At 50.9% G+C, this 281,334-nt stretch overlaps 7 protein-coding genes across 20 annotated transcripts; 5 read left to right on the forward strand and 2 right to left on the reverse strand.

Moving 5' to 3' along the window:
• Positions 1-1,098: 1,098 nt before the first annotated feature.
• SLC35E1 (solute carrier family 35 member E1) lies at positions 1,099-21,213 on the forward strand. Its single transcript, XM_012469881.2, has 6 exons — positions 1,099-1,516; positions 1,837-1,907; positions 6,083-6,220; positions 7,585-7,710; positions 17,034-17,279; positions 18,516-21,213. The coding sequence occupies exons 1-6, from the start codon at positions 1,099-1,101 to the stop codon at positions 18,744-18,746; spliced, it is 1,230 nt and encodes a 409-aa protein (XP_012325304.1). The 3' UTR covers positions 18,747-21,213.
• A 5,436-nt stretch (positions 21,214-26,649) lies between these two features.
• Positions 26,650-49,883, forward strand: CHERP (calcium homeostasis endoplasmic reticulum protein). Of its 2 annotated transcripts, none has more exons than XM_012469875.2 (17): positions 26,650-26,753; positions 27,065-27,238; positions 32,656-32,840; positions 35,058-35,195; positions 35,453-35,604; positions 37,308-37,452; positions 37,549-37,638; positions 38,322-38,571; positions 39,964-40,139; positions 42,636-43,071; positions 44,987-45,225; positions 46,235-46,368; positions 46,966-47,052; positions 47,381-47,524; positions 47,626-47,742; positions 48,158-48,252; positions 48,496-49,883. In XM_012469875.2, the coding sequence occupies exons 1-17, from the start codon at positions 26,729-26,731 to the stop codon at positions 48,687-48,689; spliced, it is 2,781 nt and encodes a 926-aa protein (XP_012325298.2). In that variant the 5' UTR covers positions 26,650-26,728; the 3' UTR covers positions 48,690-49,883. The 2 variants fall into 2 exon arrangements, with proteins under 2 accessions (XP_012325298.2, XP_012325299.2); XM_012469876.3 differs by having other exon boundaries at positions 26,675-26,753; positions 37,341-37,452.
• CUNH19orf44 (chromosome unknown C19orf44 homolog) lies at positions 46,539-72,712 on the reverse strand. 3 transcript variants are annotated; one of them, XM_064381679.1, is made up of 9 exons: positions 72,322-72,712; positions 66,048-66,810; positions 61,953-62,247; positions 60,124-60,197; positions 58,742-59,231; positions 55,002-55,097; positions 51,761-51,927; positions 50,360-50,470; positions 46,539-47,797 (listed from the first exon to the last, which is right to left on the reverse strand). In XM_064381679.1, the coding sequence occupies exons 2-8, from the start codon at positions 66,807-66,809 to the stop codon at positions 50,399-50,401; spliced, it is 1,956 nt and encodes a 651-aa protein (XP_064237749.1). In that variant the 5' UTR covers position 66,810; positions 72,322-72,712; the 3' UTR covers positions 46,539-47,797; positions 50,360-50,398. The 3 variants fall into 3 exon arrangements, with proteins under 3 accessions (XP_064237749.1, XP_064237746.1, XP_064237747.1); XM_064381676.1 differs by having other exon boundaries at positions 61,932-62,247; XM_064381677.1 differs by lacking the exon at positions 46,539-47,797 and adding an exon at positions 49,202-50,206 and having other exon boundaries at positions 61,932-62,247.
• Positions 72,713-73,109: 397 nt separating this feature from the next.
• Positions 73,110-94,317, forward strand: CALR3 (calreticulin 3). The gene is made up of 9 exons (XM_064380707.1): positions 73,110-73,200; positions 73,387-73,488; positions 78,299-78,502; positions 85,680-85,774; positions 87,121-87,306; positions 90,198-90,305; positions 90,408-90,539; positions 92,562-92,654; positions 93,813-94,317. Exons 1-9 carry the CDS (start codon positions 73,110-73,112, stop codon positions 93,954-93,956), a joined length of 1,155 nt encoding a protein of 384 aa, XP_064236777.1. The 3' UTR covers positions 93,957-94,317.
• A 7,707-nt stretch (positions 94,318-102,024) lies between these two features.
• LOC135276662 (small ribosomal subunit protein eS10-like) lies at positions 102,025-102,726 on the forward strand. The gene is made up of 2 exons (XM_064380708.1): positions 102,025-102,076; positions 102,154-102,726. Exons 1-2 carry the CDS (start codon positions 102,040-102,042, stop codon positions 102,678-102,680), a joined length of 564 nt encoding a protein of 187 aa, XP_064236778.1. The 5' UTR covers positions 102,025-102,039; the 3' UTR covers positions 102,681-102,726.
• Positions 102,727-103,373: 647 nt separating this feature from the next.
• EPS15L1 (epidermal growth factor receptor pathway substrate 15 like 1) lies at positions 103,374-224,850 on the forward strand. Of its 11 annotated transcripts, none has more exons than XM_064381680.1 (25): positions 103,416-103,473; positions 136,318-136,359; positions 136,556-136,645; positions 137,177-137,224; positions 140,546-140,641; positions 141,391-141,453; positions 145,750-145,875; positions 148,991-149,050; positions 152,003-152,236; positions 158,082-158,239; positions 161,469-161,625; positions 161,938-162,023; positions 165,560-165,632; positions 174,234-174,395; positions 175,046-175,243; positions 176,480-176,650; positions 183,904-184,027; positions 185,363-185,413; positions 186,882-187,018; positions 193,031-193,091; positions 194,056-194,138; positions 201,479-201,611; positions 204,729-204,776; positions 216,832-217,037; positions 223,562-224,843. In XM_064381680.1, exons 1-25 carry the CDS (start codon positions 103,441-103,443, stop codon positions 223,706-223,708), a joined length of 2,787 nt encoding a protein of 928 aa, XP_064237750.1. In that variant the 5' UTR covers positions 103,416-103,440; the 3' UTR covers positions 223,709-224,843. The 11 variants fall into 11 exon arrangements, with proteins under 11 accessions (XP_064237757.1, XP_064237750.1, XP_064237751.1 ...); XM_064381681.1 differs by having other exon boundaries at positions 176,480-176,644; positions 223,562-224,839; XM_064381682.1 differs by lacking the exon at positions 204,729-204,776 and having other exon boundaries at positions 223,562-224,839.
• A 29,449-nt stretch (positions 224,851-254,299) lies between these two features.
• On the reverse strand, positions 254,300-257,034 carry KLF2 (KLF transcription factor 2). Its single transcript, XM_021668864.2, has 3 exons — positions 256,862-257,034; positions 255,816-256,629; positions 254,300-254,986 (listed from the first exon to the last, which is right to left on the reverse strand). The coding sequence occupies exons 1-3, from the start codon at positions 256,934-256,936 to the stop codon at positions 254,811-254,813; spliced, it is 1,065 nt and encodes a 354-aa protein (XP_021524539.2). The 5' UTR covers positions 256,937-257,034; the 3' UTR covers positions 254,300-254,810.
• Between the last annotated feature and the right edge of the window lie 24,300 nt (positions 257,035-281,334).

Genomic DNA, 281,334 nt, shown 5'->3' on the forward strand with positions numbered 1-281,334 from the left:
CAGGCTGATCTCCAACATCTGAGCTCAAGCAATCTGCCCGCCTTGGCCTCCCAAAGTGCTGGGATTACAAGCTTGAGTCACCCTGCCCAAGGTTACTGCTTCTAATTTGACAAGTAAAAACACTGTAACGAAATTTTAACACCCTCTCCCCGAAAAAGTTGGAGGCACACGATTTGGGGAACAAATTATTGTCCTTGAATTAGTGTAAGTTCATCTTCCTGAAAACTTCGACTTGTTTTCCTCCACTGGGGCCAGGGGCTGGTCCATCCCTCTTGGTCCTTGGGCATCAGGGGTCAGTGCTTGGCACCTCCTTCTGCAGAGCCTTGGAGACAGGTGTCCAAGGACGCTGCCATGGCCACGGTCCCGAGTGGCAGGGGAGCCTAAGACAAGTAGCTTCCCCATTCTGGACTTCCGTCTGTGAAATGGGGATAGTGATACCCACCGCACGGCCTTCCTAGGATTCAGTGGGATGGTACCAGAGCCTGGCCCGATAACTGCGCACGTCGCGGTGGTTTCCAGAACACGATTTCAGGTACCAGGCGCTCCGGGATAGTCCCACTGCCAGAGTTGGTCACGCGCTCCCAGTTTGCAGAGCGAGTTTAGCCCAAGAGCTTTTCTCAACTGGTTTCTTTCCCCAAAAGGTCTTTTACCTTAGGTGTCCGCCGCCGCCAGTCACTAGAAATCAGGAATCTAGTTACGGGGTGCCCATGTACCCCCTCGTCGAGGCCCTGATGTTTGGTCCACGCACAGACGCCGATGATGCGAAGCCCTCCTCACTCCTGCTCGCCAGTCCCGCTCGAGCTCTGGCTCCGGGTCACCGGGACCTCCCACGTCTCGGGTGGCACAGCTTAGATCCAGGTCTGCGTCCCCTTCTTCCGCTTCCAGCCTCGGCTCCGCCCTTGCCGGAAGCGCATCTACAGTGGGCGGGGTCTGCACTCGAGATGTGGTGGCTGGAGCGTCGGCCGGCGCGGGGGGATGACGCGCAGAGTCAGCGACCAATGGAAAGCGGCGTAACCGGAGCGCCCGCCCCTGCCCAGCCCCGCCCCTGCCCGGCGTCGGGCAGTCGGACGGGCGGGAAGAGGCGGCCGCTCGGACAGGATGGTGGCGGCTGCGGTGGCGGGCCCCGGTGCGGGGGGCCCGGCTGCAGCGAGCAGCGGTGGCGGGGCGCGCGAGGGCGCGCGGGTGGCGGCGCTGTGCCTGCTGTGGTACGCGCTGAGCGCGGGCGGCAACGTGGTCAACAAGGTGATTCTGAGCGCCTTCCCGTTCCCGGTGACCGTGTCGCTGTGCCACATCCTGGCGCTGTGCGCGGGGCTCCCGCCGCTGCTGCGCGCCTGGCGCGTGCCCCCCGCGCCGCCCGTCTCAGGCTCCGGGCCCAGTCCGCATCCGTCTCCCGGCCCGCTCCTGCCGCCGCGCTTCTACCCGCGCTACGTGCTGCCGCTTGCCTTCGGCAAGTACTTCGCATCTGTATCAGCACACGTCAGCATCTGGAAGGTGCCCGTGTCCTATGCACACACCGGTAGGTTCCGCGCCCGGTGAGGGGCGGCGGCCGGGGCGTGCCGCTTGGGGTTTGGGCTCATGGACAGGAGTGCTCCGGTCCGGGGGCGTCCTGCCGGACTGAGTAATGAGCACAGGGGCTGCCAAGGCTTTTGCTAGGGGAGGGACACGCACAGGGTTCTCAGGGAGAAAAGGGGCTGAGAAGAGAGCTTTCTCTACCTATCGAAAGATAAGGGGTGAAGAGTCAGGGGCTGCCAAGCCCTCCCATCCCGCCGTGGAGGTGGAACAGGTTGGGCCCTAGAACTCAGGCAGCCCCCTGAGTGCCCTTCCCTTTCTTTGCAGTCAAGGCCACTATGCCCATCTGGGTGGTCCTCCTGTCCCGGATCATTATGAAGGAGAAGCAGAGCACCAAGGTAACCCCGGGCAGGGACTATGGACAGATGGGAGCTCCAGGGGGTTCCTCCCTGTTGCCAGCTGGTGACGTGGTCAGGATCCTGGTCTGCAGGCTGCCTGGCTTCCTGTCAAATAGGGAAGTGTAGAGGCCTCCAGTGGCCTTTTACTACTAATGTTCTACAATCACCCTGTGGGCAATGGTGTGTGGAGTATGTGTCCCTCTGTGATCTCTGCTCTGTGCTTTTAGGAACTGTTGTCCCTTTCGGATCCAATTTTCCTCCCCGTTTTGATTCCCTACCTGGGTTTGCTGGTAGGTAACGGCTTGGTCACATCTTGGCCAGACACCCCATGTGTGGCCTTTCCATTGGGACTAGGGGCAGATTGGAACGCTATCTGATATGTTTTCACTTCCTTTTCTTTTGAGATGGAGTCTCGCTGTATCACCCAGGTTGGAGTGCAATGGCACGATCTCGGCTCACTGCAACCTCCGCCTCCTGGGTTCAAGCGATTCTCCCACCTCAGCCTCCCAAGTAGCTGGGACTACAGGTGTGCACCACCACGCCTGGCTAATTTTTTTGTATTTTTAGTAGAGACAGAGTTTCACCATGTTGCCAGACTGGTCTTGAACTCCTCTGACCTCAAGTAATCCACCCGCCTCAGCCTCAATTACAGGTGTGAGCCACTGCGCTTGGCTAGGTTTTCAGCTCTTTACAAGAGAGAGCTGTCAGGGGACCACTGGGATCAGAAGCCAGACATGATCAAAGGAGTTCGATCTTGGCAAAATCCAGCAAAGTCTTAGAAATTAAAACAGCTAGAAGTTGTGATAGTCTGGGAACAGAAGTGAAAGCGCACACAGGACTCAGGGCTGCATAAGGAGGATGCTTTTGGCACAGTCCAAGTTATGTTCAAGATGCCAAGCCAGGGTATTTCCTGGCTTGGGGCAAGAATAGCCATGGCTGTAGCCGGAGGCAGCTTTGCCCCGTATCCTTAAGTGGAAGTTGGGCGCCTGTTGTCCCAGCTGGAATCCATTTCATGCTGGACACCATGCCTCTTTTCCAAATGGTTGGTTTCTGGCATCTTATGTTTTATGTAACTCAGAGAGAGAGGCAGTGCCCTGAATCAGCTTATAGAAATTGGGCCACCTATGGCTGATTTTTTTTTTTCATTCCAGCCTGTCTTTGTCCTAGCAAGACCTGTGTGCACTCTGCAGTCCCACTCCCCCCGGGCGATGTCAGGCTGGGACTTGGCTGCTGCAAAGTCAGAGTTGTCCTGGAGGTGTGTAGCTGCATCCCTGGATATCACATCGTGTTTATCAGGCTTCCCCGTTGTACGGGACATTGTACCAGCTTGGGCAAGGAGCCAGAAACTTTACATAGTGAGGAGACTCGGAATTGGCTGGGTTAGGCAGCCAGACTAATGATAATGACATCATAACTTCTAGGAAGCCGCCCTGCAAGGCAGATAAGGCAGGTAGTCATCGTTCCTGATCTCAGGTTTTCCTGAGATGGACTGAGAGGGGAGAGTCACATGCCTGAGGACCACAGCCGGATAGTGGGGAAGCTGGAATTCAGGTCCATAGCCTTTGCTCTGCCCTCCCTGTGGCGTGATCACTCCCTCCTAAAATCTCCACCTCTCCTACCTCTTCTTAAGAGTGTTCTGTTGTTTTTGTTTTTTCTTTTTCTGAAACACAGTCTCACTCTGTTGCCCAGGCTGGAGTGCAGTGGTGCGATCTTAGCTCAGTGCAGCCCCTGCCTCCTGGGTTTAAGCGACTGTTGCCTCAGCCTCCCGAGTAGCTGGGATTACAGGTGCATACCATCACACCCAGCTAATTTTGTCTTTTCTTTTTCTTTTCTTTTTTTTTTTTTGAGTGGCTGAAACAATAAATATTTATTTCTCACAGTTCTGGAGGCTGGAAAGTCCAAGATAAAAAGTAAAGGCCAATTTAGTTCCCTGGGATAGGCCCTCTTTCTGGTTCCAAATGGCTGTCTTCTCATTGTAACCTCACATGGTGGAGAGCAGAGAGAGAGCTAGTTCTCTGGCCACCTCTTATAGGAGCACTAATCCTATCTATAGGGGCTCAATCTCACGACCTAATTATCTCCCAAAGGCTCCACCTTCAAATACTATCACACTGGAGATAAGGCTTTAATGTGTACATTTGGCGGACAGGGGCACAAACATTCAGTCCATAGCATAACCTGAAACTTGACTGAGTCCTTTTAATCGTTTCAGTAGTGATTAAGAGTCTTTAAGATCATCACTATAGAAAATGGTATCATCAGCAAATAAAGATAGTTTTACATTTTCCTTTTTTTTTTTTTTTTGAGATAGAGTCTCGCTCAGTCACCAGGTGCCAGGCTGGAGTGCAGTGGCACCATCTCGGCTCACTGCAACCTCTGCCTCCCGGATTCAAGCAATTCTCCTGCCTCAGCCTCCCGAGTAGCTGGGATTACAGGCGTGTGCCACCACGCCCGGCTAATTTTTGTATTTTTAGTAGAGACGGGGTTTCACCATGTTGGCCAGGATGATCTCGATCTCTTGACCTCATGATCCGCCCGCCTTGGCCTCCCAAAGTGCTGGGATTACAGGCGTGAGCCACCACGCCCGGCCCTACATTTTCCTTTCTAATATAGATAACTTTTATTTATTTATTTTCTTGCTCAATTGCCCTGTCTAGAACCTACTGCAGTACAATATTGAATGGAAATAGTGAGGGGGCATTCTTGTCCTCTTCTTATACTTAGGGGGAAAGATTTCAGTCCTTCACTGTTGAATGTGAATTTAGCTCTGTTTTTTTATTCTTATATGTCTCTTATCTTGAAGAAGTTCTCTTCTATTCCTAGTTTGTTGATAGGCTTATTGTTATTATTATTTTAATTTTTGTATTTTCAATAGACACACAGTTTCACCATGTTGGTCAGGCTGGTCTCGAACTCCTGACCTCAAGTGATCTCCCCTCCTTGGCCTCCCAAAGTGAAGAGTGTTCTTTGTAGGACATGGTTGAGCCGAGAATCAGAAAAGCTGGACATGGGGGAATGGATCCCAGTAGATTCTAGAAGTTGGGAGTTGTTTAACCTCACATGTCAGACCTTCAGGAAGGCTTCCTGTCACTATGTTTGCTCCTCATTCATTCAGCTAGCAGCCATTGAGTGCCTGCTGTGTGCCAAGTACCAGGATAAAGCAGCAAACAAGGATCTGCCCTAAGATTGTACACTGTTTACCGGGACTGGGCGATATAACAGGCAGTTAGAGTGGGTGGAGAGTTCTCCGCTGGGGAAGCCCAGGCAGTGGCCCTGGGAACGCAGCACAGGAGCCTCCCAAGGTGGAGGTGGGTTGGAGAAAGCTCTCTTTGTGGAGGCAGGAGGTCTAAGGACAAAGGAGGTCACCGGGAGAAGAAGGCATCAGTGTCCCAGCCAGGAGTAACCGTGCTAGAAGAGCCTGAAGTAAGAGGAAACGGGGGGCCACGCGTGGTGGCTCATGCCTGTAATCCCAACAATTTGGGAGGCCAAGGTGGATGGATCACCTGAGGTCAAGAGTTCGAGACCAGCCTGGCCAACATGGCAAAACCCCGTCTCTACTAAAAATATAAAAATTAGCCAGGCGTGGTAGCACATGCTTGTAATCCCAGCTCCTGGGGAGGCTGAGGCAGGAGAATTGCTTGAACCCGGGAGGTAGAGGTTGCAGTGAGCCGAAATCGAGCCACTGCCCTCCACTGGGCGACAGAGCAAGAATCCATCTCAAACAACTTAAAAAAAAAGAAGGGGCTAACACCCTTTTCGACCTTAGCCCACCTGCACCCAGGTGAATTTTAAAAATAATTAATTTTTAAAAAATGGATGGAACAGGGAGCCTTGTAGAGGATCATCAGGGCTTCAAACCCTGGTGTGACCACGGCAGCTGGATAGATCTGTGGAATTAGGAACAGCCCTGAACTGTGGCCCTGAGCAGAGGCTCTCAATAGGGGTGACGGTATGGGGATGGGACCACCCACAGAGAAGCCCTGCCCCTGGCGCTCTAATAACCACCTCCCCCCAGCCACCCCCTGGAGCATCACTGGCACAGCAAATACCATTTGCAAAGGGTCACGTGGTCTCCCTTCACTGAGGGAGGAGAGAGGCCTTTCCTTGGGCATCTATGGCAGGCGGCCTAGCTCTGGTCTGGCCTGTGGGCCCCTCCTGATGACCTCTTCCTGCAGGTGTACCTGTCACTCATCCCCATCATCAGCGGCGTCCTGCTGGCCACCGTCACTGAGTTGTCTTTCGACATGTGGGGGCTCGTCAGCGCCCTCGCCGCCACGCTGTGCTTCTCGCTTCAGAACATTTTCTCCAAAAAGGTATTTGGGCACCATCAGTGGACATGTATGGGGTGTCGGGGGTGTGCAGGGCGGCAAGCTGGTGGCATTGGGAAAACAGGCTGAGTAGAGATTTCTTTGGCATTGGAGCAGAAAAACCTTCATTGCCATTCTGCTGATATTCTTTCGGTCATTTTGCTTTTTAAATAGTTTATATTTTTTGGCCAGGTGCAGTGGCTCACATGCGTATAATCCCAGCACTTTGGGAGGCCAGGGCAGGCAGTTCACTTGAGGTCAGGAGTTCAACACCAGCCTGGCCAACATAGCAAAACCCCATCTCTACTAAAAATACAAAAATTAGCCGGGCATTATGGCATACATCTGTAATCCCAGCTACTCCAGATACTGAGGCACAAGAATTGCCTGAACCCAGGAAGCAGAGGTTGCAGTGAGCTGCGATCACACCACTGCACTCCAACCTGGGCAACAGAGTGAGACTCTGTCTCAAAAAGTTAATGTGCTCAATGTGAAAAAAATGGAGAAAGGCTTTTTTTTTTTTTTTTTCTCTCTGAGACCGGGACTCACTGTTGCCTAGGCTGGTGTGCTATGGCATGATCATAGCTCACTGCAGCCCCAGTCTCCGGGGCTCAAATGATCCTCACACCTCAGCCTCCCAAAGCACTGGGATTACAGGCGTTAGCCACCATGCCTAGCTAAAAAGTTCAGTTGAAAACAAAATTCTAAAACTTGTTGAAGCCAGGTGCAGTGGCTCACATCTGTAATCCCAGCACTTTGGGAGACCAAGCAAGGAGGATCCATTGAGTCCAGGAGTCTGAGACCAGCCTGGGCAACAGAGTGAGATCCCGTCTCAAAACAATGACTGCTCTCCACTCCTGTGATAATCACACACTTTTCAGGCACCACGGTCAATGCAGTTTCCCTACTGGAAATACCAGTTATTTCAACTTTTCATTATAAGGTAGAAACAGGCACTGTGTGTGATGTTTTCCTGTCCCAGTTATTTCATGATGATAGGCTTAGTTCTCAGGTTCCAGGATATGAAACGCTTACGACTCTTAATATAGTTGGTCTGGTCGTAGTCTAAAAAGGCTATACCAATTTAGCCTCAAACCAGTGGAATTTCAGAGTGCCTACTTCACCATCACCACCACTCAGTGTTACTGTTTTATTTGTGGGTTTTTTTTTTCTCAGTCCTTTATGCATAGAACATGGTGCTGGTCTCAGATGTGGGCTGTGTATGTTCTCATAGAGGCACGTGCAGGTTTGGTGTTCAAGCTCAGATGTCGGGGTTAGTGTCCAGTCACTGTGTTTGGGGCCTGAGTAACTGGAGCACTTTTTGCCACATATCATTTTAATCACCCTCTAAAGAGGCTTTCCCTTTCCAGGTCTTGAGAGATTCCCGGATCCACCATCTCCGGCTCCTCAACATCCTGGGCTGCCACGCCGTCTTCTTTATGATCCCCACCTGGGTTCTGGTGGACCTCTCAGCTTTCCTGGTCAGCAGCGACTTGGTGAGTTGGACAGCACCAAGAACACGCCGTTTCCTTGGCTAGCTCCAGAATAGATGCTTTTTTGAGGAGCTGCAGCTGTGTGTTGACACGGGTGTTTTTCGGGCTCCTGGCAGCCAGCCCTTTCAGCAGTCGGCCCTCTGTGATGACTCAGTGCACCCCGTCGAGGAAGTGGGTTTCCTCTGTGTTTCCTTCTCCGCTGTGCTTGATCCCAGGTGCTGATAGCTCCTGTGTGTGCACCAGTAGCGTCGAGGAAGGGAAGGTGACTCGTTCACGTCTTGGCAATATGGTCCACATAGCACTTTGACTTTTTATTTTTACTCATTTTTTAATTTAAATGTTTAGTTTTTTTAGACCTCGCTCTGTTGCCGGGGATGGAGTGCAGTAGCATAATCATGGCTCACTGCAGCCTGGACCGCAATCCTGGGCTCAAGCAATCCTCTTGCCTCAGCCTCCTGAGTAACCGAGACTACAGGCGTGCACCACCACACCTAGCGAATTTGGTTTTTTTTTTTTTTTTTTTTTTTTTTTGAGACAGAGTTTCACTCTTGTTACCCAGGCTGGAGTGCAATGGCACTATCTCAGCTCACCGCAACCTCCACTTCCTGGGTTCAAGCAATTCTTCTGCCTCAGCCTCCCAAGTAACTGGGAATATAAGCTTGCACCACCATGCCCAACTAATTTTTGTATTTTTAGTAAAGATGGGGTTTCACCATGTTGACCAGGATGGTCTCGATCTCTTGACCTCATGATCCACCCGCCTCAGCCTCCCAAAGTGCTGGGATTATAGGCGTCAGCCACCGCGCTCGGCCTTTTTTTTTTTTTTTTTTTACTGTTTTCGGAGAGACAGAGTCTCACTGTGTTGCCCAGGCTGATTCTGAACTCCTGGCCTTAAAAGATCTGCTGTGGCCTCCCAAAGTACTGGGATTACAGATGTGAGCCACTGTGCCTGGCCAGCCCTGAAACTTGAAAACTGTGCTGGCTGGATGCAGTGGCTCAAGCCTATAATCCTAGCACTTTGGGAGGCCAAGGCATGTGGATCACCTCAGGTCAGGAGGTCAAGACCAGCTTGACCAATATGGTGAAACCCGTCTCTACTAAAAATACAAAATTAGCTAGTGTAGTGGTGCACGCCTGTAATCCCAGCTACTTGGGAGGCTGAGGTGGGAGAATGACTTGAACCAGGGACACAGAGGCTGCAGTGAGCTGAGATGGCGCCACTGCACTCCAGCCTGGGCAACAAGAGCAAAACTGTGTCTCACGAAAGAGAAAAGAAAACCGCACAGCTCAGTTTCCTCCCTGGTCTCTATTTCCATGTACTCCATGTCGAATCTTTCTGCACCTGCAGGGTCTGCCTTCAGAAAATGTGTTATAGACAAATGCAGGTGCCTGCGGTAAGGGAGAGGCCAGTGTGATTCTTCCAGACAGAAAGGAAGAGTAAATATTTATTGAAGTCTTAATGCGGTCTAGCTGGATTTGTGACATTTCTCATCTTTAATGTTTAGCTCTCCCTGTTGAAGTAGTGGATATTACCGCTATTTCCCTGATTAATAAACCTTTTGTAACTTTCCTTCCGCATTGATGAGTTGTAATTCCTCTATGAAGAACTTTCCATCTTCCAGGACTGGTTTGTTACCTTGAAGTATGGTACGAGAAAGCAGTTTAATGCTTAACTGTCCCTTTTAATGACTAATTTTCAGGAGACAGAGTTGGAGCTTACTCCAAATGTTGGCCATAGTTGAGGGTTTGTTTGGGGCTAGGGAAGGAGTTCTCTTTTTTTCTCCAGCATCATTGTGAACTTTATGTGTTTGTCAGTTGCATGAATTATTCTATTTCCTAGTCAAATTGTCCTGTCTCAGCCAGGCACCATGGCTCATGCCTGTAATCCCAGCACTTTGGGAAGTTGAGGTGTGCAGATCACTTGAGGTCAGGAGTTTGAGACCAGCCTGGTCAACATGGTGAAACCCCATCTCCACAGAAAATACAAAAATTAGCCTGGCGTGATGGCACATGTATAATCTCAGCTACTCAGGAGGCTAAGGCAGGAGAATCACTTGAACCTGAGAGGTGGAGGTTGTAGAGAGCCGTGAGCCAAGATCATACCACTGCACTCCAGCCTGGGCAACAGAGCAAGGCTCCATCTTTAAAAAAAAAAAAAAAAAAAATTGTCCTGTCTTAGCCATTGGAGCCCTTCTGATTGGCTTCCTGCCCTTATAGCACTGTGGGTCAGTGTTTCACCCAGCGGGATGCCCGCCCACGCCTGTGTACTTCCCATCCCAGAGCTGCAGTCAGCCCTTTCTTCAGGACTCCAGGCGCCGTCAGTGGGGAGCAGTGTTTAGAGACACGATCCAGGCGCCGTGGGTGTTTTTTGCTGCTGGGTTGTCATTGCTGTTAGGCCTCTGATATGAAAAATTAGGAAGTACATACTTGGTCCAGCAGCAAAAAGTTCCTAGCGATTCGTTTCACTTTGGATTGGACAGTCCAGATCTTTACTGCTTTGAATTTCGAATTTAGATCTCATTGCTGGTATGGTTGGTTCTTCTCCTCTTTTCCTAGTTGCTTATTATACCCCAGTTATTCACTGACGTTATTCTACTGTACACTTACTCATATGATCGCTTCAGAGTGAGCATCCCCACAGCACAACGGCAGCTAGAGTGCTGAGAGCAGGTTAGTGTATCTTTGCAGGCTGGGTGCGATGGCTCACACCTGGAATCCCAGCACTTTAGGAGACTGAGATAGGTAGATCACTTGAGGCCAGGAGTTCGAAACCAGCCTGGCCAACATGGGGAAGCCCCGTCTCTAGAAAAAATAAAAAATTAGCCGGGCATGGGGGCATACGCCTATAATCCTAGCTACTAGGGAGGTGGAGGTTGCAGTGAGCCGAGATCACAACACTGCACTCCAGCCTGGGTCACACAGCAAGACTATGTCTCATAAAAATAAAAAAAAGTGAAGAAGTCTGGCCATGATTCCTGTCACCTCCATTCTGTCCCCTCCCCGCCTATGAATAACATTTCTTATGCTAATTCACCTTTTCCTATTTTTGCAAATATAAACAAATTTGCATGTATAATCATACTCTGTCCTCCTTACACAGAAAGTAGCTTTTTATTTTATTTTATTCATTTATTTTGAGACAGAGTTTTGCTGTCTCCCAGGCTAGAGTGCAATGGTGCGATCTCGGCTCACTGCAACCTCCACCTCCCAGATTTAGGCAATTCTCCTGCCTCCGCCTCCCAAGTAGCTGAGATTACAGGCGCCCACTACCTCACCCAGCTAATTTTTTTTTTTTTTTTGTATTTTTAGTAGAGACAGGGTTTCACAATGTTGGCCAGGCTGGTCTCAAACTCCCAACCTTAGGTGATCCACCCACCTCAGCCTCCCAAAGTGCTGGGATTACAGGCATAAGCCACCGCGCCCAGCCCAAAAGGTAGCTTTTTAAATACACAGTTTGGTCATGCACAATGCCTCACACCTGTAATCCCAGTACTTTGAAAGGCAGAGGTAGGCAGGTCGCTTGAGCCTCAGGAGTTTGAGACCAGCCTGGGCAAATTGATGAAGCTATGTCTCTACATAAAACAAAACCAAAAATTAACCCGGCACGGTGCTACATGCCTGTAGACCCAGCTGCTTGGGAGCTTGAGGTGGGAAGATCACTTGAACCCAGGAAGGTCAAGGCTGCAGTGAGCCTTGATTGAGCCACTTCACTCCAGCCAGCATGACAGAGCAAGACACTGTCTCAAAAATAAATATATACTCATCCTTCCGTATACCTGGGTTCTATACTAGTGGATTCAACCAACTGCAAATTGAAAATACATGTGGAAAACAGTTAAGCGAAGTACAATAATAAAGAATAATCCATATTTTTAAACAATACAGTATAACAATTCTTTGTATAGCATTTACATTATAAGTAATCTAGTGATGATTTCAAGTATACAGGATGTGCATGGATTACATGCAAATACTATACCATTTTTTAAAAGAGACTTGAACATCTATAGAATTTGGGATCCACAAGGGTCCTTAGAACCAGTCTGCCATGGATACTGAAGGGGAGCTGAACTGTTGTGCACCCTGTTCATTTCCTCTAATCGTCCTGGCAAGCTCTTCATACCGACATAGGAGGCCTTTCTCATGTCTTTTAGGGCTGGGTAATGTTGTCGGTGGGTTTCCTGTCAGTTCCTCTGCTATTCTGTGTTACAGCTCATTAGGGTACGTATGTGTCCACACATGGACAGGAATATATAGGCTTTTGCTGTGGTCTTTTGTGTTTCCGTTTCTTGCATTTAGGACACTTTGTGTTGTTGCTGCTGTTCTAGCGGTTATCTTTTGTTATACCTTACGTAGGCTCCTTTTTTTTAGTTGAGGCTATGCATGTATGTTTCGTGGTGTTTTTGTTTTTGTTTCGTTTTCCATAGAGACATGGTCTCACATTGTTGCCTAGGTTGGTCTTGAACTCCTGGTCTCAAGCGATCCTCCTGCCTTGCCTTCCCAAAGTGCTGAGATTACAGCTGTGAGCCACCACATGTGGCCATGTGGTTTTTTGTTTGTTTCTTATTTGTTTTTTAGACTGAGTTTCGTTCTTCTTGCCCAAGCTGGCCTGCAGTGGCGCGATTTTGGCTCACTGCAATCTCCGCCTCCCAGGTTCAAGCGATTCTCCTGCCTCAGCCTCCCGAGTAGCTGGGTTTACAGGCATGTGCCACCCTGCCTGGCTAATACTGTATTTTTAGTAGAGACGGGGTTTCTCCATGTTGATCCTGAACTCCCGACCTCAGGTGATCTGCCTGCCTCGGCCTCCCAAAGTGCTGAGATTACAGGCATGAGTCACCGCATCCAGCCCATGCCTTTGTATATTTTAATAGCAGCCCTAGGCACACACCATATTGAATAATGTTGCAGTCTAAAGATGGGGTTCCCTCTCTTTGTCTTGTGTCTCCCTAGTAGACTAACCAGACGGCAGGTTAGCACAGTCCCAGGCTCCAGACCAGGACGGAGGAGGATGAGGTGGGAGAACATCAGCTGGTGTCTACCAAGATTCAAAGGCTGGAGTGGGCAGTTCCCAGAGCTGCCTGGCCCAGTTGCCAAATGGCTTGGCAAAAGACAGGCGGGGATTCCTAGACTCTGGAGCAGGTGACCTGGTTTCAGAACTTGGACAGAATGCACAAAAACAGCTACTGGAGAACCAAAAATTAACGTTAGCAGGCAGATGGCTGCGGGGAGAGGGCAGAATTCAGAGTGCCTTGGAGCCAACATGAGTTCGTCATTCTTCCTGTATCTTCAGCCTGGACATGAGGCAGCTCAGAAGGTAGACAAAGGCACTGAATGAGACACAGATGTTCTCTGCTTGGAGCTTGGAGTGGGAAAGGAGATTCCTAACCCTCAGGGAGAATGGAGGAAATCCCCTATTAGGCTTTTTCTTTTTCTTTCTTTTTGAGACAAGAGTCTTGAACTGTCGCCCAGGCTGGAGTGCAGTGGCGTGATCTTGGCTCACTGCAACCTCCGCTTCCAAGTTCAAGAGATTCTCCTGCCTCAGCCTCCCATGTAGCTGGGATTACAGGCACGTGCCACCACACCCAGCTAATTTCTGTATTTTTCTTTTTAGCAGAGACAGGGTTTCACCCTGTTGGCCAGACTGGTCTTGAACTCCCGACCTCAGGTGATCTGCCCACCTTGACCTCTCCAAGTGCTAGGATTACAGGTGTGAGCCACCACACCTGGATGCCTGTTAGACTTTTTCTTTTTTTTTATTGTTTTTATTTTGAGATGCAGTCTCGCTCTTGTCACCCAGACTGAAGTAGTAGCACTATCTCAGCTCACTGCAACCTCCACCTCCCAGGTTCAAGCGATTCTCCCACCTCAGCTTCCTGAGTGGCTGGAATTACAGGTGTGTGCCACCACTCCCAGCTAATTTTTGTATTTTTAGTACAGACGGGGTTTCACCATGTTAGTTGTGTATGGTGGTGCACACCTGTAGTCCCAGCTACTCAGGAGGCCGAGGTGGGAGAATCACTTGAGCCCAGTAGGCAGAGGTTGCAATGAGCTGAGATTGCACCACCACACTTCAGCCTGGTCAACAGAGCCAAGACCCCTTCTTGAAAAAAGCCAAAACGTATAATACCAAGTTCGTTGAGGATGGGGCACATCTGGAACTCTCATATTTTGTTGGTGCAAATACAAAATGATGCAGCCACTCTGGAAAGCACTGAGGAGGTTCTTATGAAGTTAAATACACACTAATGTAGCAACCCCACTCCTGGTTGTTTACAGAAATGAAACTGATGTTCATACAAAAGCCTTTTTATGTGAAATGTTTACAGCAACTGTATTCACAATCGCCAAAAACTAGAAACAGTCCAGATGTTCTTCAGCAGTTGAGTGGATAAAGAAACTTTAGGACTGGGCACAGTGGCTCACGCCTGGAATCCCAGCACTTTGGGATCATTTCAGGTCAGGAGTTCGAGACCAGCCTCACCAATATAGTGAAACTTCGTCTCACAAAAATTAGCCAGGCATGGTGGCGCACGTCTGTGGTCCCAGCTACTCGGGAGCCTGAGGCCAGAGAATCACTGGAACCCAAGAGGCGCAGGTCACACCACTGCACTCCAGCCTGGGTGACAGAGTGAGACTCCATCTCAAAAAAAAAAAAAAAAAGGCCGGGCGCGGTGGCTCAAGCCTGTAATCCCAGCACTTTGGGAGGCCGAGGCAGGTGGATCACAAGGTCAAGAGATCAAGACCATCCTGGTCAACATGGTGAAACCCTGTCTCTACTAATACAAAAAATTAGCTGGGCACGGTGGTGCGTGCCTGTAATCCCAGCTACTCAGGAGGCTGAGGCAGGAGAATTGCCTGAACCCAGGAGGCGGAGGTTGCGGTGAGCCGAGATCGCGCCATTGCACTCCAGCCTGGGTAACAAGAGCGAAACTTCGTCTCAAAAAAAAAAAAAAGGCCGGACACAGTGGCTCGCGCCTGTAATCCCAGCACTTTGGGAGGCCAAGGTGGGCAGATCACCTGAGGTCAGGAGTTCAAGACCAGCCTAGCCAACATGGTGAAACCCCGTTTCTACTAAAAATACAAAAATTAGCCAGGTGTGATGACGAGCACCTATAATCCCAGCTACTCGGGAGGCTGAGACAGGAGAATCGCTTGCACCCATAAGGCAGAGGTTGTAGTGAGCCAAGATTACGCCATTGCACTCCAGCCTGGATGACAAGAGCGAAACTCCATCTCAAAAAAAAAAAGAAACTTCAGTACACATACCGTGGAGCATTACTCAGCAATGAAAAGGTACCAGCTCTTGTCCCTCACAAACTAGATGAGTGGCAGAGGCACTACACTGAGTGAAAGCAGCCTGTCTCCGAAGGTTCCGAGCCAAGTGATTCCAGTCACATGTCAGTCTCCCAAGGACACATGGGTCATGACAGAAAACACTCATGGTTGCCAGGTGTAGGAGGAGGGGGTTAGGACAAAAGAGAAGCCCCCAGGAGTGTTCTGGACCCTGATGGTCGTGGTGGCTCCGTGAATTGATGTATTTGTTAAAATGCCTGGCGTTGTGTACCCTGTGGAAAAATCAGTCCATTTTATTATGTATCTTTTTGTCTTAAGCCAGATTGAATAGGTTCCTTTCCTGGAAGATAGATGTCTGTGCAAGCAGGAAGACAATAGCTTGGAAGTCCTAACCGATCACCTTAGGGAGGGACCCCTGGGAGAACAGGCTGGCCCAACATGAAGGCATCCTGGTGGGCTTGTGTATATTACAGGGGCTGTTCCTCCAATGAGGTTGCCTGCAGAAGCTGCAGGGTATGTGGCACAGGTAAATGGACTCGCATTTGGGAGTTTGAGTCTTGACTTGGTTGGCGTTGAGCTGGTCGCCTAAGCCTTTGAGAGGACCCTGTAATCCTTCTCTCTTGGAGTGCAGTGCAGATGGAGTCAGGCGGTCATCCTGCAGCTCTGGCAGAGCCGCCAATCACCGTCGCCCTGGGCGGAGCCAGCTCTGGCCTCCCAGGGCCAAGGTCAGCGCCCCTGGAAGTTGGCCTGCAGGGCTATACCTGGTTCTCACCTGTCTGCCTGTCCTTGGACCAGCCTAGGCTCTTTGAGGGTTCTGTGGTCCAGCTCTCTTGCTAGTTGCAACTTTTTGATTTTTGGACCCCTTAATCAGAATGGCCTCATTCTGGTCAGATGGTAACTAAAATTTTTGGGGGGTTTTTTGAGACGTCTTACTCTCGCCCAGGCTGGAGTCCTGTGGTGCCATCGTAACTCACTGGAGCCTTGAACACTAGGGCTCAAGCGATCCTCCCACCTCAGCCTCCCAGGTAGCTGGGACTACAGGTGTGCACCACCATGCCTGGCTAATGTTTTATTTTTTTTTTTGTAGAGAGGATCTCACTCTGTTGCCCAGGCTGGCCTTGAATGGTCTTTCCTCCTTAGCCTCCCAGAGTGTTGGGATTACAGGCATGAGCCAGCACATCCAGGCAAAACTTTTTTTGTTTATTTTTGAGATGGAGTTTCATTCTTGTTGCCCAAGCTGGAGTGCAATGGTGTGATCTTGGCTCACCGCAACCTCCACCTCCTGGATTCAAGCAATTCTCATCCCTCAGCCTCCCAAGTAGCTGGGATCATAGGCATGCACCACCACGCCCAACTAATTTTGTATTTTTAGTAGAGACGGGGTTTCACCATGTTGGTCAGATTGGTCTCGAACTCCTGATGACCTCAGGTGATCTACCCGCCTCAGCCTCCCAACGTGCTGGGATTGCAGACATGAGCCACTGTGCCCAGCCTAAACTGTTGATAACATCACCTCTTGTGTTTGTTTGGCTTGTGATTGTTGTAAAGTACTTCCAAAGCCATGATTCTGTTTCATCCTCACAGCAATAGGTGCAGACCTGTGGCTTTCATATTACCTGGTACTTCACAGGCTCAGGACCACCTTATCAGGACCTCCGATCTTACAGAATGCATTGTGTCCAACAAGCAGACCCTTGCTTTGCTAAACCCAGAGTTCCTGGCTGATCTCTGCCAGAGACAAGGGAAGGCTTTGGTTTATGTCTTCTTGGTACCTGGTGGGGACCTGGCTTCACCTCTCTTTCCTTGGCAGGAGATGGTGGGTGATTCCTGTGCCGTGTGTGGTGTCATGAGGTTCTGAGATCACGCACCTAGCACCCAGTGTCTCTTGGTGACACACCTGGGCTGGCTGCCAGTGGACCATGAGGCTCCAGACGAGCCTTCCACATCCCTTCCCTACCCCTGCCAGGTGGATAGAGGGAGGCCGGGTCACCGCCACGCACTGAAGTGCTGTCTTTGCCTCCCGGTCTCTGCAGACCTACGTCTCCCAGTGGCCCTGGACGCTCCTGCTCCTCGCTGTCAGTGGCTTCTGTAACTTTGCCCAGAACGTCATTGCCTTCAGCATCCTCAACCTCATCAGCCCCCTGAGCTACTCCGTCGCCAATGCCACGAAGAGAATCATGGTCATCACGGTGTCCCTGATCATGCTGCGCAACCCAGTCACCAGCACCAACGTCCTGGGCATGATGACTGCCATTCTGGGGGTCTTCCTCTACAACAAGGTGAGAGTTGGGGGAGGCTGGGTGGGGAACGAAGTCGGCCCTCAGCACCCAGCGAGTCAGGAAACGAAGAGCCTCCCCAGAGCTGGAGGCTGGGGCTGTAGGTTGACGCTTTCCACCAACTGGTTTATGATCTTGGCGCAGCCCCTTCCCACCCTGGCTTCCTTTTACCTGCGTCGACACCCTCAGGTCCTCATATCACTGCGGCTGTGTCTCAGCTGGGGATTCCCCTCCCTCCTCTCAAAGACTCTGTTTGGTTCAGGGTTAAGTACATGGGATGGCCCATAGGGAGGGCTTGCCTTCCTTTTCTTTTTCTTTTTTCTAGTTTTTTTTTTGAGATGGAGTCTCACTCTTGTCACCCAGGCTGGAGTGCAGTGGCTCTCCATCTCAGCTCAGTGCAACCTCCGCCTCCCGGGTTCAAGCGATTCTCCTGGCTCAGCCTCCCAAGTAGCTCGGATTACAGGTGCCTGCCACCACACCCCGCTAATTTTAGTATTTTTAGTAGAGACGGGGTTTCACCATGTCAGTCAGGCTGATCTTGAACTCCTGACCTCAGGTGATACGCCCGCCTCAGCCTCCCAAAGTACAGAGGCGTGAGCCATGACACCCAGCCTCTTTATTTGTTAACATGTGTAGAGATGGAGGTCTCTCTGTTTTTCCCAGTCTCATCTCAAACTCCTGGCCTCAAGTGATCCTCCCACCTGGGCCTCCCAAAGCACTGGGATTACAGGCATGAGCCACTGCATCCAGCCAAGGACTTGCCTTCTGCGTCTGTCCGTTTTCTGTGGTCTGATCCATTCATGTCTGCTTTCCTTGCTCAAGCTCTGTGACTTACGCCAGCCCCAAAGCTTAACTGACTTTTTCTTATTCTTTTTTTTTGAGAGACAGTGTCTTGCTCTGTCTCCCAGGCTGGAGTGCAGTGGCGTAATCCAAGCTCACTGCAACCTCCACCTCCTGGGTTCAAGCAATCCTCCTGCCTCAGCTTCCTGAGTAGCTGGGATTACAGGCACAAGCCACCACACCCAGTTAATTTTTTTGCATTTTTAGTACAGATGGGGTTTTGCCATGTTGCCCAGGCTGGTCTCAAACTCCTGAACTCAGGTGATCCTCCCGCCTCAGCCTCCCAAAGTGCTGGGATTACAGGTGTGAGCCACCGCAGCCACCGGTTGACTGACTTTGAATTATGAGCTCTTCCTTATGCCCCAGGCATGTCCTGTCTCATTTCTCTTTCTGGCACAGACCAAGTACGATGCCAACCAGCAAGCCAGGAAGCACCTCCTCCCCGTCACCACATCCGACCTGAGCAGCAAGGAGCGCCACCGGAGCCCAGTGGAGAAGCCTCACAACGGCCTCCTCTTCCCCCAGCACGGGGACTATCAGTACGGCCGCAGCAGCATCCTCACAGACCACTTCCAGTACAGCCGGCAGAGCTACCCAAACTCATACAGTTTGAACCGCTATGATGTGTAGAGTCCCGAGGGCAGGACCAGACTGTTCTGTGACTCCTTCCCCTGCCCCCACAGCAGTACCAGAAACTTCTGACAATCAGTGAATGTACAACCCAGCTGAGGGGACGGTGCATAACTCTGCATCAGAAGCTCTCAGGTTCCCGGCCCTGCCATGAGCCGCAGGAGGACGCGTTGCCGGCAGCACAGGCGGCCGTGGGTTCCGGGCAAACCTAAACAGAGACTGGTGTCTCGTGCTCTTTCTTCCTGGAGTCTGTCATCTGAGGGCCGTATCCCTGCGGAGATCTTGGCCACGTTGTACCTTTCCATGTGGAATTATTCCAGATAACACCCAGGACCCTGTCTGGAAAGCTAGGATAGCTGTGGCTGCAGACCATGAGCTGGCAGTGGGAGTATCCAGGACGGTGCTTGAGAACGTCAGACGGTCCACTTTAATTCCATGGCTCAGATATGCCCAGGACCAACAGGGTCACTGAGCAGACAAGGAGCCTGCGAGAGTCATTCAGAATATCCGCAGCCACAGAGATGGATCCGGTTTCCTGGTCATCCTCTTAATGGTTCGCAAGTTCCTGGCAATGTTCCAAAGCAAAAAGCGATTGCAATTAGCATCCAATTCCTGTAGCCTGGTGCTCTGCCCCGCACATGAGTTGGCGTCCACCCAGATCCAGAGGGAAAGGAAACCTCTCTCTGCCTCTTCCTCCCTCGCCAGAGCAGGGCACTTCTCTTAGGGTATCGAGAAGGATCTTGAGGAAATTATGTTGTGTTTCAAGCTCTGTTTCTGTGGCACTTGTCTTTTCAGAGGAGTCCTCACCTCTACTCTGATGACTTGGTAGGTTGCTTGGGAGGGAGATCTTGGTTTTCTGAGGATCTTGCATTTTTTTTAGGGAAGATTTTGTAGTTGTGTGTGTCTTTTTTTGCCTTGGTCCCCATTACGGGATGCATTAGGACTGGCTCATGGATTGAAAACCGTTTTGTTTCTAAAGGTTTCAAAACAAAGTTCCCACTGGTGATGCCTGGGCGACACATTTTGGTACTTAGTAGGAAATAATGAAGTGTCTAAAAGCTTCGAGAGAAGCTTCAAAATTGACACAATTGCTGAAAACAGAGTAAATCATGAATATTATCTCAGTATTTTGCATAATAGGCAAGACCACAGCGTTTTTGACCTGTTTTTGTGTTTATGTTAGGATCTGAATCATGTTCTGGGTAAGGGGAGAAGGAGCGAACACCACGCTAAGATTTGGTTTGCCAAATCAGATTCTTTGGTCGAGAGTCAGTCTGGGGGCCAGGTGCAGTTGTTCACGCCTATCATCTCAGCACTTTGGGAGGCTGAGACGGGCGGTCACTGGAGTTCGAGACCAACCTGGCCAACGTGGTGAAGTCCTATCTCTACTAAAAAGAAGATGCAAAAATAGCCAGGTGTGGTGGCGCACGCCTGTAATCCCACCTACTTGGGAGGCTGAGGCAGGAGAATCACTTGAGCCCAGGAGGTGGAGGTTTCAGTGAGCTGAGATCACAGCACTGCTCTCCAGCCTTGGCAATAGCCAAGCACCATCCCACCCAGCTAATTCTATCTCAAAAAAAAAAAAAAATCAGTTTGGGTTTTGGCAGAAATATTATAAGACCCCAGTAGGTAATCCTGAGTGGTCAGGTCCAAGCTGTGGTCTCAATCTTTTATGGCTTCATGAAAGGAATGTGCCCTCACGGAGGGGACCATGGCTTGGCTTATGGGGTCCTAGGTGATGGCTGCCTTTTTCCTTCATCACCACACCCAGCTTTTTGCTGGCACTTGCGGGGAGAGAGCAGCAAATGAGAGGTTCATTCACCCTTTATCTCCCCGTGAGCAAGCTATTTCCCCGTTCAAAGAGGAAGTAACATCGCTTATACATGACTCCCTTTTTTTGTTGTTGGTGGTTTTTCTTTCGATTGGAATTCTGTATTTAAGATGTTGTGTCAGCTGACACATGGGACACTCCTAGAGAGGTGACTGGTCCCCTGACCCTCCTGGGCGGTGGGTTTCCGCACCACTGGGCTCAGAAGTGTCCCTGTTCCTGCGTCTGTTGTTCGCTTGCTTTGTAAATACTTTGGTCCCAGGCTGAGACAGTTGCTGCATAAAACAGGAAGAGTCAGTCCTGAAGGGTGTTGTCAAAAGAACTTGTCGTGTGCCTCTACCGAAGGCAGACAAGTCTGCAGTTGGATTTTTCTCACTGGTGAATGACAAGAAACGGGGATGATTTTGCACTGCAGTGATATTACAGGAGTTGTCTATACGATCACAGCACCTGATTCTGTGAACGTATCATTGAACTCCAAATTAATTCGACCTCCATTCAGGCTTAATGAAATCTCTGATGTTGCTGAAATTTGTGTATTTTCCTTTTCCAATGCAAGACTTGCTGGTGAGAGGAAATGACTGTCTGGTTTTATTATGGTTTATAAATTAATAAATGGGCTATTTAATTCTGTATATACATTTACAGCAAGTACGTAGACTGGAATGAATGAGACAATCACATTACGCCAAATCAGCAGATCAAAAGACAAAGACCTATTTCTGAGATTTGACGGTCCACAGCTGGCATTGGCCTTTTTTTTTTTTCCTTTCCTCCCGCCCCTCCCCACCCCACCCCCCCCCACCCACTGCCCCCGATGGAGTGTTGCTTTCCTCCCCAGGCTGGAGTTCAGTGGCGCAATCTCATCTCACGACAACCTCCATCCCCCAGGTTCAAGTGATTCTCATGCCTCAGCCTCCCGAGTAGCTGGGACTATAGGCGTGCACAACCATGCCTGGCTGATTTTTCTATTTTTAGTAGAGAGAGGGTTTCACCATGTTGGCCAGGCTGGTCTCAAACTCCTGGCCTCAAATGATTTGCCCGCCTCGGCCTGACATTGGCCTCTTGAAGGCTGGTTTTTTCACAGCCAGACAGTGCCCTTGCCTCATGCCCCACTCCCATGCTTTCATCAGCCCTCCCTCACCCTCACTGCTAGGCTCTGTGGTAGAGAATTTCCTTTACCCATCCAGAGTATGTTCTGGCCGGCAACACTGACTCTAACCCAACTCCTTCATTTTATAGAAGGAGGCGTGTTGCCTCCCACGACATTTCTGAATCATGTTTGTTCACTATGGTGAGACACACTACAGAATTTTTAAGCACCTTATTTTAAGGCATTCATCCTAGGAACAATCCAGCCCCTATCACAAAGGGGACAAGCCACATCCATTCAAGTGAGGCGGTTTCTGAATTTTGCTGTGTATCTGTCCTTCATCACCCAACAGGCCCTTTGCTACAGCTGCAACATTGCCAGACCCCAGCATCTTAAGGTCTAACAGCCTGAAGGACATAGAACATTATTAAAAGACCTGAAAATACTACAATTTTTTTCAGTTGTCACCTGTTTTCAAGACTTAAATGCTATAGATAGTTCTGCAGGAATGATATGTATATTCATTACTGGCGTTTACCAAAAATAGATGGTCTCCAGGCAATCAAATTTGGTCCCAATTTATCAGCAAGGGTCTTTTTTGGAGTGACCTTGTCTTGAGTGTGCCCAGCAACAAAAAACGTGGAAGGAGAAAGAGCAAGCCAACTTGGCTCTCACGTCTGGATTTATTGCAACCTTTGTTTTTTCTTCTGAACCAAAAACAAGGATGTGTGATTTGTGAGTTTCCTACAGTGAAAATAGAATCACAGCTAAATTAATGACATGACTTTTTTGAACAGAGTAACTTGGGAAGTCCAGGAACGTTGTGGCAGCTGTGCTCATGAAAAAAAAATTTTTTGTATGTTTGTTTCATGTTTTTTGAGACAGGGTCTCATTCTGTCACCCAGGCTTGAGCACAGAGGTGCAATCCGGGCTCTCAGCAGCCAAAGCCTTCCAGACTCAATGGATCCTCCCGCCTCAGCCTCCCAAGTAGCTGGGACTACAGGCACTTGCCACCACACCTGGTTAATGTTTGTATTTTTTGTAAAGATGGAGTTTCACTATGTTGCCCAGGCTGGTCTTAAACTTTTAGCCTCAAGCGTTCTGCCCTCCTGGCCTGTTTTGTTTTTGGCTTAAGAGACACTGTCTCACTTTATTACCCGAGCTGGACTGCAGGGACACAAGCATAGCTTACCACATCGTTAAACTCCTAAACTCAAGCCTCCCAAGTACCTGAGACAGGTACACACTACCACACCCAGCTAATTAAAAAAAAAATTTTTAATGATGGGGGTCTGTATTGCCCAGGCTGGTCTGGAACTACTGGGCTCAAGTGATCTGCCTACCTTGGCCTCCTGAAGTGCTGGGATTACAGGTGTGAGCCAATGGGCCCAGCCTGAAGACATTTTTGAGTATTGACAGCCAAGCCTGAGTACCCGCTACAAGCCCAGCCCAGTGGTGAGCTTTTCATACACAATACCTTTGTGCATTTTCTTAGCCTTGTTTTTCAGGTGAAAATGAGGCCCAACGGGGTCAAGTCACTCGTCAGATTACACAGCTCAGTGACTTGGTTCACTGCAACCTCCACTTCCAGGCTCAGGCAATTCTGCCTCAGCCTGAATAGCTGTGATTACAGGTGTGAGCCACCACGCCCGGCTAATTTTTGTATTTTTTAGTAGAGATGGGGGATCTTCAGGTTCAAGCGATTAAATCTGCTCCAGAGCCCATTTTTCCCCATTACTCGAACCATTCCCAGCAGATAATTTTTTTTTTTTTTTTTTTTAAAGACGGGGTTTCACCATGTTGGTCAGGCTGGTCTTGAACTACCGACCTCAGGTGATCTGCCCACCTTGGCCTCCAAAGTGCTTGGATTACAGGCATGAGCCACAACGCCCGACCTCCAGCAGAGAATTTCAAACAGTGAAGGGTTTGAGTTTCTGCTAAAACTATTGCCTATGTCCTTTCCATTCATAATCCTTTTGTTTAGTGATTTACTAAGCACTTACTTGTGTCAAGCAGCAGGAAACAGATATGTAAGCCTCCTACCCTCAAAGCACTCAGCCTAAATGAAAGGTGTTTAACTAAGTACCACATGGGAGCTACTTAGAAACGCTAAGACCTGGGGGACAGGGGACTGGGGGGAGGCGGTGGGGCTCACACCTGTAATCCCAGCAGTTTGGGAGGCCAAGGCAAGCTGATCTCCCGAGGTCAGGAGTGCGAAACCAGCCTGGCTAACATGGCAAAACCCCGTCTCCAATAAAAATACAAAAATTACCCGGGTGTGGTGGCACGCTCCTGTTATCGCAGGGAAGCTGAGGCAGGAGAATCGCTTGAACCTGGGAGACGGTGACCTGAGACAGCACCCCTACATGCCAGCCTGGGTGGCAGAGCAAGACCTTGTCTCAAACCCACAAAACTTTAGTTACCATCTGACACTGACCAGAATAAGGCCATTTTGATTAAGGAGTCTGGAAGTCAAGAAATCACAACTAGCAGACATGTGAGCCATGGAACCCCCTCAGTGCACTGCTGCTTAGTTGAGTCCCTTCACAGGCTCTTCCCACTCGGGGTGTCCACTTTACTTGTTGGGAGAGCATCTGCAGCAGCCTCTGTCTACCAGCTCTTTCTACTGCTTTCTTCTGACCGGTGGATTCTGGTTTGACCCTCTGAAATGAGCTTGGGAGAGGCCCTTGTGATGTTTCCATTTTCAGTCTCAGATAAATGGCTTTTTTTTTTTTTTTTTTGAGATGAAGTCTTGCTCTGTCACCCAGGCTGGAGTACATTGGCACTGCAACCTCCCCCTCCCAGGTTCAAGCGATTCTCCTGCCTCAGCCTCCTGAGTAGCTGGAATTAAAGGCACCTGCCACCACGCCTGAATTTTTGTATTTTTAGTAGAGATGGGAATTTCACCACGTTGGTCAGGCTAGTCTTGAACTCCTGACTTAAGTGATCGGCCTGCCTGAGCCTCCTAAAGGGCTGTGATTATGAGCATGAGCCACAGTGCCAATCTGCATTTTAAACAATCTGGAACAAATGTATCAAAGTAGTGACTGTGGGTATAACTACCTTTCTAGAGGGCAGCTGAGCAATACCAGTATTGAATTTGCACACTCTTTGACTCAGCACTAGATTTATGTCTACTAAGACACTTTTTTTTTTGAGACGAAGTCTCGTTCTGTCGCCCAGACTGGAGTGCAGTGGCGCAATCTCAGGTCACTGCAACCTCCACCTCCAGGCTCAAGCAATTTTCGTGTCTCAGCCTGAGTAGCCGGGATTACAGGCATGAGTGACCATGCCTAGCTAATTTTTGTATTTTTTAGCAGAGACAGGGTTTCTCCATGTTGGCCAGGCTGGTCTCGCACTCCAGACTGAAGTGATACGCCCGCCTTGGCCTCCCGAAAGTGCTGGGATGACAGGTGTGAGCCCCTGCACCCAACCCTATATACACTAAGACACTTTTAGTAGCGTCCTAAAAATGGAACCAAGCTAGGAGACTATAGAGTCTCGCTTCAATAAGTTGTGGTAAATCCACACCACAGTATCCTATGCACCCTAAAAAATGACAATAACAGCCGGGCATGGTGGCTCACGCCTGACCTCACCGAACTCCACTGCGTCAAATTCCGTCTCTACTGAAAATACAAAAATAAGCCGGGTGTGGTGGTGCACACCTGTAGTCCCATGTGCCCTGGAGGTTGAGGCAGGAGAACTGCTTGAGCACGGTGAGCACGGGAGGTGGAGGTTGCAGTGAACCGAGATCACACCACTGCACTCTAGTTTGGGCAAGAGAGCAAGACTCTGTCTCAAAAAAACTAAATAAATAAGATCCTCCATCTTCATGAGAAAATATGAACCAGAGGACATTTTTTAAATCCTTGATCTTGCCTCCTGGCCTACAGAGCCTAAAATATTTGCTTTCTATTCTCTTTATACATAAAGTTTGTTGATTCCTGACCTACAGCAACACTTGATGTAGAGCAGACAATCCATAAGTGTCTAGTGGAAAAATGCTGTAACAATAAAAATGAAAGGAATCTAAAATACATGTGCATGTATTTGCACAGAAAAAACAGGCTGGGTACAGTGGTACAGTGGCTCACGTCTATAATCCTGGCACTCTGGGAGGCCGAGGCGGGAGGATTACTTAAGCACACGAGTTCAGAGCTAGTGAGCTATGATCATGCCACTGCACTCCAGCCTGAGCCACAGAGCGAGACCTTGTCTCAAGAAAAAAAAGAAAAGGGAGGTATAACCAACCAAGCATTAACCATCTCAAAAGGATCACTTATAACGGACGTCCACAGCATAAGTTTGCTGCTTCTGGCTATCTTTCCCCACAATTAGCAAGGGTTGGCTTCATCATTTTAGAAACAACGCGACTGTATCTCTTAGAAAAGCGCTGTGGCCTCTAGGCCAGCAATTTGAGGGTATGGGTTGGGGGTACCCCGCCCCAAAGTCTTCCTGACCAAAGAGTGGAGCGGAAGAAAGCGAGAAGGAGGATGTTTTGAACCTAAATAAGTTCACTCGCAATCCTTAACAAGCTCGTCGCCTCCCAGTTCGTAGCCTCCCAGTTCTGCTCCACCTCCGGGCCAGTAGGGGAGGATGTGACAGTCGCCGCAGCGCGGGATCCACCGGAGGCACCTCACCTCGTAGGCTCCTCACTGTGCCCGCGTCCCCCGGAGGTAGCAACCGGCCAGCCCGTCGCGTTGCGACGCGGACCTACGGAAACGGCCCCTCGCCCTCAACGTACCGGCTAAAAGCCAACCAAGCCGTTCCAGCCCAGCCGCGGCTTTGCGCGACGGGGCCTACTCTGCGCATGCGCAAGAAAACCTCTGCGCGTGCGCGTCGCTAACCCCTCCCGCACTCCAGGCCTCCCGCGGCGTCTTCCCGCCTGTCTCCTGCTCTCACTTCCGGAGTTTCCCAGCGACAGCCGTAAGTGGCGAGCGGAAGCAGCCCTAGAAGCCCGCTGTAAACGGCTCTCTCGCGCCACTTCCGGCCGGCTTCCGCAGACGGCGCTGGTGGTGGATCGTGAGGCACCGGAGGACGTTCCCCGCGGCCGGAGCCATGGAGATGCCGCTGCCCCCCGATGGTGAGACCCAGACCGGCCGAGAGACCGTTTCTCTCTCCCTGGAACCTCCTGTTGGCCGGTCCCGCCTCCCGGGGTCCCCGGGTCTGGGAGGGGGCGGGGCTCGGCCTCGCGGCTTTGCCTGCGGCCTCACCCGTGGGTCTCCGCATTCCCGGCGAGCCTGTGGCCCCTATCGGGACCCGTACAAGGGCGGCCTCTTCGGGGCCCACCCTTGGGGTCCCAGGCACGGCGGACCGGGTCTGGGGCGCTGGGGCCCCTGGCTTTGGGCAGTCCTCGCTTACGCCGCCCCGCGTGGCCTTTTCTCCGTTCTCCAGACCAGGAGCTTCGAAATGTCATCGACAAGCTCGCCCAGTTCGTGGCTCGCAATGGGCCCGAGTTTGAGAAGATGACGATGGAGAAGCAGAAGGACAACCCCAAATTCTCGTTTCTTTTCGGAGGCGAGTTCTACAGTTACTACAAGTGCAAGCTGGCGCTGGAGCAGCAGCAGCGTAAGTCTCTTCCGGCACTCAGGCCGCCTCATCGAGCGCTTCCTTTCTCAGATTCCATTCCGGGCTCTGCCACAAACCTCTTCTTTCATTCGGGTCGTTTACTCTCTCTGAAGTGGAGCACCTCGGTCCCCACGATTCCTGTTCCGCTGTTCCCACGGCCTTGCACAGAGCGGCTGCCGGGTCCGACTGTGATGGAGAACAACGAGGTTATCGATCCTTCTCCTGGGCTCTGGATCAGGGATGTTGCTATTGCTTTGCAAACTGAGGGAGTAGCGTGACTATTGGAGTGTTTTCTAGGGAGGAAAGGATAGAGGCCGGATAGGAACCCATGGGACAGGCACTGTCCAGCCACCTTTGCAGGCTCTCTGTGGGTCCAGCAAGGCTTTTGTGCATTTCAGATGCCTGCAGCACAAATCCAAAAGAATTATCCCTCTGAGTTTTAGTTCCTGGCAAGCGTTTATCAATGTTCATTCAGTTGGTCTACAGGATTCCAGTCCTTCAGTCAAAAAGGTTAAGGTGAGGTTAGGCAGAAGAGCTGGCCTTTGAATAATGGATAGTCACCAGGTATTGTGGCTGCTCAGGACAGGTATCACATCTGTCATGTTCAGTACCCAACCCCCAGTCTCTAGATACATTGTTTAAATGAATAGGAGGAGTTTGCCAGGTAGAAGAACATTGAGAGGTGGTTGTCCCCTGAACTACATGCTCCCCGAGGCTGAACAGACCTTGTTTAGGTCATTGTGCTTTAATACATAACACATGGTCGGTGTTCGATTAAAAAGCTTGAAAGGAGGCGGGGTGCAGTGGCTCATGCCTGTAATCCCAGCACTTTGGGAGGCCAAAGCGGGCAGATTACTTGAGATCAGGAGTTCAAGACCAGCCTGGCCAACATGCTGAAACCCTTTCTTTTCTAAAAATACCAAAAAAAAAAAAATTAGCTGAGCATGGTGGTGGGCACCTGTAGTCCCAGCTACTTGGGAGGCTGGAGAATCGATTGGACCTGGGAGACGGAGGTTGCAGTGAGCCAAGATCTTGCCTTAGCACTCCAGCCTGGGAGACAGAGGGAGGCTCTGTCTCAAAAAAAAAAAAAAGCTTGAAAAGCTGACAAAGTAGGACATTGCACAGGTGCAGTGTCTTGTACAAACACGGTGAAACCTCGTCTCTACTAAAAATACAGAAATTAGCTGGGCATGGTGGTGGTAGCCTGTAGTCCTAGCTACTCGGGAGACTGAGACAGGAGAATCGCTTGAACCTAGGAGGCAGAGGTTGCAGTGAGCTGAGGTTGCGCCACTGCGCTCCAGGCTGGGTGACAGAGTGAGACTCTTATCTCAAAAAAAAAAAAAAAAAAAACCCGAAAAGAATGTGATCGTATGGGGGAAGAGTTTGATCTGGAGTATTAAATGCCAGGGGAAAGTTTGGGTTTTCTCACTCAATCCAGGGGTTTTTCTGATGCGTGTTTAGGTTTGAGATTTGGGGTGGGGTGAGCAGGGGGAGATCAGCTGCCCGAAGCAAAATATTGTTTGTGCTGTGTGTTTCTAGTGCAGTCCTTCCTTAGCCCCAGCACAGCAAGTTTAAAACCATTTCTAAAGGCATCAGGAAGCCACAGAGAGTTTTAAACAAGGGAGGGAGTGGATTGGGTTTGTGTGGCCGGTGGTGGAGGACAGGCTAAAGGGGCCAGCCTGGGGACCAGTGAGGCCCCTAGGGGAAGGAACAGGGCAGTTGCTCAGGTGAGAGATGGTAGGGTCTGAATTAAGTCAGAGGGTTGAGTCTGAGGGAGTGAGTGTGGGGGACAGGTCGGGTGAAGGGGTGGTAGAATCCCTGAACTTGGGCACCAGGTGGATATTGACGATCTGATGGCATGATGAGCAGGGAAAGAAGACACCTCAGATCAGCCGATGCTTTGGCTTGGATGACTGTGAGCCGAGGGCTGCTTTCCCTTTCTGGGGGGGGCCACTTCCACCCTTCCTGCACTGGAGGTCAAAAATCGGGGCCACTTGAAAGTCGGTGCCATTATAGAGAAGGAGAGGGCGCTTATAGCCCAGGAAGATTGAGGCCAGGAAGTTCTTTCTGGGGGTGATGATATCTTGGCTACTTCTGAAGGGTGTGTCGGGGTTGGCCAGGTAAAAACGAAGGGAGAAAAGTGTTTCAGGCTGAGGAAGGAGCCCTTGGAGGGAATGAGGAACCCAGAGGTGAAGGCGGCTAAAGCCCAGAGTAGGAGGGGGTCTTGGAGTGGCTAGAGGTGAGGGTGCAGAGTCGGGGGCTTGGCTTGGGGAGGAGTTGGGGGCCTTGCTTGTGACGGAGTTAGGAGTGTATCCTGGAAGCGTGGGGGAGACGCATGGAGGGTTTTGGTCCGTATTCTGAGGCTGGGTTAGCCACAGCACAGCCAGCCCTGCACCCCGCTCCTTAAAGACTGGGCTTCAGCTCTTCTAGAATGGAGCTTCTCGAACTCTGCGGTGAAGGTGAGTTTTTGGGTTTTGTTTTTTTAAGTTTCTAACCTGTCCTGGACCAAAACTTTTGCAAAGCACAGTAACAATGTGGACCGTGAACTGTCACATTGCTAGAAAGGTTTGGAAATGCTCACTTGCTGGTTCCATAACTGTCTGTCACCTCTGGGTAGCCCAGAGACCACTCCTTAAGTGGCAGTACCATGAATGCCTTGTTGAAAAGAGGTAGAGGGGTGGGACATGATGCCGGAAGACTGGTTCTGGGGTGACGTGGGTGACAGCGGAGCTGTGGTGGTGGCAGCGGTGACACAGACTGATTGGAGCATGGTCTAGGAGGTTGCCTTCACACCTTGTGGCTCGTCAGTGGGAGGCACATGCGCTTTCTGGCCTGGATTTCTGGGTGGATGGTGGTGCCAGCCATGGTGTGGGGAGCACAGAAGGGGACATCGGTACATTGGGCAAGAGGAAGCACAGGCCCTGTGGAAACCCAGCGGGCCAAAGTTCGCAGAATCCGGAATGGAGATGATGGATTTAGGAATCATGCCGTGCAGGTGGCAATTGCAGCCGCAGGAGTGAGTAGCTCATATTCCCCTGGGGGTTGCATAGCGCAGAGGACGGGCTTGGAACACAGGCTGTGCACCCCAGCATCTAAGGGTCCGACAGGAGAGAGGTTGGTAAAGCAGGAGGAGAAGGAAGGGACTGCGGGGGCGGCCACATGGAGGCCAATGGAGACAAGGCCTGGCGACAGGCCTGTGGGACTGAGTGAGGGTGTCCTCAGCTGCCTGGGGCGGGGAGTGGCAGGCAGGTGCCAGGCTGAGATAAAGAGGAGGTGAAGATCTAGAGTACATCTTGACTGAGAAGTCATTTAGAGAGGGTCGTGGGGTGAAGGGAGAGGTTTCAACCCAGAATATTCTGATATGTGTGTGTGTTTGTTTGAGATGGAGTCTCTTACTCTGTCACCCAGGCTGAAGTGCAGTGGCGCCATCTCAGCTCACTGCAACCTTCACCTCCTGGGCTCAAGCGATTCTCTCCCCTCAGCCTCTCAAGTAGCTGGAATTACTGGTGCCCACCACCACGCCTGCCTAATTTTTTGCATTAGTATAGAGACAGGGTTTCGCCATGTTGGCCAAGCTGGTCTTGAACTCCTGATCTCAGGTGATCCACCCGCCTCAGCCTCCCAAAGTGCTGGGATTACAGGTGTGAGCCATCATGCCTGACAAAAAGCCTGTAAAGAGGGAGGAGTTGGAGAAATGAGAGAGAGAAGAAATGTCCTGAAGCAGTGTCCCCCAGGTGATGGGTGGGGTGGGATTCAGTGCAGAAGTCAGGGGTCAGGCCGGGTGCAGTAGCTCACGCCTGTAATCCCAGCACTTGGGAGGCCAAGGTGGGCGGATCACGAGGTTAGGAGGAGTTCAAGACCAGCCTGGCCAACATGGGGAAACCCCATCTCTACTAAAAATACAAAAATTAGCCGGGCATGGCAGCACATGCCTGGCTAATTTCTGTATTTTTAGTAGAGTTGGGCTTTCATGGTGGCACAGCCTCCTCTTGGGAGGCTGAGGCAGGAGAATCGCTTGAACCCAGGAGGCAGAGGTGGCAGTGAGCTGAGATCGAGCCACTGCACTCCAGCCTGGGCGACAAAGCGAAACTCTGTCTCAAAAAAAAAAAAAAAGTCAGGTCATCCTATAGGGTGCTCATGGGTGCACAAACTGGACGGCACAGTTCTAAGACTTGACTTGAGCGCCCAGTGAGGGGCTGTGGGTGACACCTTCCACCCTCTGCCCCACCTCCCTTATCTTTGGCTTTGTCCAAGAGGCTCAGGAGGGCTCCGGGGTACATGCTCACATTCAGACCAGGCAGCCCCAAGACAGAGAGGGAGGCGGGGCATCTTGTCCAGGGCTTCCTTATGAGGAGGGTCCCTTCCTCAGAGACCTCACCACCTGCCCCATCTGGCCGGAGTTGGGATCTGCACCCACCCTGACCCAGGCTCCTGCTGGCAGAATGGGTGTCTCTCACTGCTGCCTCCAACTGGATGCACCCTTGAATGCTGGGGGTCTCTGTCCCCAAGGGCTGGAGAAGCAAAGAGAGTCCGTAGAAGGGCCGGACGCGGTGGCACGTGCCTGTAGTCGCAGCTACTCGGGAGGCTGAGGTGGGAGGATCGCTTGAGCCCAGGAGTTCTGGGCTATAGTGTGCTATGCCAATCGGGTGTCCGCACTAAGTTCGGCATCAATATGGTGACCTTCCGGGAGGAGGGGACCACTAGGTTGCCTAAGGAGGGGTAAACCAGCCCAGGTCAGAAACGGAGCAGGTCAAAACTCCTGTGCTGATCAGTAGTGGGATCACGCCTGTGAATAGCCACTGCACTCCAGCGTGGGGGCAATGTAACAAGACTCCGTCTCTTTTAAAAAAAAAAAAAAAAGGGAGTCAGTAGAAGCAGGGCGGGGCAGGTGTGGGGGGTGGGGCGCAATATGCATCGGGGTGCAGCTTCGTGGCTTTCTGGCCAGATGTGCAGAGGCCTGGTGGCTGCGATGTCGTGACAGTCAGTGGGTGGATTGGGGGACAGTGGCAGAGGTCAGCAAGTGGCCAAGGCGGTCAGGGGTGAGAGGTGCTGAGACTGGGGCTCAGCATCAGGTGGGCCCTCGGCGGGTGAGGAGGTGGGCAGGCTCAGGCTTAGCTTGCACTGGAAGGACACTGGGGAAGGACCGGACGGTGCTGGCAAAAGAGGGGCAAAGGGACTTCCTAGGTTCCCCGAGGAGGGGACAACTCAAAGGTGCAAGACCAGGGCTGGGGTCCTGTGGGGGCGGGCAGGGCCCAAGAGAGAGGAGCTGGGCCTGCGTGGGCACCTGGCTGTGCACAAGCCCTCATGGATGGTGAGTCCCTGGGCAGGGGGAGGCCCCTGTGGCTAAGAGGTAGCCAAGGGGACACCTGGACCCCCATCCATGTCCTCATGGGGGCCCCCTCCTCCTCTCCCTCCAGTCATCTGCAAGCAGCAGACCCCGGAGCTGGAGCCAGCTGCCACCATGCCGCCCCTGCCGCAGCCCCCACTGGCCCCTGCCGCGCCCATCCCGCCCGCCCAGGGCGCACCGTCCATGGACGAGCTCATCCAGCAGAGCCAGTGGAACCTCCAGCAACAGGAGCAGCACCTGCTGGCGCTGAGACAGGTATGGGCCTGCCCCCCACTCAGCCAGGCACCCGCCGCTCCCCCGTGCCTCTCTTTTTGTGTGTGCCCATGGGAATGAATAAACCGGTGCCACTGAGGATGGGGCCCGCCCGGCCACGCAGGGCTAGGTGCGTGCCAGCCACTGTCACCCCCAGCCCTGACACCAGACACCGAGGCTGTTTCTCATCTCAGTGAAGCCACTGGACCTGCATGCACCCATCACCCTGGGGTGGGTGCCTCTGAGTGGGACTGTGGGTCACGTGTGCACCTTGAAGCTCCCTGACAGCTTCAGCCAGATGGCCTCCAGTGCCTGCCATTGGCCCCACCATGCAGTAGCTAAGTCATCACCTGGAGTTGTTGGGGAAGGACCCTTTTTTTTTTTTTTTTAAGATGGAGTCTTGTTCTGTCGCCCAGGCTGGAGTACACTGGTGCCGTCTCAGCTCCCTGCAGCCTCCGTCTCCTGGGTTCAAGCAATTCTCCTGCCTCAGCCTCCCGAGTAACTGGGATTACAGGTGTGCACCACCACACTTGGCTAATTTTTCTATTTTTAATAGAGGTGGATTTTCACCATGTTGGCCAGGCTGGTCTCAAACTCCTGACCTCAGGTGATCCACCCAGCCAGAAAGACCCTTTTCTCCTGGTTCAACAGTTCAATAATTTTTGCCAAATAGAATACAGGTGCATTGGCTGGGCATGGTGGCTCACACCTTTAATCCCAGCACTTTCAGAGGCCAAGGCAGATCTCCTGAGGTCAGGAGTTCGAGACCAACTTGGCCAACATGGCGAAACCCCATCTCTACTAAAAATACAAAAATTAGCTGGGCGTGATGGCATACCTGTAATCCCAGCTACTCAGGAGACTGAGGCTGGAGAATTGCTTGAACTCAGAGGCAGAGGTTGCATTGAGCTGAGATTGCACCACTGCACTCCAGCCTGGGTGACAAAGCAAGACTCAGTCTTGGGGAAAAAAACATAGCAAACCTCCAAAGTGCCCACCCTGCACTTAGTACTAGGTTCAGGGCGTAAAATCACACTGACATATTGCTCTCAGTAAGTTCCAGCTGGGCGAAGTGGCTCACACCTGTAATCCCAGCACTTTGGGAGGCTGAGGTGGGCGAATCACAAGTTCAGGAGTTCAACACCAGCCTGGCCAATATGGTGAAACCCCATCTGTACTAAAAGTACAAAAATTAGCCGGGTGCAGTCATGGGTGCCTGTAGTCCCAGCTACTTTGGAGGCTGAGTCAGGAGAATTGCTTGAACCCAGGAGGTGGAGGTTACAGAGAGCCGAGATTGTGCCCCTGCACTCCAGCCTGAGTGACAGAGTAACACTCCATCTCAGAAGAAGGAAAAAAAAGAAAGTTCCAGAATGCTCACCCTCAGCTTCTGCCCAGAGCTCATCATGGACTGGGAGGTTGGTCTTGACCAGCCCTGAACTTAACCACTGGTACTCACAGCCACTCCATTTTTACCAGTCACGCTTTAACCTGCATTTCCCAATGAGGTATGAGATTGCCCCTTCTTGCTTCACTAGAGGCCATGGGTGTGTCCTCTCTACTGCCTATTCACGCCGTCCCTCATTTTTCTTGTTTTTTTTTGTTTTTGTTTTGTTAGAGACAAGGTCTTGCTCTCACTCAGGCTGGAGTGCAGTAGCACAATCACAGCTCACTGCAACCTTGAACTCCTGGGCTCCAGTGATCCTCCCACCTCAGCCTCCCAAATAGTTGGGAACACAGGCACATACTACCATGCTGGAATAGTTTGTATTATTATTTTTTATAGAGCCGAGGTCTCGCTACGTTGCCCAGCTGATCTGGAACTCCTGGGCTGAAGCAATCCTCCCGCCTCAGCCTCCCAACATGCTGGGATTCCAGGCGTGAGCCACCGCGCCTGCCTTTCTGTTTTTTGTTGAGTTGGTTTGCAGAGGTGGTTTATTCCTCTGGGCTGCAGTGTTGTCCTCGGTTGTCTGGAGAGCAGGTATTGTCTCCTGGTGTGTCCTGGCAGTGGCCTGCCTACTCCAGGAGGGACTGTCACAGATTCACACAGGCATGAGAGAGAGAATCTCCTCGTGCTGGGGACAAGCAAGGGAGCCATTGGCCAGCGCGGCCCAGAGTACAGGCATCCCCACCATGTCCCCATCCCGCCCCTGCCGGGCCAAGCAAGGAGGCTCAGGCTGTAGGTCCATCCTCTTGTGCTCTCGGCCCTACTGACCCCCGCAGGAGCAAGTGACAGCAGCCGTGGCCCACGCGGTGGAGCAGCAGATGCAGAAGCTCCTGGAGGAGACCCAGCTGGACATGAACGAGTTTGACAACCTGCTGCAACCCATCATTGACACATGCACCAAGGACGCCATCTCGGTGAGGGGCCGGGGTGTCCCAGAGCCCTGCATCCCAATGGTCCCACCCTGAGGCAGGGCACCCTGAAGCCAGTCCGGGTTAAGGGCTGCTCCAATGGGTGCCTTTCCCTCCCACCTTGAGCACCTCCTTAGGCTTTGGGACCCTGTGCCCCCCACCTTCATGGTGTGCCCTTCCCTGGGCTGATGGTGATGCCCTTGGGTGCAGTGGGTGCCTGGGGGAGCCGTAGCCCTGCTCACTTATCGGCTCGGTTGTTGCAGGCTGGGAAGAACTGGATGTTCAGCAATGCCAAGTCCCCGCCGCACTGCGAGCTGATGGCTGGCCACCTCCGGAACCGCATCACAGCTGACGGGGCACACTTCGAGCTGCGGCTGCACCTCATCTACCTGATCAATGACGTGCTGCACCACTGGTGAGCACCGCTGCCCCGTGCCCAGAGCGCCACTTCCTCGCTCTCCTCCTTGCCCCTGCCTGGGTGGCCGCTTGCTCCAATCAGTAGCTTGGCTTGGCCTGTCCCGAGACTGGGGGGCACTTGTCCAGAGAGACCGGGTGGGGTCTCTGAGCCACCAGGCTTCTGTCTGCAGGACTCAGTTGGTCTAGGCATCCCATGCACTTTCACCACATGCCCTGTCCTCTCCCCTAGGCCCCAGCCTCACTTGTCACATTACTGTCTCCTCGAGGCCCCTGTTCTGTGCTCCTTGCTCTCCTGGAGCAGCTTCTTGGCATCTGCTTGTTGCCTTCTCAGCCACGGCCGCCTTAGCCTGTCTCTGGCCCCCGTCACTGATTTGCACGCACACACACACGGTCACCTGACTTTGCTCAGCCATCGGGTCCCTCCTGTGGAGTCCCCATCTCCAGCCCTGCCTCGGGCCTCAGTGGAGCCACCTCTGCTGACCCTCTGTCCCCGCCCAGCCCCTACCCCTTCCTACTGTTGCTGTCTCCACCCTCCGCCAGGCTGGGCAGGTGTTTCCTTCCGCGGGGCCACTGGGGCTCTTCTCACAAAGGTTAGCAAAAAAAAAAAGAAAAAAGAAAACCCAGGCCAAAGGCCCGAGCAAGAGGAGACAAGCATTGCTAGTGAGCCTAACGGGGAGCAGTCTTGGCTGGGCACCTCGTGTGCCTCTGCATTGGGCCAGGCTGCCAGGTGGCTTGGTTAGGGACATGGTTCCCAGCTTCGTCTTCCCTGAGCACCCATCTTGCCCCATCTACCACATGCAGCACTGCCTGGGTGCCTCTTCACTCCCCGCCTCGGTCCCTGTTTCTCTCCTGCTGTGAAGTGAGTTGCGGCTCCGCACCGCCTCTGCCCTTCTGCCCCTTCTCATGCCTCCGCTTCTCCCTGCCTCTGAGTTGGGCGCCTTGCACAGACGCACGATTTCCCGTATTCTCCAGCCAAGTGCTTCTCTAGCTCCACTCTGTCTGAAGCCAAGTGCTGCTCACCCATCCTCCCAGCTGCCCGGCCCAGGCCCTTGCTCCCTGAGCTCCCTGCAGCCAGCTGGGGGTTGAGGGGCTTCCAGCTGTGCCCCTCCTGTCCCGCACCCCTCCCTGGGGGCAGCCATCTCCTTGCACAGCTGCAGGGGCCTCACAGGCTGGGTATGCAGTGTCCCGTGCAGTGCTGCACAGGGGCTGAGAGGACATGGGCCTGGTGCCTTGCCCGTAGGGCATGCAGCCACTCTTCTAAAGCATTCTAGGTGCCTGAGGGAGTGGGCACCCTCCCTCCTCCTCCCGAGAGGCCCGGCCTGGACCAAGGTTTCCTTGTGCCTAGCAAATAACAAGAAGACTCCAACTCCGCAGCAGCCCCGTCCCGCCCATTACACACAGGCAGGGGCTCTCTCGGACCCCAAGTCCCTTCATCCATAGCGCCACCCATGAGGGAAGGTTATTTCCTAACAAGGGGACAGGACTGAAAGGCTTTGCTCGAAATGGCCCCAAGCCACATTTTCCCCCTCCCCCGCTTGCTGTTTCTCTGTCTGTCCCTTCCTTGAGCCCAGGCACCAGCACAGCTCTCGTGGGAGCCCAGCCATCGCCCCCGCCGGGTTGGGGGCCCGATTCCCAAGAAGGCAGAGGGCGCTGAGGCTGGAGCCGTGATGGTAACGGGCGCGTGGCTGGGTCCTGCCCCAGGGCCCTGACGCGCGGAAAGTCTCTCCCTCACAGCCAGCGCAAGCAGGCCCGGGAGCTGCTGGCCGCCCTACAGAAGGTCGTAGTGCCCATCTACTGCACCAGCTTCCTGGCCGTGGAGGAAGACAAGCAGCAGAAGATAGCCCGGGTGCGTGGGCCCTGGGCCAGGGGTGAATGGATGGGACGAGCACACACAGACCTCCCTCTTCCCCGCTGACACAGCCTCTCCCCCTCCCACCCTCAGCTCCTGCAGCTCTGGGAGAAAAATGGCTACTTCGACGACTCCATCATTCAGCAGCTACAGAGCCCAGCCCTGGGGCTTGGCCAGTACCAGGTGAGTGTCAGCTGCCCGCCCACGCCTCATCCTAGAGCTGGGGAAGGTGCCCCAGGAGGGCTTGGGAGTGTGGGGACAGCAGCTGCCACCCCAGCAGGTCCCATAAGCCAGAAAGGCTGTGTCCCCTGCCTGTGCTGGGAGTAGCCAGTGGGTGGTGACCAGAGTCCCAGGTGACATTTCCCAGCCCCATGCGTCAGGTGTGTCTCCCTGACTTTGCTGGCACACTTTTCGGAGTCACTGCACATGGCCCATTTGCTCTGGTGGTCAGCATGTTCCTGTGTGATGGAAGCATGAGGAAGCCCAGGAGTGGCTTAGGCTGCGGCAGCCCCTCTTGCTGAGCACCACATGGCGAGTGGGAGGCAGAGCCTATGAGCATGTCCTAGAATGTTGGTGGGTAGCGTGTGCTGAGTGGCCACGTGGCAGCCAGGACACGGCTGTCATTGCTTTTTCGGGTTATCGGGGAGTCGTAAACCATGCTGCAGCGAATATCCTCATCCCCAAATCTCTGGCCAGATCCCAACGCGCACTCTGTCCCGACCGTGTTGGTTGTTTCATGCAGCAGTTCCCTGTCCGCCTGCCCCAGGTGCCCCAGGCTCTGCTGCCTTTCAGGCGTTTTTCCTCTGGCGCCAGGCAGCGAGCCCCAAGGCTGCGTCCTGAGCGGCAGGTGCTCTTCTCTCTCCCAGGCCACCCTCATCAACGAGTACTCATCAGTGGTCCAGCCAGTACAGCTGGCATTCCAGCAGCAGATCCAGACCCTGAAGACGCAGCACGAGGAGTTTGTCACCAGCCTGGCGCAGCAGCAGCAGCAGCAGCAACAGCAGCAGCAGCTCCAGATGCCGCAGATGGAGGCTGAAGTCAAGGCCACGCCCCCACCGCCTGCCCCGCCCCCGGCCCCAGCACCTGCCCCTGCCATCCCGCCTACCACCCAGCCTGGTACGGGACTCCCTCAGTCCCCACCCCCAGGAGGCAGCCCCCAGAGGCTGGGCTCTGAGTGTAGTCAGAAAGCACCCTGCCACCCTCCATCGTCCCCGCCTGTTCCTAGGTGGAGGCTTTCATCCATTTACAAGCACTAGCCAGGTGACTTTAGAGTAAAACTCCAACCGCCCCATTCCTGAACAGCAGAAGATCTGTTTCCTGTTCCCAGAGCACAAAATAGAGAAAAGGTACCCAGATCATTTGCAGGTCTAGGGTAACTATTGTGTCAGACAGCAGGGACAGTGCATGGATTGAAAATATAATCGGCCGGGTGCAGTGGCTCACACTTGTAATCCCAGCACTTTGGGAGGCCGAGGCAGGCAGATTGTTTGAGCCCAGGAGTTTGAGACCAGCCTGGGTAACATGCTGAAACCCCCGTCTCTACTAAAAATATAAAAATGGTGCTCACCTGTCATCCCAGCTACTTGGAGGGTGAGGTGGGAGGCTCCCTTGAGCCAATGAGATCAGGCTGTAGTGAGCCATAGTTAACAGCACTGTACTCCAGCCTGGGTGACAAAGCAAGACTCTGTCTCAAAAAGAAAATATAATCTAGTGTCACTTCTGAAAAAGACACGGAAATACTGAAGAAAATCTTAGCAAATCTAGCAAAGGATTTTTTTTTTTTTTTTTTTTTTTTTTTTTTTTTTTTTTTGAGACGAGAGTCTTGCTCTGTCGCCCAGTCTGGACACGATCTCTGCTCACTGCAACCTCTGCCTCCCAGGTTCAAGCAATTCTCCTGCCTCAGCCTCCTGAGTAGCTGGGATGACAGGCGCCTACCAGCACACCTGGCTAATTTTTTGTATTTTTAGTAGAGTAGTGTTCACCGTGTTGGCCAAGCTGGTCTTGAACTCCCAACTTTGTGATGCGCCTGCTTCGGCCTCCCAAAGTGCTGGGATTACAGGCATGAGCCACTGCGCCCGGCTGTTGATTTTCAAATTAAATTCTGACCAAGGAAGATTTGTTCCAGGAATATGAGGATGGTGTCAGATAGAAAACCTAGTAACAGATTGTGGGGAAATGACCTTTTCATTAGACACAGAAAAGATGTCTAATCAAATTCAGTGTGGATAGAATTTCACCATGTTACTCAGCACACAAACAGGCAAAAGTGAGGCATGTTTATGGTAAAGCTGTGAAAGGGGCACATGGGTGTCATGTTTAAGGTCTGAACCTCCCCTCTCCCCATCCCCTTCCTGGAGGCAGTGATGGTCACGTTTTTAGTGGGGTCCTGAAGCGATAATTCACTGCATACTGAAAGCCATAGCCTGGTTGGCTCTGGGGCAGTGTGGAGAGAAGACAGCATCTCCTGCTGCTGCCAGGCTTGCTCTAACTGCCTATCACCTGACTTAGATGACAGCAAGCCTCCCATCCAGATGCCTGGCTCTTCAGAGTATGAAGCCGCAGGAGGGGTCCAGGATCCTGCAGCCGCCGGCCCCCGGGGCCCAGGGCCACACGACCAGATCCCGCCAAACAAGCCCCCTTGGTTTGACCAGCCTCACCCTGTGGCTCCTTGGGGCCAGCAGCAGGTATTGATTGGAACCTTGGGTGGGAGCAGATGGGGCACACTTGGCCTGACGGGGTGGCCTCCTCATCGGTGGCCATTGAGTGGCCCTCTGGGGAACCCAAGGGATATTCTGTGGCGGAGCTTATCCTGGGTTAGTGACAAATAGCCCTGTCTTCTGTGGCTCCAGGACAGGTGGAGTGACAGGTCTTCACGTTCTTCCCTGAGCTTTGGTGATTTGGGTTCTCTGTAGTATAGATCCCTATTTTCCTGCAAGTGCAGGGGAGTGAGGTACGGCAGATGTTATGTTTCCTGTCCCTGAACAGGTTCAGCTAGCTGACTGTCAGCATTTTGTCATCCTGGAAAGAACAAGGTGCTTTTGTAAGGAAAGTGGGGGTCAGAAGTGTCAGGTACCTTGCTCCTGGGAGCCTCAGATGTAGCATTGTTTGGGGTCAGATACCCCTGGACCGAGGCACAGCATGGCTGGGAAACGCCCTGGAGCGTGCTGAGTCCACTTAGAGCACTGAGGCACAGCCCCGGGCCTTCCCAGTGCCACTTTCCCCCTTGACCGTGGGGCCTGATTGGCTTTGCAGTGTGGCCTTCCCGGTGAGGGAGGACCCTCCTGTCTTTAAGACTCCAGAGCAGGAGCTGGTGAGGGAGGACTCGCTGTCCACAGGGACAGGGGTAAGGATGGCAAGGAGAGTGGCTCTGGACTAAGATTTGGTGGTTGTGGCTTTGAGCCCTCCTACCCCCAGCTTCAGGACTTCACAAAAGACTGAACACCCCCATAAACACAGCTTCCATCTCCGAGTGCTGGCTGGGAGCCAGATGGTGGTAGCCATTTTTCAGGTACCCTCTGCTGGGGGAGCAGTTCCTGTCCCTGTTTTGTGGATGTGGAAACAGAGGCCCTTAGTGTCCCCAGGCTCACTCTTTTCACAGACCAGATGGTTGGGCTCAGGACAGTGGGCACGCCCCTCACCGAGGGTTCCCACTGGGCCAGTAGTTCGTCCTGTACAACAAAGCAAGACTATCTCTACAAAGAATAAAAATAAATAAGCTGGCATGGTGGTGTGCATCTGTAGGCCCAGCTACACAGCAGTCTGAGGCAGGAGGATCGATTCAGCCAGGAGTTCCAGGCTTCATTGAGCTATGGTCATGCCACTGCACTGCAGCCTGGGTGACAGAGTGAGACCCTGTCTCTAAAAAAAAGGGAGGCAGAGACGGGCGGATCACCTGAAGTTGAGAGTTGAAGACCACCCTGACCAACGTGGTGAAACTCCGTCTCTACTGAAAATACAAAAATTAGCTGGGTGTGGTGGTGCATGCTTGTAATCCCAGCTACTCAGGAGGCTGAGGCAGGAGAATCACTTGAACCTGGGAGGCAGAGGTTGCAGTAAGCTGAAATCGGAGCACTGCACTCCAGCCTGGGCAATAGAGTGACTCTGTCTCAAAAAACGAAAAAAGAAAAAAACAAGGCTGGGCACAGTGGCTCATGCTTGCAGTCCCAGCATTTTGGGAGGCTGAGGTGGGTGGATCATTTGAGGTCAGTTTGAGACCATCCTGGCCAACATGGCAAAACCACGCCACCACTAAAAATACAAAAATTAGCCAGGCATGGTGATGGGCGCCTGTAATCCCAGCTACTGGAGAGGCTGAGTCAGGAGAATCGCTTGAACCCAGGAGGCGGTTGCAGTGAGCCGAGGTGGTGCCACTGAGCTCCAGCCTGGGCAACAAGAGCCGGACTCCGTCTCAAATTTAAGAAAAAGAAAAGCAAGTAGTTCCTGATGTTTGATATCTGGTCCTCTGGCTTCTCTTGGAAGCCTGGAGAGAGTGGCAGCCTGGGCCAGCCTCCCCTTAGTGGGGGTCAGCACAGCTACCCCACTGTGAGCATAGACAAGGGCCTTCTCCTTGGCCTGTGCGCTCCTCCCCGCCCCAGCCCCAGCTGGAGTTTGCCCTCCCAGCTTCACGTCTCCGGAGCAGGAGCTGGTGAGGTTGGAGCCTCATCTGAAACCTATAGGAAGATGCTGGCTTGGTTTGACGTTTCCCAGAAGCAGACCCCAAGTCAAGGATGTGTGGGCAGCAGTGTATCTGGGAGGTGACCCCAGGAGATGGCTTTCAGGGAGAGGGGGAGTGAGGCAGGGCAGGGGGTGTTAGAGTGAGTCCCCCTGTGGGTGCCTCCGGTGCATATGTACCATCCCCAGTGGGCGAGGGAGCTGGCATTTGGCAGTGGGAGCAGGGAGCGCCTCGTGGCATGCGCGACCTGTGTGCGGGTGCAGCGTGCCCCAGTGGCCAGAAGCAGCCCCGGGACTGAGATAGGGGTGCAGCGGTTGGGGGACTGGTCATTTTGCAGCAGCATGTGGCTCCAGCCCAGGGCAGGTGCCCACCATCCCTGAAGGCCTCAGCAGCTCCCCGACTGCCCCGGGGCAGTGCCTCCATGGTCTGGGGCAGTGCTGTGATGCTGCCGAGCACCCGTGCTGAGGCCCAGACCGTGCAGAGCTCACGCCCTTGCTTTGCCTTGCAGCCGCCAGAGCAGCCGCCGTACCCGCACCACCAGGGCGGCCCGCCCCACTGCCCGCCCTGGAACAACAGCCACGAGGGCATGTGGGGCGAGCAGCGTGGCGACCCCGGCTGGAACGGCCAGCGCGACGCGCCCTGGAACAACCAGCCTGACCCAGCCTGGAACAGCCAGTTCGAGGGCCCCTGGAACAGCCAGCACGAGCAGCCGCCCTGGGGCGGGGGCCAGCGCGAGCCACCCTTCCGAATGCAGCGCCCCCCGCACTTCCGGGGGCCCTTCCCGCCCCACCAGCAGCACCCGCAGTTCAACCAGCCTCCACACCCCCACAACTTCAACCGCTTCCCGCCCCGCTTCATGCAGGATGACTTCCCCCCGCGGCACCCCTTCGAGCGGCCACCCTATCCCCACCGCTTCGACTACCCCCAGGGGGACTTCCCTGCCGGTGAGTGCACGGGCGCGGGGAGGGCCTGGTGGAGAGGCTCATGGACAGGCTGGTGGCACTGTTTGTGGCCCTGGCATGCTCCCAAGTGTGAGTGCACGGGGACAGGCAAAGGGTCATGGGACGTTGAAGGAGCCCAGCCAGGTTCTCAGGAAGTGGGACACAGACTCAGCCTTGCCGCACTGATTAGGCCGGGCTGGCTGCAGAGGTGGCAACTCCCATCCCCTCTTCCCAGCCGCGCCAGGAGCTGCGGGCACTGTCTGTCCCTCTGCAGATGAGACAGATCTGACAGGAAAAAGGTTCTGGCTGTGAGTGGGAGAGATGAGGGTAGGGTGGGGCTTCTTATTTCTGCCGCTGCTTGCTTTTTGCATCAGTTTTCCGCTGGGCGCGGTGACTCACGCCTGTAATCCCAGCACTTTGGGAGGCCAAGGCGGGCGGATCACGAAGTCAGGAGTTTGAGACTAGCCTAACCAACGTGGTGAAACCTTGTCTCTACTAAAAATACAAAAATTAGCCTGCACCTGTAATCCCAGCTACTCAGGAGGCTGAGGTAGAATTGCTTGAACCTGGGAGGCAGAGGTGCAGTGAGCTGAGATCGCACCACTGCACTCCAGCCTGCAACAGAGTGAGACTCTGTCATGTGGTATCTGGTGCTTATGGTCCCAGCTGCTCAGAAGGCTGAGGTTGCGGTGAGCCATGATCACGCCACTATACTCCACCCTGGGCGACAGACCTTGGCTCAAAAACAAAACTAGTTTTGTTGAGTTTCTTTTTAAAACATTTTTTTTTTTTCTTAATTTTATTATAAATAGAGATGGGGTCTTGCTGTGTTGGCCAGGCTAATCTCAAGCTCTAGCTCAGGCAATCATCCCATCTCAGTCTCTGGAGTAGCTGGGTCCACAGGTGTGAGCCACCAAGCCCAGGATCTTTTTTAAATTTTATTTGTAGTCTTTTAGTGATTCTTTTGTTTTGTTGTTTTTTTGTTGTCTGATTGAGACTGAGTCGCACTCTGTCACCCCAGCCGGAGTGCATGGTGTAATCTCTGTTCGCTATAGCCTCCTCCTCCTGGGTTCAAGTGATTCTTCCACCTCAGCCTCCTGAGTAGACAGGATTACGGGCGTCCGCCATCACGCCCAGCTAGTTTTTGTGTTTTTAGTAGAGACAGGGTTTCCCCATGTTGGCAGGCTGATCTCAAACTCTGGCCTCAAGTGATCCACTCGCCTGGGCCTCCCAAAGTGCTGGGATTACAGGCGTGAGCCACTGCACCTGCCCTTCTGTCTTTAAATACATTTCTGATTATAAATGCAGCTTGGAGACTGCTTGGCACATTTATTGCTTTTATTTTTGGCTTGGGCTGATATCATAAAGTCCTGCAGCCTGGGTGGCTTAAACAGTTAGAATGTATGGTCTTAAGGATCTGGGGGCTGGAGGTTCGAGGTTGTGGTGTGGCAGGTTCGGGTTAGTGTCTTGGAGGCCTGTCTCTGGCTCATAGGTGACCGGGTTCTCTCTACGTGTCTGTGTCCGAATCTCTTCTTATAAGGACACTAGTCACATTGGATGAGGGCCCACCACCATGACTTCATTTTAACTCGTGTGTCTTGAAAGTCCCATTCTCCAAATACAGTCCCATCCTGAGCTATTGGGAACTAGGACTTCGGCGTACGAATTCGGAGGGTCACAACTTAGCCGTCACATTGCAGTTTTCAGGTTTTGTGGTTCTCTTCTCTCAACCTCAAGCTCCCTTGGCTGTGCCTGTTGGAGCCCGGCTCCTCCCTGCCTTGCTGCCTGGCCTTGAGCAGTTAGAGAAGGTGCTGGGCAGGCTCCCAGGAGGGGTTGGCCTCCTGGCCCCACCCCTCTAGCACGTGTCACCTGGGAGATCCGACTGGCCTGCGTTCCTGAGACAGTCTCTGTTTTGCAGAAATGGGGCCCCCTCACCACCACCCTGGCCACCGCATGCCTCATCCTGGCATCAATGAGCACCCGCCCTGGGCCGGGCCCCAGCACCCCGATTTTGGCCCTCCTCCCCACGGCTTCAATGGGCAGCCCCCCCACATGCGGCGACAGGGCCCGCCCCACATCAACCACGACGACCCCAGCCTGGTCCCCAACGTGCCCTACTTCGATCTGCCTGCCGGGCTGATGGCCCCCCTCGTGAAGGTAATGCCCCTCGGCGGGCTCCAAGCTGAGCACATTCACCTTGCTGTCCAGTTTCTCCCCGTGAAAAGTGAACATATGGGACCAGGTGCCTTCTGGGGCACCTCTTCCTCATCTCCCACTCACTGGGGACCCTGAGCGGTCAGTGGGAGGGGTCTAGCCTGAGTTGCACGGTGTGGCCGTGAGTGATGCTGTATCTGCCCTGCCTCTCCTGTCCCTCCTGCCACAGGGAGCTGCAGCCACTCGGGGTCAGCTGGGCTGTGAGGCATGAGTCCTCCCTTTGTCCCTCTTGGTCTAGGCCCTCAGAAGCCACCTTGTCCCAGGGCTGCTGGAGGGGATGTCTCAGGAGGAGCCACCTATGAGCTGTGGCTGTCAGGCACACAGGGAGGGGGTGGCCCTGGAGTAGTCGGGCAGGGCTGGCAGCAGCTGGCACCACTGTGGGGTGGCTGGAGCATAGGGCAAGAGGAGGCGAGGCGAGAAGGGGCTGGGGTGGGGGGCTCCAAGGGGATGCTGGTCACTGCCACTTCCTACCCGCTCTCAGACATCCACCTGGAAGTCCAGGCAGGCTTCATGGAGCCATGGGCAGCAGGAAGAGCTGCAAGCAGGGGGCCCAGACAAGCTAGGCAGGCCAGCAGGCTCCAGGGCTGGGGCCAAGAGTGTTCCAACGGAGGGGCCCACGGTAGGCATTGAGAGCAGAGGGCAGCGTGAGGGGCCCACCTCGTGTCTGTGAATAAACCAGGGTTATTCATGTCACCTGAGTTTGGAGACCATGTCTCCTGTGGGTGGTTTTCTGAAGAGAGAACCCTGTGATTGTCATCAGCCTCAGAGCAGCTGTGACCTTCCATGGTTGGTGTGGCTGAAGTCCTGCGAGACAGAGGGGTTCCCCAAGAGGGAAGGATAAGGACCTCTGGTGCCCAGGGCATCCCTGACACTGATCCCACTCCTTGCACACCCTGTGTGGGCCTGAGGGGGCTCCGCCCAGGCACGGTGACAGCTGGGTTCTCTGCTGCAGCTGGAAGACCATGAATACAAGCCTTTGGACCCTAAAGACATCCGCCTCCCTCCCCCAATGCCGCCCAGCGAGAGGCTGCTGGCCGCAGTGGAGGCCTTCTACAGCCCGCCGTCCCACGACAGACCCAGGAACAGGTATGGGGCCTGGGTTGGTAGGGAGGTAGGAGGAGAGAGAAGGCCTCTGTCCCTCTCCTGCTCCCAGCCACCTCCTGCCCAGGCCAGAAAACTGTGGCTGTCCTGCAGGAGAGAACCACCCCCCACCCCGAGTGACAAGTTTGTGTCACAGGCACAGCACACACCTGGCCCTCAGTGAAGGTCATTTTAATGGAGACACATGAGCAGGAGAAAGTATGGCAGGTGTGGCGCAGGGCACGTCTCGGAAGCAGCAGGCATGTCCGCCTGTGAATCAGTGCTGCTGTTCCCAGTGCCACGGACCATGGGTCCCCACCACCTCAGCAGAACAGCCAGGTGGCAAGGGCATGGGCACCAGAGGAGCCACTGGGCTACAGGAGGACGGGCCCGTGGGAACGCTGAGCCAAGGTCCTCTGCACGCATGGTCAGAGCCCCGTCCCCAGTGTGAGCATGTCCTGCAGGCAAGAGGGAGAGGGCCTGGCCCATGGCCACAGGGCCACGTACTCTCGAGGGTTCTGTGGGCTAACTCCTGATGACTTTTTCACGAGTGCCCTGTGCGTGGGCGTTGTGTGGTCACACAGGGGATACCATGTCTTGCAGTGAAGGCTGGGAGCAGAACGGTCTCTATGAGTTCTTCCGAGCAAAAATGCGGGCCCGGCGGAGGAAAGGCCAGGAGAAGAGGAACAGGTAAAGGTGCAGGCGCCTGCTGTGGCTGGGCAGCCAGGGCCCACAGCCTGTGATGATGGGTAGGCTCACAGTGGGCCCCAGACACGCTGACCACGTCTGTCCTCACACAGCCTGTGCCTGTGGGGCACTGTTTTCCACAAGGCCTGAATGGACACAGCAGCAAGTTCAGCCATACTATTTAATACCATTGCTGTGGCTGTGGCATCGTATCCACGCCAGGCCCTCTGCATCTGGAGTCTTCCAGGAACCTGAGGGCCAGGGTGGGCCGGGTCTAGCCCACAGGGAGACAGGCCACCTGGGCACCTGATCATCAGGCCTCTCCCCGCAGCGGACCCTCGAGGTCTCGGAGCAGATCCAAGAGCCGAGGGCGTTCATCCTCCCGCTCCAACTCAAGATCCTCCAAGTCGTCAGGCTCATACTCAAGGTCAAGGTCGCGCTCCTGCTCCCGCTCCTACTCCCGCTCCAGATCCAGGTAGGCAGAGGCCGCCTCGGGAGGGCAGTGCCCGAGGCCTCTTCTCACAGACTCCCCACAGCGCCTGGCTGCTGCTGACACGTGGACACTCTTCCCTGCAGAAGCCGGAGCAGGTCACGTTCCTCCAGAAGCCGTTCCCGGTCCCAGTCGCGGTCCCGGTCCAAGTCGTACTCCCCAGGAAGGAGACGTCGGTCACGGTCCAGGAGCCCCACCCCGCCGTAAGATCCTATCTTAACTGCCATGTTGGTATCGCTGGGACTCTGCGGTTCTTTGCTGTGAATATGGAAGCATTGGTGGTTAGGAGCCCGCCAGCATTAGCCTAGGGACAGGGGCACCCCTCACGCCCCCCACAGCAGTCACTTGGCCATGCCTGAGGCAGTAGCTGGGGTCTGCTAACCACCATCAGGGTTCACTGTGTCCCACCTTCGATGCTGAGCATGCGGTGGGTGGGCACCAGTGGCTGAAGCCCCCTTATCTGGCTGATGCAGGATAAACAGGTGTAGGTGCAAAATCTGCGTACAGTGTCGCCTGGCGATGGTGAGCACATGCGAGCCGCAGCTCTGAGGCCCCATCACTGTCACGCCAATAAATGTCTCAGTTACTCCTTAAAAGAATAACCTGTCTCGATTTTAGTTCCTCTGCTGGTCTGGGTTCTAATTCAGCACCTCCCATCCCTGACTCAAGGCTCGGAGAAGAGAACAAAGGCCATCAGATGCTGGTGAAAATGGGTAAGGCAGGGGAATGGGGACGGCTCGGGAAGGGTCTTAACGTGTGCTGGGCCTGGCATGTGGGGATGGATGGAGTCAGGCCAGTTCTGACTCTGCCCAGAGCCTCTAGACAGGGCTGGCCTGCGGGGTTCTCTCACTCTACTCATTTACCAAGTCTACACCACCTGTCTATATTTAGCCCCCCATGTGCACCCACATCTGCCCCTCCCTGTTGCGGTCATGATCATGCATCTCTCTTTCCAGGCTGGAGTGGTTCTGGCGGCCTCGGTGCGAAGGAGCAAGGGATCCAGGACCCCATCAAGGGCGGGGACGTCCGGGATAAGTGGGACCAGTATAAAGGTGTGGGCGTGGCCCTGGACGACCCCTACGAGAACTACCGCAGGAACAAGAGTTACTCCTTCATCGCCCGCATGAAGGCCAGGGACGAGTGCAAGTAGGCGCCCGTGCGGGGAGGTACGCTGGTGGCCAGCAGTGCCGGCTATGGGACCTTCCTGGCGGACTGGCAGTGGAAGATCACGGTGACAGCTCAGTTCTCCCACTGTCTCCACGAGTGGAGAGCCCCACAGGAAGAGAAGGAAGACCAGCGCATGCCCAGTGGGAGCACCGTGCTGGCAGCAGCCACCAGGGCCCCAGGCTCGTTTTCCTTTACAGTGAAGCAAGAAACACAAGACCCTCCGCCCCCCGAGTAAGACTTCTTCACCCACGAAGGGATGGATGCGCATCTGCCCTAAGTCAGAGCAAAGCCTCCTCTCAGGCTCCAGGAGAAGTGTGTGCAGGAGGGGTCGGCCCGGGCCAGAGCCGGTGCCCCAGCTCCCCGGCTCCTGGCACCCATGTGCCCTGACCTGCCTTCCCCTCAGCTGCATAGGGAGAATGCCGAGGCCCAGTGGCATGACTGCCCACAGATTGAAAAACAGAAACACAAAACTTTTGACTTGGCAAGTCAAGCAGGGTTTTCATTTTTATTCCCCTTGGTTTAGTTTTAGAAGAATATTGACCTGAGAGGAGGCCCAGTGAGATTCTCAAACCCAATTCCTTGAAGGCATACTGGCCCTTAGTTATTTTAGTTGTGTAAGTTGATATTTTTTTTCTGGAATGTTAGCCATGTGCTGTTGTCTGGGAAACAGAAGATTCTAACAGGAAACCAGCTTAAGGCACTTCAGGTCGAGTGCTGCCCTCAGAATCTATGCCGGTCGCGTTCCCTGCTTCATTTTCGCACTTGGAAGAACCCTGCACTGGCTGGCGTGCACACGACGGCCCGGTCCCATCCAGAGCGTGGAGCCCGCCCCCCCAACCAGGGCCTCCCACTCTGTCATTTCACACCCCACAGGGAGGGGAGTTGCACCTGCCGGAGCTGGTGAATGGCTACTAGGAAGCCGCACCTCATGTCCGTGGGCAGCCCAGTGCGATGCCATTCATTTGTACAAAAACATTTTTGAAAAATTCTTTTCAATAAGATGCAAAATCCTCCAACTTTTCAACCCAATGTGATAAAATATTTGATTCTGTTCTAGATTTCCTGTAGCTGTGAATTGTTAAAACGTAATGATTCAGGATAAAACGTAAACACGTGCTATTAGCAATTTCTTGTGGATTTCATTGTTTTGCCTTCAAATAAAGCCTTTTTTTAAAGACCTTTCTCCCCCCTCGTGTAAGTCAGTCAGAAGTGTGCTCAGGCTGAGTGAGGAGACGCGTGTCCTGGTTTGAGCTTTGCCGCTTGGGGTCAGGCTGTGCCCGGTGGCTCACATGGCGTGCCCAGCATGCTGGCCTGGTCCCATGTCCTTACCCTCGAGCAGGGCTTCTCCCGTCCACCCTGCCTCCCTCTGGCTTGCTGGGAAGCCAGGACCTGCCTGGGTGGAACTGCTCTGCAGAGGCTGGTGGCCCCTCTCCTGTGAGTGAGGACAGCTCCACTGAAACTCCCTTTCCACCGGCCTGCGGTGTCATAGAGCTGGGTGTGCTGTTGGGAAGAACTGTCACTGAGCTGGGATTTGGCTCAGGAATACAGGACCCTCACTCCAGCACTACCTGCCCCCACCACGGAACTGGATGCTGAGGGAGGGAGGGAGGGTGTGATTGTGCATGCACACACTGAGTACACAGGATGGGGTACCTTTCCTTAGACGTCACGTCAAGTTCCACCTGCTGGTGCTCACAACTCTTTGGTCACCTCCTCCAGGGCATCCTCCATGGTCAGCGGGGCAGGCCTGTGGCGCCTAATGTACTGTCAGGCAAAAGACAGACCATGCTGTCACCACTGCCACCTCAGCACACTCAGGGTATGGAGGAGGGAGTGGAGCCGGCACCTGTCCCCGCCAGCAGGCTCCTGTCAGGCTGACTGAAGCATAAAGCATGAAACAGGCTGTGTGCGACAGGCTAGCACACAGGAGTGCCCGGGGGCTGTGGGAACACAGGGTAGAGGGACACCCAGGTGAGCCCTGCCCTGGGTGAGCCCTGACAGAGGAAGGGAGGGGCGCCTGTAGGTGTTCTTGGAGCAGGTGGGATCTGGGAGAAGTGCCAGAAGCAGGCAGCTGGGAGCTTCAGTGGGCTGCAGGCAGGTGCCATGGACAGGTGACTTCTGCCTGCACTGCATGGGCTGATGGACACCCAATAGAGGCACAAGTTCAAAGCCCCCAGAGGGGTGCAATGAGCAAATTTCAGAATGTAGAGACCCATGGGACTCAACCTGCCCTCTTCAGCCGATAAGCCACAGAAAATGAGAGGCCCGGGGTGCAGGGGCCCCCGAGGGCAGCAGTTCCAAACCAGCATCCCCGGGCACACCCCACCTGCTCGTGGGCCCACCATTGCTTTCATGAGGCTTCCCATTTTGGAGATGGAGTCTCGCTCTGTCACCCGGGCTGGAGTGCAGTGCCATGATCTCTGCTCACTGCAACCTCCACCTCCCGGGTTCAAGCAATTCTCCTGCCTCAGTCTCCCAAGTACCTGAGATTACAGGTGCGTGCCACCATGTCTGGCAAATTTTTGCATTTTTAGTAGCGATGCGGTTTCACCATGTTGGCCAGGCTAGTCTCAAACACCTGACCTCAAGTAATCCGCCCACCACAGCCTCCCGAAGTGCTGGGATTACAGGTGTGAGTCACTGTGCCCAGCTGGTAATCAGACAGAAATTCTTAGAGGGTACAAAAGAGGTGAGGGTGATCACTAAGGAGAACAGCTGGGACTCCCCTGGTCCCATCTCAGGCATCTCTCAGGAGGCTCAGTGAAAAGGACAGGACCCCTCCCACGGGAGAAGACACTGCCATGGACAGTAGGTCCCTTTAGTCTGAGGTCACACAGCCCAAGCAGGGCTGGCTGCGGTGCAGGAGCTCAGCACCCCACCCTGTACTAGCTCTTGCCACAAGGTGGTAAGAAATAAGGCTCCCTCCACAAGGACAGAGTGATGGCCCCATCACATCCCTGCAGCCCTGGGCCGAGCGCTGGAGCCTGGGCCCCGGCCACCATCCCTTCAGCTGGCATCTGGAAACTGCTGTGCCCCGTGGGGAGCCGCGCTCACCTCTTTGGCTTCCTCCAGGGTGTGGTAGTGGAAGGAGTCTGCGTCCAGGGAGTGCAGGAGGGAGGCGTGCAGGTGCCGGCTGGCCTGGATGAACTGCTGCGTCAGGCTCAGCTGCTGCTTCAGCATGTCGTGTAGCGCCAGCACGGCCGGGCTGTAGGCGGTCAGGGCTGCCCCAGCTCCGCGTCACTCAGTGGCTTCACCGGGGCCCCACAAATTCTATCACCCTGCCCTCCCCCACCACTCAGGTGCCAGGCTGCCTTCTGAAGTCTTATTTTTTTTTTTTTGGAGACAGGGTCTCACTCAGTCGCCCAGGCTGGGGTGCAGTGGTACGATCATAGCCCACTGCAGTCTCGAACTCCTGGGTTTAAGCAATACTCCAGCCTGTAGTCTCCTGAGTAGCTAGGACTAAAAGTGCATGTCCCTATGCCTGGCTCTTTTTTTCTGAGACGGAGTTTTGCTCTGATGCCCAGGTTGGAGTGCAATGGCATGATCTCGGCTCACCGCAACCTCTGCCTCCCAGGTTCAAGCAATTCTCCTGCCTCAGCCTCCCGAGTAGCTGAAATTACAGGCGTGTGCCACCACGTCCAGCTAATTTTGTATTTTTTAGTAGAGATGGGATTTCCCCTTGTTGGTCAGGCTGGTCTCCAACTCCCGATCTCAGGTGATCTGCCCACCTTGACCTCCCATAGTGCTGGGATTACAGACATGAGCCACCAGGCCTGGCCACCTGGCTCATTTTTTAATTTTTCTTTTTTTTTAGAGATGGGATCTTATTATGTTGCCCAAGCTGGTCTCAAAATCCCGGCTTTGAGCTATTCTCCTGCCTCAGCCTCCCAAAGTGCTGAGATTACAGGTGGGAGCCACCATGCCCAGCCAAAAATTACGTTTTTCCAAAAAACAAGTTTTCTTGTTATAACCAGTACATTTTAATATCATCACAATGTTTTTTTTATTTTTTATTTTATTTATTTATTTATTTATTTTGAGACGGAGTTTCGCTCTTGTTACCCAGACTGGAGTGCAATGGTGCGATCTCGGCTCACCGCAACCTCCGCCTCCTGGGTTCAGGCAATTCTCCTGCCTCAGCCTCCTGAGTAGCTGGGATTACAGGCATGTGCCACTGTGCCCAGCTAATTTTTGTATTTTTAGTAGAGACGGGGTTTCACCTTGTTGACCAGGATGGTCTCGATCTCTTGACCTCGCGATCCACCCGCCTCGGCCTCCTAAAGTGCTGGGATTATAGGCGTGAGCCACCGCGCCCGGCCCCACAATGTTTTTTTAAATCCTATTAAGAAAATTGAAGGCCAGATGTGGTGGCTCATGCCTATAATCCCAACGCTTCCAGAGGCCAAGATTAAAGGATCACTTGAGGCCAAGAGTTCAAGAACAGCCTGGGAAACATAATGCGACTTATCTTTACAAAAAAAAAAAAAATGCTGAATTAAAAAAAAAATAGCCAGGCGCAGTGGTTAATGCCTATAATCCCAGCACTTTGGGAGGCCAAGGCAAGTGGATCATCTGAGGTCAGGATTTCAAGACCAGCCTGGTCAACATGGCAAAACCCCATGTCTACTAAAAATACAAAACTTAGCCAGGTATGGTGGCAAATGCCTGTAATGCCAGCTACTCAGAGGCTGAAGCAGGAGAATCACTTAAACCCAGGAGGTGGAAGTTGCAATGAGCTGAGATCATGCCACTGCACTCCAGCCTAGGTGACAGAGATAGACTCCATCTCAAAAAAATGAAATAAGGCCTGGCGCAGTGACTTAACGCCTGTAATTCCAGCATTTTGGGAGGCCGAGAAGGGCAGATCATGAGGTCAGGAGTTCAATACCAGCCTGGCCAACATAGTGAAACACCATCTCTACTAAAAATACAAAAAGAAAATTAGCTGGGCGTGTTGGCGGATCCCTGTAGTCCCAGCTACTTGAGGCAGGAGAATTGCTTGAACTTAGGAGGCAGAGGGCGCAGTGAGCCGAGATCATGCCACTGCACTCCAGCCTGGATGACAGAGACTCTGTCTCAAAAAAAAAATAATTAATTCATTAAAAAATTGGCTGGGACCAGGTGTGATGGCTCACGCCTATAATCCTAGCACTTTTGGAGGCCAAGGCAGGCGGATCACCTGAGGTTGGGAGTTCAAGACCAGCCTGACCAACATGGTGAAACCCCGTCTCTACTAAAAATACAAAATTAGCCAGCTGTGGTGGTGCATGCCTGTAATCCCAGTTGCTCAGGAGGCTGAGAAACAAGAATCACTTGAACCTGGGAGGTGGAGGTTGCGGTGAGCCAAGATCACGCCACTGCACTCCAGCCAGGGGGACAAATGCGAGACTCCATCTCAAAAAAAAAAAAAATTCAAAAGGGAAAAAAATAGTTGATGCCAGATGGACTCCTACGTGTACCACAAGCCTTTAGTGGCTCCACTGGACTCGGCAAAGACTCAACTCTCTAAGATGGCTGTGGGGGCCCCTTCGTCATTCGGCCCCTTCCTCATGCCTCAGGCTGGACTGGAGCCTTTCTGAAGGCCACACGGACTCAGCCCAGGAGGCAAGGGGCATGTCCACCCAGGCGGTGCACCTCAGTATGAGTCAAATAAGTGTCCTGAGGGGAAATAAATTATGGCTTATTGATGTAATGCCACCAAGGGGAACATACAAAAGTGACCTTGTGCCGGGTGTGGTGGCCCACGCCTGTAATCCCAGCACTTTGGGAGACCGAGGCGGGCAGATCACCTGAGGTCAAGAGTTTGAGACCAGCCTGACCAACATGGTGAAACCCCATCTCTAAAAATACAAAATTAGCCGGGTGTGGTGGCGGGCGCCTGTAATCCCAGCTACTTGGGAGGCTGAGGCAGGAGAATCACTTGAACCCAGGAGGTGGAGGTCGCAGTGAGTCAAGATCACACCACTGCACTCCAGCCTGGGCGACAGAGCGAGATTCCCATCTCAAAACAAACAAAAAAAGTGGTCTTGTTGGGGTGCAGGGCACATAGGCATCACTCTTCACCCTCTTGTTTTGTGTGACATTGGTGTCCCTTTGCAAGAGACAGACGGTTCTAGGGCATCCACACCTTACCTCTCGCAGTGGCAGGTGCCCATGGCTGCAATAATCCCCAGGCAGTGGACCCCTTGCAGTCAGCAATCAAGGGGGCACCACGCCTCCAGAGTGGGTGTGAATCTGCAGGTGAAATGAGTCCTGTAAAATGTAACAGGAGGCATCTCCCAAGCCGGGCTGTTACCTTCTATTGCGTCCGCGCTGATAACATGATTGGCGATGGGCGTCGGGTCCACGTGGGCGCCTCCCAGGGCAGGCCCCATGGCTGCCATGCCGGCCGCTGTCTCGGGGATGAAGGGAGGAGTGAGCAGACAGGACACGGAGTAATGGCTTTCAGGTCCACAGATAGGACCCTGGAATAAACTACGTGAGCCTGTTCTTTCCTCTTTCTGAAGGTGATTGCCTCTCTTGCATTTTTTTTGAGACAGGGTCTTGCTTTATTGCCCAGTCTGGAATGCAGCAGCATGATCACTGCTCACTGCAGCCTCCTGGGCTCACGCAATCCTCCCATCTGTCCCCCAAGTAGCTGGGACTACAGGTACGCACCAGACCTGGGTAATTTTTAAAGTTTTTTTGTAGAGATATGGTCTCCCTATGTTACCCAGGGTGGTCTTGAACTCCTGTGCTCAAGTGATCCTCCTGCCTCAGCCTCCAAAAGTGCTGGGAATCACAAGCATGAGCCACTGTGCCTGGCCTTTCTTTGCTTTTTTTAACCTCTTCCCCTTTCAAATATTTCCCAAAGCTGCCTCCATTTTCCTGCTAGGTTTTCTTGGCTCAGGGCACAGGCATCCTAGCTGGGTGCAGTGGGGGCTCCGGCCATGGTGGCTGCAGCCGAAAGCCGTGGAGAACGTGGTCTCCCACCTTTTCGGTTTGTTTTTTATTTTTTTTTAGTTGCTCTTATACTACATACCTGTGTCTCCCAGCCTTTCTTCGAAGGGTCACTGTTGACCTCGGGATATTGTGTGTTCCCTGGGCTCTGAAGCCAGCGTGTTTATGGCTGCTGTTTTTTCTTGCCCCTTTCCCTGTCAGGCCTGGTCTAGGAAAAGAGCCTCACCAGTGTTTCACAAAGCATTTCTAAATTGGCAAAACTATGGACAGAAATGCAGACAGACACAAACAATTCTGAAGCTGGACCCCAGGTTGAAAATACCATTTAGCTGGGCGTGGTGGCTCACGCCTGTAATCCCAGCACCTTGGGAGGCTGAGGCGGGTGGATCACAAGGTCAGGAGTTCAAGACCAACCTGACCTTGGTGAAACCCCGTCTCTACTAAAAATACAAAAATTAGTGGGGTATGGTGGTGAGCACCTGTAATCCCAGCTACTCAGGAGGCTAAGGCAGGAGAATCACTTGAACCCAGGAGGTGGAGGCTGCAGTGAGCCAAGATTGCACTACTGCACTCCAGCCTGGGCGACAGAGCAAGACTCTGTCTCAAAAAAAAAAAAAAAAAAAAAAACTGGGCTCAGTGGCTCACACCTGTAATCCCAGCACTTTGGGAGGCCGAAACGGGAGGATCACCTGAGGTCGGGCATTTGAGACCAGCCTGACCAACATGGAGAAACCCTATCTCTATTAAAAATACAAAATTAACCGGGCATGGTAGCACATGCCTGCAATCCCAGCTACTCAGGAGGCTGAGGCAGGAGAATCACCTGAACCTGGGAGGCAGAGATTGCAGTGAGCCAAGATCGTGCCATTGCACTCCAGCCTGGGCAGCAAGAGTGAAACTCCGTCTCAGAGAAAAAAAAAAAAAAAGAGCCAGGCGTGGTGGCTCACACCTGTAATCCCAACATTTTGGGAGGCCAAGATGGGTGGATTACCTGAGGTCAGGAGTTTGAGACCAGCCTGGCCAACATGGTGACACCCCATCTCTATTTTTTTTTTTTAATTAAAAAAAAGAAAAGAAAATACCTTTTAACACCTCCTGGTGATTTGACTCGGCCAATCTGATTGACTTTCCTTCCTGAGAAACAGACACCAGTCACCCTTCTCCCAGTGGGGGACAGTCAGGCTGATGTTCGGTTAAGCCCCCAAATCAAAACAAATAGATACAGTGAGAATTACATCACTTTTCACCTCCAGGGACGAGCACAGTCTACCTTGTCAAGAACCATATGGATGAGAAAAGGGAGATTCCAAGGGAATGTCTATCAGCCAGGCATGGTGATGCGTGCCCACAGTTCCAGCGACTAAGGAGGCTGAGGTGAGAGTTGCTGAAACCCAGGAGGTGGAGGTTGCAGTGAGCAAAGATTGCACCACTGCACTCTAGCCTAAGTGACAGAATGAGACCCCATCATATAAAATAAAATAAAATAGGTTGGGCACAGTGGCTCACGCCTATAATCCCAGCACTTTGGGAGGCCGAGGCAGGTGAATCATGAAGTCAGGAGTTCAAGACCACCGTGGCCAACATGGAGAAACCCCATCTCTACTAAAAATAGGAAATTAGCCTGGCATGGTGGCGCATGCCTGTAATCCTAGCTACTCGAGAGGCTGAGGCAGGAGAATCACTTGAGTCTGGGAGGCAGAGGTTGCAGTGAGCCGAGATCGCGCCACTGCACTCCTGCCTGGGCAACAAGAGCAAAACTCTGTCTCGAAAAAAATTAATAAATAAAATAAACAACAAAATAAAATAAAATAATAATATGGGACTGTTGAAAAGAAAGGGGCCTTTCCACCAGCAAGAGCTAAGAGTGAAGCTGGGGCTGAGAGAGGTGTCTGCAGGCCAGGCATAGTGGCTCACTCCTGTAGTCCCAGCACCTTGGGAATCTAAAGGACCACTTGAGCCCCGGAGTTTAAGACCAGACTAGGCAACATAGGAAGACTATCTCTCTACAAAAAAAAAAAACATTAAAATATGATCCAGGGCTGGGTGCAGTGGCTCATGCATGTAATCTCAACACTTCGGGAGGCTGAGGCCGGCAGGTTGCTTGAGCCCAGGAGTTCGAGACCAGCCTGGGCAATATGGCAAGACCCCTTCTCTACAAAATACATAAAAATCAGCCAGGCATGGGAGCGCATGCTTGTAATCTTAACTACTCAAGAGGCTGAGGTGGGAAGATCACCTGAACCTGGGGAGGTTGAGGCTGCAATGAGCCGTGATTGGGTCACTGCACTCCAGCTTGGATATCAGAGCAAGACCTCATCTCTGAAAACAGAGAGAGAGAGACAGAGAGATGTGGGGAAAGTCAGCGAAGGGTGTTGATGCTGTAGGACAAAGGCGTCCGGTGCACTGTGGGTGTGGAACAGCAGCCCGGCCTCCACCCGGTAGATGCTGATGGCATCCCCACCGCAGTTGTGAAAACTAATAATGTCTCCAGACCTTGCTGGAGTCCCTCCATGACAGAATCACCCTGGGTGGGAGCTGCTAACCCAGTCCTTGGTTCTCATCCTTCTGAACACTTCAGGGTAGGAGACGTCGGGACACACCAGGGCAGCTGCCTCTCATCCACGGAATGGGAAAGGCTGGGCCAACGTACCTGGGTGATTTTTTTTATTTTTATTTTGAAACAGAGTCCATTCTGTCACCCAGGCTGGAGTATAGTGACACGACCTCAGCTCACTGCAACCTCTGCCATCCAGGTTCACGCGATTCTCCTGCCTCAACCTCCTGAGTAGCTGGGATTACAGGCCTGCACCACCACGTCTGGCTAATTTTTCTATTTTTAGCAGAGACGGGGGTTTCGCCATGTTGGCCAGGCTGGTCTTGAGCTCCTGACCTCAAATGATCTGCTTGCCTTGGCCTCCCAAAGTGCTGGGATTACAGGCGTGAGCCACCACGCCCGGCCTACCCCCACCCCCAGGTGATTTTATTAAGAGCCCAAATCTCTGGAACCTGAGCTCTCCCACGTCTCCTGGGATGCTGTAAACCACAAACTGAGCTCCCGTCCCGGCCACCCCAGCCCCTGTGGGCCACCATGCTTACCCTTGGTCCACTCATAGGTGAAGGCGGGATCGGGCGTCTGCACAGCTGTGTCCTTCACAAGGACTCTTGTCACGTGCCTGCCTGGCGTTTTCCTAGACTCGGCTGTTTGTGGAAGGTCTGTCTTCACACTGGAAGAAGACTCAGACAGAACGTCCAGTGTTCTGTCAAGAGACTCCCTGGAACGGGCAGTTGGCTCAGATGCTGTCAGACTTGGAGAGTTTTCAAAATCCTCAGAATAGGCTGAGCTGACTGTGTTCACCATGGGGGCTTCAGATGGCGGCTGCACGCTGGAAGCGCTGTCCGGCCGGACGCCAGGAGCCGAGCTGGCACTGAGATGCTCTGAGACCTCGCTCTCATCCCCCTCTGCAGAGGTGGCCTTTCCCTGCAATGCCCAGCTCCTCGCCTGGGCAGGCCTCAGGGCATCCTGCCCAGCGGATGCCTCGGCTCTGAAGATCGTGCCAGCTGTTTTTTCCCTGTGAGCACTTTCCTCCTAAAATGAGGAATGGCAGAGGAGGCTGGGAAGTGTTTTGGAAAGATCAACATGCTAGGATCACCGCATTCTAGGAGCTGGGGACCTCCGGCACTCTAGCAGGCAAGGGGACACACTGGGTCCTCATTAGGTGTGGGCATGGAGTATTCTCAACAGAACTCCTGAGTCTTCAGCATGGGATGTCCACGGGGCTGCAGGGAACCCGGAGGGTGTGATGCATGCTTAGGTGGCATGGATGGCATTTAACATTTCATCGGCCGGGCACGGTGGCTCACGCCTGTCATCTCAGCACTTTGGGAGGCTGACGCGGGTGGATCACCTGAGGTCAGGAGTTCGAGACCAGTCTGACTGACATGGAGAAACCCCGACTCTACTAAAAAAATACAAAATTAGCCAGGCGTGGTGGCACATGCCTATAATCCCAGCTCTTTGGGAGGCTAAGGCAGGAGAATTGCTTGAACCCAGGAGGTGGAGGTTGTGGTGAGCCAAGACCGCACCACCGCACTCCAGCCTGGGCAACAAGAGCGGAACTCCATCTCAAAAAAAAAATTTCATCACGGACTTAAGGACTTTAGGTGACTGAGTGGTAGGATCTTTTGAGCTCAGGAGTTCAAGACCTGCCTAGGCAACATAGCAAGACCCTATCTCTATAAGAAAAAAACTTAGGCCAGGCACAGTGGCTCATCCCAGCGCTTTGGGAGGCCGAGGTAGACAGATCAAAAAGAATCGACATTGGGCCGGGCACGGTGGCTCACACCTGTAATCCCAGCACTTTGGGAGGCCGAGTGGGGAGGATTGCTTGGGCCCAGTTTGAGGCTAGCCTGGGCAACAGAGTGAGACCCCGCCTATACTTCAAACAATCGCCAATGAAAAACGAGTTTGTTGTACTTACTTCCTGTTCCAGATCTGAGTTCTCACTGACAACGGGAGGCAGATCGTCAAGCGATAAAATATTGATTCTGAATTCTGTAATTAAAAAAATAGTATGGCATTTACATTTACTCCTTTATTTACTCCATAATGATTTTTAAATCTTCCTTTTTTTTTTTTTTTTTTGAAATAGAGTTTCACTCTGTCGCCCAGGCTGGAGTGCAATGGCACGATCTTTGCTCACCATAACCTCCGCCTCCCAAGTTCAAGCGATTCTCCCACCTCAACCTCCTGGGTAGCTGGGATTACAGGTGCCTGCCAACTTGCCCCGCTAAGTTTTATATTTTTAGTAGAGACAGAATTTCACCATTTGGCCAGGCTAGTCTCAAACTCCTGGCCTCAAGTGAATTGCCTGCCTCAGCCTCCCAAAGCACTGGGATTACAGGCGTGAGCCACCGCGCCCAGACTAATCTTCCATAAATGTTTAGAAAGATATGAAGACATGCAGTCCCTGTCCTCAAAACACCAGCCCAGGAGTCAGCACACCTTTTCTCTACAGGACTAAGCAGGGCAGGGCATGGTGATTCACACCTGCAATCCCAGCACCTTGGGAGGCTGAGGCAGGATGATCTTGAGCCCAGGTGTTTGAGACCAGCCTGGGCAACATAGTGAGACCCCATCTCTACAAAAAAATTAAAACATTAGCCTGGCATGGTGGTGTGCACCTGTCCAGCTTTTGGGGACAGTGTGTCAGTTGTGACTACTCAGCTCCACGGTCACAGTGTGAAAGCAGCCATAGACAACGTGTGAAGGAAGGAGTATGGCTGCCTTCCGAGAAAGCTTTATAAAGACAGAAGACAGGCCCGCTGGCCTCCGGTCCAGACAGATTGGCAGCTGATCAAAGTGCACTGCAGGAAGTGCTGAGAAGTGTGTGTGGTGTGAGGGGTGGGAGGCAGCAGGACACCAGCCAGCTGGGGAGGAAGCAGGGGACAGGCTGTGGGGCAGGGGCAGACCTGAGACATGGCCCCAAAGCATCCTATGTTGTCATTTACAGCAAGTTCATAGACTGTGAGTTCTGAAAAATAAAATAAAACAAAACACACAGTGCAGCAAGTCAAAGGCACTGCAGAACCTTAGGGCGGAGGCTGGTGCCTGAATGAAGTGTGTGCCAGGACCCAGGAGTGTGGGGTTGGAGATTCTAGTGCTCCAGCAGCTTTTTGGGTTTAAAAACAATTTTTTTTTTTTTTTTGAGACAGTCTTACTCTGTCAGCAGGCTGGAGTGCAATGGTGTGATCTCGGCTCTCTGCAGCCTCCGCCTCCCAGGTTCAAGCAATTCTCCAGCCTCAGCCCCCTCACTACCATGCCCAGCTAATTTTTGTATTTTTAGTAGAGATGGGGTTTCACCACGTTAGCCAGGATGGTCTCGATATCTTGACCTCCTGGGAGGCAGAGGCAGGCATCAGATCATGAGGTCAGGAGTTCGAGACCAGCCTAACATGGTAAAACCCCATTTCTACTAAAAAAATACAAAAATAAGCCAGGCGTGGTGGTGCATGCCTATAGTCCCAGCTACTCGGGAGGCTGAGGCAGAAGAATCGCTTGAACCCAGGAGGCGGAGGTTGCAGTGAGCCGAGATCATGCCACAGCACTCCAGCCTTCCTGACAGATTGAGACTCCGTCTCAGAATTAAAAAAAGAAAGCTGAGAGTGTGTGATGTGGCTCAAAATTTCCTGCCTGTGGCAATGCCCTGTGACCACCACATCGGGGACTCTAAAGGTGGCCTCGCCCTTCCTGCCCAAGGTACTGGCTTTGCACTGGGATTGGGATTACCGTCCAGGCTGTCATCAGCACCTTCTGAAACTGACTCGTCTACAGGCTCAGCCTCACTCCCTCCAGGGGAGGACGCAAGCTTGACATGCCCCATCTTTAAAGAGATTGATTTCGAAAAGGCGCCTGTGATGGAAACCGACGGCGTGTGGGAAGCGGTGTCATCGGAAACGTGACTCTGCGGGGACTGTGCTCTTGAGCGAGCGCTGTGAAGGGTCCTGTATGCTGCTAGGGAGGTTGGCAGGCATGATGCCTGAGAAGGCTTTGCACTGGAGAGTTCCATGCTGGGTACAGTAAATGCTCTCGGTTCAGATGGGACCTGATAAAAAATACTTGAAATTAACAAACTTATTTATTTTTTTAATTATTATTATTATTTTTTTAAAGATGGGGTTTCACCATGAAGGCCAGGCTGGTCTTGAACTCTTGACCTCAGGTGATCCACCCACCTCGGCCTCCCAAAGTGCTAGGATTAAAGGCGTGAGCCACCACACCCAGCGAAATTAACAAACTTATAACAACTAAATTCTTTTTTTTTTTTTTTTTTTGAGACAGCGTCTCACTCTGTTCCCCATCCTGGAGGGCAATGGTGCAGTCATAGCTCACTGCAGCCTCGACATCCTGGGCTCAAGCAATCCTCCCATCTCAGCCTCCCAAACGGCTGGGACTACAAGCACATGCCACCATACCTGGCTAATTTTATTATTTTGGTAGGAATGGGTTTTGCCATGTTGCCCAGGCTGGCCTTGAACTCCTGGGCTGAAGCCATCTACCCACCTCAGCCTCCCAAAATGCTGGGATTACAGGTGTGAGCCACCATACCTGGCCGTCACCTATGTTCTCTTTTTTTTTTTTTTTTTTTCTTTGAGACAGAGTCTTGCTCTGTCGCCAGGTGCCAGGTTGGAGTGCAGTGGTGTGATCTTGGCTCACTGCAACCTCCGCCTGCCGGGTTCAAGCAATTCTCCTGCCTCAGCCTTCTGAATAGCTGGGACTACAGGCGTGCGCCACCACACCCAGCTAATATTTGTATTTTTTTTAGTAGAGACGGGTTTTCACCATGTTGGCCAGGATGGTCTTGATCTCTTGACCTCGTGATCAGCCCACCTCGGCCTCCCAAAGTTCTAGGATTATAGGCGTGAGCCATGCCCAGCTCCGATTCCTATGTTCTTATGGTTCAACAGACAGTGGAGTTAGCGGGGAGCATGAGACCAAGACTGCAGGGATCACAGTTTCCTCTTGCTGCATCCCCATTCTCTCTTTATTTCTGAAGGTCAGGGTACAATATTTAGGTAAGATAATGTTGGGAGTAGAAAATACTCCACAAATAGGCCAGGCACGGTGGCTCATGCCTGTAATCCCAGCACTTTGGGAGGCCGAGGAGGGTGGATCGCCTGAGGTCAGGAGTTTGAGACCAGCCTGACCAACATGGAGAAACTCCATATCTACTAAAAATACAAAATCAGCCGGGCATGGTGGCACATGCCTGTAATCCCAGCTACTCGGGAGGCTGAGGCAGGAGAATCGCTTGAACCCAGGAGGTAGAGGTTGCGGTGAGCCAAGATCACACCATTGCACTCTAGTCTGAGCAACAAGAATGAAACTCTAGCTCAAAAAAAAAAAAAAAAAAAAAGGCTGGGCGCGATGGCTCACACCTGTAATCCCAGCACCTTGGGATGCCGAGGTAGGCAAATCATGAGGTCAGGAGTTCAAGATCAGCTTGGCCATTATGGTGAAACCCCATCTTTACTAAAAATACAAAAATTAGCCGGGTGTGGTGGTACACACCTATAGTCCCAGCTACTCAGGAGGCTGAGGCAGAAGAATCACTTGAACCCAGGAGGAGGAGGTTGCGGTGAGCTGAGATCGTGCCACTGCACTCCAGCCTGGGTGACTGAACGAGACTCCATTTCAAAAACAAAATAAAACAAAACAAAAACTCTACAAATAATCAGAAATACCACTTTGCTTTCAAATAGATACTGTTAATTACACATTTTCTTTTTATCATTATTATTTTTTGAGACGAAATTTCACTTTGTCACTAAGGCTGGAATGCAGTGGCACTATCTTGGCTCACCGCAACCTCGGCCTCCCAAGCTCAAGTGATTCTCCTGCTTAAGCCTCCCGGAGTAGCTGAGACTACAGGCACACACCACTCCCCCTGACTAATATTTGTGTTTTTAGTAGAGATGGGATTTCACCATGTTGGCCGGGCTGGTCTCGAACTCCTGACCTGAAGTGATCTTCCTGCCTTGGCCTCCCAAAGTGCTGAGATTAAAGGCATGAGCCACTGCACCTGGCATAATTGCACATTTTCTAAATGAAGGCCCTTCTAGCCCTATGAGGACTAATCTATGATCACCTGGACCTTCAGCAGAATCAAAATGAATATGGAGATCCTCCCCTATAAAACGTAGCCTTCTGGCTGGGCACTGTGGCTCACGTGGTAATCCCAGCACTTTGGGAGGCCCAGTTGGGAGGATCGCTTGAGCTCAGGAGTTCAAAACCAGCCTGGGCAACATAGCAAGACCTTGTCTCTACAAAAATTGTAAACATAAGCTGGGAATGGTGGTGCACACCTGTATTACCAGCTACTTGGGAGGCTGAGGCAGGAGGTTCACTTATACCTAGGAAGTTGAGGCTGCAGTGAGCTACGATTACACCCATTGCACTCTAGCCTGGGTGACACAGTGATACCATGTCTCAAAAAAAAAAAAAAAAAAAAAGCAGGCTGGGCACGGTGGCTCATGCCTGTAATCCCAGCACTTTGGGAGGCCGAGGTGGAAGGATCACGAGGTCAGGAGTTCGAGACCAGCCTGACCAACATGATGAAATCCCGTCTTTAAAAACAAATAAAAAAATAAAATAAAATAACACAACAACAACAAAATCCTTCTCTCAAGATGTTTATGGGTGCCAGCTGCTATTTAGGAAAGAATAGAAGCAAATACTAAATGTTTGTTGAAAATAAACAAATAGGCCAGGTGCAGTAGTTCATGCCTGTAATCCCAGCACTTTGGGAGGCCAAGGCAGGCAGATCACAAGGTCAAGAGTTCGAGACAAGCCTGCTCAAGATAGTGAAACCCCAACTCTACTAAAAAAAAAAAAAAATTAGTCTGGCATGGTGGCGCATGCCTATAGTCCCAGCTACTCGGGAGGCTGAAGCAGGAGAATCGCTTGAACGTGAGAGGCGGAGTTGAGATGAGCCAAGATCACGCCACTGCATTCCAGCCTGGGCAACAGAGACTCTGCCTCAAAAACAGTAAGTAGATAGATAGACAGACAGATAGACAGACAGACAGACAGATAGCTGGGCCGGGTGGTTCATGCCTGTAATCCCAGCACTTTGGGAGGCCAAGGTGGGTGGATCACCTGAGGTCACAGTTCAAGACCAGCCTGACCAACATAGTGAAACTCCGTCTCTACTCAAAATACAAAAAATTAACCAGGCACGGTGGTAGGTGCCTGTAATCCCAGCTACTCAGGAGGCTGAGGCAGGAGAATTGCTTGAACCTGGGAGGCGGAGGTTGCAGTGAGCTGAGATTGCACCATTGCACTCCAGCCTGGGCAACAAAAGCGAAACTCCGTCTCAAAATAAAATAAACAAATAATTAATTAGCTGGATGTGGTGGCGGGTGCCTATAACCCCAGCTACTATGGCATGAGAATCTTTGGAATCTGGAAGATGGAGGTTGCAGTGAGCCAAGATCATGTCAATGCATTCTAGCCTGAAAGGCAGAGCAAGACTCCATCTCAAAAAAAAAATAAAGTAAAAAATAAAAAACAGTCAGGGCGCCATGGCTCACGCCTATAATCCCAGCATTTTGGGAGGCCAAAGCAGGCAGATTACAAGATCAGGAGATCAAGACCATCCTGTCTAATACGGTGAAACCCTGTCTCTACTAAAAATACAAAAAAAAAAAATTAGCCAGGCAAGGTGGTACACACCTGTAGTCCCAGCTACTCCAGAGGCTAAGGCAAGAGAATTGCTTGAACCTGGGAGGCAGAGGTTGCAGTGAGCCAAGATCATACCACTGCACTCCAGCCTGGATGACAAGAGTGAAACTCTGTCTGAAAAAAATAATAAATAAAAATAATTTTTTTAAAAAAACACCTTACCGAAAACAGTTTTATTTCTTCTTCCCCGCTAACTTCAGTGCTGCTGGAGCCTTGATTTGTTTTTTTTTCTCTGGAAGAGTCTATCAAGCTTCCTAGCAATGCTTTCATTTCCTCTTCGTCACTGTCTGGAGAATCAAATGTTCTAGCAGGTTCTTTCTTCTGTTTGGAGGTTTGCAAAGTCCTCTCTTTCCCAACAGGTGCTTCAGGGGATACGTTTTCAGCAGGTGGTTGCTTCTTCTTTAGAAACCTACTGACCTTCGCGTTCTGTGCATTATTTTCGGTGACAGGAAGTTCAGGGGCTTGTTTCTGGGAAGTTTTTTCTGTGTTCTGGGACGAAAGTTTGACTGCATCCCGGGGGGGAGTTTTGTCAGCTCTCTTTGGAAGACTGGCTTCAGTGCTCACTGAGTCAGACTCCGTGCCAGACAAATTCCTCTGCGGCTTCCGATTCATGATCCGCGTTTCTAGCTGGGCCAGCTTCATGAGCACGGCATTGGCTCGGATCCCGGATGCAGTGGTGGGCGGTCTACTTGAGGCAAGCCTGGGTCCCCTCCCCAGCGCAGCGTTGTCCTTCAGGTTTAAGTGTTTTTCACCTAGAGTTTGGTTTCTTTTTAGAAATCTGCTACGCCCAGGTGCTATTTTGGTAAGATTTCTACTGATCTGGTAGTCTCTGATTTCTTCCATCGTTTCATCTTCTAAGGAAATATCACTGAAGTCACCAGAAACATCACCCGTGAAACAGCTGGCTTTTCTTGCAGAATCCATTCTGCGGGAGAAGGGGAGACAATTTTGAATAAGAGGCTTGTAATCAAAGCTCTTTGGGAGGCCAAAACAGGCGGATCACCTGAGGTCAGGAGTTGGAGACCAGCCTGATCAACATGGAGAAACCCCGTCTCTACTAAAAATACAAAATCAGCCGGGCGTGGTGATACATGCCCGTAATCCCAGCTGCTCGGAAGGCTGAGGCAGGAGAATCGTTTGAACCCAGGAGGCAGAGGTTGCAGTGAGCAGAGATCACGCCATTGCATTCCAGCCTGGGCAACAAGACCGAAACTCTGTCTCAAATAAAAAGATTACCTGCTATTTGTATTGTGCATTCAAGGGCTCCCACTTGGCTAAAGATCACACTGTCTTTTGCAACCCAGCCACAGCCTTCCCTTCAAGCCCAAGGATGACAATAAAAATGACCAGGCTGGGCGCAGTGGCTCACGCCTGTAATCCCAGCACTTTGGGAGGCCAAGGCGGGCGAATCAAGAAGCCAAGAGATGGAGACCATCTTGGCCAACATGGCAAAACCCCATCTCTAATAAAAATACAAAAATTAGCTAGGCGTGGTGGCATGCACCTGTAGTCCCAGCTACTCAAGAGGCTGAGGCAGGAGAATTGCTTGAACCCAGGTGGTGGAGGTTGCAGTAAGCCAAGATCACACCACTGCACTCCAGCCTGGTGACAGAGTGAGACTCCGTCTCAAAATAAATAAATAAATAAATAGTAACTATTACTCTCATAGGATTCCTATATATTCCGAGTGGGACGTGCAAAAGTGCTGAGTAACATTTAAATGGCAGTAAGGGCTAGGTGCAGTGGCTCACGCTTATAATCCTAGCATTTTGGGAGGCGAAAGCAGGTGGAGCACTTGAGGTCAGGAGTTCAAGACCAGCCTGGCCAACATGGCAGAACCCTGTCTCTACTAAAAAATAACAATAATAAGACAATTAGCTGGGCATGGTGACAGGCACCTAAGTCTCAGCTACTTAGGAGGCTAAAGCAGGAGAATTGCTTGACCCAGGAGGTGGAGGCTGCGGTGAGCCAAAATCACGCCACTGCAAACCAACCTGGGCAACAGAGGGAGACTCTGTCTAGGAAAAAAAAAAAAAAAGCAGTAATGGCAGTATCTGGACCACTTGCATAATGGGTTACCTTTTAGCTGGAAGGACAAGATAACTAAGGTCCCTAGCACGTTGCTTCACACACACACAGTGCCGGGAGAATGTCAACAACTCTCTGTTAATATCTGTAGCCAAGGCTCAGGAGATGGCTCAGCCTGGGTCATTCTATGAGTCAGAAGGAAGACCTGACCATCAGGCCAGATTTTCTGCCATTTAGTTCTTCTAGAAGTTTCCTTGGGTTCCAAATTAAGCCAGTGAAAAAATGGTTAAAAAGGCAAATTTGACCCCATATATATTTTACTACAACTAAAATTATATACATATATTTAAAACACAACAGTTATAATAAACCAGTGGGCAGCCAGGCACTGTGGCTCATGCCTATAAGCCCAGCACTTTGGGAGGCTGAGGTGGGCAGATCACCCAAAGTCAGGAGTTCAAGACCAGCCTGGCTGATGTGGAGAAACCCCATCTCTACTAAAAATAGAAAATTAGTCAGATGTGGTGGTGCATGCCTGTAATCCCAGCTACTCAGGAGGCTGAGGCAGGAGAATTGCTTGAACCCAGGAGGCAGAAGTTGTGGTGAGCCAGGATTGCACCATTGCACTCCAGCCCGAGCAACAACAGCAAAACTCTGTCTCAAAATAAAATAAATCAATGGGCAAAAGATGTGAACAGATACTCTGAAAACGCAAAAAATACATATAAATAACTAATAAGCAGCCGGGCGTAGTGGCTCACGCCTGTAATCCAAGCACTTTGGAGGCCAAGGCGGGTGGATCACCTGAGGTCGGGAGTTCAAGACCAGCCTGACCAACATGGTAAAACCCTGTCTTAAAAAAACTAATAAGCATATGAAAAGCTGTTCAATGTCACTAATCATTACAGAGATGCAAATCAAAACCACGAGGAGTGGCTGGGTGTGGTGGCTCACGCTTTAATCCCAGCACTTTGGGAAGCCGAGGTGGGCACATCCCGAGGTCAGGAGTTCGAGACCAGCCTGGCCAACATGGTGAAACCTTGTCTCTACTAATAATACAAAAATTAGTTGGGCATGGGGGGGCGCATGCCTGTAATCCCAGCTACTCTCGAGGCGAGGTAAAAGAACTGCTTGAACCCAGGAGGCGGAGGTTGCAGTGAGCCAGGATCATCCCACTGCACTCTAGCCTGATGACAGAGTGGGACTCCGTCTCAAAAAAAAAAAAAAAAGAAAGAAAAGAAAAAAACCACGAGGAGCTACTAGTTCACATTCCTGAGGATGACTATAATCAAAAATACACATAACAAGTGTCAGTGAGGAAGTGAAGAGACTGAAGCCCACAGTGGCTCATGCCTATAATCCCAGTACTTTGGGAGGCCAAGACGGGAGGATCACTTGAGCCCCAGAGTTCAAGACCAGCCTGGGCAACATAGGTAGACCCCTATCTCTACAAAAAATTAAAAAATTAGCTGGGTTTGGTGGCACACACGTCTAGTCCCAGTTACTCAGGAGGCTGAGGTGGGAGGATTGCTTGAGCCCAGGAGTTTGAGGTTGCAGTGAGCCCTGATTGTGCCACTGCACCCAGCCTGGATGACAGGGCAAGACCCTGTTTCTTTTCTTTTTTTGAGACGGAGTTTCACTCTTGTTACCCAGGCTGGAGTGCAATGGTGCGATCTCGGCTCACCGCAACCTCCACCTCCTGGGTTCAGGCAATTCTCCTGCCTCAGCCTCCTGAGTAGCTGAGATTACAGGCACACGCCACCATGCCCAGCTAATTTTTTGTATTTTTAGTAGAGACAAGGTTTCACCATGTTTACCAGGATGGTCTCGATCTCTTGACCTCATGATCCACCCGCCTCGGCCTCAGTGCTGGGATTACAGGCGTGAGCCATCGCACCCGGCCCCCTGGAGTATAGTAATCTCAGCTCACTGCAACTTCTGCTGCCTGGGCCCAAGTGATTCTCCTGCCTCAGCCTCCCGAGTAGCTGGGATTACAGGCACCCGCCACTGTGCCTGGCAAATTTTTGTAGTTTTAGTAGAGGCGGGGTTTCACCATCTTGGCCAGGCTGAGCTTGAACTCCTGACCTTGTGAACCACCCACCTCGGCCTCCCAAAGTACTGGCATTACAGGCGTGAGCCACCACGCCTGGCCAACCCTGTTACTTAAAAAAAAAAAGAGAGATGTTGTTCAGGAAATTGTAAAATGATACAGTCTCCAATGTGGAGAACAGTTAGTTCCTCAAAAGGTTAGACACAGAGTTACCATATGACCCAGGAATTACACTCCTACATGGCCCAAGAGAAATGAACATGTAGCAAATGTTCATAATAGTTTTGTTTTTTTGAGACAGTCTCTCACTCTGTTGCCCAGACTGCAGTGTAGTGGTGCAATTATGGCTCACTACAGCCTCGACTTCCCGGGGTCACGCGATCCTCCCACCTCAGCCTCCTGGGTAGCTGTGACTACAGACACACATTGCCATGCCTGGCTAACTTTTTGCAGACACAAGGTCTCACTGTGTTGCCCAGGCTGTTCTCCAGTTCCCCAGTTCTAGCGATCCGCCGGCCTCAGCCTCCCAAAGTGCTGGGATTACAGTCCCGCATCACCACACGTGGCCCCATAATACTTACTATTCCCAGTAGACTAAAAGGTGAACCAGTGTAAATGTCCATTAATTAGTGAAATGGATTACAAACTACAGTCCATCCATACAGTGGAATACTGTTCAGCAATTTAAAAAAGATAAATACTAATATAACAGCATGCACGAATCTCAAATATGTCATACTAAGGGGAAGCAGCCAGACACTAACTCCGCACACCCTATGATTTCATTTTTAAGAACTGTCCAGCCGGGCGCGGTGGCTCACGCCTGTAATTCCAGCACTTTGGGAGGCCAAGGCAGATGGATCACAAGGTCAAGAAATCAAGACCATCCTGGTCAACATGGTGAAACCCCGTCTCTACTAAAAATACAAAAAATTAGCTGGGCATGGTGGCGTGTGCCTGTAATCCCAGCTACTCAGGAGGCTGAGGCAGGAGAATTGCCTGAACCCAGGAGGCGGAGGCTGCGGTGAGCTGAGATCACGCCATTGCACTCCAGCCTGAGTAACAAGAGCGAAACTCCATCTCAAAAAAAAAAAAAAAAAAAAGAACTGTCCAGAAAAGGCAAACCAATAAACTCAGAAAGCAGATTGGGCCGGTGCGGTGGCTGTAATCCCAAAACTTTGGGAGGCTGAGGCTGGCAGATCACCTGGGGTCAGGAGTTCAAGACCAGCCTGGTAAACATGGTGAAACACCATCTCTACTAAAAATACAAAGATTAGCTGAGCATGGTGGTGTGCGCCTGTAATCCCAGCTACTCAGGAGGCTGAGGCCGGAGAATCCTTGAACCCGGGAGACAGAGGTTGCAGTGAGCCAAGATCACGCCACTGCACTCTAGCCTGGGCAACAGAGTGAGACCTCAAATAAACAAAAAAAGGAAGGCAGATGAGCGGTTCCCTGGAACTGTGGGTGTGAGTGAGGACAGACTGCAAAGGAATGAAGGAATCTCTTTGGGTAATGGAAAGTTTAGTTTTGTTTTTAGTTTGTTTTGTTTTGTTTTGTTTTGAGTAGGGGTGTCGCTCTGCCACCTAGGCTGGAGGGCAGTGGCATGATCACAGCTCACAGCAGCCTTGACCTCCTAGACACAAGCAATCCTCCCTCCCGCCTCAACATCCCGAATAGCTGGGTCTATAGGCACGTACCACTGCACCTGGCTAATTATTTATTTTTATCTTTTTTAGAGATGAGGGTCTCACCATGTTGCCCAGGCTACTCTGAATCTCCTGGCCTCAAGTGATCCTCCCGCCTCTGCCTCTCAAAGTGCTGGGATTCCAGGCATGAGCCACTGCGCCTGGCCTGATGCAGAGTTCTAAAGCTGGATAAGCTGGATGGTGGTGACGGCTTCACAACTTTGAAGATTTACTAAAAATAACCGAGTCGTCAGCTTAAAAGTGGCGAACACTGCCTTTCGGCCGGAACCGCCATCCTCCAGTAATTCGCCAAAATGACAAACACAAAGGGAAAGATACATGTTCTCTAGGCCTTTTAGAAAACATGGAGTTGTTCCTTTGGCCACATACATGCGAATCTATAAGAAAGGTGATATTGTAGACATCAAGGGAATGGGTACTGTTCAAAAAGGAATGCCCCACAAATGTTATCATGGCAAAACTGGAAGAGTCTACAATGTTACCCAGCATGCTGTTGGCATTGTTGTAAACAAACAAGTTAAGGGCAAGATTCTTGCCAAGAGAATTAATGTGAGTATTGAGCACATCAAGCACTGTATAAGAGCTGAGACAGCTTCCTAAAACGTGTGAAGGAAAATGATCAGAAAAAGAAAGAAGCCAAAGAGAAAGGTACCTGGGTCCAACTGAAGCGCCAGCCTGATTCACCCAGAGAAGCACACTTTGTGAGAACCAATGGGAAGGAGCCTGAGCTGCTGGAACCTATTCCCTATGAATTCATGGCATAATAGGTGTTAAAAAAAAATAAAAGACTTCTGGACTGTAAAAAAAAAAAAGTGGCGAACACTATGGTATGCAAATGGTAGCTCAATAAAGTTGTTAAAAATCAACAAACCAAAATTTGAAAACCCTGGCGCCCCTCAGACCATCCTGCTCTTCTCCCCTGCTATGAAGCGACCCGCACCAGACTCAACAGACCCCAGACAGGGAAACTAAGGCGCGGGACCACCCTGCAGCCGCCCGACCAGCTCGGCCGCCCGAACGGCTCAGCCCCAGAGCACGCCCGATTTCCCCGTTATCTCCTCTCGCGAGCCCGTGCGCTCAGCCGCGTCACCTCCCTACCAGCCCTGCCGACCTCCTCCCAGGGTGTCCTTTCGCAGAGACCGCCGCCACATTCAGGCCTGAGGGAGCGGTTGCCCTGGGCAACAGAGCCAGACGGGACTACACCTCCCGGGAAGCACCGCATCCCGGGGACCAATGGCGCCCCGAATCCCAAACGCGGGGCATCATGGGAGTGGTAGTTCCGGACGGGCCCGACGTGCCCCGCGCCGCAGCGACCTATGAGACCTCAGGTCATAATCGCGAGGCGTGACAGGAGTGGTAGTTTCGGGGCGCGCCTGAAGAGCCGCAGGGACCGCCGGGAGCGAAGGGGCGGCGGCGACAGGAAGCGCAGTGCACGCCCCGATGGCCGGGGCTCGGGTCCCACTCTGGGCCATCGGCATGCTGCGGGTGGCGCTGGCTACCGTTTATTTCCAAGAGGAATTTCTAGACGGAGGTGAAGGGGTGACGCCTGTGGTGGCGATGGTGTAAGCTCCCCTATCTCCGCCCCACTAAGGCTGGCCAGAGTCGCCGCGGGGTCGATGGCAGCGAACCCTCAGTTCCTCGAGGGTCCCCCTCACCCTTCCCTTGACGCAAATTAACTGTTATCAGCTCTAACTGGTGTTATTTCCCCTCCCCACAGAGCACTGGAGAAACCGATGGGTGCAGTCCACCAATGACTCCCGATTTGGGCATTTTAGAGTCTCGTCGGGGAAGTTTTATGGTCATAAAGAGAAAGATAAAGGTTAGTGTAGAATCAGGACCAAATCGAGCCTAATGTTACATTTCCATAGCAACCTTTCAAGGTAGTTACGGCACAGCCAAAAGCTTTTATTCCCATTTTACACATGAAGACCTTAAGGCAAAGGTAGACTTTAAGGCAAGGCTCCCTTATCTTTTGTTGTTGTTTTCTCTCTCCTTTTTTGTTTTCTTTCTTTCTTTTATTATTATTATTATTATTATTTTTTAGACAGAGTCTTGTTCTGTTGCCCAGGCTGGAGTGCAATGCCGTGATCTTGGCTCACTACAACCTCCGTCTCCCGGACTCAAGCAATTCTCCTGCCTCAGCCTTCTGAGTAGCTGGGCCTACAGGCGAGCGCCACCACACCCAGCTAATTTTTGTATTTTTAGTACAGAAGGGGTTTCATCATGTTGGCCAGGCTAATCTCAAACTCCTGACCTTGTGATCCACCCGCCTCAGCCTCTCAAAATGCTGGGATTACAGGTGTGAGTCACCACACCTGGCCTCCTCTCTCCTTTCTTTATTGCCGAAGATTGCTCCTTTTTTTTTTTTTTTTATAGGAGTCTCGCTCTGTTTCCCAGGCTGGAGTGCAGTGGCATGATTATGATCTTGGCTCACTCAAACCACCTGCTAGGATTCAAGCAATTCTCCTGTTTCAGGCTCCCTAGGAGCTGGGATTACAGGCATGCACTACCATGCCTGTTTCAGGCTAATTTTTTTTGAGACGGGGTTTCATCATGTTACCTAGGCTGCTCTCAAACTCCTGGCCTCAAGTGATCCGCCCCTCAGCCTCCCAAAGTGCTGGGATTATAAACGTGAGCCAAGGTGCTTGGCCTATTATTATTATTACTATTACTATAATTTTTATTGGTATTAGGTCTTCTGAAGTCCAAGGAGACATAGTCAGCTTATTTGGTATAATAAAATCATACAAGAAGCACTGTCACATATGCAATGGTGTTTAACCTTCTTTGGATTATATTTATATAAATGTGTTGGCCAGGCATGGTGGCTCACGCCTGTAATCCCAGCACTTTGGGAGGCTGAGGTGGGTGGATCACGAGGTCAGGAGATGGAGACCATTCTGGCCAACATGGTGAAACCCTGTCTCTACTAAAATACAAAAAATTAGCCAGGCATGGTGGCATACACCTGTAGTCCCAGCTACTCGGGAGGCTGAGGCAGGAGAATCGCTTGAACCCGGGAGGTGGAGGTTGCAGTGAGCTCAGATTGCACCACTGCACTCCAGCCTGGTGACAGGCCAAGATTCTATCTTAAAAAAAAAAATGTGTTATTAGTATCCATTACCAAAATTGCCCCTCTTAAAAGACACTAGTCAAGTGCATATGAGGATCAAAGGCCATTCCCCTCAGAGGGAAAAGTGGGCTCCTCCTCTCATTTTAATGTTTGCATTAAAAAGAAAAATATGGTCAGGCACAGTGGCTCACCCCTGTAATCCCAGCACTTTGGGAGACCAAGACAGGTGGATTACTTGAGTTCCAGACCAGCCTGGCCAACATGATAAAAACCCGTCTCTACTAAAAATACAAAGAATTAGCCAGGCTTAGTGGCAGGCCCCTGTAACCCCAACTACTCAAGAGGCTGAGGCAGAGAATTGCTTGAACCCGGGAGGCGGAGGTTGCGGTGAGCTGAGATCGTGCCACCACACTCAAGCCTGGGTGACAGTGAGACTCCAGTCTCAAAAAAACACAAATAGCCAGGCGTGGTGGCACACGTCTGTAGTTCCAACTCGGGGGGCTAAGGTGTGGTGGCACACACCTATAATCCCAGCTACTTGGGAGGCTGAGGCAGGAGAATCGTTTGTACCCAGGAGGCAGAGATTGCAGGAAACTGAGATCGCACCACTGCATTCCAGCCTGGGTGACAGAATGACACTCCATCTGAAAAAAAAAAGAAAAAAATACAGAGGTAAACATCACATCTTGTTGCCTGCACATTTTTCAGGGGACAACACAATGAGTTTTTATGTCTGTACAGGCAGGTCAAGATAAGGCGAGCAGATCACTTGGGGTCAGGAGTTCGGGACCAGCCTGGCCAACATGGCAAAACTCAGTCTCTATTAAAAATACAAAACTTAGCTGGGTGTGGTAGCACACACTTATAATCTCACCAACTTCAGAGGCTGAGGCAGGAGAATCGCTTGAACCCAGGAGGCTGAGGTTGGAGTGAGCCGAGATCATGCCAGTGCACTCCAGCCTGGACAACAGAGGGAGAATCTGTCTCAGGAAAAAAAAAATACAAAAATTAGCCAGTTGTGGTGGCATGGGCCTGTAGTCCCAGCTACTTGGGAGGCTAAGGCAGGAGAATCACTTGAACCCAAGAGACAGAGGTTGCAGTGAGCCGAGAGCATGCCACTATAATGCAGCCTGGGTGACAGAGCAAGACTGTCTCCAAAATAATAATAATAATAATCTAGCTTAAAGAGAGCTAATTCGACCAGGCACAGTGGCTCACCTGTAATCCCAGCACTTTGGGAGGCCAAGGCAGGCAGATCACCAAGTTAAGAGTTTGAGACCAGCCTGGCCAACGTGGTGAAACCCCATCTCTACTAAGAACACAAAACTTAGCCAGGCGTGGTGGCGCATGCCTGTAATTCCAGCTAATGGAGAGGTTGAGGCAAGAAAATTGCCTGAACCCAGGAGGCAGAGGTTGCAGTGAACACAGATTGCACCACTGCACTCCAGCCTGGGCACAAGACTCCATCTCGGGGAGTAGTCGGGGAAGAGCTAATTCAAGCTCAAAGTTGGAGGACAACTGTTCAGAAAACAGATCCCAAAGAACAGAAGTCAGTGTTTTGAAGTGTAGAAGTTTGGGATCATTGGTATAAACAAAGTGGAGGGAAGCTTAACAGAATTTCAACATCTTTCTATGCAAGGCTTGATACATAATTACCATGATCTGATTAGTCAAGGTGGTCTTTTTCTTCTGAGAAGGTATATTTAACATTTCACCCTGAAGATGCATCTTGTGTGCCATCTGGTCTGAGTTAGGTACAGGACAGTCCTGGGGGCAGTTAACCTGTAACCAAAGGTCAGTGGTTACAAGTGGAGGAGGCATAGTCTCTGGTCTGTCCTAGCCCATTTACAGAACAAGAGCAATGAGGAAGAAGGTTAACCTATGATCTAAAAAGCAGAGGTTACACCTGCAGCTGCATGACTCAGAGCACACATCTCACCCAAGGCTTTTATTTTATTTTATTTTATTTATTTATTTTATTGATTCTGTTGCCCAGACTGGAGTGCAGTGGTGTGGTCTCGGCTCACTGCAACCTCTGCCTTCCAGTTTCAAGCGATTCTCCTGCCTCAGCCTCCCAAGTAGCTGGGACTACAGGTGTGTGCCACCATGCCCAGCTAATTTTGTTATTTTTAGTAGAGATGGGGTTTCACTGTGTTAGCCAAGATGGTCTTGATCTCCTGACCTCGTAGTCTGCCTGCCTCGGCCTCCCAAAGTGCTGGTATTTCAGGCATGAGCCACCGTGCCCAGCAGCTATTTTATTTGTTTTTTAAAACGGAGTGTCACTCTGCCACTCGGGCTGGAGTGCAGTGGGGCAGTCTCGGCTCCTCCACCTCCCAGGTTCAAGTGATTTGGCTGCCTCAGCTTCCCAAGTAGCTGGGACCACAGGCACCTGCCACTAAGCCCAACTAATTTTGTATTTTTAGTAGAAATGGGGTTTTGGCACCATTGGCCAGGCTGCTCTCAAACTCCTGACCTCAAGTGATCCACCTGGCTCAGCCTCCCAAAGTGCTGAGATTACAGATGTGAGCCACCATGCCTGGCCTCTTAAGACTTTTAAATTGTATTTGCTTTTATATATGTGAAAATTTAGGCTGGGCGTGGTGGCTCACGCCTGTAATCTTAGCACTCTGGGAGGCGGGAGATGGGCTGATCACTTGAGGCCAGGAGTTCAAGACCAGCCTGGGCAATGTGGTGAAGCCCATTCTCTACTAAAAATGCAAAAATTAGCCAAGTGTGGTGGTGAATGCCTGTAGTCCCACCTACTCAGGAGGCTGAGGCAGGAGAATCACTTGAACCTGGGAGGCATCAGTTGCAGTGAGCAAAGATTCAGCCTGGGCAACAGAGCAAGACTCTGTCTCAAAAAAAGAAAAAGGAGGTTTAGTGTTCATAAATAAAGTTTTATTGGAACACAGCCACATTCATTCATTTATATTGTCTATGGCTGCTTTATGCTGCAAAGGCAGAGTAGAGTGGTTAGGAAAGAGACCAAATGGCCCACAAAATTTAAAATACAGGTGACCTGGCCGGGTGCGGTGGCTGGCGCCTGTAATCCCAGCACTTTGGGAGGCCGAGGCGGGCAGATCACAGGGTCAGGAATTCGAGACCAGCCTGGCCAATATGGTGAAACCCTGTCTCTACTAAAAATACAAAAATTAGCTGAGCATGGTGGCACACACCTATAATCCCAGCAGCTACAAGGGAGGCTGAGGCAGGAGAATCACTTGAACTCAAGAGGCGAAGGTTGCAGTGAGCCAAGATTGCGCCACTGCACTCCAGCCTGGGCAACAGAATGAGACTCTGTCCAATAAATAAATAAGTAACAGCGGTATGTTAAAAACAAAAGCTTCCAGGTGTGTAAAATACAAGTTGTATGGAAGCAGAGTGCCTGCTAGCAGTGTGCCCATTATGCAGTATTGTATAGTGCTCTATTGGCACCAGATCACTGTTAATGGTTAGGACATTTATGGTTGGGAGTAAGGGAGAGACATCCATTTAACTTCCTGCATTGCCGAGCACAACATCGTTCCTAATCGTTCATGAGTATTTTTGTTCAAAGGTCTGCAAACCACTCAAAATGGCCGATTCTATGCCATCTCTGCACGCTTCAGACCGTTCAGCAATAAAGGGAAAACTCTGGTCATTCAGTACACAGTAAAACATGAGCAGAAGATGGACTGTGGAGGAGGCTACATTAAAGTCTTTCCTGCAGACATTGACCAGAAGAACCTGAATGAAAAATCACAGTACTATATTATGTTTGGTGAGTCTTGGTGGTACAACACTACCACTTTGGTGACTTTGAAAACCCTCCCACTTCACAGGATCTTTAGACTAGACTTTGCTCATATAGTGAAGGTTAGTAGTATTGAGTATATCAGATCCAAGGTTTATAGCACTGTTAAACCGAATTAATATAAAAAGCAACTGTACCAGTCTGTTGTATTCCTGAAAAAGTTATTTATTCACCATTAGTGTGGCCCTCATGCAGGCTAAGGATTCCTTACCTGAAATGTTTGGGACTAGTGTTTTGGATTTTGGAATTTTGGAGTATTTGCATTATCATTACTGGCTGAGCGTCGTTAATCTGAAAAACCAGAAATCCACAGTGCTCCAGTGAGCATTTCCTTTGAGCATCATGTTGAGTCTAAGAGTTTCGGATTTTGGAACACTTCAGATTTGGAATTTTTTGATTTGGGATACTCAACTTGTGTGGTGTTTTGTTTTGTTTTGTTTTGTTTGAGACGGAGTTTTCACTCTTGTTACCCAGGCTGGAGTGCAATGGCAGTGGCGCAGTCTTGGCTCGCTACAACCTCCACCTCCAGGGTTCAAGCAATTCTCCTGCCTCAGCTTCCTGAGTAGCTGGGATTACAGGCATGCGCCACCATACCCGGCTAACTTTTTTGTTTTTAGTAGAGATGGGATTTCACCATGTTGGCCAGGCTGGTCTCGAACTTCTGGCATGTCTCGAACTCCTGGCCTCAGGTGACCCACCTGCCTTGGCCTTCCAAACTGCTGGGATTACAAGCCTGAGCCACCACGCGTGGCCTCAACCTGTGTTTTCAATTCTTCAGGACTCAGTAAACCTTGGCCATGGGCCAGATTGGCCCACCGTCTGCATTTCTATGACCCATAAACTACAAATTTTTTTACATTTTTAACTGGTTGGAAAAAATCAATACAAGGATGACATTTTGTGATACATGAAAATTATATGAAATTTGGCTGGGCGCAGTGTCTCACACCTGTAATCCTAGCACTTTGGGAAGCCAAGGTGGGTGGACGATGAGGTCAGGAATTCAAGCCCACTCTGGCCAAAATGGTGAAACCCCATCTCTACTAAATATACAAAAATTAGCCAGGAGTGGTGACAGGCACCTATAATCCCAGCTACTCAGGAGGCTGAGGCAGAGAATTGCTTCAGCGTGGGAGGCAGGGGATGCAGTGAGCTGAGATCGCACCACTATACTCCACATTCCAGTCTGGGCAACAGAGCAACACTTCATCTCAGAAAAAAAAAAAAAAAAGAAGAAGAAGAAGAAGGCCAGGCATGGTGGCTCACACCTGTAATCCCAGCACTTTGGGAGGCCGAGGCAGGCAGATCACAAAGTTTGGAGTTCGAGACCAGCCTGGCCAAGATGGTGAAACGCTGTCTCTACTAAAAATACAAAAATTAGCCAGGTGTGGTGGCAAATGCACGTAATTCCAGCTACTCAGGAGGCTGAGACAGGAGAATCACTTGAACCCAGGAGTTGGAGGTTGCAGTGAGCTGAGATTTCACCACTGCACTCCAGCCTGGGGGATACAGTGAGACCCCATCTCCGTTAAAAAAAAAAAAGGCAATTAGATGAAATTTAGATTTCAGTGTCCCTAAATGAAGTCTTACTGGAATGCAGCCTCACTCTGTTCGTTTATATGTTGTCTGTGGCTGCTTGCCAGTAGCAGTGGCAGAGTTAAGTTGTCATGACACAGATCATTAGGCTTACAAAGCCAGAAATATTCTACCATCTGGCCTTTATAGAAAAAGCCTACAAACCTCTGGAAAATATTAAATGTCTCCTAACACCAGGGGTACTTGATTAAAATTTGTGCTGGAACTGGGAAGGGATCACACTGGGCCAAAGGAAATAGACATAAGTATGTATAGTGTAACTTACAACTCTAAGAATTAATGTACCTCAGGCTGGGCGTGGTGGCTCACGCCTGTAGTCTCAGCACTTTGGGAGGCTGAAGTGGGCAGATCACTTGAGGTCGGGAGTTTGAGACCAGCCTGGCCAACATGGTGAAAACCTGTTTCTACTAAAAATACAAAAATTAGCCAGGCATGGTGCCACATGCCTGTAATCCCAGCCACTCAGGAGGTTGAGGTTGGAGTATCGCTTGAACCCGGGAAGTAGAGGTTGCCGTGAGCCGAAATAGTGCCATTGCACTCCAGCCAGGGCAACAGAGTAAGACTCTGTCCCAAAAAAGAAAAAAAACAAATTGGCCGGACGTGGTGGCTCACGTCTGTAATCTCAGCACTTTGGGAGGCCAAGGCGGGTGGATCACCTGAGGTTAGGAGTTCAAGACCAGCCAGGCCAACATGGTGAAACTCTGTCTTTAAAAAAAAAAAAAAAAAATCATCCTTAGCCAGGCACAGTGGCTCATGCCTGTAATCTCAGCACTTTGGGAGGCCAAGGCAGGAGGATTACTTGAGTCCAGGAGTTTGAGACTAGCTTGACCAATGTAATGAGATCCTGTCTCTACAAAATATTTAAAAAAAATAAAAATAGAAGAAAAAAATGGATATCCAGAAAAATCTGCCCAGAGAAGATGACTTGAGCCCAGGAGTTTGAGACCAGCCTGGGCAACATAGCAAGACCCCATCTCTCAAAAAATTTTTAAAGTTACAGATGTGGTGGTGTGTGGCTGTAATCCAGCTACTCAGGAGGCTGAGGCAGGAGAATCCCTTGAACCCAGGAGGTGGAGGTTGCAGTGAGTCAAGATCACACCACTGCACTCCAGCCTGGGTGACAGAGCAAGACTCAAAAAAAAAAAAAATTAACCCAGTGTGGTGGCATGCACCTGTGGTTCTAGCTACTCAGGCGGCTGAAGCAGGAGGATCTGCTGAGCCAAGGAGTTTGAGGACACAGTGAGCTATGATCACACAACTGCACTCCAGCCTGGATGACAGAATAAGACCTCACCTTATTCTGTATTAAAAAAGAAGAAGAAAAAAAAATATTCTATATAGCATATGTCTACTACATCTGAATTGCCAAGCAACCTAATTTGGGGTTAAAAAAAGATTAAAATAAACTTTTCTTAGTATTTCAGTTTTTAACTCAACAGTTCCATTTTACTCAAACCCACTCTGTCACTATTGGAACACTTTGTTGTAATGAGTCAGCGCCAGCCATTAGTGTGAGGGGAGCTTGCTGAGGGTGAGGTGTTAAAGAGGAAGAGAAGAGAAGCACAGTCATTGTCAGAGCCTTGACATTTGCATAAATACCTATGCACAGGTGGGGCATGGTGGTTCCCATATGTAATCCCAGTACTTCGGGAGGCCAAGGCGGGTGAATCACGAGGTCAGGAGTTCGAGACCAGCCTGGCAAACGTGGTGAAACCCCATCTCTACTAAAAATACAAAAATTAGGACTGGGCGCAGTGGCTCACGCCTGTAATCCCAGCACTTTGGGAGGCCGAGGTGGGCGGATCACCTGAGGTCGGGAGTTCAAGACCAGCCTGACCAACATGGAGAAACCCCATCTCTCTTTTTGTTTTTTTAAAGATGGGGTTTCACTATGATGGCCAGGCTGGTCTTGAACTCCCGACCTCAGGTGATCTGCCCACCTCGGCCTCCCAAAGTGCTGGGATTACAGGCGTGAGCCACAGTGCCCGGCCTGAAACCCCATCTCTTAAAAAAAAAAAATTACCTGGGTATGGTGGTACATGCCTGTGGTCCCAACTACTTGGGAGGCTGAGGCAGGAGAATCACTTGAACCCAGGAGGTGGAGGTTTCAGTGAGCTGAGATTGTGCCACTGTACTCCAGCCTGGGAGATAGAGTGAGACCACCTTAAACAAAAACAAAAACAAAAAAACCCCAAAACTTTAATAAAACAAATATTAGCTTGTGTGTAACCACCCAAGGAGTTCACCTTGCCCATAGCCTAGGCAGAGCAGATTCATCAAGACGTGGGAATTCCAACAGAGAGACTAATTCACGTAGAGTTTGCTGTGCGGCAGACCAGAGTTTTATTATTATAATTTTTTTTATGAGATGGAGTCTCACTCTGTCATCCAGGCTGGAGTGCAGTGGCGTGATCTCGGCTTACTACAACCTCTGCCTCCTGGGTTCAAGCAGTTGTCCTGCCTCAGCCTCCCAAGTAGCTGGGACCACAGGCTCGTGCCACCATGCCCAGCTAATTTTTGTACTTTTTTTTCTTTCTTTCTTTTTTTTTTTTTTTTTTGAGATGGAGTTTTGCTCTTGTTACTCAGGCTGGAGTGCAATGGCTCGATCTCGGCTCACCGCAACCTCCGCCTCCTGGGTTCAAGCAATTCTCCTGCCTCAGCCTCCCAAGTAGCTAGGACTACAGGCGTGCGCCACCATGCCCAGCTAATTTTTTTTGTATTTTTAGTAGAGACGGGGTTTCACCGTGTTGACCAGTATGGTCTCGATCTCTTGACCTCGTGATCCACCCATCTCAGCCTTCCAAAGTGCTGGGATTATAGGCGTGAGCCACCGCGCCCGGCCATTTTTGTACTTTTTAGTAGAGATGGGGTTTCGCCATGTTGGCCAGGATGGTCTCAATCTCTTGACCTCGTGATCCGCCTGCCTCAGCCTTCTAAAGTTCTGGGATTACAAGCGTGAGCCACCATGCCCGGCTGTATTTTTAGCAGAGACAGGGTTTCCACCATGTTGGCCAGGCTGGTACTCCTGACCTCATGATCTGCCTGCCTCAGCCTCCCACAGTGCTGGGATTACAGGAGGGAGCCATCGCACCTGGCCCCAAAGTTTTGCTATTACTCAAATCAGTCTGCCTGGGCTTTCGAGCAGCAGAGTTTTTAAGGATAACTTGGTGGGTGGGGGAAGCCAGTGACTCAGGAGTGCTGATTGATCAGGAATGAAACCATAGGGAATTGAAGCTGGCTTCTTGTACTGAGTCAGCTCCTGAGTGGGGGGCCATAAAATCAGATGAGCCAATTTATTGATCCAGCTGACTAGCCAGCTGATCCATCAATTGCAGAGTCTGCAAAATATCTCAAGCGCTGATCTTAGGAGCATCTTAGGGAGGGTCAGGATCTTGTAGCCTCTAGTTGCATGACACCTAAACCGTAATTTCTCATCTTGTGGCTACTGTTAGTCCTACAAAGGCAATCTAGTCCCCAGGCAAGAAGGAGCTCTGCTTTGGGAAAGGACTGTTATCATTTTTGTTTAAACTATAAACTAAGTTTCTCTCAAAGTTACTTCAGCCTATGCCCAGGAATGAACAAGGGCAGCTTGAACGTTAGAAGCAAGATGGAGTCAGTTAAGTTAGATCTGTTTCATTGTCTCAGTCATAATTTTGCAAAGGCGGTTTCCAGTGTGGTGGCACATGTTTGTGATCCCAGCTACTTGGGAGGCTGAGGCACAAGAATCGCTTGAACCAGGGGGCAGACGTTGCAGTGAGCTGAGATCTCGCCACTGCACTCCATGCTGGGTGACAGAGACTGTCTCAAAAAAAAAAAAATTCAAAGTGCGTAGGTGCTTAGGAATAGAGACAAAAATTCTGACCAATGTTGAAGGAAAATGAATTGCATGTCTCAATTTTGAACAAGTTGACTGTCATACCAATAGTTCACATACCATAGCTTTTTTAAAAAAAAATTATTTATTTATAATTTTTTTAAATTTAGAGATGGGGTTTTACCATGTTGGCCAGGCTGGTCTCGAACTCCTGACCTCAAGCAATCCACCTGCCGTGGCCTCCCAAAGTGCTGGGATTACAGATGTGAGCCACCATGCCCAGCCAGCATTTTTTTTTAATTGAGATGGAGTCTTGCTCTACCACCTAGTCTGGAGTGCAGTGGCCCAGCTCTCAGCTCACTGCAACCTCCACCTCCTGGGTTCAACTGATCCTCTCACCTCAGCCTCCTGTGTAGCTGGGACTACAGGTGCACACCACCATTCTCATTAATTTTTGTATTTTTAGTAGAGATGGGGTTTCACCATGTTGGCGAGGCTGGTCTTGAACTCCTGGCCTCAAGTGATCCCCCCACCTTGGTCTCCTAAAGTGCTGGGATTACAGGCCACTTTGAATATTTAAATAAGCTTCGGAACACACTAAGAAGTGAGTGGAAAGCCAGGACATTGTCCTTTAACAGCAATAAGATATTTGCACATGTGACCAGGTGCAGTGGCTCACACCTGTAATCCCAGAACTTTGGGAGGCCAAGGCGGGCGAATCACCTGAGGTCAGTAGTTTGAGACCAGCCTAGCCAACAACGCAAAACCCCATCTCTACTAAAAATACAAAAATTAGCCGGGCGTGGTGGTGCATGCCTGTAATCACAGTTAACTCTACTTGGGAGGTTGACACAGGAGAATCACTTAAACCTGGGAGGTGTAGATTGCAGTAAGCTCAGATTGCACCACTTCACTCCAGCCTGGGCAACAGAGTGAGACTCTGTCTCAAAAATAAATAAATAAATAAATAAATAAATAACTTAGTGTGAATATCTGATTATTGGATTATACCTGATTATAATTAAGAAAAATAGGGCCGGGTGCGGTGGCTCACGCCTGTAATCCCAGCACTTTGGGAGGCCGAGGCTGGTGGATCACGAGGTCAAGAGATCAAGACCATCCTGGTCAACATGGTGAAACCCTGTCTCTACTAAAAATACAAAAAATTAGCTGGGCACGGTGGCGTGTGCCTGTAATCCCAGCTACTCAGGAGGCTGAGGCAGGAGAATTGCCTGAACTCAGGAGGCGGAGGTTGCGGTGAGCCGAGATTGCACCATTGCACTCCAGCCTGGGTAACAAGAGCGAAACTCCGTCTCACAAAAAAAAAAAAAAAAAGAAACAAAGAAAAATGGGCTGGGCGCAGTGGGTCACACCTGTAATCCCAACACTTTGGGAGGCCAAGGCAGGCGGATCACCTGAGGTAGGGAGTTTGAGACCAGCCTGACCAACATGGAGAAACCCGTCTCTACTAAAAATACAAAATTAGCCAGGCGTGATGGTGCATGCCTGTAATCCCAGCTACCGGGAGGCTGAGGCAGGAGAATCGCTTGAACCTGGGAGGCGGAGGTTGCCATGAGCTGAGATCACACCACTGCACTCCAGCCTGGGCAACAAGAGCAAAACTCTGTCTCAAAAAATAAAAGAAAAGAAAAAGAAGAAGAATGGTTATAGGGTGGCTATTCTATGGTGATGCATTATGGAAAGAAAATGAGAACAGCTAATTTTTTTTGGTAGGACCTGATATTTGTGGATTTGATGTCAAGAAAGTTCATGTTATTTTACATTTCAAGAATCAGTATCATGAAAACAAGAAATTAATCAGGTGTAAGGTAAGTGCTCTTGTATACAAATAAATGAGTGTTAACTGTTGCCTGATGATAACTCAGTTTGGATAAAATAGTTTTGATCGTAAAATACTTAACTGAGCCAGGGATGGGTCTTTGTAAACTTATCTCCCATTCCCGGTTTCCAATTTAGGGGCCCGTCAGAGATACTTGTCTTCTTGACTGGTTTCCTGAAGTCTTTACCCCAAAATGAGAGAAGGGCACTCTCATTTTTTACTGTGAGCTCTGACATATCATCATTTGCCCTAGGAGGGTTACAATAGGACAGTCACATTTCAGCCACATCCATCCTCATTCATGAATGAAATATTCAGGATGAAAAAAACATTCTGGAGAAATGTCCCGGCGCAGTGGCTCACACCTCTAATCCCTGCACTTTGGGTGGCTGAAACAGAAGGATCACTTGAGCCAAGGAGTTCCAGACCAGCCTGGGCAACATGGTGAAACCCTGTCACTACAAAAACAAAAATTAGCCAGGTGTAGTGCTCGGAACCTGTGGTCCCAGCTACTCAGGAGGCTGAGATGCGAGGATCACTTGAGCCTGGGAGGTCAAGGCTGCAGTGAGCTATGATTGCACCACTGCACTCCAGCCTGGGCAACAGAGTGAGACCCTGTATCTAAAATACATTCATACATACATACATACATACTGCATATTTAGACCTGCATTAAAACATTGAGGGGCAGGGTGTGGTGGCTCATGCCTGTAGTCCCAGCACTTTGGGAGGCCAAGGCAAGTGGATTACCTTAGGTCAGGAGTTTGAGACCAGCTTGAACAACTTGAAGAAAGCTCGTTTCTACTAAAAATACAAAAAATTAGCCAGGCGTCGTGGTGAATGCCTACAATGTCAGCTACCTGGGAGGGTGAGGTAGGAGAACCGCTTGAGCCTGGGAGGTGGAGGTTGCAGTGAGCCAAGATCACCCTATTTCCTTCTAGCCTGGACAACAAGAGCAAAACTCCATCTCAAAAAAAAAAAAAAAAAAAATCGATGGTTGGCCAGGTACGGTGGCTCACGCCTATAATCCCAGCATTTTGAGAGGCCAAGGCAGGTGGATCACCTGAGTTCAGGAGTTCCAGACCAGCCTGGCAGACATGATGAAACTCTACTAAATACAAAAAATTAGCCAGGCATGGTAGCAGGTGCCTATAATCCCAGCTTCTCAGGAGGCTGAGGGAAGGAGAATCGCTTGAACACAGGAGGCAGAGGTTGCAGTAGCTGAGATTGCGCCACTGCACTCCAGCCTGAGCAACAGAGCAAGACTCCATCTCAAAAAAAAAAAAAAAAGAATTGAGCGTTTAATTGTTATGCTTTTCCCCCTAAAATGTGCAGGTTGATGGCTTTACACACCTCTACACTCTAATTTTAAGACCAGATCTTTCTTACGATGTGAAAATTGACGGCCAGTCGATTGAATCTGGCAGCATAGAGTATGATTGGAACTTAACATCACTCAAGAAGGAAAAGTCCCTGGCAGAATCAAAGGACCAGGAGCTAACTGAAGACAACAAAGCCCAGGTGTGAATTTTTCCTGTGCAACTCTAGAAAGTGCACAAATAGGCCCAGCACGGTGGCTCATGCCTGTAATCCCAGCACTTTGGGAGGCCGAGGCGGGCGAATCATGAGGTCAGGAGTTCAAGACCAGCATAGCCAATATGGTGAAACCCTGTCTCTACTAAAATATACAAAAATTAGCCAGGTTTGGTGGCGCACCCCTGTAAGCCCAGCTACTCGGGAGGCTGAGGCAGGAGAATCACTGGAACCCGGGAGGCGGAGGTTGTAGTGAGCTGAGATTGTGCCACTGCACTCCAGCCTGGGTGACAAGAGCAAAACTCCGTCTCAAAAAAAAAATAAAGTGCACAAATATGGTTTGTAAGTACCCAGTTACTGGACAATTGTTTCATGGCTGGTAGCCACGATGGCAATATTGTACCACCAAATGCTCTCCCCAGAGCACACAATGGAGACCAGCCACATCCCTACACATCTGGGTATCATAAAAGAGTTGGTTTTATTCACCAGGCGCGGGTGGCTCACGCCTGTGATCCCAGCACTTTGGGAGGCCGAGGCGGGTGGATCACAAGGTCAAGAGATCGAGACCATCCTGGTCAACACGGTGAAACCCCATCTCTACTAAAAATACAAAAAATTAGCTGGGCACGGTGGTGCGTGCCTGTAATCCCAGCTACTCAGGAGGCTGAGGCAGGAGAATTGCCTGAACCCAGGAGGCGGAGGTTGCGGTGAGCCGAGATTGCGCCATTGCACTCCAGCCTGGGTAACAAGAGCAAAACTCCATTTAAAAAAAAAAAAAAAAAGAGTTGGTTTTTTTTGAGACAGAGTTTAGCTCTGTTGCCCAGGCTGGAGTACAGTGGTGTGATCTCAGCTCACTGCAACCTCCATCTCCCAGGGTTTCACCATGTTGGTCAGGCTGGTCTTGAACTCCTGAACTCAGGTGATCTGCCTGCCTTGACCTCCCAAAGTGCTGGGATTACAGGTGTGAGCCACCGCCCCCGGCCATCACCCTCACTTTTTGCACCATCAATTTCACTCTAGCCAGTACTTGAGGTTTTCTATACTGCTGCTCCTCTCCATAGCATGGGGAAAAGGCTGAGGTCATATGGCAGGTTAGGGAGAAAAAATTAGGCAGTCTGGTGTTGCCCTGAAGCCCTCAGTGGGATTGGAAATACCAAGCACTTGGCCTCCTAACCACCAAATTGAAGAAGGGAGAGGGACACTGGGACAGGGGTCACTAGCCTGTGCCTGCCTCTTGGCATCTAAGAATTTCTGGTCTTGGCTGGGTGCAGTGGCTCACACCTGTAATACCAGCACTTTGGGAGTCCGAGGTGGGTGGATCACCCGAGGTCAGGAGTTTGAGACCATCCTGGCCAACATGGCAAAACCCCATCTCTACTAAAAATACAAAAATTAGCCAGGCATAGTGGTGGGTGCCTATAGTCCCAGCTACTCAGGAGGCTGAGTCAAGAGAATCGCTTGAACTGGAAGGCGGGGGTTGCGGTGAGCTGAGATCATGCCATTGCACTCCAGCCTGGGTGACAAAAGCCAGACTCCATCTCAAAAACATAAAAAGAATTTTCTGTCTTGGCCAGGTGCAGTGTCTCACATCTGTAATCCTAGCACTTTGGGGGGCTGAGGAGGGTGGATTGCCTGAGCTCAGGAGTTCAAGATCACACTGGGCAACACGGTGAAACCCCATCTCTACTAAAATACAGAAAACTAGCCAGCTGGTGGCATGCAACTGTAGTCCCAGCTACTCAAGAGGCTGAGACAGGAGAATTGCTTGAACCTGGGAGGTGGAGGTTGCAATGAGCAGAGATTGCGCCACTGTACTCCAGGCTGCGTAACAGAGAGAGACTCCATCTCAAAAAAAAAATTCCTTTCTCATATCTGAGCATTTGGCTGGGTACAGTGGCTCATGCCTATAATACCAGCACTTCTGGAGGTCAAGGCAGGACGATTGCTTGAGCCCAGGAGTTTGAGACCAGGCTGAGCAACAGAGGGAGACCCTGACTGTACAAAACATCAAAATAGTAGGCAGGTATGGTGGTGGGTGCCTGTAGTCCCAGCTACTCAGGAGGTTGAGGCAGCAGGATCCCTGGAGCCCAGGAGGTTGAGGCTGCAGTGAGCCATGATTGCGCTATGGCACTCCAGCCTGGGTGAGAGCAAAACCTAATCTCAGAAAACAAAAATAGAGGCCGGGCGCAGTGGCTCACACCTGTAATCCCAGCACTTTGGGAGGCCGAGGTGGGCGGATCACGGGGTCAAGAGATCGAGACCATCCTGGCCAACATGGTGAAACCCTGTCTCTACTAAAAATACAAAAATTAGCCGGGTATGGTGGCACACGCGTGTGGTCCCAGCTACTCGAGAGGCTGAGGGAAAAGAATCGCTTGAACCCAGGCAGAGGTTGCAGTGAGCCGAAATTGCGCCACTGCACTCCAGACTGGGTGACACAGCGAGACTCCGTCTCAAAAAAAAAAAAAAAAAAAAAAAAAAAAAGGGCCGCGGGCGCGGTGGCTCACGCCTGTAATCCCAGCACTTTGGGAGGCCAAGGCGGGTGGATCACGAGGTCAAGAGATCGAGACCATCCTGGTCAACATGGTGAAACCCCGTCTCTACTAAAAATACAAAAAATTAGCTGGGCATGGTGGCGCGTGCCTGTAATCCCAGCTACTCAGGAGGCTGAGGCAGGAGAATTGCCTGAACCCAGGAGGCGGAGGTTGCGGTGAGCCGAGATTGCGCCATTGCGCCACTGCACTCCAGCCTGGGTGACACAGCGAGACTCTGTCTCAAAAAAAAAAAAAAGAAAGAAAGAAAACAAAAACAGAAGCAACGACAACAAATACACGAGCATCTGACTGATTTTCCTTTTTCCTTACGTGTCTGTGAAGGACTGGAAGAAGCATTTTCTGGACGCCAGCACCAGCAGGCAGAGTGACTGGAATGGTGAACTGGATGGGGACTGGCAGGCTGCGATGCTCCACAAGCCCCCGTGCCAGGTGTGTGGCCTCTTTGCATGATTCCAAGGATGCCCCAGGGCTGCCCCTCCCCTGTCCGTGTCATTGAGACCACCTCTTTTTTTTTTTTTTTTTTTGATGCAGGATGGCCTGAAACCGAAAGGTATTGATAGAGACATTTGGCTCCACCATAAAATGAAGAATACCAACTATTTGACACAGTACGACCTCTCGGAATTTGAGGACATCGGTGCCATCGGCCTGGAGCTTTGGCAGGTCATTTGGTTTTAAATTTTCTTTAGTTTTTTTTTTTGTGTGTGTGTTTTGTTCTGTTTCTTTTTTGAGACTGCGTCTCGTTCTGTCACCTAGGCTGGAGTGCAGTGGCATGATCCTAGCACTGCAGCCTCAGACTGGACCCAAAGATCCTTCCCCCTCAGCCTCCCGTGTAGCTAGAACTACAGGCACAAACCACCACACCCAGATTTTGTTTTTGAGAAATGGGGATCTCACTATGTTGTCTAGGTGAATTTGGAACTCCCAGGCTCAAGCTATCCTTCCGCCTCAGCCTCCCAAAGTGCTGGGAGTTTTTTTTTTTAAATGTTTTGGTGATCCCAGTGGGTGAGGTGGTTCATGCCTGTAATCCCAGCACTTTGGGAGGCCAAGAGGGGCAGATCATGAGGTCAGGAGATGGAGACCATGCTGGCTAACGTTAACAGTAAAACCTTGTCTCTACTAAAAATACAAAAATTAGCCAGGTGTGGTGGTACATGCTTGTAGTCCCAGCTACTCAGGAGGCTGAGGCAGGAGAATCTTTTAAACCTGGGAGGAATCAGTTGAACCTGAGAAGTGGAGGTTGCAGTGAGCCAAGATTGCGCCACTGCACTCCAGCCTGGGTGACAATGCAAGACTCCATCTCAAAACAAACAAACAAACAATAACAAAAAAAAACAGAGCGAGACTTTGTCTCAAAAAAAAAAAAAAAAGGTTTTGGTGAACCCAATGTATAGCCAAGTTTGAGGAACCAGTGCCCTAGAGGGAAAGGATATTCTAGAAATGGGTTTAAGCACCACCTACTATTCTTTTTTTGAGATGAAGTTTTGCTCTTGTCACCCAGGCTGGAGTGCAATGGCACAATCTCGGCTCACCGCAACCTTCTCCTCCTGGGTTCAAGCAGTTCTCCTGCCTCAGCCTCCCGAATAGCTGGTATTACAGGCATGCACCACCACGCCCAGCTAATTTTGTAGTTTTAGTAGAGACGGGGTTTCTCAATGTTGGTCAGGCTAGTCTTGAACTTCTGACCTCAGGTGTCTGCTGGCCTCAGCCTCCCAAAGTGCTGGGATTATAGGCGTGAGCCACCGCACCTGGCACCACCAACTATTCTAATTGCAGTTACAGTACTGAAAAGTTGTTATATATGTCACATCAATAATGAAGGCCTAGTACCCAGGGACAGTATGGCTCATACCTGTAGTAGTCCCAGCTACTGGGGAAGCTGAGGTGGGAGGATCATGTGAGCCCAGAAGTTCATTTTTTTTTTTGAGACAGAGTTGCACTCTGTAACCCAGGTGGGAGTGCAGTGGCACAATCTCAGATCACTGCAGCCTCTACCTCCCAGATTTAAGCAATCCTCCCACCTCAGCCTCCCGAGTAGCTGGGACTATAGGCATGCACCACCACATCTGATACTTTTTGTATTTTTACTAGAGACAGGGTTCACCATGTTGGCCAGGTTGGTTTTGAACTCCTGACCTCAAGTGATTCACCCGCCTCAGCCTCCCAAAGTGCTGGGATTACAGGTGTGAGCCACCATGCCCAGCCAAGTCCAGAAGTTCAAATCCAGCCTAGGCAAATAGCAAGACCCCATCTCTTAAAAAATAAAAAAAAATCACCTGAGTTTCATATACTTCCAAAGAAGAAAAGAAATGAAAAATAAACAAATAATAAAGAATAAAAGCACCAGATGCAGTGGCTCATGCCTATAATCCCAGCACTTTGGGAGGCCAAGGTGGGCAGGTCACCTGAGGTTGGGAGTTCGAGACCCACCTGGTGAACATGGTGAAACCCCGTCTCTACTAAAAATACAAAAATCAGCTGGGTGTGGTGGCGGGCACCTGTAATACCAGCTACTCAGGAGGCTGAGGCAGGAGAATCACTTGAACCTGGAAGGTGGAGGTTGCAGTGAACTGAGATCACGCCATTGCAGTCCAGCCTGGGCAAAAAGAGTGAAACTCTTGTCTCAAAAAAAAAAAAAAAAGGAATAAAAACATAATAATGAAGGCCTTATTTTTTTATCTACAGGTGAGATCTGGAACCATTTTCGATAACTTTCTGATCACAGATGATGAAGAGTATGCAGATAATTTTGGCAAGGCCACCTGGGGTGAAACCAAGGTATGAAGCACATGATTAACTCTTCCTACACCATTAATTTAGTTGTGTAATTTTTTTTTTTTTTTTTTTTTTGAGACAGAGTTTCGCTCTTGTTACCCAGGCTGGAGTGCAATGGCGCGATCTCGGCTCACCGCAACCTCCGCCTCCTGGGTTCAGGCAATTCTCCTGCCTCAGCCTCCTGAGTAGCTGGGATTACAGGCACGCACCACCGTGCCCAGCTAATTTTTTTTGTATTTTTAGTAGAGACGCGGTTTCACCATGTTGACCAGGATGGTCTCGATCTCTTGACCTCGTGATCCACCCGCCTTGGCCTCCCAAAGTGCTGGGATTACAGGCGTGAGCCACCGCGCCCGGCCGATTTTTTTTTTTTTTTTTTTTTTTTTGAGATGGAGTCTGGCTCTGTCACTCAGGCTGGAGTGCAGTGGCACAATCTCTGCTCACTGCAACCTCTGACTCTCGGGTTCAAGTCATTCTCCTGCCTCAACCTCCAGAGTAGCTGAGACTACAGGCACATGCCACCATGCCCAGCTAGTTTTTGTATTTTTAGTAGAGACGGGGTTTTACCATATTTGTCAGGCTGGTCTTGAAGTCCTGACCTCAGGTAATTCACCTGCCTCGGCCTCCCAAAGTGCTGGGATTACAGGTGTGAGCCACTGCACCCAGCCCCAGGTAAGTTTAATATTAAAAGGTTCCAGGGATTAGGACATGAAATTTTTTTCTTTTTTTGAGACGGATTCTCGTTCTGTCACCCAGGCTGGAGTGCAATGGTGTGATCTGAGCCGAGACCTCCGCCTCCCAGGTTCAAGCAATTCTCCTGCCTCAGTCTCCTGAGTAGCTGGGATTACAGGCTCACAGCACCACGCCCAGCTGATTTTTGTATTTTTAGTAGAGACGGGGTTTCTCCATGTTGACCAGGCTGGTCTTGAACTCCTGACCTCATGATCTGCCTATCTCAGCCTCCCAAAGTGCTGGGATTACAGGCGTGAACCACTGAGCCCGTCCAGGACATGAAATATTTAGACTCTTCTTATTCAGCCTATCCCAGGTGGTGCGGAGGCTTCTAGAAGGCAGGGATCTCCTGAGTACTGACATGCATTTGGCTACATGGAAGCATAACCCCTGGCCTCTGGGGCTTTTGTTTTTTGCTTCTTTCTCCAGGGTCCAGAAAGGGAGATGGATGCCATACAGGCCAAGGAAGAAATGAAGAAGGCCCGCGAGGAAGAGGAGGAAGAGCTGCAGTCGGGACAGAGTAACGGTCACGAAAATTACTTCAATCGATTTCACAAAAGGAATGAACTTTAGTCAACCCCACTGGAGATAAGGATGACTGGGAAAACCTCATTGCCAGTTGAATCTGTGTTTAAAACTCAAATGTCTACATGGTACTTTGTCCAGTTTTCTTTGAGAAATGTTTTATGTTTCTCAGCAGGGTTGGTTGCCTCTCCCCTGGTGACCCCTCACACTGAGTTTTCTCTTCACAGCTCAACGTGCTGGAAGTCAGAAGCCAGCAAGGGTCTAACTAAAACCACAATCCCCTCTTCTTTTTCTTTTTCTTTTTTTTTTGAGACAGAGTTTTGCTCTTGTTGCCTAGGCTGGAGTGCAATGGTGGGATCTTAACTCACAGCAACTTCTGCCTCCTGGGTAGCAATTCTCCTGTCTCAGTCTCCCGGATAGCTGGGATTACAGGCATGTCCACCACACCGGCTAATTTTGTATTTTTTGGAGAGATGGGGTTTCTCCATGTTGGTCAGGCTGGTCTCAAACTCCTGACCTCAGGTGATCCACATGCCTTGACCTCCCAAAGTGCTGGGATTACAGGCATGACCCCCTGCACCCGGCCCTTTTTTTTTTTTTTGAGATGGAGTCTCACTCTGTCACTGCAACCTCCACCTTCCAGGTTCAAGAGATTCTCCTGCCTCAGCCTCCTGAGTAGCTGGGATTACAGGAGGCTGCCACCACTCCTGGCTAATTTTTTGTATATTTTTTTTAGTAGAGACAGGGTTTCACCATGTTGGTCAACCTGGTCTCGAACTCCTAACCTCGTGATCCACCTGCATTGGCCTCTGAAAGTGCTGGGATTATAGGCATGAGCCACCTCGCCAGGCTGATCCCCTTTTCTTAAACTCCCAAAGTGTTTATAAAGTATAAATTGGCTGGGCAGTGTGTCTCACACTTATAATCCCATCACTTTGGGAGGATGAGGTGGGCAGATCACTTGAGCCCAGGAGTTCGAGACTCCCCTAGCCAACATGGTGAAAACCTGTCTCTACTAAAAATGCAAAAATTACCTGGGTGTGATGGTGTGCACCTGTAGTCTCAGGTACTTCAGGCTAAGGCTTGCTTGAAGGATTGCTTGAGCACGGGAGGCAAGAGGTTGCAGTGAGCCAAGATTGAGCCACTACACTCCAGCCTGGGTGACGGAGTGAGACACCATCTCAAAAATAGATAAATAAATAAATAGGTAAAACTTATTTTGAAAAAGAACGATGCTTGCTTTCCTCTGGTGGCAAGTCATTAACAGATAAGAAACTCTTCTAATATGAAATCTTTACACAGTGGCTCACACTTGTAATCCCAGCACTTTGGGAGGCCAGGGCAGGCGGATCGCTTGAGGTCAGGAATTGGAGACCAGCCTGACCAACATGGTAAAATCCCAACTACTAAAAATACAAAAATTAGCCTGGTATGGTGGTGCATTCCTGTAATCCCAGCTACTCAGAAGGCTGAGGCAGGAGAATCGCTTGAACCCAGGAGGCAGAAGTTCAACCCTGGAGGCATGAGCCACCGCTCCTGGCCTAAATTTGGTGTGTACCTATAGTCCAAACATCTTGGGAGGCTGAGGCAGGAGAATGACTTGAACCCAGGAGGCAGAGGTTGCAGTGAGCCAAGATAGCACCACTGCACTCCAGACCGGGCAACAGAGCGAGACTCCATCTCAAAAAATAATAATAAGGCCGGGCACTGTGGCTCACCCTGTAATCCCAGCACTTTGGGAGCCAGAGACAGGCAGATCACTTGAGGTCAGGAGTTTGAGACCAACCTGACCAACATGGAGAAACCTCGTCTCTACTAAAAATACAAAAATTAGCCGGGCGTGGTGGTACATGCCTATAATCCCAGCTACTTAAGAGTCTGAGGCAGGAGAATTGCTTGAACCTGGGAGGCAGAGGTTAAGGTGAGCTGATACTGTGCCATTGCACTCCAGCCTGGGCAACAAGAGCGAATCTCCGTCTCAAAATAATAATAATAATAATAATTTCTTTTTTTTTTTTTTTCTTTTTTTTTTTTTGAGGGGGCGGCCGCCTATAATTTGTTTTTTTAAAAAGACGTGATGCGTGGCAGTCTTCTTCATTTTTTTTAATTTAATTTTTTCTAATTTTTTAAAAAAATTCATGGAGTATAATTGAGTAAAGAACAATTCATGCATCAGGTAGATGCTAGAGCAAGTCCATTTTGAATAGGGGATGGGTAAAATAATGCTGAGACCTGCTGGGCTGCATTCCCAGGAGGTTAAGCCATTCTTAGTCACAGGATGAGATGCTGATAAAACAGGTTGCAGTAAAGAAGCCAGCTCAAACCCACCAAAACCAAGATGGCGACGAGAGTGACCTCTGGTCATCTTCACTGCTACACTCCCATCAGCGTCATGACAGTTTACAAAGGCCATCACAACGTAAGGAAGTTACCCTACTTGGTCTAAAAAGGGGAGGCATGAATAATCCACCTCTTGTTTAGCATATCAAGAAATAACCGGGCTGGGCGGGCGCCATGGCTCATGCCTATAATCCCAGCACTTTGGGAGGCCGAGGCGGGTGTATCATGAGGTCAAGAGATCGAGACCATCCTGGTCAACACGGTGAAACCCCGTCTCTACTAAAAATACAAAAAGTTAGCTGGGCACGGTGGTGCGTGCCTGTAATCCCAGCTACTCAGGAGGCTGAGGCAGGAGAATTGCCTGAACCCAGGAGGCGGAGGTTGCAGTGAGCCGAGATCGCGCCATTGCACTCCAGCCTGGGTAACAAGAGCGAAACTCCGTCTCAAAAAAAAAAAAAGAAATAACCTTAAAAATGGGCAACCTGGCTGGACACACTGAGTCATGCCTGTAATCCCAGCACTTTGAGGGGCCAAGGTGGGCAGATCACTTGAGTTTGGTAGTTCGAGACCAGCCTGCCCAACAATGGAGAAACTCCATCTCTACTAAAAATATAAAATTAGCCAGGCGTGGTGGCGTATGCCTGTAATTCCAGCTACTCCGGAGGCTGAAGCAGGAGAATCACTTGAACCCAGGAGACGGAGGTCATGGTGAGCAGAGATCATCATACCCCATCCAGCCTGGGCAACAGGAGCAAAATTCCTTTCCCTCAGGGCTGCTCTGTCCATGGAGTAACCATTCCTTTATTCCTTTTCTTTCCTGATAAAGTTGCTTATGCCTGTAATCCCAGCTATTCAGGAGGCTGAGGCAGGAGAATCGCTTGAACCCAGGAGGTGAAGCTTGTGGTGAGCTGAGATTGTGCCATTGCACTCCAGCCTGGGCAACAAGAGCAAAACACTATCTCAAAAAAAAGTAGAGTTTATTTCAGCACAAAGTTTGAAGACGGTCACAGATTCCAAAGAATGGAAATCAGTGCTCTGAAGTGAGGAAGTTTGGGGGTCATTTATATAGTTAAGGTTTGGGAAGCTTAATAGAGTTTCAACATATTTCATACAAGGCAAGTACATACTTAACAGTAATATGATTAGTCAAGACAGTGGTCTTTTTGGGAAGGGCATATATATATATATTTATTTTTTTAAGACAGAGTCTCGCTATGTTGCTAGGTTGGAGTGCAGTGGTGTGATCTCAGCTCACTGCAGCCTCCACCTCCCAGGTTCAAACAATTCTCTTGCCTCAGCCTCCCCAGTAGCTGGGATTGCAGGGGTGCACCACCACACCCAGCTTTTTTTTTTTTTTTTCATTTTTAGTAGAGATGGAGTTTCACCATGTGGGCTAGGATGGTCTTGATCTCTTAACCTTGTGATCCGCCCGCCTTGGCCTCCCAAAATGCTGGGATTACAGGTGCGAGCCACTGTGCCTGGTGGGCAAGGGTATATTTAACATTCACAGAGAGGCTATGACAGTCATAGGGTCTTTTGCACTATCTGTTCTGATTTAGGTGCAAGATAATAGAGGAAAGTTCAGCAATCAAGAAGGGAGGTCTTAACACTGGTGCCATTTAGTCCTTTTAAATCAATGTACGGAGCAGGAGAGTTTATTTATTTATTTTTATTTTATTTTATTTTTTATAAAGATGGCGTTTCACCATGTTGGTCAGGCTGGTCTTGAACTCCCAACCTCAGGTGATCCACCCACCTTGGCCTCCAAAGTGCTTGGATTACAGGCGTGAGCCACCACGCCCGGCCGAGTTTATTTTTATTAACAGGAGAATTAATCTAGAATCTGAGAAGCTGAAGTTGCAGTTACATGCCACATGGCTCAGATCACACAGTTCCATTTCCTTCAAGGCTCAACATAATTCTTAGGGTTCAAAAATTTATGATTGGCCGGGCACAGTGGCTCACGCCTGTAATCCCAGCACTTTGGGAAGCCAAGGCGGGTCGATGAAGAGGTCAGGAGTTTGAGACCAGCCTGACTAACATGGTGAAACCCCGTCTGTACTAAAAATGCAAAAATTAACCAGGCATGGTGGTGTGTGCCTGTAGTCCCAGCTACTTGGGAGGCTGAGGCAGGAAAATCACTTAAACCTGGGAAGTGAAGGTTGCAGTGAGCCGAGATCATGCCACTGCACTCCAGCCTAGGTAACAAGAGCAAAAACTGTGCCTCAAAAAAAAAAAAAAATTATGATTAAGGTTGGATTATTTTTACAAGATGATACTGGAGAGTTTCTATGGCTACCACCCTTCTAGACTCTTTGCTATTGGAGCTTAAAGCCTGCAGGCTACATTTCCTGGATGCTGTTGCCAATTAGTAATGTTCCTGTCATGCTTTATCAGAACAAAGTTGGAAGGCAGAAAGAGGGGAGAAGCCATTTTTTTCAGGCTCCTGCCAGTGGCTTAGGTGTTGGTGATAATAGCTGTGACTTTGGCAGTAATGGTGGAAGCAGCCGTGGCTAGCAAGGGTGGACACATCTGGGTTCCTGCTGGAGGCACAGTGATTGTGGGAGGCACAGTGATTGTGTGTCCTCCCCCACTTTATTTATTTTTAATTTCTTTTGAGATGGAGTTTTGTTCTTGTCGTCGAGGCTGGAGTGTAGTGGCATGATCTTGGCTCACTGCAACCTCTGCCTCCTGGGTTAAGCAATTCTCCTGCCTTAGCCTCCCAAGTAGTGGAGACTACAGGTGCCCGCCACCATGCCCAGCTAATTTTTTGTATATTTAGTAGAGATGGGTTTTCACCATGTTGGCCAGTCTGACCTTAGATGATCCACCCGCCTCGTCCTCCCAAAGTGCTGGGATTACAGGCGTGAGTGAGGCCTATTTGTTATTATTATTTTGAGAACAGAGTTTCACTCTTGTTGCCCAGGCTAGAGTGCAATGGCGCGATCTCGGCTCACTGTAACCTCTGCCTCCCAGGTTCAAGTGATTCTCCTGCTTCAGCCTCCCAAGTAGCTGGGATTACAGGCATAGACCACCACGCCCAGCTATTTTTTGTATTTTTTTTTTTTAGATGGAGTCTCACTCTGTTGCCCAGGCTGGAGTGAAGTGGCATGATCTCAGCTCACTGCAACCTCCGCCTTGTGGATTCAAGCAATTAATTCTCCTGCCTCAGCCTCCTGAGTAGCTGGGATTACAGGCATGTGCCACCATGCCTGGATAATTTTTGTGTTTTTAGTAGAGATGGGGTTTCACCACGTTGGTCAGGGTGGTCCCGATCTCCCAACCTCATGATCCACCCACCTTGGCCTCCCAAAGTGCTGGGATTACAGCCATGAGCCACCGCGCCTGGCAATTTTTTGTGTTTTTAGTAGAGACAGGGTTTCTCCATGTTGATCAGACTGGTCTCGAACTCCCGACCTCAGATGATCCACCTGCCTCAGCCTCCCAAAGTGCTAGGATCACAGGCGTGAGCCACCACGCCCGGCCTATTATTATGTTTTTGAGACGGAGTCTCCCTCTGTTGCACAAGCAACAGTGCAGTGGCAGATCTCAGCTCACTGCAAACTCCACCTCCCGGGTTCAAGCGATTCTTCTGCCTCAGCCTCCCAAGTATCTGGGACCACAGGCGTGCACCACCATGCCCAGTTAATTTTTGTGTTTTTAGTAGAGACAGGGTTTCACCACGTTGACCAGGATGGTCTTGATCTCTTGACTTCGCAACCTGTCCCCCTCAGCCTCCCAAAGTGCTGGGATTACAGGCATGAGACACAACACCTGGCCATTTAAAATTTTTATTTAATTTTTATTTTTATTATTTTTTTTGGGATGGAGTCTTGCTCTGTTGCCCAGGCTGGAGTGCAGTGGTGCAATCTCAGTTCACTGCAACCTTCGTGTCCCAGGTTCAAATGATTCTCCTGCCTCATCCTCTCGAGTAGCTGGGATTACAGGCACCACCAGGCCTGACTAATTTTTTGTACTTTGTATTTTTTTTTTTTTAGTACAGACTGGGTTTCACCACATTAGCCAGGATGATCTCAATCTCCTGATCTTGTGATCCAGCCACCTTGTTTTTTAACAAGCCGTTGTGGGGTGGTTCTAACACAGTTTCAGGATGAGACTGCTCCCTGCTGTAGACTGTCAACTGGGGGTACAGAGTGTGTTGACCTGATCCACAATTAGTTCACCTGTGTGTAGGCGACGGTTTGGCCAAGGTAGAGTGCTAAACATGTGTTTGGCAGGTGAATGGTTGTTGAATGCCTCCTGAAGAGTGCAGTGCTCATCTGAGCGGCAGGAGGAACACTGAGTCACTGAAGATGCTGGAGTAGCTTCTTGTGAAACACCAGACAGGAGGAGATGGACAGGGGGCTCTGTCCCTAACCTTGAGATTGCCGGCCTTCTGACTTGCTTGCTGGGAACTGGTGCCAGGCCAGACTCACTGCACCACCATCATGGGATACCTAGTAAGGGAGGCCAACCTTCCCAGAAGAAACCTTGTGCTGCTGTGGTCAAGTTGCCTGATCGGACTTCCTTCTTCAATCTGTTTGTGGAAATTGACCCTGGAGGTGTGTGTGGTGGGTCCCATAGCCAATGGAAGGCAATGCATATTTATTTTTATTTTTATTAATTAATTAATTTTAAATTTTGTTGAGACAGAGTTTCGCTCCTGTCACCCAGGCTAGAGTACAATGGTGTGATCCTGGGTTACTGCAACCTCTGCTTCCAGTTTCAAGCAATTCTCCTGCCACAGCCTCCCGAGTAGCTTGAATTACAGGGGCCTGCCACCATGCCCGGCTAATATTTGTATTTTCAGTAGAGGCAAGGTTTCACCATGTTGGCCAGGCTGGTCTCGAACTCCTGATCTCGTGATCCATCCGCCTCAGTCTCCCAAAGTGCTGGGATTACAGGCGTGAGCCACCATGCCTGGCCCTATTTTTTTTTTTATTTTTGAGACAGGGTCTTGCTCTGTTGCCCAGGCTGGAGCATTTGAATAAATAAATGCCCTGTAATCTCAGCACTTCGGGGGGCCGAGGCGGGTGGATTGCTTGAGGTCAGGAGTTCGAGACCAGCCTGGCCAACATGGTAAAATCCCATCTCTATTAAAAATACAAAAATTTTGCCAGATGCGGTGGCTCATACCTGTAATCCCAGCACTTTGGGAGGCTGAGTTGGGTGGATCACCTGAGGTCAGGAGTTTGAGACCAGCCTGGCCAACATGGTGAAACCTTGTCTGTACTAAAAATACAAAAATTAGCTGGGCATGTGGGCGGGTGCCTGTTATCCCAGCTACTAGGTAGGCTGAGAGAGGAGAATTGCTTGAACCTGGGAGGCAGAGGTTGCAATGTGCGGAGGTCACACTACTGCACTCCAGCCTGGGTGACAGAGCAAGAGTCCATCTCAAAAATAAAATACAAATACAAAAATTAGCCAGGCATGGTGGCGCATGCCTGTAATACCAGCTACTCAGGAGGCTGAGGTATGAGAATCGCTTGAACCTGGGAGTCGAAGGTTGGAGTGAGCCGAGATCACGCCACTGCACTCCAGCCTGAACGACAGAGTGAGACAAAATAAATAAAAATAAAATAAAAAAGGTCCTCTAAAGTAGAGGTTTTCCTCTAATAACCATACTCCAGTAAGCATCGGGTGCTTGCTGCTCTGTGCCGGGCAGTGAGAGGCATAGAGGTATAACAACAGCAATCATGTATTACCATTCTTTCTTTTCAGAAGAGAAGCCTAGGGGCCCAGAGAGGCGAATCCAACTACTTGCCAGGACAGAGAGAGCAGCAGAAGAACCATGCCAGGCACTGCGGGTGCTGCAAAGGCTGAGAGAGGTAAAGTCCTGCGCCTGAGCTTAGCCGAAACTCTAAGGAGCAGACCCAGATTATAAAACTCTCTCTCTCCTTTCCAGCCCCGGCCCCGGACCCTACAGCCGCCGAGATGTTAATGCCTAAGAAGAACCGGATTGCCATTTATGAGCTCCTTTTTAAGGAGGGAGTCATGGTGGCCAAGAAGGATGTCCATATGCCTAAGCACCTGGAACTGGCAGACAAGAACGTGCCCAACCTTCATGTCATGAAGGCCATGCAGTCTCTCAAGTCCCGAGGCTACGTGAAGGAACAGTTTGCCTGGAGACATTTCTACTGGTACCTTACCAATGAGGGTATCCAGTATCTCCGTGATTACCTCCATCTGCCCCCAGAGATCGTGCCTGCCACCCTACGCCGCAGCCGTCTAGAGACAGGCAGGCCTCGGCCTAAAGGTCTGGAAGGTGAGCGACCTGCAAGACTCACAAGAGGGGAAGCTGACAGAGATACCTACAGACGGAGTGCTGTACCACCTGGTGCCGACAAGAAAGCCGAGGCGGGGGCTGGGTCAGCAACCGAATTCCAGTTTAGAGGCGGATTTGGTCGTGGACGTGGTCAGCCACCTCAGTAAAATTGGAGAGGATTATTTTGCATTGAATAAACTTACAGCTAAAAAAAAAAAATCTCTCTCCGATCCTAGGAACAGGGCAAGGTGAGGATCCCGACACACCGACACACACACACACACACACACACACACACACACACACGGTAAGGGCCCGCCCTACCCCGCACACACATATTCTCTGCGATTCTAGAGACAGGGCGTCTTGCGGGCAAGCTGAGGGTCCAGACACACACGCAAACACACACACACGGTAAGGGCCTCCACCCCCGCACACACATACTCTCTGCGATCCTAGGGACAGGGCGCCTTGCAGGGCAGGGCGAGGGTCCCTACCCTCCGCGGGGTGGGCGACCGCCTCCCCAGGCGCACTGGCAGGGGGATGGCATCCCTAAAGGAGAATCAGGCCTCGCCTCGGCATGGCCTGGAGGGATGACAGCATGGCAGACTCGGCCAGCGGCCAGCGGTCCGAGAGCCCGAGCAACGTTGGAAGCAGGGACAGGTGAAGGGGAAGAGAAAGCAGGGCAGACCCCCCAGGTCCTGCCCCTCCCCGGCCCCGCCCCTCCCGGCTGCGTGCGCGCAGCCCCGCCCCTGCCCCTGCCCCCTGCCCCACCCGGCCCGACTGCGCGTGTGTGGCCCTGCCTACGGCCCCACCCTCTCTCGGGGCGGGCGGCGTGCGCACTGCCCCTCTGTCTTGCCAGTGCGCACGCGTGGCCGCGGCCCCGCCCCCGTTCCCCCGGCGCTCGGAGCCCGAGTCCGCGGGAAGATGGCGGCGCCGCTTATCCCCCTCTCCCAGCAGGTACGGGCCGGGCGGGCCCGGGGGCGGCCCCAGGGTGCAGGGCGCGAGGCGGGACCAGCGGCGAGGCTGAGGCGCGAGGAGACTCAGCCGGGCGGCGGCGGGGGCGGCTCGTGCTGAAGGGCTCGAACGGGCGGGCGGGCAGGCGGCCCTGAAGGTGACAGGCCGGGGCCCGGGGCCTCCAGTGCCTGAGCGACCCTCCCGGGCAGCGGCGACACGAGGAGGGGCGAGGCGCTTGTCCTGTCCGCCCAGGGCCCGGACCCTGCGGCTGCCAAAGCTCCCAGGCCGGGGGCCCGCGGAGTCGCTGGTCTGCATCCCAAAGAGGTGGGCGAGGGGAGCGAGCGTTTCTGTAGGCACGGCGGCCCGGCGAGTCTTTGTCTCTCACCTGTCCCGGCGCCCGGGCGGGCAGGGTCCCTTCGGGGTGCAGGGTAGAGTCTCGCCGGAGCCCGGACCCGTCAGCAGCAGCGCGATCCCAGACTCATCCCTGCCTCCCTGGGGAGCTGCTTCAGCCACCCCTGCACCGGGCGCAGATCACACGTCTCCAGGCGCCTTTCTGTGTCCTCAAATTCGCCTGATGCGCTTACCAAGGGACAGTATCGGTAGCACGACACGGACGTGCGAAAAAGAGCCATGCGCAGGCAGCTCTGCTATTTGGGAAGGACTTTCATTCATTCATTTTCTATCCATCCCTCAAACGTGCGTTGGGTCAGGTGCTGGGAGTGCTGCATTCATCCAGACAGACAAGGTCGCTGCTCTCCTGGAGGTGACACTCGTGAGAACTAGAAACTACCTGTGTCCTGCTAATCACAGCTGCCTTTATTTGCTGAATACCTGTGTTGCGCAAAGCACCATGTAAGCACTTCGCTAGAATGATCTAGCACAGCATAGTGATTAATAGTGAGGACATAGGGTCAGGTCATGTGTTCACATCTTGGCTCCAGCCCCGATTTCTCTGTGTCTTTGGTAAAAGCTCTTAGCCCTTCTCCATCAGTTGCTTCCTTCGGAAAATGGAGATATAAAAATGTGTTGGGATTATGTGAAAATTAAACATGTGAAACAGCGTTTAGAACAGTGCCTAGCATATGAGAGGCACTCAGCGATCCTCTAATTACTGTTATTTAATCTCTGCCAGATTTGGACATTTGGGAGTAGAGACCACAGCAAGTAAGAAGTCCAAACCCAAAGAGAGCTAATAGGCCGGTTGCATGGTTGTATGAGACTGGTTAGCTGTGTGCACAGCTAGCCTATTTGCAACACTGTCACTAAATTAACAGTGCAAAAACCCAGTGATTATTCATTAGCAAGTTCTTGTTACAGACATGAAAGTCCTCTGTAAACTGTTAATTGTCCTACAGATAGTATTATTATTAATAGCTAACTGCTACAATTTAGAGTATGTGGGGAGGGGGAAATTTACCTGAGATCATTTGATGAGAAAGCAGTAAGGACTCCGCAGTTTGGGAGGCATGGATCTTTCTAAAATTTCCTAATTTTTTTTTTCTTTTTTGAGATGGAGTCTTGCTCTGCTACCCAGGGTGGAGTGCAGTGGTGTGATTTTAGCTCATTGCAACCTCTGCCTCCCAAGTTCAAGTTATTCTCCTGCCTTGGCCTCCTGATTAACTGGGATTACAGGTACCTGCCACCACGCCCAGCTAATTTTTGTAGTAGAGTCGGGGTTTCACCATGTTGACCAGAGTGGTCTTGAACTCCTGACCTCAAGTGATCCACCCACCTTCACCTCCCAAACTGTTGGGGTTACAGGTGTGAGCCACTGCTCCTGGCCAGGTCACTGACTTCTAAACCTCTTCCTGTTCCTTTCCCTGTACATTTATTGAATGAAGGCTTGGCCTGTTTTTTGTTTTTGGTTTTGTTTTTTTTTTTTTTGAGATGGAGTTTTGCTCTTGTTTTCCAGGCTGGAGGGATTTCAGGCATGTGCCATCATGCCCAGCTAATTTTGTATTTTTAGTAGAGATGGGGTTTCTCCATGTTGGTCAGGCTGGTCTCAAACTCCCAACCTCGAGTGATCCACTTGCCTCAGCCTCCCAAAGTGCTGGGATTGTAGGCGTGAGCCACCGTGTCTGGCTGGCCTGGTTTTCTTCGTTTGGAAATGTCAGCACTTCTCTACACTTGCTCTCCAGTGAAGAACTGCACCATGGGTTACTGTTGGCCCAGATGTGAGGCGTGGCCCTCCCAGGCCCTTACTGTCTAGCTCAGGAGATCACTTGGGTTCACAGATAATTCTGGGGTAAGCAAGGATATGAGTCCAGAATTTCTGGTTGGGGATAGCAGGGAAGCAGGAGCCTCCTGTAGGAGGAGGCTGTGATCTGGTTGGATTTAGGTGACAGAGCACACTTAGCAAGCAGATAGCCAGGTGAAGGCGAGCCAAGTGGATAACCAGTGGGCTAGCCTCGGGGAGGAGGGGTGTGTCTTTTCCACCTCCACTCCCATCTGCGCTTTTCCCATCAGCATCCTTTTCAGTCTGCCCTGTACTCGAGACATCATCTCAGAATCTCCTTCCTTATATACTCTTTCTGACCCTGAATATCAATGTCAGTTTGAAAGATTTGAAAGATCTGCACTCCTGCCTCTTTTTTTTTTTTGAGACGGAGTCTCACTCTGTCACCCAGGCTGGAGTGCAGTGGTGTGGTGGTCTCTGCTCACTGCAAGCTCTGCCTTCTGGATTCAGGTGATTCTCCTGCCTCAGCCTCCTGAGTGGCTGGGACTACAGGTGCATGCCACCACACCCGGATAATTTTTGTATTTTTAGTATTTCACCATATTGGCCAGGCTGGTCTTGAACTCCTAACCTCGTGATCCACCTACCTCAGCCTCCCAAAGTGCTGAGATTATAGGCGTGAGCCACCCTGCCTGGCCTGCACTCCTGCCTCTTTAGGAGTGACTTTTTTCCTGTTAGCATCTCAGTGATTTATGTTTCTCTCTGTCTCCCTGCTCAGCTCTCTTCTGCTTTCCAAAAAGCCTTCTGTGGAAGCGCCTCCAGGTCTCCTCCTTCCTTGTACTCCCCAAGGTTACCAGTGGCCCCTCTGTCCTTAACCCCGGTGCCCTGTGGCTGCAGCCAATCCTCCTCGAACCCTGCAACACTAGCCCATCCGCCTTCACTCTTCATCCTCCCTCCTTTCAGTCTCTTCCTCTTGCCCCCTAATTTCAGCCTCCCCACTTGCATCTTCTCTCTCTGTGTGCTCCCTCCTCTGGAGCTTCTGGGCAGAGGACTCTAAACCTGCCTTTTAGAGTTCAGAAAGTGTCTCTCTCGTGCACCCCTGCCAGCCTGCTGGACTCTGGATTAGGCTACTACCTTACCATGCCCCAAGGTGGGCTGGAGCCATCCCACTTCCTATTTGCCCACTCCCTCCCACTTCATCCCACGCCACTGTGGGAGTCGTCTTCTTTTTGTCTTTTGAGACAGGATCTCGCTCTGCCCCCAGGCTGGAGTGCAGTGGTAGGATCATAGCTCACTGTAACCTCAAACTCCTGGGCTCAAGCAGTCCTCCCACTTTGGCCTCCCAAGTAGCTGGGACTACAAGAGCACAGCAACCATACCCAGCTAATTAAAAAAATATATTTTTTTAGAGGTGAAGTCTTGCTATGTTACCTAGGCAGGTCTTTTTATTTGTTTGTTTGTTTGTTTGTTTGTTTGTTTGTTTGTTTTTCTGAGACTGAGTCTTTCTCTGTCTCCCAGGCTGGAGTGCAGTGGCATGATTTCAGCTCGCTGGAACCTCCACCTCCCAGGTTCAAATGATTCTCCTGCCTCAGCCTCTCAAGTAGCTGGGATTATAGGCACATGCCACCACGCCCAGCTAATTTTTGTATTTTTAATAGAGACAGTGTTTCACCATGTTGGCTAGGCTGGTATGAAACTCCTGACCTCAGATCATTCACCTGCCTTGGCCTCCCAAAGTGCTGGGATTACAGGCATGAGCCATTGTGCTCAGCTAGGCAGGTCTTAAAAGCCTACCCTCAAGCAATCCTTCTATCTCGGCCTCCCAAAGTATTGGAATTACAGGCATGAGCCATTGCATCTGGCTGAGATTCATCCACTAAAACATACTCCCTTGTTTCAAAAAACTTTCATAGCTTCCGTTTCCCTCCCTCCAAAAGAAGTCAGTTTATGGCTGGGCACTGTGGCTCACTCCTATAATCCCAGCACTTAGGGAGGCCGAGGCGAACAGATTGCTTGAGGCCAGGAGTTCGAGACCAGCCTGGCCAACGTAGTGTTTGTATTTTTAGTACCCTGTCTGTACTAAAAATACAAAAATTAGCCAGCATAGTGGCACACACCTATAGTCCCAGCTACTCAGGAGGCTGAGGCATTAGAATCGCTTGAAACCAGGAGGCAGAGGTTGCAGTGAGTTGAGATTGTGTCACTGCATCCCAGCCTGGGCAATAGAGCGAGACTGTCAAAAAAAAAAAAAGGCCGGCCACAGTGGCTCACGCCTGTAATCCCAGCACTTTGGGAGGCCGAGGTGGGCGAATCACCTGAAGTCAGGAGTTCCAGACCAGCCTGGCTGACATGGTGAAACCCCATCTCTACTAAAAGTACAAAAATTAGCCAGGTGTGGTGGTGGGTGCCTGTAATCCCAGCTACTCAGGAGGCTGAGGTAGGAGAATTGCTTGAACTTGGGAGGCGGAGGTTGCGGTGAGCTGAGATCGCGCCACTGCACTCCAGCCTGGGCAGCAAGAGTGAGACTCCATCTCAATTAAAAAACAAAAAAAAGTGAGCTTTGATGAGCCTAGTAAGCCCTGAACCGACGCCCCCTAACCTTGTGAGGTCCCTCTCCTGCACTCCTGGCTCGTAGCGGCGCTCTCTAGCTTCAGCAGCCTTAGCCCTGTTGCTGTTGTTGCTAGAACAGCACCGGGACTTCCTACCGCATGCTGCTTGCCCCAAAGGACGCTCTCTGGGGCCTCCCCCGTGTTGTCCTCTCTTAGCCCCACTTGAATGAGAATTCTCTCGCTTGTACCTTCTGTGGGTCCCTTTTGTGGCCCCCGTACCTAGGAAGTGACAGTAACTGTGTTCAGTGATGAGGGTGCAGAGCTCAGTGATGAGGGTGCAGAGCTCAGTGATGAGGGTGCAGAGCTCAGTGATGAGGAGGCACTGTCTTGGGCTCAGAGAGTTATATCTTCCTCTCTTCCCCCTCATCACATGTTCTTCATCCAGCGGCTGTTGTTATATTTTGGTAGGTGCCACCATTCTAGGAGGTTTTTTTTTTGAAAATCCATCATTTTATTTGACTTCACACCCCTCTACAAGAAGAAAAAAAGGAAGCCTATGAATTTGGCAGGAATTCCTGTCCTCTTTCCCAGGAACAGATCCTGGGGCTCAGTGATTTGCAGAAGCTCTTACACATAGCACCTCACCGGGTCGGCTGGACCCAGGCTCCAGTCTCCAGTCTTCATCCTTGACAGGTGCTCCTCTCTCTCTCTCTCTCTCTTTTTTTTAAATTGTACTTCAAGTTCTGGGGTACGTGTGCAGATCTTGCAGGACTGCTGCATAGGTACACACATGCCATGGTGGTTTGCTGTCTCCATCCCCTAGTCGCCTACATCAGCCATTTCTCTTAGTGTTATCCCTCCCCAACCTCCCCGCTCACCGCTGTCCGCATTCTAGGAGGTTTTTATCCCCCTTTTACAAGTGAGGAAACCAAGACCCCAGAGATAAATTAACCTGCCGAAGCGGTGGGCGCGGAGCTGAGGTTGCACCCACGTCCTCCTGCCGCAGAGCCCTGCTGTTCCAGACAGCCTGCTGGGCACCCCTCCCAGAGCAGCACCCAGCCAGCATGTCTGGAGTGAATGCTGAGTGGCTCGGGACACTTACTTGTCCTCTCGTCCCCTGTTTTTTTCCTTCCTCTGAAATAATTGCTAGTCTCTCTGTCTTACTAGAATGCTAATGGCGATGCAGTCTAAGTTGATGAGTAGAGAGCGAAGTTTTAGAGTAAAATCCACGCCTGAAAGATGCACAGTTCCGTGACTGTCTCTTATTGACTTGCACTGGCCTGGTTTTTTCTTTCGTTGTTGATTTATTTTATTTTTTGGGACTAAATAGCTTCTCACTGGGCAAGACCCTTCCACCCCAATTCTGAACTTTTAAACAACTTTCCCAAGCAGACGCAGTGGCTCGCACCTGTAATCCCAGCCCTTGGAGGCTGAGGTGTCTAGATCTACCTGGAATTAGAGACCAGCTGGACAACATGGTGAAACCCCATCTCCACTAAAAATACAAAAATTAGCTGGGTGTGGTGGCTCACGCCTATAATCCAGCACTTTGGGAGGCTGAGGCAGGTGGATCACGAGGTCAAGAGTTTGAGACCAGCCTGACCAACACGGTGAAACCCTGTCTCTACTAAAAATAGAAAAATTAGCTGGGTAAGGCAGCACGTGCCTGTAATCCCAGCTACTTGGGAGGCTGAGGCAGGAGAATCGCCTGAACCCAGGAGGCGAAGGTTGCAGTGAGCCAAGATCGTGCTGCTGCACTCCAGCCTGGGCAACAGAGTGAGACTCCATCTCAAAAAAATATTTACAAAAATTAGCTGGGTGTGGTGGTACACACCTATAGTCCCAGCTAATTGGGAGGCTGAGGTGGGAGGACTCCTTGAGCCCAGGAGGTCGAGGCTGCAGTGAGCCAAGATTGCATCACTGCACTCTAGCCTGGACAACACAGTGAGACTTTGTTTCAAAAATAAATAAATAAATAAACTAAACTTTCCCATTCCTGGGGCTTAACCCTGGTCGGCTGATCCAGGAAGAAGAATGACTGTCCTAGGGCCAGGTGGTACTGGAGAGCTGAGTGTCCACTTTCCAGTTCTGTTACCTCAGGCTGTGCCACATTACTGTGATGGACAGACGGGCGTGATCACCCCCCAGTGAGAGGCACCTCCTAAGGGTGCATCCATGTGGAAAGCTACTCAGTGCTGTTTCTTAACGGCAACTCTCTGATCTTGGTATCATTTGAGGCTCCTTCAGGTTACCTACTTTTTTGTAGTTGTTGAGACAGGGTCTCACCCTGTCGCCAGGCTGAAGTACAGTGGTGCGATCTCAGCTCACTGAAACCTCCGCCTCCTGGGTTCAAGCAATTCTCCTGCCTCAGCCTCCTGAGTAGCTGGGATTACAGGCGCCTGCCACCATGACCAGCTAATTTTTTGTATCTTTAGTAGAGATGGGGTTTCACCATGTTGGCCAGGGTGGTCTCGAACTCCTGACCTTGTGATCCACCTGCCTTGGCCTCCCAAAATGCTGGGATTACAGCCGCCCGCCACCATGCTGGGCTAAAGTTGTATTTCTTTTTTTTTTTTTTTTTGAGATGGAGTTTTGCTCTTGTTGCCCAGGCTGGAGTGCAGTGGCATGATCTCAGCTCACCACAGCCTCCACCTCCCGTGTTCAAGTGATTCTCCTGACATAGCCTCCCAAGTAGCTGGGACTACAGGCTGCACCATCACGCCTGGCTAAGTTTTTGCATTTTTAGTAGAGACAGGGTTTCATCATGTTAGACAGGATGGTCTCAATCTCCTGACCTCATGATCTGCCTGCCTCAGCCTCTCAAAGTGCTGGGATTACAGGCATGAGCTACCATGCCTGGCCCTAAATTTGTATTTTTAGTAGAGACAGGGTTTCGCCATGTTGGCCAGGCTGGTCTCAAACCCCTGACCTCAAGTGATCTGCCCACCTCAGCCTCCCAAAATGCCGGGCTTACAGGTGTGAGCCACCACACCTGGCCCTTGTGCCTTCCTTTTGTAGATCACGCTATTCATTCAGTGAGTATTTATTCGGCATCTTCTCTTTGCCGGACACTTTCTGGGCAGTGGATGGAACAGTGAATCTGAAGACAGCACCGCCTCATGGGGCTGACATCCTGGGGAGAGGGCACGGATGTAAAGAAATGAACCACTACAGATGCAAGAAAAACATGTCCTTGTGCTTTCCGTCTGTCTAATTGTGGCAGCTGAGATTGAATAGAGGAATACAGGGTAAAAAAAAAAAAGAAAAGAAATGAACCAATGTGTAGTGCATCAGGAGGGGGACCGATGCTGTGAGAAGAGTAGAGCAGGGTAGGTTCTGATCTGTTGTGGAGGTCAGGAAGGGGCTCTCCACCAGGCTGGAAGGACTGAGTAAAGAAGACATCTTAGATTGCCTAGTTTATCCTCCTGGTAATTCTGGCCAGTATTATCTTCAGTGTATAAAGACGCAAAGTGGGCTGGGCACAGTGGCTTACGCCTTGAATCCCAGCACGTTGAGAGGCCAAGGCAGGCGGATCACAAGGTCAGGAGTTCCAACCTGGCCAACCCCTTCTCTACTAAAATACAAAATTTTAGTATTTTGTATTTACTAAACCCTTCTGTACTAAAATACAAAACCCCTTCTCTACTAAAATACAAAAATTAGCCAGACGTGGTGGCACATGTCTGTAATCCCAGCTACTTGGGAGGCCGAGGCAGGAGAATTACTTGAACCTGGGAGGCAGAGGTTGCAGTGGGCCGAGATCACACCACTGCACTCCAGCCTGGGTGACAGAGCAAGACCCTGTCTCAAAAAAAAAAAAAAGGTAAAGTGAGGCCAGAGATTGTCGTGTCCCTTGCCCAAGTTTGTACCCGCTGAACTCAGGCTGACGTGGCTTTTCTGACACAGGTCCAGACCCCTTCATTGCACCATAGTTTCTTGTCTTGGAAAGTTTTTTTTTTTTGGTTTGTGTGTATTTTTTTGAGATGGAGTCTTGCTCTGTCACCAGGCTGGAGTGTAGTGGTGCAATCTCGTCTCACTGCAACTTCCACCTACCGGGTTCAAGCGATTCTCCTGCCTTAGCCTCCTGAGTAGCTGGAACTATAGGTGTGCACCACCATGCCCAGCTAATTTGTGTATTTTTTGTAGAGACAGGGTTTCACCACATTGGCCAGGATGGTCTTGATCTCTTGACCTCATGATCCGCCCGCCTCAGCCTCCCAAAGTGCTGGGATTACAGGCGTGAGCCACTGCGCTCAGCCTCTGTGTGTGTGTGTGTGTGTGTGTGTGTGTGTGTAACTCCCAAGCATTGCAATAGCGTGACATCTCCTCATTTGTTTTTATACAGTCAACATTGATTATGCTACCTGGTTATTGGATATCATGTAGTCTGAATGGAGAGAATATCACTTATGCAAGTTTTTATTGCATTAATCTTATTTCATTGAAAGGTAGAGAGGGACATGCAAAGTCCTGCTTATTGTCTCTCTTTTTCCTTTAGAGACAGGATCTTGCTCTGTTGCCTGTGCTGGAGTGCAGTGGCGCAATGATAGCTTATTGCAGCTTTGACCCTTGGCCTCAAGTGATCCTCCTGCCTCAGCCTCCGATTATAGGCATGCAACACCAGGCCTCGCTAATTTTTAATTTCGTTGTAGAGATAGGGTCTTGCTATGTTGTCCAGGCTGGTCTCAAACTCCTGACCTCAAGTGATCCTTCTGCCGCGGCCTCCAAAGTGCAGCCATTACAAGTGTGAGCCACCACTCCCAGCCGATGGTCTTTATAGGAGGATCCAGAGGTGGTCAGAGTGATCCAGAGTGGTGATCAGTGCCCCTAGGCCCATCCAGAATAGAGTGTTTAGGCCTGGCCCACAGCAGAGGCTCAGGTCATGGGTGGTCCAAGCTACAGGAGGGGCTGGTTACTCGCTTCCATTTGGGTGTTGGACATGGTTGTATGAAGGAGAGGACGTGTTTGGTGCAGGCCAGGCTTGTCCAACCCATGCCTGCCTGTGGCCCAGGATGGCTTTGAATGCAGTCCAACACAAATTCATAAACTTTCTTAAGACATTATGAGGAAAAAAAAAAAGGCATTATGAGGTTTTTTTTTTTTTTTTTTTGAGACGGAGTCTCACTCTGTCACCCAGGCTAGAGTGCAGTGGCGTGATCTCAGCTTGCTGCAACCTCAACCTCCCTGGTTCAAGCAATTCGCCTGCCTCAGCCTCCCGAGTAGCTGAGATTAGAGGCATGCACTGGCTAATTTTTTTTTTTTTTGTAGTTTTGGTAGAGATGGGGTTTCACCATGTTGGCCAGGCTTGTCTTGAACTCCTGACCTCAGGCAATCTCCTGCCTTGACCTCCCAAAGTGCTGGGATTACAGGCATGAGCCACCATGTCAAGCCTGGTAATTTTGTGTTTTTTTTTTTTTTGAGACGGAGTTTCGCTCTTGTTACCCAGGCTGGAGTGCAATGGCGCGATCTCGGCTCACCGCAACCTCCGCCTCCTGGGTTCAGGCAATTCTTCTGCCTCAGCCTCCTGAGTAGCTGGGATTACAGGCACGCGCCACCGTGCCCAGCTAATTTTTTGTATTTTTAGTAGAGACAGGGTTTCACCATGTTGACCAGGATGGTCTCGATCTCTTGACCTCGTGATCCACCCACCTCGGCCTCCCAAAGTGCTGGGATTACAGGCGTGAGCCACCGCGCCCGGCTGGTAATTTTGTTTTTTAAGCTTGACAGCTATTGTTAGTGTTAGTGTTAGTGTATTTTTTGTGTGGCACAAGACAATTCTTCTAATATCACCCAGGGAAGCCAAAAGATTGAACACCCCTGGTCTAGGCCATGGGACCATGGGGAATGGAGGGAGGTCTGGCCTTTGCTTGTCCAGAGAGTGGCCAGTGGCTGATGGGGGCCAGGGAGGTAAGACCTGCCCACTGTCCTCTGCACTGGACTGGGCATGACTGCTGCTCAGAGTGGTGGCCCTGAAGTGTGCTCCTGCATGGAGTGCAGACCATTAGCTCTTTTCTTCTTTTTCTGAGACAGAGTCACACTCTGTTGCCCAGGTTGGAGTGCAGTGGTGTGATCTCAGCTCACCACAACCTCCGCCTCCCGGGTTCAAGTGATTCTTCTGCCTCAGTCTTCCGAGTAGCTGGGACTACAGGCACCAGCCACCATGCCTGGCTAATTTATATATATATATTTTTGAGACAGTCTTGCTCTTTCGCCAGGCGCCAGGCTGGAGTGCAGTGGTGCAATCTTGGCTCACTGCAACCTCTGCCTCCTGGCTTCAAGCAATTCTCCTGCCTCAGCCTCCTGAGTAGCTGAGACTACAGGTACATGCCACCATCCCCAGCTAATTTTTGTATTTTAGTAGAGATGGGGTTTCACTCTGTTGATCAGGCTGGTCTCGAACTCCTAACCTTGTGATCTGCCTGCCTCGGCCTCCCAAAGTGCTGGGATTACAGACGTGAGTCACCACACCCGGCCTAGCTCTTAAAGTTTCTTGGGACTTTTCGCCTTAGAGGAGTCCTAGCTCTTGATACTACAAGCTGTCAGGTGGAAGTAGAAGTTACAGATGATCAGACATTTGTCTCAGATTTCCATCTGCACTGCCTGCAGTGTGGAACGTAGACCTGTTAGAATCTGTTTACTGACTGCTGTAAAGTCACTTCTCTTGTGCACACCAGTAGAAGCCGGGCTGGATCAGGCGCTGCTCCTGGCAGCTGACAGCACACCTGCCCCTGAGTCTCCCAGGCCTGCACTTCCCATTCCCTCTGCCCTGTGGCCCCTTGGCCCCTCTTTCTGTCATCTGCACAGGCGATCCTTCATCTTGCCTCGGGGCCTTTGCATCTGCTGATCCCTCTCTATAGAATGCTTTTTCCAAACCCCTCATCCTCTGGTGAATCCCTGCAACTCTTCATATCTCAGCTGGGGCATCACTTCCTCAGGGAAGCCTTTCCTGACAAACTGGTCCAGCTTCTCTGTTACCACTGGTGGAGATGGACACCTTTTCCATTTAGCCGTTTGTAATTTTCTGTTCATGGGGTTATTTGATGGATCGTCTGTCCAACCACCTAGACGAGCTCCACAGGGGCAGAGACTGTGCCTGTTTTATTCATCCTTGTTCCCTAGGCTGCAGCTGGCATTCAGGTGCTCAGTAACTACTGTTGAAGAAAGAGTAGGCTGGGTCTACATTATGAGAAGCGGTAGGGAGCTATGGCAGGTTCTTGAGGAGTGACACATTTAGATGGTCTGGCTGCTTACACAGGGAGTGCTTGGAGCTGGGTTCTAGCTCAGGGATGGTCTCTGTGATACGGGGATGAAGTGATCAAGAGGAACCTGGCTTGAGGTCGTTTCAGGAAGAGTAGAAAGGGCTGGCTGTGGAAGGAGTATGTTGGTTAGCTCTTTGGACAGGTGAGGGTCTAGGTAGGGAGAGGAAGCAGGGGGAAGAAGCAGGCATAGTGTCTGCAGCCGGCAGGATGAGGCCGTCTTCAGGGAGCCAGGACAGCAGAGGCGGGAGTGCCCAGTGGGCAGAGCCTGATGGGCTGTGGCTGTGTCAGTTGAGTCAAAACCCATCACTGGGCTGAGTGCGGTGGCTCATGTCTGTAATCCCAGCACTTTGGGAGGCTGAGGCGGGTGGGTCACCTGAGGGTTGGGAGTTCAAGACCAGCCTGACTGATATGGAGATACCCCATGTCTACTAAAAATACAGAAAATTCGCCAGGCGTGGTGGCGCATGCCTGTAGTCCCAGCTACTCGGGAGGCTGAGGCAGGAGAATCACTTGAATCTGGCAGGTGGAGGTTGTGGTGAGCTGAGATTGTGCCATTGTACTCCAGCCTGGGCAACAAGAGCGAAACTCCATCTCAAAGAAAAAAAAAACCCATCACTTTGCAGGAAACCCTCTAAGCCGTGTGAGGCCCCACATTTAGGTACAGTTGAAAAGAAGACCAACTCTGGGGCTGGGGCACCATTAGACTCTGCTGAGCTACTGTGTGCTGTCTTGGGACTGAGATAAATAAAACTGAGCCCCACCCTCCAGGTCAGCTCAGCTGCAGCTGGGCATCCAGGCACACAGAAAATTAGGGCACAGTGTGACATACTCGTGGAAGTCAGGTGGCACCCACTGCAGTGGAATGAATCGCCTCCACTGGGCTGAGAATAAAGGACAGAAGGAAGAGGGTGCCTGCACCCCGTTTTGTCTTTTCCCTCCTCTGTTCCAGCAGGACTGGAGGAAGCAGCTGGGTGCAGCCTCTTAGACTGGCCGCACACTGCTTGGACCAGCATCCTGCCCCCACCCTCTACACGGGCCCTGTTTCCCAGCACCATCTTCACAGCTTCCTGGCCCCCTCTCTGCTCACTCAGAGCCCAACTTCCCTGATTCTTTATTTTATTTGAGTCAGAGTCTCGTTCTGTCACCCAGGCTGGAGTGCAGAGGTGCGATCTTGGCTCATTGCAACCTCCGCCTCCTGGGCTCAAGCGATTTTCCTGCCTCAGTCTCCCAAGTAGCTGGGATTACAGGTGCGCACCACCACGCCTAGCTAAGTTTTTGTATTTTTAGTAGAGGCGGCGTTTCACCATGTTGGCCAGGCTGGTTTCGAACTCCTGGCCTTGAGTGATCTGCCCGCCTCGGTCTCCCAAAGTGCTGGGATTGCAGGCATGAGCCACTGTGCCCTGACCCTCACTTCCCTGATTCTGGTAACCTAGTCTCCCAGAACAGGTGGCAATGGGACCCCAGCCCTGGTGGCACCCTGACTGCTGTCACCAGTGAGTGGGCCCAGGCAGGTGGCTCGGGACCCTGGGGAAAGATTTGGGGCGCAGGTGTGATGCAGGAGTAAGGGAGTGTTGTCCGACCACCGATGGTGTCATTGTCCCTATGCTTGTTTCTAGACAAGGGAACTGAGAAGCAGAGAGGTAAAACAACTGGTGAGGCCACCATGGAGAACAGGCATCTGGGTCAGACCATGGGCTCCAAAGCCACAGTTTTGTCCTATGGATGCCACACCATGGGCTCTGGGAGGGTTGAGGAGCTCTGTCTGTCCTGCTTCCTGCTGGGTCCCCAAACCCTGAAATCCAGGCTCCTGTCACATAGTAGGCTGGTGATAACTGTCTGCCGATTGGAGGCTGGGCACTTGGAACCGCAGCCAGGAGCGCAGTCTGTCTCTCCAGCTGCCTTTGAGGGTGGTCGACAGGCGGGAACGTTTTGTCTCTCGGGTGAAGAAACAAGCACAGGGCCCAGAGCCGCCTGCTCAGGCCCCACTGGCCGGTGACAGCCGTCAGGGCCCCACCAGGGCTGGGCCCCCACTACCTCCTCACCTCCACTCATCAGAGGGCGAGGAAAAGGCCTCCCTCCTGTGCGAGTGACAGTTCAAACTCCTGAAACTGGCCTGGGCAACATGGAGAAACCCTATCAGCCCGCTCGGCCTCCCAAAGTGCTGGGATTGGCCAGACACCCGCTCAGCCTCCCAAAGTGCTGGGATTGCAGGTGTCAACCACCATGCCTAGCTGGCTTTTCTTAATCTGAAGTGGATATGCTTTTCAATTTTATATTTTCCAGTGGAAGAGAAAACTTTCTTATTTCAGACTCTTCAAAGGGGAAAGATGAAACAGGAAAAAACTTGATGATGAGGCCCTCACCCTGAGAGTGTTTAACCAGGACTGTGTAGTTACGGGAATGGACTGTCCCCTTCAGCTCCCCCCACAGCCTACAAATGGCACTGTTTGAGGTTGAGGGGGGGTCCCAGACATGACTGACCCAGGAGCATGTTCTTGCAAACATTCTTCCCTTTGAGTCTTTTCTTTGCTAAGAACTAGAACGCTCTGTGCCTGCAGCACACCCCGTGCTGGCTTTGGAGACTCTCCGTGGAGCCAAGGGTTCTGGAGTGGAGGAGCAGGCTTCACAATTGCCAGCGGCTGGGCGAGGTTGTCGATCACCAGGGTGCAGATTGTTGCTGTTACTTTGCTTGCTCACACCAGGCCATGGAGTTGGCATTTTCTTTTCTTTTTTTTTTTTTAATTGAGACAGAGTCTTGCTCTGTCACCCAGGCTGGAGTGCAGTGGCGCGATCTCTGCTCACTGCAACCTCCGCCTCCCGGGTTCAAGCGATTCTCCTGTCTCAGCCTCCCAAGTAGCTGGGACTACAGGCACCCGCCACCACGCCTGGCTAATTTTTTTGTATTTTTAGTAGAGACAGGGTTTCACTGTGTTAGCCAGCATGGTCTTGATCTCCTGACCTCGTGATCCACCCACCTCGGCCTCCCAAAGTGCTGGGATTACAGGCGTGAGCCACTGCGCCTGGCTGAGTTGGCATTTTCTTTTAGGCCAGCCTCTGAGTTGGCATTCACAGTCAGTTGACTTTATTGATTTAATTTGTTGTTGTTGACTCTTAGCCACTAGAAAATGTCCTTTAATTCACAACCACCTAGTGGGTTTTTTACAGGTGTGTACTTACCTGCTGTGTGTAAAATTGTATGTTTTGTTTTTTCTTTTGAGACGGAGTTTTGCTCTCGTTGCTCAGGCTGGAGTGCAATGGTGCAATCTCGGCTTATTGCAACCTCTGCCTGTCGGGTTAAAGCGATTCTCCTGTCTCAGCCTCCCAATGAGCTGGGATTATAGGCATGCGCCACCACACCTGGCTAATTTTATATTTTTGGTAGAGATAGGGTTTCTCCGTGTAGGTCAGGCTGGTCTCGAACTCCTGACCTCAGGTGATCTACCTGTCTTGGCCTCTTAAAGTGCTGGGATTACATGTGTGAGCCACCACATCTGGCAAAATTGTATGTTTTTTAAGAAAATGGCAACTGAGACTAAAAGAATTGGTGAAATGCTGTTTTTTTTTTTTATTTTTAGAGACAGGGTCTCACTCTGTCACCCAGGCTGGAGTGCAGTGGTGCCACCATGGCTCACTGCAGCCTCAAACTCCTGGGTTCAAGCCATCTTCCTGCCTCAGCTTCCTTAATAGCTGGGACTACAGGTGCTACTCAGCACATCACCACACCCAGCTTATTTTCTAATTTTTAATCTTTGTAGAGATAGGGTCTCACTGTGTTGCCCAGGCTGCTCTTAAATTCCTGACCTCAAGGGATCCTCCTGCCTTAATCTCCAGAGTGTTGGGATTACAGGCATGAGCCACCATTCCTGAACTGAAATATTGTTCTATCCTAGATGTTGGGAGCTGCTTGGCTGATGAGTTGAGAGAGAAAATGGCTACCATATGTACCATAGTGTAGCTGACATTTGTTGAAATGCTTTATTACTTGGCAAAGATCAGTTGGCAAGGCAGGCTCTAAGGACTGTGATTTTACATCTGTAACTCACATACTAATTCACAGCCTTGCCTGACTTCCCTCCCCACCCACCGCCATACTTTGTAAATACAGCCTGCTCCCCTGTCTCAGGAATAATGCAATAGTAACCATGATAAGGGATGTAATAACGGCTTCCCAGTAGGCTCTTGTCTATGATCCCAGCACTTTGGGAGGCCAAGGCGGGTGGATCACCTGAGGGCAGGAGTTCAAGACCAGCCTGACCAACATAGAGAAACCCCGTCTCTACTAAAATACAAAATTAGCTGGATGTGGTGGCGCATACCTGTAATCCCAGCTACTTGGAAGGCTGAGGTGGGAGAATGGCTTGAATCCAGCGGGCAGAGGTTGCTACTTGGAAGGCTGAGGTGGGAGAATGGCTTGAACCCAGCGGGCGGAGGTTGTGGTGAGCCTAGATCGCGCCACTGCACCCCAGCCTGGGCAAAAGAGCGAAACACCATCTCAAAAAAAAAAAAAAAAGGCTTCCCGTTGCAGAGCATATTTCATCTGCATATTCTCATTTAGGACTTGCCAGCATCCTCAGGCCAGGTGCTGTTTTATTCCCACTTCGCAGATGGGGACACTGAGGCCCAGGGAGGCTTGGTGGCTTGTTCTTACTGCTGCTGAGCTGCTGAGCTGTGTCTGCCTGCTCCCCGCTGCCGACTGCACCTCCCTGCACTCAGCCCACCACCTGCTTCCCTTAACACTTGAATCTCACCCACGCCCTTATTTACCGAAGGCCTGCTTCCAGGAGGGCACAGTGTGACCCCTCCACCCTCCAGGCATTAAGAATATAGTGACACAGGCCAGTCATGACAGCAGCTTTTCCATCAAATCGACTTCAGGAAGTGTCCCTTGCCGAAGCTCTGGGAGCGTGGAGGCAGGAGAGACTCGTTTTAGTTGGGGGAACCTAGGAGTGTCTTAGAGCAGGTGGTTGGCCTGCAGCAGGCAGAGGCCCCAGGAATAGGGAATGCAGTCACGTACCGTATGACTACCATGGACTGCATATATGACAGCAGCCCTGTGAGAGTCTACTGCTATATTTTTCCTGTGCCTTTTCCGTGTTTAGATATGTTTAGATACACAGCTACTTAGCATTGTGGTACAGTTGCCTGCAGTTTTCAGTACCACGCCATGCTGTCGAGGTTTGTAGCCCGGGAGTAACAGGCTAGACCACATAGCCCAGGTGTGGAGTGGGTGCAGCCATCCAGGCTTGTCCAGGATGCCCTCACAATGATGAAATCGCCTGACGATGCAACTCTCAGAACGCATCCCGGTGGTTAAACGATGCATGACTGCATCTTGTGCCAGGACAAGGAGTGAAAGGTGCCCGGATGTTCAGTAGAGCTCTGCCAGACAGGGGAAGGAGGCGAGGCTTGAGTGCGATATGTGTGAAAGCGAGCGTATGTGGGTGAGCCTCAGTGAACATGTGTGATTGTGTGTATGTGTCTGCACTGAGTGTGTGTGTGTGAATGTGTGTGGAGTGAAATCAGCCTGGCCAGGTAGGAGATGGCCAGGGAGCACTTTCAGGTCTGGGCTGAGGGCTTGGACCTTAGCCTCCATTGCATACTCCAAAGAGCCTTTTCCGAGCAGAGGAGTGGCTGTGTGCGTGGTGCCATGGGGAAGCGGGTGAAGGCAGGGTCATCGGCATGGAGGCTGGGCTAGGCTCTGCAGAGGCATGTGCGGGGCGGGCAGGGTGGGGGTGGGGGGGTTCCAGGAACCTTGAGCAGAAGCCGACCCTCCCATCAGGACAGAGATCCAGTCCTTGTCCTTGTCACCCCTGCCGTGCATTTGTTCTTCTGTGTTGACACCTGTGCCAACTCACTGGCTTTGATGCCCGACCAGACTGTGATGCTCCATGGTGGTAGTGGCCATCTTTCTGCCACTGTGGGGTCCAGGAGCCTTGAGGGGTGCCTGGATGCCTGATGTTTAGAGGGACCAGAAAAAGAACAGTGTGCCAGGAGGCTGGCGCTGCCATGTACAGCGATGAGGAGGAAGGTAGCGTGGTGCTGACTTGGACGGTGCAGGGGATCTCAGCGTCCTGGGCAGGGAGCCACTCTGCACCGTCAGGAACACCCTGGCAGGAGGCCAGACCCATCGCGACTGAGTCCCGGGCAGTGTGCTTGCCTAGGGGATGGTAGGTCAGGCCACAGAAGATGGCAGGGACATTGGAGCCCAGGAGTGGCTGATGCAGGAAAGGAATGTTGGGAAGGCTCGGGGTACACTTTGGAAAGTTGGGAGACTCTGGGAAGTGGGGCCTCTCAGGAGGCAGTGGGTGCTCCCATACTGCTGAGTCATTGATCTCCTCTTGGTGCCCCCCACCCCGCTACCAGTCTCAGGTGACTGCTCTTCCATGTCTCTCCAGGGATATCGCTCATGGGTCAGAGGAAGGAAACAGATGGAACAGAATGGTCTGTTCTGAGATGCCCAGGAGGGACGATGTTCAGGGGACACAGGTCAGCAGCTGGGAGGGCTGCTCAGAAGCTCCATCTGCTTTTGCTCTTAAGCAGCATTTTCAGGAGGAAGGGCTGGAATCTGCTCCCCTCCTGCCTGGACCACCGTCCAGTTCCATCCCACATGCCCTCTGTGTGGCTGCACAGGACCCTTGAGCTCTTTCCTACACACCTGCCCTTCCATCACTCTAGGACCCAGCTCCCCTGGTGTTTCCACTGGTGGAGTCTGCTCCTTCCCTCCCCATGGCAGGCCTGTCTCCTGGCACCGCTTTGGCGAGGGTGCTCCACAGCCTTGCTTGACCAAGTCTTCTTGGACAGGCTCAGCTGTGGAAGGGGTGCCTCCCAGGTCTCCTGATGCCCTGGGTGTGTGTCTGCTGCTGGCTGTGGACTGACCCTCCATCCTATCTCTTCCCTATAGCTCTTGGCAGCTGTCTGTGTACTTTGTCACAGCCCCATGAGGCTGGGGGTGGGGAGGGTCCCGTTGTTCACCTCCACACCTGCACCAAGGCCAGCGCCCAGGGGAAGGCTCCATAGATGCGGCTGGAACGGCAATTAGATTTCCACCTCTAATTGGAAATTAGTGCTCCTGGGGACATCCCAAGGAAACACAATCCTTTTTAGGGAACTGGCATGCCCCCCTTTTCCGGGGTGTCTGCACTGTGAGTGGCTGCAGTCCCCAGGCCTCTGCTGCTGGAGGACCATGGCAGTCTCTCTGATCACTTCCTTCCAGCCCTGTTCGTGTCCCCGCCTCCTTGGCGTGGATTCCTACCGTTTACATCTCACGTGCATATACGCCCAGGTTGCTGGCCTGCAGGCACCCCCTCCCGGGCTCTGCTTGCCCTGGGGATGACGTTGTCTTCTCAGCACGGCATGCACAGACCCTGGCATCCCACGCGTATGCCCTTCCACCTGGCGGGGACTGTGCTAAATCACCCACAGCCCGCCTGTCTTCTCTGTCCTGGGGCCCACCTGGCCCAGCCCGGACTCCTGGCCCCAGGCCCTGAGTTCCCCTCACTGTGCCTACTGCTGCTGTCATATCGTGTGGTCCCCTGTGCCATAGTCCTGGGCTGACTTTGACCCACCCGCCCTTCCTGAAGCCCAGGACTCTCTTTATTTTTATTTTTGAGATGGAGTTTTGCTCTTGTCACCCAGGCTGGAGTGCAGTGGTGCAATCTTGGCTCACTGCAACTTCTGCCTCCTGGATTCAAGCAATTCTCCTTCCTCAGCCTCCCAAGTAGCTGCGATTACAGGTGCCCATCACCACACTCAGCTAATTTTTTTTTTTGAGACAGAGTCTCCCTCTGTCACCCAGGCTGGAGTGCAGTGGCATGATCTCGGCTCACTGCAACCTCCACTTCCCAGGTTTGAGTGATTCTTCCTGCCTCAGCTTCCTGAGTAGCTGGGATTGCAGGTGCCTGCCACCGTGCCTGGCTAATTTTTGTATTATTACTAGAGATGGGGTTTCGCCATGTCAGCCAGGCTGATCTGAGACTCCTGACCTCAGGTGATCCACCCGCCTCAGCCTCCCAAAGGGCTGGGATTATAGGCGTGAGCCACCGCGCCCGACCTGAAGCCCAGGACTCTGTCCTACACACTTCCGTGTCCTCAGTGCTGCCTCTTGGCATGAATTCAGCGTGTGTTGATTGAGTGAGCGAACGGATGAATCCCCAGGTCCAAAGAAGAAAGAGCTGGGGAATCTAAGGCTGGACTCTTTTTCAGGAGGTTTTATGTGAACGGTAGAGGGAGGTCAGTAGCTGGAGGTGGAAGGGAGATGGAGGGACATATCTGGGGAGGGGATACATTTCTACCTGGAGCCAGTAGAAGGAGGGCGAAGAGGAGGATACCAGGAATCAAAACAGCTGGCAATTGACAAGTCCCCGGGGGTGGGAGTGCTCACCCTCATCTCCAGATGCATATGCTGAGGCACAGAGAAGCTGCTTACTCCGCCCCAGGATTGCACAGCATTCCAATAGCGGGACGGGACTTAAATCCACATTTGTCTGGCAGTGCTGTTGACCTCACATGGGACAGTTTCTCTTAGAGAAGCAAGATGGGAGGAAACAGCCCATAGGTGTAGATGGAGCCAGGCAGTGTCTCCTGGAGACCTTTGGGGCACAGCGGAGTCCTGCATCCTCCACGGGGCAGTGCACTGGGGCAGGAAGCTTGCTGCAGGCAACCTTTTTTCTCCCTCAGTTCTGTTTCTGGAATGGTGCTCGGTGGCTCACGCCTGTAATCCCAGCACTTTGGGAGGCCAAAGCAGGAGGATTGCTTGAGGCTAGGAGTTCAAGGTCAGCTTGGGCAAAATAATGAGATCCCCCCCCATCTCTACAAAAAATGAAAAAACAGCCACACATGGTGGCACATGCCTATGGTCCCAACTACTCAGGAGGCTGAGGCAGGAAGATCACTTAAGCGTGGGAGCTTAAGGCTACAGTGAGCCATAATCATGCCACTGCACTCCAGCCTGGACAACAAAGCTGTCTCTCTTTTTCTTGAGACAGAGTTTTGCTCTTGTTGCCCAGGCTGGAGTGCAATGGTGCGATCCCAGCTCACTGCAATCTGTGTCTCCCGGGTTCAAGCGATTCTCCTGTAGTAGCTGGGATTACAGGCGTGTGCCATCACACCTGGCTAATTTTGTGGTTTTTTTTTTTTTTTTTTGAGATGGAGTTTTGCTCTTGTTACCCAGGCTGGAGTGCAATGGCGTGATCTCGGCTCACCGCAACCTCCGCCTCCTGGGTTCAGGCAATTCTCCTGCCTCAGCCTCTTGAGTAGCTGGGATTACAGGCACGCACCACCATGCCCAGCTGATTTTTTGTATTTTTAGTAGAAGATGGGGTTTCACCATGTTGACCAGGATGGTCTCGATCTCTTGACCTCATGATCCACCCGCCTCGGCCTCCCAAAGTGCTGGGATTACAGGCGTGAGCCACCGCGCCCGGCCCAATTTTGTGTTTTTAATAGAGACAGGGTTTCTCCATGTTGACCACGCTGGTCTCAAACTCCTGACCTCAGGTGATCCACCCACCTGGGCCTCTCAAATGTGCTGGGATTACAGGTGTGAGCCACCGTGCCTGGCCCAGAGATGTCTCTTAAAAAAGAAAAGAAAAAACTTTCAATCCTTGATTCTGTGCTCTGACGCCTTCCCGGTCCATGTCATTCACCTTGCTGCTTTGCTGTGTGTCTGAACTTTCCGGGGCGGTTCTTTTGGTTCCTGGTTCCTGTCCATGGCAGGGACTGCAGACCTTACCCCTGTGCCATGATCCGCTGCAGGCCCCGAGTTCTGTCTAGTGTGGACGGAGGCCTTGAACCCCAGGCATGTCTGTCTTCTGCTGGTCTCACAGGCAGTCATTTGGGTCCCCGGGGAGAATCTATGAAAATTCCTTTGGGTCCTGCTTTTCCTTGCACATCTTTCTATTTCTGTCCAATTTACAAAAGCAGCTCGTGCTGACAAGGAACACCAGAGAACACAGGAAGCCACGAGGAAGTGAACTAGCTGACCCGTAGAAATCCTGGTGAGCGCAGCCCTATCCCGCCAGGTTCTGATGTCGGGGTGATAAGACGCTGTGTGCTTATAAGCTGGGTCACACCATACCCGCTAGATTGCACCATTCTCACTTAGCAAGCTGATGAAGACTGTACCCTAGGTGTAAACATTCTGTTTGACCCGCTCAGCAGTTTATTGCAGCCTCACCAGTCCTCTGCTGTTTCCGGTGCTCTGAGTCTGTGTTTGTGCCCTCAAGAAGGGAAAACAGTGAACCCTCTTGCCCTTCCTGCCCTCCTGCATAACTTACGAGTCTCCCAGGGGCAGACCTTGTAGCCATGGTAGGGCATACTTGTGTGTGTTTTAAAGGAATGCCCGTTTTTATTGTTTGACAAAAGCAAGATCCTGTCTGTGACCAAGCTCTGTTAATTTGTCACACTTAAACCTTACCCAGCTTGTGCCATTAGGGTGCTCGCCAAGGCAGAAGCACACCAAATGGTGGTCTTTAAACACATTAAAATCAGTGGCTGGGCATGCTCACGCCTGTAATCCCAGCACCGTGGGAGGCCAAGGTGGGAGGATATTTTGAGCTCAGGGCTTAGAGACTGGCCTGGGCAACAAAGCGAGATCCTGTCTCTGCAAAAAATAATAATAATAAAAAAATAATTAGCTGGATGTCATGGCATGCACTTATAGTCCCAGCTACTGGGAAGGCTGAGGGAGGAGGATCTTTTGAGACCAGGAGGTCGAGGCTGCAGTGAGCTATAATAGGACCACTGTACTCTAGCCTGGGTGACAGAGCAAGTCTCTGTCTCTGAAAAAAATAAAATAATAAAATAAATGTAGAGGGAAGGGTTTAACGAATTCCCATGTACCCACCGCCCATTTGCAACAGTTATCAACATTTTGCAGATTTCTTTGCACCACCCTTTGATCTTTTCCCTCACCTACATATATATTTTTAGTTCCTAGATTTTTATTTTTTTTCAGGTGACATTTTGCTATGTTCTGCAGGCTGGAGTGCAGTAGCCATTCACAGGCTTAGTGAGCATAGCTCACTGCAGCCTGGAATTCCTGCTTCTCAAGTAGCTGGGACTACAGGCGTTTGCCACTGCACCTGGCTCCCGTTTTTGATTTTGTTTTGGGATGGAGTTTCACTCCTTTTGCCAGGCTGGAGTGTAATGGTGTGATCTTGGCTCACTGCAACTTCCATCTCCCGGGTTCAGGCAATTCTCCAGCCTCAGCCTCCTGAGTAGCAGGGATTATAGACATGCACCATCAGGCCCGGCTAATTTTTGTATTTTTAGTAGAGACAGGGTTTCACCATTTAGGTCAGGCTGGTCTCGAACTCCTCACCTTGTGATCCGCCACCCTCAGCCTCCCAAAGTACTGGGATTACAGGTGTGAGCCCCATGCCTGGCCTTGTTTTGTTTTTGAAACAGAATCTCGATCTGTTGCCAAGCTGGAGTGCAGTGGCATGATCTCAGCTCACTGCAACCTCCGCTTCCCGGGTTCAAGCGATTCCACTGCCTCAGCCTCCAGAGTAGCTGGGATTACAGGTGTGCACCACCAAGCCTGGCTAATAAATCTTAGAAATTGTATTTCAGCCAGGCGCAGTAGCTCACGCCTGTAATCCCAGCACTTTGGGAGGCCGAGGTGGGTGGATCACAAGGTCAGGAGTTCAAGACCAGCATGACCAACATGGTGAAACCCCGTCTCCACTAAAAATACAAAAATTAGCCAGGCACAGTGGCAGGCACCTGTAAATCCTAGCTACTCAGGGGGCTGAGGCAGGAGAATTGCTTGAACCAGAGAGTGGAGGCTGCAGTGAGCCGAGATTGCGCCACTGCACTCCAGTCTGGGTGATAGAGTGAGACTCTGTCTCAAAAAAAAAAAAAAAAAAAAAAATTTATTTCAACATGCACCTCTAACAGTTAAGACAGTTTTTCTTTACATAACCACAAATGCCTTATCACACCTCACACAACTGATAATGACGCCTTTGGTGTTGTCTGATACCAGAACCATATTCACATTTCCCTGATCATCTGCAGATGTCATCTTGCATTTGGTTGTTAGGTCTCCTAAGTCTCTAAAGAAAAAACAAAGCTTCTCATTTTGATATTATTGTAGACTCACATGCAGTCATAAGAGAATCTGGCTGGGTGTGGTGGTTCACACCTATAATTCTAGCCTGGGTGACAGAGCAAGACTCTGTCTCAGAAAAAAAAAAAAAGGAGAGAGTCTTTGTACCATTTATCCAGTTTCCTCCAAAGTCACATTTGCATAATGGTGGTACAGTATGGTATCCAGGATATTGATGATGATGATGACTGTGTTCAGGATCTGAAGGAAGGGTGATGGATTCTCTCTGGGGACCCAAATGACCACCTTGCCAGACCAGTAGAAGTTGGACATGCCCTGGCTGGGTGTGGTGGCTCACACCTGTAATCCCAGCACTGTGGGAGGCCGGGGGGGAGGATCACCTGAGGTCAGGAGTTTGAGACCAGCCTGGCCAACATGGTGAAACCTTGTCTCTACTAAAAATACAAAAATTAGCCAGGTGTGTTGGCGTGTACCTATAATCTCAGCTATTTGAGAAGCTTAAGCAGGAGAATCACTTGAGCCCAGGAGGCGGAGGTTGCAGTGAGCTGAGATCGTGCCACTGCACTCCAGCCTGGGCAACACAGCAAGACTCTGACTCAAAAAAAAAGAAGAAGATGGACATACCTGGGGCTCAGGGCCTCCGTCCAGCCCAGACAGAACTCAGGGCCTACAGTGGGGCACTGCATAGCAATAAGGCCTGCAGTCCCTGCCCTGGAGAGGAACCAAGAAGCAATAGAACGACCCCTGAGAGTTCAGACACAAAGCAAAGCAGCAAGGTGAATGACATGGGCCAGGGAGGGCATGAGGGCACAGAATCAAAGTTTGAAAGCTTTTTTTCTTTTTCAAGAGACGGCTCTGTTGCCCAGGCTGGAGTGCAGTAGCACAATCATAGCTCACTGCAGTCTTGAACTCCTGGGCTCAGGCGATCCTCCTGCCTCAGCCTCCTGAGTTCTGTTTTTTTTTTTTTTTTTTCATTTTTTTGTAGAGATACAGTGTTGTTGATAGCCAGATACAGAACATGTCTCTCCTGTTGCCCTTTTATAGCCACACCCACTTGCTTCCCAGCCCATCTCTTCCTTATTCCTGGCAAGCACCACTCTGTTTATTTCTTTTTATTTTTTTTGAGGCAGAGTTTCGCTCTTGTTGCCCAGGCTGGAGTGCAATGGCGTGATCTTGGCTCACTGCAACCTCTTCCTTCTGGGTTCAAGTGATTCTCCTGCCTCAGCCTGCCAAGTAGCTGAGATTAGAGGCATGTGCCTCAGTGCTGGCTAATTTTTTTGTGTTTTTAGTAGAGATGGAGTTTTACCATGTTGGTCAGGCTGGTCTGAAACTCCCAACCTCAGGTGATCCACCCGCCTCGTCCTCCCAAAGTGCTGGGATTACAGGCATGAGCCACTGCGCCTGGCCACTCTGTTCATTTCTACGATTTTATCATTTTAATGATGTTATCTAATGGAATTATTCAGTATGTAACCTTTGAGGTTTGGCCTTCTTCACTCAGCATCATTCTCTGGAGATCCATCCAGGTTATTGCATGCGTGTATCAGCAGCTCGTTCCTTTTCATTGCTGAGTAGTATTCCATGGTGTGCTTGGCCCATGAGTTGTTGAACCACTCAGGTATTGGAGGACATCTGGGGTGTTAGCAGTTTGGAGCAGTGACAGATAAAGCTGCGGCCAACACTGCATACAGGATGTAGTATGAACATCACTCTTCATTTCTCTCAGGTAAATGCCCAGGACAGTTGCTGCTGGGTCATATGGTAGTTTTGTGTTTAGTTTAGTGGTTTGTTTTTGTTTTTAAACTGCCAGTCTGTTTCCAGAGTCGTCGTACCTTTTTACCTTCCCACCAGCAGCGTGTGAGTGGCCCAGTTTCTCTGCATCCTCACCAGCATTTGATGCTGTCACTATTTGTTATTTTAACCACTCTGATAGACGTGTAGTAGCATCTCACTGTGGTTTTAATTTGCATTTTCCTATTGGCTAATGATGTTGAACATATTTTCATATGTTTATTTGTCATCCGCTATATTTCCTCTTTGTTAAAATGTCTTTTTGGCTTCAGATCTTTTGCCCATGTTCTTCTCCTTTTTTTTTTTTTAAGAAATCAGATCTTGTTATGTTGCCCAGGCTAGTCTCGAACTCCTGGGCTCAAGCAGTCGTCCTGCTTCAGCCTCCTAAGTAGCTGGGACTACAGGTGTGCGCGACCATGCCTGGCTAATTTTAAAATTTTACGTAGAGATGGGGTCTCACTATGTTGCCCAGGCTGGTCTGGAACTCTTGGGCTCAAGCAGTCCTCCTGCTTTGGCCTCTGGAAGTGCTGGGACTACAGGCATGTACCACCATGCTTGGCTTGCCCATGTTCTAATTTGATTGTTCCCTTTTTTATGCTGTTGAATTAGAGAGCTCGCTAGTATATATTTTAGATAGTAGTCCTTTGTTGGATATGTGCTTTGCAAACCTTTCTTTCTAGTCTGTAGCTTGTCTTTTCATCTTTTTTTTTAAAAAAATGGATTCTCGCTTTTGTCACCCAGGCTGGAGTGCAATGGCGTGATTTTGGCTTACTGCAGCCTCCGCCTCCTGGGTTCAAGTGATTCTCCTGCCTCAGCCTCCGGAGTAGCTGGGATTACAGGCGCCTGCCACCACGCCCAGCTAATTTTTGTGTTTTTGGTAGAGACCAGGTTTCACCATGTTGGCCAGGCTGGTCTGGAACTCCTGACCTCAGGTAATCTGCCCACCTTGGCCTCCTAGGGTGTTGGGATTACAGGCGTGAGCCACCGCGCCCAGCCATCTTTTTATCTTTGTATCTGGCTCTTTCCCAGTGCCAACATAAAGTTTGTCTGCCAGTCTTTCCTTTTATGAATCAAGCTTTTGGTATCAAGTCTAAGAACTCTTTGCCTTGCCCTAGACCTGAGGATTACGTTTTACATTTGAATTAATGATCCATTTTGAGTTACATTTTGTATGAGGCATAAGACTTTTAGGTCGAGGCCTATGGATGCGATTGCTCCAGCGCCCTTTGTGGAAAGGCTGCCCTTCTTCCTGAAATACTTTTGCACCTTTGTCATAAAATGCACTGGACCTATCTGTGTGGGTCTGTTTCTCAGATTCTCCATTCTGTTCTGTGCATTGCTGTCTGTGCCCACCCTCTGCCAATACTCCACTGTCTTTTTTTTTTTCTCCACTGTCTTAACTACTTTAGCTATAGAGTAAGTCTTGAAATCAGGTAGACTGACTCCTTCCACTTTATTCTTCTTTTTCAGAATTGTTTTAGCTTCTCTGCCTTTTTATTTTATTTTATTTTATTTATTTCTTTTCTGCCTTTTTATTTTAAAGACAGAGTCTCGCTCTGTCGCCAGGCTGGAGTGCAGTGGCATGATCTCGGCTCACTGCGACCTCTGCCTTCCAGGTTCAAGTGGTTCTCCTGCCTTAGCCTCCTGAATAGTGGGATTACAGGTGTGCACCACCACGCCCAGCTAATTTTTGTATTTTTAGTAGAGACAGGATTTTACCATGTTGGCCAGGCTGGTTTCGAATTCCTGACCTCAGGTAATCTGCCCGCCTTGGTCTCACTAAGTGCTGGGATTACAGGTGTGAGCCACTGCGCCTGGCCCTGTAATACTTAAATTACTAGTGAGGTGGAATGTTTCTTTCTGACTTTGCTGCATCTCTTCTTTCTGAATTGCCTTCTCTTCACTCATTTTTAATTGAGATGTCTTTTCCCTTTCGATTTGGAAAAGCTCTCTTTCTCACTTGCCAAGTATTCTCCTTCTCTTGGTAACATTTACCTTAGCTCTGGTGTAGAAACCTCTGATGGGGCAGTTGGAGAGAGCTATACGTCCAGTCCATATCAGGAAACATGTCCCAGTGTTTCCCTGATGCCTTTTGAATGCTATTGAGTCAAGTCCCAGTTCTGCCACGTGCTTGCCACATGACTGAGCCAGGTTACCTCTCCCACAGAATGTGGGCTGGGCTGCCGGGAGGGCCGGGCACACAGTGGGTGATGGTTGTGCAAGGCCCTTGGGGGCCTCTAAGGGGAAGCCAGAAATGCAAGGATTATCAAGCAAGCCCTACTCTGGGCTACGTTTTTACATCTGTGTGTTTTTCTAAGTAGGAACTCAGACTGAGATGTGTTTCAGTGTTACGTACCTAACTTCCCGCAAAACTTGGCAGTGACGTTGAAAAACACAGCCATTATGGGGTCTCAGCTTTCCTGGGGAAATGGCAGTCTGTCGAAAACACTGGCTTTCAAGTCCATTTATATACTCCAATTGAGTGTTGCCTTTTGACCACTCCTGTTTAATGAAATGCACCATCACGCCATCATGGATGTGCATTTCCCCAGGCCAGCATATGCTTGAGGCTGTCCTGTGGCCTGGTGCCCAGCTCTGTGACACCTGGGCTGTCGTTGCAGGGTGCACAGTAGGTGAGGGTCTGACTCCAGGACCACCCATCTTGGCCGCTTTGTGGACTATTGCTCATTGGCTGTTGTGGTCCTGGGTAGGGCAAACTCAGTTTCCCCACCTGGCAGCTGGGACTAGTAACTACCTGCCCTTCGGCGTTGCTGGGAGGGTAAGAGGAACTGGATATGAAACAAGGGATTGTAGGTGCTTCTCTGAACATTTTAATGGATTGTGAAAATGGTTTGCTTTCCAAAAGTTGTTTTGAAACAAGGCTGATGACCATTGCTTTGTTGTGCGTAAGAGTGCATACTTTGCTAGCAGAGTGAGAGTTGACGCAGGAGGCAGCCAGGCATGAAGACGTAGGAGGTGTCCTGGCCTTGGCCGTGTGCGGGGATCAGAGTTGGGTGGACTCTGCTCAGGAGTCCTTAGAACACAGTCCTGAGACAGTTTCTCCTCCGGGTGGTTCTGCTGGGTTTCTCCATCGCAGCTGCTGTTGTCCCGGGTTACAATCACAGACACTGTGTGAATTGTGGTGTTTTAAAGCCTTCACAGCAGGAGGATGTGAACTTGTCCTCTTCCACTTGCTCCTCTCCCTGTCATCCACTGTAAATTGTTTCTGGGCTGAAGGATAAGTCAGGAGGCCACAGGAACTTTGCCTGATGTCTCTTATCATTTTAAGACAGGAAGAGCAACTGAAAGACCGAGCTGAAAGCTACATTGAACCTCATCAATAATTCAGACACTGCAGAGGCGAAGATGGCATCTTAGCACAGTGGGCTGAGGAAGGAGAACACCATTGGGTCAGCTCCGTCGCACTTCCTTCCAATCCTGCAGCCATCCTGGTGCCACCTGCCGCCTGTTAGGCTGCAGGCCTGGTTCCCCTTTTTGCCTTTGCCTTGGGCTCGGCCCCACGCTCACTTTGGGGGCAGACATGGGTGGGCAGCTCCAGCGGCTGCTATCAGCACACAGAGGGCTCTTTCCCAGTAGCTGTGAGTCTTCCTTTTGGGGGCCAAGGGGCTAGTAACAGACTGCCCGGGGCTGGGGATTTGTGTCATTAGCAACATGCATCTTCAGCTCTGTCTCAATGACATATCAGGGCAGCGTGCAGGTGTGACTCCACCATTCCCAGGAAGAAGCCTGGCATAAAAGGAAGTGGCAGTTGGGGCCTGGTGTTTTCCCTTCTTTCTTCCCCTTCTGCTTTTGCAGTACCTGACATATGTGGCATTAGATGGAAACCTCTGGCCACTGTCATTGCTCTAGGTTACCCAAATGGACTCCTGTAGTGATGAGCAGTGGTTGAACTGTAGTACTCCCTCAGCTTTAGGTCTTTTGAGAGTGACATCCGGTGGTCATCAGGTGTTCAAGCCGTCTTTACGGATGAGCCCTTAGCAGGGATGGGCAGAGGTTGGAGCTCCAGGCTGTCTTCAGCGACTCTTCTGGATTAGTCCAGGCTTCATTTCTCTTGGTTGCAGATCTTGTTGCTCAGTAGCTCCTGGGAAGTTGGAGCAGATATTTAATAACCCTCCATGCCTCAAAGACTGAACTCTTTTTTTCCCACTGGAATCACAGTAGCTTAGAAACCTTTTTCCCTTGCTTCTCATAAGATGCCTCATGCCCATAATCCAAGCACTTTGGGAGGCCAAAGCAGGCGTATCACCTGAGGTCAGGAGTTGGAGACCAGCATGGCCAACATGGTGAAACCCCACCTCTACTAGAAATACAAAAATTAGCTGGGCATGGTGACGCGTGCCTGTAGTCCCAGCTACTGGGGAGGCTGAGGCCGGAGAATCACTTGAATCCAGGAGGCACAAGTTGCAATGAGCTGAGATTGTGCCACTATACTACAACCTGGGCGACAGAGCAAGACCTTGTCTTAAAAAAAAACAAAATTCGACTGGAAATGTACTTCAGTCAGATCTGAACCTCTCTGATCTTTGGCAGGAAGGGCACCTTTGTCATCTAAAGTGAGGGCCTCTGGAGTCTGTGAACCCATGGCCGGTGATGTGCTGTTTGCTGCCTGGACCCGACCACTGTCACCTTTACTGACAGGTGACAGCCTGCCTGCCTTGGCCTCCTTTCTGTGGGTCTTCTTCCTCTGGGGACACATATTTTGGAAACAAGCTGGAGTTTGAACCCAAGAGGCGACACAGGTGTGATCGCTGGACACTGTCATCTAACGAGGTTGTAAGAAGCTAAGCGTGACGGCCACTCCAGGTCCTTCCGGTACCACTCCCCTGGGGACGGTGTCAAGGCCTCCAGGCACGAGGAGGGCAGCCAGTCAGAGGCTGCTGTTGCTATACACTTACCTCCTAAGTCTTTTCTATGGCGTCTTTGTTTTAAAATAATGGCTCCTAAATCTCTGGGTCTTCTTCCTTTTTCAAGTTATTCTAGTTTTTTTTTCACCTTTTCAGCGTTTCCCCCTTTCTTTTCCTCTTTTTGTTTTGACTTTCTCCTCTCCCCTTGCAGATCTTTATGCTATTTTCCTTCTATTTTCATTTTGTCGTCGTATTTTTCTCTGTACTTTCACTTCTTTTTTTTTTTTTTGAGACGGAGCTTTGCACTGTTGCCCGGGCTGGAGTGCAGTGGCACAATCTCGGCTCACTGCAACCTCCGCGCTCCTGGATTCACGCAGTTCTCCTGTCTCAGCCTCCCAAATAGCTGGGATTATAGGCGCCCACCACCACACCTGGCTAACTTTTAGTATTTTTAGTAGAGAAGGGGTTTCACTATGTTGGCTACACTGGTCTCGAACTCCTGACCTCATGGTTTGCCCACCTCAGCTTCCCAAAGTGCTAGGATTATAACTTTCACTTCTTTATACATTTATAGGTGTTGGTGTCCCCCAGAGAAGCTGACCGTAACCTGGGCATTATTATTTTATTTTTTTTCTTTTTCTTTTTGAGATGGAGTCTCGCTCTTGTCACCCAGGCTGGAGTGCAGTGGTGTAATCTCGGCTCACTGCAACCTTTGCCTCCTGGGTTCAAGCAATTCTGCCTCAGCCTCCTGAGTAGCTGGGATTACAGGCGCTCACCACCACGCCCGGCTAATTTTTGAATTTGTCGTAGAGCTAGGATCTCAGTCTGTCATGTTAGCCAGGCTGGTCTCAAACTCCTGACCTCAGGTGATCCGCCTGCCTCAGCCTTCCAAAGTGCTGGGATTACAGGCGTGAGCCACCGGGCCCGGCCAGGGCATTATTTTTAACTCGAAATGACCCTTTGTATTACAACAATATGGAATTGGTGGGTGCATATTGGTTCAAATCCAAAGACCATGACTGGAAGGAACCTGCGTCCCCCTGGTTTTATTCATTGTGAGAAACCATACAGCAGCAGTCAGAGAATTTGTTGGATAAACACTATAATCCTGCCCCTCAGACAGTCCTCTTTTCCCTGCCCAGTTATATTCTCTTCAGCTGTTTTCTACATCAGTTCTGTATAATTAGGCATCAGTGTGCATTCTTCACTTTTTTTGCTTATTACATCAGCAGCAGGCTTGTGTGCTGCTTTTTTACCTCACTCAGTAAAACATCAACAGGCGTGAACTTTTACAACCAGCATTTCAGGGGCTGCCTAATTCCCCACTGGGTTGGCACACTCCCCTGGGTGCCCCTCTTCTCCCCTGGGAGATGTCTGGCTGAGGTCAGGACACGATAGGAAGCGTCTGGACTGGGCCACCTGCCAGGCTGGATGCAGGTGTGGCCTCTGGTGGCCCAGATTAGCTGTGTGACCCTAGATGAGGAAGTGACCTCTGAACAGCAATGTCTTAGGGCTCTGAGGGGTCGGGAAGTGGAATATCTTCAGTGCCAAGCTGAGGACACTGCCCTTCCTTCCTGCCATGGTGGGAGCCGTCACTAGCCAGCGCTCTCTGGGTGGGGGCTGGTCAGTGAGCATCTATGAGCACTCAGGTAGCAAGAGGAGGATGGATGGGGTGGGTGAGAACCAGACCCAGGGCGGGGAAACCGGTCAAAAGCTTGCATGGCTGGTGATTCATCATGACACCTTAGAAACTCCTCTTCTGATTCTGGAGCCAGAGAACAATCTCAGAGGATAGAGTATCTTTTCCCTCTGAGCTCTCTGAGCTGAAATCCCTTTGCTTATTGAATGGAAATTGACACTGGGCTGCTGCTGCTGCTTCCTGAGTGACTATTGTTTGCCTAGAATTAGGATTTATTAAAGAACATTAAGTTTACTTTTTATAAATCGGGTAAGCATAATAACATCTGTGTCTGAAGATAAACAGAATTCTGTGTTCAGAGGATGTTTGAAGTGCATGCATTTTGACTCTTACTATCATCATATATTTTGGTCATGACAAAATTGAGGGGGCAACCCTTTTTTTTTCCCCCAAGGGGGTGTGTTCACCTTTGACCAGTATCTATGGTTTCGTTTACAGATCCCCACTGGAAATTCGTTATATGAATCTTATTACAAGCAGGTGAGTTTAGCCGCTATCTTTTCAGATGGAACTAGAGCGTGCCTGACCTGAAAGTACAGTACAGAATAGAAGCCCAGCTGAGCGGCCTTTTGTCCTTTTCTGTTCACTGTCAGCGGACAGTCAGCGTGGCGGGTGCTGCTTCACCTGCTGCTGCATTTGCTGAAAAGTTATCTCGCCTCTTGCTCTCCCATCTCAGGTTGATCCGGCATACACAGGGAGGGTGGGGGCGAGTGAAGCTGCGCTTTTTCTAAAGAAGTCTGGCCTCTCGGACATTACCCTTGGGAAGGTATGTGAAGATGTATATTGATTTCTCTTCTGTGGCTGCCCTCACAGCTCCCCCCCAGCAGGTCTGGGCCAGCCTGTGCAGGCCCCCTTCCTTGGGGCCGTGCCTCCTGGGGAGTTGGCTTGGTCACTGCAGACCTCTCAGGCTGCAGCTGGTGGATCCAGATGTCCAGGTGGCAGCCTCCACTACTATTTCGGTAGCAAAAAAGAGACCTGAGGACTTTTGGGGACTTGATAGCTTGTGGTCTTTTGTTGGTGGAAGAAGATTGTCATAAACACCTTTGGCTTGGGAGCTGAGTGTATCTAGATGTTCTCCAGGCCCCGCCACCAAGCAGCTGTGTGCCCCTGGGCAGGTAGATCATTCATCTGCTCTGAATTGGCCTCTTCATCTGCAGGGCAACCTGGGGACAGTCACTCCTGCCCCACAAGACCGTTGGTTTGCAAGGCTGGTGGTGCGGTGGTGGCGGCTCTGGTTTTTGTTAACGCGTGGACAGTGATCAGCAGTCATGCTTATGAGCGTTTTGTGTTTCCACAGATATGGGACTTGGCTGACCCAGAAGGTAAAGGGTTCTTGGACAAACAGGTATATACACATGTACACAGAGCAAGTGGAGGGACTCAGCAGAGCCCCCAGGCTGGGCGACCTCCTCGCCTCCTTCCATGTTCCTCCACTGTCAAGTATTACTAGGCATGAGCACAGTTGTCAGACGGGAAGTTTTCATTTTGAAATAAAGGTCTTTAAAACACTCGGAGCCATCTTTCATGGCTAGCATATCTTTTAATGTTTTGTAGCCTTACATGTGATTAAAGTGTTGTCCAGACTTTTTATTTGAAATAATCTTAATCTCTTGTGGAAGTTGCACAAATAGCTTAAAAGGTTCCTGTGTATCTTTTGCCAGCTCTCCCCAGTGATGGCATCTTACATAACCACAGCACAGTGATCAGAGCCAGAAAGTAACATTGGTGGGTTTTTTGTTTTTTGTTTTTTTGAGATGAAGTCTTACTCTGTCTCCAGGCTGCAGTGCAGTGGTACGATCTCAGCTCACTGCAACCTCCACCTCCTGGGATCAAGTGTTTCTCCTGCCTCAGTCTCTGGAGTAGCTGGGATTACAATTAAGCATCATCATGCCTGGCTAATTTTTGCATTTTTAATAGAGATGGGTTTTCATCATATTGGCCAGGCTGGTCTCAAACTCCTGACCTCGGGTGATGTGCCCGCCTCAGCCTTCCAAAGCGCTGGGATTACGGGCATGAGCCACCGTGCATTAATAACTGGTGTTATTAATGTAACAAAGTTGACTGGTGTAACTTTGACTGAAGGCCTTAATAAGAGGTTTTTCTGTTTTTATTTTTGTTTTTTTAGACAGGGTTTCACTCTTGCCCCGACTGGAGTGCAGTGGCATGATCTCAGCTCACTGTAACCTCTGCCCCCTGGATTTATAAGATTCTCATGCCTCAGCCTCCAGAGTGAAAACTCCATCTGAAAAAAAAAAAAATCTGAAATCTGAAACTCTTCTGATCCCAAGCATTTGGGATGAGGGATACGCAGCCTGTACTTATAAGTGATTTTAAGGGTCGTAGATGGCTGTTTTGTGAGAAGGGATCTTGTTTGTGCTGTACCATGGCTTATAATCCAGTCTGTCAGTAAGGCCCCTTCACTTGAACCTCCCTTCTTTGAGGTTCATGGTGCCCATCTGCGTTGTTTTTTGTTTTGTTTTTTATTTGTTTTTTTATATTTTGAGCCTTGCTCTGTTTCCCAGGCTGGAGTGCATTGGTAAAATCACGGCTTACTGCAGCCCTGACCTTCTGGGCTCAAGTGATCCTCTGCCTCAGCCTCCCATGTACCTGGGACCACAGGCACGCACTGCCATACCTGGCTAATGTATTATTTTCTGTAGAGACAAAGTCTCACTGTGTTGGCCAGGTTGGTCTGAACTCTTGTGCTCAAGCAGTCCTCGCATCTTGGCCTCCCTAGGTGCTGAGATTACAGGTGTGAGCCACCGCGCCTGGCCTCATGTGTTAAAGATTCTGAGAATTCCTGTGGAAAAGAAATTTGACTTTATTTAATACAGTTGCCCTAAACTTACTTAATCTCATTTTCTTTTCTTTCTTCTTTTTTTTCAAGTAGAAGTTGAGAGATCCTTGGAGAGAATTTTTTTTCTTTACTATTTATTTATTAAATTTTCTCTATTCTCAGACCTTGCAGGGATGAAAGGTCCCCTTTTCTCAACATCCCTGTATCATCCTCTGCACTCTGCAAGGGCTTCTGAGGACAGCAGACTGAGAAAGGCCGATCCTAGTGCTTATCTATTTGAAGACCCATTCAAAACTGCTAACAGTATTTATAGCTTTAAAGCTATCCATGTTCTTAGGCCAGTTAATCAATTTAAAAAAAAAACAACAACTAGGTGATGCCTTACAAGTCCACTGAGCCTGTGTGTGGTGGGTCTTGGGTTAGGAGGGGAGGCCCCTGACAGCCTGGTTCAGCTTCTTCCTTCTGGCGTCGGGGGAGGAGTCCATGTCAGGCTGCTGGGGGTGGGCGGAGGATGCTTTGTTTGGCAAGGCCGAGGGAATTGTGGGGAACCACAGAGACAGATTTCTCACCAACTGTGTGTATTTCAGACTGCTTTTTGAAAAATTCAACACATAGCCAGGTACAGTGGCTCATACCTGTAATCCTAGCTACTCAGGAAGCTAAGGCAGGAGGACAGGAATTTGAGACCAGCTGGGGCAACATGGTGAGATCCCACTTCTAAATAAATAAATAAAAGCTTAGCTAGACACAGTGGTGCAGACCTGTGGTCCTAGCTACTCAGGAGGCTGGGGCAGGTGGATTGCTTGAGCCCAGGAGTTTGAGGCTGCAGTGAACTGTGATTGTGTCACTGCACTCTGGGTGACAGCGTGACACCCCGTCTCTGAAACAAACAAAAATTCGGCACATATTTGGTCCATCATTTGTCCATGTTAACTTGGCTGCTTTATACAATCTAACCTTTCCTAAATGTTGGGAGCTCACAATTTTTGGAAAATACATGCATCTGAAATTTTACAGAGTTCGAGATGCAGTGGAATAAATCCATTTTAGTTAATTAATTAATTTATTTATTTTGAGATGGAGTTTCGCTCTTTCACCCAGGCTGGAGTGAAGTGGCGTGATCTTGGCTCACTGCAACCTCTGCCCCCTGAGTTCAAGTGATTCTCCTGCCTCAGCCTCCCAAATAGCTGGGATTTCAGGCACCTGCCACCACACCTGGTTGATTTTTGTATTTTTAGTAGAGATGGAGTTTTGCCATGTTGGCCAGGCTGGTCTCGAACTCCTGACCTCAGGTGATCTACCTGCCTCGGCCTCCCAAAGTGCTATGACTACAGACATGAGCAGCCACGTCCAGCTGGATAAGTCCATTTTAGTGTATTCATTTAAGCGATGTCCCCAAAGTGAGTACAGTTTAGCCTAATGTTCCAGATAGACAGTCTTTTTTTTTTTTTTTTTTTTTTTTTTTTTTTTTTATTTCACTCTTGCTGCCCAGGCTGGAGTGCAGTGGTGCAGTCTCGGCTTATTACAACCTCCGCCTCCTGGGTTCAAGTGATTCTCTTGCCTCAGCTTCCTGAGTAGCTGTGATTACAAGCATGTATCACCATGCCCGGCTAATATTTGTATTTTTAGTAGAGACGGGGTTTCACCATGTTGGTCAGGCTGGTCTCGAACTCCTGATCTCAGGCGATCCACCTGGCTTGGCCTCCCAAAGTGCTGGGATTATAGACGTAAGCCAGCATGCCCGGCGGCATGGACAGTCTTCACTGTTAAAGTGGATGCCTTCTTTCCTGAAGCCTGCTGTTAGAGACAGCTCCCCCTACCCTCACTGGTGATATGCTCTTCACTCCTTCTCTTTCTTTGGTCTTGCAGGGTTTCTATGTTGCACTGAGACTGGTGGCCTGTGCACAGAGTGGCCATGAAGTGACCTTGAGCAATCTGAATTTGAGTATGCCGCCGCCTAAATTCGTGAGTGTCCAAGCCCTTCAGGTTCACATTCTTCTAATACCACATGCGTGTGCATGTGTATGTGCATGTGTGTATGTGCACATGTATCTCCATGTTTTCTCTAGCCTGCCTTTTTTATTGTGAAATCCACATAATAGAAAATCAGTCATTTTAAAGTGAACTATTCAGAGGCATTTAGTACATTTACAGTGTCGTGTAGTCATTACCTCCATCTGGTCCCTCAAGGGGACCCCACCCACATTCAGTAATCACTCCTTGTCTCCCCCACTCCTAGTCGCTGGCAGCCATTAATCTGATTTCTGTCAATGGATTTCTCTGTTGTGGACATTGCATATCAGTGGAATTCTATAACATGGTCTTTCGTGTGTGGCCTCTCTCTCAGCATCGTGTTTTCAGGGTTCATCCGTGTCTTAGCATGGATCAGTTCTTCTGTACTTCATTGTGTGGATGGACCACACTTTATCCATTCATCTCTGTGGACATGTGGGTTATTGCCACCCTGTTGACTGTTGTGAGTAGTGCTGCTACAAGCATGCATGTACAAGGATTTGTTTGAACACTCACTTTTAATTCTTCTGAGTGAATACCTGGGAGTGGAATTGCTGGGTCATGTGGTGATTCTGTGTTTAACTTTTTGAAGTCTTTACTTTTTTGAAAGCACTTTGAAACGTGTATCCTTTTCAGCAAACCCACCCTCCTATGATTTAATTCTGTGCCAGCCACAAAGGAATGTTTCTGTCTCTTCTCAGCACGACACCAGCAGCCCTCTGATGGTCACGCCACCCTCTGCAGAGGCCCACTGGGCTGTGAGGGTAAGTGAATGGGGACAGCTCCTTGGCTGTCCTTCAGATAGAATTCTTCCAGCAGTTGTTCTGGAATTGCTCTAGCTTGATGTTGTTCAGACATTTTATAGGATGATTGTGTCAGCTCTTCTGTCTCCGTCTGAGTGGCTGCAGTGCTTGGATGCAACACCTCTTCAGATGAACATGTTTTACAAAGGCTGCAGCCCTTCACTGTGATTGGGAGTTGCCTTTCGGGACAACTAGCTAAGTGTCAGGAGTTGGATTCTTTTTTTTTTTGAGACGGAGTTTCTCTCTTGTTACCCAGGCTGGAGTGCAATGGCACGATCTCGGCTCACCGCAACCTCCACCTCCTGGGTTCAGGCAATTCTCCTGCCTCAGTCTCCTGAGTAGCTGGGATTACAGGCATGTGCCACCATGCCCAGCTAATTTTTTGTATTTTTAGTAGAGACGGGGTTTCACCATGTTGACCAGGATGGTCTCGATATCTTGACCTCGTGATCCACCCGCCTCGGCCTCCCAAAGTGCTGGGATTACAGGTGTGAGCCACCGCGCCCGGCAGGAGTTGGATTCTTAAAAGGCTGCAGTTTAAATCTTGCATCTTTAGGTCACGTTCTGTGGTTTTTGCTGCTTGTGTTGCTTATGCAGAATAGAAGAGGAAACGGTGAGAGCTTGCAAGCACGTGGACCCCCAAATGTGTTCCTTGCTTTCTCGCTTTTTTCCAGCGACTTTGCATGCTACTGTTCTTTCCTCCCTGACGTTCTGATTGCTTTCTGAAAAGCTTCCCTCAGCACTGGAAGTGTTATTTTTAAAACAGAGGATGTTGTGGCTGGAAAGATGTGCTACTGCTTCCAGAAAGAAGAAAAAAAAGCGAGGGCTGGCTTCTAAGTACAGAATTCTTTCTAAAGGAGTGAGGGTGGTTCCCGCAGATAACGCGAGGCCTCCTCACCTTCCCTTCGCTTTCAAACTGCTGCGTTTCCTCACGTGCTTGTGCCTCCAATCCTGACATCAGTAACACTCTTGCTATCAAATAAAGGCAGACCTACCCCCCGCCCTAAGCACTTTCATCCCGTGTTTACACGGTTGGTTGGTTTCCTTCTTGGAGAGGTTCTGGGCTGGGTGAGGGCATCTGTGCAGGGAGAGGACATGAAGACGTGTCATGTGGCCAAGGAGTCATGCAGCCACCTCTGTCATCAAGCACTTTGCCAGTGGCGATCATGGTGGTGAAGGGTTTCTCCCTGTCACCCAGCACATTGTGCGGACTTTGAAAAAGAGCTCCTTTGGCCAGGTGTGGGTGGCTCATGCTTGTAATCCCAGCACTTTGGGAGGCCAAGGCAGGCAGATTGCCTGAGGTCAGGAGTTCAAGACCAGTCTGGCCAACATGGTGAAACCTCATCTCTGCTGAAAATACAAAAAAATTAGCTGGGCGTGGTGGCGTGCACCTATAATCCCAGCTACTCGGGATGCTGAGGCAGGGGAATTGCTTGAACCAGGGAGGTGGGGATTGCAGTGAGCCAAGATCACGCCACTGCACTCTAGCCTGAGCAAAAGAGCGACTCATTCTCACAAAAAAAGAATCAGAGCTCTTTGTCATGAGAAATAGCGCCAAGAGATCTTATTCTTTAATATGTGGTGGCTCTTTTCCAGCAGGGGTTATGTTCAGGCCTCACTGGAAGAGCTGGGACTGAGGGGCCTGGGGACCTTGCAGAGAGGAGTCAGGGAGCGAGGGACCGGGTGCTGTAATTGGGGTGGACTGTGGTCAAGAGAGATTCTGTATTCCTTTCACAGCCACAGTCAGAAAGAACAAGCCCGAAGTGCCAAGTGTTTGTTTCTGTTGTGAACATTCCTGGGCTTCTGAGGGCACTGAGTCAGCAAGTCCGATGGCTGGGAGAGGATCCCAGGCACCCGAGACAGACCTGCAGCGCTCAGCTTCTCAGCACCGACAGCTGTGCACTGGCTGCCTGTGACCTCACCTCTGTGACTGAGGGCGCTGTCTTGGTTTTTCTTTTTAAAAATTAAAAGTTTTGGCCGGGCGTGGTGGCTCAAGCCTGTAATCCCAGCACTTTGGGAGGCCGAGGCGGGTGGATCACGAGGTCAAGAGATCGAGACCATCCTGGTCAACATGGTGAAACCCCGTCTCTACTAAAAATACAAAAAAAAATTAGCTGGGCATAGTGGCGCGTGCCTGTAATCCCAGCTACTCAGGAGGCTGAGGTAGGAGAATTGCCTGAACCCAGGAGGCGGAGGTTGCAGTGAGCCGAGATCGTGCCATTGCACTCCAGCCTGGGTAGCAAAACTCCATCTCAAAAAAAAAAAATAATAATAATAATAGTTTTTTCCAGCATCTGGAGTGGATCGGTTAAAAAAAAAGAGAAATTAAAAGTTTTTGTTGTGGTTGAAAGACATATCACATAAAATTTACCATCTTAACGACTTTTAACAGTGCAGTTCAGGAATGTTAAGTACATTTACAATGTGCAGCCATCACTGCCATCCAGCTCCAGAACTTTCTGTCCTCCCAAACTGAAACTCTATATCTGAACCTCCCACTCCCTCAACCCCTGGCACCCATCCTTCTGCTTTCTGTCTCCGTGGATTTGCCTAGGGAGGAGGGGACCGCCTATAGATGGTGTCATGCAGTATTTGTTTTTTGTTTTTGAGATGGAATCTTACTCTGTTGCCCAGGCTGGAGTGCACTGGCACGATCTCGGCTCACTGTAACCTCCGCCTCCCGGGTTCAGGTGATTCTCCTGCCTCAGCCTCCTGAGTAGCTGGTACTACGGGCACATGCAACCACGCCCAGCTAATTTTTGTATTTTTAGTAGAGACCAGGGGTTCACCATGTTGCCCAGGCTGGTCTTGAACTTCTGACCTCAAGTGATCTGCCCACTTTGGCCTCCCAAAATGCTGGGATTACAGGCGTGAACCACTGTGCCTGGCCTAGTTTGTTTTTGCTTTTGTTTTTTATTTTTAGAGATGGGGTCTCACCATATTGCCCAGGTTGGTCTCAAACTCCTGTGCTCAAGTGATCCCCCTGCCTTGGCCTCCCAAAGTGCTGGGACTACAGGCACGAGCCACTGTGCCAGCCTCATAGAGCATTTGTATTTTGTGTGTGCCTGGCTTATTTTACTTAGCATGCTGTCCTCAGAGTTTGTCCACACTGTAGTATGTGTCAGAACTCACTTCCTTTTTGTGGTTGAGGGATGTTCTGCTGCCTGGATCTACCTCGTTTTGCTTATGCATTCATCTGTTGATGAACACTGGTTGAGGGTGTTTTCTTAGTGTTCCCAGTAGTTCCAGTGTGTGGCTGAGCAGGTTGCAAGAGGTGTACTCTCTCTGGGTCCCACTCACCATGGGCCTTGTTTCCTTTGGAGGGTGAAACAGACTGGAAGCTGCTGCCTCACTCATGGCCCCTTTCATGGGCTACCTGCGCTGTATCTTTCAGAACAGCAGGAGCTGCGACTCTGCATCCTAATGCTGTACCTTCCCTCTGTTCATGAAGAGCGATTCCTATTTATGTAGTAATTTATTTACCATTAGAAACGGAGGGCTTCCTGTAATATGGCCAGGCTTGGTGGCTCATACCTGTAATCCCAGCTCTTCGGGTGGCCGAGGCAGGCAGATCACTTGAGGCCAGGAGTTTGAGACCAACCTGGTCATCATGGCAAAACCCTGACTCTACAAAAAATACAAAAATTAGCCGGGCATGGTGGCACATGCCTGTGATCCCAGCTACTCGGGAGGCTGAGGCACGAGAATTGCTTGAACCTGGGAGTTGGAGGTTGCAGTGAGCCGAGATCGCGCCACTACACTCTAGCCTGGGAAACACAGCAAGACTCTTGTCTCAAAAGAAACAGATGGCTTCCTGTATTTATTTAAAGTTGGTTTTGATAATTATTTGCTCAAGCACTAACATCTGCTCACACTTTTGTCTTTCTGGTACAAGTGGGGTCCTCGGAGGCAAGTGAGTGATCTTTGTCTCCCTGCAAAGACACTGTGCCACTGTGGGGTACCCCTGCCCCATTCAGGCATCAGCTAGGATGAAGGGTGAGACCTAGGGCCAGGACCTTCCTCCCGAGGACCTTGGCTCCCAGCTCCAAGGTTGCTATAATGCTATTTCCTTCAGGGTGTACGTGCACTTTGGAAACCAAGGGGTTGAGACTGTTCTAAGATCATTTGGTGCTTTTAGCCAAGGGCAATGATGGATCCATGACCATTTTCACTCGGCTTTGGGTCAGAGCTCGGTCTGGACACTCACACAGGCGAGGCGCACTCTCCTACTCACTCGAGCTATTTCTTTTCAACTAGGTGGAGGAAAAGGCCAAATTTGATGGGATTTTTGAAAGCCTCTTACCCATCAATGGTTTGCTCTCCGGAGACAAGGTCAAGCCGGTCCTCATGAACTCAAAACTGCCTCTTGATGTCCTGGGCCGGGTGAGTGGGCCGTGGGCTTGGTTCTTCCACACTTGGTGTCCCTGCTGTGCGTGGGAGCCACCATTCTCTTTCCCCATGGTGCTTACGAGGCTGTTGCTCTGTTTTCTCCCTGTGCCATCAGGGGCTTCATCAGGGCTCCTGTGGGTCCATCTTGGCTGGCTCAGGGCTTCCCAGGGTGCAGATCACAGTGCTCACCCAGCCCTGGGGAAGGTGCCAGAATCCTTCCATTTCACAGATGAGGAGGTGGACTCAAAATTGAAATTGCTACCTGGGGCTTTGGGACCAGTAGAGCTCAGCCTTAAGCTCCCCAACCTGGGCTTTCCCCTGTTCCATTATGCTGAATGTTGGAATGTGTGTCTTTATCTTTTTATTTCTTTTTCTTTTTTATGAGATAGAGCCTTGCTCTGTTGCACAGGCTGGAGTGCAATGTCGTGATCTCGGCTCATTGCAACCTCTGCCTCCCGGGTTCAAGTGATTTTCTTGCCTCTGCTTCCTGAATAGCTGGAATTACAGGTGCATGCCACCATGCCTGGCTAATTTTTGTATTTTTAGCAGAGATGGGATTTTACTATGTTGGCCAGGCTGGTCTTAAACTCCTGACCTTGTGATCTGCCTGCCTCAGCCTCCCAAAGTGCTGGGATTACAGGCGTGAGCCACTACGCCTGGCCCATTGTTATTTTTTTGAGATGGAGTCTGATTGTTGCCCAGGCTAGAGTACAGTGCTGCCATCTCGGCTCACTGCAACCTCCACCTCTCGGGTTCAAACAATTCTCCTGCCTCAGCCTTCCGAGTAGCTGGGACCACAGGAGCACACCACCATACCCAGCTAATTTTTGTACTTTTAGTAGAGATGGGGTTTCACCATGTTGGCAGGCTGGTCTCAAACTCCTGGCCTCAGGTGATCTACCCGCCTCGGCCTCCCAAAGTGCTGGGATGGATGACAGGCTGAGCCACTGTGCCTGGCCATCTTTGTATCCATGCATCTATGCACTCATGTTCCTCTGCATCCCTGTCTATGATCCATTCATCTGTGTGTGCACATGCTCCTGCAGTGTGTTTATCCACGCATCTGTGCGTGTGTCTGTGTACTCGTACGTCTATGCTGCTGTGCCCCCGTGCGTTCATATTTATGCATTCATCCGTGCACATGTGCATCCGTGCCATCATCCATCTGTGCATCCAGGCACCCACACGTCATGCATCTGGTCAGTCATTCAGTAGGCATTTTTCTGAGCCCGCAGTGGACCATGCCTTGTGCTGGGCAGTGGGAAGGTGGGGATGATTAGATACTGTCAAGGAAGTCAAATAAGTAATGGCTGAGATACTAAGACTTAATTACCGAGGGCTCAGTATGTGCAGGCCAGGCCCTAGTGCTCTGCATGAAGACGCACATCCAGCACTTGGAGCCACCCTGTTACGGACTGTGTCTCACACCCCTCCGCCCCCCATTTTTCACATGGGGAAGTGGATCTTCAGGGTGGATGGATTGTACAGTTGTGGAAGGGTGGATGGAGAAGGGATGAGGTCCTGTTGCAGGCAGGGGTGGGCAGAGTCCCATGTGCATTCTGGAGCAACTGTCCTCAGAGCCTGGCCTGTCCATTGGACAGCCCTGCCCCTGACACTGCATCCTGGATAATCATAGTTTGGCCCAGTGAGGGTAGTGGTAGAGGGGAGGGTCCCTGACCCTCCTGAGCAGGGGGAGCAGGGCAGGCAGGGAAGACTTTCTAGAAGAGGTACCCCTGGTCACATCCTCCAGGGTGAGGGCAACTCTGGCGGAAGTCTGAGCATGTGGACAACTTGAGCGAAGGCACAGAGGCTGCAGATAGCCTGGCATGCCAGTTAGGGCCAGGGCTCCCTCTGGGCACTTCGGTCCCCTAGGGGACATTGGGCAATGTCTGGGGACGTTTTTGGTTGTCACACCAGGGTCGGGTGCTGCTGGTGTCTGGTGGGTTAAGGCCAGGAATGCTGCTCAACACCCTACAGTGCATGGCACGGCCCATGCTCCGAAGTGATCCGGCCTTAACGGCAGCAGTGCCGAGGTGGGAACCTTGGGCCGAGGGAGGACTGTGGAGCCCAAAAGGCCTGTTGGAGTCCTGGCTCCCTGGCAAAGCATGTTCAGGTCACCGTGGGATCTGAAGAGGCTGGGCTGGGGTGCAGGGCCTGCTGCTCTCAGGGGCTCAGCAGCAGCCAGGTGACAGGGCCTCATCTGCCAGGCTGAGGATCACGGTGGGGCAGGGTCAGGCGTGTGTTCTGGAGCAGTCCCTGTGGTAGCCAGAGGGACAAGACTGGGATAGGGAGGCCAGCTGGACGCTCTTGCCTGCGTGGGATGGTGAGGCCTGAGCTTGGACGCAGCAGCATAGGTGGAGAGGAGGATCCAGGTGTGAGAAACCTGCCTAGACTGAAGCCCTGGTGATTGGCTGGGGAGGGGTGATGCTGACACATGAAGCGTCGTGGATGGAGCCGCGGGCATCTGCTTATTTCCAGGCACTGGCGGCCTGCCCATTGTTGGCCTGGCAGGCAGGTGTGCCCATCCAGGAAGGCTGTCATGGGCCAGAAAGCTGGCAGTGCAATGGCGCTTGAGATCTGCATGTGTTCTAGGCACGGTCCAGAGCCCATGCCCGCCTGCCTCCTCTTCAGTGCACTGAGTGGGCCTGACACCTGTCTCACCAGCCACTGCTGGAGAGAGGAGGCAAGACCCACAGACCTGCTCAGACATGAACCCACAGCCCTGCCCAGCTGAGAATGCAAGGGAGGGGTGGGGTTTGCAGGAGTGAGCATAGGGAACATGGGTGTTTAGGGCAACACCTGTACTCAATCAAAGCTGTCTTTTCTAAGATGTCTCTGCAAGACAATGAAGACACTCAGGATAAGTTTAAAGTGTAGCCTTGGCCATGATTATAATCATGATGATTGTCAGAACGTGGATCTGGTGGTTGACAGTATTTCACAGGTGATGGCTTTTCCGAGAACCCGTGGACTGGTTCTGAAATGCCCGTTGACTGCCATCTCTTGACTCCAGTGAGTGCACGACTGAGAGTCTTGAGGTCTGGTAGGTGGTCTCACTCTCACCCAGTCCTTTCCTCCACAGTAACCCATGTTGGTCTCTCCCTTGCAGGTCTGGGACCTCAGTGACATCGACAAGGATGGGCACTTGGATCGAGACGAGTTCGCTGTGGTAGGTCCTGCTGCTTCCTTCCCACCCAGCCGAGAATGGAAACTTGCAGTGCTTGGGGGTTGCTGGATTTGTTTTTGTTTTTCTTCTTTCTTTTTTTTGAGATGGAGTCTCGCTCTTGCCAACCATGCTGGAGTAGAGAGAGTGGCGTGATCTCAGCTCCCTGCAACCTCCACCTCCTGGGTTCAAGCTATTCTCCCCGCTCAGCCTCCTCAGTAGCTGGGATTACAGGCACCCGCCACCATACCCGGCTAGTTTTTGCATTTTTAGTCGAGACAGGATTTTGCCATGTTGGTCAGGCTGATCTGGAACTCCTGACCTCAGGTGATGCTCCCACCGCGATGTCTGTTAGTGCTGGGATTACGGGTGTGAGCTGTGGCACTCAGCCTCTTCTTTCTTTTTATTTGAGATGGAGTGTTGCTCTGTTGCCCAGGTTGGAGTGCAGTGGTGCAATCTTGGTTCACTGCAGCCTCTTCCTCCTGGGTTCAAGCAATTCCCATGCCTCAGTCTCCCAAGTAGCTGGAATTACAGGTGCACTCCACCACAGCCAGTTAAATTTTTTTTTGTATTTTTGGTAGAAATGGGATTTCGCCATGTTGGCCAGGCTGGTCTTGAACTCCTGGCCTCAAGTGATCCGCCCACCTCTGCCTTCCAAAGTGCTGGGATTACAGGTGTGAGACACCACACTCAGGCTTCCTTCTTTCATTTTTTTAACTGTTTATCTTGACATAGTTCTTCCTATGTGGAAAGTTTCAGGACAGGTTGAGTATCCTTAATCTGAAAGTCTGAAACCAGAATGCTTCAATATCTGAAACTTTTTGAGCACCAGCATGAGGCTCAAAGGAAGCGCTCACTGGAGGATTTTAGATTTCAGAATTTTGAATTAATAAGCTGAACCAGTAAGTGTAATAGACACATTCAAAAATTCAGAAAACTGCAGAATCTGAAACCCTGTGGTCCCCAGCATGTTTGGATAAGGGATACTCGACCTGTAATACAGATAATTATTTTTTGTTTTTGAGACAGAGTCTTGTGTTTTCAGCTGGAGTGCAGTGTCGTGAACACCCTTGCTGCAGCCTCAAACTCAAGCAACCTCCCTCCTTGGCCTCCCACAGAGGATTCTTTTGAAAACCTTTCACTTGAATTTCCCAGTGTTGTTGATTTACTACATTCGTTTTCTCTTTCTCCTCTCTTCTTCCTCCCTCCCTCCATAACTATCTCGCCCTCCCCACCGCTGCACCAAGTTTGCCTTTGAACCATCTTAGAGTTAAGTTGCAGACATGATGCCTCTTCATCCACAAACACTTTAGTGTGTATTTCCTATAAACAAGGACTTCTTACACATAACCATTTTCCACTTCAAAATCAGGAAATTCACATGATAGCATCACATTTATGATATTTATATTATACCCGGTATATATACCTTATATTCTCTATGACTGTTCTATTATTATCTAAGCCAAGACTATTACTCAGATTTTATCAGTTGTCCCACAAATGTCCCTTGTGTCTAGAGAGAACCCAGCCCCGTGTGTTACATCCGGTTGTCCTTTGTCTCTCGTTTCCTGGAATCTAGAACAGTGCCTCCATCTCTCTTTGTGTTTCTCGACGTGGACTTTTGTTTTTTTGTTGTCATTGTTTTGTTTTTGAAAGGGAGTCTTGTCTGTGACCCACGCTGGAGTGCAGTGGTGCGATTTCAGCTCACTGTAACCTCTGCCTCCTGGATTCAAGCAATTCTCCTGCCTCAGTCTCCCGAGTAGCTGGGATTAAAGGTGCCTACTGCCACGTCCGGCTAATTTTTCTTTTTGTATTTTTAGTAGAGACAAGGTTTCGCCATGTTGGCCAGGCTGGTCTTGAACTCCTAACTTTAGGTGATCCACCCACCTTGGCCTCCCAAAATGCTGGGATTACAAGTGTGAGCCACTGTGCCTGGCTTCAATGTGAACACTTTGAAGAGCACAGGCCAGCAGTTATGGCGTGTCCCTGGGCGTGGGCCTGGCTGCCAGATCCTCTTGATGACCCAGGTGGTGTACTCTTGTGGGACAGGAATCCCATGGAGGCCACACCCTCCCTACGTGGGCCTCCCACCTGGGGGAACATGGTGTTAACATGTCTTCTTACTGCCATGTTGACGTTCATCACTGGGTCAAGGTGAAGGTTGGGTTCCTCTGGGCAGTTGCTCTTTTTCCCTCTGTGCTCAGTTCATCTCTTGTGGGGGTCGCCTTGAGACTGTCAACACCCATGACTCTCAGACTCTTCCCTGAGAGTTCCACCACGGCTGATGAGTCTTGCCTTAATCGGGCAAGATTAATTATGATGATGGTGGCTATCAAAACCATCATTCCTTGCACTTTTATTAGTTAGCCTTCCACAGGGAATTTATTTCTGTGGCTGTGGCCTGCCTCATGGATGCATCCTCAGTTCCACTGGTTTTTTTTTTGTTTTGTTTTGTTTTATAGAGACAGCATCTCACTCTGTCAATCAGGCTGGAGTGCAGTGGCATGATCACAGATCACAGCTCACTGCAGCCTCCATCTCCTGGGCTAAGGTGATCCTCCCACCTCAGCCTCCCAAGTAGAGGGGCCTGCTCCTGAAGTATGTACATGCCTCTCTTCTGGTGTCTTTAGACTTCCAAATCCAGTGCTGGGAAGTTGCCAGGCCTGGAGCCGGTGGCCTCCCTAAGTGGTGAAGGGATGCATAGGGAGTCTGGCTTGATTGAATTCTTTCCGTGTGCACTTCAGTCTCGTGTCATCATTTAACACGTCTTGGAAAGTTACACATCAAAAGTGACTCATCAGGATCAATTAATTTTCACTCTGGTTAGCTTGGGATCGTCCTCACAGAGTGTCTGTCCTGTCACTACAGCCCCCGAAAGGGCTGCCCTCTGCCTTCTCCTGGTGGTCCCTGGTCCCAGCCTTACCCCTTCAGCGCCGTTGTCGTTTGCACCCACAGGCCATGCACTTGGTGTACCGAGCCCTCGAGAAGGAGCCCGTGCCCTCCACCCTGCCTCCGTCCCTCATCCCACCCTCCAAGAGAAAGAAGACTGTGTTCCCTGGCGCCGTCCCCGTCCTGCCCGCCAGCCCCCCTCCAAAAGACAGCCTCCGCTCCACGCCATCCCACGGCAGCGTCAGCAGCCTCAACAGCACAGGGAGCCTGTCCCCCAAGCACAGCCTCAAGCAAACACAGGTATGGAGCCCTCAGCAGACACAGCCCTCTCAGACCATAGTAGGATGTTTCTTGGGAGTTCTTAACAGGTAATCCCAAAACGGTCAAGCTCGTGATGAAATGTTTTTAAAAATTATTTGCGGCCGGGTGCAGTGGCTCCTGCCTGTAATCCCAGCACTTTGGGAGGCCGAGGCAGGCGAATCGTGAGGTGAGGAGATTGAGACCATCCTGGGCAACATGGTGAAACCTATCTCTACTAAAAATACAAAAAAATTACTTGGGCGTGGTGGCACATGCCTGTAATTCCAGCCATTTGGGAGGCTGAAGCAGGATAATCATTTCAGCCTGGGAGGCGGAGGTTGCAATGAGCCGAGATCGTGTCACTGTACTCTAGCCTGGCGATAGAGCAAGACTTTGAAAAAGAAAAGAAAAGAAAAAAAAATTTGCTACAGGGATTCACAATGAACTTTCTTATTCACTTGCATGTAAATACCACCCTGTACACACCCACATGCTCCCACCTCCCATCTCCTCCTTTCTGCTCTGCTGCAGCCGCAGGCCTCTGGGTGGTCCCGGCCTGGCCTCTTCCAGGGCCAACTGTGTGTTGTCTTGTCTCCATGTTCCTCGCTCTTGTTAGCTTTATGAGAACAGCATTAGTTTTTAGTGATAATTTCAGCTTCTAGAACACTCTCTGGGACTTAGAAAATGCTTAGTAAGGGCCAGGTGCGGTAGCTTATGCCTGCAATCCCAGCACTTTAGGAGGCTGAGGCGGGTGGATGACCTGAGGTCCGGAGTTCGAGACCAGCCTGACCAACATGGTAAAACTCCATTTGTATTAAAAATACAAAAATTAGCTGGGTGTGATGGTGCGTACCTGTAATCCCAGCTACATGGGAGGCCGAGGCAAGAGAGTTGCTTGAACCTGGGAGACAGAGGTTGCAGTGAGCTGAGTTTGCACCATTGCACTCTAGCCTGGGCAAGAGTGAAACTCTATCTCAAAAAAAAAGAAAGAAAGAAAATGAAAATGCTCAGTGAGTGGTAAGCGTGTGGAGTGATCTGGTGAGCAAGGGAGGCATCTCTCCCATGTGAGGAAGACACGTGGGGGCTCTGTTCCTCCCCATGGCCACATCTTATGTATCCAAAAAGATGCTTCTTGGTTTGGCAAATGCAGGCATTTTTAAGATCGTCTAAAACCCGAGAAAGCGACGCAGAGTTATATCTGGAATCACGCATCATTCCCTGCCTCATTTGCGGTTTCAGAGGCACAGCAGTGAGTGAGTGGTCGTGACAAGAGCCAGCCAGCATCACCACACAGCTTCAGACTGTGGACAGGAAGGATGAAAATGTAAAGTGAAGTATTCCACTTGGGAGGCTCGTTTCCAAGGAGCTTGTAGAACATGGCACTGCGCCACAGAGTTTCAAAGAGGCAATCTCAGAGGGGTCCGGGAGGGCTCAGTCACGGGGCCTGACACACCTCCTGCCATTGCTGCAGCCCGGGGGAGACGCAGGGCCCACAGGTGTTAGCCTCCCCTTGGGGAGTTTCACGTGGCTGGCTGTTAGCAAGCCCGGCTTCCAGGAAGCCCAGTCTAGGCATTTTCACCAACCCACTCATCATACCTTGGCACATGCTGGGGGCACTGGGAGGGTCCCCAGTGACCATGTGACAAGCTCCTGCCCTCCATGAGGGTGACAGGTGATTGGCAAATCAGTGAACTAAGGAAGGTTGGACAGCCTGAGCCAGCAGGATAGAGCTGGGTCTGGAAGTGTATAGGGTGTGTATGGGGTGTGCTCTGCAGCTGGAAGGCAACCAGTGAAGTGACATCCCAGCTGAAACCTGAATGACAAGCTATCAGGGGAGTAGCCTTGCCCTCTGACACAGGAGCCCATGGTGTGTTCTAGAAACAAGAAGGCCAGGGCAGCGGGAGAGAGGGGGCCAATGGGGTGGGGTCGGAAAGGGGGCCAAGGGGGGCACTTAGCACCTGCTGGGCTGTTGTTTTCCCAGATAGCATAGTACCTTGTTTCTGCAGAGTGCTTTTTAAAAAATCTGACCGAGGCTGGGCGCGGTGGCTCAAGCCTGTAATCCCAGCACTTTGGGAGGCCGAGGCGGGTGGATCACGAGGTCAAGAGATCAAGACCATCCTGGTCAACATGGTGAAACCCCGTCTCTACTAAAAATACAAAAATTAGCTGGGCACGGTGGCACGTGCCTGTAATCCCAGCTACTCAAGAGGCTGAGGCAGGAGAATTGCCTGAACCCAGGAGGCGGAGGTTGCGGTCAGCCGAGATCACGCCATTGCACTCCAGCCTGGGTAACAAGAGCGAAACTCCGTCTAAAAATAAAAAAAATAAAAAAAATTAAAAAAAAATCTGACCGGGCGCGGTGGCTCTCACCTGTAATCCCAACACTTTGGGAGGCTGAGGTGGGCGGATCACCTGAAGTCAGGAGTTTGAGACCAGCCTGGCCAACACGGTGGAACCCCGTCTCTATTAAAAATACAAAAAAAATTAGCCAGGCGTGGTGGCAGGCACCTGTAATCCCAGCTACTCGGAGACTGAGGCCAGAGACTCACTTGAACCCGGGAGACGGAGGTTGCAGTGAGCTGAGATTGCACCACTGTACTCCAGCCTGGGCAACAAGAGTGAAACTCCATCTCAAAAAAAAATATATATTCATTTATCATTTTTTCAATAGAGATGAGGTCTCCCCATGTTGCCCAGGCTGGTCTTGAACTCCTTGGCTAAGTGAACCACCTGCCTTAGCCTCCCAAAGTGCTGGGATTACCAGTGTGAGCCACTGTGTCCAGCCTATGTCTGCAGAGCTCTTGCCAAGAGTTAAGTATTGAAGGCCAGCTTGGGGTTGGGGGGTGCTTTATTGGCAAGGAAGCTAGTGGGGCCAAACTCACTGGCAGGCACAGGTCACCCAGCTTTATAACCCACCTCCCTGGTGATCTGGTGGTTCTCCCCAGACCCTCTGACTAGACTGATTTTACCAGTGCCCCTGTTGGGGTGGGGTGGGGGGTATAGCACCTGCCCTCAGGATGGCACTGGTAGGATCACAGTCATTAAAATGAGCATTTCTGGGGACCTACAGTCCACATGCTTCCCCTTCTCCACTTTCCTCATCTCCAGGCCAGCAACACTCTGTCTTGGGGCCCCCAAGGGCCACTCGGCTTTGCCCTCATACCAGGTTTGCGTGAAGCCACTTCCAGCCACCAGGGTCTGATCTCCTTCCCTTGGGACCTGTGGCTGCTGAACCGGCCTTAAAGCCCAGCCCTCCCTGGGGAGAGCCAGCTTCACGGGCAGGGCTGCCCTGTGTTGGGTTTATAGCCAAGTTGGCATCAGAATTTTGCTGCTGACATACTCTGAAGCCCCAGAAATCAGGCAGTGAGTTACTTTCGTATGCCTAGCAAATATCATTAAGACTCTTGTCATCCCAGTGCCATAATTTCATGCGTAATTTTTTCTTGGGACCCGAGAGACACAGAAAACCTCTTTGTTTCTGTGTCCCGCCCCAGCTCAGCTTGTCTGGCACCTGTTACCTTTTTGTGATCCTTGGCTTATGAGGTTAGCTTGCTGTAGCCCCTTGACTTAAAGGCAGCAAGCCCATTTCCCATTAGAATTCCTTTATTGGCATCTTTATGTCCACCAGACTTGAGGCAGCTCACAAAATTTACGCAGTACAATGTCACAAGTAAAAATCAGGTTACTCTTGCCATCTGAACCCTTATTATTTGAATTAGATCCATAGTTTTTTTTTTTTTTTTTAATATATAAGAGGCAGGATCTTGCTCTGCTGTCCAGGCTGGAGTATAGTGGTGCAATCACGGCTCGCTGCTGTCTCAACCTCCTGGGCCCAGGTAATCTTCCACTTCAGTCTCCCTGGTAGCTGGGACAGGCGGATGCCACCACACCTAGCTAATTTTTTTAATTTTTATTTATTTATTTATTTGTAGAGATGGGGTCTTGTTGTGTTATGCAGGCTGGTCTTGAGCTGGGCTCAAGGAATCCTCCTGCCTTGGTCTCCCAAAGTGCTGGGATTGTAGGCATGAGCACTGTGCCTGGCCTAGCTCCATAGATTTTGATAAATTGTTTGATCAAGTCCTCACTGTGCTTCATCACACATGCTTGCTACCTGAAACCCCCGAAGTAAGCTGGTCTGGTTCACATGGTATCCCTTGTTTCCCAAGCTTGCTTTCTGAATTCCCTGAGTTTGTATCAGAAGCCTGTTAGATTTGGACATCACAGGAGACTTATTCATGAAGAGTAAATGAGTTTACCCATTGTTTCCCAGTCTTGACCATGAGTCCCTTCTCCTCCTAATCCTATGGGCATCTTCGGGTTGGCAACACTGTTAGAACTCTTTAAGAAATCCTCCTCTCCCCCACCCACCATGAGATGGAGTCTTCCTCTGTCGCCCAGGCTGGAGTACAGTGGCGTGATCTTGGCTCACTGCAACCTCTGCCTCCCGAGTAGCTGGGACTATAGGCATGCACCACCATACCTGGCTAATTTTTGTATTTTTAGTAGAGGCAGTGTTTTGCCATTTTGTCCAAGCTGGTCTTGAACTTCTGGGCTCAGATGTTCTCAGCTAGCCTCAGGAACGGAGCCAGCCTCAACCTCAACCACCTTGGCCTCCTAAAGTGCTGGGATTATAGGCGTGAGCTACCGCGCCTGGCCTAGGAAATCCTTTTATAACTAAGAGGAATGACTTTGAGTGGCAGTTTCAGGCATCATGGCATTCACTGAAGGTGAAGTGTGGGTGGGGCTTTTCTGTACAGTCGCTGGAGGAGGAACGTGGAGGAGGAACGATGGAATCCTCCAGCCATATATGCCCATCCTTTCTCTCCTTCATCATCTCAGGTGTTTATTCTCATTGCTATTATGAGATTGTTTAAAAGGAGTGGTTTGTATAAATATGACCAAAAAAAAATAACGGGAAGAGGAAAAGCATGTCTAGAGTTCAGAACACAGATGCCGTGAACTGTGGCGTGATGGGTATGTTGAAGGCCAGCGGCAATGCAGGCGGAGTGGGCCATGGAAGGGGCCTGCCCCTGAGTGCCGAGGGGCCTCGATGCCTCTGAACCAGGAGGTGACCAGGCCCTGGTTGACCCACGGTGGCGTTTGCCTCTCTCAGGTTAACCATGAGCTGGTGGTAAGAGGGGCCGCAGGTGCAGCAGGTGGCCCAGCCCCGGGGCTGTGAACCTCAAGCTGCACAGGGCTCATGGCTCCGTCTGCCCTGGCGGGGTTGGGGCTGCGTGAATGGTGGTGGGGCCTTGTGGGTGGTGGCCCTCTTGGATGGTGGGATCTCACTTGTTACCTGTCAGTGACGTGTGTGCCCTGACATCTTGGCGGGGGGTTTGTTGTCTCAGGAGCGGGATCAGAGATGTAGAAGGGTGGTCTAGAGAGTCCTGGGATGGGTCGCTTGGCTGCCTACAGGGCAGCCTCTGCGGGTGGAGGAGCAGGAAGTCCAGGGAGGCTGGCGTATGGCCAGCCCAGCTCTAAGGGGATGGTCCTTCCAAATGGGAGTGCTCGAGAGGGTCTTTCCTGGCATGCTGGAATCCATCCCGTGAAGATCACAGCCTCCCTCACAACCTGGGTGGCAGGGTGATGGACAAGGACAGTGGGTGATGGGGTGCAGAGAGGCACAGACTGGTGTCTGGGTGAGCTTCACGGAGCCAGCTTCAGCCTATCTCAGCGTCAGTTTCGCTACTTACAGAACAAAGATCCTGTCTGCCCTCTTGGCTCATGGTACTGAGGAGAGTTTGATGCCAAATGTGCATGGAGATGCTTTAATCACCTGTCATCAAAAAGCATGTGTGTGTGGGTCATCAAAAGCTTCCGGATTAATCGCAAAAAACGGTTTTAGCCAACAGTGAACTGGGTGGTGCCGGTGGCAGACAAGATGCGATTTGACGAGATATTCCTGAAGACCGACCTGGACCTGGACGGCTATGTGAGTGGCCAGGAGGTGAAGGAGATCTTCATGCACTCGGGCCTCACCCAGAACCTTCTAGCACACATATGGTAAGGCCGAACAGGTGGCCATCGTGGCTGTGGGTGGCTCCAGGGGGCCTGTGGGTGGAGACCTGTGGAGGGTGGTGGTCAGGGGGCCCCCCTTCAGCTGTCGCAGGCTTCCGCTGTGTCTGGCGTCCTTTATTCTCCCTGGCCTGTCAGAGGCCGAGCAAAGTGCATGTGCCAAAGCTCAAAGCCTGAACTCCGTGCCGGTCAGTTCACGGTCTTCCGCTAGGAAGGGCCTCTGTTTGACTCCTCTCAAGAGCTCCCAGGCCATCTACTTACATAGCTGGGCCTTCTGCTTACTGGCCATGATGCTGGTTCTAGCAGGAGGCCTGGCCTTGGCCACAGCCGCCTTTGGGAAGTGTAGGTAGCAGGGACATGGGGCCTCTAGCAGGGTGGCCTAGGCAGCCAGGGCTGCTGCTGCCTCCCACAGGAGGCCCTGCTCTGGAAAGGCCAGTGTCTTGGCTCCCAGCGGGAGGGTGAGCATAGGGAGACCCTGCCTGCACCTCAAAGCCCAGTGGAGGAGCCGGCCTCACCCCTGCTTTCCCCAGGGCTGGACACAGCCAGCTTCCTAGGGCTAGGGCACGCCTCTTGCCATTGGCCAGGGCTGAAGTCACTTTTGAGCTTGTTGCTCAGAGCCTTGTGGCCTTAGAGAAGGCTTCACTTGGGAGCTATCAAAAGGAGAGAATTGCCAGATAATTCTCAAGAGGCAAATCACCCCAAGCAGAGCAGTGGAATTCAGGGTGTTACTTAGTAACTTGGGGGAAATGACTGTCCTTAGTGGTGATTCACAGATGACCACACTGTGAGGTGAGAGCCTGAGAACCTGCCATCCCAGAGGCATCACCCAAACGGCCAAGCCGCCTCCAACTGGCTAGGGACAGTGGGTCTCAATTCCCTTGGACCCACTGTCCCTTTTAGAAACCAACAAAACACAGTGTCCCCTTTATGACTCTGCATCCAACCCACACGCGATTCCCATTAATGCCCTGACACCCCAACTGTGATGTCAAGGGGGGGAGTACAGGGAAAGTAATTTGTAATGCATGCTGCAATGGGTGCGTGATATAACAACATGGAAATGACACAGGAAATGACAAATCCACCTGGATCAAAAGGAGGAACTCAGATCTCATTCCACGCGGCCAGCAAAGGGGAAGGAAAGGATGATCGAGCTCTAGAATAAACAACCACGAGGAAAGAAGTCTAGATGTGTCTGCGAGTGGCTGGGGCGGGGGCATGGCCCACTGTACACGACACACCAGGGGGACTGGAAGGAGCGGGAGCGTGAGGATGGAGGCTTTGTCTCTGCAATGGCTGGCAGCGTACGGGTCAGCAGAGCAGGATGTGGTGTCAGAGCCGGATGGCTGATGACTGAGCCACCCCCAAGCCTGCTTCTTCCTCTTTCTCTCGGAACCCTCCACAGGACATGGCAGGAGCAGAGAAGGGGCGGGAGTGGAGAGGCAGCCGCAGCTCATGAGCAGGCTGGGGCCCGTGGAGGCAGACTGGGGACAGACAGTGGCAGTGTGAAATCGTCACGGCCTGGAACTGTGGGGGCCACTAGGCATTTTAAAGCAGGCTTTTTAGTGATGTTCCTTGAGATCTGCTCATTCTCCGCAGTTGTGTTCACAGACTGCATTTGGGCATCAATAAGTCTGTTAGAACTGTCCCAGCTCTCTTTTGCTGAGGGGGAAACTGTCATGGCTTCTGCCGTGGCGACATGGGAGGTGGGAAATGAGTCCCACGTTGAGAGGGTGGCCTGGGTGAAGGAAGACATTTTTCACAGATGCCAAGGCCTAGTCCTTACTCCACAAGGGTCCCTTTCCTTCCTGGCTGACTCCTTTTTTTTTTTTTTTTTTTTTAAAGACAGAGACTCACTCTGTTGCTCAGGCTGGAGTGCAGTGGTGTGATCTCGGCTCACTGCAACCTCTGCCTCCTAGGTTCAAGTGATTCTTGTGCCTCAGCCTCCTGAGCAGCTGGGATTACAGGCACGTGCCACCACGCCCGGCTAATTTTTGTATTTTTAGTAGAGACAGGATTTTGCCATGTTGACCAAGGTGGACTCGAACTCCTGACCTCAGGTGATCCACCCGCCTTGGCCTCCCAAAGTGCTGGGATTACAGGCGTGGAGCCACCACGCCTGGCCTGGCTGGTCCTTGATTATGAGTGTCGGGGACCTTCTCACCTCAGCTCCATGGGAGCACTGTGTGCCGCTATTTAAGTGCTGCCTTGGCCCATCTTTCAGGACATCTGAGAGCCATGTGGGCAGGGGACGCTTAGTTGTGGGGGACCGTCCTGTGCATTGTGGCCATGCACCTGTGGCAGCCCCTGATAGGCACAAGAGGAGTGTCTTACTCCACTGGGCTGCAGTGACAAACTGCCGTAGACAAAGTGGCTTAGAAACAGACGTTTCTCACAGCTCTGTGGGGTGGAAGTCTGTGATCCAGGCACCTGCAGATCCCATGTCTCGTGTGAGGGCTCACTGCATAGTTTGCAGACAACCACCTACTCCCTGTGTCCTCATATGGCAAAAGGAGCAGAGAGAGCCTTCTGGAGACTCTTTTATAAGGGCACTAATCCCACTCATGAGGCTCTACCTCATGACCTCATCACCTCCCAGAGGCCCCACCTCCCAACACCATCCCATTGAGGGGTAGGATTTGGATACAGGAATCTGGGGGGACATAAACACTGTGTTCACAAATAGGAAAGAGTGGTTGCTGATGCTTCCTTCATCATGATGACACCCCAAAGTGCTGCTGTCAGCCCCACTGAAGGCCAGTGGCCAGGGCCATTCACATGACCCAGAGCTGCAGGGACAGGCTGAGTAATAACACGCATGTGGATGCTTGACCTCAGCACCCATTTCCATGGAAGGGCTGGTCTACTCCATGCCTGCAGCATCACAGCCTGCCCCACGTACGAGATAAACCAAAGCAAGAGGCAGATGCAGCTCTCAGCCCTAGTGAGGTTCTCCCAAGGGGTGGGCTCCTCAGCCCACGGGGAAGGGCTCAGGTTTTTCAGCCCCGACAGTCCTCCTAGGGTGGGGGACGCTGGAAGTAGGGAACCCCGGGCCACTTCCTGGAAAGGAGATGTGAAGTAGGAAAGGAGCTGGGGCTGACCACTGCACCCTGCCGTTTTTGTCGCTGTTGTTTTTGAAAAGCGTGGGATCAGTGACTTGTGTTCAGGCTGAGTCGGCGCCTGTGATGTGTAATTAGCATCCCCACGTTTCTCCCAGGGCCCTGGCCGATACGAGGCAAACGGGGAAGTTAAGCAAAGACCAATTCGCGTTAGCTATGTATTTCATTCAGCAGAAGGTCAGTAAAGGCATCGACCCCCCTCAAGTCCTCTCGCCGGACATGGTCCCGCCCTCGGAGAGAGGCACACCCGGCCCGGTGAGTGGTGCTGGTCACACCCTGGGGGTATTCACGTTCCTTCCCACCACCTGCCACCAGGTGGCACTGGTGGCACACATGAGCCCACAGTTGGTGGTGGGTGCCCCCTATGGTCCCTGCCTTCCTGAACAGGGACCCCGGGAGGGTGGTGTGGCTGCCCAGGTATTTCCCCAGGCAGGGGGCTGTCACTTTTGCTACCTCATCCTCTGTACTAAAGAGATGATTGTATCCCTGGGCCTGAGACCTGCTGGTGCCTCCTGTCAGGTGATGCAGGTCGCTAATTCATGATCTTGCCTTTGAATTCGATTCTAGGACAGTTCGGGCTCTCTCGGCTCCGGGGAGTTTACTGGCGTGAAGGAGCTCGATGACATCAGTCAAGAGATCGCCCAGTTACAAAGGTACGTTGGAAACGGCCCTTCCCTCCACATCCAAACTCTCCCAGGTTGTTATCAGAAATATCAGAGACTCGTGTGGATGTTTGCTCATCACAGGTTTACTCAAAAGGAAGGAAAAAATACAGCTTCTGAGGTCCTAAACTGGCTCAAGGGGCTGGAAGAATGACATCTTCCATTTGAATCAGCCTCAGCCAGAGCCTGTGGCAGCCAGAGCCAGGTCCCAGGCAGGTTGTGGGCAGAGCCTGTGGCAGCTGTGTGGTCTCAGGCAGGTTGTGGCTAGAGCCTGTGGCAGCTGTGTGGTTCCAGGCAGGTGGCAGCTCAGTAGCCCCAGGCACTAGCCCCTCCCCAGTGCCAGGAAGCCCTTGTTATCCTTGATAGCTGGAGCAGTTGGGTCTCAGAGGGCTAGGAGCTGTAGCTGTAGGACCCTGTAGCTGAAGGTGTGAAGGGGCCTCCAGGTCTGGCTTCCTTCCTTGCCTAGTGCCTTAGTTTCCTCGTGTGTAAATGAGGGCTTTAGATGGGCTGTCTGCGCTTTTAGAGTCTGGTAGAAAGATATGCAGTCACTGCCTGTCTTCCCCTCTGGATCCTCTTCAAGAATGACATCCTTTTTCGTTATGTGTTTTTCAGACAGGGTCTCACTCTGTCACCCAGGCTGGAGTGTAGTGGTGTGATCATGGCTCACTGTAGCCTCCATCTCCTGGGAGGCTCCTTAAGCAATCCTCCCACCTCAGCCTCCCGAGTAGCTAGGACTACAGGCATGCACCACCATGCCTGGCTAGATTTTTTTTTTTTTTTTTTTAAACAGGGTCTCACTCTGTCACCCAGGCAGGAGTGCACTGGTATGATCTCAGCTCACTGCACCCTCTGCCTCCTGGGCTCAAGTGATCCTCTCACTCAGCCTCCCAGGTAGCTGATAGTACAGGTGCATGCCACCATGCCTGGCTAATTTTTTTGTATTTTTTGTAGAGCTGGGGTTTTGCCATGTTGCCCAGCCTGGTCTCAAACTCCTGAGCTCAAGTGATCCTCCCGCCTTGGCCTCCCAAGCACTGGGATTACAGGCGTGAGCCATTATGCCAGCCAACATCCTCTTTCCAGTTGATTCCAGGACAGGGTGGACTCTTGTGACCTTGGGGCACCAAGCAGAAGGGCCCAAAGGCTCTTTGCCCTCTGTGGGAAAGAGATTGTTTACTTGCCTGAAAATGGAGAGAGCTTTGACTTTCCCAGAGAGGGCTGCATCCTGGTCCTAGCTGGGGGATCCCCACAGGTCATTCTGCCAGCCCCGCTGGGCTTGGTTTTGTGCTGTTAGCAGAGCCCTGATGAGCAAAGGCAAGTTAGGTCTTGGAAGGGACCAAGGTGGGTGGCTGGTTGTAAAACCTCAGTCGCGGCCTGAGCCAGACACCCCACTTCATGATCAGTGCAGCGGACGGCTCCTGTCTATCCCGGCTCCTGGGGGCCATGTTATCCAAACTGGTGATCAGCAAGCATGTGCAGCCTGACAAGGCTGAGGGCGTCTTGAGGATGCTGGGCCAGCGTCCTCGAGCCTGGGCAGGCCTGAGAATCAGGACTGGCAGGCCAAGGACGGAGGGAGCCCCTGTCATGCAAGGGTCAGGGTCTCGGAAGGGACGCTGGCTGTGAATCACACCAGGGTGGCCTCAGGCAGCCAGGAGCCTTGTTTCCCTACTGTGGAGGTGACAGGCTGATGTGTGCAGAGCACCTGTCCCTAGGAGGCTGGGGCCTGCAACAGCCCCGAGCAGGTGGCTCTGAGAGTATCCCTCGGATGGGGAGTGTGGGCTGAGCGTTGCTCTTATGGTTCCATGCTGCCATAAGCCAGCAAGTACATGTCAGGTCCTTCCGTTTAAAGAGCACTTTGTATTGTCAGTTTCTGGGCTTGTGGAAGTGGATATTCCAGTGATCATAGTTGTTGCATATCTGGCAAAATGTCCATGAGGTGGCCTTATTGTTGCACAGGTCCTGGGTCCCTGGGCAGAAAGCAGGGTCTGTTAGACACATGATGTTCCTGTCCCTGAGGCAGCCTCTTTGGGCACAGGAGGAGCGTCTGAGTCCATTCAGACTGCTGTGACAAACCACTCTGAATGGGTAGCTTAAACATCAGATGTTCCTCACAGTTCTGGAGGCTGGAAAGTTCAAGCTCAAGGTACCAGCAGATCTGGTCTGCTGAGGGCCCATTTGCTGATTCATGGACAGTCACTTTCTTGCCGTGGCCTCCCAGGGCACAGGGAGCAAAGGGAGCTCTCTGGGGTCCATCTTATAAGGGCACTAAACCCCGGGCCTTGTGGCTCACACCTGTAATCAATTTTTCCTGTTCCAAGCCACCCAGTTGGTGATTTGTTACAGCAGTGCTAGGAATACATGCACGAATTCGGTCTGTTTAAAAATAAAGGAGGGCCGGGTACCTTGGCTCATGCCTGTAATCCCAGTGCTTTGGGAGGCCAAGGCAAAAGGATTGACTGAGCTTAGGAGGTCCAGACCAGCCTGGTCCATATAATGAGACCTAGGCTACTAAAAATAAAAAATTAGCCAGGCCTAGTGGCACACACCTGTGGTCCCAGCTACTCAGGATGCTGAGGTGGGAGGATTGCTTGAGCCTAGGAGGTCAAGACTGCAGTGAGCTATGATCGCGCCACTGCAGTCTAGCCAGAGCAAGAGCCTGTCTCAAAAAAAAAAAAAAAAAAAAAAAAAAGGCTGGGCTCAGTGGCTCACAGCTGTAATTCTAGCACTTTTGGGAGGCCAAGGCAGATGGATCACGAGGTCAGGAGATCAAAACCATCCTGACTAACACGGTGAAACTCTGTCTCTACTAAACATACAAAAAATTAGCCAGGTGTGGTGGCACACACCTGTAGTCCCAGCTACTCGGGAGGCTGAGGCAGGAGAATTGCTTGAACCCGGGAGGCGGAGGTTGCAGTGAGCCAAGATCATGCCACTGCACTCTAGCCTGGGCAACAAGAGTGAAACTCTGTCTTAAAAAAAAAAAGTAGTCCAGAAAGGCTCTCCTGAACTGTCATAGGCTGAGGTCAGGGTGTTGGCTGGGCTGGGCTCTTGTTGGAGGCTCTAGGGGAAGAATCTGTTTCCAGGTTCTTTCAGGTGCTGGCAGAATCCAGTTCCCTGCGGCTGGGGGTTCGAGGTCTCTTTTTCCTTGCTGAGCGTCTGCCAGGGCCGCTCTGTGCTCCTGGATGCTGCCCCCGTCCCTCCTCACGTGGCCCCTCCACCTTCAAAGTCAGCAAGAGCGTGTTGGGTCCTTATCACACTTGGGACGTTTCTGACTTTATTTTGGGCCACCAGGGGGAGAAAATGCTGCTTTTAGAGGGTGGTTACATTGGGAGCGATGCCTCCCGTGGTCACAGATCCTACCCACAGTCTACCCACAGTAGACTGTACAGGGCGAGCAGTCGCTGGGGCTCATTCTTAGACTTCTGCCAGAACACTGAGGGGCTTTTGTGGGGATGAATGGAATCAGGTCTTGAGAAGGGGTGGAGACTTATTATTCACTTTTATTTACATGAAATATTTTTAACATTTAGGGAGAAATATTCACTGGAACAAGACATTAGAGAAAAGGAAGAGGCAATAAGACAGAAAACCAGCGAGGTACAGGTAAGGGTCTTGCTCATTTGGGTTACATCTACCTCCTGCTAAATGTAGTTCAGGAAAACTTCCCTCCCTGGCTGGTGGTAGGGAGGGGTGGGGGTCTGCACTGAATAGAAACATGAGCTCTTGGGGACTGCAGAATGAAGTTTTTTTAAAAAAAATAATTTTTTTCTTTTTTTCAAATAGAGACAGGGTCTCAAACTCTTGAGCTCAAGTGATTCTCCTGCCTTGGCCTCCCAAAGTGTTAGGATTACAGGTGTGAGCCACCGTGCCCGGTGAGAGAGAAGTTTTTTAAGTTACTTATAACCATAGACAGTGGCTTCTCTTTCTTAAAAATTGAGACAGGTTGGCCCTCTGTATCCAAGGGTTCTGCATCCTTGGATCCAACCAACCACAGATTGAAAAAATAAAAAATAATCCAATTGATAATACAACATAACTATTTACATAGCATTTACATTATGTTAGGTGTTATAAATAACCTAAAGACAATTTAAAATATACGGGGCTGGACATGGTGGCTCACGCCTGTAATCCCAGCACTTTGGGAGGCCGAGGTGGATGGATCACAAGTCAGGAGTTTGAGACTAGCCTGGCCAACATGGTGAAACCCTATCTCCACTAAAAATACAAAAATTAGCTGGGCATAGTGGCGGGCGCCTGTAGTCCCAGCTACTCAGAAGGTGGAGGCAGGAAAATTTCTTGAACTCGGAGACAGAGGTTGCAGTGAGCTGAGATTGCACCACTGCACTCCAGCCTGGGTGACAGAGCGAGACTCCGTCTCAAAAAAACAAACAAAAAATCCAACCCTGAAGGTTACTTTCTGAAAGTTTGATCATTAACTGTTCTCTTCCAGTCATTGGAAGAGTTTGACACTGACTTTCCATTAACCCAAAAGGAAGCCTCCTCCCCATTAAGCAGTTACTTCCCATTCTCCTCTTTCAGTAGCCTCTGGCAGCCACTTGTCAGCCACTCATCTTTTTTCTGTCTATATGGATTTGCACCCAGACACCACACGCCACATTTTATTCATCCAGTCCTCCCGTTGGTGAATATTTGGGTTTTCCCACTGTTTGGCTGTTGTGAAGAATGTTGCTAGGAACATTTGTCTGCAAGTTTTTGTGTGAACACCTGTTTGCATTTATCTCAGGAGGATACCTGGGAGTTCCAGACATTTCCTATCAGTGGAATCATACAACACGTGACCTTTTGTGCTGGCTTCTTCCACTCTACATCATGTTTTTGAGGGTCGTTCATGTTGTAGCATGTATTAACACTGCATTCCTTTTTGTGGCAGAATAATATTCCATTGTGTGGATGGACCACATTTTTTGTTTTAAGAGGCAGGGTCTCACTCCGTTGCCAAGGTACGGTCCAGTGACTCAACCTTGGCTCACTGCAACTTCCGCTGCCCAGACTCAGGTGATCCTCCCACCTTAGCTTCCCGAGTAGCTGGGACTACAGGCACCCGCCCCCATGCTTGGTTAATGTTTAATTTTTTTTGTATGTTGTCCAGGTTGGTCTCAAACTCCTGGGCTCAAGCAATCCGCCTGCCTTGGCCTCCCAGAGTGCTGGGATTACAGGCATGAGCCACTGTGCCTGGCAACGATGGGCCACATTTTACTCATCCGTCTCTCCGTTGATAGATGTTTGGGTTTTCCCACTTTTTGGCTATTGTAAATATTGTTGCTAGGAACATTTGTCTGCAAGTTTTTGTGTGAACACCTGTTTGCCTGTATCTCAATGTATACCTGAGAGTGAATTCACTAGGCTACATGGTAACCGTATACAATTCAATCTGATGAGGAGCTGCCAGACTGTTTTTGAAAGTGGCTGCACTATTTGACATTCCCATAAGCAGCATATGAGGGTGCCAGCTTCTGCACAACCTCAGCAACACTTACCGATTTTCCATTTTTCCTTCTGGCCGTCCTGGTGGGTGTGGAGCACTGCCTCATTGTGGGTTTCATTGCCATGTTCCTCATGCTTCCTTAGCGACATCAAATATCTTTCCATGTGCTTATTGGCCATCTGTATGTAGTCTTTGGAGAAAAATCAATTCCGATCCCTTGCCCTCTATATATTGAAAATTTTTTTCTTGCCCATTTTTATTTATTTATTAAAAAAAATTTTTTTTTTTGAGACGGAGTTTCACTCTTGTTACCCAGGCTGGAGTGCAATGGTACGATCTTGGCTCACCGCAACCTCCGCCTCCTGGGTTCAGGCAATTCTCCTGCCTCAGCCTCCTGAGTAGCTGGGATTACAGGCACGCACCACCATGCCCAGCTAATTTTTTGTATTTTTAGTAGAGATGGGGTTTCACCATGTTGACCAGGATGGTCTCAATCTCTTGACCTTGTGATCTACCCGTCTCGGCCTCCCAAAGTGCTGGGATTACAGGCGTGAGCCACCGCGCCCGGCCCCTTGCCCATTTTTAAATTGCTTTTTTTTTTCTTTTTGAGACGGAGTCGTACTCTGTTGCCTAGGCTGGAGCACAAGGGTGTGGTCTCAGCTCATTGCAGCCTCCGCCTCCTGGATTCAAATGATTTTTGGGCCTCAGCCTCCCGAGTAGCTGGGCTTACAGGCATATGCCACCATGCCTGGCTAATTGGGTTCTTTTTATAGTGGAATTTTCTTTTTTTTTTTTTTTTTTTGAGATGGAGTCTCACTCTGTCGCCCGGGCTGGACAACTGATTCAACTGATTCTCCTGCCTTAGCCTCCCAAGCAGCTGGGATTACAGATGTGCACCACCATACCCAGCCAATTTCTGTGTTTTTAGCAGAGACACAGTTTCACCATGTTGGCCAGGCTGGTCTCAAACTCCTGACCTCGGGTGATCCTCCCACCTTGGCCTCCCAAAGTGCTGGGATTACAGGCAGGAGCCACCGCACCAGGCCTATAGCTGATTTTGAAGAATTCTTTATCATTTCCAGGTAGAAGTCCTTGTCAGATATGTGGCTTGCAAATACCTTCTCAGCATCCACTGAGAGTCCACTCTGTGGATTGTCTTTCAACATTCTTTTTTTTTTTTTTTTTGAGATGGAGTTTCACTCTTGCTGCCCAGACTGGAGTACAATGGCGCAATCTTGGCTCACAGCAACCTCTGCCTCGCAAGTTCAAGCAATTTTCCTGCCTCAGCCTCCCGCGTAGCTGGAATTATAGGCATATGCTACCATGGCTAATTTTGTACTTTTAGTAGAGATGGAGTTTCTCCATGTTGGTCAGGCTGGTCTCGAACTCCTGACCTCAGGTGATGCACCTGCCTCAGCCTCCCAAAGTGCTGAGATTACAGGTGTGAGCCACCGCGCCCAGCTGTCTTTCCACATTCTTGATGGTGTCTTTTGAAGCACAAGTTTTTAACGTTGAGTCCAGTTTGTTCTTTTTTTGCTGCTGTTGGATTTGGTGTCATAGCTGAGAACCCATTGCCAAATCTCAGGTCACATGATGTACCCCTGTGTTTTCTTCTAAGACTTTTATAGTTTTTGCTTTTGCATGCAGGTCTTTGACCTGTTTCTAGTTAATTTTTGTATATAGTATAAGGCAGGGATGCAATGTCATTCTTTTGCATGTGGACATCCAGTTGTCCTAGCACCACTGTTTTTATTATGTTACTTAGAAAATATTGTTTTTAGAGACAGGGTCTTGTTCTGTTGCCCAGACAGGAGTGCAGTGATGCGATTCTAGTTCACTGCAGCCTCAAACTCCTGGCTCAAGGGATCTTCCTGCATCAGCTTCCTGAGTAGCTAGGACTGCAGGGTGTACACCACCACACCTAGCTAATTAAAAAATATATTTTTTTTTTTTTTTTTTTTTTTAGAGACAGGGTCTTGCTCTGTTGCTCAGGCTCATCTCAAACACCCGGCTGGCCTCAAATGATCTTCCCACTTTGGCCTCTCAAAGTGTTGGGATTATAGGTGTGAGCCACCATGCTGGGGTAGTGCCATTTGTCGAAGAGACTCTTCTTTTGCCCGCGGAATGGCCCTGGCATCCTTGTCAAGGAAGAGTTGACTGTAGCTGTGTGCATTTATTTCTGGACCCTCAGCTCTATCCCATTGACCTATCTGCCTCTCCTCATGCCAGTCTATCACTGGCTTCATTACTGCAGCTCTGTAGACGTTTTGAAATCAGGAAGTAGGCATCCTCCAACTTTTTTTTTCTCTGTCAAGGTTGTCGTGGCTATTCTGAGTCCCATCTGTTTCCATATGATTTTTTTTTTTTTTTTTTTTGAGACAGAGTCTTGCTCTGTTGCCTAGGCTAGATGGAGTGCAGTGGCGCAATCTCGGCTCACTGCAACCTCTGCTTCCTGGGTTCAAGCAATTCTCCTGCCTCAGCCTCCTGAATAGCTGGGACTACAGGCACCTGCCATCCCACCTGGCTGATTTTTTGTATTTTTTTTTTTTTTTTTTTTTGAGACAGAGTTTTGCTCTTGTTACCCAGGCTGGAGTGCAATGGCGTGATCTTGGCTCACCGCAACCTTTGCCTACTGGGTTCAGGCAATTCTCCTACCTCAGCCTCCTGAGTAGCTGGGATTACAGGCATGCGCCACCATGCCCAGCTAATTTTTTGTATTTTCAGTAGAGACGGGGTTTCACCATGTTAACCAGGATGGTCTCGATCTCTTGACCTCGTGATCCACCCACCTTGGCCTCCCAAAGTGCTGGGATTACAGGCATGAGCCACTGCGCCCAGCCCATTTTTTGTATTTTTAATAGAGATGGGGTTTCACCATGTTGGCCAGGCTGGTCTCAAACTCCTGACCTCAGGTGATTACACCGCCTTGGCCTCCCGGAGTGCTAGGATTATAGGCGTGAGCCACTGCCCAGCCCCATGTGAATTTTGGAATTGTCTTGTCTGTTTCTGCAAAGAAGTCAGCTGGGATTCTCATAGGGATTGCATGGATTCCGGGGACTGTCAGGGTTATTTTTGTCTTCTCTTCGCTTCTAGCTCCCTTTCCTAACCTCAAGTCGGTGGGTCTTTGTCCCTTTGGGACTTTCTGATGGCTTCTCCATTGTGGCATGAGGTCCAAATTCCTTCACTTCCACACTGTTGTCACTTGGTGTCTAGAGCTACCCCACTGGGCCTAACCCTCTTCCTGCCTTCTGCTCCCTTATCCATCCCTTTCCTTAGATGTGGCCACCCCACATCCCTGACTCCCACAGCTAACTCCGTTTCAGTTATTCTGTGTTATCACCCCCAAAACTTGTTAGACTTACGCCTTGGTTCAGGGGTTCAGAGACACAGTTCCCTTCCCAGCAGCAGCCACCCCTTCTGGCCCAGGGTCTCCACTAGTGTCTAAGGGAATCTGGGAGTGGTCACGTTGATGGCTGGGGGGTTGGTTGCACTGTGGCCTGTCTGAGCAATGACCTTTTTCTGTGAAGGGGGAGGACGGAGACTGCCTGAGGGAAATTGCAGCTTAGTTCCCTAAATGGCAGAGAAACTGTGTGCCAAAAATTACCCAGCAAGGGTTAAACAATTGTGTATTTCAGTTTTGTGGATTTCTATATTAAGGAGAGAGAAAGCAAGAATCCAGAAAGGGAAAAGAGGCCGAGTGTGGTGGCTCATGCCTGTATTCCTAGCACTTTGGGAGGCCACAGTGGGCGGATCACTTGAGGCCCAGAGTTCGAAACCAGCCTGGCCAACATGGTGAAACCCAGTCTAGACTAGAAATACAAAGAAGAAAAAAAACAAAAACCCCAATTGGGTGTGATGGTGTGCACCTGTATTCCCAGCTACTCGGGAGACTGAGGCATGAGAATTCCTTGAACCCAGGATGTGGAAGTTGCAGTGAGCTGAGACTATACTCCAGCCTGGGTGATAGAGTGAGATTCTGTCTCCCAAAAAAAAAAAAAAAAAAAATGCTGGGGAATGGGAAAAGAGAGGGAAGGGAAAGTCAAGAGTGAGTAGGGCAGGAGCTTCTGAGGAGGGGGCTTAGACTGTGAGAACCCTCTTAGAGAAGTGGCAAGGTACCCTGAGCACCTTTGTCACTGCAGACACTGACCCGGTCTGTGCATCTTAGTCCATTCAGCTTGCTGTCACAGCGTACCATGCACTGGGTGGCTTCTAAACAACACAGGTTTACTGCTCACAGTTCAGGAGGCTGGGAAGTCTAAGATCAAGGTGCCTGCAGCTTCAGCATCCTGCTTCATAGACAGCACTTTCTTGTTGTGTTCTCACTCAATGGAAAGATCGAGGCAGCAATCTGAGACCTCTTTTTTTTTTTTTTTTTTTTTTTTGAGACAGAGTGAGACTGTCGCCCAGGCTGGAGTGCAGTGGCTCAGTCTTGGCTCACTGCCACCTCTGCCTCCCAGGTTCAAGCGATTCTCCTGCCTCAGCGTCCCGAGTAGCTGGGACTACAGGCATGCATGACCGTGCCCAGGTAATTTTTTGTATTTTTAGTAGAGATGGGGTTTCACCACGTTGACCAGGCTGGTCTTGAACTCCTGACCTCAGGTGATCCCCCGCCTCGGCCTCCCAAAGTGCTGGGATTACAGACATGAGCCACCGAGCCCAGCCTGGGGCCTCTTTTATAAGACCATGGATCCCACTTACAAGGGCGATACCCTTATGACCTAATCACCTCCTAGAGGCCCCATACCTAATACTGTCATCTTTAGGGTGAGAATTTCAACAGCTGATGTTCAGTACCCAGCCTGTGGCCAGTGAGCTCCCTCTCATCCTCCTGTCATGCCTCTTCTGGGCAAATATTCTCTGTGCTCTCTGCTTGAAGTGTGTGGTGTACACATTTTGTCATCTTTGGTTTGTATTGACGGGAATGTAAAGGAGGGACCTTCTCTGGGGAGACCAAAGGCATTGGAGCCCCCGGTTACTCGGTGGTGGGGGTCAGGGTTAGACTTAGGAGACTCTAGAGGCTTCCGTCCCTGGTGAGAGCTTCGCTTGGAGCATTGGGCTACCTCGGGCTCTCCCCATGCCCCCCACTGGAACACCTCAGCCATTCTCACATGTTTAAATACCATCTCAGTGCTGACACGACTGACTCTGTGTTTCCAGCGTCTTCCCTTCTTGGTACACTTACTGGAGTCTTTCTCCTGAGTTTCCCGTTGAACACGTTTAGAAGTGACTCTGATTGTCCCCTCCAGATCTAGCCCACAAGTACAAGACCGGGGCAGGGAGACAGGGGAGCAGAGACCCCAGCTTCCCAAGGCATGGTTTGGCTGTCAAGGTGGGGACATGCCATGACGTTTTGTACCCATAGTGAGGACAGAGGAGACCCTTGGCCACCTCTGGTTTTCTCATCTTATGGCACCAGCCACCCCAGCAGCCCAGGCTGGCCTTGGGACTCAGCCCTACTGCCCCAGCCATGGCTCCCCGCAAACCCACCCCTCCTCTCCATTCTCATGACCACCACCTCACTCAGGCTCCGGCTGCCGCTGCTGCTCCCTGAACTCCACCTGAGGCCCCTGCAGTCTCTGCGTCCGGATGGCCCCTTGCATCATGCTCCACATGGCAGCTGGAGGGAGGGGGCTTCTCACAATGCCTGTTGAGCTATTTCAGCTTTGGTTATTTATCTTAAAGACAGATCATGCATTTGCATGGTTGAAAATCAGGAGGTGAGAAGCCTCTGTCCTCTCCTTGGGTGTCCCCCTTCCCCAGAGGTACTGTTCATGAGCTCCTGGCAGGGGCCTTCCAGAAAGGTCGGTGCACACCACACATACCCTCCTCTTCCTGATTGCACAGATGCAATGTGCTCACGTCCCACTGTAAGATAGAGTGCACGGCGCCATCCCATTCCATAGCCAAGGAGCATCCCACAGTGTGGGCTGTGCTGGAACCTTCCAGCCAGCACCTTAGACATCTGCATTATTTATGGATTTTGCTGTCACAGGCATTGTGTGCCTCTGCACATGTCATATGTCTCCAGGATGCTTTTCCTAGAAGTGGATTCAAGGGGCACTAGAGCCTTGGGCTGACCATCTGGATTCATTCCATGGGGTCGGAGGGAGTTTCAGAAATAGAATCATGGTGTCCCGCCTCCCATGCACGCACATCCTGCTGGGCTCCCCAGCACAGTCTCCTTGGCGTGGGCTGCGGGATACAGCCTCAGTGCCTCTGCCCACTCCCTTTTGCTCTAGCTGGAGTGCGACAGCCCCCGATCCCGGGGCCCCTGTGGTTTCCTCCGCCAGGCTCTGCCCCTGGCTCTTCACGTGCCTGGTAGATGCTCACCTGTTGCCACCACCCTAAATGCTCCTTTTGTGGGCATCTTCCCTACCCACAAGATGTGACTGCAATTTCCCTGTGACCCCTTGATGCCACTTGTCCCTATTTATTTGCATTTTGGTGATGTTCCCCTCCGCAGCCACATCTGCTCGTCATCTGGGAGCTGGGGCCTTTTTCTCACAGGGATCCAGCCCCTTCTCTGGTACCTGGGCTCTGTTGGGCCATCAGGAAATACCTGCTGAGGGAGCTGGTGAGAGGGCCCAAGAGGCACACATTGGCCGTGGGTGTGCACGGAATGCTGGCTCTGAGCCCAGTCTTGGTGGGTGGTTTCGGAGGCTTCCCTCGGGCATCTGACCCAGGCTGCCCCTGTGTTATCTTGGACACACTTCATTTTTACTATCCTCATGTAAATCTCTGCGACTCCTCCCCAGGAATTACAAAATGACCTAGACCGGGAAACAAGCAGTTTGCAGGAGCTCGAGGCTCAGAAACAAGATGCTCAAGACCGCCTGGACGAGATGGACCAGCAGAAGGCCAAGCTCCGAGACATGCTGAGCGACGTGCGGCAGAAGTGCCAGGACGAGACGCAGATGGTGGGTCCCTGCCACCTCTGGGGTGGCGTCCTACGCATGGGCGGGGCTTCCACAGGGCTCCCCTGAGCTCATGTTGCCTGGGAACACAGCACTGAGACATCCCTCTGCACCAATAGAGTTGCCCAGCACCATGTGGATAAGTGTCTGAGCACCTGTGGCTTGGCTTCGTGGCCACCCTCTGTGCTCCTAGAGGTCAGGTTGTATAAGTGAATGGCCTTGGTTCCTGTGAACCTGTGCCCTGAACACAACCCTCCCTGGCTGTGCCCCACAACACAGGGAGTTCCAGGGTGCCTGTCTCCCTGCCTCAGGTGTCTCTGAGGCTCCACACAGATCCTGGAGGCTGCAACCTCAGAAAACTCTATGGGTACACTCAGCCTTGAGGGGGACGGACACAGATTGTTCATGCTTGGTCACACCCCTCATTATTCCAAAGTGATCTTCTGTTAGCCACAGCGGGATGAGCCTGTCTGCCTTTTTGTTTGTGTCTCTCTTTTGGGTGTAGAAAGAGGCCTGTACGGAAGCCAAGTGTCCGGGGTTGGATTAGGTGCCTGCCTCCCTGGGTTAGCTTGTTTCAGGGATGGGGCTAAGAATTCTTCCTCGGAATACCCGCACTGCGAATCCCTTTAAAATCTTTTAACATCTCCTTTCAGATCTCATCATTGAAAACACAAATCCAGTCTCAGGAATCTGACTTAAAGTCCCAGGAAGATGATCTGAACCGAGCCAAGTCAGAGCTGAATCGATTGCAGCAGGAAGAAACCCAGCTAGAGCAGAGCATTCAGGCCGGCCGAGTCCAGCTGGAGACCATCATCAAGTCCCTGAAGTCAACTCAAGACGAAATCAACCAGGTACTTCCGTGGAGTCGGGTCCCTGCCACGTGCCAGGGACCAGTGAGCCCCAGGGGCACGGACTGCCACTGCTGAACTCCCTTGCTCTCACCCTTGTTACTTACATGAGGGTCTCTTTTGGGAGGCTGTGGTGCTGGCCTGGAGGCGCAGGGCCGAGGACTCTCCAGGGCACATTCCAGAGGGTGTTGGCGTTGGCCTGGAGGGGTGCACTTTCCTCCGCTGCGCACACAGCGTCTTCAGGGGGTAGTCAGGGTGGGTTCAATTAATGGCTCATTCAGAGAAACCCTTGGGTTCCTTCCAGCCTGGCCCTCACACAGACAAGAGGGACAAAGTCAGAGGATGACTTCTTTGTCCCTGGGCAAGAGAACAGATTTGTCCTCCATGGCCCCTGGTGTGTTCAGGAGGCACCACCCTGGAGCATTGCACCATGCAAGACCCCCGTTTCTAAGCTGCCTGGGGCGCCCCCACCCGCTTCCCAATCCAGGGTGGCACTGGCTCTTGTGGCCTGCAGCCACTGCCCTTCCCTGCTTTCCTGTGGGCAGTGGTTGAAGGCCTCCGTCCTGGCCCTGGGCATCCAGTCTGCAGAGGGGCTGTGGCGCTGGCCCCTCCTTGGCCTGTGTCGGACTGGCCAGGCACACTTCCTTTCCCAGCTGAACTGGTCTCTGTCTATGCTCCGTTAGCCAGTTTACGGGCCACAGTTGATTGCAAACATAGACCACTCAGAGATTTACCACCCTTTCTTGTGCTTTTTGGTTAATATCTGTAGGATTACCTTCAGTGTTTTCTCTTCCAGTCCTTAGAGTTTGTAGGTGGGTGTCAGGAGCAAAGATATCTTGCTTGGCTCAGTGCAGTGCCTTACACCTGCCCTCCCAGCACTTTGGGAGGCTGAGGCAGGAGGATCACTTGAAGCCAGGAGTTCAAGACCAGACTGGGCAACATAGTGAGACCCCATCTCTACATAAAAATACAGAATTTTTTCTATTTTCTGTAGAGATGGGGTCTCGCTATGTTGCCCAAAAATATAGGTGGTGGTGTGCACCCATAGCCCCAGCTACTCAGGAGGCTGAGGCAGGAGGAGCTCCTGAGCCCAGGAGCTATGGTCACAGTGAGCTATGGTCACTGCACTGCACTCCATCCTGGGTGATGGAGTGAGACCCCGTGTCTTAAAAAACAAAATGTCTTTCCTGACATGTTTTCCTGACCCTGCTTAATGTTGATGATGTCTTTGTTGCACAGGCAAGGAGCAAACTTTCCCAGCTGCATGAAAGCCGCCAGGAGGCCCACAGGAGCCTGGAGCAGTATGACCAGGTGCTCGACGGAGCCCATGGCACCAGCCTGACCGACCTGTCTGACCTGAGCGAAGGCGTCTCCCTGGCAGAGAGGGGCGGTTTTGGAGCCATGGTAAAGGTTGAATAAACATATTACAGTCTGGGGCTCTGGTCCCCTGGTGTGACAGCAGAACGTCCCACCTGCCAGACTTGTTCATGGCCAACGTTGGTTCCATCCAAGCACAGGCAGCTGTCTCTTGTTTTTGCTGCCACTTTGCACATTCACACCAGGCCCCACAGCCTGGCACAGGTGGCCATGCTGAATCCTGGCCTCCAGAACAAAGCCCAAGATAGGCCTGGATCCTTTCAAAACCTGTTTTGAAAGTCCTCCATCTCTGCGGAAGCGTTTACATTGGACCAACTGCCCAAATTCACAGGGCTTCTGAAACTTAACCAAAATTGGATCCGTTTCTGCTCATTGTGGAAACCCCACATTCTACTAATCGGGGAGCAGGGGGGCATCTGAGGGATGTGTTTATATGTGCATGTGTGTTTCCACAAAGAGCACCTCAAAAAGCAAATGTGTCCCTAAAGATCAGGAAATAATGGCAAGCAGCCCCCCCAGGGCGTTGCTGTTTCAACTAAGAATTGGCCTCTTCTGAAATTTTGGTTATGTTTAAAAACCTCTGCACTTTACTCTGACCTCATGACGCTAGAGTTGTGATCAGGCCTGGGGCAGCAGACTGTCGGCCTCTTAGATTTTTGAGGGCTCTCGAGCCCCTGATACCCAGACAGGTGTGACCTTTTGCTTAGATGGTCACATCCCCCTTGTTCATGCCAGAGCCTGCCCCTGCAGCCTTGAACCCCGGGACATGCGGTTTCCCATTTCATCTTCGTGCTGTTGTGGGAGCGGACGGGCTGGGCCGCGCGGGTCTGGATGTTTCCTTGGTGCTCTGCTGCCTTCAGCAGCCCTCTCCATGCTGCGACCCTCTCTCCCAGGGTTCCTCCCGGGAGCCTTTCTGCTCCTGGGCCTGTGTGCGTCACGGATTCCTCTTCCTCCCTGGAATACGAGTAAGCGCTCGTGCTCTCTAAACACCAGACTTGCCTCTTTGTGTTCAATGCTTGACGTGTTTCTTTTCTCGGCAGCCAAGTCCTCAGTCCCAAGGATTTATGGGGAAGCTCATGATTCCCCTGGGCTGCTAGGAAGGCACTGCTGGCGAGCTCATCTGCCTCTTATGTCTGGCCCCCGCTGGGTACACTGCCTCCCTCTTTCCTCCCAGACTCTCTTTTCTTTGGTCTCGTAATGAGGTGGCTTCCATAGCCACCCCCGGGCCCGTCATCATCAGCTTTATCATCTAAATTTAAACAATGAGCATTCATTCTTCATGAATTACGAGAAGCCAGAACTCGCTTTGCTCCCTGGCTGTTCTTGGCGTGTGTGTTTCCGCCTCACAACCCGGCTCCTACTTTCCCCATCTGGCATTATCTCCCTGGCACCGCTTTTGCTTGTCCTGTTCAGTCTTCGTTCAGAGAACAGCTTCCTCTTAAATGTCCCTTTTGCAAGTTTTTAGAAATCAGTTTTCTTGGATAAGAGTTGGCAGTGAAGTGGCAGTTTGCAAGTGGCCAGTGATCCCAACTCCAAAGATAGATTTTTACCTTTCTTGTTATTTTTGTTCATCTTTTGGGCAGGACAAAGGTTACATGACAGTCAATTACTCTGAGAATGTAGATATCAGATATGTTACATGGAAACTTGCAACCGGTGTCTGAAAGAAAACCATCTTTATCTTGTTGTACAAATACAGTTTTCAAAGCATTTTTCTGGCTGTTTTCCATTTCTTAATAAATACATTGAAGAGAGATTTTGGTTTACTCCTGAACACTTCAAGACTGCTTCAGAGCCGAGAGAGAGCTGTCTTGGCTCTCCTTGTGGGGTGAAGTTGGGGGGTTTAGGTCCCTGAGAAAAGGGAATCCACAGTGATGCATCTGGAACTTCCCATATCCGGACAGTTCTACTCAAGTTACTAAATTCCATGTGAAGCTCACACAGTCTGACTTTATCTCAAAAGTCAGGGTTTTTTTGAAACAGTCTCGCTCTGTCTCCTGGGCTGGAGTGTAGTGGCACTACCTCAGCTCACTGCAACCTCTACCTCCTGGTCTGAGTGATTCTCCTGCCTCAGCCTCCTGAGTAGCTGGGATCACAGGCATATGCCATCACACCCGGCTAATTTTTGTATTTTTAGTACAGACGAGGTTTTGCAGTGTTGCCCAGGCTGGTCTTGAACTCCAGACCTCAGGCGATCCGCTCACCTTGGCCTCCCAAAGTGCTGGGATTACAGGCGTGAGCTACCGCACCCACCCAAAGTCAGGGTTCTTAAAGCCATATTTATTTCTTGTCTCTCATCTGATTATGAGAATATTGGCCTCTTGCTCACCATCCAATCAGCTTGTAGAGAGAAGCTAATAAATCATCCCAGACATAAGCCTTACTGAGGACAGATTAAGAAAGGTTGGATCTTCTGTTACATCCAGCTCCAGTAGCATGCTGGAGCCAGTTTTTATTGACATCTCAGAACGAATTATTAAATAGAAATTGGCCGCAGTCGTTCACACCTGTAATCCCAGTGCTTTGGGAGGCTGAGGTGGGAGGATTGCTTGAGGCCAGGTGTGTGCCACTACACTCCAGACTGGGTGACACAGTGAGACTCCATCTCTTAAAAAAACCCCAAAAAGATAAAACAGGAACTTGTGAGCTGGTTGCTTAGAAACTTGAAATCAACCATGGTGAGACTATTTACACCACAGGAATTGGCAGAAGCTCTAAACCAGAGCTTTTTCTGAGAGAACTGATTCTCCAGCACACCCCTGTTGCCCAGCACTCCTCTAAAGGGCAGGAATGTCACAGAAGCTTGTTCAGCCCCCTTTCAGAGTTGCCACACGTATTTCCTCAGAAGGCCACAACTTCACACTGGTTGCTGTACTTGCTCAAGATATTTCACCTCTGCGAAGGGCTGTGTCATTCACCCTGGCCCTTGTCTGCTGTGCTCGTGGCCCCCAAGTTGGCAGATGGGTCTGTGCTCCTTGGTAGGTGGTCTGCAAGGGTTAGAGTTGATGGTGTCTTTGTAACAGGGAAACCCATTTCCCACTCTGATTCTGTGCAATGGAATTAAAACCACCATTAGTGACCCTGACCTCCTGAATCCTGCGGGGGTCTTAGGCTTCCCCTTGGAGGCTTCAGGTCAGTAACTCCTGAGAAAGTTATTGCAGGCCTGACTGTTAGTGCAGGGGGCCTGCAGCCAGCATTCCCAGAACCTCGGTCTCTTCTCTGCCATTGTTTACTGTTATTTGGCAGTCTTCCAAGTGACAAGTGAAAACACTGAATTAAAGAAAAAAAACCTTGTAAATAAATGCCAATTAAAAACTAAATGGAACCAGGTGTGGTGGCGGGTTCTTGTAGTCCCAGCTACTCAGGGGGCTGAGGCAGGATGATCGTTTGAGCCCAGGAGTTCTGGGCTTTAGTGTGCTATGCCGATTGGGTATCTATACTAAGTTAGTCATCAATATGGTACCTTCTGGGAGCGGGGGATCATCAGTTGCCTAAGGAGAGGAAAAGCTGTGGTGGTCAGAAACAGAGCTGGTCAAAACTCCCATGCTGATCCGTAGTGAGATCGCACCTGTGAATAGCTGTTGCCCTCCAGCCTGGGCAGCATAGTGAGATCCTACTTTAAAAACAAGCAAACAAATTAAATAGAAGCTTTCATTCGGAGGTCAAACTGGCATTCTTAACTCACTGCTTTACCCAGGTCATGATCCCTCTCTTTCTTCTGGAACAAATATATTCCTTCTCCCCTGGAGCAGTGTGAGAGGTGGATTTTCCACGTGGGCTTCCTGGCTTCCTTAGAGTAGGACTTCTCCATCTTTAACTGCGTCCGAGAACCCCATCAGACGCTCGCTGGGCCTGTGTGTGTCTTGTGGTCGTCAGCACCTGACGTCCACTCAGCACTGTCTCCAGCTGTGGTGCTTGCGGACATCTGTATTAACTTGTTTAAGAACCTGGTTTGGTTTCCCCACCTTGGGAAGCCCTGTGTCGGAGGCTCCAGCTAATCTTTCCCAGGTAAGAAAAACCGTTCCACGTTTATCAGATGGGGTGTGGGTGCATTCTCCCGAAGCTGGGACTGAGGAAGAGGCACTCAGCTGATTCATGCTATTCACAGCCCAGACCGGAGGCTCGTCTTAACTTTGTACCTCTCATTACTGTCCTGCACCCCTAAGTTGGCTGCCCCAGGGCAGTGGCACCCTTGCTAGGAAACTTTCTTTTGGACCTTTGATGTCATTGCCCCAAACCATGGCCCCTATTTTCGTGGAAGCCCCAGCTTTTTAATGATTTTGTTTTGGTCGGTTGGAATACTGGACTGGTTTGTGAGCCCGACGCAGGGATGCCAGTGTGTCTGCCAAATCAGTGTGGGTGTTGTGCTGTTTTTTTAATATCACAGTGAAACATGCATGTTTTCACGGAGGGTGTGTCTTTATTAACCAAAACATAGTCCTTATTTCTAAACCAACTGCCTTGTTCCCATGGATATGACAAACCCACCCTTTTCAGTCTACTTCCCTCTGCAAAAATGTGTTCTTCAAAAGTAAATATTTTTTTCTTCTGGTTTAAATGAACCTGTTTGTTTCTAGAAATACACACCTTTTAAAAAAAAATGCAAAGCGTTGTGTATGCTCTAGTAATTCTAACTGCGTAAGTGCTCATTTCCTCATAGGACATAAACAAGCAGTGTTTCTTGGTATGAAAATGCCCACGTGGGTATATACTCACCAAGAAAAAGGTGATTGGGGAGGGTTGCACCTGTGAAATGAGGCCTGTACAGCCATTGTGGAGTAGCTTTTTACAATTTTCTTGGCGATGTTTCCAAATTCATTACTTTTTTCTGACTCAGTGATTTTAAAAAATTTGGTTTAAATTTTGGGTAAAATAGACATAAATGGCTGGGCGTGGTGGCTCATGCCTGTAATCCCAGCACTTTGCGAGGCAGATGGATCACTTGAGGTCAGGAGTTCAAGACTGGCCTGGCCAACAAACAGGGTGAAACCCCATCTCTACTACAAATACAAAAATTAGCTGGGCGTGGTAGTGGGCACCCGTAATCCTGGCTATATGGGAGGCTGAGGCAGGAGAATCCCTTGAACCCAGGATGTGGAGGTTGCAGCGAGCCAAGATTGCACCACTGCACTCCAGCCTGGACGACAAGAGCGAAACTCCATCTCAAAAAATATATATATGTTACCATCTTCGCTGTCTTTAAGTGTACAGTTCAGTAGCGTTAGGTATATTCACGTTATGCAACCAAGCTCTAGAACATTTCCATCTCCATGAAATACTCACACCCCATTCCCCCACCCACGGCCCGTGGCAGCCACCGTTCTACTTTGTCACTGTGAATGTGATGACTCTAGGGGCTTCCGAGAAGTGAAAGCATCCCGCATGCATCCTTTTGTGACTGGCTTATTTCACTTAGCCTCCTATCCTCAGGGTTCTTCCGTGTTGGAGCATGTTTCAGGACTTCTTTCCTTTTTAAGGCTGAATGAGATTCTGTCGTATGGATGGACCACATTTTGTTTATCCATTCATTCACTGATGGACATTTGAGTTGCTTCCACTCAATGACATTTTTTCATGAACTTTTATTTTAGAATAGTTTTTAGATTTATGAAAAAGTTGCAAGGATAGGCCAGGTACAGTGGCTCACGCCTGTAATCCCAGTACATTGGGAGGCTGAGGTGGGAGGATCACTTGAGCTCAGGAGTTCAAGACCAGCCCTGGCAACATAGTGAGAGACCTCACTTCTACAAAAATCATAAAAATTAGCCAGGCAGGCGGGTGGATCACGAGGTCAAGAGATCGAGACCATCCTGGTCAACATGGTGAAACCCCGTCTCTACTAAAAATACAAAAAATTAGCTGGGCATGGTGGCGCATGCCTGTAATCCCAGCTACTCAGGAGGCTGAGGCAGGAGAATTGCCTGAACCCAGGAGGTGGAGGTTGCGGTGAGCCGAGATGGTGCCATTGCACTCCAGCCTGGGTAACAAGAGCGAAACTCTGTCTCAAAAAAAAAAAAAAGAAAAAGAAATTAGCCAGGCTTGGTGGTGCACGCCTGTAGTCCCAGCTGCTTAGGAGACTGAGCTGGGAGGATCACTCAAGCCCAGATGGTCGAGGCTGGAGTGAGCCATGAGCGTGCAACTGCACTCTCACCTGGGCAACAGAGTGAGACCCTGTCTCAGAAAAAGAAAAATTGCTGATAGTGCATAGTTCCTCCGTTTCCCACACCCAGTTGCCTGTTATTCACATCTTATACAGCACATTTGCCACAACTAATGAACCAGTATTGAACATTATTATTCACTCAAGTTCATACTTCTTCAATGATCTTTAATTAATTTTTTAAAGATGCAGGGTCTTGCTCTGTTGTGGCTGGAGTGCAGTGGCACAGTCATAGCTCACTGTAACCTTCACCTCCTGGGTTGAGGCAGTCTCCTGAGTCAGCCTCCCAAGTAGCTGAGACTATAGGTACATGCCACCATGCCTGGCTTTTAAAAATTTTTATTAATTATTATTTTTTTTGAGACAGAGTCTCGCTCTTGTCCAGGCTGGAGTGCAATGGCATGATCTCAGCTCACTGCAACGTCTACCTCCTGGGTTGAAGCAATTCTTCTGTCTCAGCTTTCGGAGTAGTTGGGATTACAGATGCCTGTCACCATGTCCAGCTAATTTTTGTATTTTTATTAGAGGCGGGGTTTCTCCATGCTAGCCAGGCTGGTCTCCAACTCCTGACCTTAGGCAATCCGCCCATCTCTGCCTCCCAAAGTGCAGATGTGAGCCACCATGTCTGGCCTTTTTTTTTCCTTTGTGACAGAGTCTCACTCACCCTGTTGCCCAGGCTGGAGTGCAGTGGTGTAATCTCAGCTCACTGCAACCTCCGCCTCCTGGGTTCAAGCAATTCTCCTGCCTCAGCCTCCTGAGTAGGTGGGGTTACAGGTGCCTGCCACCATGCCCAGCTAATTTTTTGTATTTTTAGGAGAGACGGGGTTTCATCATGTTGGCCAGGCTGTTCTTGAATTCCTGGCCTCAGGTGATCTGCCCACTTTGGCCTTCCAAAGTGCTGGGATTACAGACATAAGCCACTGTGCCTGGCCTCATTTTTTAATTTTTATTTTTATAGAGATGGGACTTTGCTATGTTCCCCAGGCCAGTCTCGAACTCCTGGCTAAACCATTATTTTTAGGGTCATGTTACTTAAAGTGGAAACGTGAGTTAAGTATGGAATTCCATACTTTGCTTTAACTCAGAAATAATAAAATCCCTGTCCTGTTTCTTCACAAAATTATAGGATGATCCTTTCAAAAATAAAGCCTTGTTATTTAGCAACAACACGCAAGAATTGCATCCGGATCCTTTCCAGACAGAAGACCCCTTCAAATCTGACCCATTTAAAGGAGCTGACCCCTTCAAAGGTATCTCACTTGCTACCCACTTTCTCATTGAGAGACTGTGTATTTTATTTCATTTAGAGTTGTTGAAGGTCTAGAAAAGTAAGGACATGCCACAATCTGAAACGGAGGGGCAAAGGAATACCTTTTTTTTTTTTTTTGAGACAGAGTCTTGCCCTGTCACCCAGGCTGGAGTGCAGTGGCATGATCTCTACTCACTGCAACTTCCTCCTCCTGGGTTCAAGCAATTCTCCTGCCTCAGCCTCTTGAACAGCTGGGATTACAGGCGCCTACCACTGTGCCTGGCTAATTTTGTATTTTTAGTAAAGACGGGGTTTCACCACGTTGGCCAGGCTAGTCTCAAATCCTGACCTCAGGTGATGCACCCATCTCTGCCTCCCAAAGTGCTGGGATTACAGGCGTGAGCCATGTGCCTGGCAGGAATGCCTTTGGAGCTTCTCATCTCACCATTAACTAGAAAACCAACGCATCACAATACAGTGAGAAGTGTTCCAAGCTCACCACAAGGCTCCCACATTTGAGGGCAGCTTGGCCAGCCCCTTCAACTTTTCAGTTTCCTAATCCCTCAGGAGGTTAATAAATTCCTCCTTGCTTACCTCACAGTGCTGATAAAATAATCAGATCTAGTAACAATCATGAAAGTGTCTGGCCAACCATGGATTCCTACCTAAACGTAAGGTCTGGATAATTTTAGGAGTCTATCCAGAGCCACATGTGAGTCAAGAATAACTAAGAATTCCAGAAACAAGATTTCCTAATTTCTCTCCATGTTTCAGAGCAAAACGGTATTTCCAGGAGGAAGGCTCTCTCTACATTTCTGAGAAAAATGCTGAGGTAGGGAGAGGTTAGTGGGAGTTTGAGCTTCAGCTTGGGGTTGAAGTCTGCCGGGTCTGAAGGGAGAATCTAGTAGCCCCTGAAGCCCAGGGTGCTACCTCATCATTGCTGCAAGGCTGGCAGTGAAATATGGGACAGCCCAGGATCCTGTGTCCTCTTACCCAGGTGACAGGCAGATGGGATGAAGGAAACCTGGCATGGGAAGAGAGGAGTGGATTCTGGCCCACTCTGTCTTCCACCACTCCAGTCTTTGTTGGGCAGCCAGTGGTACCTTCCTCTTCATCTTAAATGTTCTAGCCAGAAACAGCTGCCTCCTCCAGGTCCCCCTTTGTGATTTGCCAAGGCTTCGAGGGCAGGTGGATAGTAGAGAAGGAAATAACATTCTCTCCCTAAATTAGGGGTAGAAGGCAATGAAAGTCCTGGCAGGTGGATGGCTGTGTCCAGGGGCTCGGCCTGCATCCTGTGCCCTAGAGCTAATAAGTGTTTGTCTCCTCTCTCACCCAGGTGACCCGTTCCAGAATGACCCCTTTGCAGAACAGCAGACAGCTTCAACAGGTAAAGTTCAGTGTTTCCCAGACCACTCTCTAGACTGTTTCCAGTCCTAGCTGAGAAGTCACACTTGGTGGGACTTCTGTCTACACACATGAGGATGGCAGCCATGTTGGGAAGGACAGCCGTCCATGTTGCACACACCATCACTCCTGTTCCCTTCTAGAGATGGCTTCCCCTCCCCTGGTCCATTCGCTGCGTGCACCCCACCCTGGAGTGTGGTGGGATCATATTGCCTGCTAATTTATTTATTTATTTTAGTTTAGTTTTTGAGACAGAGTCTTGCTCTGCCACCCGAGCTGGAGTGTAGTGGTGTGATCTCAGCTCACTGCAACCTCTGCCTCCTGAGTTCAAGTGATTGTCTTGCATCAGCCTCCTGAGTAGCTAGGAGTACAGGCATGAGCCACCACGCCCAGCTAATTTTTGTATTTTTAGTAGAGACAGGGTTTCACCATGTTGGCCATGCTGGTCTCGAACTCTTGACCTCAATTGGTCTGCCTGCCTTGGGCTTGGCCTCCCAAAGTGCTAGGATGACAGGCGTGAGCCCCTGAGCCCAATTGATTTACTTTTTTTTTTTTAAGGTGAAATTTATATAACATAAAAGTCACCATTTTAACGAGTCTAATTCAGTGGTATTGCACACACTCAGTGTTGTGCAATGATCACCTTCACCTAGTTCCACAACATTCTCATCCCCCCAAAAAGAAACCCTGTCCCCATCAGCAGTCACTCCCTGTTTCCTCCCGCAACCCCTGGCACCCACCAATCTATTTTCTGTCTCTGTGTTGTTTACTATTATTATTATTAATATTATATCCAGCTTCTGCAGGATATGTCATTTTTATTTATTTATTTATTTAGACACGGGGTTTTACTCTGTTGCCCAGGCTGGAGTGCAGTGGCGCAATTATAACTCACTGCAGCCTTGACCTCCTGGGCTCAAGCTGTCTTTCCGCCTCTGCCTCCTGAATAGCTGGGACTGCAGGTATGCACCACCACACTTGGCTAATTTCTTTTTTTGTTGTTCAAGCAGGGTCTCTCTATGTTGCCCATGCTGGTCTTGAACTCTTGGCCTCAAAAGATCCTCCTATCTCAGCCTCCCAAAGTGCTGGGATTACAGACATGAGCCACCATGCCTGGCCAGGATATTATTTTTAAAGTCAGTTTTATTGAGAGATAAAATTTACATAGAACAAAATTCACCAGTTTTACTATGTAATAAGATGAGTTTCAACAAATATGCACAGTTGTGTGAGATTTGAGAACACTTCTGTCACTCCTGGGGCCCCTTTGCTATCACCCCCCGCCCCCTCCCCAGGGTCCCCTGGCCACCACTGCCCTGCCTTCCATCACTAGTGTTCTTACCGTTCTAGAATTTCATGTAAACAGCATCATTCTGTGGTGTGTTCTTTTTCTGCCTGGGTTCTTTCGCTTGGTGTAATGTTCTTTACTCACGGGGTATTTTCTCTTTCAGATCCATTTGGAGGGGACCCTTTCAAAGAAAGTGACCCATTCCGCGGCTCCGCCACCGAGGACTTCTTCAAGAAACAGACAAAGAACGACCCATTTACCTCGGACCCATTCACAAAAAACCCTTCCTTACCTTCGAAGGTGAGTGGGGTGGGACATTGCCTGGGAGACCCAGGTGTCTGCTCCGTGTGTGTGAGGGTGGTGCTTCCCGAAGCCCTCCTCCCCTTTGTGGAGTGTAGGCCGTGGTGCCTGTTCTCCAGGAGCTATTATCCCAGTCTGCTCTCATTCCTGCCGAGTGAGGGGTTGTCTGGCCTAGTCACTGTGGTGGCTCATCCTGTGAGCCCCAAGGGTGCAGCCAGCGGTCCAATGGCCCCAAGTCGGGGCAAGGAGGCTGTTGCCCACAGTTCTTATTCCTGTGTCCCTATCCCCCCTCCCAACTCGAGTCAACTGCCCCCACTGCTACTTCATCTCCCAAAAAAGATGAAATCAGACGAGTACCATATGCTCGCATGGACCCAGCCACCCTGCACAGTTCTTGTAACACATAGCACTGGTGGAGACCTTAGAGTCACATTGCCTCAGTGGATGCCCCCATCACGGCGGCAGGAGTGAGTGCAGGCGTCTCAGCCCAGCCTCCTTGCCTGGTGTCGTCTCCTGCGAGCATCAGCCGACTCTGACCTTCCAGTCTCCAGCCCCAGCACATCTGTGCCCCATCCCCAGGAGTGGCAGACAATGGGCGTTTTGCACATTACGCCCAAGAGATTGGGTTAAACTGGTGTCAACCTGGACTTCAAAACCAAAAAAAAGCTGCCTCTGGTGATGGAGGAGAGGATTTTCATGATGGAGTAAGCCTGCTTCATAGCCTCCTTCCATTTTCTAGGCTGCAACCCAGGCCCAGGGCCTGCTTAGACGGGCACTCATCCCTCCTCCTCAGGGCTCCTGCTGCCCTGGTGCCCACCTCGCTCACTCCCCGTGGTCTTTAGCACTTGGAGCTCCTTGAAGGCAAAGATTCACTTGCCATGTTTTCTTAATGGCCCCATTTTAGTGTCCTGAAGACCTGTAGTGAGAATTTCCCTGGCATTCCTGGTGCTGGTGATCTGTTCACCAATTTCGTTGACCTTTTCCATAACCAGCTTTTGGCTTCATTTTCTCTACTGCTTGTTTTCTGTTTTCATTGATTTCTTCTCTTTTCTATTTCTGTGTTTTTCTGTTACCTTACTCCTATTTATTTTGGGTTTACTTTGTTCTTCTCATGTCTTAAGGTCCTACCTTCATTCATTGATTTTAGACTTCATTTTCTAGTACAGGCGGACCCTGACTTACAATGGCTCAACTTACAGTTTTTTTGACTTTACAATAGTTTTATCAAGATACAGCCTCATCATAAGTGAAGGAGTGTCTGGACTTACATTGGTTCAACTTATGATTTTTTGCTTTATAATGGGTTTATTGAAATATTAAGTGCATTTTGACTTGATGATATTTTCAACTTACAATGGGTTTATCAAGACGTAACCCCATGGTAAGTCAAGGAGCATCTATATAAATTTAAAGCAATGTGTTTCCCTTAAGCAGTGCTTTACCTGTATGTCATATATTTTAATGCTTTGTCTCTTCTTTGCCATTCAGTTTTGAGATATTTTCCAGTTTCCCTTGTGAATTCTGTTTACCCATGGATTACTTAAAAGTGTGTTGTTTCATTTCCAGATACTTGGCGTCTTCTCCTGTGTATCTTATAATAATATTTAATATTGATTTTTAATTATATCTCTTAGAGAACATATTCCGTATGTTTTCAGTACCTTCACATTTATCAAGAGTTGTTGTTTATGGCCTATGTTGATGAACAAACCACGTACACTTGAGAAGAATGTGTATCTGTAGTTGTTGGGTGTACTGTTCTATAAATGCCAGTGAGGTTGAGCTTCCCGACAGTGTTCATCTGTGTCTTCATTGTTTGTTTCTTTGTTTGTTTTTTAGTTCTACTAATGGCTGAAAGAGAGGTGTTAAACATCCTCCTATGATTGTGGAATTGTTCATACTGCGCTTTAATTTGATCAAGTTTTGCTTTGTGTACTTTGAAGCTTTGTCAGGTGCATAGATGTTTATGATTGTTGTGTCTTCCTGACACAGCAACCTTTCTATCATTATAAAATATTCCATTTGATCTCTGGTGATGTTCTTTGTCTTGAAGTCTATTTTACTGCTTCATTCACCTCATGGTATTTACTACATGATAGATCATTTTTCAACCATTTACTTTCAACTTACCTGAGTCTTTAAAGCTGATAGTTATCTTTTGTAACTAGCATAGTGTTGGGGCTTGCTTTTTTTATCCAGTCGGAAGTCCCTGCCTTATAAGCAGAATGTTTAGTCCATTAACATTTAATGTAATTATTGATATGGTTTAAATCTACTGTTTTATTATTTGCTTGCTGTTTATCCCATTTTTTTTCCCCTGCCTTCTTTTGGATTGTTTGAATGTTTTCTTGAATTCTGTCTATTGGCCTTTTATTATTTTAATCATACTTCTTTTAATGAAATTTTTAGAGGTTGCTTTAGGAATTACCTTTTACGGTTTTAATTTTTCATAGCCTACTTGAGGTTAGTATTGTATTACCTCATGTAAAATGTAGAAAATTTGCAACCATGTAGGTCCATTTGTCCACCTACCCTTGCAGCCAGCATGTCTTCTTATGTTATAGCCATCATATGAATATCATTTATCTAAATACATTATAAACTCCATAAGACTGTTATAATTTTTGCATTAATTCATTGTAGGTATTTTTTAGAAAGAAAGAGGAAAAAAGTAATCATTTAGTTTTACCCAGATATTTACCATTTCTGATACTCTTCATTTCTTTCTGAAGATTGGTTTTCCCTCTGTTATCATTTTCCTTCAGCCTAAAGAACTTTCTTTAGCACTTCTTATGGTGCAGATCAACTGTGTTGTCATGTGTTTATTTTTTATTTTTGAAATAGAGTCTCACTCTGTTGCCCAGGCTGAAGTGCAGTGGTGTGATCTCAGGCTCACTGCAGCCTCAGCCTCCCAGGCTCAAGTAATCTCTCACCTCAGCCTCCCAAGTTGCTGGGACCACAGGCATGTACCTCCACACCAAGCTAATTTTTTATTTTTTGTAGAGATGGGATCTCCATATGTTGCCCAGGCTGGTCTCAGACTTCCAGGCTCAAGCAAGCCTCCTGCCTCAGTTCCTCCAAAGTGCTGGGATCACAGGCTTGAGTCACTGCACCCAGCTGTTGTCAATCTTTTTTTTTTTTCCCAACCTCTGCCTCTCAGGTTCAAGCGATTTCTGGCTAATGTTTGTAATTTTAGTAGAGATGGAGTTTCACCATGTTGGCCGGGCTGATCTCGACCTGAACTCAAGTGATCTGCCAGCCTCATCCTCCCAAGGTGCTAGAGTTACAGGCCCTTTGGCATTCTTGAAGGACATTTGTGTTTGATGTAGGTTGTTGGGAGTTTGGTTTTTTTTTTAGCACTTTTAGGGTGTTTTTCCACTGCCTTCCAGCTTCCATTGAATGAGAGTATTCTTTCAGGTCATTGTTGCCCCATATGTAATGGAGTGTTTTTCTTTGGATACTTTCAAGATTCTCTCTTTATCTTCGGTTTTCAGTAGTTTTTGAAGTTTCTGGATGTGGTTTTCTTGGTGTTTATACTGTTTAGGCTTTGCTTAGGTTCTTGAATCTATAAATTATGCTTTTCAGCAAATTTGGTAAGTTTTCATGGCCTGGTTTGGTGGCTCATGCCTGTAATCCCAGCACCTTGGGAAGTTGAGGTGGGTGGATCACTTGAGGCCAGGAGTTCGAGACCAGCCTGGCCAACATGGCGAAATCCTATCTCTACTAAAAATACAAAAATTAGCCAGGCATGGTGCTGCACACCTGTAATCCCAGGTACTCAGGAGGCTGAGGCAGGAGAATTGCTTGAATCCAGGAGGTGGAGGTTACATTGAGCTGAGGTTGTGCCACTGCACTCCAGCCTGGGTGACAGAGCGAGATTCCATCTCAAAACAGCAACAACAACAAAACAAATTTGGTATGTTTTCAGCCATCAGTTCTCCTAATTTGTTTTTTCTGCCCCATTTTCTCTCTCCTCTCTTTCTGGTATTCCAGTTACACGAATGTGAGACGTTTTGTTATTGTACCACAGGTTCCTGAGGCTCTATTTCTTTTCATTCTGTTTTTTTCTTTTTCTTCAGATTGAGTAATTTTTACTGATCTGTCTTTGACTTCACTTACTCTTTCTTTTGTTTTTGGTTATTTAGCTAATCTAATGAAGTGGGGTTTTTTTGTTTTTTTTTGAGACGGAGTTTCGCTCTTGTTACCCAGGCTGGAGTGCAATGGCGCGATCTCGGCTCACCGCAACCTCCGCCTCCTGGGTTCAGTCAATTCTCCTGCCTCAGCCTCCTGAGTAGCTAGGATTACAGGCATGCGCTACCATGCCCAGCTAATTTTTTGTATTTTTAGTAAAGACGGGGTTTCACCATGTTGACCAAGATGGTCTTGATCTCTTGACCTCATGATCCACCCGCCTCAGCCTCCCAAAGTACTGGGCTTACAGGCGTGAGCCATCGCAACTGGCCCTTGGGTTTTTTTGGAACAGTCTTGCTCTGTCGCCCAGGCTGAAGTGCAGTGGTGCAATCTCAGCTCACTGCAACCTCTGTCTCCTGGGTTCAAGCCGTTTTTCTGCCTCAGCCTCCTGAGTAGTTGGGATTACAGGCATGCGCCACCAAGCCTGGCTTGTTTATTTATTTTTGAGATGGAGTTTTGCTCTTGTTACCCAGGCTGGAGTGCAGTGGCGTGATCTCAGCTCACTTCATCCTCTGCCTCCTGGGATCAAGTGATTCTCCTGCCTCAGCCTCCCAAGTAACTGGGACTACAGGTGTCCACAACTATGCCTGGCTAATTTTTTGTATTTTTGGTAGAGACGGGGTTTTACCATATTGGCCAGGATGGTCTTGAACTCCTGACCTGACCTCAGGCGATCCACCTGCCTCGGCCTCCCAAAGTGCTGGGATTACAGGTGTGAGCCACCTCACCTGGCCCGCCTGGCTAATTTTTGTATTTTTACTAGAGATGGGGTTTTGCCATGTTCATGCTGGTCTTAAACTCCTGACTTCAGGTCATCCACTGCGCCAGGGATGAAATATTTATTGTAGATACACTTTTTCATTTCTGGAACTTTCATTTGTTTCTTTTGTATACTTTCGATTTCTCTGCTAAGGTTGCCTGTATTTTCATTCATTTTAAGTGTATTTTCCTTTTCCTCATTCAGCAGACTTATAATCACTGTTTTACTTTGTCTGTCTCAGAGTTCCATCATCTGGGTTATTTTGAGATTGGCTACATTGTTTGTCTTTTCCAGTGAGAGTTGGTCACATTTTTCCAGTTCTTTGTATGTTTAGAAATGTATCTGATGCATTGTGATACATTGTGAGTGTTCTGTGTAGAGACTGTAGACTGTTTTCTCCAAAGAGCAGGGATGGATTTGTTTCAGCAGGCAGTTAACTTGGTGCCACTCACACTGTAGACGCTCGCCAGCAGATGGCGGAAGCTCTCATCCTGGCTTAGTTCTCGTGGCTTCAGCTGCGGGCTGCCCTGAGTCCCCCACAGGCATGAGTGAGCAGGGGTGCAGCCTGAGACCGAGGCAGAGCGGACCATGCAGTTCAGGGCTTGTGGCTCTGCCCCTGCGTCCTGATTCCCCTCCGTTTCCCCTGCGAGTGGTTGTCTCTGGGCTCCATCCTTACATGTTCAGATTCTACGAGAATCTTAGCACACTGTGCCCTCCTGCTGTAGCTGGTGGGATGGAAACTCAACCTCCTGCTGTGTTCTGCCACATTCAAATTCTCCTCCAAAGTCTTCTCCCTGCCTGGTTGGTTCACTTCCCAGCCTTCAGGCCACTGCTTTTTGTATTTGTAATGTTGGGGGGTATTTTGCCCAGGTTGATAGGTGCTGTCTGCAGGAGGGTTGATGTGTTGGGATTTTACTCTGCCTGGCTTGAGTTTCAGTCGTTACACTTTCCCTCTGGCCTGGCCCTGGATGTTGTACATCCACGTCGGAAAGTCTGGTTGAATGAACGGGTGGTGGAACAAATGAACTGCTTTTTACTCTTTCCTCTCTCCTTTCACTCAGCTCGACCCCTTTGAATCCAGTGATCCCTTTTCATCCTCCAGTGTCTCCTCAAAAGGATCAGGTGAGACCCATGGCTTATTTTCCTTCCTATTACTCGGGCAGTAGCAGAGCAGCCCCCCAGTTAACGCCTTCACTCCCAAAGCCAGCATGGCCTCTGTGTTTGTGTCATTAGTCAGTGGCACCCCTGGCCTGATCCTGTCACACCAAAATGAGCACCTCTTGCTGCTCCTCTTCCCGGGCACGCACTGGCATCTTTCCGGAAAGGAACTTTGGGAGTAGGTATTCCGTAACAGCACCAGTGACGGTAACTGCTGTTTACTCACTCCTCCTTCAAAATCTTTGGTTTGTATCTTTGGGTTTTCTCCCTTAAAGAAATCCAAAATTGGACCCCAAGTACTGGCCTGATTGGCCTGTGCTGTGGGTTCTGACTTTGAAGGAAGCTCATCTCACGGTGTAGAACTCACAGATGCACACTCGAGCCTTTATGCAATGGGAACATCTGTGGATGCTCCCTTTTTTTTGGGAACAGGCCCCGCTTGGTCCTGCAGCTTGTGCATAGCAGGTAGCAGGGTTTGGTATCATAGGCAGGTGCATCCACTACTCTAGGCAAATCCCTTCCAGGTCAGAGGAGAAAACACAGCAAAAAGCTCTAGCCACAGACACTGCCCTGCATACATTGTGTGTGTGGCAGGTCATCCTGGAGTTGCTCCTCCCCTCCCTCTCATCTCCCCTCCTAACCCAATGGGACAGTAGGCTGTGCCCTTGCAGCAACTTGTCACTCCTCTGATGACTGTGAAAGATGCCAGTCCTCGCAGAGCAGTCGTCACAGTTAGAAACCATCTTGCCACGCCAGAGCGAGCAGGGAGGCCTTGCTGAGGGACTTTCATGCAGATACATGTGTCTAGTGAATAAATGCAGCCTTCCTGAGTGTCCTGGTTCAGGGGCCATCTAGCATTTTCCCTCCACCCCAGAAGGCGTGTTCTCTTAAAGACCTGTAACTCTGACTTTGTTGGTGCCGATTACAGATCCCTTTGGAACCTTAGATCCCTTCGGAAGTGGGTCCTTCAATAGTGCTGAGGGCTTTGCCGACTTCAGCCAGATGTCCAAGGTAAAGCCCCTCCATGGAGCCCCTGCACCTCTGCTAGTGTCTTTGTGCCTCTTGTCGTGGTATGGGCTGCCAGGCGTAATTGTTCATGTTATGTATGTATCTCCCGGCACCTTTCAAACACAGGGTTGGGTCTGGAAAGCACCCATGGCTATGAACCGATGCACTTCACTCCCTCTGGATGGGCCCTGACCCCTCCCAGGGGCATAGCTGCCCTGGGCTTCCCCGGTTCCCACTGGTGTCTGACAACATCAGGTCTCAGGCGGGGAAGTCATTGCCATGGCCGAGTAGAAACTTGAGAAGGCGTTGGGCACAGGCTTCTCAAAAGGGCCATGGGCAGCAGGCCTGCAGGTGCGAGGCATCCGGGGAAAGCAGGCCAGTGAGTGTCCAGAGCTGCCCGTGCGACAGAACTCTCGAGGGGTGTTGAAAAGTGAGGGCCAGGCTCCGTGAATAAATGTAGACAGACCTGCTGGTGAGGAGTGAACTGTTGAAGGACAGCAGTGAGGCTGGTTACTGGACTGGACACGTCTGTGTCCAGCCCTTACCAGACAGTGACCTGAACTGACTGTGGCTCTGGGCCCAGATGGCCGTCGGGCTTCTCCAGAGGCTGGCAGTGTGGCTGGAGCTCAGTCCTTAAGGTAGCGTAGAGAAGTCAACAGGGAACGTCCAGAATGGACAGTCAAGAAATAACAGTAGGAGCCCCTTACCAGTGAGGTGCCTCCTGGAAGAAAGTGCTGGAAAGTTGGAAATGGGGGCCATGGTGCGTGGGAAGGAAGCCGGGGCTGAGGCACCGCTGTGCTTCCTGTGAGTTGTGTGTCTCCCTGTTTGAGCAAGAAGCGCGTTTCTTTGGCAGGAATGAAGGAAAGCAGGTGAGGTGTGCCCCGTCTCTTCACCCGCATCCACTCTGTCCCTTCTCGGCAGCCCCCAGGCAGGGGCGGGTGGGCTCTGTCCTCCAGGAGCCAAGGGGCCTGCTTTCCTCACATGTTCCACCTGCAGAGACCCAGGCACCATCCGCCTTGCAGGGAGAGGCAGCAGCCACAAGCAGAATGCAGCCCTCTCCTGGAGCCCATGGCCCAGGGAGTGAGGGGTGGCCTATGGGGGGTCCCCTGGAGCAGCTGGGCTCAGTCTCTGTGGTTGCTGCCATTGGCCTGAAGGTGGTGAGGTAAGGGAACCCTGGGAGTACCTGGAAGACGTGTGCCCCAGGCATGGAGTCCCCTTGGCCTCCCCACCCCACCGGCCCTATGCCCAGGTGCCTCCCTCGCCTGCCCTGTGTTCACTCAGCCGGTGGAGCAAACGAGTGTCTGGGTGTCTTGTGGTTGGCAGCCGTCACAACTTGTGATCACAGAACACAGATTCCGAGAAGCACTTGAGATTCCGTTCAAGTTTTCAAAGAAGCGTGTGTGCATGCCCTGTTGAAGAAGCGAATCCCACTTCTGACTGAGGCATGGTGTGTGTTAACACAGATGAGCCTGGGCAGAGGGAGCCCAGAGGCCCTGGCATGGTGCCCCCTCCTTCCAGCACACGGAGAAGGCCTCCATCCCTCGTATGCTACGCTGTGACACGGTTTGGGACTGGCCAGAGGGCATCAGGGGAAGGAGATTTAGGAGCCACTGCACAGGCTCGTGGGCAGGCGGGAAACCAACTCCCAAAAGCAGAAAACATTGGCCACACGGTGGCAGCAGTCCCTAAGGCAGGGGTCCTGGTCATTTCTGGTTTTCGCACGTGGACTCTTCCTTTGGGAGGCTGGATCCATCTTCCTCCTCTCACTGTGCACAGGGAGTGAGAGCTAGCAGAGCCTGTGCTAGGGCCAGTATCTAATGACCGTCCTCTGCCTGTTCTTGGGCCCTGAAACCAGGGGCTCTTCACACACATGCAGCTGTGATTTCAGAGCTGGTCTCACTTCCTATTGGCGGCGCCGGGTCAGGACAGAGTTGGACAGAGCCGTGGAAAATTGGTCTCCAGTACTATATTGTTTTGATTCCAGCGTTCCATCAGCTCCTGCCTTCGTGACATTTGTACAGCCCCATGCTGAGCTCAACCCTGACCTTGCAGCTCTGTTTTTCCTTTTTGGTTACCTTCTGTTTTTCAAGAACAACACTGTGGATATAAATAAAATGCTAAGGGAAATGAAAGTGGCAAGAAGGTGTTTTTTAAAAAAAAATCAACTTTTCCCCATCTGAGCAGGGTGGGGAGGCCCTTTTTGTAAGTCCCTAAGTTGAAGCACCTTCACTCTGCGTGGCTTTGCTGAGGAGAGTCACAGCCCGCAGTCTGCTTCTAGAAGTTTCTTTTGGGAGGCTCTTCGGGCCTGCACTCTTAGTTAAGGTCCTCACCCCCACCTGAAGAGATTCTTTTCTAGACAGTATCGAGCCTACATGACATCAGCTCGCTTTAAAAACAGATTCCTGGCCAGGCGTGTGTCTCACGCCTATAATCCCAGCACTTTGGACGGCCGAGGCAGGCGGATCATGAGGTCAGGAGATCAAGACCATACTGGCTAACACAGTGAAACCCCATCCCTACTAAAAATACAAAAAATTAGCTGGGCGTGGTGGTACGCACCTGTAATTGCAGCTACTTGGGAGGCAGAGGCAGGAGAATTGCTTGAACCAGGGAGGCAGAGGTTGCAGTGAGCCGACATTGTGCCACTGCACTCCAGCCTGTGCAGGAGAGTGAGACTCTGTCTAAAAAACAAACAAAAAAAGATTCCCCAAAGTATGTTTCCAGGGAGCATTTGAGAATAAAACCTAGAGTCCAGCTTATTTCCCTCTCCCCTGCCTGCCCCCCAAAAAAGCCCTCTGTGAAATACTGGGTTGTCACCCCAACTTCTCAATGGTTTAAAGCTGTGCATTGATATTTAGGGCTGCTGTTTAAAAATTCAGTCTTTTGTTTTGAACCAGTTCTTCCACTGGTGAGCTCAAACCTGTTTCTCTTAGAGCTGGTTTTCATAGTAGCATTTTCTGTCTTCCTTTTATTTTAAGCATACTTCAGCCTTGCCGAGCCCAGAGAGCCCCTGACAGCTTTACTGAAACCTTTCTAAAAATAGCGACTTTCCTTGAAGCCGCTGCCGGAGTAGGAAAGAGTTGAGTCCCCAGGGAGGCTTCTTGGGAAACTTGAAGTCATGAAAATTGGGATTTGGAAATGACGTGGGCATTCTGGTGCCAGGAGTGATGTGATTCACTGCAGAGGCGGTGCGAAGCGTTTATTGGAAGCCTGTCGCCTCACGAGGAGCCAGTTGGCCTCATGGGTTTAAACACACATGGGAGATGCTGAGCCGGGTGTCCCCATCAGCCTGGGGGTTCAGGCGGCTCTGATTTGAGCGTGTCACCAGGTCTCACAACTTTGGATGTCCAGGCTGAGTGTGGTTTTACGTGCCCGGGTCCTATTGTGCTATGCAGAGGGTGGAAAGGCTCATGCAGCCACTGGGACCGTGGCCCCACTCTGTGTCTGGAGATGCGCGGCACAGGAGGCAGCGCACGCCCAGGGAAGACAAGGCCTGGCTGGTCACACCACTTCCCTGCTAGACCTGCTTGCCTGCCCATCCCAGGCTGTGGGGGACTCACATGGGCCCTAGGCCTGGGGATGTGTTCCATGAATAGCAGAAGCTCCTGTGGACAGGCCAGCGTTCTTTCCCCTCATTCTCTTCCAAACAGCCAACCCTAAATGGTTCATTTTAAAGCTAAGCTGCAAGCTGATGCTGCCCCTCATCTCTCAGACAGGCTTAGGGACAACTAGGGCAGCAGATGGAGCGATCCCAGATTCCAATCGCAGCTTCATACTTGGTGTGGTCATTGTCATGTGGTCTGGGTGCCAGTGAGTGGCCGGATGCCTGTCACGTGTCAGTTCCTTTCCTTCTTGCCAGAGCCCTCCAAGCTCTGTCACTCTTGCCCTTTTACAGATGAAGAAACTGAGGCACAGGGCGTTGAGTAGGTGGCGGGGTGGGGGTTCCAGCCTGGACGGGACAGTCTGCCCTGGATGAGGCCCTGGACCCACCACTGGGGTGGCCCTCGGCAGCTGAGGGCAGCATCTGGAGGCCCCGGCCTGGGAGCCGGATGATGTGAAGTCCAGCTCCAGATCCGCCTTGGACCTGCTGTGTGATTTGGGCAGGCTGTGCCGCCTTTGTGTGCCTCAGTTTCCTTGTGTGAAACTGAGGTACTGACAGAGGTAAGGCAGAGGTGCTGACCGTGGGACCCCCTGCCAGGTCACTGGGCATATTAGGTGAGAAGATGAGCATAGAGTGAGGTCTCCTGCCTGGGCAGCTCTGGGAGCTGCGTGAAGCCCAGGGAAGGGATCTGATGGGCTCATCTATGCAGGAGCCTTTGGGGCCCTTTCCCCTCCCTGGGGGTGCTTGCCATTGTCCTCGTCAGGGGGGACCTGGAATGGGCAGGCTGCTTCTCAAAGGGGCCACCTCCATGTTCTGTCTCTGATATGGCTCTGACTAGGCCGAGCAGCCTCGACTCTAGGACTACACACGGTAGAGGCCAAGGCAGCTGTGTCTCTGTGTCAGGATGCAAGCGGCCCACATGGCTGTGTCTCTGTAACTAGATGCTGGAGGCCTGATGACTGCATCTCTATAACTAGCTGCTAGAGACAGAGGTGGCCAAGTCTCTGACTAGACTCCAGAGGCCTAAACAGCCATGTCTGTGTGACTAAATGCCAGAGACCTCGACAGCCACATCTGTGTGACTAGACGCCAGAGCTTCAGACGGCTGCATTGGTGTGACTGGACACAAGAGCCTTAGATAGCTGCGCCTGTGTTATAGACCCTGGAGCTTCAGAGGGCCACGTCGGTGTGACTGAATGCTAGAGCCTCAGATGGCTGCGTCTGTGTGACTAGATGCTGGAGCTTCAGACAGCTGCATTGGTGTGACTGGAAGCTAGAGCCTCAGACAGCTGCATTGGTGTGACTGGACACTAGAGTCTTAGATGAGTGTATTGATGTTACAAGACACTGGAAGCCTAGACAGTTGCGTCCGCCTCACTAGACACTAGAGTCTTAGACATCCATGTCTATGTGACTAGGTGCTGGAGCCTTAGATCGCCATGTCTGTGTGACTAGACACTAGAGCCTTAGACGGCTGCGTTGGTGTGACTAGACTCTGGAAGCCTAGATGGTCTGTGTGAGTAGACTCTAGAGTCTTAGACATTCGCGTCTGTGTGACTAGATGCTGGAGTCTTAGCCGCGTCTGCGTGACTGGACGCTGGAGCCTTAGGCAGCCGCGTCTGCGTTACTGGACGCTGGAGCCTTAGGCAGCCGCGTCTGCGTGACTGGACGCTGGAGCCTTAGGCAGCCGCGTCTGCGTGACTGGACGCTGGCACCTTAGAGGCTGCGTTGGTGTGACTAGATGCTGGAGGCGGAGGCGGGCATACCTTCAGAACTGTTTGCTGGAGGTGGCATTAGACCCTTTCCCCTGCATCTGCAACCTGTTGGGTCCGGATTCTCAAGGGAAACCCCAGGAGTGTGCTTTTGTGCTCTTGAGCTGTTCTCTGTCTCTCTGCCTGCCCTGCTGGGGAGAAAGTTGGAGACCCCGGCCCCTCCTTCCGTCTCTGCCCCGTTCTGATCTTTCTTTTCTGTGCTCTTGGAGGAACGCAGGATTGTTTCTACCCCTGTTTCTGCCCGTCCCTTTTGTTTCCTATCACAGTGATCTCTTTGTCCTATAATTTCCTCGTTATTTTGCATTTTTGTAGCAACGGGTTTCCTCCGTTAGTAAAAATGTCGTTATTTTTTATTTTATTATACACTTGGCTGTTTTGTGTTTAGTAAGAGTGGTTCCTCATTCCTCTTCTTCCTGTGGAAAGTGATTTTCTCCTTCTGGGAGACCCCAGCCCGTTCCCTCAGATGCCTGAGATGCGCCAGCCCTTCTGCGGCTGATGGAGGCCCTGGCTCCCCTGTGCCGCACCGGCACTCTGAGTGAGACACAAGTGTCCCCCAGGCAGCGGCGATTAGTACCTGCTCATCACAGGCCTGGTGGCAACAGGTGCCGGGAAGGGGGCTGTGCTTGCCCTCCAAGTGGGAGAGGCTGGAAGCGCGTTTCTGTGGCTCAGTGAGCAGTGCAGGCTTGGGTGGCAGGAAAGGGCTCCAGGGAGACCCTGGGAGAGCTCTGGGGATGTCAGTGGGGTCCAGCCAGGCTCTGAGGAAGGAGAGAGGCTCCCGGTGGACGAGGTGGGCCGAGCTCCCCAGCAGGAGACCTGAGTGTGCACGGCGTGGAAACAAGAGGGCTGAGTCAGTGGCTGGGGGGCAGTGGAATACAGGGACGAAGGAGACATCGTGAGGGGAGGGCTGACTTCAGAGGTGAGCCTGAAAAATTGGGCAACCAGGGCAGTGATGAAGTCCCTGCATGCCTTGATGAGAACTTGGAGCATCCCTGTAGGAAGCACCTAGCTACGTACCTGTGAGACGTCACCCCGTGTCTACCTCCCTGTCTACCGCCCATCCGCCTTCCTGTCTCTGCCTGCCCATGCATCCATCCATCCATCCACCTGCCATTCATTTGTCCATTAATCCACATATATGTCTGTCCGTTCATCCACTCAGCCACCATTCCATCCATCTGCCCACCCACCATCCATTCATCTATCCAGTTGTTTATAACTATCTGACTGTCTCACTCTTTAGGCTGGAGGATGTGGTCCAATTTGGTTTTGAGAGAGCAGGTGTGGGGTGGAGGATGTGGATGGGTGTGATGGAGGCTGGCCAAGGGTCCAGGCCAGAGGTGATCAGAGCCTGATGGATGCGGCGTGGCCGTGCTGACCAGTGGGGGTGGGCTGGGCATGTAAGGGTGCACTCCCGCCTGAGGTGCTGCATGCGTAGCCCAGGGGTGTGGAGGGGGAAGGTCTGGTGCCAGCTGACCCAGTGCCTGGAGCTGCCTGTCACTAAGTGAAGGCAGTGACCACACCGGCCAGCTCAGTGGGGAGGTGACACACCAGGGCATGCACCAAGCACCGCAGCCAGCGTAGGGTGAAGGTGGGGCGCGTCTCTGAAGTGTAAGCAGGAGGCCCAAGGGACCCTGTGTGCCAAGTCCTGGAGTCAGGAAGGACCCAGTTGTGCCCCATGTGGCGTGGGGCTGGAAATGCCCTCTGTGCTGGGAGCCCGTGGAGGGATGGGACTGCTCTCTGCCACCCTGTGTCGGGCAGCTCATCACCCACAGGCCAGAGAGCCCCTGCTGTTGAGGGTGGAGGAAAGCAGGGGGCTTGAGAGAGACCCCAGGTCTGAGCAGGGCCGTCTTGTGCAGTCACGGGTAGGAAGCCTCGCCAGGGCCCTTGGAGTGCGAGTGTCTGCTCAGTGGACATCCGTCACCTTTGTTTTAACAACTATTTTTGCCTCTCTTTCGTGTCCTCTCTTACAGCCCCCACCTTCTGGCCCTTTCACCTCCTCCTTGGGAGGGGCAGGATTCTCAGATGACCCCTTTAAAAGTAAACAGGACACTCCTGCTCTGCCTCCGAAGAAACCCGCTCCTCCACGGCCTAAACCGCCCAGCGGTCAGTACGCTTTCTTCTCTCGCAGCTGCCGCCTGCCGGTGCAGGATGGTGGGGGACCAGGATCACCCTGCTCACCAGCCCAGAGTAGCAGCAGATGCCGCGGGACCCTGCATGGGGGGCAAGACGGTGCCCTGGTCCAGCCACCCGGGTTCATGCAAGCGCCGTGTGTGCGTGTTGTGTGCCTCCCGCCTGCCGGCCCTCGCCCCATCCTGTGGTCCCTTGGGCTTCTGGCTCTGCATTGGGGTGCACAAAGCCTTGGCCTTAGAGCTCCCCTTGTGGCCAGGGGCATCTCATGCGGCCTTCGCCCGAGCATGTCATTGCTACCCCGACATCCTAGCTATACTTCAGGAGCCACTCGTGGCTGGCAGCCCTGTGGCCACTCTGGCCTCTTCTCCTCCGTCCTCCTCCCCGTCCGTGCTTAGGGAAGGCCTGTGGGGGGTGAGGGCAGCAGGGGTTACTGCTCAGTCCAGACCATCCCCAGGTGCTTCAGGACCGAGAGTGGAGGGAGCGAGAGATTCTTCTTGGCGGTGTCTGATGTGAGGAAGCAGGATGGTTTGGGGCTCCCCTCTGCCCCAGCTCACCCAGGCATCTTAGCGCACGGCTCTGAGCAGGGGGTTTCCTGCAGGTTCTGCCCCTCTTCCCCATGGCTGATGCTGCTGGTGTCTCCTAGCCTTGGCCCTTGAGGATCCCCTGAGGATTCTGGAGCCTTTTAACTCATGTGTGGGATTTCTCTCGTGTGACAGACATAGGCCGGCAGCCAGTTGAGCAGACTCTCAAACAGAAAGCTGTTGCTTCAAGTGGCAGAAGGAGTCGCTGCAGCTCCCTGATCCGTTTATCTACCCAATTATTGCCTGTTCCATCCATACCCTGGTCTGGGATGTCTCCTATTCTCTAGCCTCCAGGCAGAGTGTTCCCCACACTGTCCCTGGACTGTGGGCAGCCACAAAAGACTCACACACTTCCATGGTCACACCTTCTGTTACCTGCCTTCCCTAGACAGGGCGTGCCCTGCAGCCCTTTCCACCAGCTGCAGCGAGGGAAGCGGTACTCACCCTCCTGCTTGCACTTGCTCCTCCCCTGGAATCCACCACTGGCCTCACTTTGCAGCCCCAGTGTCATTGCAGGTTGTGGAATGGACCTAGCAGGCTCCACCTGCCCCTAGCTCACTAGTTACAAGTGACGCTTGGTCCTGCACATGGGCCACCTGTCAGTAGAGGTGAACGTAGGGGAAGTTATTTTTAAAACACCACATCTCTCCTCCTGTCCCCACTGCTGGCCAGGCCCTTCTCTCAGGAGGATGGGGACCCAGCCTGCAGGGCCCAGGTTGGCTTCCTTGTGGATGAGTCATGAGGAAAAGTGTGAGCAAGTATGGGCCGTATGGATTTAGAGCAGATTTTCTGTGAACTCTTGAGCAGATGCAGATGGGTAAAGAGATCATTTCTGTAAGCCAGACATCAAAGACATTTACCGTCAAGAGGAGGAAAAACAGAACAACAAAGGAACTCCCTTCAGGCCATCTGCAGGAGGGCGCCTGTGCCTGACACAGAGGCAGTGGCTCCTCAGGGACTCTCGATGCCCTCCTGATGGACCAGCAGTGGGCCTCTTCACTCTGCTTAAAAGATGGGAGCAGAAGCACACATGCAAACGTATATGCATAATCACAGTGCATGCACACAGCTGGCACACACACTTGCACATTCACATGTGCGGCTGTGTGTTTTTATGCATATAACATGCATGCACACATGTACACTCTTCCATTCATGTGTACCCCATGTACACACACATCCTCCACACTTACACAAGTATGCATGCACCTGTTTGCATGTGAACACACATGCATACAGGTGAACACACATTCACATACATACTACATCACTTGTGTGTTCTCATGTTTGCCTGCATGTATGCATATGCATGCATGCACTCACTCTCCCATGCACCCCTCCGGGCACACTCTCCATGCTTATATGCATGCATGCATCTATATACATGTGTGCATATTCACATGTGAACACACATGCACAGAGATGAGCAGCATGCATTCACATGCTGCATTGTGCATGCCTGCACACACACACTCTCAGGTACAGCTGGGCATGCACACTCTCCATGCTTACCTGTGTGCGTTCATTCACGGACACATGCACATATTCATGTGTGCACATACATGCATACAGGTGAGCAGTACACGGATATTGCATCGGGCATGCATGCAAATGTGCACACACACACCCAGGCATGCACGCTCTGTGCTTACGCGCATGTGTACACACATTCATACACACCTGCACATATTCTCATATGGGTGCACATGATTCCCAAGCAGTGCCGTATTTGCTGGGCCCTGAGGAGGAGCCATCCCACTCACAGCTCACAGGTGCAGAGCTTCATTTTCAGTGTTTCATGGAAACTGCCACCCCCGCCTCCCCACGTACCTAAACCTGATGCTGGGTCTGCTTTTGAACTTTCCCTCAGCTGTCACCTCCCGTTGTGTCTCCCTCTACAAGCCTACCCACCCCACCTTGGCTTCTGCTCTTAGTGTACTGTGGGCTTCAGAAGCAGAGAAGGATGCTTGCTAAAAGTGGAACGTTTGGTAACAGGGGTTTGGGTGGCTTCTTTGGGCCTGGCTTCAGGGTTGAGGCTTTTTAGGGAGCTGTTGCACAGTTGGAGACCCAGGGGGTCCTCGGCTCCTTTGCTCATAGCACAGGCCACCGCATCTTTGTTCTGCTGTGGTTGATGGTTGCTGTGCCCCTTGGTGCTCTGCAGAACTATATTAACATCGATGGGCGCTTAGGAAGCGCTTGCACAGTTCTTATCTCACCAGCTCCCAGCAAGACCCATGAGAGAGACAGGCCAGGCCATGCCCATTTCCTGGAAGAGGAAAGGGAGGGGGGAGGTCATGGGGGCTCCCCAAGGTCACGCAGCAAGGTGGCAGCAGGGCCAGGTCTACACCCAGTGACCTGCCTCCTGCCTCAAGACAGGAGTAAGGAGAACCAAGCCATGAGCTCCAGAGCATTCTCTAAAACAGCCATTGCATGCACAGCATCTTAAATCCAGAGCAGCTGCACATCTGTGTGGAGGTCTAAATATTTCTCGTTTGATTCTTTTACCCAGAAGCAATGGCTGAACAGAAAAATTCTGCATTGTACACACTGCTGGGTGGTAGGTACAGACTGTGTGGTGATTGCTGTTTGAGCTTGCAGCAGCATTTGTGCTGTGATTCCGTACTAACCTCTAACAATCCGCACATCGCAGTTGACCCAGCGGTTGACCTTTTGATGAGTCACATGTTGGGGAGAAGCGTTTGGCTCTTTGGGGGATTGCAAAGGAAGCTGCCCGCCCTACCCTGGTTCTCTGGTCAAGGGAATCAGAGCCCAGCTCTGCACAATTCCCTTCCCAGTTCCTGGCCACATGGCACAGACCCACCTGCAGCCCAGGAGGCCTCTGGTTATCGGCAAGAGTGGTCAGCAGATGAGTGTCGGGTGAACCCCTGCTCAGAAAGTTGGCTAGGAAGACACAGGGCAGATCTCATGTTTTCTTGGCTTCTTTAAGACGGGAAATAGTGAAGCTAATCTGAATTATTTTTTAAAGAAAGCTTAAAGTCCAATATTTTCAAACTGCTGGACTTTGTTTTCTTAAAACAAAACAAAACCTTTCTGCCTTTCTTGCCACCCTAGCCTTTTTCCGCACAGGGAGACCATGTGGCCAGCCCACAGTGATGGCCGCCTTACCCGGGTCACTCCAGGGCCTTCCAGATGCTGGGACTTTGCGCGAGACACATGGGTCCCAGCGTGGCTGAGTGAGGAGGAAGATGAGGTGGGTGGGATCCCCTCTGGGCCTGGCAGTTGAGCCGTGAGCTGGTAGAGATAGACTGACTAACAGACTGAAGGACCAATAGACTGTCCAGTGATCAGGGTTTTCTTACAAACCGTGCACACAGCGTGACGCCTGCACTCGTGGAAATCACGATGAAGGAACAAGCTTTTCTGTCATCTCTCCGCCTGGCACATGGTACATTCTGATGCCCCATACTCCCATCTGGGACTTGTCTGTCCCGGGGCTCCCAGAGGTTTCTAGAACCCTGTTAGTCCTCTGTGCCTAGAAGTGGCTCTGACATGTGAGGCCAGGACAGGAGAACCTGAGGCTACTTCCTTCTGTCCTCTGGGCGGCCAGCGCAGCTAGAATCCAGGGGACCGCTAGATCAGGCTGGTTTCTGGACGTTGGAGGAAAGGGAGGCCCTGGGTGGGTCACTCAACCTCCCCGAGCCTGTTTCCCTGCTTGACCATGTACCCACTTGGGCCTGGCAGGTGGGTGTGTGGGTGAAGCGCCTTGCACAGCAACGTGCTGTGTGTGGTCTGTAGCCCCCTTCCCCACCCTGGGACACAGGGACCAGGACATAGGATTCTGCCAAGGGCACCTTTTCCAGGAAAGACAGAGGCTGGGCCCGAGGTGGCTGCACACATTCAGGGAGTCATTCATGATGTGCTTTTCTCCCGGTGAGATCACCGTTTAATGGAAATCTTTTCCGTTAAAAAATGTCAGTGTGCAGGGAGTTGAACTTCAAAGAGGGCTCTAGGGTCCTCTGTGGGTCGTCGCTGTATGGGACCAAATGCGAGTTTGGATCTGAGTCATGTGTGGGTTTCGGTGCTCTCTTGTCTTCTAGAGGCTGCAGTTTTCAAATTCCATGGGAGCTGCTTGTTTTGCTTTGTTTAAATCTCGATTGAAGTGAAATTGACATTTGGTGCGGCCAGCACATGGTGTGGGTGCACGGGCAGACAGATGTTGACCCGGTAGTCACAGGTGGACTCCTCTGCCTGGGAACCTGCAGCGGTTCCTCGAGGGAGAGTTCCGGTTATGGCATACACCGAGTAGCCCACGGTTGGCCATGTCTCAAAGCGACATATTCAGTTCTCTCCCCATCTAAGCCAGAAAGCGTACTCTGGCCACCAAGGGTCATCCCCTGGGGCACGCATGGAGCTTTGGTGTGGGCGCTGACTTCTCCTTGCCTGGAGGTCTTTTCTAGAGAGGTGTATCATCAAGGTGTTAAATAACCAGCAGGTGTCTGTTTGGAGGAGAAGAAACTGGTTTCTTTCAGGCAGATGCAGCACAGACCCGTCAGGCCGCCGAAACCTGTCAGTTAGAGTTAGGTTAAAGTTAGCTGCCGCACACACCTCCCCCAGGTAAACAATGGTGTATTTTTTGCAACGGACCGGAGATCAAGATCAGTCAGAGCTCACCGCTGAAGAGTTTCTAGGTAAAAGTTGTTGATTTGCAAAGAGAGAAACAGATTTTTTTTTAAGTGCAGGAAATGGCTGTGTGGGTGTCAGTGATTGGGCCTCAGCCCCGCTGTGATAGTGGGATCCTGCGACCGGCCCCACCCTTGCCACTTCCTGCCAGTACGCCCCTGCGTTGCGGTTCCTGCCTGCAGCGCCCAGTGACACCAGCCAGCGCACCTCCACCGCTAACCAGCCAGTCACCTTTAACCTCTCCCCAATTTAATGATTATTTTATTACTGCTAATGACCTTTTCACCTCCTAAACAAAGCCACCTGGATGATGGGGCTGAGCATGATGTCTTTGCCCATTCCCCACAGTCTCACTGACAGCAGCTTTTCCCTAAATGACGTGAGATCCAGTTTAACCAGTGGCTGTCCTGTTTGATTCAAACAGCTCTGTCATCAAGAGAAGAAAACAAAAGTCATTCTTCCCCTTGCAAACAAGCCCCTCCCGCACCCGTGTGTGGCGTCCACCCAGGGTGGCCATGGGTTCTTGATTGCCCTGCGGGGGATGCCACACAGGATGCAGCCTCCGAGGAAGCTCGGAGGTCCTAAGTGCCGCCAGCTCCCCCGTTCCTCTGAAATGCCAGGCCAATATCGAAACCAGGGTGGTCAGTGACCTCGCCCCATCATGTGCCCATGTGGGTCCCAAACCTTTTTGTTGATTGCACAAGATCCACTTTAAAAATGGCATCTCCATTTGAACTGTGCGGTTAGCACCTCAGCCTTGAACTTTACTTTAATTCCGTTCCCACGATGATCTCTGAGAGACAATCCGCTGGGTACATGTGAAGTTCTAGAATGGATCAAGTGGTTCTACCATCTCGAGGGGCCTGGAAAATTCCAGCACTTGCCTGCCAGCCAGGATCGGGAGGGGGTCCTAAGGAGCCTGAAACTCCCAACCTGGTAGAGTCCCTCTTTCCTGCCCACACCCCCAGCCCCCAGCCCCCAACACTGTTGTGGTCAAGGAAGCTTCAGGGCTTCCGTCTGAGCCCTCTGGATGGCCTGTCATAAGGCTGAGTGGGACCCGCTGACGGTGCCAAGGAAGGGTCCCACTCTGAGAGGGAGGAATGTCAGCCTCATACGTTTAAACTGACTGCAGGCAGATTGCCGTTTGGAGCACTTTCTGTTCTGTAAAGACCACTGAGTTTGAAAATAGAAGCATTTGCCTACCTGGGCACACACCCACCCTTCTGTACCCGAAGAGGCCGATAGAGTGGGTGTCGTGTGACTCAGTTATCACTGGCGTTCAGTGGGGTGCAAATGCTGGAGGCTGGGGTCCCAGCAGGGGGCCTGGGGGGCTGCAGGGTGGGGTGAAGGGGCAGAGGGGCTGGGTTCCCGCCCCAACATCTGAGTATAGGTGTGAACGGATGGGAGCCGCTGCCCTGGGGATGTCGGGTGTACCTGCCTCCAGAACACCCCAACCCCTCGCTTGGCAGAGGCTCCACCTAAGGGCGGTGAGGGCCAGCACAGATGCCTCAGAAGGGGGCTCTGGCTGCAGCTCCAAGCACCTCCTCCCTGCTTTTCTGGTGGGGTGGATATGGCCCCTGTCTTTCATCTCTCCCATTCAAAGCCCTGAGTCAGCTCCCCGCGCCTGCCACTGCTAACTGCAAAACAGCACACGGAGGCGGATGATGGGGGATCTGACCTGACACCTTCCCAAGTGTCCCCCACCATGGGGGCTCCTGGTGGGCTCTGCGCCTCACTTCCTCCTCTCCCAGGGGCTCTTTTGGGTCCTTCTGCTCTGGTGCACGCATGACCCCTAACCAGCTCAGACTCCTGCACGGCATTCTCAGGGATTTTGTTAAATGTGGGCAAGGCGCCTCCCTGCCCTTTGTAGAGGTGGCATCTGCAACATTGGTACTCTCTGTAGGGAGAAACAAAGCTGGGCCCCCTTGCCCCGTCAGGCTCATGCACACCTGGCTCAGGTATAGATAGCATCTCCCTTAGAAATCCTCCCAGAGGACGGGGCTGACACCCAGGGTGTTCATGCAGGGTATGTCAAAGGTGTCTGCCAGAGAACAAATTCAATTTTTCAAAAAAACCAGAATTGTGACACCTGCCAGTCTGTATTATTTTTGTCGTGAAGACTGGCTTGTGATTTGTAAATTCATTGCCAAATCATGTACCCCACCCTACACACACACACACACACACACACACACACACACACACACACACACACACGTTTTATTTTCTTCCAGGGCTGGTGCAGCCCCAGCCTGGCAGGTTTTATGTAAATGTCATGGGTGCATTTTGTGGTAACGTCTAGAAAATGGTTATTTCTCACTTCAAATGATATTTGCTTTTTGAGGACCCCCAAAGCACAGCACCTTTACCCCCCTTTCTTCTTTTTCATTTAATGGCAGGATGAGGCCACAGCCATCGGGCTCGGCAGCCCCCTGCCCACCTCCCACACCTCACAGGCAGGAAAACACATCGGCCAGTAGTGGCTCATAGTAAATATTTGTTCAGCTTTTCTCAACAATGCAGAACCAAACCTCATCCTGTTCCCTTCAATACATGAAGCAGATTTTCTTAAAATTCGGTAAATATTTTTAGTGGAAAATCTCAATGCTGCGATCGCGGGGACCTCAGATTCTTATCTCCCGGGGCTGTGCTTCTCGACACAGCTTTGATCTGAGGCAGAGTGCGCGCAGGGCTGGCGCCTGCAGGATTCCCGCCTGCAGGATTCCCAGCTGCAGGTCCCTTACGTGGTCCCATGTGTCGCATTGTAGAAAAACGAACTCCCCTCACGCGTCTTAGATGGGAGCCAGACAAAGACGTTGATGTGTGGTGGGGAAAAGCCCTCTTTTTCAAGATGAGTTCCCGAGTGATGATGAATTTTAGAACCTGTGCTGTTTTCTCTCTTTCTCCCCTCTCCCCAAAGCTAAGCTTTCTTGCTGGCAGGATGGGGAAGGAGGAACAAGACGTATGTCAGTGGCCTTGGCTCGGCTGGAGTGGTGCCCTCCCAGGCTACTGCTCTCCTATGCAATGTGACTCTCAGAATCCTGGCAGTTGTATGGGCATCTGTGTTGTGTAGGATGAATGACAGTTGTGTGGGATCACCTGTTGTGTAAGGTGAATGACAGTTGCGTGGGTCTCTGTTGTGTAGGGTGAATGACGGTTGTGTGGGCATCTGTGTTATGTAGGGTGAATGATGGTTGTGTGGGATCACCTGTTGTGTGGAATGAATGACAGTTACGTGGGTGTGCATGTTTTGCAGGATGAACGGGAAATGTGTGGAATCACCTGTTGTGTAGGGTGAATGACAGTTGTGTGGGTGTCTGTGTTCTGCAGGATAAATGACAATTGTGTGGGCATCCTCTGTTGTATAGGGTGAAAGAGTTGTGTGGGCCTCCCGTTGTATAGGATGACAAGAGTTGTGTGAGTGTCTATGTTGTGCAGGATGAATGACAGTTGTGCGGGCCTCTCTTGTTGTATAGGATGACGAGAGTTGTGTGGGTGTCCATGTTGTGCAGGATGAATGACAGTTGTGTGGGCATATTCTGTTGTGTAGGATGAATGAGAGTTGTGTGAGTGTCCATGTTGTGCAGGATGAATGATAGTTGTGTGGGCCTCTCGTTGTATAGGATGACGAGAGTTGTGTGGGTGTCCATGTTGTGCAGGGTGAATGACAGTTGTGTGGGCATATTCTGTTGTGTAGGATCAATGAGAGTTGTGTGGGTGTCCATGTTGTGCAGGATGAATGACAATTGTGTGGGCATCTCCTGTTGTGTAGGATCAATGATGCTTGTGTATGTGTGTCCCCTGTTGTGTAGGATCCATGATAGTTGTGTGTGTGTGTGTCCTGTTGTGTAGGATCAATGATAGTTGTGTGTGTATGTCCACTGTTGTGTAGGATGAGTGACAGTTGTGTGAGTGTTCGATGTTGCATAGGATAATAGCAAAGGTAGGCAGCTGTCCTGACCACAAACTCTTGTTTTGTATTGTTTTGTTTTGTTTTGTTTTTATATTTACCTCTCATCTACAGAACTGCGTTTTCCAAGTACAGCACTAAACTACTGAACTGTATAAACAGAACCTAGTCAGGATGAAACACACACACACACACACACACACACACACACACACACTTCTCTCTCTCTCTCTCATGTTTATTTCTAATATTTTTCCTAATCAGACTGATTGAGACCCTATATTATCCGAACTTCTTATTCTCTTCCTAAGCAAAAAATCTAAACCAAGAGAGTTTCCCTCCCAGGGTTTTTACAGCATTCACCATTTTTAGGGTTTGCAAGGGTGTATATTTCTATCCCATTGTTGTTGTTGTTTGCACCCAGCTCTTGAGGATGCTTTAAGCAAAGCGAGATAGAAAAGTCAGAATCTTGAAAAAGTTTGCTGACCAAGAACGATAGTGCAGCAGAGCCCGCCCCCTCACTACCCCGATCCCAGTTGCTAGGGATGTGCGCCGCTTTGAGAAGAAGCTTGAGAAATAAGAGAATTAAAGAAATTTCTATCAGGGTGGAGCCGGCCACCGAGTTTTTTTTTTTTTTTTTTTTTTTTAACAGCACACTGTGGTAAACCATTTGGTTCATATTGTTTTTGCTAAAGTCAGTCCTGTGTGTGGTTTCGGTATACCGCTTGGGTAACTGTTGAAACTGCTGTGGTTTGAAAATAAGTTCTATTTTGCCTTTTCTTCAATCTTGTATCCCTTGCCCCCTGTTAATAAAGTCTCCCTGTGGTAGGCAGTCAGCATCCCCAAGAGGGTCTTTTAATTTCATTTATCTTTATTCATTCTCATCTGCTGTGGGCCCCGGTTCCCGTCACAGATATCTAGGAATGATGGCATCAAACCAGTTCCCAGGTATCATCCTGGCACCTGGTTTGATGCCATCGTTTTCAGACATTTCTATACCAACTATTTTGGGTTTTGTTTTCATGATTGCCGACCGCTTTTCTGAAACACGCATCAGTAAAGCTCTCTCCTTACTCATGTTTTCTGGAGCCACGAAAAAGTATAAAACCCTGGCGTGGGTGCGTTGCAGAAGAGTTTGCTTCAGGGCCTGAAGGCAGATTAAAGTTACTTTGTCACGTTTGCGATAAGCTACACCTCAGAAAATCGGAAAAAACGATTAAGGAGTTAGCAGAAGTGGTTACATAAAAGCAGGAACTAGACCTACAGAGTTTGAAAAATAGCCGCTAAAAATAAATCGCTGTGCAAAAGTGGGAAGTTTGGGCCGAGGGCCGTGGCCCTGCAGTGATGCCCGTGCCTTTCTTTGCCCAAAGCCTCCAGTCACCAGCAAGGTCAAAAGCCGGACCAGGCACTGGCCGGCCTCGCACGTGTCAGGTCCAAAATCGCCTCAACCCAAAGCACAAACACTGACAACCAAGAAAAAAACCGTTGTTTTTTTTTTTCCTTCTGAAAACAAGAAGCCAGCAGTTGATGTGCCCTGGTTTCATATTACCATAGTCATGACTTCTAAATAACAACGGTTTCGGCAACAGAGCAAAACCAGGCACAGGCATTTCTTGGTGTGAACGAAGCTTTTCATCTCTCCGATCATCTCTTTGCGTATCAGAAACCTCAGCTTGAAATGGTAGGAGGCGGGATTCTTAACCACTCCTCCCAAAAACCATTTTTTTTAAACCCCCCAAACCAAAGGAGGAAGGTCTTTATTGAACTGAAGAAGAAAAGCCACTCAAAAGCGACTGATTTATTTGAACCTTCTGTACTGTGACGGTCGCTCTTAGGGGCCTGGCTGGGGCGTCCTTCCCTTACACCCCCACTGCCCCCCCAGATACTTGCAGGTCTGCCTCAGGTGATCATTCCTGTAGGAACTGCTTCGAGAAAGCAAGCAGTGTCCACCCTGGACTTGCTGCGGGTCCTGGGGGCTACACCGGGTCCTGGGACTTTGAGCTTCTGCCCTGGAAACACTTCCTGTGTCCTCTGCTAGAATCTGGCCATTTGGTCCATATCATGTATCATGTAGGTATTCGAGGAAAAACTGAAACACCCAAGCACGTACAGTAACATTGCTCTTTCCTGTAAACCAGGAAGGCAGATGCCTTTATTCCCTTTCCCTCCCCAGGGTGTTTCTCCAAAGGGCCCCAGGTCCCTGGAGACCCGTGGAATCTGTAATAGGCGACACCTGGTTCACCAGGACCTCCTGAAGCCCACTGTGTGCCGAGCTCTGGGCTGGAGAGCACCAGGGATGTGGGACGGTATTGGCTGGTGTTTGTGGTGTGCTGGGTCCAGCATTCACAGAGCTGAGCCTTGGCTGTGGCAGAGGCCATTGCCACGAGAAGCAGACAGAGTGGTGGGGGACCCTGAGGGAGGGGAGACTTCCCCATGGAGGGAGAGGCTGGGCAGAGGCAGGCAGGGGCTCCAGAGACTGGTGGAGGTCACTGTCACTACCCCCTGTAAACCCACAGGCTGGGGTGCAGGACACTATCTCACTGTTCCCCTGGGCGCCCCTGCCTGTGGCCTTGGTGGCTCCCTGCTCACACCTGCTCTGTCTCAGCCTAAACAGCAGACACTGATTATCTTGCAGTTCTAGAGGCTCAACGTCTAAGATCAAGGCGTCAGTCGGGGGTTGGTTTCTTCTGAGGCCTCTCCTTGGCTTGGCGCGTCTTCACGTGGCTGTTTCTGTGTGTGTGGGTCTGTGTCCTGAGCTCTTTTGGTGAGGACGGTCATTGACTCTGACTTCATTTTAACTCCATTACCCATTTAAATATTCTGTCTTCAAGTACGGTCATATTCTAAGGCACAGGGGTTAAGACTTGAACATATATATGGACGATTGTTGGGACACAGCCCTTTGCTTAGATTAGGAAACTGAGGCTGAGAACAGCTGGTGCAAGGCTGGGGGGGTGGCCGCCATGCCCCCCACCGTCTTCCAGGGCCACTCCCAGCCCCAGGTCTGGGCTGCAGAGCTAAACGCAGGCATGCTGGGGAAGGGGCTGCAGTTTCTTCCCTGAGAAGGCCACTGCCTGTGATGGCCTTCCAGTTGGGAGTGCCTTCCTGGCAGATGGACGAGGCATAGCCAGGAAAGAAGCTCTGGGTTTGGGGGTTCCTGGGGAAGTTCTGGGTTTGGGGGTTCCTAGACGAGGCTGGGGTGTCATCCCTGAGCAGGGGGAAGCTTTCAAGAAGTCTGGGCAGGGTGCTGGGACCGGTCTGTGCTAAGCGGCCACTTTGCTGGGTGGGTTTGGCTCACAGGGAAGGGAGCCGAGCTGGTGGGTTAGCCAGTAGGGATACAAGGCTTCGAGGGGCGGGAGGGTGGGGGTGAGGGGCCCTTGCCCACCCTCCATCCTGCTCAGCAGCCCCAGGGAGCCCCCTCTGCTCCCTGGTGGACAGCCTGGGATTGACCCCTCCCACCAGAGCTGGCTGCCCCTCCCTTTGGAGAGGAAAGGGGTCGGGCACCTCCAGGAGACCCAGCAGTGAGGCCTTGGCTTCCCCTTGGCTCATGCCTCAGGAATGGCCCTGCGGGGGAGGCAGCCTCGAGGTTAGGGTGGGAGGTAGTTCTTCAAGGCCAGCAGAACCAGGAAGGTGGGGGTCAGGGAGGAGGAGGCTTCAGTAGAGCTGAAGGTGGGAGGGGCACCTGGGGATAGAGAAGCGAGACACCTAGAAAGCTCGGGTGTGGGGACTGCCCTGAGAGGGCAGGCACTGCCCCTGTGGGGAAGGGTCTCCAGCATGGCTTGTCCACAGGTTTTGGCAAAGGTGGTCTGTGTGGGCCCCTTCCAGATCCCAGCGCCCCTTTTGCTAACTGGACCTTGGGGCTGACCGTGAATTGATTTGAGGCCACAGCGGGAGACTGATGCCAGGCCTCTCCCTCCCACCTTTTTCATAGAAAGTGAGAGTGGGAGTCCTAATAGAGCCCAGGACAGCTTGCCCTCCCACCCCGAGGAGGAGCCTCTTAGATGGACTCACACAGATGAAGAGTCTGGAAAAGTCTCCCGCAGCCAGTGGCCAAAGGTCAGCCAAGGATGCCACGGCGACCCTGGTGGAACCTCGTGGGGACAGGTGGAGGCAGACAGGCAGGCTGCAGGGGTTTGTCTCCCAAGTCCTGTGCAAACCTTGGGAAGGAAGGCTGTTTTTCCTTGAATACGCGAAGAGGAAACAGCAGTCCTTATGCTGTCCCACCAGCTCCAGCTGATGCAGAACTGCCAGTTGAGAGACAAGTGAGCTTCCGTTTCCAGAAGCAGGGCTACAGGCAAGCAGGGCGACAGGCCAGGTTCTCACCGGGCCACATTGGGCATGGCAGTGCAGGACACTGGGTGGGAGCAGACCCCTGGGGTCCCAGGAATGTCACTTGTTTGGCACCCTTCTCATTTCCACTTCACAGATAAGGACACCAAGGCCAGCTGGGAGGAGGCAATTACCCTTGCCAAGGCCCAGAGCTAAAGGTGGCAGATGCGGGCTGTGGCCCCGGAGCCCACAGGGACACCTGGAGCCTCAAAAATGAGGCCTGGGGTGGTTGATCTGCTGGGGGAGCAGAGGGAACGGCTTTAGATCTGGGCGTGGAGAGGGACTGAGGCTGGCCTGTGTGAGCTCGTCCTGCCGGAGGAGGAAGGCAGTTGTCCTGGGCTCAGGTGGTGCACGGGGCAGGTGCGGCTTGGGGCCAGAGTGCTCTCTGGAAGTGCAGCCAGAGGTCCAGGGTCAACCCTGGAGGGGCAGGTGGTTCTTGGTTTCTTTCTAAACATTAGCTTCAAAACTTTCTGAGTTAATACATTGGAATCGTGTTACATATTATTGAGCCTCCGGTCTGGGGTGCTCCATGGACCACAGTGAATGTCTGCCGTGACCACCCAGGGCCCCCGTTGGGCAAATAGAGGGGTATCAGACAGGAGCATGGAGTTAGTCCAGCTGGCCTGCAAAACTGCAGATGCTGGAAGGCCCCTTAGGTGGGACCTCCCATCGCCAAGCAGATCTTGACAGGCCTCTGCTTCTTGGTGGAATATTCTGGTACATTGGCAGGATGCATTGGGAAAAGCCATGCGTCCTCAGGCCACATCCCTCATGCCTTTTCCTTTTCCTCCACTTCTGAACACTTCTTTCTCACCTCCCTGTCAAGATACGGCTTGCTGGGACCCGGTCATCCTGGCGTTCCCTGCTTGGCAGAAGCCCAGAAGGGCCCAGACAAACCCTGCCCCTTGGAGCCACCAACACCAGAGGGGCAGAAGTGGGGGCTAAAAAAGAACTTAAGGCCAGGCGCAGTGGCTCAAACACTTTGGGAGACTGAGGTAGGGAGATTGCTTAAGGCCAGGAGTTCGAGGCTAGCCTGGGCAACATGGCAAAACTCCGTCTCTACCAAAAAAAAAATAATTAGACAGGCATGGTGGCTCATGCCCATAGGAGGCCGAGGTGGGAGGACCCCTTGAGCCCTGGGGGCCAAGGCCACAGTGAACCATGGTTGCACCACTGCACTCCAGCCTAGGCAACAGAGAGAGGCTCCGTCTCAAAAAAAAGAACTTAAACCCCAGCATGGCAGAGCTGTATGCAGACCTTCATAACTAACGCGCCTCATAACCATACCACGTTATGAAACTAATCTCTCCTTTTCATTTGCAAGTAACTCCCCCGCTCCTTTTTTTTTTTTAACTGTTAGAAGCTTGCAGTGTATTTTTCTGCTCAGCCATGATTTTGAAAAACGGTATGTTAATAAATGTGTCGCCATGCTACAATGAATCTGTTCGAAACGTACCTGCATGCAAACTGTTTCAGGACGACTCAAGTTTGAGCTGCTCTGTGTGTGTTGTGTTTGGGAGTCATCTGAATTGTTTTTCCTGTGTCGTTCACAACCTGTTAAGCCCCTGGGATAAAGCTGATTAAAACTGGGATTCCCCAGGGTACCCCCGTCCCATCTGTTAGCTGCGTTCCAAGCTCTTCCCAGAGAGGCTGCGCCCACCGGCATTGTGCTCTGTCCGGGTGAGTAACTCATATTTCTTTCTTTCTCCTTTTTTTCTCCTGAACTTTCCAGGTAAAAGTACACCTGTAAGCCAGCTTGGTTCCACAGACTTTCCCGAGGCCCCTGATCCATTCCAGCCACTCGGGGCTGACAGCGGCGACCCGTTCCAAAGTAAAAAGGGGTTTGGGGACCCGTTTAGTGGAAAAGACCCATTTGTCCCCTCCTCTGCAGCTAAACCTTCTAAGGCCTCTGCCTCGGGCTTTGCAGACTTCACCTCTGTAAGTTGAGTTCTCTCCCCACCGGGCCACCCTCCAACCCTCCGCTTGCAGCCTTCCTGGGGTTTTTGTCTTCTTTTTAAGGCAGACCTCCCAGCTTCTCTAGCCTCTTGGTACCTCACACTCTCTGTCCCTCGAGTTATTTATTCCACACTGCCGCTTCTGTAAGAAGAACAGTTTCTCAATAAAAAAAAACAAAAACAGCCGCGGTTTGGATGCTCGATCATACAGGCACGGTATTCTTCCAGCAGGGAGGCGGGACGTGTCTGTCCTTCACAGTAGATTCTTTGTATTGTTTCTGTCGCACCGAGGCTGTTGTGTTCACTGATTTTTGGAAGCCAAGATGTCAAGCACTTCCGAAGTATGAAAAGAAGATTGCAAAAGTTACATTAGGGTTCCGCCGTCCCCCAAAAAAGTCCTTTGCGCACAAGTTCTCACAGTCCCGCTCAGTGCGTTTTGTGCCACAGATACAAATTGAAGGACTTCAGGCAGATCACAGCAGGGAAGAGCAATTTGATTTTTTTTTTAAGCTTGTTAAGTTCAGTTACCAGCTCCAGTGAAAAAAGAAATGCAGTCTAGAACAACCACTCTGGAAGCTAAGACAAAAAGAGCTCAAAAAAGCCATTTAGCAAAGTTAAGTGCCTTTTGAGAAGCAAATCCCGGGATTTTGAAAGCCTGGCTTTGTTTTTCTCTGGGTGAAAAATATTCCAGATTGTAAGCGGCTTTGAGGAGTTTTCCGTAGCTTCCTTAATATATGAAATCTCGTTCTCTGAGAGCTTCAGGTGTCATCTTCCCAGATTGGTTTTACTGTGTGTTACACCCCCACTTTCTTCCTTCGAGCTTGTGAGTTCCTTCACCATTAGGTGTGAGACGTGTTATTTATAGATGCCCTAAGTCCTGGGATGTCTCTTTGAACACAAGCCCTGCCATATCAATGCACAGAAAGCACCCGATTTGTTTCTGAGCCATCTTGATGACCTCTACTGTGCACAGCTATCCTGTGGCTTATTTATCAATTTGTTTATTTCAGTCACAGGATCTCACTGTGTTGCCCAGGCTGGACTGCAATGGCACGATCATAGCTCACTTGTAACCTCAAGCGATCCTCCTGTCTCAGCCTCCTGAGTAGCTGGGGCTACAGGTGTGCAACACCATGCCAGACTAATTTTTAATTTTTTTTTGTAGAGATGGAGTCTTGCTTTGTTGCCTGGGCTGGTCTGGAACCCCTGGCCTCAAGTGATCCCCCTACCTTGGCCTCCCAAAGTGCTGGTATTACACATGACTGGCTCGTGTGGCTTATTTCAATCCCCCAAGACCCTGACTTGTTTTGTTTTTGTTTTTGAAACGGAGTCTCGCTCTGTCACCCAGGCTGGAGTGCAGTGGCACGATCTCAGCTCACTGTAACCTCCGCCTCCTGGGTTCAAGCGATTCTCTTGCCTCAGCCTCCCAAGTAACTGGGACTATAGGCATGTGCCACCACGCCTGGCTATTTTTTTTAATTTTAGTAGAGATGGGGTTTCATCATGTTGGCCGGGATGGTCTCAATCTCTTGACCTCAGGTGATCCGCCGACCTCAGCCTCCCATAATGCTGGGATTACAACAGCCACCAGGCCCGGCCAACCCTGACCTGTTTCTGGCTCTGGGTGACCCATAAATATTTTACAACTGCAGTGAGTTTGATTTTTATTGACCCTAGATGCGCATTGGGGATGTATGCAAAATGATGACGTTGTTAATAAAAACCAGAAACAAGACCTGCTTTATCTAGAGTTTCTTGAATAGCCCTTCATTTATTTTCTGGTGGAAAAATATTAAATGCTGATTAAAAAAAAACAAACAGAATTCTTCACACATGACTCAGGTACTCTGTCCTGGGTAGGGAAGAGTTAGGTAAGAGGGGTGAACGGCAGCTTGAAGAAATGACTGTTCTCTTTCTGAAATTCATAGTTCTGTTTCCTGTGGTCCTAACCCCCAAAGGGCTCGTTTTTTCTAAAACAAAAAGAAAAACCACCCAAGGTTTCAAGGTATCATTTGGCTTAACCTTTCTGGTTGTTCCAGAACAATTGTTAACTTCAGTTTTGAAACAGTGCCAGCCATTTTATCACCCTCATCTCCAGGTAGGAAATCAAATTCCACCCAGGCCTGGGTGCAGCCCTGCTGTTTTCTGGTTTTCTTTTTTCCCCTCTATTTTTTTGGTTTTTACATTTTCTTTTACTTTTTCTTTTTTTTTGAGACAGAGTGTTGTTCTTGTCGTCCAGGCTGGAGTGCAGTGGCACAATCGCGTCTCACTGCAACCTCCACTTTCTGGGTTCAAGCGATTCTCCTGCCTCAGCCTCCCAAGTAGCTGGGACTACAGGTGCCTGCCACCACGCCTAGCTAATTTTTGTATTTTTAGTAGAGATGGGGCTTCACCATGTTGGCCAGGCTGGTCTCGAACTCCTGACCTCATGATCCATCCGCCTTGGCCTCCCAAAGTGCTTTGATTTCAGGCGTGAGCCACTGTGCCCGGCCTGGTTTTTACATTTTCAGAAGTGGGTCTCGCTCTATCACCCAGGTTGGAGTGCAGTGGTGCCATCACGGCTTCACTGCAGCCTTGACCTCCCAGGCTCAAGCAATCATCCACCTCAGCCTCCCATGTAGCTGGGACCTCAGGTGCGCACCACTGCATCTGGCTAATTTTGTTTTACTTTATTTATTTTATTTTTTAAGAGATAGGTTTTTGCCCAGGCTGGAGTACAGTGGCTAGTCACAGGCAAGATCCCACTACTAATCAGCACGGGAGTTTTGACCTAGGCCAGTTCACCCCTCCTTAGGCAACCTGATGGTCCCCCGCTCCCAGGATGTCACCATATTGATGCTGAACTTAGTGCAGATACCTGATCGGCATAGTGCACTACAGCCCAGAACTCCTGAGCTCAAGCAGTCCTCCCACCTGTCTCCCGAGTAGCTGGGACTATAGGCACGCGCCACCGCGCCCAGCTGCATCTGGCTAATTTTAAAATGTTCTTGTAGAGACAAGATCTCACTTTATTACCCAGGTTGGGCTTTGAACTCTGGGCTCAAACAATCCTTCTGCCTTGGCCTCCCAAAGTGTTAGGATTACAGGCATGAGCCCCTGCGCCCGGCCTGTTTTCTGTTTAAAATCACTTTTCCCACTGCAAATACCCGTTTTTTCCAGAGGAAATTATTAGATAGCGCACTTCAGCCACTCTGAAGGAATGGGGTGAGGACAGGACCCTTAATTGTTTTTGTTTGTCTCCTTGGGTCGAATCATTGTTTAAAATCATCCATGACCAGCCCTCCTCTGGGTACTCGAGATGTCTCTCCGTGTTTATGGCATTCAGGGGGCTCCGCCGATCGGCCCGTGGTTTCTGGGTTCACTGGATCTGGAATATTTGTGCTAACTTAGTAGAGGGTACAGCTGCTTCCTCTGGTTTGAATACTTCCACTTCCCTGAGCAAATGCCAAGAGGGCTCTGACTGCCCCGCGGATTGGCAGCATGACTTTCAGCGCAGACGTTCTGAGACTGATGTCCAGGCTGCGTTTTCACCTGTGCAGGGGCAGCCCCATCCACATTGGCAGTCAGGGGAGCCCAGGTCACCCGCACCTCACTTGGGGAGGTGGTGCCCTGGCTGTGCCTCTCCAGAACCCTCTAATTTACAAGCCCCGAATTTCCATCAGTGGATTATTTGTGCTTGTGGCGGTTCCCGGGAAACTTCTTCCCTCTCTGGTATTTCTTTAAAAGCAGGCCTGTCTGTCTCAGGCAAACGTGTTCATTAGGAAGTGGCATTTCTAGGTTAGCAGAGTGGTTGTTTTGGAAGTTCGCATTAAGAGCAGTGCAAATATCAGATCAGCTAAGCCGTGCTTTGAATTATTGAAGGAGTTGGATGCAATTTCAATGTCAGAACAAGTGAATGGGAGGTGGTTACACGTGTCCTGCGCACGGTGCGGTGGAAGTGCCATCAGACGCCTTGGAGCGCAGGTGTCTGTTCCTAGTGAGGACAGGTGCCAGGTGCCTCCCGGGCTGTCCTATCACCCAGCGTGCTGAGCTGTCTGAACTGTGGATTTCCAAGAGGCTGCCGACAGGAACCACTTACCATGCACCCTGAGCAGGCAGGCCTCGTGAGGGCCGTATCTCGGAAGGGCAGTGTCCCGCTCCTGCGGTGTCACAGTTCCATGGTAGTGCCAGAGGGAAGCAAAAATCAGAGCTGGTATGAATCCCAGCTGCTATTGGTTTCGCTGTGGCCACACCCACAGGCAGCCAGACTGTGGCCCACGTGACCCACCCAGATCCAAGAACTGGAAGGTGGCCCCACCCAGGGCTAAGACAGCAGACACAGAGGGATCCGCCTCAGAGCCCCCTTTCTGGAGAGCTCTCCCCGAACTCACAGCCCATCCTGCTTCCTAAGTGCCCGCAGACCTCACCAATGCAAGTCTCCAGTGTGGATTCGTGAGCTGACCTTGAACCAGTGGACTCTGAAGACGTTGGGAACTTTCCTACTGATATCTTTCATTTGGAAACACAGACCCGGCAAGCAGAAGGCGCTTCAGTGACACTGCAACATGGGGGCTCAGCGGGGCCAGAGAAGGCAGCGGGGGTGGGGGCTATGGTTCAGACCCAGCAGGCTGGTTACGTTGCCGCTCCCGGCTTTGATTTGGATCCGGGCGAACATTACCGTGAGCTCCCGCCCATCCCGCCCTCAAGACTGGTGGCGGTTGAGGTCCGAGTCAGCAGCGCCGTCTCCCTCCCACTGTTGTCCGCAGCACCATGGAATAATCTCTGCCTGCACTTGTTGTTTTTCCTTGTTTTCCTCCCCGTGAGGTGTTGGAAAATTCCCCAAAGTGGTGCGGGAGGTGGGGGAAACGCTTATCTGTGCCCATGGCAGTGACACCGTGGCAGGAGGGAGTTCGACCTGGAGACTCATCGGACCCCTAAGTGTTTAGCTGGGCAGCGCCTCTAAGAAGTCAAGACTCAGCCCTTCCTCCCAGAGACATCTTTTCTTGATACCGACACTCCGCCTGTCCCCCATCCGGGTCCTGAGGCCAGCTAGAGGGAGGCCTCCAGGGCTCTGCATCCTCCTCCCAACCAGGTTCCTTGCATCCACCCGCTCCTGCACCCGGCCCAGTCCCTCCAGCCCTGCCATCTGTCCCTCGTCTCTCCTGCCCCTTGCTCATGCCACCATCAAGCCGTGAAACGTCCAGACACTGCCAATCCGATCACCCAACTCACTCGCCCATGGAGCCTCCATGGGGAAATCCCAGCTCCTTTCTGAGGCCCACAAGCCCCTCAGTCTGGTTTATCCCACTCCATGCTTCGTCCTGGCGACCCCAAGGTCAGGCACTGGGCCTCACACCCAGAACCCCACAAGGACGCATCCTCCCTGTCAGCTTCAGCTGCTAGCCATGCCCCCCCGACCTGCCATGGCCTGGGGGAAAAAGTCTATAGAGTGTGAGCCACGCCTTCCCTGGCCTTAGTGTCCCCAGCTGTCAGAGGGATGAGATGACAGCAGGCCCACCTCCCTGTTGTCACACAGACCTAGTGCTATGTGTGGTGCAGAGCCGTGAGCGTTTCTGTGTGCCTCCTTCCCTGCACTCCGGGGAGCCTGCAGGGGCCTCCTCGAGAGCCTGGGTCCCAGACTGTACTGGGATTGTATATTTCTGCTCCCAAGGGCGCCTTGGGAAGAGCCACCGCTCGTGTTATCATTGGTGTTGCTCCAGCGTTGAGCAGAGAGCTGGTCAGAGGCAGTACTTCGCAGCGAGATGTTCGTAAGGGAATCCTTTAGTCTCTAAGTGGCAGCAGCTTTCCTGGGGGGGCCCGATGATGCCAGCGACCTCTCAGGGAAGTCCAGGATACAGGGACCCACCCTAGGGGAGGAGCTTGTGGGATGTGGCTTTTCTTTTCATAACTAACGTATTTTGGATCATTTGAAATCACCTATCTCAGCATCAAGATGTTTTTCTCCCTTTTTTAAGTTTTTATTTTAACTGAACATTTTAGAAAAATACCCCAAGAATAAAGATTTGACTAAATGGCAGTGTGACTGCCATGGCTTTTCTCAATGTTCTGATAGAAAATGACCCTCAGAGGGTCTCGGGGTGCTCTGAAGTACTGCATTCCCAGACTGCAGAATTAATCTGCACTGCGGGGCTTTAGAGCTGTGCGTGCTCGAACTTCCCCATCTCTGCACCTCTTGGCCACCAACATCAAGGGTTCATCCTCACTTCTCTGCGTGAGGCTGGGTGGCTGGTTTCTCTGAGGCCTAGAGGTCACAGTTAAGGTCACACTTAATCACATGCACCCTGTCCGCTCCGCCTTCCAGATGGGGGGCCTGAGCCAGGCTCTCACACCCACTGGACCCAGCCAAGACACTTTCCCCTTGCACATCGGATCCTCCACGGGGCGGTGGGCAGGCCCCTGCCCCCTCCCACACATTCCCTGTCCCCTCCCACACATTCCCTGCCTCCCTCCAGCCTACAGGTCCTAGCCCCAGGACCACATCACCCACTCTCCGTTTTTCCTTTGCAGTTTGGCAATGAGGAGCAGCAGCTGGCGTGGGCCAAGCGGGAGAGCGAGAAGGCGGAACAGGAGAGGCTGGCTCGGCTGCGGCGGCAGGAGCAGGAGGACCTGGAACTGGCCATCGCGCTCAGCAAGGCTGACATGCCCGCTGCCTAGGCGCGGGCTGTGCGTGGGCGGGACAGGGCATGGGCGGGTTCCAGAGAGGGGACAGTGCGGATGTCTACACACACACACACACACACCCACCATGTCTACACACACGCGCACGCACATACACCATGTCTACACACACGCACACACACACACCATGTCTACACATCAGCGCGCACACACACACCACACACTGTAGCCACCGTACACCAACGGCCAGGACTGGAAGTCTTGTTCAGGGTGAGCAGACTCGGCTGCAAGGCCTAGAGAAGCCCCATCTCCTGGGGAAGCCCTTACAGGGGCCATGCCCCACGTCTGCAGGTCCCTCACTCCACTTTGCCGTCCCCCCAGGGCTGACTGTGTCCAGCTCTTCCTCTGGGAAGGAACACATGCTGGTCAGCCCAGGTGAGGAAGCACCCATGGCCTCCGCGCCGCCTCCCCACTCATAGCTGCAGACATCCCCGCCCGCCCGTCCACGCATCAGTCAGACACTCCCCCAGCGGTGTATGCATTCGTTGTATAAAATGAAGTTTGAATGATTAATATAAATATTTTAATACAAAACAAGAGAAGCTTCTTTAATCTCTGTAAACACTGTTTCTCCTGCATTCGTATCAGGAAGCAGATCAACCTTGCAAAAATAGGTGGAACGTTGCTCTCTAAATCTTAAATTTTTACCTTTTTGTTTCTTTGGTATTTTTTTTTAAGAGACAGAATCTTCTCATGTTGCCCAGGCTGCCTAGACTCAAAACAATCCTCCTCTCTTAGCCTCCCAAAGTGTTGGTATTACAGGCGTGAGCCACCAAGCCCTGCCCATTTTTGTGTTTTAACCAACTTTATCTTTTAGGACAGTTTTAAATTTGCAGAAAAATTGCAAAGAAGATAGAAAGGCATAAGCCCCTTAGACAATTTACCCTATAAAAAATTTTTTTGGGACAGGGTCTGAGCTCTGTCACCCAGGGTGAAGTGCAGTGGCGTGATCTCAGCTCACCGCAACCTCTGTCCCCTAGGCTCAAGCCATCCTCCCACCTCAGCCTCTGAAAGGGCTGGGATTACAGACGTGTGCCACCGTGCCTGGCCAGTTTTAAATTTGCAGAAAGATTGCAAATATAAAAATAAATAAAACACAAAGGGTGGCCGGGGGCGGTGGCTCATGCCTGTAGTTTGGCACTTTGGGAAGCCAAGGCAGGCGGATCACAAGGTCAAGAGATCAAGACCATCCTGGCCAACATGGTGAAACCCCATCTCTACTAAAAATACAAAAATTGGCTGGGTGTGGTGGTGCATGCCTATAGTCCCAGCTACTCAGGAGGCTGAGGCAGGAGAATCACTTGAACCCGGGAGGTGGAGGTTGCAGTGAGTTGAGATCATGCCACTGCACTCCAGCCTGGGTGACAGAGCGAGATGCCTTCTCAAAAAAAAAAACAAAGGGTTTCCATAAACCCCTTAGAGAGTTTATCCTATTTTTAATATCTTACATTATGTGTTACTTACATCCCAATTAATGAACCAATATGGATTATTATTAAACTAGAGTCCACACTATTCAGAATTGCTGTTTTTTGACCGGGCGTGGTGGCTCACGCCCGTAATCCCAGCACTTTGGGAGGCCAAAGCAGGGAGATCACCTGCAGTCAGGGGTTCGAGACCAGCCTGGCCAACATGTCTCTACTAAAAAAACATAAAAATTACCCAGGCATGGTAACACACACCTGTAATCTCAGCTATTCGGGAGGCTGAGGAAGGAGAATCAGTTGAACTCAGGAGGTGGAGGGAGGTTGCAGTGAGCCGAGATCTCACCGTCGCACTCCAGCAACAAGAAAGACACTCTGTCTCAAAAAATAGAATTGCAGGCCAGGTGCGGTGGCTCACGCCTGTAATCCCAGCACTCGGAGGCTGAGGCAGATGGATCATTTGAGGTCAGGAGTTCAAGACCAGTCTGGCCAAGATGGTGAAACCCCATCTGTACTAAAAATACTAAAAAATTAGCCAGGCGTGGTGGCTTGTGCCTGTAATCCCAGCTACTCAGGAGACTAAGGCAAGAGAATCACTTAAGCCTGGGAGGTGGAGGTTGTGGTGAACCAGGATCACACCTCTGCCCTCCAGTCTGGGTGACAGAGTAAGACCCTGTCTTAAAAAAAAGGGAGGGGGGGCTCTGTTTTTCCCCTAATGTCCTCTTTCTGTCCCAGGATACCCCATGACATTCAGCCGTCACATCTCTTTAGGCTTCTCTGGGCTGTGTGAGTTTCTCAAACGTTCTGTGTTTTTGATGCTCTTGATAGTTACAAGGAGAACTGGTCAGGTGCTCTGTAGAATGTCCCTCCACTGGGATTTGTCTGATGTTTTTCCCATGACTAGACGGGGAGCTGGGCTTGGGGGAGGAGGACCACAGGACGAAGTGCCTTGACATTATTTAATGACATCAAAGATCCATGTCATCAATATGACTTACGGTGCTGGTGTTGACACTGACCCACTGGACATAGAATTGTTTTTGTCTATTATTTTATTTTATTTTGAGATGGAGTTTCGTTCTTGTCATCCAGGCTGGAGTGCCATGGCACAATCTCGGTTTGCTGCAGCCTCCACCTCCCGAGTTCAAGCAATTCTCCTGCCTCAGTCTCCCGAGTAGCTGGTATATTACAGGCGCCTGCCACCATGTCTGGATAATTCTTTGTATTTTTAGTAGAGATGGGGTTTCACCATGTTGACCAGTCTGGTTTGGAACTCCTGGCTTAAGGTAGATTCAGTTTTAAAAAGCAGCTTTTCAAGCTCAGATATTTTGTTACATAGACTCATCTCAGGGCAATAATTTGTGAGATTGAAAATACAGGCCTGGCTCAGTGGCTCACGCCTGTAATCCCAACACTTTGGGAGGCTAAGGTGGGCAGGTCACCTAAGGTCGGGAGTTTGAGACCAGATTGACCAACATGGAGAAACGCTGTCTCTACTAAAAATACAAAATCAGCTAAGTGTGGTGGTGCATGCCTGTAATTCCAGCACTTTGGGAGGCTGAGGTGGGGGGATCACCTGAGGTCAGGAGCTTGAGACCAGCCTGGCCAACATAGGGAAACCCTGTCTCTACTAAACATACAAAAATTAGCTGGGCATCGTGGCAGGCACCTGTAATCCCAGCTACTTAGGAGGCTGAGGCAGGAGAATCGCTTGAACCTGACAAGTGGAGGTTGCAGTGAGCTGAGATTGCACCACTGCACTCTAGCCTGGGCGACAGAGTGAGACTCAGGCTCAAAAAAAAAAAAAGAAAGAAAGAAAATCCACGTACGAGACTGAACCCACTCAGTTCAAACCTGTGTTGTTCAAGGGTCATCTGTAAACCATCAACTGAAGTTTATGGCAGATTTTGGGGAATGTAGAGATTCCAAGCCCCTCTTCCAGGTTACAGACCTGGAGGGTCCCTGCGGTCCTAGAGGGTGCTGGGAGGGGACGTTTCCTTGGCGCCCATGGAATAGCCTTGCTTTGTGGATCGGGGGCCTGGTGGGGCCTCATGGGCTTTGCAACCTCTGAGGGGTCCCTAGCTGTCTCTGCAAAAGTGAACAGCTTCCTGAAAGTGGTCATGGCTGGAGGCAATCCCCAAGACTTCCTTCCTCCTGGAGGAAAACCCCAGAGTGCATCCAAAGGCCCCACGCCACGTGCTTCTGCCGTGACAGATCCCTTTGGGGAAGGTGCCAAGTCACCTCTCCCCAGGGTGGTCACAGCTTTGGCACCATTTGAAGGAAGGTGAGGCCCACACTCTGTGTTAGGTTTTGGACGTCACAGTTTTCACAGCGATTCAACTTCCATCATCTTGTTGGAAACTCAGAGCAACCTTGTAGATGGAGAGGGTGGATGTTAACCCATTTTCCTGATGGGAAAACTGAGACTCATTTCCTGCAGTCATTTGCTCAGAGCTCCGAAGCCAGCCAGGGGCGGAGGCCCATTTTGCTGATTTGAGGAAAAAATTGAGGGTTTCTTAGAAAACTCGAGGGTTTCTAGTTTCTTGTTGTCTTCTGCTTATTTGCATATTCACCGTACCCAGAAGAGGCAGGTGATGGCTCTTGATATCTTAGAAATGGAAAACCATGTACTGAATTAGGAGCTCTTACCCAGGGGATGGGACTTCTTAGGGAAATCAGTGAGCCCCTGAATGCACATTTGTGGGTTTTTATTGTATGTGGGTTTGCAGAGTGTTCACTTTTTATCTTTCTTTCTCTCCCCACCCCCCTTTTTTAGAGATGGGGGTCTCGCTCTGTCACCCAGGCTGGAGTGCAGTGGCGCAATCATAGCCCTCTGCAGCCTTGAACTCCTGCGCTCAAGTGATCCTCCTTCCTTAGCCTCCTGAGCAGCTGGGACTACGGGTGTGTGTGCCACCACACCTGGCTAATTTTTTTTTTTTTTTTTTTTTTTTAATAGAAACAGGGTCTCACTGCTGGCCAGGCTTATCTCCAACTCCTGACCCCAAGTGACCCTCCCGCCTCGGCCTCCCAAAGTGCTGTTGGCATTACAGGTGTGAGCCACTGCGCCTGGCCCCCATCTGATTTTTATTTTATTATTATTTTTTGAGACAGAGTTTGCTCTTGTTGCCCAGACTGGAGTGCAATGGCGTGATCTTGGCTCACCACAACCTCCGCCTCCCAGGTTCAAGCAATCCTTCTGCCTCAGTCTTCTGAGTAGCTGGAATTACAGGCACCCACCACCATGCCCGGCTAATTTTGTATTTTTAGTAGAGACGAGGTTTCTCCATGTTAGTCAGGCTGGTCTCAAACTCTCGACCTCAGGTGATCCACCCACCTTAGCCTCCCAAAATTCTGGGATTATAGGTGTGAGCCACCACAACCGGCCCCCATCTGATTTGTAAAGAGGTCCTCAGACCCCCTAAAATGTTAGAAGCCAGTTTTAAATCCTGTTTTTTTCCTTCCCTGCTACACACACACACACACACACACACACTCCCCTGCTGTGTAAATAATCAACATCAAATCCATGAATCCATCCCTTTCCCATTGGCTCTGTCTCTTCCGTGGCAGGGGACACTCATGCCCTTTCCTGAAGAACAGACTATCCAGTTGGAACAAACGTAGAGTGAAAATTTCCAAACATAATAGTTGACAAGGATAGTAAACACCCCCGCCCCGTCACCCCTCTGCACAGCGTCACCTCATCCAGATTTTCCACATTTGCCTCATGGCTGTCTTCCTTTGCTCTGGAGAAGTGCTTGAGGACAAGCTGGAGTCAGGATGCCATTTCACCCACATGCACCGAAGAAGCCACTCTGTGGTGACTGACATGCTACATATGCTCCATGCCAAGGTCACGCCTGAGAAAATGAACAATGACCCCTCCTTCTGTCCATCAGATCTTTCATATAAGAGGCAACTTTTTTTTTCCATTTTTTTTTTTTTTGAGTCTCCCTCTTGTCGCCCAGGCTGGAGTGCAGTGGCGTAACCGTGGATCACTGCAACCTCCACTGCCTAGGTTCAAGCAATTCTCCAGAGTAGCTGGGATTACAGGCACAAGCCACCATGCCCGGCTAATTTTTGTATTTTTAGTAGAGAAAGGGTTTCGCTATGTTGGCTGGTCTCAAACTCTCAACCTCAGGTGATCCACCAGCCTTGGCCTTCCATAGTGCTAGAATTATAGGCATGAGCCATCGCGCCCAGCCCTTTTTCAAATAGTTTGATCTAGGGTTGGTTGAATCAGCAAATACAGAAACTTCCAATACAGCAGGAAAGAGGCAACTTTTATTTTATTTTTATTTATTTATCTTTAGAGAAAGGGCCTCGCTCTGTTGCTCAGGCTGGAGTGCAGTGGTGTGATCATAGCTCACTGCAGCTTCGACTTCCTGGGCTCAAGAGATCCTCCCACTTCAGCCTTCCAAGTAGCTGGGACTAGAGGTGTGCACCACCACGCCTGGCTAATTAAAAACAAATTTTATTTTTAGAGATGGGGTCTCACTGTGTTGCCCAGGCTGGTCTCAAATTCCTGGCCTCAAGGAATCCTCCCACCTTGGCCTCCCAAAGTGCTGGGATTACAGGCACGTGCTGCTGCACCAGGCCACAAGAGGCAACTTTCTTTTTTTTTTTTTTTTTTTTTTTAGAGACAGAGTCTCCCTCTGTTGCCCAGGCTGGACTGCAGTGGCGTGATCTCTGCTCACTGCAACCTCCGCCTCCTGGGTTCAAGTGATTCTCCTGCCTCAGCTTTCTGAGTAGCTGGGATTACAGGCATTCGCCACTATGTCTGGCTAATTTTTGTTATTTTAGTAGAGACGGGGGTTTCACCATGTTGGTCAGGCTGGTCTTGAACTCCTGACCCTATGATCCACCCACTTCAGCCTCCCAAAGTGCTGGGATTCCAAGAGTGAGCCATTGTGCCCAGACTTTTTTTTTTTTTTTGAGACAGAGTCTCGCTCTGTCGCCCAGACTGGAGTGCAGTGACTCGATCTCAGCTCACTGCAGCCTTTGCATCCCAGATACAAGCAATTCTCCTGCCTCACTCAGCCTCCCAAGTTGGAACTATAGGTGCCAACTTGGCAAAACACACCCGGCTAATTTTTGCACTTTTTAGTAGAGACGGAGTTTTGCCGTGTTGCCAAGGCTGGTCTCGAACTCCTGACCTCAGGTGATCCACCCGCCTTAGCCTCCCAAAGTGCTAGGATTACAGGCATATGCACCTGGCCAAAAGAAGCAACTTTTGACTGCAACCCCGTTGCGTTTTGTCTCCAGATTGTAAAGAGTCATGTCCCCTTTGTGGGAACCCTCCGCCTTCTCCCCATCCAGCAACCCAGTTTGGACTCTTGTTCACCTGGAATTCAAGGGCCCACATTGCCCGGTCCAAGTTGTGTTTCAGAAAAGGATGACAGATGATCACCAGCCTCCTCTGAGTAAATGAAATCACATCTTCAAAGCCAGTTTTATGTAAAAGGACATTCTCGTCCTGGAACAGTTGTGGAAGGCTATTTTTAAAACTGTCCAGGAAGCCTCTGGGAAACAAAGAAACTGCCTCTTGAAATAATGGACTAAATATTTCTACCCCCTTATCAGATCGGGTTCCTTTGAAACATGCTACTTTGTTATTTGTTTTTTGTTTTTTGTTTTTTCCCCCAAATTTTCCCCAGTAAAAGTTACTAGGACCTGTACAAATTGTATCATAAGCTGTTTTTGGAAAAACCTAAAGGGAAATGGAAATCCGATGGTTATCGCGAGCTTATTCCAGAGAGATGACGTGATGTGGGCTTGCCTGGGTAGAGTCATGTTTACGTTGAGTGGGTCTTTATTTTTATTATATTATTATTATTTTTATTTTTGAGATGGAGTTTTGCTCTTGGTGACCAGGCTGGAGAGCAGTGGCGCGATCTCGGCTCACTGCAACTTCCACCTCCCGGGTTCAAGCGATTCTCCTGCTTCAGCCTCCCGAGAACCTGGAATTATAGGTGCCCGCCACCATGCCCGGCTAATTTTTGTCTTTTTTTTTTTTTTTTTTTTTTGAGACGGAGTTTCGCTCTTGTTACCCAGGTTGGAGTGCAATGGCGCGATCTCGGCTCCCCACAACCTCCGCCTCCTGGGTTCAGGCAATTCTCCTGCCTCAGCCTCCTGAGTAGCTGGGATTACAGGCACGCGCCACCATGCCCAGCTAATTTTTTGTATTAGTAGAGACGGGGTTTCACCATGTTGACCAGGATGGTCTCGATCTCTTGACCTCGTGATCCACCTGCCTCGGCCTCCCAAAGTGCTGGGATTACAGGCTTGAGCCAACGCGCCCGGCCAATTTTTGTCTTTTTAGTAGAGATGAGGTTTCGCCGTGTTGGCCAGGTTGGTCTCAAACTCCTGACCTCACTTACTCCTGACCTCAAGTGATCCACCCGCCTCAACCTCCCAAAGTGCCGGGATTGCAGGCGTGAGCCACCGCGCCCAGCTGGGTGGCTCTTTAAATATCATTCCTTGATTTGCTTTCTGCTTTTGTTTTGTTTTGGGGACAGGGTCTTGCTCTGTTGCCCAGGCTGGAGTGCAGTGGTGCAAACATAGCTCACTGCGGCCTGGACGTCCTGGGCTCAGGCCATCCTCCCACCTCAGCCTCCTGAGTCACTGGAACCACAGGCATGTGCCACCATGCCCGGCTACTTTTTAAAAATTGGCCAGGAGCGGTGTCTCATGCCTGTAATCCCAGCACTTTGGGAGGCCAAGGTGGGCGGATCACCTGAGGTCAGGAGTTCGAGACCAGCCTGGCCAACATAGTGAAACCCCGTCTCTACTAAAATTACAAAAAATTAGCCAGGCATGGTGGTGGGCAGCTGTAATCCCAGCTACTTGGGAGGCTGAGGCAGAAGAATCGCTTGAACCCAGAAGGTGGAGGTTACAGTGACCCGGTATCATGCCACTGCACTGCAACCTGGAGGAACAGGGTAAGACTTTGTCTCAAAAAAAAAAATTATTCATGGAGATGGGGTCTCTCTAGGTTGCCCAGGCTGGTCTGGAACTCCTGGCCTCAAGCAATCCTCCTGCCTCAGCCTCCCAAAGTGCTGAGGTTATAGGCATGAGCCACCACACCCAGCCTGATTTGCTTTCTGACTGACGTGCAGGGCTGCCCTCTATTTATGACCTTGGACTTAATGTCTGTGTTTTCTCATTTGGCCAAGGAGGTTGGACCAGACAACCAGTGAAGACCTTTCTTTTTTCCTTTTTTTTTTTTGAGACAATCTCACTCTGTCACCCAGGCTGGAGTGCAGTGGCACAGTCTTGGCTCACTGCAACCTCCGCCTCCCGGGTTCAAGTGATTCTTCTGCCTCAATCTCCCAAGTAGCTGGGATTACAGGTATGTGCCACCACACCCGGCTAATTTTTGTATTTTTAGTAGAGACGGGGTTTCACCATGTTGGCCAGGTTGGTCTTGAACTCCTGACCTCAAGTGATCCGCCCACCTTGGCTTCCCAAAGTGCTGGGATTACAGGTGTGAGCCGCCACGCCCAGCCCAGTGAAGACCTTTCTAACTCTAAAAGTCCTTAAGATGACCATTCAAGTCTCTAAAAAGACACATATTTTAGGATCTCACATAATAAAAAAAAAAAAAGAAAAATTGGGCCGGGCACGGTGGCTCACGCCTGTAATCCTAGCACTTTGGGAGGCCGAGGTGGGTGGATCACCTGAGGTCAGGAGTTCAAGACCAGCCTGGCCATCATGGTGAAACCCCATCTTAAAAAGAAAAAAAAAGAAAAGAAAAATTGAATATACGTTATTTTGTAGTCTCATCTTTAAAATATTTTGCTCACTCTTGATAACCTTAATTTCATAGTTAAGGGGGAAAATGTTAGTTCAAAGAACACTAATATACAGGCTGGGCATGATGGCTCATGCCTGTAATCCCAGCACTTTGGGAGGCTGAGGCAGAAGGATCAGTTGAGGCCAGGAGTTAGAGGCTGGGGTGAGCTATGATGGCACCACTGCCCTCCAGCCTGGGCAACAGAGCAAGACCCCAACTCTAAAAATAAAACAACAAAAAACTCTGCTATATGTCTCAATAATATATCAACAATGTGTAATTAGATCAGTATGTTACATATCAATAATATATCTCGTAAGCTTTTAAAACACCATTGCAAAAAATACTAGACTAACAAATGAGCAGTTCTGTGACTTTCCATTGGTTTTCCCAAATTAACCTTCACCTGGGAGAGCGAGAGCCCTTTCTGAGGCCAGAAACTTAAGGACTTTGAGATCCTGGTCTACGATGAACATTATTTCTTTGTACTAAGGACAAAGGGCAGAATTTCCACTCCAAGAGCCAAAAAAAGACCCAAGACAAGATGTAGCAATTGTTCAACTATAAACACACTTTGTAAAGGAAATGAGGATCCTTGTTCTAAGGGAACAATATGGTGGACCAGGACCCTGGTTTCTTTTCCGGTTCTAGATCCTGGAGCAAGATACCTGTGGTTTCTCTTCCCCTAAGGTGGACCAGAGAAGATACTGAAGCCATGGAGAGGCAACAGGCATCCTGGAAGAGGCACAGCCTGGAGTCAGAGTTGGTGTGAAGATAGCTTCACCTCTGGGGAGCATGACCTTGGGGACCTCAAATCACTACTTGGAGTCCCCATTTTTCTTCATCTATAGAATAGAGGTCATTGGCCAGGCACGGTGGCTCACACCTGTAATCCAAGCACTTTGGGAGGCCGAGGGGGGCAGATCACAAGATCAGAAGTTCGAGACCAGTCTGATCAACATGGTGAAACCCTGTGTCTACTAAAAATACAAAATTAGCTGGGCATGGGGGTGCATGCCTGTAATCTCAGCTACTCGGGAGGCTGAGGTGGGAGAGTCACTTGAACCCGGGAGGCGGAGGCTGCAGTGAGCCAAGATCGTGCCACTGCCCTCCAGCCTGGGCAAGACAGAGACTCTATCTCAGAAAAAAATCAAAACAAAAAACCAGAGAGGTTGTAACAGCTATCCCTCAGGGCATATTCTAGATGCTCAACTAATGTAGTAGGAAGAGTGGTGGTATTTTTTTTTAATTAATTCTAGCTCTGTCGCCCAGTGCAGTGACATGATCTTGGCTCACTGCAACCTCTGCCTCCCGGGTTCAAGCGATTCTTCTGCCTTAGCCTCCTGAGTAGCTGGGACTACAGGTGCGCGCCACCATGCCTGGCTAACTTTTGTATTTTTTTTTTAGGGTTAGGGTTAAGGTTAGGGCCACTGTGCCTGGCTTTTTTTTTTTTTTTAAATCATGGCCAAGGTCAGTGGCTTACACCTGTAATCCCAGCACTTTGGGAGGCCTAGGCAGGAGGATCACTTGAGGCCAGGAGTTCGAGGCCAGGATTTCGAGACCAGCCTGGCCAACAGGGAAAAACCCCGTCTCTACTAAAAATACAAGACTTAGTGGGATGTGGTGATGCGCACCTGTAATCCCAGCTATTTGGGAGGCTGAGGCACAAAAATTGTTTGAACCTGGGAGGTAGAAGTTGCAATGAGCAAAAATTGTGCCACTGCACTCCAGCCTGGGTGACAGAGCAAGACTCCGTCTCAAAAATAACATTTTCATTATGATAAAAAACATGAAACCTACCATTTTAGCCATTTAAAAATGTATCCATTTATTTTATTTTATGTATTTATTTATTGATACAGGGTCTCACTTTGTCTCCCAGGCTGGAGGGCAGTAACCCACTTTCGGCTCACTGCAGCCTTCACCTCCCGGGCTCAAGTGATCCTCCCATTTCAGCCTTCTGAATAGCTGGGCAACAGGCATGCGACACCACACCTGGCTAGTTTTGTATGTTTTCTACAGATAGGGTTTCACTACATTGCCCAGGGTAGTTGCAAACTCCTGAGCTCAAGGGATCCTCCCAAAGTGTTGGGGTTACAGGTGTGAGCCTGTTTAGCCGCTGGCCTAAATTTATTTTTTTTCTATAAAATTTTTATGCATTTTTATTTTTTTAGAGACAGGGTCTTGCTATGTTGCCCGGGCTGGATTCAAACTCCTCAGCTCAAGTGAACCTCCCTCCCACCTTGGCCTCCCGAGTAACTGGGACTACAGGTATGTGCCATCATGTCCAACTCCATTTGAACAACTTCTTTTTTTAAACCACTTTTTTTTTTTTTTTAGATGGAGTTTTGCAGTTGTTGCCCAGGCTGGAGTGCAATGGCGCGATCTCGGCTCACTGCAACCTCTGCCTCCCAGGTTCAAGTGATTGTCCTGCCTCAGCCTGCTGAGTACCTGGGATTACAGGCTTGCACCATGCCCAGCTAATTTTGTATTTTTAGTAGAGACAGGGTTTCACCATGTTGGTTGGGCTGGTGTTGAACTCCCGACCTCAGGTGATATGCCCACCTCGACTTCCCAAAGTGCTGGGATTACAGGCATGAGCTACTGCACTCAGCTTTTTTTTTTTTTTTTTTTTTTTGAGACTTACTCTGTTGCTAGGCTGGAGTGCAGTGGCGCAATCTTGGTTCACTGTAACCTACACCTCCTGGGTTAAAGAGATTCTCCTGTCTCAGCCTCTCGAGTAGCTGGGATTACAGGCATGCACTACACCCAGCTAATTTTGTATTTTTAGTAGAGACGGGGTTTCTCCACGTTGGTCAGGCTGGTCTCAAACTCCCACCCGTCTCGGCCTCCTGCAGTCTTGGTTCACTGTAACCTCCACCTCCTGGGTTCAAGTTATTCTCCTGCCTCAGCCTCCTGAGTAGCTGGGACTACAGGTGCGTGCCGCCATGCCTGACTGATTTTGTATCCAGTAATTACTTTGGGGTTTTAGAGCAGGGCCCATATATTCACTCTCTCCTATTCAAGAACCTACCAAGAGGCGCTCTGTCTCTATTAACTAAGCTGCTACATTCTTCCTCATTATAAGAATGGAATCTCGTTGTAAGGAAATCGGTGTGGTGGAGGGGAGGTCCCAGCTTTGTGTCCCCATTCCATGCGATGGTACGAAGGGATAGGTGGTTGCATGCAAGACCAAGATGCTCACTTGAATTCAGAGGCTTGGCCAGGGGACTTTCCATTTGATGGGGACAGATGCCATTGCCGCTCTGTGGCACTGCCTGGGTGCATCACGAGCTCGCCGCTGCTTCGACAGTGGTTCTTTTTATAGCTGACAATGAGACTTACTGGAAATGGTTTGGCGCTCATGTGTAGAGAGTGCCTGCATTTAAATTTGAGGAGTCGGAGTGCTTCAGCCCAGGGAGATGGGCGGTTCTCCAGGCCCTTGGCCAAGACTGTTCCTCAGAGCTGATCCCTTCCAGCCCAGGAAAACTTCCAGGGATTCTCAGCCTTTTGGAGGCCTGGTTCTGTCTGAGCATCTGTGCGAAGCCTTGGAACGGTCATCCTTTCTCTTGTCTCAGGGCCCTCAGCCCTCCTGGCTCACCCCGGTCCATTCATGTTACACACCAGAGCGCTTTTCATCTTGTAAAACTGAAACTCTACCCCTACTGAACACTCGCTCCTCTTTCCCTCCTCCCCCAGCCCCTCACGCCCACCTGTAGGCATCCCACTCTAGGGACGCCTATAAGTGGACTCACAGTATTTATCTTTCTGTGTCTGGCATATTTCACTTATCGTAATTCCTACTGGAGCATGTGTCAGACTCTTTCTTTTTTTTTTTTCTGAAATGGAGTTTCACTCTTGTTGCCCAGGCTGGAGTGCAATGGCTCGATCTTGGCTCACTGCAACCTCTGCCTCCCAGGTTCAAGCGATTCTCCTGCCTCAAACTCCTGAGTAGCTGGGATTACAGGCGTGAGCCACCACGCCCGCCTACTTTTTTTGTACTTTTAGTAGAAACGGGGTTTCTCCATTTTGGTCAGGCTGGTCTTGAACTCCCGACCTCAGGTGATCTGCCCACCTCAGCCTCCCAAAGTGCTGGGATTACAGGCGTGAGCCACATGCCCGGCCCAGAGTTTCTTTTTTAAGACTGAATACTATTCCATTGTCTGGATAGATGGATAGACCACGTTTTGTTTATCCTTTAATTCATCAGCGGATGAGTCCAAATTTTATTTTATATTGACAAATGAATTGTATTAAAAATAGTAATGTGGCCAGGCATGGTGGTTCATGCCTGTAATCTCAGCACTTTGGGAGGCTGAGGCAGGTCAATCACTTGAGGTCAGGAGTTCAAGACCAGCCTGGCCAACATGGTGAAACTCATCTCATACTAAAAATACAAAAATTAGCCAGGCGTGGTGGCGGGTGCCTTAATCCCAGCTACTGGGGAGGCAGGAGAGTCACTTGAATCTGGGAGGCGGAGGTTGCAGTGAGCTGAGATTGCGTCACCGCACTTCAGCCTGGGCAACAGAGCAAGACTCCATCTCAGAAAAAAAAAAAATGGAATGTTTTACTATAGAAGCAGCTTATTCTCCATTGCTTTTTTTAAATCTTAAAATTGAGCTGAAATTCATATAACATAAAATTAACCATTAAGTGTACAATTTAGTGGCATTTAGTGCATTCACAAGGTTGCACCACCATCACCTCTGTCTAATTCCAGAATATATGTGTCCCTCCAAGAGATGACTCCATCCGCATCCACAGGCACTCCCCACTCCCCTCCCCCAGCCCCTGGCAGCCACTCATCTGCTTCCTGTCTCTATGGATTCACCTGTTCTGGGCATTTTGGATCACTATTATGTGCCTTTTGTGTCTGGCTTCTCTCACTCAGCATGTTTTGGGGCTCATCCACGCTGTAGCATGGAGCAGCGCATCCTTCCTTTTCATGGTTGAATAATATTCCATTGTATGGATGGACCATGCTTTTCTTATTCATTCTCTAATGGACACTTGGGTTGTTACTACTTTTTGGCTATTATGAATAGTGCTTTGATGAACATTCCAACTGTTTTTTTTTTTTGAGACGGAGTCTCGCTCTGTCTCCCAGGCTGGAGTAGAGTGGCTAGATCTCAGCTCATTGCACCCTCTGCCTCCTGGGTTCAAACGATTCTCCTGCCTCAGCCTCCTGGTAGCTGGGATTACAGGTGCGCACCACCACGCTTGGCTAATTTTTGTATTTTTAGTAGAGATGGGGTTTCATCATGTTGGCCAGGCTGGTCTCAAACTCCTGACTTTTTGTGATCTGCCCGCCTCAGCCTCCCAAAGTGCTGGGATTACAGGTGTGAGCCACCTCGCCCTGATACTGCACCCAGCGTTTTTTTTTTTTTTTTTTTTTTGAGACAGTCTCTGTCGCCCAGCAGGCTGGAGTACAGTGGAGCAATCTTGGCTCACTATAGCCTCTGCCTCCTGGGTTCAAGTGATCCTCCCACCTCAGCCTCCTGAGTAACTGGGATTACAGGCACACTCCACCATGCCTGGCTAATTTTTATATTTTTTTGTAGAGACGGTGTTTCTCCGTGTTGGTCAGGCTGGTCTGGAAGTCCTGGGCTCAAGTGATCGACCCGCCTCAGCCTCCCAAAGTGCTGGGATCACAGGCGTGAGCCACCGCTCTGGGCCCCAGTTGTTTCTTAAGTAAGCAAATGACAATAAAAGTTAGTTGCCAAAACTTTTTCTCTAGGCAACAATATTTCAGGGACCTCTCCCACTTAAAAAAGCACCCAAGGAGATGCACATTGACATTTGAGAAAGGCCGGGTTCAAGGTCAGGCTGTGTGCCGACACCCTCCCTGCGTGCTTCCATCCGCCTGTGATGAAGTTAGCTCCTGGTGGGGCAGCTGCTGGTCACGTCAGGATTCTCCCAAAACATGGAATTTCTCCACCCCAACCTGAGTCCCAGAGGCCAGCGGAATTAAGTAGAATGAGTGGGCTTGTTTCCTTGGATATTCACTGTCTCTCTCTTTCTCTCACTCTCTCTTACTTATTATTTATTTATTTATTTTTTGTGACAGTGTCTTGCTCTGTTGCCCAGGCTGGAGTGCAGTGGCGCAATCTCGGCTCACTGCAGCCTCCGCCTCCTGGGTTCAAGCGATTCTCCTGCCTCAGCCCCGTGAGTAGCTGGAACTACAGGCAAGTGCCACCATGCCCGGCTAATTTTTGGTATTTTTAGTAGAGACGGGTTTTCGCCATGTTAGCCAGGATGGTCTCGAACTCCTGACCTCGTGAACTGCCTGCCTCAGCCTCCCAAAGTGCTGGGATTACAGGCGTGAGCCACCATGTCCCACCTTTTTATTTATGTAATTATTTAGAGATAGTGTCTTGCTATGTTGCCCAGGCTGAAGTGCAGGGGTGTGATCTCAGCTCACTGCAACGTCCACCACTTGGATTCAAGAAATTCTCCTCCCTCAGCCTCCCGTGTAGCCGGGACTACAGGGCTTGAACCACCAGGCCTGGCTAATTTTTGTATTTTTAGTAGAGACAGGGTTTCACCATGTTGGCCAGGCTGGTTTCAAACTCCTGACCTCAGGTGATCTGCCTGCCTTGGTCTCCCAAAGTGCTGGGATTATAGGCGTGAGCCACCGCACCCAGCCTAGAAATTATGTTTAGGATAATTTTTTAGAAATTATTATAAGGCCGGGCACAGTGGCTCACGCCTATAATCTCAGCACTTTGGGATGCTGAGGCGGGTGGATCACCTGAGGTCAGGAGTTCAATAAACTATTATTTTAGAGACAGGATCTTACTCTGTTGCCCAGGCCAGAGTGCAGAGGTGTAATCGCAGCTCATTGCAGTCGCGACCTCCTGGCCTCTAGGGATCTTTCTGCCTCAGCCTCCTAAGTAGCTGGGAGGACAGACCCACACCACCATGCGCAGCCCTCTCTCCCTCTCTCTTACTAAAGGCCGCCGTTCCTTCATTGAGCACCTACTATGTTCCAGGCACAGCACAGATTCCATCCAACAACAGAGCCCAGCCAGGATCGCTGCTAAAAGCTCAGCTCTACAGAGGAGGAAAGAGGCTGACAGCTACCTTCCTGTGCCTGAGATTGACAGTGGTGACATGAGGAACTGAGGTTGGATTTGTCCAGGGCTCCCGGCCCGTGCCTCCCAGCCCGTGCCTCCCGAGCCACGGAGAGGTCAGATCCCAGCATCAGGGAAGAGCGAACCCCACCAGCAATTGCACAGATGCAGCGAGAGAGGTTGGTGGGAACGGCCTCCAGCTTCTGAGATGAGAAACCCTTCCTTCGACAAACCTCTGTGTGACTCAAAACGAGCCCCCGGCAAGGTGGCCCGAGTCAGCCCGGGGGCGCGTTGAGGAAATGAGATGTCAGGACGTGTTTGTGGTTTGGGGTTCAACGGAAACACAGTGGGAATGTGGAGAATTCTGCCCCAAGAGCCAGGATCGGTGCCCTGAGTTACATTAAAGCCAAGAGGAGCGGGATAGGGCTGGCCAGGCTCCTGATTCCTGAGTTTTTTCCCTCGAGCTGGAACATCTCACAGCTTTGAGGCTGCAGACGAGGGCTTGGTTGTGAAGTGTGTCTCTCGATCTTGGGACGGTCCCCAGAAAGGCCAACCTGGGGTCAAGGTTGAACGTGGAGGGCAATTCGGGATGTAGAAGGCAGGACTTCCGGCGGCAGCCTACGGAGTGGCGCCTGGCATTCGGTGGGTGAGGTGCTATTTCCTGAATGACTGTGACCATTTAGAGGCGCGTGTCTCAGAGAGTGGGCCGTGGACGGATGGCCGAGCCAGCGTGCCGGCTCTCATGCCAGCTCCTGGCCCCTGCCAGATGGCCCTCAGATGGGATTCTAGCCACTCAGAGGACGGGGCCCAGCAGGGTGGGAGGAAACAACGCTTTCTGATTTACTTTTCTCACCAGCCCCGGGGAGGGAGCTCTGGCTCAGAGAGGGCCAGGCGTGCGCCCAGGGCCATGGCCGGGAGGCAGGTGGCAGAGGTAGGGGCAGCCAGGGCTGAGGGACTCTGAATCCTGTCTGCACTACACACTATGTGCTCTACCCGCATCTCCAGGCAGCCAGGGCTAACGGATCCAAGTCCTGTCTACACCGCACATGGCACACTACCCAGCATCTCCGGAGAGTCAGGGCCAGAGAATCCAAGTCCCGTCTACACTGCACATTACACACTACCTGGCATCTCCAGAGAGTCAAGGCCAGAGAATCCAAGTCCCGTCTACACTGCACATTACACACTACCTGGCATCTCCAGAGAGTCAGGGCCAGAGGATCCAAGTCCCGTCTACACCGCACATGACACACTACCCGGCATCTCCAGAGACTCAGGGCCAGAGGATCCAAGTCCCATCTACACTGCACACTGTATGCTCTGCCCAGCATCATCTTGGCCTTGGGGCCAGAAATTCTATCATTCCAGGAAGCCTTGGATGCTGTGTGACTATGACAGGGGAGGAAAACCACTGCCCCCTTCATGGTCCTGGCCCCTTGTCAGCCAGATCCCCCGTCATTCAGCACCCCTCTCTGCTGTTGCCTGGCCTAGTGAGACGGAGGAGTCAGCCACAGATCTGGCGCTCCCACCCTGTGAGGTCTGAGTTGGCACAGGGTAGGCTGGGTTTCCTCTATGGGAATCAGGGCAGGCTTCCCGGTGGAGGCGATGCCGGAGCCAGGTCTTGGAGGGCAAACTGGCGTTTGCCCCACAGACACATAGGAAGGGCTTTTTGGCATAAGGAACAGCCTGTGCAAAGATGTGGGATTGGGGAAGGGCCACAGGAGTTGGAGGATCTGGAGATTTGGATGGGAGCAGGGGAGGCTGTAGTGGGAGGGGCCTGAGTAAAGCCGGGGACACGTGGCAGCCCCCCAGAAGCAGACCTCCAGTGGAGTCCCTGTTGGCAGCCTTAAAGCTGTGGGGAGCACAGCGGGCTCGTGTTCCCCACAGCGGGCTTGGGGGAATCATCCTCTCTAGAAGCCATGAGCCCACGGGATCCCTCAGAACTCACTAGGGCCACATCCAGAAGAGCTCATGCACATCCCCTATCTGCAGAGAGAGTCTCAGGGGCACAGAACCCTTGCACAAAGCCGGACCCATACCACTCAGGAGCTCGGGCCCCTAAAGGAGCTCAGGAGCTCAATCCCCTGCTAGGATTGTCTTTTTGTCTTTTTTTGTTTTCAAAGTGGACTTTCGCTCGTTACCCAGGCTGGAGTGCAATGGCGCGATCTCAGCTCACTGCAACCTCCACCTCCCGGGTTCAAGCGATTCTCTTGCTTCAGCCTCCCAAGTAGCTGGGATTACAGGCATGCGCCACCACACCCGGCTAATTTTTGTATTTTTAGTAGAAACAGGGTTTCACCATGTTGGCCAGGCTGCTCTCGAACTCCTGACCTCAGGCGATCCACCTGCCTCAGCTTCCCAAGTGCTGGGATTACAAGCGTGAGCCACTTAACCTGGCTTCGTCTTTTTTTTTTTTTTTTTTTTTTTTGAGACGGAGTTTCGCTCTTGTTACCCAGGCTGGAGTGCAATGGCGCGATCTCGGCTCCTCGCAACCTCCGCCTCCTGGGTTCAGGCAATTCTCCTGCCTCAGCCTCCTGAGTAGCTGGGATTACAGGCACGCGCCACCATGCCCAGCTAATTTTTTGTATTTTTAGTAGAGACGGTGTTTCACCATGTTGACCAGGATGGTCTCGATCTCTTGACCTCGTGATCCACCCGCCTCGGCCTCCCAAAGTGCTGGTATTACAGGCGTGAGCCACCGCGCCTGGCCTTTTTTTTTTTTTTTTTTTTTTAAGTGGAGTTTCCCTCTGTCACCCAGTCTGGAGTGCAATGGCACAATCTCGACTCACTGCAACCTCTGCCTCCCAGGTTCAAGCGATTCTCCTGCCTCAGCCTCCCAAGTAGCTGGGATTACAGGTGCCCGCCACCATGCCCAGCTAGGTTTTTTTGTATTTTTCGTAGAGATGGGGTTTTTCCATGTTGGCCAGGCTGGTCTCAACCTGACCTCAGGTGATTCACCCATGTCAGCCTCCCAAAGTGCTGGAATTACAGGTGTGAGCCACCGCAAGTGACCCCCTTTTTTTTTTTGGAGATAGGGTCTCACTTTGTTGCCCAGACTGGAGTGCGGTGATGTGATCACGGCTCACTGCAGCCTCCATCTTCCTGGCTTAAGCAATCCTCCCACCTCAGCCTCCCAAGTACCTGGGATTATAGGCGCACGACACCACACCCGGCTCATTTTTTGTATTTTTTCTGCAGATGGGGTTTTACCATGTGGCCCAGGCTGGTCTCGAACACTACAATTTTCTGATGAATCTTGGAGTAGGTTTTCCTGGTCTTTACAAGTGCATTCTTGAATTTCCACATGGTGAAATGATTCTTGAGTTTGCCAAGTTTCTCTCTGTTTCTGATTTCTCATTTCATTCCATTGTGGTTGGAGAACATACTTTGTAGAATTGTGATCCTTTTCAATGCACTGGATTTCTTTTGTGGCCTCTCCCAGGGAATGTTCCTTGCACTCTTGAGAAGAGAGTGTGTCTGCTGTTGGGTGGAGTGTCCTACAGCTGCCTGATGGGTCTCGAGGGTTTATAGACTCCTTGTGTTTAAAAAAGAAGGCGGGGAGGTAGTAGTGGGAAGGGAGGGAAAATCAAAATAGCTTGCCAATGAAATGTTCCGTTCACATCGTTCTAGATTATATTATATTATATTATATTATATTATATTATATTATATTATATTATATTATTTAGAGACAGGGACTCACTCTCTTACCCGGGCGGGGGTGCAGTGGTGTAATCTTGACTCAATGCAACCTCCACCTTCTGGGTTCAAGTGATTCTCATACCTCAGCCTCCCGAGTAGCTGAGACTATAGGTGCACACCACTGCACTGGCTATTTTTTTTTCCTTTTGTATCTTTACTAGAGACAGGGCTTCACTATGTTGGCCAGGCTGGTCTCGAACTCCTGGCCTCAAGTGATCTGCCCATCTTGGCCTCCCAAAGTGCTAGAATTACAGGCATGAACGACCTTGTCCAGCCTATTTTTATTTAATTAAATTAATTTTTTGTTTTTTTGGAGACAGAGTCTCTCTGTTGCCAAGGCTGGAGTGCAGTGGTGAGATCTCGGCTCACTGCAACCTCCGCCTCCCGGGTTCAAGTGATTCTCCTGCCTCAGCCTTGTGAGTAGCTGGGATTATAGGCATGTGCCACCACACCCAGCTAATTTTTGTATTTTTAGTAGAGACAGGGTTTCACCATGTTGGTCAGGCTGGTCTTGGACTCCTGACCTCATGATCCGCCCACCTTAGCCTCCCAAAGTGCTGGACTATAGCTGTGAGCCACTGCGCCCAGACAAATTAAATTAATTTTTATAAAATTTTTATGAAATTTATAATTTAAATTATAAAAATAATTTATTTATTAGAGACAGGACCTTGCTCTGTCACCCAGGCCAGAGTGCAGTGGTGCAATCATAGCTCACTGTAGCCTCAAACTCCTGGGCCCAAATGATCTTCCCACCTCGGCCTCCTGGGTAACTGGGACTATAGCTGCATTCCACCACATCTGGCTTTTTTCTTTTCTTTTCTTTTCTTTTTTGAGATGGAGTCTCACTCTGTTGCTGAGGCTAGAGTGCAGTGGCATGATCTCGGCTCACTGCAACCTCTGCCTCCTGGGTTCAAACGATTCTCCTGCCTCAGCCTCCTGAGTAGCTGGGATCACAGGCACGCACCACTACATCCGGCTAATTTTTGTATTTTTAGCAGAGACAGGGTTTCACCATGTTGGCCAGGCTGGTCTCGAACTGCTGATCTCAGGTGATCCACCCGCCTCAGACTCCCAAAGTGCTGGGATTACAGGCGTGAGCCACCTTGCTGGCCGTTTTTTTAAAGAGATGGGATCTTGTTATGTTCCCCAGGCAGGTCTCAAACTCCCAGCCTCAAGCGATCCTTCCACCTCAGCCTCCCAAAGTGCTCGGATTACAGGTCTGAGCCACCACACCAGGCTGCTCTGGGTTTAAACAGGGTCAAATCCTGGCGAGCCCCATCCCTGGCAGGAACCCCACCTGCGGGCTCCTCCCGTGGGATTTGCATTTGTGGCTCAGGAAGACCTCAAGACCTACGAGGGTTGCCTGCTGGAGGCTTTGGGTACCTGGGCCTCAGTTTCCCCACCCTGCAGAATGAAGGCTTTTCAGCTCAGGCTCTGGCCTAAGGGTGTCTGGGTCTGGTGTCCAGGGATCTGTGTCCCCTCTGGAGGAGGCTGTCTTGGAATGACCGGGGCCTGGGTGGGGAGGGGAGCAGGCCGTGCAAAGCAGGCTGTGGGCTGAGCAGGCGGTGCAAGGGCGTGCCGGGTGTGAGCGGCACCTCCACCGCAGGCCCGTCCATCTCCCCGACAGCCCCTGCCTCTCTGCACAACCAGGCTGCTGCAAAACCCCGATTTCCGGGCGGCCCCCAAGGCCAGAGCACTGGCCATGCTCCCACTACTCTGCGCTGTCACCCCATTTCAAAGAGGAAACCGAGGCCCAGCATGTGGCAAGCCGAGGGGACAGGTGCCGGCTGGTGTGAATCTGAGCCCTCGGGGATGCTTGTAGAAGATTCTCAGCCTGGGTCGGTGGCTCTTAGGCAGGCTGCTCAGAGCCATGAATAAAGCTTTAAAAAAGGATACCCAGGCCAGGCGCAGTGGCTCACGCCTCATCTCTACTAAAAATACAAAAATTAGCCAGGCATGGTGCTGCACGCCTGTAATTCCAGCTACTCAGGAGGCTGAGGCAGGAAGATTGTTTGAACCTGGGAGGTGGAGGTTGCAGTGAGCTGAGATCGTGTCAGTGCAGTGCAGTCTAGGTGACAGAGTGAGGCTCTGTCTCAGTAATAATAATAAATCAATAAGGGCATCCAGCCATTCCACTGTGAGGGACATACCCCCACAACTGATAGCAGTGGCTGGAATGAGTTGTTTTTCTCCTTTTGAGACAGAGTCTGGCTCTGTCACCCAGGCTGGAGTGCAATGGCACGCTCTCGGCTCACTGCAACCTCCGCCTCCTGGGTTCAAGCAATTCTCCCGCCTCAGCTTCCTGAGCTGGGACTACAGGCATGTGTCACCACACCCGGCTAATTTTTGTATTTTTAGTAGAGACGGGGTATCAACATGTTGGCCAGGCTGATCTCGAACTCCTGACCTCGTGATATGGAATGAATATTTGCACACCCATGTTCATGGCAGCCAAAGAATGGAAATGCCCAAGCGTTCATCAAAGAATGAATGAAAGAACAAAATGCAGTCCTTCCACACAATGGAATATTACTGGGTCATAAAAAGGGAGGATATTCGGACCCGTGCTACCACGTGGATGAGTGGTGAAGACATTATGCTGAGTGAAATAAACTAGACTCGAAAGGAGAGACACTGTATGATTCCACTCCTAGGAGGTCCTCAGAGTGCTCGAACTCATAGCGACAGGAGGAAGAAGGTGGGGTGCCTGGGGCTGCGGAGGCAGAATGGGAAGTGAGTGTTTAATGAACACACAGTTTCAGTTTGGAAAGAAGGGAGAAGTTCTGGAGATGGGTTGTGGCGATGGCTACATAACACTGTGAATGTACTTAGCTGCCCAACTGGACACTTCAAAAGAACCAATCTGGGGCTGGGCACAGTGGCTCCTGCCTGTAATCCCAGCACTTTGGGAGGCTGAGGCGGGCAGATCCTGAGGTCAGGCAGTCGAGACCAGTCTGGCCAACATGGTGAAACCCTGTGTCTACTAAAAAATACAAAAAATTACCTGGGCGTAGTGGTGGGTGCCTGTATTCCCAGCTTCTCAGGAGGCTGAGGCAGGAGAATCGTTTGAACCCGGGAGGCAGAGGCTGCAGCGACCTAGATGGTGCCATAGCACTCCAGCCTGGGTGACAGAGTGAGATTCTGTCGCAAAAAAAAAAAAAAAGTTAATTTTGGCCAGGCACAATGTTTCACTCTTGTAATCTCAGCATTTTGGGAAGCCAAGGTGGGCGGATTGCTTGAGCCCAGAGGTTGTGGCCAGCCTGGGTAACACAGTGAGACTCAGTCTCTACAAAATATAGAAAAATTGGCTTCGCACGTTGGCTCACGCCTGTAATCCCAGCACTTTGGGAGGCTGAGGCGGAGTTCAAGACCAATCTGATCAATATGGTGAAACCCCGTCTCTACTAAAATTACCAAAATTAGCCAGACATGGTGGTGTGCACCTGTAATCCCAGCTACCTAGGAGGCTGAGGCAGGAGAATTGCTTGAACCCAGGAGGTGGAGGTTGCAGTGAGCCGAGATCGTGCCATTGCACTCCAGCCTGGGCAACAGAGCAAGACTCAGCCTCAAAAAAAAAAAGAAAAAAATAGAAAAATTAGCCAGGCATAGTAGTACACTCCTGTAGTCCCAGCTGCTCAGGAGGCTGAGGCAGGAGGATCATGTGAGCCTGAGGAGGTCGAGGCTGAGTGTGTGATCAGCTGTGATTGTACCACTGCACCCCAGCCTGGGCGACCGAGTGAGACCCTGTCTCAAACAAAAGAAAACAAAAACAGTCAGTTTATATTATGCACATTTAACCACAATAAAGAAAGAATGAAAGAAAATATGGGATGAGAGAGAAAAGAACAGAGTGATGGGCTGATCAAATCACACTGGAGAAAGAGCTCGGGCTATGAGCAGAGAGTTGGTGAGGCCCCTGTCTCCAACCTCAGTTCAGTATCCCTTCTAGAACTGTGGGGATGGCTTCCCTAACTGGCACCAGCTCGGGCCTGGCCTCTGAACCCAGGGAGACTCCAGTGAGAACCAGCCCAAGAGGATGAGGCAGGAGGATCGCTTGAACCCAGGGATTTGAGGCTGCAGTGAGCTGTGATTGCACCACTGCACCCTAGCCTGGGCAACAGAGGGAGACCCTATCCCAAAAAACAAACACAAAAACCATTCAGTCATATGGATACACCACACGCTTATTCATTCATGAGTCGATGGGCATTTGGGCTATTTCCACTGTTTGGAGCCTGTAAATGGTGCTGCCTTGAACATGCATGTGCAAATATCTTGTTTGTGTCCCCGTATTTATTTCTTTTGAGACCGTACCTAGGAATGGAATTCTGGGTCCTGTGGCAATTCCATATTTAGCTTTTTTTTTGAGACAGAGTCTCACTCTGTCGCCCAGGCTGGAGTGTAGTGTCGCGATCTCAACTCACTACAACCTCTGCCTCCCAGATTCAAGTGATTCTCCTGCCTCAGCCTCCTGAGTAGCTGGGACTACAGCTGGGATTACGGGCCTGCCACCACGCCTGGCTAATTTCTGTATTTTTGGTAGTGACGGGGTTTTGCCGTGTTGGCCAGGCTGGTCTTGAACTCTTGACCTCACATAATCCACCCACCTTGGTCTCCCAAAGCGCTGGGATTACAGGCCTGAGCCACCATGCCTGGCCCAATGTTTAGCTTTTTAAGGAATTGTCCCCCAGGCTTTTTTTTTTTTTCTGAGACGGAGTTTCACTCTTTTTGCCCAGGCTGGAGTGCAATGGTGCAATCTTAGCTTACTGCAACCTCCGCCTCCCAGGTTCAAGTGATTCTCCTCCCTCAGCCTCCCGAGTAGCTGGGATTACAGGCACACACCACCATGCCTGGCTAATTTTTTAAATTGTTTTCTTAGTAGAGACAGGGTTTCACCATGGTGGCCAGGCTGGTTTTGAACTCCTGACCTCAGGTGATCCACCCGCCTCGGCCTCCCAAAGTGCTGGGATTATAGACGTGAGCCACCGCGCCCGGCCCTCAGGCTCCTCTTAACTTTTTTTTTTTTTTGAGATGGAGTCTTCCTCTGTTGCACAGACTGGAGTTCAATGGCACAATCTCGGCTCACTGAAACCTCTGTCTCCCAGGTTCATGAGATTCTCCTGCTTCAGCTTCTCAGGTAGCTGGGATCACACCACTTTGTATAATTTTTTCATACACTTTGTATATTTTCATACAATTTTTTTTTTGTGTGTGTGTATATATATATATATATATATATATATATATATATTTTTTTTTTTTTTTTTGGTGTCCTCCACAACACCTGGCTAATTTTTGTATTTTTAGTAGAGACGGGGTTTCACCACGTTGGCCAGACTAGTCTTGAACTCCTGACCTCAAATGATCCACTGGCCTCGGCCTCCCTAAGTGCTGGGATTACAGGCGTGAGCCACTACACCCGGCCTCCTCTTAACTTCTCATGGGACACCTCAGGGAACCCTATTCACCCAGCCTCTCCCTGGCTCCTTGTCCCTCCCTATCTGGGATATTTCTAGAAAACAGGCCTCCCAGTTCCCTGTAGATAGAAGCCTAGAAGGAACTCAGCAGGGCTTTCAGGAACCCCCAGATCCTGTGTGTGGAGAGAAACAGGGAGAACCTGATGCATTGGTGTATTTTGATGTTTCTAGGCACAGAAGGAATTGCGGGGGCTGGGCCAGGCAGACCTGGTTGAAGCCTCAGCTCTGCCCCCTGCACCGAGCCCCCCAGCTAACTTTCCCCTCTCTGAACCCTACTTTCCACTCTAGAAAATGGGGGTGCTTAGGCTACCCTCTGGCTTGTGGGGAGGGTTGAAAGAGCTAATTTGTTGCAGGTGCTCAGAAGAAAGCCCCCAAGCTCAAGTCACAGGGGCCAGCGTTAGCACGAAGTTAGGTCATGTGACAAATGTTTTGGCGTTGACTCCAAGGCCTGGAGGCTGAGTCACTTCTTTCTTTTTTTTCTCTTTTTGAGACAGAGTCTTGTTCTGTCTCTCAGGCTCGAGTGCAGTGGCATGATCTCAGCTCACTGAAACCTCCGCCTCCCGGGTTCAAGCGATTCTCCTGCCTCAGCCTCCCGAGTAGCTGGGATTATAGATGCCCACCACCACGCCCAGCTAATTTTTGTATTTTTAGTAGAGACGAGATTTCGCCAGGTAGGCCAGGCTGGTCTTGAACTCCCAAACTCAGGTGATCCTCCTGCCTCGGCCTCCCAAAGTGCTGGGATTACAGGCATGAGCCACCGAGCCTGGCCAGAGTCACTTCTGAAATTCTGAGTCACATTTGCTTGCCAGGACTCGGCGAGAGGCTGAGGCATCTAGAGCATCTGCTGAATGAGTGACTGAATAAATGAATGAATGAATGGATCGATGGCTGGATGAGTGAAAAGGGTTGTGGGGAGAGAGAGGGAGGAAAGGGCCTTAAAATTCAAGCACATCAGTGTCATCAGGGGACAGTCACTATGCTGGGCACACCCCAGGGCTGGGCCCTGAGCTTTAGTCTCTCATTTCATTTTCATAGCAGCAAACCCATTTTCCACACAAGGAAACTGATGTGCAGGCTGACAAAGCCGTGCGGCCAGTCTGAGGGTTTCTTTTTTTTTGAGATGAACTCTCCCCCTGTCGCCCAGGATAGAGTGCAGTGGCACCATCTCTGCTCACTGCAACCTTTACCTCCTAGGTTCAAGCAATTCTCCTGCCTCAGCCTCCTAAGTAGCTGGGATTAAAGGTGGCTGCACCACACCTGGCTAGTGTGTGTATGTGTGTGTGTGTATATATATATATTTTTTTTTTTTTTCAGTAAAGATGGGTTTTCACCATATTGGCCAGGCTGGTCTTGAACTCCTGACCTCAAGTGATCTGCCTGCCTTGGCCCCCGCAAAGTGCTGGGATTAGATCTCCCCCGTCTCGGCCTCCCAGTGCTGGGATTACAGGCGTGAGCCACCACTGTGCCCAGCTCCGAGGCTGATGCTCGCTGGTCTAGCACAGCTGACACAGCTCAGGCCGGGGCAAGTGGAACCACTCAGCCCTGGCGCCTGACAAGCCAGCTCGATCGTCCTGGGACTCCACCTGGGCTGCCAAGCATCAGTGCTGACTCAGCCGTGTTGACAGGGCCGGGCGCTGAGTCAGGGGTGAGCCTCTAAACATCTCACCCTCTGACGAGTCCCCCTTCCTCCTCCCACTTCACACCACATCATTCTGCAGCCTGCCTGGGTGCCGGGGGCCCCCAGAACGACAGGAAATGCCTAGCAGAAAAATAGCTCCTACATCTCTTCCCAGCACCGTGCCAATAAGCCCCTCAAAACTGTCACGTCTCTCTCGACCCCCGCCGTAGCTGGGCTTGGTGGTATGCACTTACAATCACAGCATTTTGGGAGGCTGAGGTGGGAGGATTGCTTGAGCTCAGGAGTTTGAGCCCAGCCTGGGTAACATAGTGAGACCCCATCTGTACAAAAAATTTAAAAATTAGCTGGGCATGGTGATGCATGCCTGTGATCCCAGCTACTCAAGAGGCTGAGGCGGGAGGATCACTGGAACCCAGGAGGGCATGGTTGTAGTGATTGTGCCACTGCACTCCAGCCTGTGTACAGATGAGACCCTGCCTCAAACCAAACAAAACCAAACCTTCGCCCTTTCCAGCCCTTTTACCCACAGTGCTTGTGTGCATAAACAACTCCTGCCATATCTAAAAGGAGTATTATGCAGCCACGAAAAGCAACAATACAGATGTATCATTGGGGGAAAACATCATGGACAAATGATTGTAACTTTGGCTGGGGAAAAGAAAGAGTATAGCGAAAGTCACAGCCATGAAAAAGTAACTCAGCCAGTGACCACAAATCCCCTGCTCTAAAAAGAAAGAGAGAAAAAGAAAGAAATCAGAAGGAGAGAGAGAAGGAAAGAAAGAAGGAAGGAAGGAAAGAAAGAGAAAGAAAGGAGAGAGAGAGAGACTGGGTGCGGTAGCTCACACCTTTAATCCCGGTGCTTTAGGAGGCCGAAGTGGGTGGATCACCTGAGGTCATGAGTTTGAGACCAGCCTGGCCAACATGGCGAAACCCCGTCTCTACTAAAAATACAAAAATTAGCCGGACGTGATGGTGCACGCCTGTAATCCCAGCCACTGGGGGTGCTGAGGCAGGAGAATTGCTTGAATCCGGGAGGTGGAGGTTGCAGTGAGCTGAGATTGTGCCACTGCACTCCGCCTGGCCAACAGAGTGAGATTCCATCTCAAAAAAAAAAAAAGAGAGAAAGAAAAAACTTGCATTGGCACTGGGTTGTAGAGTACCAGGTGAAGATGGCCCCAGGGTAAGGTTTTCTTTGTATCTTTTCCTGGGTGGCATTTGCCACCAAAGCTTGCTTCTTGGCAGAGAACCACCTTCTTACTGACAAGAGCAATGATCTTTTAGGAACCAGGGGAGATGTGTCAACCTCAGCACTGCTGACTTTCGGGGCTGGGCCGTTCTCTGCGGTGGAGGCTGTGTGTGCACTACAGAATCCCGATCTCTATCCGCCAGATGCCAGCAGCACCCTCAAGTTGTGACAACCAAAAATGTCCCCAGACTGGATCGGTCTCCATTGAGAATCACAGATCCAGAAGATATTTGATGAAAATTGGCATTTGGGTGTCAGAAAGGGGCAAAAAAACCAATGAGGGAACATTTCTTTTTTTTTTTTCTTTTTTGAGACAGAGTCTCGCTCTGTCAGGCTGGAGTACAGTGGCACAATCTCGGCTCACTGCAACCTCCGCCTCCCGGGTTCAAGCGATTCTCCTGCCTCAGCCTCCTAAGTAGCTGGGATAACAGGCGAGTGCTACCACGCTTAGCTAATTTTTTGTATTTTTAGTAGAGATGGAGTTTCACTGTGTTAGCCAGGATGGTCTCAATCTCCTGACCTCATGATCTGCCCACCTCAGCTTCCCAAAGTGCTGGGATTACAGGCGTGAGCCACCGCGCCCGGCCATGAGGGGATATTTCTAGATTAGTCGGTATGCCCTAGCGCTGCCTGAGTTGGTGTCTCTTACTGAAACATACAACTATGTGTTCAACGATCACACTTTCTATTCTCTGTTGGAGGCGGGCAAGAAACAGAAACTCAACAGCTTCAGCCCTGTTAACGACCTGCCTCTCACTGGACTCAGAAGCTCCCAGGAGAAACCTGGAAGACATTTTCAAATATGCAAGAAAAATAGCTTGATCATCAAGTTTAAGCTGAACAGGGAAGCCTGGAGACCCTTTAAAAAATACTGTTTCAAACCACTCTGGAGTCTTTCCTTTGCCCCCCCACACTGCAAAGACCAGCTTTTAAGGAGGATCATCTCCCCAGATTGAGGGGCCAACATTCTGTCTTGGGACGGTTTTTGCAGAAGCTACACATGGAGGGTAGAGTAGGCTCAAAGACATTCACACCCTTCATCACCAGCGGAAGTGAGGCCAGGCTATTTACTCTCGAAAAATGAATCAGATTGTCATCTCGCATTTCTGCTTTTCATGGATTACCAAACACCTCTCAGCTGTTTTCAGGGCTGCTCAGGAGGAAGGATGGAGGGAGGGAGGAAATCCCAGCCTCTGTCGCAACGGGGTGAGAGTGTTTTAAAGCAGGCTCTGCTTACAAGCTATTTTCACTTTCTGGAAACTTGTGCAATGGTTGCTGGTCGTGGTTACCCGGGGCCCCTGAGAATGGGGAAGATGAGGGGTGGCAGGGGAAATCTGGGGGGAGAAGTATCTCCTTGCCTGACCGAGACTTTCAGGGCGGTGGGATTCAGGTGCGTCCCCTGTTCTCGGGGTGCGTTTCCCGATTGGTCACCTCCAACCATCGAGGCAGGGACTCTGCTGTGTTGTGAATTTTTTGCACCAGGAGAGACCTACAGGGGAGGGTCCCCTAGCCTAATATACACAACCGGTGGGTCATTGCAGAAAGTCACTGCTCCCTTACAGTGGGGTTCAGGGACCCTTGGAGGCAGGCAGAGCAGGCTAACATTTTAACTCCACTGCCCTGCAGCTACCTCTCTGCGGTGTTAGCCAGGATTTCCTCATCTGGAAAAGACCTTCCTGAATGGCCCTCAAATGCAGGCTTTACTGTTTTCCCCTAGCAGACGGCGAACTCACCCCTTAGGAAAAGACTTGCTAAATGTGGGGAGGAGCATGGGGTAGAACATATCCGAAACTCAGCATGTTAACCCCGTTTAAATTAAAAAAAAAAAGCTGAAACTCCAGAAATTTGGCTAAAACCTCAGAGGCTTCCAGGAAGAGGTAAGGTAAAGTTTTGTTGTTTTTTTTTTCCTCCAAAATAGAGGTGGCCACGTCAGTGGGACCAGCACTTTCCCCAGCTCTGGGGCAGAGAGGCAATTTATGGCTCAAAGAACAACCTTAAAATAACCCTCCCTCAGTCCTAAAATGCAGTGTTTAAATTTACAGAAAAACCCACAGGTTCCTGGCAGGCGGGCACAGCAGCTGGCAGTCCCGGTGTTGGCAGAGGCAGGACCCACGACACACGATTAGCAGGGCTGCCCTCCATCAAACCAGCCACTCCCCCTCCTCCCACATGCCCCAAGCCCCCAGTTCCAAGCAGCCAGACCAGTGCTGTGATTTTTTTTTTTTAAAGATGCAAAACTTTTTTAATTAAAAAAAAAAACAACAGCAAAATCTTATAAAAACGAACCAGGTAGCCCAAAAATGCCCACTGTCTCTCTATGTACAGTAATACAATTATTCGTCACAGTCACTATGTACAATATTATAAAAAAGAATGCCGCAGACAGTACAAATTAAGGCCGTTATTTCTCACAAGGCGTCAAGCCTCGATCCTCTAGTGTAGACCCAGGGGGAGGAAGATGCCACTTAATTATTGCACCATTTTGAAAAACAAAACTCGTCAAGGAGGATCGTGGTCTTTTCCCACCGGGTCTTCAGTCACAGATGGGGGCTGGGGCGGTGGCGTCGTCGTCGTTGTCATCGAGGGAGGCCCTCTGTAGCCACGCTGTGCCCGGCCCGGTTCTCCGGGTCCAATAAATACCAGTCACAGTTTGGGAAGGGGCCGCGTCCGGCGCGTGGGACCCGCCACGGCCGCGCGCAGGCGGGCAGGGACGTCCGGGCTACATGTGCCGCTTCATGTGCAGCGCCAGGTGGTCGGAGCGCGAGAAGGCACGATCGCACAGATGGCACTGGAATGGCCGGTGGCCCGTGTGCTTGCGGTAGTGGCGCGTGAGCTCGTCTGAGCGCGCAAACTTCCAGCCGCAGCCGTCCCAGTTGCAGTGGTAGGGCTTCTCACCTGCAGGGGTTGGGTGGAGGGCGAGAGTGAGCCTCAGTTTCCCTCCTAGGACAGGGCACATATGAGTACTGGCTACCCCTGCACCCTAAACCAATCCCTAACCAGTGCCTTGAAGCGCTCCCGGCTGAAGTGTTGCACCCCTGAGGGATCCTCGCCCTATATCCCCAACTCCCCACTATCCGGATCCTCACCCCCAGAGGGTCGGAGGAACTCACGGTCCAATCCCCACTGTATCGAGCCACGCCCCCCCACAGGTCATAAGTGTGCACCCTCTCCAGCATTTTAAGACACGGAATCTCTCCGGGTTTCCCAAGCTCACCTTCCCTCCCCAAGGTCCTGAGCCTTGTCCCCCGAGGAGTCCCAAGCCTGCGCCCCTCCCCAGCTTCCTGAGACGCGGCATCTCTCCCGGGTCCCTAAGCGCACGCTTACTTCCCAACTTCCTGAGCCTCAACCTGGGGGATTCTGAGCCACGTCCCCAGCGGCCCCTAAGCTTGCTCACCCTCCCCAACTTTCTGAAACGGTCTCCCTCGCCACGCCCCCAGGAGGTTTTCTAGGTGCCCTTCCCAACCTCCTGAGGCCCCTCTCGTCCTCAGCGTGCGCACCCCCACCCCAACTTCTCGGATCACACCTCCTTATGGAGGGTTCCTGTTTGCCCCCAACCAACCCCCAGCCACGCCTCCCGAAGAGTCCTACGCGTGCGCCCCCTGCCCGTTCCTCCCGAGCCACGCCCCAAGGGAGGTCCTAAATTCATTTTCTGGCGCGCGCTGGGTATCCGACCCCTCCTGCCGCGCTCCCCAGCCAGCGCTCCGGGCCCGTGCACGCCGCCCACCTGTATGCGTGCGCAGATGCGCCTTCAGGTGCGAACTCTTGGTATAGGTCTTGCCGCAGCCGGCGTAGCTGCAGGTGTGAGTGGCGGTGCGTTTGCGGGGCCACGAGCGGCGGCCGCGCTTGGGCTTGGCCTCCAGCAGCTCCAGAGGGGACGCGGGCGGCGTAAGGAGACCGCGGGCGGCGGGGGGCGCCAGGCCCAGGGCTGCGGCGGCGGCGGCCGGGTCGTCGAAGAGACCGAAGGCGGGGGGCGCAGGGGGCGCGTAATGCAGGCCGGGCCCGGGCGCGCCGAAGCCGGGGCCACCGAAGGGCGGCGGGAAGGAGGCGCGCGGGCCGGGCGCGGGCAGGCGCGCGGGGCCGTCGGGGCTGAGCGGCGGGGTGTCGGGCGGAGGCGGGGGGCGGCCCCCGGGACCTCGCATGCACGAAGCCGCCGGGCCTGGGGCGCCTTCACGCTTGAGACCGCGCGGTCCACGGGTCAGCCCGGGGGCGCAGCCGTAGCCGCCGCCGTCCGTTTCGGGGGGCTCGGCCTTGACCAGGCGGCCGGGCGGCGCCAGCAGAAAGCGGCCGTGCAGCGCGGGCCCCGGCGGCGCGTCCAGCTCGGGTCGCAGCAACTCGGACACCAGGCCCCCCGCAGGGGCGCCGTAGGGCGGCGGCGCGCCAGGTTCGGGGTAATAGAACGCAGGCGGCGGGGGCGGCGGCGGCGGCTCCGGGGCAGCTTCGGCGCCCAGGCCGTCCAGCCCCATGGACAGGATGAAGTCCAGCACGCTGTTGAGGTCCTCGTCGGTGCCGCCAGTCTCGGGCTCTGCGCGCGGCCAGCGCTGCGGGCGACAGGGCGATGCGCGCGGGTGTGAGCGGGCGGCGGGGCTCGGGGGTTGCTGTCTGCCGCCCCCGCTGCCCGCCTTCTGCCACCCGGAGTCTGCGATCCCCGTCGCCCGCCTCCTCCTCTCCTGAGCCTGCGGTTCCCGCCTCCGCGCGCTGTCACCCCGCAGCCCACGTTTTACTACCCAGAGCCCCGCCGCCCACGGTCCCCGCCGCCCCCGCCGCCCTCACCTCCTGCAGGCCGCGCTCGCGGCACGGGCTGGCGAAAGTGGAGAAGGACGGCAGGATGGGTTCGCTCAGCGCCATGGCCGGGACCCGGGGAGGAAGGACGCGGACTGGGGACGCCGGTAAGTGGCTGCCCGGGGCCGGGCTGGTCGGGGCGCGGGCGGGCGGGGACGGCTCTGCGGGCCGCGGCCGGGACCGCCCAAGCCTTATAGGCTCGGCGCGCGGGGGCCGGGCCAAAGCAGCGGCGGCGGAAACGCGTCCCGGATGGGGACGAGCTCCGGGCGCAGCCTAAATTTAGCCGCGGTATATAAGCCGGCGGGCGGCGGCGGCCGTGGCCACTGCGGCGGCCCGGGCCCTGCGCGGCCGGCCCGGCCCCTCGCGCGCCTCCAGGCCGCGCCCCCCGCCCGCCCCCGCCCCCGCCGGTCTCCCCGGCGACGTTGTCAACACGCGCTCCACAACAGCGGCGTGACGCCCAGGGATCCCCCGGGCGCCCCGGGCTCCCGCCCGCGCAAGCATCCCGGGGACCTGGAGCGGGGGCGGTGTCGGGGCCTCTCGGAGTCTCTCAGGGGAGCACCGGGTTTGGCGACCTGCCCGGATCCCTTGACGGAAGGGGAGATTGGTTCCAGCCTCAGAGGGGTCCACAGAGCTCTAGATGGATGGGAAACCTGGGGTCCCCAGGATTCATGAATGGGGGAGGCTGGGCCCCCCATTTGTGTGGGACCTCCCAGAGGGACCCACCGTGTGCACATCACCCTATTAAAAAAAAGCTTGTGCAGACCAGGTGCAGTGGCTCACACCTGTAATCCCAGTGCTTTGGGAGGCCGAGACAGGAGGGTCACTCAAGGCCAGGAGTTCAAGACCAGCCTGGGCAACACAGTGGCCTCCGTATCTTAAAACATAAAAAAGAAATTAGCTGGGTGCACTGGGAGGCTGAGGCGGGAGGACCGCTTGGGCCCAGGAGGTCGAGGCTGCAGTGAGATATGATCGCACCACTGCACTCCAGCCTGGGTGACAGAGGAGACTCTTTCTCAAAAAAACAAAACAAAACTCTTGTGTGGTAACATCAAGACATGTTAAATCTTTGACATTTGAGACACCCACTCCCACACCCCCAACCTCAAGTAAGCCTGTCAAGTGCAGGGAAACTGAGGCAGAGGGGGCTGGGAGAAGTTGGAGGTCGGGTAGGCACAGGCAGGCTGGGTTCCTTTACTGACTTTCATAAGTGAAGTAACTCAGAGGACAATGATGACAGTCATTCCCCCAACATAGCTCCAGCATCAGGGGCCGTCAGAGGATGGTGCTGCCCAGTGGGTCCCTGCAGCACTCTCCCTCTGTCCCCAACACCATATCCCTGCTGGCCAGGGATTGTCACTGCTGTTATAACTGTGCCCCCCCACCCCCGTGTGGGCACTGGGGACACGGTAACCAAGAGATAGACAAGCCCCCTGTCCTAGAGCACCTCCACTTTAGTGGCGGAGGGAAGGATAGAGGTTTATTCATTCGAGGTTTTTTTGAGACAGGGTCTCCCTCTGTTGCCCAGGCTGGAGTGTAATGGTGCAATCGCAGCTCACTGCAGCCTCGAACTCCTGGTCTCAAGCGATCCTCCCGCCTCAGCCTTCCGAGTAGCTGGAACTATAGGTGCATGCCACCATGCCTGGCTATTTTTTTTTTTGTGTGTATTTTTTTTGTAGAGATGGGGTCTTACTCTGTTGGCCAGGCTATTCTTGAAGTCCTGGGCTCAGGCGATCCTGCCCACTTTGACCTCCCAAAGTGCTGGGATTACAGGCGTGAGCCATTGTGCCTGGCATTACTCATAGGGGGTTAAATGAAAAATGCAGCAGTAGAAGGAACTAGAAAGTGAATGTGTGATGAGGGCGGGGAAGGGAGGAAATGGGGAGACTTTGAACCTCACTCGGGAGATGAAACGTGAGCTAATGTGAGAAAGTCACTGGGGGCCATGTGGGTATCGGAGGAAGAGCATCCCAAGGTGGAACCTGCAGCAAGGTGGTGAGGCGTGCAGGCAGTTTTTGCCCTGGAAGCTTGGACTCTCAGCCCCTGCAGAAATGCACTCTGCAGGGTCCCTTCTGCAGCGCCCACCAAACCCAGCCACCAGAGACTTCAAGTGGCGTACAAACTTGGTTTCTGCAGTTGCCACCAAAATGATTACAAGTCAGCCTTGGCCACAGCACGCGTTGTGTGACCTTGAGCAAGTCGCTTTGCCTCTCTGGGCTTGCCTCCTCCATCTGTGAAATGCAGATAAGAATACCTGACCCCAAATGGCTATTGTGAGGTCACACAGGCTCTTTTCTTTGTTGTGGAAGTAGGTGACATCCTGTGTGTCACTGAACTCTCTACCAGTGCTTGAGAGATGGGCCTGCTGTGTGCTTTGCAAATTGAATTGCCTTTCTCTGGGCCTCAGTTTCCCTGTATGATAATAATGGAAAGATTAAGGGAATCAGAAATTTCTCCCCTAGGATATCGGATGCCTGGGCAACTGCCAGGGAGGGTTTTTGTTTGTTCATTCCTTTGTTTTGGCCAAGACCTCCGGCCGGGTGCGGTGGCTCATACCTGTAATCCCAGCACTTTGGGAGGCCAAGTCAGGCAGATCACTTGAGGTCAGAAGTTTGAGACTAACCTGGCCAACACGGTGAAACCCTGTCTCTACTAAAAATACAATAATTAGTCAGGCGTGGTGGCGCATGCCTGTAATCCCAGCTACTCGAGAGGCTAGAATCCCTGAACTCGGGAGGTGGAGTTTGTAGTGAGCTGAGATTGCGCCACTGCACTCCAGCCTGGGCAACAGAGTAAGACTGTCTTAAAAAGAAAAAAAAAAGACCTCCCTCTAATTTTTCACAGCATCCCTCTGGTTTCTCAGAGAGCACCTTGGTCCCCTGGGCCTCTGAGCCTCGCCCACTGGGACCTGCAGATTGTCTGACACCTCTCTGCCTTCTGCCTCTCTCGCTGTCTCTGTTTGGGTCCTGAAATGCACCAAACACATTCCCCGCGGCAGGCCTCTCTACTCACAGCACCTCCCTCCCCTACACTAATGGACTTTATTTATTTATTTATTTTTGAGACGGAGTCTCACTCTGTTGCCCAGGCTAGAGTGCAGTAGTGAGATCTCTGCTCACTGTAGCCTCTGCCTCTTGGTTCCAGCGATTCTCTGGTATCAGCCTCCTAGGTAGCTAGGATGATGGGCGCCCACCAAGATGCCCAGCTAATTTTTGTAGGTTTTTTTTTTTTTTTTTTTTTTAGTGGTGATGGGGTTTCACCATGTTGGTCAGGCTGGTCTCGAACTCCTGACTCAGGTAATCCACCCGCCTCAGCCTCCCAGAGTGCTGGGATTACAGGCGTCAGTCACTGCACTCAGCCTGGACTTTATTTTTTAGAGCAGTTTTAGGTTTACAGAAAAATTGAGTAGAAAGTATAAGGAGGGCCGGGCACGGTGGCTCACGCCTGTAATCTCAGCACTTTGGGAGGCCGAGGCGGGTGGATCACGAGGTCAGGAGTTAGAGACCAGCCTGACCAATGTGGTGAAACCCCATCTCTACTAAAAATACAAAAATTAGCTGGGTGTGGTCACCTGTGCCTGTAGTCTCAGCTTCTCAGGAGGCTGAAGCAGAAGAATCACTTGAACCAGGGAGGCGGAGGTTGTAGTGAGCCGAGATCATGATACTGTACTCCAGCCTGAGTGACAAGAGTGAAACTCCATCTCAAAAAAAAAAAAGTAGCCTGGTGACTTCTTTCAAAAAAAGAAAAAGCAAACAAAAAGTTTGTTATTTGTCATTAGTATGGTGCATTTGTGACAGTCACTGAGTAGAGAGGAATACGTTGTTATTAACTAATCATAATGACGATCCATAGTTCATTTATTTATTTTGAGATAGGGTCTCGCTCCATTGCCCAAGCAGGAGTACAGTGACATGATCATGGCTCACTATAGCCTCAAACTCCCAGGCTCCAGCCATCCTCCGAGCTCAGCCTCCCAAGTAGCTGTGACTACAGATGCGCACCACCATGCCTGGCTAATTTTTGTTTGTAGAGACAGGGTCCTACCGTGAGTAAGTCAATCCATGAGTAATGGCTTGAATGGTGTCCCCACAAAGAAATGTCTGTGTGTCAATCTCTGGTACCTGTGACTATGACCTTATTTAGAAAGAGGTTCTTTGAACAGGTGTGGTGGCTCATGCCAGTAATCCTAGCACTTTGGGAGGCCGAAGCAGGTGGATCACCTGAGGTCGAGAGTTCAAGACCAGCCTGGCCAACATGGTGAAACCCCGTCTCTACTAAAAATATAAAATTAGCCAGGTGTGGTGGTGCATGCCGGTAGTCCCAACTACTCGGGAGGCTGAGGCAGGAGAATCGCTTGAACCCAGAGGCGGAGGTTGCAGTGAGCCGAGTTGGAGCCACTGCACTCCAGCCTGGGTGACAGAGCAAGACTCCGTCTCAAAAAAAGCAATTTCTAGGGCCGGGCGGGGTGGTTCACGCCTGTAATCCCAGCACTTTGGGAGGCTGAGGCGGGTGGATCACGAGGTCAAGAGATCGAGACCATCCTGGTCAACATGGTGAAACCCCGTCTCTACTAAAAATACAAAAAATTAGCTGGGCATGGTGGCGCGTGCCTGTAATCCCAGCTACTCGGGAGGCTGAGGCAGGAGAATTGCCTGAACCCAGGAGGCGGAGGTTGCGGTGAGCCGAGATCGCGCCATTGCACTCCAAGCTGGGTAACAAGAGCGAAACTCCGTCTCAAAAAAAAAAAAAAAAAATTTCTTTGCAGACGTCATGAAGTGTCTTGAGGTGAGATTGTCCTGGATTAAGGTGGATCCTGATCCAGTGACAAGTGTCCTTAGGAGAGAAAGGACACAGGGACACAAACACAGAGAAGCAGGCCATGCGAAGATGGCCAGAGATTGGAGTGGGGCGGCCACAGGCCTGGGATGTCTCCGGAGCCACCAGAAGCAAAACTGGGAAGAGATTTTTTTTTTTTTAGATGGAGTCTTGTTCAGTCGCCCAGGCTAGAATTTAGTGGCATGATCTTGGCTCACTGCAGCCTCCACCCCTTGGGTTCAAACAATTCTCGTGCCTCAGCCTCCCAAGTAGCTGAGATTACAGTGCGCACCACCACACCTGGGCCAATTTTTGTATTTTTAGTAGAGACAGGGTTTTACCCTGTTGGCCAGACTGGGTTTGAACTCTTGACCTCAAGGGCTCTGCCTGCCTTGGCCTCCCAAAGTGCTGGGATTACAGGCGTGAGCCACTGCGCCCGGCCAAGGGAACAGATTCTTTCTGAGTTGGCGGGGTGCAGTGGCTCATGTCAGCAATCCCAACATTTTGGGAGGCCGAGGCAGGAGGATTGCTGGAGCCCAGGAGTTCAAGACCAACCTGGGCAACATTGTGAGACCCGTCTCTACAAAAAATACAAATATAATAGCTGGGCATGGTGGTGCATGCCTGTGGTCCCAGTTACTTGGGAGGTTGAGATGGGAGGATTGCTTGAGCCTGGGAGGCGGAGGCTGCAGTGAGCCAAGATCATGCTGCTGTACTCCAGCCTGGGCGACAGAGTGAGACCCTGTTTTCCTTGGAGCTTCCAGAGGGAACCAACCCTCCTGACACCCTGATTGTGGACTTTTGGGCCCCAGAACTGTAGGGAATACACTCCTATTGTTGGGAGCCACACAGTCTGTGTCTTTTGCTGCGGCCACCACAGGAAACTCATACATCACGGTAACCAGCTGTTCTCCCACCTGGCTTCCTCTCCAGACAGCGAACCCCTCAAGACAGCGGCTTCCCTTGACTCATCTCTGTGTCCCCCTGGGCCCAGCTGTGGACCTGCTTTGTTGAAACAAGCGTGATGTAAAGACAGTGGCCGCCCCCCGAGAACCTCCTGGGGTAGCGTGAAGCATTTCAGCGGAGTGTCTTGCTGGCAGAGCCAATGCAGAGAGCCGCCAGTGCATGGGACGAACATGAACTTTTAATTTTATTTTATAGAAATGAGGTCTCTTGGGCTGGTCTTGTGGGCCAGGCGCAGTGGCTCACCCCTGTAATCCTAACACTTTGGGAGGCTGAGATGGGCCAATCACCTGAGGTTGGGAATTCGAGACCAGCCTGGCCAACATGGTGAAATCTTGTCTACTAAAAATACAAAGACTAGCCAGGCGTGGTGGCACGCATCTATGACCCCAGCTACTCAGGAGGCTGAGGCATGAGAAATGCTTGAACCCGGGAGGCAGAGATTGCAGTGAGCTGAGATTACGCCACTGTACTCCAGCCTGGGTGACAGAGTGAGACCCTGTCTCAAAAAAAAAAAAAAAAAAGGTGTCTCTATGTTGCCCAGACTGGTCTTGAACTCCTGGCCTCAAGCAGCCCTCCTGCCTTGGCCTCCCAAAGTGCTGGTATTACAGGCATGAGCCACTGCGCCCGACCTAGATGAACTTTTAATTGTCGCGTTAGCCATGTGGCCTTAGGCAAGCAACGTCACACTGAACTTCTGGAGCCTCAATTTCCTTATGAGAATCTGAGACGGCATATGTCAGTATTCCACAGTACCTGCTGGCTGATTGTGGGGCTGAGTGAATGGGCCTGCTAGGGGATCTCAGGCACTGCGGTATCTCTCTGTGCGTGATTGGCACTGAGAGGGGGCTGGGAGCATAGACCCTCTCCTGCTGTTGTCCTGTGAACCTGCTATCTGGATGGCACCTGCCTGTGTAGGTATCTGCCCTCCTGACATCTCAGCTAATGATGACATTGGAGAAAGGGCTCTGGGCATGAAGTCACATTCTCAGCCCTTCCTGGAACGTTAGGTGATTTTACCCTCAAAGCTCTGCAAGCCCTGGCCAGGTGCAGTGGCTCACGCTTGTAATCCCAACACTTTGGGAGACCAAGGCAAGCAGATCATTTGAGGTCAGGAGTTTGAGAGCAGCCTGGCCCACATGGTGAAACCCTGTCTCTACTGAAAATACAAAAATTAACTGGGCACGGTGAAACCCTGTCGCTACTGAAAATACAAAAATTAACTGGGCACGGTGACTCACGTCTGTAATCCCAGCACTTTGGGAAGCCGAGGTAGGTGGATCACCTGAGGTCAGGTGTTTGAGACCAGCCTGACCAACATGGTGAAACTTTATCTCTGCTAAAAATACAAAAATTAGCCAGGCATGGTGGTGGGCACCTGTAATCCCAACTACTTGGGAACTTGGGAGGCTGAGGCAGGAGAGTCGCTTGAGCCCAGAAGGTAGAGGTTGCAGTGAGCTGAGGTTGTGCCATTGCACTCCAGCCTGGGCGATAAAGCGAGACTCTCAAAAATGAAACAAAATTAGCCAGGCATAATGGCACACATCTGTAGTCCCAGCTACTTGGGAGGCTGAGGCAGGAGAATCACTTGAATCTGGGAGGTGGAGGTTGCAGGGAGCTGAGATCACGCCACTGCACTCCGGCCTGGGCGATAGAGGGAGACTCCTCTGTCTCAAAAAATAAATAAACAAAATAAAACCTCTGCAGGCTCTCCGCAGCCTGTGCCACCAGCTGCTCTTGAGGGAGTACAAGGCGCATCTCCGAAGGTTCTGGAGTGACCAGTGAAATGATGTGACCCAAGTGCAAAGTAGGTGGCCAGGAAATAGTGTCTTCCCTCCTCCCTAAGTGTCCCTGGAAAGTCCCTGTGTCTGTGGGCTCTTGTCCTCCTTCCCAGTTGGGAACTTAATTTTTTTATTTTTTGTTTTTTGAGATGGAGGCTTGCTCTCTTGCCAAGCTGGAGTGCAGTGGCACGATCTCAGCTCACTGTAACTTCCGCCTCCCAGGTTCAAGTGATTCTCCTGCCTCAGCCTTCCAAGTAGCTGGGATTACAGGTGCCTGCCACCACACCCAGCTAATTTTTTTTTTTTTATTAGTAGAGGTGGATTTTGTCACGTTGGCCAGGCTGGTCTCAAATTCCTGACCTCAGGCGATCCACCCACCTCGGCCTCCCAGAGTGTTGGGATTACAGGCGTGAGCCATGGCGCCCGGCCCCTGTTGGGAACTTTATGTCTCCTGATGATGATTTGTTTTTTGGAGGCAGGTTTGCCCAGGCTTGAGTGCAGAGGTGCGATCATAGCTCACTGCAGCCTCTAACTTCCAGGCTCAAGCAATACTACTGCCTCAGCCTCTTGAGTAGCTGAGATTACAGGTGTGCACTACCTAGACTGCCTTTTTTTTTTTTTGTAGAGGCAGGGTCTCGCTCTGTTGCCCAGTCTGGTCTCAAACTCCTGGGCTCAAGCAATCTTCCTGCCTAAGCCTCCCAAAGTCCTGGGATTACAGGCATGAGCCACTACACCCTGCCTCGATGGTGATTATCTTATTGTCATCTCTTTCTTGAGGCCCCTTATCCTCCCCTAACAACTCAGTATTATAAATGTGGACCAAGGAGGCAGAATATTTTCCTCAAATCTGTTGGTAATAGTTGCTTTTAGCACTGTGCTGGCAGAGATTCTATGAGGTTGTAGCCAGGCCCAGTGCTGTGATGGATTGGTTATGTCTGTCTGTGATTGACTGGTGATGTCTGTCACCGACAGGGGATTGGGTAAGTGGTACCTGTGCAGCTTGGCATTTGTCATCTCCTGCCAGGCTGTCCTCAAGGGCTCAGGAAACTTGGAAATGAGAAGTTGTTCGTCTGAGCCACAGATAAATATTGAGCTTCCGCTCCCTGCTGAGCTGGGCATAGAGAGGAAACTGATGAAGTATATGGCCCGTTTCTGCCCATAGAGAGATTACAATCTTCTGCTGGGCCCTGGACATTTGTAGTAACCTTGAATTCTTTCCACGTTTCTTCTAGAGTCTAAGCTGCCTTTCTCTTTACCAGCTGTTTTGCCCCAAATAGCTATTGTGTACACTTGGCTCAGATCCCAATAGCAAGTACTCAGAAATTCTACAGAAAACACATCATGTAAAACACAGCTGAGCTTCCAAGACAAATTACGAACACTGGAGGAATTACAGTCACATCACAGCAGCAACTGGATGATGACTCCCAGCTGGGGCGATCGGGGTGTTTCTGCTGAGGTTTGCACAACCCTTTCTCAGTATGTTGCAAAACTTGGCTCCTCATGTTGCAAAAATGTTTGATAGTTCTGCGTTTATTGAGGATGTGGAGAGACGCGGGCAGAGGCGCCCCCCCGGCAAGTGAGCTGCTTATCTCGGGTCACCACCTTGTCGCTGCCATGCTTGGAGCTGAGGTCTGATAGGAAAGGTCACTTTCTGATTTGCCTGGTTGTCTCTGGAGTGGGTGTGTGTGTGTTGAGACAGGGTCTCGCTCTGTCTTCCAGGCTGGAGTGCCGTGGGGTGATAATAGCTCACTGCAGCCTCAAATCCCTAGGCTCAAGCGAACCTCCCATCTCTGCCTCTCAAAGCACTGGGATTACAAGCCTGAGCCACCGCTCCTGGCCCTGCCTGTAGAGTTTTCTTATTACTTTATAAATAATCAGGTCACCAGCACATGGGGAAGATGTAGGATTGCATTGGGCTGATGACTTCTGGGTTCCTATCAGAACCTCTCATCCTCATCATCTCCTTGCCAGTCAGTCCATGATTGCCTCAGTCTTATTGTCACACAGGACAGAAGATGGGGAGAGAGCAATACTTATTGAGCATGTACTGTATACCTGGCCCCGTGCCGAGAATCTGGGTGTATTTTCTTTTTTTCTTTTTTTTTTTTTTGAGTTAGGGTCTCACTCTGTCACCCAGGCTGGAGTGAAGTATCATGATCTTGGCTCACTGCAACCTCCACCTCCCAGGTTTAAGTGATTCTCCTGCCTCAGCGTCCTGAGTAGCTGGGATTACAGGCACCCACCACTATGCCCAGCCAACTTTTTGTATTTTAAGTAGAGACAGGGATCTCACCGTGTTGGCGAGGCTGGACTGGATGTATTTTCTCATTTAATTCTCCCAGTTGGTCTGTTCAGTGAGGTGAGTGATGAACAGCTGGAACTCGGAATTTAGATTCTGGCTCCTGGACTTGTAGCCCATGACCTTGAGTGAATGATGTTCTTTTTTTTTTTTTTTTTTTTGAGACAGCTCTTGTTGCCCAGGCTGGAGTGCAATGGTGAGATCTCAGCTCACTACAACCTCCCCCTCCTGGGTTCAAGCAATTCTCCTGCCTCAGCCTCCCTACTAGCTGGGATTGTAGGCGCCTGCCATTACACCCGGCTAATTTTTGTATTTTTAGTAAAGACGGGGGTTTCACCATCTTGGCCAGGCTGGTCTCAAACTCCTGACTTGGTGATCCACCCTCCTTAGTCTCCCAAAGGGCTGGGATTACAGGCATGAGCCACTGCACCTGGCCACTTTTTTTTTTTTTTTGAGATGGGGTCTCGCTCTGTTGCCCAGGTTGGAGTGCAGTGGTGCTATCTCAGCTCACTGCAACCTCCACCTCCCAGGTTCAAGCGATTCTCTTGCCTCGGCCTCCCAAGTAGCTGGGATCACAGATGTGCTACCAAGCCTGGCTAATTTTTGTATTTTTAGTAGAGCTGGGGTTTCACCATGTTGGCCTGGCTGGTCTCAAACTCCTGACCTCAAGTGATCTGCCCGCCTCAGCCTCCCAAAGTGTTGGGATTTACAGGTGTGGGCCACTGTGCCCAGCCTGATGTCCTCTTTTTGAATGTCAGTCCCTCGTTCATCAAAGGAGCATGAGAATGCCTGCCTCATCATATGTTTATGAAGATAGCAAATACCACATGTAAAAGATTTTTTAGGCTGGGCATGGTGGCTCAATGCCTGTAATCCCAGCACTCTGGGAGGCCGAGGCTGGGGGGGAATCACCTGAGGTCGGGAGTTCGAGACCAACCTGCTCAACATGGAGAAACCGCATCTCTACTAAAAATACAAAATTACCCAGGCATGGTGGTGGGCACCTGTAATCCCAGCTATTCAGGAGGCTGAGGCAGGAGAATCGCTTGAACACAGGAGGTGGAGGTTGCAGTGAGCCGAGATCGCGCCATTGCACTACAGCCTGGGTAACAAGAGCTAAACTTTGTCTCAAAAAAAAAAAAAAAAAGATTTTTTCCTAGAAGAAGCCTTCCATCCCTGGAAGCTATTTTTATTTATTTTAATTGGAGATTGATAAAAGGTGGCTTGCAGCTTAAAAAAAATTAAAATATCAATAGCGTGGTTCTTTATATTCTATGCATGTTTCTATGTAAATTATATATGTATATAAATTTTTATCGAGGTGAAGCTCACATAATCTGAAGTTAATCATTTTATTTCATTTATTTATTTTTGAGACGCTCTGTCTGCCAGGCTGGAGTGCGGTGGTGTGATCTCGGCTCACTGCAGCCTTATCTCCCAGACCCAAGTGATTCTTCTGCCTCAGCCTCCCACATAGGTGGGATTACAGGGGCACACCACCCCACCCAGCAAACTTTTGTATTTTTAATAGAGACGGGGCTTCACCATGTTGGCCATGATGGTCTTGAACTCGTGACCACAGGCAATCTGGTTGCCTCAGATTCCCAAGTGTTGGGATTACAGGAATGAGCCACTGTACCCAGCCTATTTTATTTTATTTTTTTAGAGATAGGGGATCTCGCCTCTTGCCCAGACTGGAATGCGCAGTCGTGTGATCATAGCTCACTGCAGCCTTGACCTCCCAGGTTTAAGCGATCCTCCCACCTCTGCCTTGTAAGTAGCTGGGACTGCAGGTGCGTGCCACCATGCCTGGCTAATTTTTAACGTTTTGTAGAGATGGATCTCACCATGTTGCCCAGGCTAGTCTCAAATTCCTGGGCTCAAGAGATCCTCCTGCTTTTGTCTCCTAAAGGAGCTTGCTGGCTGGCAGGGGTCGGTGGGGGGAAGACAGTGGGGGCATCTGTGCACTTCCACACCAGGGCTGGATGTGATGGGGGACGCGGGCATGAGCCTGGCCTGATGCCCATCAGCCAGTCCCGGCAGGGAACCAGGCGCACCTAAAACCACCCTGGGTGGAGCAAGATTTATGCTGTGGGGAGGTACAATTATCATCATCACCATTATCATTAAGACCCATTAGCTGTTTCTGTAAAATGAGCTCATTATCCCCCCTCCACTGCAGCCTCTGTTTCCTGCCCAGTTAATGGAGCCCCCGCCACCCCGATGCCAGATCCAGAACCGGGTGCTGATCCTGAACCCCACCTGCCACCCACTGGGTCCCTTCTACCTCCTAGACTAGAGTTTCGGGCTGAAACACAGGACTTCCCCACTTAAAGGTAAATTTCGGATAGAGGCCAGGTGCAGTGGCTCATGCCTGGGACTGCAGGCGCATGCCATTGATGTTGGCTAATTTTCGTAATTTTTACTGTGTCGCCCAGGCTGGTCTCAAACTCCTGGGCTCAGTGAATCCTCCTGCCTCGGCCTCCCAAAGTGTTGGGATTTACAGGTGCGGGCCACTGCACCCAGCCTGAGTTGTAAAATAAACGTCTTATAAATGTTTTATTTTGGAATAAATTTAATGGCAGGAAAGTTGCAGTGAGGTTATGTAGCACTCCTGTATCCCTGTCCCCCAGCTTCCCTGATATTAACGTGTTTCCTGACCTCTGTACACTTGGTGAAACTAAGAAATTAACATTGGGACAATGATGCCATCAGCCGAACTCCAGAAGTTCTGTGTGGATGTCGCCAATGTCCCCACAAATGTCCTCTCTCTTCCAGGATCCTACACCTTATTTAGCCCTCATGTCTCATTGGTCTCCTCTGGTCTGTGATGGTTTCTCAGTCTTTCCTGTTTTTCTTTTTCTTTTTTTTTTTTCAGGACAAAGTTTTGCTCTCATTGCCCAGGCTGGAGTGCAGTGGCACAATCTCGGCTCACTGCAACCTCCGCCTCTCGGGTTCAAGTGATTCTCCTGCCTCAGCCTCCTGAGTAGCTGCGATTACAGGTGCCTGCCACCACGCCCGGCTAATTTTTTGTATTTTTAGTAGAGATGGTGTTTCATCATGTTGGTCAGGCTGGTTTCGAACTCCTGACCTCAGACGATCCACCTGCCTCAGCCTCCCAAAGTGCTGGGATTATGGGTGAGCCACTGCGCCAGTCCTGTCCTTGTTCTTCACGACCTTGGCAGAGTTTTTGTTTTGTTTTCTTTCTTTTTTCTTTTTTTGAAATGGAGTCTTGCTCTATCACCCAGGCTGGAGTGCAATGGCCTGATCTTGGCTCACTGCAGCCTCCACTTCCCAGGTTTAAGTGATTCTCCTGCCTCAGCCTCCTGAGTAGCTGGGATTACAGGTACCTGCCACCACGTCCAGCTAATTTTTGTATATTTAGTAGAAACAGGGTTTCACCATGTTGGCCAGGCTGGTCTAGGACTCTGATCTCAGGTGATCTGCCCGCCTCGGCCTCCCAAAGTGCTGGGATTACAGGCATGAGCCACTGTGCCTGGCGGACTTTGGCAGTCTTGAAGAGTGCTAGCCAGTGTCCTCCATGGGATCAGGTGTCCCCCAATCTGTGTTTGACATTGTCTTGTGGTTAGATTGGGGTTGTGGGGTTTTGGGAAGAAGACGGGGGCATGCCCTTCTCATCACATCATATCGGGGTTGCCCAGTGTTCGCATTCATGCCCCCAGTCATGCCAATCCTGTGCATTATGGCTGGGGTGCCAAACAAACGCGACCCGAGTATCTTTAAGAACTGGAAGGAGTTGGCTGGGTGCGTGGCTCACGCCTGTAATCCCAGCACTTTGGGAGGCCGAGGTGGGCAGATCATGAGGTCAGGACATCAAGACCATTCTAGCCAACATTGAGAAACCCTGTCTCTACTAAAATTACAAAAATTAACTAGGCAAGGTGGTGCATGCCTGTAATCCCAGCTACTCGGGAGGCTGAGGCAGGAGAATCGCTTGAGCACGGGAGGCAGCGGTTGCGGTGAGCTGAGATTTCGTAATTGCACTCCAGCCTGGGCAACAAGGCGAAACTCCATCTCAAAAACACAAAACAAAAATAAAAAACAGGCATATGCCTGCGTGTGTTTCTCTGACTTGCCACCTGAAGAATGTCAGCTGACCTATTTTAATTTAAAATTATGTAGCTGGGTGCGGTGGCTCACGCCTGTAATCCCAGCACTTTGGGAGGCCGAGGTAGGCTGATCACAAGGTCAGGAGTTTGAGATCAACCTGGCTAACACAGTGAAACCCCGTCTCTACTAAAAATACAAAAAAATTAGCCAGGCATGGTGGCGGGCACCTGTAATCCCAGCTACTTGGGAGGCTGGGGCAGGCGAATTACTTGAACCCAGGAGGCGGAGGTTGCAGTGAGCCGAGAGCTATCGATCACGCTACTGCACTCCAGCCTGGGTGACAGAGTGAGATTCGCTCTCAAAAAAAAAAAAAGCAAGGGCAAGCTAGCATGAGAACTAGGCTTCAAGGGTGGGTAAGCGGGATTTTTCACCCACAGCACTGGAGGCTGGATCATCTCTGTGGCAGGGGCTGCCCTGTGCATTGTAGCATCCTGGCCTGCGCCCACCAGATGCAGTTAGGTTGGTGCAAAAGTCATTGCACCTCTCGCCATTACTTTTGTTTTTTTGAGATGGGAGTTTCGCTCTTGTTGCCCAGGCTGGAGTGCAGTAGCGTGAACTCGGCTTACCGCAGCCTCTGCCTCCTGGGTTCAAGTGATCCTCCTGCCTTAGCCACCTGAGTAGCTGGGATTACAGACATGGGCTACCATGCCTGACTAATTTTGTAATTTTAGTAGAGATGGGTTTCTCCATGTTGGCCAGGCTGGTCTCGAACTCCTGACCTCAGGTGATCTGCCCGCCTCGGCCTCTCAAAGTGCTGGGATTACAGGTATGAGCCACTGCGCCCAGCCCTATTTATTTATTTTTTTGAGATGGAGCCTCACTCTGTCGCCCAGGCTGGAGTGCAGTGCTACAATCTCGGCTCACTGCAACCTCCGCCTCCCGGGTTCAAGTGATTCTCTTGCCTCAGCCTCGCCAGTGGCTGGAACTACAGGCACACGCCATCATGCTTGGCTGATTTTTATATTTTTAGTGTGGACGGGGTTTCTCCATGTTGGCCAGGCTGGTCTCCAATTCCTGACCTCAAGTGATCCGCCTGCCTTGGCCTCCCAAAGTGTTGGGATTACAGGCATGAGCCACTGTGCCTGGCGGACTTTGGCAGTCTTTAAGAGTGCTAGCCAGTGTCCTCCATGGGATCAGGTGTCCCCCAATCTGTGTTTGACATTGTCTTGTGGTTAGATTGGGGTTGTGGGGTTTTGGGAAGAAGACGGGGGCATGCCCTTCTCATCACATCATATCGGGGTTGCCCAGTGTTCGCATTCATGCCCCCAGTCATGCCAATCCTGTTCATTATGGCTGGGGTGCCAAACAAACGCGACCCGAGTATCTTTAAGAACTGGAAGGAGTTGGCTGGGTGCGTGGCTCACGCCTGTAATCCCAGCACTTTGGGAGGCCGAGGTGGGCAGATCATGAGGTCAGGAGATCAAGACCATTCTAGCCAACATTGAGAAACCCTGTCTCTACTAAAATTACAAAAATTAACTAGGCAAGGTGGTGCATGCCTGTAATCCCAGCTACTCGGGAGGCTGAGGCAGGAGAATCGCTTGAGCACGGGAGGCAGCGGTTGCGGTGAGCTGAGATTTCGTAATTGCACTCCAGCCTGGGCAACAAGGCGAAACTCCATCTCAAAAACACAAAACAAAAATAAAAAACAGGCATATGCCTGCGTGTGTTTCTCTGACTTGCCACCTGAAGAATGTCAGCTGACCTATTTTAATTTAAAATTATGTAGCTGGGTGCGGTGGCTCACGCCTGTAATCCCAGCACTTTGGGAGGCCGAGGTAGGCTGATCACAAGGTCAGGAGTTTGAGATCAACCTGGCTAACACAGTGAAACCCCGTCTCTACTAAAAATACAAAAAAATTAGCCAGGCATGGTGGCGGGCACCTGTAATCCCAGCTACTTGGGAGGCTGGGGCAGGCGAATTACTTGAACCCAGGAGGCGGAGGTTGCAGTGAGCCGAGAGCTATCGATCACGCTACTGCACTCCAGCCTGGGTGACAGAGTGAGATTCGCTCTCAAAAAAAAAAAGCAAGGGCAAGCTAGCATGAGAACTAGGCTTCAAGGGTGGGTAAGCGGGATTTTTCACCCACAGCACTGGAGGCTGGATCATCTCTGTGGCAGGGGCTGCCCTGTGCATTGTAGCATCCTGGCCTGTGCCCACCAGATGCAGTTAGGTTGGTGCAAAAGTCATTGCACTTCTCACCATTACTTTTGTTTTTTTGAGATGGGAGTTTCGCTCTTGTTGCCCAGGCTGGAGTGCAGTGGCGTGAACTCGGCTTACTGCAGCCTCTGCCTCCTGGGTTCAAGCGATCCTCCTGCCTCAGCCACCTGAGTAGCTGGGATTACAGACATGGGCTACCATGCCTGACTAATTTTGTAATTTTAGTAGAGATGGGTTTCTCCATGTTGGCCAGGCTGGTCTCGAACTCCTGACCTCAGGTGATCTGCCCGCCTCGGCCTCTCAAAGTGCTGGGATTACAGGTATGAGCCACTGCGCCCAGCCCTATTTATTTATTTTTTTGAGATGGAGCCTCACTCTGTCGCCCAGGCTGGAGTGCAGTGCTACAATCTCGGCTCACTGCAACCTCCGCCTCCCGGGTTCAAGTGATTCTCTTGCCTCAGCCTCGCCAGTGGCTGGAACTACAGGCACACGCCATCATGCTTGGCTGATTTTTGTATTTTTAGTGTGGACGGGGTTTCTCCATGTTGGCCAGGCTGGTCTCCAATTCCTGACCTCAAGTGATCCGCCTGCCTTGGCCTCCCAAAGTGTTGGGATTACAGGTGTGAGCCACCGCGCCTGGCCCTTGCTGTTACCTTTAATGGCAAAACCCGCAATTAGTAGCATCCCCCGTTAGTAGCGTACCCACTTCCTGAGTCTTGAGCACCGAAACAGTCTCTAGACATTGCCAGGCTTCCTCGGGTGTGAACCTGTCTAACCATAAGCGGCCAGTCTGCGCTTCAGAGCTGAGATTTGCATTTCCAGGAAACGCTGGGGGCCCTACTGGGTGTTCGACAGTCCCCCACCCCCAGCCCTGGGATGGAAACCTCTTTCCCTGTCACTGGTTCCGCTTGGGATATGTCGGACATTTGCAATTTGGTAAGTAAAGTCCCAGCTCCCCGACCCGGGGAGTCTGTCACTGAGTGATCTGCACTGTTTACCCAAAACAGTGACTGATGAGCCACAGGAGGCCCGTCACACGCCGTGGTGTTCAGAACAAGAGAAATCACAGGAGCAGTGGGCAAACCCAGCCTGACTCATGCCGACCAGCCGTACAAGGAGCGGGGCCAAGGCCTGACTCACAGGCCACGATGTGACACCTGTGCCTGCGTCCCGGGAAGGGCGCCCCGGTGAGAAGGCTAAACCCCTGGCAATCAGGCTGGGCGACCCTGTGCTTTCGGGGCGGTGGGGTGTCGGGGGGGCCCGTGACAGCTTTGTACACTTGGCGAGCCCCAGGCTGTTTGCCGGAGGAAGGATGACTCAGCCAGAAGTATGGAGACCCCTGGAGAAGGGGAGTTTCTGAAGCTTCCTATTGTATTTATTTATTTATTTATTTATTTTGAGATGGAGTCTTGCTCTGTCACCCAGGCTAGAGTACAGTGGTGCGATCTTGGCTCACTGCAACCTCCACCTCCCGGGTTCGAGCAATTCTCTTGTTTCAGGCTCCCGAGTAGCTGGGATTACAGGCGTGCGCCACCATGCCCAGCTAATTTTTGTATTTTTTTTTTGAGACGGAGTCTCGGTCTGTCACAAGGCTGGAGTGCAATGGTGCGATCTCAGCTCACTGCAATCTCCGCCTCCCGGGTTGAAGCGATTCTCCTGCCTCCGCCTCCCGAGTAGCTGGGACTACAGGCATGAGCCACCACGCCTGGCTAATTTTTATATTTTTTAATAGAGATGGGGTTTCACCATGTTGGCCAGGATGGTCTTGATCTGTTGACCTCGTGATCCGCCTGCCTAGGCTTCCTAAAGTGCTGGGATTACAGGTGTGAGATACCACACCTGGCCAATTTTTATATTTTTAATAGAGACGGGGTTTCACCATGTTGGCCAGGCTGGTCTTGAACTCCTGACTTCAGGTGATCTGCCCGCCTTGGCCTCCCAAAGTGCTGGGCTTACAGGTGTTGTGAGCCACCACCCCTGACCCCCCCCTTTGTTTTTTTTTTTTACACAGAGTGTTACTGTGTCGCCCAGGCTGGAGTGCAGTGGCACGATTTCAGCTCACTGCAAGCTCCACCTCCTGGGTTCAAGCTGTTCTTGTGCCTCAGTCTCCCAAGTAGCTGGGACTACAGATGTGGGCCGCCATGCCTGGTGAATTTTTGTATTTTAAGTAGAGACGGGGTTTCACCATGCTGGCCAGGCTTGTCTTGAACTCCTGATCTTGTCATCTGCCCATCTCAGCCTCCCAAAGTGCTGGGATTACAGGTGTGAGCCACCCCTCCTAGCCTTTTTTTTTTTTTTTTTTTCCCTAGATGGAGTTTCCTCTGTTGCCCAGGCTGGAGGGCAATGGCGCCATCTGATTCAGTCAACCTCCGCCTCCTAGGCTCAAGCGATCCTCCCACGTCAGCCTCCAGAGTAGTTGGGAATACAGGTATGTACCACCACACTTGGCTAATATTACTGATATTTTTTGTAGAGACTAGGTTTTGGGATTACAGGCGTAAGCCCAGGAGTTTTAGACTATTTGCCCAGATAACTAGTACCCAGCATGTATGCATTCGGTTTTGTTTTAAACAACAACAAAAATTTAAGGTGAGCTGGGCTAAGTGGCTCATGCCTGTAATCCCAGTATTTTGGGAGGCTGAGGCAGGAGAATCACTTGATGTCCAGGAGTTCCCTGATCAGGCTGGGCAACATAGAGTGCCCCCTTGCCCACCCCATCAAAAAACAAAAATAAACATAAAGTAAATTAATGGCCGGGTGCAGTGGCTCACGCCTGTAATCCCAGCACTTTGGGAGGCCGAGGTGGGCGGATCACAAGGTCAGGAGATCAAGACCATGCTGGCCAACATGGTGAAATCCTGTCTCTATTAAAAACACAAAAATTAGCCAGGCATGGTGGTGCATGCCTGTAGTCTCAGCTACTCAGGAGGCTGAGGCAGGAGAATTGCTTGAACCCGGGAGGTGGAGGTTGCAGTGAACTGAGATAGCACCACTGCACTCCAGTCTCACGACAGAGTGAGACTCCATCTCAAAATAAATGAACAAATAAAAAATAACTAGGTGTGGTAGCTCACACCTGTAGTCCCAGCAACTTGGGGGGCTGAGGTGGAAGATCCAGGCGGCAGTGAGCTGTGATCGTGCCACTGTGCTCCAACTGAGATAACAGAGCGAGACCCTATCTCTAAAACAAAACAGGCCGGGCGCAGTGGCTCATCCCTGTAATCCCAGCACGTTGAGAGGCTGATGCCGGTTGATTACAAGGTTAGGAGATCGAGACCATCCTGGCCAACATGGTAAAACTCCATCTCTACTAAAAATACAACAAATTAGCTGGGTGTGGTGGTGGGCACCTATGGTCCCAGCTACTCAGGAGGCTGAGGCAGGAGAATCGCTTGAATCTAGGAGGTGGAGGTTGCAGTGAGCAGAGATTGTACCACTGTACTCCAGCCTGGGTGAGAGAGAGAGACTGTCAAAAAAAAACAAAAAACAAACAGGCAACCCCACCCCCTCGAAAGCCCAAGCTCAAGGCTTCAGTAGATTCATTGTCTGGTGAGGTTCTGTTCTCTTGGTTTTTGCTTTTTGGTATTCTGTTTTTGAGACATGGTCTTGCTCTGTTGCCCAGGCTGGCGTGCAGTGGTTCCACTGTAGCTCACTGCAGCCTCGGTCTCCTGGGACCAGCTGAGGGTGCAATCTGGCCTCAGCCTCTCAAGTACGTGGGACCCCAGGCATGCACCAACATGCCTGGCTAATTGTTTTATTTTTATAGAGACAGGGTCTCCCTAGGTTTTCCAGGCTGGTCTCAAACTCTTGGCCTCAAGCAATCCTCCTGCCTTGGCCTCCCAAAGTTTTGGGATTACAGGCGTGAGCCACTGTGTCTGGCTGAAGCTCTACTCTCGGATTCATAGATGGGACCTTCTTGACGTATCCTCACGTGATGATAGAAACGCTAATATTTTCCATAAGCCTATTTAGTTTATTTTTGTGTCATCTAACTATATAAAAAAAGTTGTGGTAAAATAACATACATAACATTTATTAAAATTCATCTTAACCTTGTTTTTTTTGAGACAGAGGCTTGCTCTGTCACCCAGGCTGGAGTGCAGTGGCGTGATCTCAGCTCACTGCAACCTCCACCTCCTGAGTTCAAGTGATTCTTGTGCCTCAGTCTCCCGAGTAGCTGGGATTACAGATGCGTACCACCATGCCAGGCTCATTTTTGTATTTTTTTTGTAGAGACGGGGTTTCACTATGTTGCTCAGGCTGGTCTTGAACTCCTGGTCTCAAGCAATCCACCCCCCTCGACTTCCCAAAGTGCTGGGATTACTGTCATGAGCCACTGCACCTGGCCTCATCTTAACCCTTTTAAAGTGTACAATTCAGTGGGATTAAGTTTATTCATGATGTGTAACCACTGTCACTTTTTATTTTTTGAGACAGGATCTTACTCTGTCAGGCTGGAGTGCACTGGTACGATCTTGGCTCACTGCAGCCTTGACCTCCCAGGCTCAACTGATCCTCCCACCTCAGCCTTCTGACTAGCAGGGACTACAAGTATGTGCCACTGCCTGCCTAGTTTTTAAATTTCTTTTTTTTTTTTTGAGACAGAGTTTCACTCTCGTTACCCAGGCTGGAGTGCAATGGTGCGATCTCGGCTCACCGCAACCTCCGCCTCCTGAGTTCAGGCAATTCTCCTGCCTCAGCCTCCGAGTAGCTGGGATTACAGGCATGCACCACCATGCCCAGCTAATTTTTTTGTATTAGTGGAGACGGGGTTTCGCAATGTTGACCAGGATGGTCTCAATCTCTTGACCTCGTGATCCACCCGCCTCGGCCTCCCAAAGTCCTGGGATTACAGGCGTGAGCCACCACGCCTGGCCCTAGTTTTTAAATTTCTTATAGAGACGGGTTTTCACCGTGTTGCCCAGGCTGGTCTTGAACTCCTGGGCTCAAGCAATCTGCCCGCCTCAGCCTCCTAAAGTGCTGAGATTCCAGGCGTGAGCCACTACTGAGATTCCACCACTACCTACCACTCAGCCACCGCTGAGATTCCAGGCGTGGCCCAGCCACCATTGTCACTTTCTGTTTCCGGAACTTCTTTATCATCCCAAACTGAAACTTGGTCCCGATTAGACACAAACTCCCCATTCCTTCTTCCCTAGCCCCCGGGACCCACCATTCTACTTTCTGTGTCTATGAGTGTAACCACTATAGAGACTTCCTATAAGTGAAATCAGACTGTATTTCTCTTTTTGTTACGGGCTCATTTTCACTTAGCATAATGTCCTCCAGGTTCATCCACAGTGTAGCATGAGTCAGAATTTCATTCCTTTTTCCTGGCTAAATAATATGCCACTGTATGGCTACACTATATTTTGTGTATTCACTTATCTGTTGATGAATGCTCTGGTTGTTTTCATTAGCCATCATAGTTTTTTTTTTTTTTTTTGAGGCGGAGTTTTGCTGTTGTTACCCAGACTGGAGTGCAATGGCGCGATCTCGGCTCACCGCAACCTCCACCGCCTGGGTTCAAGCAATTCTCCTGCCTCAGCCTCCCGAGTAGCTGGGATTACAGGCACGCACCACCATGCCCAGCTAATTTTTGTATTTTTAGTAGAGACGGGGTTTCACCTTGTTGACCAGGATGGTCTCGATCTCTTGACCTCGTGATCCACCCACCTCGGCCTCCCAAAGTGCTGGGATTATAGGCGTGAGCCACCGTGCCCGGCCTAAATAGTTTTTTAATTAAAAAATTTAAGGGCTGGGCACGGTGGCTCACGCCTGTAATCCCAGCACTTTGGGAGGCTGAGGTGGGTGGATCACCTGAGGTCGGAAGTTGGAGACCAGCCTGACCAACATGGTGAAACCCCGTAAAAATACAAAATTAGCCAGGCATGGTGGCGCATGCCTGTGATCCCAGCTACTTGGGAGGCTGAGGCAAGAGAATTGCTTGAACCCAGGAGGTGGAGGTTGCGGTGAGCTGAGATCACGCCATTCCATTCCAGCCTGGGCAATGAGGGAAACTCCATCTTAAAAAAAAAAAAAAAAAGTTTAAATTGTGGTTAAATATACATAACATAAAATTTGCTGTTAGACTCAGGAAAGAAATTGATGGTTGAAAAAAAATTACCATTAGACCCCCTTTTCTTTTTTTTTGAGACAGAGTCTCATCCTGTCGCTTAGGCTGGCATGCAATGGCACAGTCTTGGCTCACTGCAACCTCCGCCTCCTGGGTTCAAGTGATTCTCCTGCCTCAGCCCTCCAAGTAGCTGGGATTACAGGTACGCACCACCTCGCCTGGCATTAGACCCTTTTTTAAAGCACTCCTGATTAACTCAGGTCCACCCAAGGTAAACTCCCATTTGGTGAACTCAGAATCAAATTATTTTGGACTTTAACTACATTGGTAAAGTCTTTTCACCTTTGCCTTGAAATGTCACCTTATCAAGGAAGTGACACCCTCACTGACTCACTAGTCCCACCCAGACTAAGGGATTATACGAGGTGTGTACGCAGACTGCCTGGAGTCTTGGGAGCCTCTTGGAGTTCCGCCTACACTGAACCCAGCCTCGTTCCCCACCCCTGCTTGGTTTTGGGCCAATTGAGAGGCTCGCTCTGGTGACCGGTGGGTAGAACTGGGTAGGGGTGAGGAGGCTGTGGTCCTGTTGCTCCCTTTCTTCTTATCAGAGGCAACACACTGCTCTCTCCTTCCAAATAGAGACAGCAGGCCGGGCGCGGTGGCTCACACCTGTAATCCCAGCACCTTGGGAGGCCGAGTTGGGCAGAACATAAGATCAAGAGTTTGAGCTCAGCCCTGCCAACATAGTGAAACCCCATCTCTACAAAAAATACAAAAATTAGTCAGGTGTGGTGGTGGGCACCTGTAGTCCCAGCTACTTGGGAGGCTGAGGCAGGAGAATCGCTTGAACTGGGGAGGCGGAGGTTGCAGTGAGCTGAGATCACACCACTGAGTTCCAGCCTGGGGGACGGAGAGAGACTCCGTCTCAAAAACAAACACCACCCCCCCACACACAAAAAGCAAATAGAGACAACATGCATGGAGAAGGCCTGAAAGCAATTTGTCCTCCGGGCTGGGAACCTTGACACCCCAGATGAATGGGGCTCCCCGGGACAGAATGAAGGAATCGCATTCACGTTGAAGGTCTTCTGACCCCATGCACGTCTGCACGCTTTTGAGGACTTTGAGAGATAATTGGCCATTGGCTTTTGTCCTCATCGGGTTCAAAGAGGACCACCTGGAAAGGTTTTCCAACTCGCTGGCTGGCCCGCTGCCCACACCATTTACCAGGTTCACTGATTTGTCGCCACGAAGGGCTTTGTCCCAGACAATCCGACAGCTTTGTCTTGTGACTCACTGTGTCCTGGGCACCAAGAAGCCGTGTACAAAAGGTGGTGGCTGTCCAGAGAGGCAGCTCCCAGACACACCTTGGCCTGGCGGGCACTGAGTCACCAGCGAAGCCAGCAGGCAGGAGGGACCATCACTGCCTTCAAGGGACTGGTCCCTGTGGGCTCCCATTAGGTTTTACAGCCCCTTTTGGGACAAACCTGGCTGCTGCTGAAATGTATCCCCCCTCTTTATTTTTGAGATGGAGTCTAGCTCCATCGCCAGGCTGGAGTACAGTGGCATGATATTGGCTCATTGCAACCTCTGCCTCCCGGGTTCAAGCAATTCTGCCTCAGCCTCCCAAGTAACTGAGACTACAGGCATGCACCACCATGCCCGGCTAATTTTTTGTAGTTTTGGTAGAGACAGGGTTTCACCACATTGCCCAGGCTGGTCTCGAACTGCTGGGTTCAAGTGATCCACCTGCCTCGGCCTCCCAAAGTGCTGGGATTACAGGCGTGAACCACTGCACCTGGCCTCGATCTTTTTTTTCTTTTTCTTTTCTGTTTTTGAGATGGAGCCTCGCTCTGTCCCCCAGGCTGGAGTGCAGTGGCGTGATATGGCTCACTGCAGCCTCTGCCTCCTAGGTTCAAGCAATTCTCCTGCCTCAGCCTCCCAAGTAGCTGAGATTACAGGTACCCGCCACCACACCTGGCTAATTTTTGTATTTTTAGTAGAGAAGGGTTTCGCTTTTTGGCCAGGCTGGTCTTTAACTCCTGACCTTATGATCCACCTGCCTCGGCCTCCCAAAGTGCTGGGATTACAGGCGTGAGCCACTGCACCAGGCCTTGATCTTTTCAAATGAAGATATAATTTGTGTGCAGCACAGCATGAGAATCTAGAGTGTACATGCTGGATTTCGATGGCATGATCAATTTTCCGGATCCAGACACAAGAACATCTAGCACCTGC

Source organism: Aotus nancymaae, unplaced genomic scaffold (assembly GCF_030222135.1).
Source record: "Aotus nancymaae isolate 86718 unplaced genomic scaffold, 86718_ANA_hifiasm-v0.15.2.pri h1tg000028l, whole genome shotgun sequence".
Lineage (NCBI taxonomy): Eukaryota > Metazoa > Chordata > Mammalia > Primates > Aotidae > Aotus > Aotus nancymaae.

Coding starts and splice junctions, on each gene's coding strand:
- CHERP (XM_012469875.2), top strand. CDS start 26,729: ATGGAGATGCCGCTGCCCCCCGATG. Junction 27,239..32,655: donor GGCGCTGGAGCAGCAGCAGC/GTAAGTCTCTTC, acceptor CTCTCCCTCCAG/TCATCTGCAAGCAGCAGACC. Junction 37,453..37,548: donor AGCAGCAGAAGATAGCCCGG/GTGCGTGGGCCC, acceptor TCCCACCCTCAG/CTCCTGCAGCTCTGGGAGAA.
- CALR3 (XM_064380707.1), top strand. CDS start 73,110: ATGGCCGGGGCTCGGGTCCCACTCTGGGCCATCGGCATGCTGCGGGTG. Junction 73,201..73,386: donor AGAGGAATTTCTAGACGGAG/GTGAAGGGGTGA, acceptor CCCTCCCCACAG/AGCACTGGAGAAACCGATGG. Junction 73,489..78,298: donor TCATAAAGAGAAAGATAAAG/GTTAGTGTAGAA, acceptor TTTTGTTCAAAG/GTCTGCAAACCACTCAAAAT.
- KLF2 (XM_021668864.2), bottom strand. CDS start 256,936: ATGGCGCTGAGCGAACCCATCCTGCCGTCCTTCTCCACTTTCGCCAGC. Junction 256,630..256,861: donor GCGAGCGCGGCCTGCAGGAG/GTGAGGGCGGCG, acceptor TGTCGCCCGCAG/CGCTGGCCGCGCGCAGAGCC. Junction 254,987..255,815: donor GCATCTGCGCACGCATACAG/GTGGGCGGCGTG, acceptor CAACCCCTGCAG/GTGAGAAGCCCTACCACTGC.
- CUNH19orf44 (XM_064381676.1), bottom strand. CDS start 66,809: ATGGATTCTGCAAGAAAAGCCAGCTGTTTCACGGGTGATGTTTCTGGT. Junction 62,248..66,047: donor AAGAAATAAAACTGTTTTCG/GTAAGGTGTTTT, acceptor ATTTTTTATCAG/GTCCCATCTGAACCGAGAGC. Junction 51,928..55,001: donor CAGCGCGGACGCAATAGAAG/GTAACAGCCCGG, acceptor GAGCTGGGGCAG/CCCTGACCGCCTACAGCCCG.
- LOC135276662 (XM_064380708.1), top strand. CDS start 102,040: ATGCCAGGCACTGCGGGTGCTGCAAAGGCTGAGAGAG. Junction 102,077..102,153: donor TGCTGCAAAGGCTGAGAGAG/GTAAAGTCCTGC, acceptor TCTCCTTTCCAG/CCCCGGCCCCGGACCCTACA.
- SLC35E1 (XM_012469881.2), top strand. CDS start 1,099: ATGGTGGCGGCTGCGGTGGCGGGCCCCGGTGCGGGGGGCCCGGCTGCA. Junction 1,517..1,836: donor CGTGTCCTATGCACACACCG/GTAGGTTCCGCG, acceptor CTTTCTTTGCAG/TCAAGGCCACTATGCCCATC. Junction 7,711..17,033: donor TCCTGGTCAGCAGCGACTTG/GTGAGTTGGACA, acceptor CGGTCTCTGCAG/ACCTACGTCTCCCAGTGGCC.
- EPS15L1 (XM_064381680.1), top strand. CDS start 103,441: ATGGCGGCGCCGCTTATCCCCCTCTCCCAGCAG. Junction 162,024..165,559: donor GAGATCGCCCAGTTACAAAG/GTACGTTGGAAA, acceptor TTTAACATTTAG/GGAGAAATATTCACTGGAAC. Junction 185,414..186,881: donor ACAGCAGACAGCTTCAACAG/GTAAAGTTCAGT, acceptor TTTCTCTTTCAG/ATCCATTTGGAGGGGACCCT.